Source organism: Sus scrofa, chromosome 1, assembly GCF_054392235.1.
Source record: "Sus scrofa isolate SSC_HxYL_T2T_F1_AM1 chromosome 1, Sscrofa_HxYL_maternal_Yorkshire_Landrace_v2.0, whole genome shotgun sequence".
Taxonomy (NCBI): Eukaryota; Metazoa; Chordata; class Mammalia; order Artiodactyla; family Suidae; genus Sus; species Sus scrofa.
In genome coordinates this window covers 283795403-284057006 of record NC_139383.1, presented here as the reverse complement: position 1 = coordinate 284057006, position 261604 = coordinate 283795403, and the positions used below count along the sequence as shown (strand labels likewise).

Genomic DNA, 261604 nt, shown 5'->3' with positions numbered 1-261604 from the left:
CTCCCACCCAGCGTCAGACATCCGTTGCCTCATCCTCTAGCATCATCGTTTGCATAACATCTCACTTACTTGGGCAGCATTTAGAGAGCAGAGGTGGCTGCTTTTCTCATGTGACCATCTTTCCAAAAATTTCAATCGAATCGTGTCACCCCATCTAAAATCCTCCAGTGGAGGTTCTTGTTGTGGCACAGTGGAAACGAATCTGACTGGGAACCATGAGGTTGCGGTTCGATCCCTGGCCTTGCTCAGTGGGTTAAGGATCTGGCACCGTGTAAGTGGCCATGAGCTGTGGTATAGGTCGCAGAGGCGGCTAGGATCCTGCATTGTTGTGGCTGTGGTGTAGGCTGGCAGCTGTAGCTCCGATGTGACCCCTAGCCTGGGAAACTCCATATGCCACAGGTGTGGCCCTAAAAAGCAAAAGAATAAAATAAAATAAAATAATAAAATCCTCCAGTGGCCTGAGATCCTGAGTGAATGGGTTCCTGCCCAACCCACCACCCATCTGGGCCCTCTCACTTCAGCCACCCCACCTCTCTCTGCTTCTTTCAGGTGGGATCTATTTTGTTTTTCTTTGTCTTTCTTTCTTTCTGTCTGTCTTTCTTTCATCTTTAGGGTCACCCCCGTGGCATATGGAAGTTCCCAGGCTTGGGGTAGCAGCAATGCCAGATCCAAGCCGCATCTGCTCACGGCAGTTGCGTGAGCTCACGGCAATGCCTTAACCCACTGAGTGAGGCCAGGGATGGAACCTGCAGCCTCATGGATACTAGTCAGATTCATTTCTGCTGTGCCATGACCGGAACTCCTTTGTTTTTCTTTATTACTATTATGTTTTGGCCATGCCTGCAGCAAGCAGAAGTTCCTGGGCCAGGGATCGAACCTGCACCACGTCAGTGACCCTAGCTGCAGCAGTGACAATCAACGTTGGAGCCTCAACCTGCTGAGCCACCAGGAAACTCTTATCTTGTTTCTCTTTTCTTCTTTCTTTCTTTCTTCGCCACACTGTGTAAGTTCCTGGCCAGGGATCAATCCCATGCCATAGTTTCTCTCTCTTCTATTTTTGGGGGGAGCCACATGCATGGCATATGGAAGTCTGGGGGCTAGGGGTCTAATTGGAGCCACAGCTGCCAGCCTATGACACAGTCACAGCAACACCAGCTCTGAGCCACATCTGCAACCTCCGCCACAGCTGTACCAATCTACTAAGATACTTAACCTACTAAGAGAGGCCAGGGAAGGAACCTGCCTCCTCGTGGATAAGAGTCATGTTCTTAATGCACTGAACCACAGCGGGAACTCCCCACGCCACCGTTTCGACTTGTGCCTCAGCAGTAGCAATGCCAGATCCCCAACCTGCTGTGCCACACCGGAACTTATATATTTTGTTGTTCTTTAATGAGTTACCGTACGCTGTTCTAAAGTGACGGCTCACACTTTGGACATGGGCAGAGTAACCCTGCCTTCCTTCTTTGTCCATCTCCAGGCTCTTGCTTTAAGGTAAAGAGCTTATCCTGTACATATGCCGCCTCCAACCCCCCACTTCTTATTTAACTTTATGAGACCAGCCCCTCTCACACCCATGCGAGAATGTGACCATTGGCTGAGGACCTTGCTGAAGGGCAGGTTCTGATGGGTAGGCCTGAGGGAAATGGGCCCCCGATTCTGTCTTTTCTAGGAAGTTCCAAGGTGACCCTTTTGTGTGTGTGTATGTGTGTGTGTTTCTAGGGCCGCATGCGCGGCACATGGAGGTGCCCAGGCTAGGGGTCTAATCGGAGCTGTGGCTGCCAGCCTACACCACAGCCACAGCAACATGGGATCCGAGCCACATCTGCGACCTACACCACAGCTCACGGCAATGCCGGATCCTTCACCCACTGAGCAAGGGCAGGGATCGAACCTGCAACCTCGTGGTTCCTAGTCGGATTCATTAACCACTGAGCCACAGCGGGAACTCCCCCAGGTGACCCTTTTGGCCCAGGGATCTTACGTGGTGTAGAAGATTGAAGAATCATCCCCCTTTCCTACTGGTCCTGCTGGGGGCGGGTATGGGGGGTGACAGGTCACACGAGGACAGAAGAAAATTTGGACTCAGGCCCTCCAGCTTTTGGTAAACCTTCTCCTTAAATAAAAGCTGGTGTTGTCCCTGGGGAGCGAGGGGGTCTGAGCACGGAGTAACTCGGTGCCTCTGCCCTCTGCCCTCGGCTGCCTCAGGAAGACTGTCCTGAGGTCTGGCTTCTACCCATGGAGTCAAGGGCAGGGAGCTCGGTCCTGGTGGCACGTTCGTTCCTACTTGAAGGCTGTGGGAGAGACAAGCTTGGCCTTTCAAGGTGCCTTTCAAGTGACACCCTGGATACCGTGACTGTCACCTTTCCCCCAGGAGAAGGCAGAAGGGCTGAGCAGGAAAATACAGAGACCTCCTTGAACTTGCTTTGTGACCTTGAGGAGCCCCCATTGGAAACGTAGGTAGCTGGACTCGGGAACTCCCAGCTTTTGCAGGATGCGCCTGAGACACTTCCGTGGACGAGCCTGGTGTCGTCCTGCGCCTGCGTGTGCTCGCAGACCTCTGCCTGGTGGCTGCCGCGGTGGGGTTCCCGGGGGAGGGGGGTCCTCCTCGGCTATCCTAACTGGGCCACTTGGGGCTGTTTTTCACGGCACCATTGATCCAACTAAACCAGGGAGATGCATTACGTCTCCTCCCCAGGTCAGGGGTTGGGCAGCCCAGCTGGTAAGTTGCCCCGGGGGTGGTGTTTTAAAGCCTGGCCCTGTGTTTTGGCTCCTCGGGGCCCCCGCTTGGGAGCAGCAAGGCTGGGGGAGGCTGCTGAAGCTTGATACGGCTCTGGGGGCTGGCGGGGTCAAAGGGCTCCAGCCAAGGGAGGGACAAATAGATGGATAGAAGACTGCCGTGACCTCATGACCTCGGAGATGGCCTCAAACCAGGTTCTTAACATGCCCTAGTAAATCTGAGGGCGGATGCCCCTCCCCTGGGGGGCACTGAGGACCATGGGGGCAGGGCCAAGGAGGAAGCAAAGCCGGGGATGCCAGGCCAGTGACAGACAACGGCCCAAGTGGCTAGACGCCCAGGATCTCTGGGCAGCCTGGGTTTGTCGGCTCTCTTTTGTCATCATATAATGGGGCCACCGCACTTTACAGTTTGCTCTGAACCCTCCCTGCATCCTTATTGCAGCAGCCTATGAGAAGGTGGGGTTCACAGTCCCCTCTGACAGTGGGAAGTGGCTCAGACTTGGCCCAGGTGGCCCAGCTTGCGGGTGGCAGAGCTTTTGAGGAACTGCAAAGGGGTCAGTTTGGCTGGGAGACCATATACCGGAGGTGGGGGGGTGGAGGGGAGTCCGGATGGATTGGGGTGAAGCCCTGGAGGTGGCCAGGGACCAGCTTCGCTCCTTAAGGAGCCACAGGAGGGTGTCGGCTCAGGGTGGGGGAAGGGCACGACATGATGCGATTACTGTTCTGGAAAGCTCACACCTCAAGGGTGTGGGGGAGGCTCGTGTGGGCATCCTGGGGGCTGGTGTGATGGAGTGGCGGGGCTTCAACTTGCCCGTCTGCACCATCCTCGGCCCCCACCAGCTTCCCGGGCGATCACTCACAGTTCCTGGAGTCTGACAGATCTGGGTTCGAGTCCCTTCTCTGCCCCTAACTTGCCATGGATGTGGGCAAGTGACTTCACCCCTCCCAGCCTCAGTTTCCCCAACTTACCTCTCTGAGTGTTAAAGGTTTGGCAGCGTCTGAGGTGGAGCAGGGAGCATGGCTGCTGTTACTATCCCATTTCCCCTTCCGGTGGCCTCAGCAACACCCCCATGCCTCAGCTCTCCTGGCCTGGAGCTTCTCCAGTTGCCCTCTGAGGGGGCTGTGGGACAGAAAGATGTCACTCCTGCAGGTCCCTGCTGCCCAACACAATGGACCGAGGGCACAGATGCCATGCCGAACATGGGGGCACCTGCTCCTCTGCCTCCTGGTGCACTAAGATTCGTTGCTGGACCCTGTGCAGCCACTCCCCCTGCCCCCGCCCCCCTGCCAGCCCAGTGAGGTGCATCAGAGGCCAGCAGACCCGGGTTCCAGCCTGCACTTTGCTATGACAGGCCCCGCATGGCATCTTCTTTCTGGGCCTCCGTCTCCCCTTTTGTACAATAATTGGTGTTTCCGCAAAGGAACGGGCACAGCAGGATGAGTCAGGATTCTCTACGGAATAACCTCAGCGCATGATGTGGTAAATACACTGTCCTTTTAATTCTTTTCCATCCCTTCTCATTATGTCAGAGCGACTTGGGTGGGTGTTGATTTCTCTTTAGCGCCTTTTAATTAAAACAAATCTTTTTATGGGCACACCTGTGGCACATGGGTTCCTGGGCCAGGGATTGAATCCGAGCCACCGCTGTGACCTGTACCTTTTTAATAGTGGCTCAACTCACTTTTTAAAAAATGTTTGACCATTTAAAACGATGTTTTAAAATGGGTAAAAGTGACCATCTGAACCATTGCAAGTGCAGTGCGGTGCTAATGATCCTACTTTTTCTCAGGAAGAGCAGAGCCCCTTCAAGAAAAGACTGTAAGTAGATAATAGCACTAAGTCGGTCCCCAGCCAGACGGTGACCAGTTTGTACACCTGCTGTGTCCAAAGATGGGGCCGATGCGGGGTTTCTGCACACATCTGCTGTTGGCTGGTAGGCAGACCCAGCTCAGCTGGGGGGGGCTCGGTGTGGAGGGTTCGAATTCCTGGTTCTGCTTCTCACCAGCTGGGTGGCTTTAGGCAGGGAGTCTAGCCTCTCAACCTCTGCAGCCACAGCTGTAAAACGGGGCCCTTGCAGCCCCTGTGAGAGAGGGTCTTGGGGGTCTAAGAGGTAACCCCCAAGGAGACACGCCGTGGACATTGTGGTTGCCACGGTCAGTGTTAGGCAGGGCTAAGCGGGGGTGACAGGGATGCAGCTGGGGGGCCACCCCCAACCCTGAGCACCCAGGAAGAGCCTGCTCCATGAACGCCAGCCTTCTGACATTTCTTCTTTCTGTTTGTCCTTCATTCTGCTGTGTCTGCAGCATGTGGAATTTCCCGAGCTAGGATCAAAGCTTCACCATAGTCACCCAAGCCTCGGCAACGACAACCCCAGATTCTTAACCTGCTGAGCCACCAAGGAACTCCTGATGCTTCTTCTTTCTGATTCTTATTCTCATCTCCAGTCTGCCCAATGGTGGCTTAGGCATAGGTCTGTCTTTAATTAATTAATTGTCTTTTTAGGGCCGCAGCTGTGGCGTATGGAGGTTCCCAGGCTAGGGGTCAAACTGGAGCTGTAGGTGCTGGCCTACACCACAGCTGTGCCAGATCCAAGCCATGTCTGCGACCTACACTGCAGCTCACAGCATCCCCAGATCCTTAACCTACTGAGCAAGGCCAGGGATCAAACCCGAGTCCTCATGTGTCCTAGTAAAGGTCATTACTGATGAGCCACAACGGGAACTCCCTTTTTAATTTTTTTTTTCTTTTTATGTGGGGCATATTGAAGTTCCCGGGCCAGGGATTGAATCTGAGCTGCAGCTATGGCGATGCAGAATCCTTTAACCCATTTTACCAGGGATCAAACCTGTGCCTACACAGCAACCTGAAACGTTGCAGTCAGATTCTTGACCCACTGTGCCACCCCAGGGACTCTGGCATAGTTCTTTCTTGCAGCCCCTTTTCATTTGGAAGGCTGCCTTCCTGACTGGTTTGTTCTCTCTCTGAAGCTTCCCAGGACTGGAGAGAGAGAGTGGGGAGCAGGCCCAGGGCATCTGGTTACAGGCGGCTTAGCCTTACCTGCCTCCCTTCTCCCAAAGGGCAGGGGCTACACAAAGGGCCATGTCACTGACCAGTGTGATTGAGTGACCAGATTGCTGGGGTGGGGAGGGGGCCAGGGCGTCTCTGTGTTGCTCTCTTGTCTTCCTCTGGGGTGGGGCTTGGGCAGGCTGCCCCCCCCCCCAGGGCACCCGTTTGTCCCCGGCCTCCCTCTGCATCTGTGGCCCCCAGAGTCAGGGCTGAGGCTGCTGCCTGGCCCATGTGCGAGTCCTGGCCGCTCGCTTCCCAGCAAGCTGCCCAGGATGCAGATAAAGCCGCCTTTCAGAGCTCCGTTCAGGCCGCTGCAGGGGGCTGGGAGGAGTGCTGGGGTCCTGGAGCTGCCAAACAAAGCTGCCTTGTTGGGAGGGCTTGGAGGGAGCAGGGACCCCTCCCTTCCCTGGTGAGACCCTTCCCCTTAGGGTCTCTCCGGGGTGCGTGGGGCCAGCTGCTCCCAGGGCCAGGGCATCAGCCTCTCTGGGAAGAGAGCATGGAGCTAAGGGGCCTGGCTCCCTGAGATCAGGACTCCTGGGTTTAGGGGTACCCCCGGCTCCCTCAAGACCTGGCTCATCTCCACCATGTGAGCCACCTGGTGTTCTGGATGCTCTTAGAACAAACCTCAGGCCCATGAAGCCCCAGGGGACCCGGCTGTACTCACCTCATCAGACCCTCGTTCCCTCTCTCCCTGAGCCCACTTGACCGTTTTGGATGCTTGAACCTCAGGTCTTTGAAGATGCTGTTCCTTCCACCTGAAATGCCCTTCCCTGCACTCCTCACATGGCCGTGCCCTGCTCACCATCCCTGGCTCCCCTGTCCAACATCCCCCCCGCTCCCCTCCAGCCACCTCATATCCCATTTACTCCCCCGAATGTCCCTCTAGTACATGGAGGCGGCCAAGGGGTGGAGTGGGGGCAGGGCTAGTCTTCTTCACCTCCGTCCTCAGCGCCTGGAACAGTGCTGCACCCTGGACACGGGCGAATAATTGTTTGTTTTGTTTGTTTGTTTATTTGTTTGTTTGTTTTGTCTTTTTGCCTTTTTCTAGGGCAGCTCCTGTGGCACATGGAGGTTCCCAGGCTAGGGGTCGAATCGGAGCTGTAGCTGCCGGCCTACACCACAGCCCACAGCAATGCGGGATCTGAACCCCCTCTGCGACCTGCACCACAGCTCACGGCAACACCAGATCCTTAACCCACTGAGCAAGGCTAGGGATCGAACCCGCAACCTCATGGTTTCTAGTCGGATTCGTTAACCACTGCACCACGACGGGAACTCCACGGGCGGTAATTATTGAGTGAAAGAAGCGGCCTGGTTCTTTAAGGGGGTGTCACGGAGCATGTGGAAGCAGCGGCCAGGCCTGGAGCCCCCCGTGTTTTATTCCAAAGCCCTTAAAAAAAAACAAAACAAAACAAAACAAAAAAACAAAAACCAACAAAAAAAACTAACTTTCTTTTCTTTTCTCTCTCTTCTTTCCTTCCTTCCTTTCTTTCTTTCCTTTTTTATGGCTGCACCTGTGGCATATGGAAGTTCTCTGGGCCAGGGATTGAGTCCAAGCTGCAGCTGTGGCAACGCCAGCCTCGAACCTGAAACCCCGCCACAACTGCAGCCACAGTGGTGGGATTCTTAACCCACGGCACCATAGAGGGAACTCCCCAGAGCTTTTCTAGGCCCTCACAGTCTCTCACCCACAGCTGTAGAGTGTCACTTTGGGCCACTCCGACCCCGCAAAAGGGGAGAGGTCCCTGTCCCCCACCTCTGTCTCATCACCCCCCACCCCCACTCCACCCTCCGAGTGGTGCCGAAGGGCTGGGGGCTTCCTCCACCCGAGCCCCGGCCGGGACATCTGTCTCCACGATCGGGGCCTGGCAGCGGCAGGGGGAGGCCCAGGGGAGGCCCAACGAAGGTGGAGGGGCGTTGGGAGCTGGCCCGGGGCCTGTGCCACGAGGACATGAATAAATGATCACAGCAGCCTAAACAGCCGGGCTGGGGGGGCTGGAGTCTGCATGGTGATTCCTCTAACCTCAGGCAGGCATCAGGTCAGCCCGGGTCCCCGATGGGAAGGCCTCCTGTGTCACAGCCGCTTCATTACCGTCTTAACTGAGTGGCCGGCTGGGTCTCCGAGAGCTCCCCTGGGAGGCACAGTGGCTAATGTCATGATTAGTCACAATCGGAGCCTGCGCCCACCCCGGGGTCAGGGTGTGAAGGAGAGGTCGGGGAGGGAGGAAGAGGGGGAGCTGGCAGAGCTGTGATCATTCCTAATCATAGCACGACAGCTCTCTTTCTCGAGGTTACCAGGGGCCAGCCCTGTTTTAAGCGCTTCACGTGCATTAGTTATTCCTCCGGCCGGCCCCATAAGGGAAGGGCTATAACTGGGCCCATTTTACAGATGAGGAAACTGAGAGCTCGGAGACATCAAGTGATCGGCTCCAAACCCGGGTCTGCCTGAGTTCAAGCTGGAGTTTGCAACCACGGTGCCCCTGGCTGTCACTGTGGTTCCACAGGGGCCCTCAGCCCAGGCTACCCTCCCCAGGGAGGCTGGTATGGGCTGAGCCTGCACAGTCCTGGTGAAACATGCAGGCACTTGGCCCCTCCCAGATCCTCTGGCGGCAAGAAGAGTAATGAGAACTGTCACAGAGCCCGCTTCTCAGGCCTCCCCTTCGGTGGATGCAATCGGCCTCTGTCCTTCCAGGCCTATGGTTTTTCAATCTCAGCCAACATCAGAATCACCCAGGTAACTTTTTTCCCCCTCTTTATAGGGCTGCGCCTGCGGCATATGGACGTTCCCAGGCCAGGGGTTGAATCAAAGCTGCAGAGGCCGGCCTACGCCACAGCCACAGCGACACCAGATCTGAGCTGCATCTGCAGCCTATGCCACAGCTTGTGGCAATGCCAGATCCTTAACCCACTGAGCAAGGCCAGGGATTGCACCCATACCTTCATGGATACCAGTCACGTTCTTAACTCTCTGAGCCACAGACGGAACTCCCCAGGTAACTTGTTAAACGGGTGGGCCCCAGGCTAAAAGGGCCCAACTCAGATGCAAACTATTGCATTTGGACTGGATAAGCAATGAGATCCTGCTGTATAGCACAGGGAACTATATCTAGTCACTTATGACGGAACATGATGGAGGCTAATAAGAGAAAAAGAATGTGTGTGTATATATATATATATACACATACATATATATTTATATATATATGTATGTATGACTGGGTCACATTTTGCTATATAGCAGAAATTGACAGGAGTTCCCGTTGTGGCTCAGTGGTTAATGAATCCGACTAGGAACCATGAGGTTGCGGGTTCGATCCCTGGCCTTGCTCAGTGGGTTGAGGATCCGGCGTTGCCATGAGCTGTGGCGTAGGTCACAGACACAGCTCGGATCTAGTGTTGCTGTGGTTGTGGTGTAGGCTGGCGGCTGTAGCTGTGATTGGACCCCCTAGCCTGGGAACCTCCATGTGCTGCAGGTGCAGCCCTATAAAGACAAAAAAAAAAAAAAAAAAAAAGAAAGAAAAGAAAAGAAATTGACAGAATATTATAAATCAACTATAATAAAAAAATTTAAAAAAAATAAAAGGGGTCAACTCAGGAATCTGTCTGTTTATCAGGAAACATACCACCCTCTGGGGCAAACACAGCTCCTCCATTTCAAAAGTCACCAAGGAAATCAGCTCAGAGTCCCTTCTCACTGGCCTGCCTGAGCTCAGCCAGAGCTCAGACATGTGGGCTGGAAACCTATGCAAAATTCTGAGTTGTCCTCACTGAGCCCTCCAGGCTGTCACCAGCTGGGACCCTGAGGCTTTACTGGGAGAATGCTGGGGGTGCTTCCATAGCCTCGCAAGCTGTAGAAAAGCCATCTGAAAAGAAAGGGAAGCTGGAGCTCATGAAATCCCAGCCCTTCGTTTTACATCTGGGGACACTAAGGCCCCCAAAGGTTAAGGAACCTGCCTAAGGTCACACAGCAAGGAACTGGTAGAGTAGGTTCAACAGTGTTCCACGATGTCCATGCTTGGGGCGACGGGTGTCTGGGATCCCATCACGGGAGGCTTAGAGCTTACTACCAAGTTCTCGGAGGTGCGCGTGCAGTTATTTGGATAAAGGGCTCTGTGTTAGCTAGGCTGATGTGTTCCAGGGCCTGGCAAGGGGACTGGTACAGCGCAGCTGCTCAGTTAATGCTTTTTTTTTTTTTTTTGTCTTTTTGTCTTTTTTGTTGTTGTTGTTGTTGTTGCTATTTCTTGGGCCGCTCCCGCGGCATATGGAGGTTCCCAGGCTAGGGGTTGAATCGGAGCTGTAGCCACCGACCTACGCCAGAGCCACAGCAACGCGGGATCCGAGCCGCGTCTGCAACCTACACCACAGCTCATGACAACGCCGGATCGTTAACCCACTGAGCAAGGGCAGGGACCGAACCCGCAACCTCATGGTTCCTAGTCGGATTCGTTAACCACTGCGCCATGACGGGAACTCCCAGTTAATGCTTTTGAAACTTGCTCTGAACATCCTTCACAGCAGTGGGCGAAACAGACACACCCTTGCTGTCACGGGGGCTCACAGCCTATCAGGCCCCTGTGGCCTGGGAATCAGGATAAGGAAGAGCTGGCTCCTCTTCTCCAGGGCAGGAGGCTGATTCGCTTCTTCCCTACCCCACTAGGCTAAGACCTCAGTTTTACTGATCCCAGGTCAGGCAGGGAACTAAATGTATGAAGCTGGTGGAGTGTGAGACATTAGGGAGTGGTAGGGACTATGGCCAACAGCAATGGCATTTGAATCCTACTTTATCTCAAGAGGCATTGAGCCAGACACCGGAAAACCCAGACATATCCAAGGGCCAAGTATGGCTCATGGCCATGGGTTTGCCTTGGTTAGCGGGCACAGCCCGCTAGATGGGGAATTCAGAGACTAGAATTTATTTCTGGCCCTCAGCTGAGTAAGTGACCTTGGGTGAATCCCTGGCTTCAGTCTCCCCATCTGTGCCCAGAAGGACAGGGTCAGAGTCACCTCTGAGGCTTTGTGCCAGGAAGCTGCTGGGAAACCAGGATGGATACCAGCATTCAGTGAGGCTGCTATGGCTTTAAAAGTGCCTGGCCAGCCCCAGCGGCAGCAGCAAGCGGCGTAGGCCACCTGCGGAGCCCGCCACAGCTGGGAAGATTAGTCTCTTCCACTAGACAACACCCATTACCATGTTCCAATAGCCATCACTTCCGCTAGGAGAGCTGCAGATGAGATATCGATTGCACTGACCCCAGGCGAGCCCTTTCCCCAGCCTGAGACGCGTGCAGATCAGCTCTGCGCCTGGCCAGGCAGCTGCCAGGGCTCTGCTGCCTCCTCCCTGCAGCCCACAGTGCTCGGCGTCCAGGTGAGGCTGGTGGCGGCCCCACCAGGTGGGCTGGTTTGGGATGGCCAAGTCCTGGGTCTCCATGTGCTCTTTGCTTTCAAGAAGGGAGCTAGGGGGGTTCCTGCTGTGGCACAGAGGGTTCAGAATCAGATTGCAGCGGCTTGGGTCACTGCAGAGGTGCAGGTTTGATTCCCTGCCCAGGGCAGTGGGTTAAAAGGATCTGGCATTGCAGCACCTGCAGCACAGGTCGTGTTGTGGCTTGGATTCGATCACTGGTCCGGGAACTTCCATATGCCACTAGTGCAGCCATAAAAAATAAAAAGAGAGGTGGTGAGATGGGGCAGTTCCTGTGAGCGGAGGTGTGAAGATGGGGAGGGTTAGAGCAGAGCCTTCAGAGGTGAGGTCTGGCTGGGCAGTGGGAGGGGGAGAAGCAGGAGACCCAGCTGCAGTCGGGGGAGGACAGCCTGATGCCAGCGTTTGGGCGGGCAGTGCAAGCTTTGGGGCAGGAGGTGAGGTGACCTCAACTCCACCCTTGCCCCTTGAGAGTTCCCCCTCCTCTCCAAAGCAGCCCGGTCTGCTGGCAGCTCCTAGTCCACGCCTTCTCCCTCTGTTCAGGCACCGGTGCCCCAGAAGTGGAAATGGGATGCCCTCGGAGCTGGGTCCTGGAGGCCGGCTCAGTGAGAACAGAGACCGTGTCTGCCCCCTCCCAGTTCACCTTGTCACACTGCCCCCACCACGGCACAAGGCTGGGTGCATCACCCACCTGAGAGCTGGACGGTCCTAGCAGAAATCAGCTGAGAGCGAGAGTTAGAAGCAGGCGCAGCCTCCTTCGCCCATTCGCTCATTGGCGGAATCCCGCTGGGCAGGAACCAATCACAGCCCACCGCTCTTATTGGACAAGCAAGATGCCCTCGCGGGCTCCTCCATCCGCGCTGTGACAGGCGCAGCCCAGGTGGTTTGAAGCCTTCTTATTTGCCCAACGTGCCCCTGCCCATTTTCAAAAGAAGGAAGGCATTCTCCTTTTCTTTCTTTTTTTTCCTTTTTTTTTTTTTTTTTTTTTTTTTTTTTGCTATTTCTTTGGGCCGCTCCCGCGGCATATGGAAGTTCCCAGGCTAGGGGTCTAATCGGAGCTGTAGTTGCCAGCCTACGCCAGAGCCACAGCAACGCGGGATCTGAGCCGCGTCTGCAACCTACACCACAGCTCGCGGCAACGCCGGATCGTTAACCCACTGAGCAAGGGCAGGGATCGAACCCGCAACCTCATGGTTCCTAGTCGGATTCGTTAACCACTGCGCCACGACGGGAACTCCCTTTTCTTTCTTTTAACCCTATGATTTGCAGCAGTCTCACATGGCACCAGGGAGGTTTCTGGTGCCCTGAGGATGTTGTTCCTATCTTCATGTGGGTTGTGGTTACACTGGAGGGTACACAGGGGAGATTTTATCAAGGTGTTCCCCCCAGATGTATGCACTTCACTGTGCGTGTATGTGTATATGCATGTGCATACGTGTGGACATGCATGTGCATATGTGTACATGTTTATAGGCATGTTTATGTGCATGTATATTGTACCTCAACAAAACTAACTCCATCTTCTGCCTTTGAACAGGAATGTTCTGCTTCCTCTTTTTTGTTGTTGCTTTTTTTTTTTTTAAGCCGCACCCGCAGCATATGGAGGTTCCCAGGCTAGGGGTTGAATCAGAGCTGCAGCTGCCAGCCTAGGCCAGAGCCACAGCAACATAGGATCTGAGCTGCCTCTGCGACCTATACCACAGCTCACGACAATGCTGGATCCTTAACCCACTGAGTGAGGCCAGGAATTGAACCCGCATTCTCAGGAATATTAGTTCAGTTCATAAACCACTGAGCCGCAATGGGAATTCCCAGGAGTGTTCTGCTTCTTCCAAAGAAGCAGACTTTGAAGGTGGTGGCCTGGACGACTCTTCAGCTCCCCAGCTCCAGAAAGTGAGGGGCCTGGGGTCCTGTCTTGGCTTATCCTGCTCAGGTTCAGCCTCCCAGCATCTGACTTCTAAGGATTCCCCCAGACATGAGAAAACCCCCATCATCCAGTCAGGTCCTAGAGGAAGGAGTGGGGAGGGTACTTAGAAAGAATAATAAAATAATAAAATGATGGGAGTTTGCATAATAGCTCAGTGGTTAACGAACCTGACTAGTATCCGTGAGGACTTGGGTTCGATCCCCGGCCTCGCTCTGTAGGTTAAGGATCTGCTGTTGCTGTGGCTGTGGTATAGGCAGCTGTAGCTCCAATTCGACCCCTCGCCTGGGAACCTCCATGTCTTTTGACAAATAAAATAATAAAATGATGAGAATCTTGTCATTCATTCAATACAATTTCATCGAGAGCCTCTTATCTGCTAAGCCCTGTGCTGAGTGCCAGGGGCTACAGCGGTGAGCACAGCAGACACAGTCACTGCTCCCAGGGTGCCTGCAGCCTGCAAGTAGATGGAGCCCATCTCAGGAATGTCTGAGGCGGAATGTCTAGGGAAGCCTGGAGGATGTGGTCCCTCATCCTCAGAGGCCAAGAAAGTGGCCCTTGTCAGAGCCCAGGCGCATCAAGTCAGAAGCAGTGGCTGCCAATAAATGAAATGTCCCCAATTGCCAAGTTGTGACTTTATAACAACAAAAGAATGGATTTGTCACAAGAACTCACACCAAGAGAGCACCTGCTCCCTGTAAGTGTCCTGCAGGGGCTGCCACGCTGTGGTCAGGAGCCCTGAGACCCTCAGGTGCTGCCTAAAAAGTGCTCCTGCAGGGTGGGCACTCTGGCTACCTGGCTTTACAGCTGAGGACACAAGCCAGTTGGAAATTCTGTAGAAATCACCCCAGGCCACCAGTTAGGAAGCGGCAGAGGCAAGATTGGAACTCAGGTTGTCACAGCCTCACCGGTAAAATGGGGGCTCTCCTTCCCTTGCCATGATGGTTGTGAGGCTCCCATGGCAGAATGGGCAGAAAGAAAGGTCCTTCTGAACTGTCCACCCAGGGTGCACGTGAAGGGCAGCTTTTACTTGCTTTGACCAGCTTCTGGGATGCTCCACTGCCTCGCTGTTGACCGATGACTGAGACCAGGCTCCATCCCAGATGGCCCACTAGGGGTGGGGCTGGGTGTTCAGTGGAGCCTCCAGAATTCCAGGAGGACGGGCCCATTAAAACCCATCCCCCAAATGGAGAGACTGAGGCTCAGGGGTGAAGTCTTTGTCCAAGTTCTCACAGTAGAAGTGGAAGTAGCCAGGAGTCGGTATGGATCAAGCCTAGATCTGGCCCATGAACTGGGGACCCAGTCCTGCCACTCTCCCACCATCCTGTCTGCTTGCCTGCTGTTGCCTTGGCAGGATCCGGTGCTCCACTCTGGCCAGACGCCTTCACTGTCCTTCCCAGAGTTCGGGTCCAGCCTATGCTCTTCCCAATTCCTTTCTTTAACACTGGCCATCTCTCCCCCCAACTCCCTTTTCTTAAAACATTTATTTATTTGTAACAGTTTTATTGAGATACAATTAATATCTCATATAAGATTTACCACTCCCCTTTTTTTGGCCGTGCCCACTGTGTGTGGAAGTTCCCGGGCCATGGATCGAACCCACGCCACCACAGCAACCTGAGCCACTGCAGTGACCATGCTGGATCTTCAACCCGCTGCTCTCTAAGGGAACTCCAAGATTCACCCATTTTAATTATGCAATTTAAGTTTGTTATGAAGCCTGTCCACAATGCGGAAAATTAATAATGCTATGCTGTTAAGTGAAAAAAATGAAGCAAGAGTTCAGGTTCGCAATGCAGACAAATTATATTATGTGCATGAAAACAAATGTGCGTATGCAAAAATGACTAGCAGGAAACACTATTAATCAAAACATTTTGGTGAACATGTTGGATTCAGAAATGAATATTTTCCTAATTATTTTCCAAAGTTTCCATAATTTTTGATATTGTTCTACTAGGACACTCTGGATGAGCCCAGGGTAACAATGGTGTGAGATACTAACAGCCCTACCTATGCCCCCATATCTATTTGCATTTCCTGATTGAATTGAGCTAAACATGTGTCTAGGAAAAGATCTCCAATGTTGGGAGGAGCTGATTCAGACATAATCATATTTCTGTAATGGTCTGGGGGCAACTCCATAAAAGCCAGGGGTGGGGAGATCCAGGGTCTCCCAAGGACAGAAACTACCCTGAAAGAAGGCAGAGTCAGTCCAGATGAGCCAAGCCTGCCATAGGATCTTCTAGATGGAGGATGAGGTGGTTCTAGTGGCAGCTGGGGGTTATTGATTGAAACCCTTGCCAACCCAGACCATTTGGCCACATCTGCAAGCTCAGGTGAAGAGGGCTTTGTATATGAAGAAGTACAAGTTCCAACATCTTGGTATTCAGACAACCCTTGTCCAGACCCTCTAAAAAGTGGCCGTTTCCTACCCACTTCTCAGTGGAGCTGAGCAGCAGTCTTGAGAGCTGGAGCAGCAGCCAGTGGCATGGGCAGTGGCTGAAGTGGAGTGACACAAGGTACAGAGGCATGTGAAGGCAGGTCCTGGGCTATGGCATGAGGATTGGGTTGGAATGGCTCCTGAGGACCTAGGTACCACTCCTTGGGCTTCTGGAGCAGGGAAAGCCCTGAAGTGGGGGTGGGAGGAGGGAGTGTGAGTCCCTGAAGTTCTTTGGATGTGGCTTCTGAGCTAATGAAGACCAGATAGCTGTTTATTCACTAAGAAATATTTATTGAGGAGTTCCCATTATGGCTCAGAGGATTAGGGACCTGGTGTTGTCTCTGTGAGGATGCAGGTTCAATCCCTGGCCTCGCTCAGTGGGTTAAGGATATGGTGTTTCCACAAGCTGCAGTGTAGGTCACAGATTCGGCTTGGCTCTGGTGTTACTGTGGCTGTGGTGTAGGCCACAGCTGCAGCTCCAATTCAACCCCTGGTCTGGGAACTTCCATACACCACAGGCGCTGCTGAAAAAAAGAAAAAAAATTTTATTGACCATCTATTATGGACCAAGCATAGTTTTGGCACATGGGACACATCTGTGAACAAGAAAGTCCCAGTCTCTGCCCATGTGGAGCTTCCTGTCTAGTGGGAGAAACATTCAACAATGCCCAGTACCCAATAAAAAATGATTAGACACACAAAGCAAAGCTGTGCCTAATATGTCAGGTGACGAGATGTGCAATGGAGAAGAGAAAGGGTAAAACATACAGCAAGTGCCAGACTGAGCTCTATGAGTGTGGGGGAGGCGGTTTGAGGCAGAGCTTTCACCCTGTTTGAGGAACAGCAGGTAACTCAGCAGACTGGAGCAGGGCGAGAGGGAGAGCGAAGCAAGGTAAGGCAGGGAGCCAGATCATGAAGACATTTCTAGGTCATAGTACAGGTATTGATTATCTATTGCAGCAAAATAAATAATGCAAACAATGCCATCAAGCAAAACCTTATGTATTTATTCTCATGTGCCCATAGGTTGTCAGGTTGGTGGTTTTTCTGCTGGTCTCAGGTGGGATCATTCAGGAAGCTGCTGTAATCTTGTGGTTTGTCTGGGTCTGGAGGTTCCTGTTGTATGTCCATGTCTGGTAGCTGGTGCTGGCTGTAGTAAGGACTTTGTTTCTTTCTTTTTTTTTCTTTCCTTTTTTTTTTTTTTTTTTTTTTTTTTTTGTTAAGGGCTGCATTCATGGCATATGAAAGTTCCCAGGCGGGGGGTTGAATTGGAGCTACAGCTGCCAGCCTACACCACAGCCACAGCAACGAGGAATCCAAGCCACATCTGAGACCTACAGTATAGCTCACAGCAACACTGGATCTTTTACCCATGGATCGAGGCCAGGGATCAAACCTGCATCCTCATGGATACTAGTCAGATTCGTTTCCACTGAGCCACAACAGGAATGCGTGGATTTTTTTTTCTTTTGGTCACAACCTTAGCATGCAGAAGTTTCCCGGACCAGGGGTTGAACCCAAACCACAGCAGTGAGCAGAGCCACAGCAGTGACAACACCAGATCCTTAACTCACTGAGCCACCAGGGAACTCCAGCACTTTGGATTTTTAGGCTGAGTGAGATAGGAGCCAAGGTGGGTGGGTATTGGTTCAACAGGGATGAGAAACAATGTGGCTTATGTTAATGAGATATTAAGTGAGACCCCAGACCAGGATGGCCTAGGGGTATCTAGAATATATTACTTTTATATTGAAAAAAAATCAACTTCCACTTCTGTCCATGATGGAGTAAGATAGTCTAGAATTATACTCTCACTATAAACAACAGAAATTGGACAAAACACAAGGAACAACTATTTTCAACAACAGGCAGCCCAGGACTGTGAAAAAAAATGGAAACGACAAACATGAGCTCTGCTCTTGCCTAATTTTCTGCCTGGAGATAATTCCCAAATTGCATAATGGAGACAGGAGACAAAGGGTCCAGGGAGCTTACTGAGCCAAGAAGACAGATAGGGTTTGGGGAGGTCAAGGCAGTTGAAATACATGGGACTCGTGACTGGAGAGGAGGGAGCTACTAAGAGAAAGATCTCCAGCCATTTGCATAGTGTTTAATTGAGACTTTGGCAGATGCCAGCCTCCTCAAGTACAGAGTGGAATCCCACAAACATACACAAGAATGATTTTCAAGGAAAGAAAAAGGCCTGGGAATCGTGTACAGGACAGGACATTGTTTAAGGTTCCTCCAGCCAGAGTGGTGCATCCTCACCGAATACAAGTCATCAAATAAGAACCCTAGAAACACCACTCCTTAGAAGTAGAGCTTAATTATCTTTAGAATAAAGACTAAAAACTAAGCAAACTTTTAAAGGATCAAACTAATCTATAAGTAACCAAACTGCCTCCTTTAAAGAAGTCTAATACTCTTCAAGGGAATACAAGAAAATCCAACATGCCAGGTTATGATGCCATCATCAACGTTTTAAAGTTATGAGCTATACAAAGAAGCAGAAAACGTGCCCCAGGAGTTCCCATCATGGCTCAGTGGTTAACAAACCCGACTAGCATCCAAGAGGATGCAGGTTCAATCCCTGGTCTTGATCAGTGGGTTGAGGATCTGGTGTCGCCGTGAGCTGTAGTGTAGGTCACAGATATGGCTTGGGTCCTGAGTTGCTGTGGTGTAGGCCAGTGGCTACAGCTCTGATTGGATCCCTGGCCTGGGAACCTCCATATGTTGCATAGGGTGGGTGTGGCCCTAAAGAGACAAAAAGAAAAAAAGAAAAAGAAAATGTGACGCAGAGTTAGGAGACAAATGAGTCAATAGAAGCAGACCAAGCAGTGACAGGGACAATAGAATTAACAGCAAAGGACATTAAAGCAGCCATTATGAATATGTTCCATATGCTCAAGGATGTAAAGGAAAACAGGCATGAGGATGAGAGAAACTGGATCCATAAAAATGACTCATGTAGTGATGCAGAAATTACCCGAGGAGTTCCTGCTGTGGCAAAGACGGTTAAGGATCTGACATTGCCCCCAGCTGTGGCACAGGTTGCAGCTGCAGCTAGGATTTGATCCCTTGCCTAGGAACTCCCATATGCTGCAGGCGTGGCCAAAAAAACAAAACTAAAAAACATCTGAAATGAAAAATACACCTGATAAGATTAATTGCAGATTTGATAGTGCAGAAGAAAGAACCGATGAACTTGAAAACAGCAATAAAAAGAAGCTCAGAGAGAAAACAGACTAAACAAAGGAGAATTAACTGAGTCTCAGCGACTTATAGAACAATTCAAATGGTCTATGATATGTATAATTAGATTGCCAGAAAGGAGACAAACAAATTTGAGAAAAAACCCGCAAATGTTCCAAATTTGATAAAAATTCACAGGTTCACGCTCAATGAATTCCGAGTAGAATAAACATAAGAAAATCATAACAAGGCACATTATAATCAGATTGCTAAAGATCAGCAATAAAGTCTTTATAAAAAAGAGACATTACATATAGAGGAACAAGAACAAAAAGCTTTTAGTTACTTTGATCAAGAACACAGAGTTCCCACTGTGGCACAGTGGAGACAAATCTGACTAGCATCCATGAGGATGCAGATTTGATCCCTGGCCTTGCTCAGTGTTAAGGATCTGGCATTGCTGTGGCTGTGGTGTAGGTTGGCAGCTACAGCTCCAATTTTTTTTTTTTTCTTTTTAGGGCTGTACTCGCAGCATATGGACATTCCCAGGCTAGGGGTTGAATCAGAGCTGCAGCTGCCAGCCTACACCACAGCCACAGCAACATGGGATCCGAGCCATGTCTGCAACTAATACCACAGCTCACGGTAATGCCGGATCCTTAACCCACCGAGCAAGGCCAGGAACTGAACCCGAAACCTCATGGTTCCTAGTCGGATTCGTTTCTGCTGCCCCACAATGGGAACTCCTATAGCTCCAGTTTGACCTCTAGTCTGGGAACCTCCATACGCCACAAGTGTGGCCCTAAAAAAATGCTAAAAAGAAAAAACAAAAAAAGGAAGACACAAATTACCAAGGCAAGTAATGAAAGAGGGGCATCACTACCAATCCTGTAGACAATTAAGGAAAATAATAAAATATTATGAAAAGCTTTACGTTAATAAAATTGACTACCTCTAAGTGGACTGGGAAAATTCCTCAAAAGATACAAGTACTCAAAGTTGGTCCAAGAGGAAATAGACAACATAACCCAAAATAAATAAAAGAAACTGAATTTATACATTAAAAGCACCCACCAAGAAAATTCTAGGCCTGGATGGCTTCACTTATGAATTCTATCAAATATTTATGAAAGAAACATTACAAATGCTATACAAGAAAAAATATAAGCACATACCCTTCTTATTTGTAATCTTTTTTTCTCTTTTTTTGTCTTTTTAGGGCCACACCTGTGGCATATGGAGGTTCTGGCTAGGGGTCGAATTGGAGCTATAGCCACTGGCCTATGCCACAGCCACAGCAATGCGGGATCCGAGCTGTGTCTGCGACCTACACCACAGCTCACGGCAACGCCGGATCCTTAACCCACTGAGCGAGGCCAGGGATCAAACCCGCAACCTCATGGTTCATAGTCGGATTTGTTAACCACTGAGCCACGATGGGAACTCCCTGCAGTCAGATTCTTAACCCACTGTGCCACAGTGGGAACTCTACAGTCTAAGATTCTTATATAACACGTGAGATAATATAACATTAACGAAGGTAGACTGTGATAAGCTAAAGATATATAGACATTGTAAACCCAGAGGAACCACTAAAATGACCAAAAGTATAGCTAATAAACCAACTGCTAATCTCCATTAAATCCAACAGAAGGCAAGAAAATAATTTAGAATGGAAAAAACTAAGTCTATAAATGGAGAAGTTTAAGTAAGTTGGAGGTACCAGTATAATAGAATATTATATAGTTGTTGAAATTGTCTAATAAGAGTTTTTGATGTAGAAAACTGTTTATGATGTAATGTTAATTTAAAAGCAGGGTAAAACACTTGCTTTTAAAATACTTTAACCTAACTGTAAGCTGTAGAAAAATATGACTGAGAAGAAATAAACTAAGTATAAGCAGTGTTTATAATTATTTTTTGAAAGTAAGATGTAGCCTAATGATAGTTAAGGACATAAACACACAAGATTTGGGAGGTCAGCCAGGTCAGGGTTTAATTCTTGGCTCTGTCACTTGCTAGATAACTGAACTTTGCAAATTAATTTCTCTGCATCTCAGTCGCCTCCCCTGCCAGAGATAAAAGCGGCTACCTCAGTGACATTTTGACGATTCATTGAGATACTGTGGAAGAATTGTGTAGAAAACTGTCTGGCACAGAGTTAATATTCACTGAGTTATTCATTTATAGCTTTCATAAGAGGAAAAAACTTTAAAGACAAAACTTTTGAAAGAAACCCTCGGGGTTCCCGTTGTGGCTCAGCAGAGATGAACCTAACATCCATGAGGTTGGGGGTTCTATCCCTGGCCCTGCTCAGTGGGTCGAAGATCTGCCATTGCCCTGAGCTGCGGTGTAGGCCACAGACGCCGCTCAGATCTGGCGTTGCTGTGGCTGAGGCATAGACCGGCAGCTGTGGCTTCAATCGGACCCTAGCCTGGGAACTTACACGTGCTGCACCTGCGGCGGAGGGAGAGCGGGAGGGAGGAGGGAACCTTCATTGACCAAGGCTGCCGAATGGAGTTCAGAACCAGGGCAGAGCCCAGAGCACCCAGCACTCAGGTCTTCCCAGTAACGGTGCGTCTGAGCGCAAGTACCAGACTCTCACCAGCTTAAGCCCTAAATGCTAATTGATTATGAGAACACCACGGTGTCTCAGAGAATCCAAGGAAAGAAACGCCACCAGCCTCCATAATGTGCACCCGGAGACCCACTCTTCCCATCACTTCCCTCTTGCTTCCCTTGCCGTCTGCTTGTCCAGGCTCAGGGCACCCCACCAGTCCTCACTTCCGACCACCTCCTGTGCCCCTGGCCCAATCCCTGGGACGGAGATTCTGATTGGCCCAGCTCTAGTCAGGTGTCCAGCCTTGGTCCAATCAGATATGACCAAGGGGGCGGAGTCAAGCACAAACACGTTGGCTCTGGGCCGAGGCTTGAGGAGCGGGGACAGAGGGCACTTTGCAGCCCGCTTGGGTTACTGTGCTCATGCCTCCTCTCCCCACCTCCGGGCCTCAGATTCTGTCTGTGCTCTTGTCCTCTCTGCTCAGGCTTCTCTTCTTACTCGGGGTCTTCCTCCCTTGTAATGTAGGCTACTTAAGGCCGTCCAGCCGTGGTGGGGAAACTTCGTGTGCAGTCATGGCCCCCATTCCAGGAGGTGATGGTGGGCTGTGGGCAGGATGCCCCTAGGTATGCCACCTAAATTCGACTCAGTTTCCCTGGCACGTGCCTCAGGGCCACAGTTGGTAGCCCAGTGCCAGGCTGCTGGGCGAGGGTCTGACCAGGTGGGCGCTCCTGGAGTCTATGGTTTTTGCTGGAGACAGGGGTCTATTCTTCCCAATAAACAGGGTTTCTGGCAAAAGGCGGCCTTGGGCAGCACTCAACTCAGAAAACACAAAGGTTGGTTTAAGAAAAGCGTGCCTGACTACACATACACACACGTGCACACACACACACACACTCTTTTACCCCCTCTCTGCAGAAATAAAGAAACGAAAGACGAATGTATTATTTTTTTTTAATCATCATTTTACAGCCCCTTACGGCAGCCACCCCCTACCCTTCCGTTTGCTGACCACTTCTGCAGGCTGCAAGGGATCAGGGAACAAAGCTGGGGCCTGGCACCCCCACGACACTGCTAGCCCCGGAGAACAAGTCACAGTTGCACAGGATCACAACAATTAGCAGCTGTACTTGAGAGATGGGCAAAGTGAGGGGGCCCAGCTCCTCATTGTCACCCAGCCTATTTGGCAGTGACCTTGCTCTGGAGGCGATGATATTCCTTCAGCCTGTAAACCAGATTCAAAACAAAGAAAAATGTAAATTGACAATGACAACATGCACTCAGTTCAATTAATTCAGGCGGAGCTGGGGTGGGGGGGGGCAGCTGTTTGTTAAGATGTGTGTGATGTTGTCTTTTTTTTTTCTCCCGCTCTTCCTTCTCCTGCCCTGGCCCCTCCTGCCCCCCAATCAGGATAATGTAATTAATTTATCTTAGGGCAAAAACATTGCTTGTCATTGTTGTAGACAAAGCATTTAACTGGCAATGGGAGAGATAAAGAGGCCATTATGAAAACCTGAAGTGTTTGGAGCCATTTAAAAGGGTTTGCAGAGTCATAAAATACAAACAGGGTGAAGGAGGCGGGGAGGTGGAGGTGACTAGGGGGGAGGGGAGAGCACCCAGGGCGGTTGGGCTGGAGGGCGGTCAGGCCAGACTTGCCGTCTCTCCCAGTCTTGGCTCCAGGGGCAGGATGCTGGCTCTGGGAGGAAGTGGCCCTGTGCTGAGGGCAGGTTATCAGGGAGAGGAGAGAGAGAGACTCATGCTTTATTCCCAACCCCAAGCCCCATGAGAAGGAAGCTGGGGATTAAGAACCTGGAACTGGACAGACAGGCCTTCCTGCAGCTCAGGTATGGGGACGCGAAGGCAGGAGCTGGCCAGGTGACCTTCCAAGGCTTGCTTTCTTTTTATGTGTGTGTGCGGCACGCCCTTGGCAAGTGAAAGTTCCCGGGCCAGGGACCAAAGCAGAGCCACAGTAGTGACAGTGCCGAAGAGGATGGAAGCAGGTTGCATCCAGAGCCCTGAGGATGCTGTGATCAAGGGGTCAGGATGGTGGGGCTTGTCTAGGGCAGGGCGGTGCTCAGAGCATCGAGGTCCCGGCAGAGCCTGTTCCCCCTACTGAGGGTCTGAGGACACACCGGGGCCTGGAGCTTCTCACCTGAGGGAGTTGATGTTGATGAAGCCAGTGGCATCGACTGGCTCGTAGTCTCCCTGAACATTCATGCTGCAAGGAGAGAGCAGAAGCTTGTCAGCGCCCCCAGCCAGGCCTTGCTCTTGCATCCGAGGTCCAGACACCCAGGCATCTCCCCTATGTTGATTGACCCTCCCTGCACTCCGGCTTTTCCTTCCATGGCTTCCAATTCAGGGAGCCCTACCCTGGACCAGGCCTCGTGCCGGGGCTGGAGAGCAGGGAGCCACTTCTTTGCTATGCAAATGGACAGCTTGGGTCCTGGCCCAGCCAGCGCTGCCAGCCCGGTGAATGGTGAACACCCACGAACCGGAGCACCGTGTCTGTAACCTGAGGACAGGTCGAAGCCAGCTCTGCTCTCGTGCCATGGGGGGCTTGGAGAATGGTCCAGTGAACAGCTGATGATGTCTAATGGCCTGAAGGCCTGGGAGGCCAGGGATCACACACCAGACAGCCCAGCTCTGTGTGACAACATCCCTCAAGCTGCAAGAGGCCCCAGCATTCAAGATTTGTCCAGTAAATCCTTTGCACCCAACGAGGGGGACCCCATGGAATCCATCACACCCAGGTACCCAGACCAGGCTGAAAAGTGCCTGGTCAACCCCCACTGTACTCAACAGATCGCCTCCGCCCCATCTGCAGTTTCCACCTTACGGACTGGACAGCCGTCATCTCTTGGCCGTTCTCACTTAGCTGCCCTTTGGAACCCTTCCCAACCAGTCATTCAGGTCCGGCCACCCGGGTGAGCATCCTGGCTCCAGCCCCCCCACAGTGCTTAGGGCAGACACCTGCTCTTTGAGCTTCAGCCTTTGACCTGTGAAATGGGGCTCTCTGCCTTATCATCGGCTCCAAATGATGGAGCTGGCACCTGGCAAGAACTCGCTGTTACTAACATCATTCATTCATTCACACATTCACTTACTCAGGTAGTTATTAAGCACCTACTATCTGCCAGGCACTGTGCCAGGTGCTGAGAAAATAAGAACATGGGGGGGGGAGGTGCGTGGCCAGTGCAGACATAAGCAATCAATCACCCATCTGCCTTTGAGAATTATGACCGTGATACCCTCTTTGAGGACAAGTTCAGGGCGCTATGGTCTCAGATCTGACTCCATAAGGCCACCCTCTGAGCCCCCCCCACCCCAGGGGAAAGGGGGTCCCTCCCATTTCTCACGGGCCCCTTGCTGCGTCCTGCCCTGAATCAGCCCCTTGTCTGCATGTCTGCAGAACTCCAGCCTCAGGACAAAGCAGTCTCAAGGTTCTCGATGACAAGGAGGTGGCCTGTCCCCTCAGGAGCCTTCTCCAGAGAGGTGAGATTGAGAGGGGGGAGGGCGGAGGGGATCTGCCGTTTTCCCGGGACCCCAAGGCCGTGCCTCTGACTGGCTCTTTGTGCACCGTGGACTTTGTACAACAAACAAACGGGGTCCCTGCGCCCGGCTGCCCTGCCACTCGTTCAGGACTTGGGCTTTGCGCCTCCCCCACCGTGCCCTCGCCTTGACCTTCAGGGGACTCCCACGCTCACGGCACCCCTCCTTTTCACCTCACTGGCCCCTCCTGGGCTCAGGTGGCTGAAGCCACCAGGAACCGACCATCAAGTCCTCTGTGAGGGGAGGTGGCATCAGGGCTCCGAGGGGGTGCCGCTTGGCACCCTCGCCAGGCAGAGGAAGAGCTGGACCAAACCCAAGCATCAGCTTCCTTGAATGGCCTTTACCGACCTTGCTGGGGGTGATAAACGAAGCTTAACACGGTCCCTACCCCGACCCTGCAAACCATCACGAGCAGGCTTCGGACACCCAGCCTGGCTCCCGCTGTCTGAATCACCTCGTCCCCTTGGGAAGGGGCCCTGCGCTCAGCCCAGGGAGAAAGCAGGGCTGGGACCCCCTTCCTGCTCCTCCAGGTCCATCTCTCATGAGTCAAAACAAACTCTCCCCCTCTATTCCCCCCCCACGGGCTCTCCAGACACCCGAGCAGCCCCTGCAAAGAGACCTGTCCCACCAGACTGCCGAAGAGTTCCCAGGGGTGTTTCTTGGGAACTGAGAAACCTCTTTTTAAAAATCATGGTTGGGGTGGGGTGGGGTGGGAGGGGCTGGTGGAAAAAAGAGTTTACAATGATTTTTTTTTTTTTTTACCTCCCCTGAAGGTCTACAGAAAACCTCTGTGCTTTTATTTTTGTTCATTCGAGTGGCTCTGACCTGCTCTATAATTACGTTACTTTCTACCTACTGTGCCGCGGCATTTCCAGTTCTGCTGCCTCTCGCGGCTTCCTTGCTGGTCCCTGTGACGCTGTCACTCAAGGGCTTTCAAGTCAGCGATGTAGAAATGAGAAAGAAAAGGGAAATGGTCGGAGACACAGTGAGAATAAATGCTCCTGCTTTTCTCTCTTTTTTTTTCCCCTTTCCCTTTTTACTTTATTCATTTAATCTCCCCGAGTGAGGCTGTAAGGCTTAATGAAGGGTTGGACAGATTATTAGAGGCTGTTGATTTGGAGGGGGAGGGAAGAAAGAGCCAGAGAGAGAAAGAGAGAAGATAATTTGACATTTACCCCGACTGATCTAAACTGATTCGGTTATATTTATGGCTTATAAAGTGTTTAGAAAGATTGAGGGGGGGGGGAGAAACACAACATGGCAAAGAGAAGGGACAGAGAAAAATAATATTGACTGCCAAACAAAACTCGTGCTTTAATTCCTGACCGGCTTCCGGGAGGGGGAGAGGTGGCCTCAGCTGGAGCTGAGCCGGGCCTGGGACTTGAGTCAGGTGGGGCTGCCTGTCCCCACCTCTTGTTTGGCCAGGTGACCTCCAAAGGGTCAAGCCCACCTTCTCAGTCATGTCACAAACACAGGTGCAGCTCATAGGCAACTGCTACCCTTGACACACCGTCCACCAGGGCTCCCCAACTGCGGTGCCCTCGGCCTGGCCCATCATGTAGGAAGGTTTCCTTCTGGCTCCTTCTCATCTGACTATATGTGTCCAGTGGCCAACTAGAGTTCCCCTGGCAGACCTCAATGAAAACGCATCCTTGAGATGCTCAAGTCCAAAGGCATGACTGCCCCTGCCTGGTTCCCTCACCTCCATCATCACCACCAAAATGTACCCAGTGGCTCTGGCCAAAAAAACCCAGCGATTCTGGATTCTTCCATCTTCCTCCCCACCCAAGCCCTTTCAATTCCACCTTCTAAAACTCTGCCAAGTCCATCTGCTTCTCTCTCTTCCCAGAACCATCTGCCTGGTCCAAGCCATGACTGCATCCCTCAGGGAGCCCTGGTTCCCACCTTGCCGCTCCCATCTTACTCCCATCCATTCCCCAGAGCAGCCAGAGGGGTCTTAGCCATAGGTCTGATGGTGTCCTTCCCTTTAAGATCTGGCTCTGGGACCCTCACACTCAGGTCCTTATCATGTTGGGGATGTTCTGGATTCTTCCAAGGCTCAGAACCTCTGCACAGGACATGGTCTCTCTGGAAACTCTCCCACCCCCTCTCCAGCTGGCTCACTGCCTTCTGGAGACCAGCTCAGAGAAGACTTCTGGGGTGAGTAGTGGGGGAGGCTTCTCCCTCATCCCATTATTATACCCAGCTAGGGTATCCTGTATCTCCACAGAGCCCAGGAGCACCTTCCCTCATCCCATAGGTGGGTGATCCCTCGATTGGGGTCTTCCTTGCCAGCTAGCCTGGAGGTGCCAGGAGGGCATAGATGGTGTGGATACTCTTCAGGACTGTGTCCTCTGTGCCCTGCATGTGCTCAGGCACATATTTGTTGAGAAGACCAGTCAGAGCAGACACCGGACTGAGGGTGTCAGCTGGGTGCCAGGGGCGCCTACCTCACCAGCTCCTCGTTGTAGAGGGACAGTGGGGACTCCCGGCCGAGGATGTACACCTGGCCCTTGAAGACGGACACCTGCACCTTCCCTTCCACACGCTCCTGGGATTTGGCGATGCAGTGGCGGACAAATTCACACTCGGGGCTGTGCCAGAAACCTGTGGGGAGGAGAGAGCAAGGGTGCTGCCTGCCTGGGTCCAGGACACAGGGAAGGGCAGATGTGAGCCTGGGGGGGCAGTCATGCACCTGCCTCCTCACTGTGGAGTTCACGTGCCCTTGTCCTGTGACCTTGAGGGATTCTTGTTTTTGTTTTTGTTTTGTTTTGTTTGTCTTTTAGGGCATCCCCTGTGGCATATGGAGGTTCCCAGGCCAGGGGTCGAATCAGAGCCATAGCCGCTGGCCTACGCCACAGCCACGGCAATGTGGGATCTGAGCTGCATATGCGACCTAACCACAGCTCATGGTAACATCAGCTCCTTAACCCACAGAGAGAGGCCAGGGATCAAACCTGCGTCCTCAAGGATACTAGTCAGATCCATTTCCACTGAGCCACGACAGGAACTCCAGGATTCTTGTGGAAAGGAGGGTTCCTTCTACACTGCAAGGCAGTCACCTCCTCCCCTCCACCAATGGTCAGGACGAGGGGATCTAACCCATTGGGTCATGCTGCAGACATTCCCGTAGTGCCACAGGGCAGGTGCTGGGGAGACGGTGGTGAAGGGGCCTGTCCTTTACTCACTGAGTGGAGCGGGGGTGGGGGGGCTCAGTCTTATCAGGGCAGGAGACAGTTGGGCAGGAGACCCCAGGTAAGACACAGACATAGGAGCTCCCGTCGTGGTGCAGTGGGTAACGAATCCGACTAGGAACCATGAGATTGTGGGTTCGGTCCCTGCCCTTGCTCAGTGGGTTAACGATCTGGCATTGCCGTGAGCTGTGGTGTAGGTCGCAGACACGGCTCGGATCCCGCGTTGCTGTGGCTCTGGCGTAGGCCGGTGGCTACAGCTCCAATTCGACCCCTAGCCTGGGAACCTCCATATGCCGCAGGAGCGGCCCAAAGAAATAGCAAAAAGACAAAAAAAAAAAAAAAAAAAAAGACACAGACACATGTCCCTGGGCCTGAGCAATGGTGGTGCCCAGCCGGGTGGTGTGTTTGGTCAGAAAGACCATGGGTACATGGCCTTCGCCTCTCTCTGCCTGTTTCTCCATCTGCTCCCCGCTCCCAGGGCCAGCAGGCCTGCTGTGCATGGAGGCCCCAGGCTCAGAGGCTGCTGAGAACACTGGCTAAGAGCCAGGAAGAGCCCCACTCTCAGGATGGGCAGCCCCCTTGGAAATCAGTGGGGCTGTCTTTACAACACTGCAAATGTTTTTAGGAGTTCCCGATGTGGCACCACGGGATCAGAGGCATCTCTGGAGCCCTGGGATGCAGGTTCGATCCTTGGCCTGCACAGTGGGTTAAGATCTGGCATTGCCACAGTTGTGGCTTAGGTCCCAACTACTGCTCGGATCTGATCCCTGGCTGGGGAACTCCACATGCCAAGGGGAGGCCAAAAATGAAAAAAAAGGAAGAAAAATACTGGTAATATTTTCATATGCAAAGATGTCCACATAGAAAGCAGAGGTCCTGTGCTGAGTTCTCCATCTGCACCAGCTCTTCAGATCCTCCTGAACAGCGCCAGGAGGAAAACCTCTCTTAGCCTTGCTCTTTGCTGCATAAAGAGTGTCAGGCTCAGGGGATTCCAGAGACTTCTCCAAGATTACACAGGCTGCCATGGGGGGGTCCCCGGCCTGACCTCAGGGGGCCCAAGGTATAACAGCTCTGCTTCATGAGATCATCTCAGAGCTTTCTCGTCTGTACCTGTGACATGCCGTTGGAGGTACCTGGAGAGAGGTGCTGCCTCCCGCGACACCCAAATTTGTCCCCCAGATCCCTCAGCCAGGAAGGGCCACCTGTTCAGGCCACGGCCCCCCTCAGTATGCCGGGGGTCTGGACAGAGGCTTCTCTCAGTCTCTGCTGAGGGCAGGGGGGCCGTAGCTGGGGTTGGGGGAGGGCCAGGTGAGGGGTAGGGTTTCCCTGAAACGGAGCTGGGAAGGTGAGCCCACCTGGGCAGCTGTGGGGCCAGATGGTGTGCGATCTCCTGGCCTGATAAAGGGCCAGGTCAGCCCTGGGTCTGTGGCTATTGTTGGCGGACCGGGCCCCCAGGGGCACCTGCTGAGGCCTTCCGTGGGAAAGGGGAGCAGGCCCCTCCGCCTTGGGGGCTGGTGGCTGGCAGACAGGGGGGAGGGCCGGGCGGGGAGAGAAGGGGTGGCTCCTGGCCATTTGAGGTCACATCTGGCTCTACCTTGACAAGCAATGTAATCTCTTTGTGCCTTGATTTCCTCGTTTGCACAGTGAGGTAATTCTAACCACTCCCCAGGGGGCTGTGTCGACTCCGCGAGTGTTTTGCTTTCGAGATTGACTTTTTTTTTGCTTTTTGGGGCTGCGCCTGCAGCACATGGAAGTTCCCAGGCTAGGGGTTGAATTGGAGCTGCAGCCGCCAGCCTATGCCGCAGCCATAGCTGCAGCAAGCAGGATCTGAGCTGCATCTGTGACCTACACAATAGCTCTTGGCAACGCCAGATCCTTAACCCACTGATGGAGGCCAGAGATCGAACCAGCATCCTCATGGACACTAGTCAGGTCCTTAACCCGCTGAGGCACAAGGGGAACTCGCTTTTGAGTTTTAAACACAGCCTCCAGCAGCCCTCATTGAGTATGGGGAGACAGATGCCCAGAGAGGGAAAGAGCCTTGACAAAGCCACACAGCGAGATCCTGAGCGCTCCTGACTCTAGCCCAGACCTCTGTGGGAGGGGACACGGATGCCACCCATCCCCCACCATGCTCCGGTGGCCAGGCCATCTTTCTAAGTTAGGATAAATGGAACTTTCAGTTCCCAGGCTGGAAGCCAGGCGGAAGACAGAGACAGAGATAGGGGGGCAGAGACCCCTGCAGGAGCACCTGGCTTAGACTTTATCTCAGGATCCTCCCCGCCCCCGTGGGGGCCTCACGTTCAGATTTCTCCTCCCAGCAGACCCAACCGGGGCTGGGGGACAGTGAGACTGGGGTGCTGCCCTGGGGAGACCCTGCACGTCCCAGGCTGGGGAAAGCTCTGTGGGTGGGGCTGGGCCAAATTCTGCACCACCTGGGACCACAAGCCGTTGTGCGTTATACCCATGTGACTGCAGAAGAAACTGAGGCGAGGGGAGAGGTGGGCTCCCCCCCAAAGTGAGATGGGTCCTGGGGCTGGGGGCCTGCGGGGATGACTCTGCGGGGTGGGCCCAGTGTCTGAGCAGAAGGGCCACAGGGGCTCCCTGGATGCGACGTGCCACAGCAGACGGGCACAGTCTAACAGGAGAGCTAGGCAGAATGCAGAAGGGACCTGGTCAGGTGCCTTTTATTCAACAGGAGAGGAACTGAGGCCCAGGGAGGAGACAGACCTACTCGAGATCAGAGGCAAGGCCCTTTTTCCTGCGCCCATGCTCAGAGACCATGCCAGGCACTGTTTGAGCAGCTTTGCCAATATCCGTGCATTTAATCCTCCTGGTAAGACAGGCAGAATTATCCCCACTGCTCAGAGCAGGACACTGAGGCCCAGAGAGGTTTAATAAGTTGCTCAGGCAAACTTCTGCTCTATAACACTTATGCATCCCTAATGTGAGAAATCCTAGCCAACAGCCCCACTGAGCCGCTGGGGGAACAGGCTGCTGCCTAAGGCTGACCTTGACATCTATGGGCACCTGGGTGCAATTAGAATTAATAACAACCCCCTGGAAGGGGCCTCTACTAGGAGGTTTTGCTTTTTTTTTTTTTTTTTTTTTTTTTTGGGCGCATGCAGAAGTTCCCAGGCCAGGGGTTGAACCTGTGCCACCGCAGTAACTGGAGCCGCTACGGTAACAACACCAGGTACTTAACTGGCTGAGCCAAACGGGAACTCCCACTCTGAGGTTTTATTTCCTTTTAAACCTAAGCACTGTAGCTCATCGGGGGATTTAGAGGCTTCGGTGGGTGACAGCAGTGACTCAACCCAGGCAGCTGGGTCAGAGGCACTGGCCCCACAGCCAGGAGCCCAGCTGTGCCCCAGACACTCAGGGGCTCCCTATACACACCACCGCACCTCTGGATCACCCCCTGCTGATGGCCCCAACCCTCCTAGCCACCTCCCTGGGATCTACCAGAGTGGCCGAGAACTTGGCCTCTGTAGCTGGCTTGTGCTAGGCTCAAGGCCACGCTCAGCAGCTGTGACACCTTCAACAACTGTCTACACTGTGTCCCTCTGGGATCGGGGGACATCCGCCACTTCCCAGCTCAGGGCCATTGGCAGAGATCTAACATAGGGAGAGAGGCCGGCAGCCCGGCCCCCCTCGGCCTCCGAGGACGCCCTGGGCGCAGAAGCAGCCCCGGCCAGGTGCTGTCCCCCGTCACAGCCTGCCGTGTCTTAATGACGCTCCCCTTTGTAACCAAAATCCACGTTTCTGTGTGGAAACCCCGTTGCGAGAGAGCTTGCAGGAGACAATGGTATTTAAACACCTGTCTGTACCTGGGAAGGGGGTCGGGGGACGGGGCTTCGGAGCTGTTGGGAACGATGGGAGGGAGAAATAATGCCAGCCAATACCCACCGCTGAAATCCGAGGAAGAGCGACAGCAACGAGGAGGTTTTGGAGGAAAGAAAACCTCGCCGTGGGGGGCTAGGGGAAGAGGCGAGGCTTGGTATATAAGCCAGTGGGGGCTCAAGCTAGGCGGTTACTCTAAACTTTAACTTTCCCGAGGTCCCTTGACATCCAGGACCCCAGAGACGGCAAGGCCAGCCTCAGGCAGCAGCCTGCCCTTCCAACAGCTCAGAGGGGCTGTTGGATACGATTTCTCAAATGAGGGAGACTTGATATTATAGAGCAGAGTCAGCCCTTTTCAGGAAGGGCCAAACGGACACTATTTTGGGCTCTTTGGGCTATGCAGCTACTCACCTCTGCCGGGGAGTTCCAAGGGAGCCCCAGACAGCAAGCACACGAACGAGCAAGGCTGTGCCCAAAAAACTATTTTTTTTTTTTTTTTTTTTTTTAGGTCTGCATTCATGGCATGTGGAAATTCCCAGGCTAGGGGTAGAATCAGAGCTGCAGCTGCCAGCCTACACCACAGCCACAGCAATGCCAGATTTGAGCCGCATCTTCGACCTACGCCACAGCTTGTGGCAACGCCAGATCCTTAACTCACAGAGCAAGGCCAGGGATCGAACCCGCACCCTCATGGATAGTAGTCGGGTGGCTTAACCCACAGAGCCACAACGGGAACTTCCAAGAAACTATTTATGGACACTGAAATTTGAATTTCCTATCATTTTCATGTGCCACAAAGTATTGTAATTTTTAACGTGGAGTTTCCCTGTGGCCAAGCTGTTCAAGACCTGCCATTGTTACTGCTTGTGGCTCAGGTTTGATCCCTGGCCTGGGATCTTCTGCCTGCCACAGGTGCAGCCAAAAGCAAAAAAATTTCCCCAACCGTTTAACAATGTAAAAACTAGTCTTAGCTCGTGGGCTGAACAAAAACAGGCAATGGGCTGGATTTGGTCCCAATTATTTTAACATGAGGGCTGATCTGGAGTCAGGAGGCCTGGGTTCCAGTGCTGCGACAACAGGTAAGGTGCAGAAGCTCAGCCTCCTCACCTGTAGCGTGGAGCTCAACCCCCACGCCACGCATGGGTTGGGCACACAGCCGACCTAGTGATTTCCCAGGGGAGACCTGGCCCATGCAATGCCCAGCGGCTCCGGGTTCTGCCTGGAGACAGGCTGACCTGGGGTCAAATCCAGCTAGGCCCCTTCCAGTTGTGTATCTTTACAGCAGCTCCTGTGGTTCTGAGCCTCAATCTCTGGCTGTTTAGTTTCGTAGGAAGTTTGGGACACCCCCTGGGATGGCTCGGGTCCCCACACGGTGCCAGGCACCCGGCACGTGCTGGATAAAGCTTGGCAGCCCTAGAGATAACACGAGATGCTTCCCGGGCCCTGCTGGGGGTCATGCGGGTGGCAGGTGGCAGAGGCAGCGGGATGCCCGGGGAGGGGGTGGGGGACCTGGCCCTTTTCCCTTGATACCTTATGAACGAGGCAGGTCCCCGCAATGTCCCCTCTCGTCCCCTGCCCTCTCTCCATCCCCTTCCACCTGCGTCTTCCGGGCTCTGCAGGCGGCAGTGGCCAGGGCAGGACTGGAGGAGGACGCCCCGGCGTCGGGAGGGGAAGGGAGCGGCTGCAGAATCTACGCACCCGTGTACACCAGCTCGGCGAATTTCAAGCCCAGGCCTTGTTTGATTTTGCGCACCTCCCGGTCCATGGTGAAGGCCTCGATGTCTAAATGAGCGTGGTAAAGAATCGTCCCCGCTGGGGTCTCGTAGATACCTAGCCATTTTTCCAGGCAGGGGGAAAGGCAGAAAAAAGAGAGAAACGCATGAAACCCAAACTGTCAGCAAATGACAAAAAAAAAAAATAATAATGACTCGTGTGACAGGAGACAAGCCGGTCGGACCCATTCACTCCCAGCTTGCCGCAAAATGCATCTGTCATTATGTTCATGCTGGGGCCACGACAGTCCACTCTGCGGCTTGTGGAGAAAATGTCTAGATGCCCCCCTTCGAAGAGGCCCTCAGACGATGGAAAATGACAGGGTTTCAGAGCCGCTCCCCCCTCTTCCCAACCCGTGCCCACCGGCCTGCGGCTGAAAACCTGTAATTAAACCAACTATGGTGGAGTCCAGGGCTCCGAATGTCCCTTCCTGCCTTCCACCGGGGAGCCAGGGGAGGGATGGCTGTGCACACGCATGCAGACGTGTGGACACGTGTGCACGCACACACGCCACCTTCAGCCAGCGGCTCCCCAGCAGTCATGTCCCTGCCGAGAAATCCTGTCTTCCTTGGTCACCTGTGCTGACCCCACTGTACAGATGGGGACACGGAGCCGGGAGGGGAAGGGACGTGGATGAAGAGGAGCAGGGAACCGAATCCAGGCCTCCGGGTCCCTGGCCGGCGCTGTGGGCCAACAGTGATGAAGGCCAAGCCCCGGAGGGCGTGGGAAGATGACTTTACTGAGTTCCCGCCCTGTCGGCTCAGACCCAAGTCCTCCATTTGCTGAACAAGTTGCTTGGACCAAATGGTCTCCGAGTGACAAGGAGGTGACCGGCTCTGGGCTGAGTGTGGCCCTGGGAGGAAGGTCTGATTAGAAGTGCCACCCTAGGGAGTTCCCGTCATGGCACAGTGGTCAACGAATCCGACTAGGAACCATGAGGTTGCGGGTTCGATCCCTGGCCTTGCTCAGTGGGTTAAGGATCCGGCGTTGCTGTGAGCTGTGGTGTAGGTTGCAGACACGGCTCCGATCCCACATTGCTGTGGCTCTGACGTAGGCCGGTGGCTACAGCTTCAATTAGACCCCTAGCCTGAGAACCTCCACATGCCGCGGGAGCAGCCCTAGAAAAGGCAAAAAGACAAGAAAAAAAAAAAAAAAAAAAAGTGCTACTCCAGGGAGCTCCTGTTGGGGCTCAGTGGGTTAGGAACCTGACTAGTATCCATGAGGATGCGGGTTCGCTCTCTGGCCTTTCTCAGTGGGTTAAGGATCTGGTGTTGCTGTGAGCTGTGGTGTAGGTCGCAGATGTGGCTTTGATATAGGCTGGCAGTTGCAGCTCCAATTTGACCCCTAGCCTGGGACCTTCCATGTGCTGCAGGTATGGCCCTAAAAAAAAAAAAAAAAATGTACCCTAGATTTGAGGACACCGAGGTACCAAGAAGCAGGACGGCTCACAGGCACATGGCAGGCTCCGTCTTCCAGCAGCGCAGCCTCGCAAGTAAAGTTCAGGTGAGCATCTTGGATAAGCCTGCCCTGTGTCGGCGCTCCTGATGGAGGGGTAATAACTGCTCCATCCCCACAAATGCCACCCCAAAGAGGTCCCCTTCTTCCCTCCACATAACATCACAGCGTTAAAGGGGCAAGTTTTCAGTTATTCTCAAAATCTACCGCCGTCATCTTTCCACCAAAGGGGTCTGTATATACACCTAGGTTCATAGAAGCATTATTCACAACAGCCAAGAGGCAGAAGGAGGAGTTCCCATGTGGCTCAGCAGGTTAAGGATCCGGCATTGTCACTGCAGTGGCTCAGGTTCAATCCCTGGCCTGGGAACTTCCAAGTAACTTGGGTGCGGCAAAAAAAAAAAAAAAAAAAGGTGGAAGCAAGCAAAATGTCCATCAGCAGATGAGTGGATAAACAAAATAAGACTTTTACATACAAGGAAATAGTCAGTCTCTCAGGGGAAGGAAGTTCTGACACCTGCTACAGCCTGGATGAGCCCTGAGGACGTGTCGTTTAGTGAAATAAACTCAAAGCCACCAAAAGACAAACATACTGCATGATCCCACTGACAGGAGGTTCCTAGAAGAATCTAATTCACAGAAGCAAAGTGGAAAGTTAGGGGCCAAGGCCTGGGCAGGGGGAATGGGGAGTTACTCTTTAACGGGGCAGAGCTTCCCTTGGGGAAGATGAGAACGTTCTGGAGAGGGTGGTGGTGGTCACACAGCAATGTGAACGTCACACTGGATGCCCCTGAACCGTGCACTTAAAACAGTGAAAACGCTAAGCTTTACGGTATGTGTATTTGACCACAATTTTAAAGATGCTTTACAAAACCCCAAACCAGAAATGAGATTGTTTCAACTCTAAAGTCCAAAGGGAACATGAACAAGGCTATGTCTGTGTCTGATGTGAGTGGCCTGAAATTTTCTCCTCTGAGAACTTTTTTTTTGGGGGGGGGTGTGTCTTTTTAGGGCCACACCCATAGCATATGGACGTTTCCAGGCGAGGGGTTGAATTGGAGCTGTAGCTGCCGGCCTACAACAGCCACAGCCACACAGGATCCGAGCCACGTCTGAGACCTACACCACAGCTCACGGCAACGCCAGATCCTTAACCCACTGAACAAGGCCAGGGATCAAACCCGCATCCTCATGGATACTAGTTGGGTTTGTTAACCCCTGAGCCATGACGGGAACTCCTTGAATCTTATTTTTTTTTTTTTTTGGTTATGACCGAAGCATGCAGAAATTCCCAGGCCAGGGGTTGAACCCACACCACAGCAGGGACCTGAGCTGAAGCAGTGACAATGCCAGATCCTAGACCTGCTGTGCCACCAGGAACTCCCTCTACAATCTTTTTTTTTTTTTTTTTTTGTCTTTTTGCTATTTCTTTGGGCCGCTCCCACGGCATATGGAGGTTCCCAGGCTGGGGGTCTAATCGGAGCTGTAGCCGCCAGCCTACGCCAGAGCCACAGCAACGCGGGATCCGAGCCGCGTCTGCAACCTACACCACAGCTCACGGCAACGCCGGATCGTTAACCCACTGAGCAAGGCCAGGGATCGAACCCGCAACCTCATGGTTCCTAGTCGGATTCATTAACCACTGCGCCACAATGGGAACTCCCCTCTATAATCTTAAAGTCTAGGCATCACTGACAGGTCAGGGCCCCTGAGGATCTCCCTCCAGGGCAGTAGTCTCCTAACTTAGCTGCAAACCCAGAATTCAAACACTTTTAGGCAGAACCTCAGCATAGATGACCAAAAACAAGGTCCAGCTGCAGGAAGCAGAGGCTCCTCTGCAAAGCCTGGGCTCCACCAAGCAGCCCTCAAACTGCTGATCTGGCTCAACATACCAATTTCACAGACGGGAAAACTGAGGCCTGAGGAGGGAACCTGACTTGCCCAAGAGGAGCAGGACCTGTATCTGGGTTTTCCACCTCTTCTCCAGGTTATCTCTTTGGGCCTTTTGCAACGTGATCCAGTGCTCATCAGGCCTGAGGTGCTGTGGCCAAGGAAGACCCTGCCTGTTGCCGAGGCACCGAGGTTATTCCCAAGTGGACGAGAGCCTGGGGGAGCTGGTGACTTTCTCATCTGCAAACCACCTGCTGCCCCGGACTCCAGGGACCTGCATGTCAAAGAGACTGAGCACTGATATGTTGACAAGATGCCTGTCCCGTTTCACTCACATGGCCCAGATCTTGGGCCACCTCTGCTGTCCTGAGTCAGAGGTGGAGGTAAAGGACCCCCCACCCCACCCCCAGCAGGGTGACACCAACATCCCAAAGTTTATGCATCAGGCCCAAGCCCTCAACTCCCGGGGAGTTCCTCCAGCCCCCACAGGCCTCATTATTACTGTTGCAAACACAGTTCATACCAGCTCTGTTGTCTGGAGCTCCCATCATGGCTCAGCAGTAATGAACCCACTATCCATGAGGGCTCCTAGCATCCATGAGGATTTGGGTTCGATCCCTGGCCTCGCTCACTGGGTTAAGGATCCAGCGTTGCCGTGAGCTGTGGTGTAGGCCTGCAGCTGCAGCTCCGATTCAGCCCCTAGCCTGAGAACTTCTATATGCTGCAGGTGTGGCCCTAAAATAAATAAATAAATAAAAAAGACATACAGGCTCCATCATTCATATCTGTAAAGTGGCTCAGAGACACAACCCAGACAGAGCTTAGAGAGGCTGGTGGCGCTGGAGTCAGATGGTGGCTGAGAAAATGACACATGAGAGCAGGGGCGGGCAAGGGGTGGGAGGACACAGGAAACCTATGAGAAGCAGACAAGAACTCAGGCCAGGATTTGGGGCCACTCCTTGTGGGGACAGAAGCGTGCCACAAACAAGTGGCTCCCCGTGGCCCCAGGTCACCGAGAAAGGCCTGAGGGACCAAGAGTCTGTTTACAAAGATAGAAGCACGCGGACTGTTGGAAATATCTGCCTCCAAAAGAGCAGAAATAACCACAATGCAAAAAGGGCTGTTTTTTAATTATCCTAGAAATTTTGTCACCAAGAGTCGTCGAACACAAGACGACAGAGCCCTATTTGTCTTCTCCTCCTGGAATAGTCTAGGAACGCAACAGACATTGGACTAGAAATGGGCCTTCTAATTCCTCCTAATTATTACTTGTGTCACATTTGGGGAAAACCTGGAAACTTTCAAAGCCCGCCCCTCTGCCGGCGCACACACTCACGACGGCAGGCCAATAGCAGAAGCCCTGTTTCAGCTCCGGGGAAACGAAGCTGCCTCCCTGCCACAGATGAGGGAAGGGTCCAAGCTGTTTCAGGGTGGGGCTGCAGACCAGCAGTCCCTGGCAACTGCCGCCTTTAGGGGAGCACAAAGCTCAGCTCTGCTGTGTGACCTTGGCCGGCTGAGCCCCCTTGGAGGCTCAGGCGATCTGTCCGGAAAATGAGATGGTGGGTGTTTGTTGCTCTTCCTTCTAACTTCCACCAAGACCTGGCTGAACCTGAGTGCTTGAACCCACTGTCCCCGCTGCATGCTCCCCCCACCCCGCCCTGCAACCTGGTGGTTTTGTCTCTAGAACATTCCATGGCATCACCTCCCCACAGCCCAGAGAGGGAACAGCACGGAAGTGGGCAAGAGGATGAAAACCATAGTTTCTGTCTAGGAAGAGCTGACTTGGCCTAAGCACCCCCCCCACTGCCCCATCATAGCTGCTCCCCAGCAGAAGGGCAGAAAGCACCTGGTGGGCAGAGTCACCCGTTCCAGAACCCTGGCCCCGAACCAGCCTTACAGCTGTCAGCCCTCCAAGGCCGCCGTAGGAAGAGTCGCAGACAAGAAGGAAAGCCACAGCCATGACACACAGCAGCGCAATGAATATTCCTGCTCCTTTTCTTAGAAGGTGTTAAAGTTAATTGGGACTGATCAAAAAGCTTGTTTTCAGGTTACTGCTGGCGTGCGTGTGTGTGTGTGTGTGTGTGTGTGTGTGTGTGTGTTCACATCTTAAAGACCCTCCCTCGCCGCTCCCCAGGGGCAGGGGGTACGGATGATTTCTGCATATTTCTTCTCGAAAAAAAAAAAAAAGACTTAAAAAAAAAACCAATGACAGAAACCTGATGCTAAAAGACTATGGATTTGGGGCTCTTGACAGTCAGCACACAAACCACTGCGCAAAACGGAGGAGGGACTGACAGCTGAGTCTCCGCGTCGCTGTGGAAGAGACAACAGACATCTTTAGAGTGACACGCACAGCAGATTCAAGTGTCTATTTTCATCTCACTGTGTTTACAGGAAAAAGACAGAGGTGTCAGCGGTTCTCTGCGCAGCAGCTTCAATCACACCGTAATTACTGCCAAGGAGCGGGCGGGGGGGGGGGTGGGGGGAAGAAGGGCGAGGAGCTGGGGCGGCCGGGGTGGGAGGAGAGTGGACCGAGGAGGAAGAGGTGGGGACCAGAACAGCTGTCGCTGCTTAAATGCGTCTCTGTTCCGGAGGCTGCCAGGTTAGCCCAGATTGAGCAATTTGGCAGAATTGAGGGGATCCGCCACCCTCAGCTGGGGGCTGTGGGTGGGGGTGGAGATGCGGGGTAGGGCACCTGGACCAGGGCCTCTGGTCCTTTGGGAAGGCAGTATCCAGAGGGAGGGATTTGGAAAGGCCAGGGGGGAGAGAAGTTGGCTGGAGCCCAAGGGCTCCCCTGTTAGGTACCAGGGCCAAGGATAGAGGCGGTTGCCGTGGTGATGGGGAGGCACGTCCTGGTGGGGCTCTAGCCATCCTGTATGCTCCTGGCGTCCCGCAGGGCCCACCCTGGGAATCAGGGTGGGCCTCTGTGGCCAGCCACGCCAGGTCTCTGGGAGCGTGATCGCCTCCTTTGCTTCACAGGCCTCCCTCCGCTCTGGAACGTTCCATCTGAGTGGAGCCTCTGGGAGGCCTGGATAGGTGGGCAGCAGCCCTCGTTCCTTCTGAGCCAGGAAGTGGAGGAGGAAGGAGGAAGTGAGAACGGGAGAGAGATGGGAAGGATGAAGGAGAGAGGCAAAGAGTGGGAGGCGGAAGGGTTGGTGGGAGCGGGGCCAGCAAAGCTGCGGTGGCTGCAGGCAGAGGAGAGCCCCGCAGGGCAGGCCTGGGAGAAGGCGAGGCAAGGACGGGCCCTGGCTCCTTCCCTTTCCCTCCTGCCTGCCTCGCCCCCCCCCCTTCTCCTCCCCACTGATTTCATTTACTTCACTTAATTAGCCCCCCTCCAGAGTTAAAAAGATAATGTGATAATGACGATGTGAGCAGCCACAATACAGCCAAAGCTCCTGTATCTGCAGCTCCCCCAGTCCTCGGCCCGCTGACCCCACGGCCCCGAAGGCCGCTGATCCGGCCACCCCAGTCCCAGGGCTCTAGCTCTGCCCAACTTCCTGTCTATCTACCCAGCCAAGCCCTTAGCGAACTTCAATTACAAGCTTTGTAAAATCAATACAAATGACGTTTGCCTCTTGTACACAGAGGCACAAACAATAGCATTTTGCTGCTCTGCCCTCAATATAATTGACAATCAACAGCTTCTCCCGTTACCGTAGACCTAAGAAAAACCTCATTTATTGCTCCTCCTTCCTTTCTCACAAGGAATTATTGGGAATGGAGAAGTTAAAAAAAAAAAAAGGCTTCACCCTAAAATTATTATTATTATTATTTTGCTTTTTAGGGCCACACCTGCAGCATATGGAAGTTCCCAGGCTAGGGGTCAAATCAGAGCTACAGCTGCCAGCCTACGCCACAGCCACAGCAAGATAGGATCCGAGCCACATCTGAGACCTACACCATAGCTCACAGAAATGCCGGATCCTTAACCCACTGAGCGAGGCCGAGGATCGAACCCACGACCTCATGGTTACTAGTCAGATTCTTTTCCTCTGTGCCATGACGGGAACTCTCACCCTAACATTATGAAGCAACTTTCCTCTCTCGCCCTCCAACCCAAGTCATAAAATAAGCAAGTCAGAACTTCCAGAGGGAGATGGTGACACCACTGCGGTGCCCACCTTTGCCTGTGGGAGTCACAGAGAGGGAAAGCAACTTGCCTAAAGTCAAACAGCAAGTTCTTGGGAGTTAGAATCCTGGTTGTCTTCTCCAAAGACTATACAACTTTCAGGCTATTTAGTTCTATACTTTTAGGGAATCCCCCCTCACTCCAACAGGTATACACACAGTACATGGGCAGAGTGACGGCTGTGCTCCAGGAATCTTTCCTTCGGGTGGGTGATAAGAAACCAAGGGAGTCGGGAGTTCCCACTGTGGCTCATGGTTAATGAGCCTGACTGGTATCCATGAAGACGTGGTTTCAATCCCTGGCCTCGCTCAGTGGGTTAAGGATCTGGCGTTGCCGTGAGCCAGGGTGTAGGTCGCAGACATGGCTCGGATCGGCTGTGGCTGTGGTGTAGGCCAGGGGCTATAGCTCCAAATCTAGCCCTAGCCTGGGAGCCTCCACATGCCGCAGGTGCGGCCCTAAAAAGACAAAAAAAGAAAAAATAAACCAAGGAGGTCGGAATGGATAGCTAATCTCATGGCTCCAAGATGATGCTGATGACCCAGGAAGGAAGTGGACCATCCAGGCACAGAGCCTACTGTGGGCCAAGAGCTGTCTGTATTGTTCTGCCCAACAACCCATTTCACAGATGAAGACATTGAGGCTCAGAGAGGCCATGTGGCTTTTCCAATGGGTGGGATGGAGTCGAGTCTGGTACACTAGCCTGGGCCCTGACACCAGCCCTTTGATCTGCCTCCCCCAGGATGCTGGGGGTCAGCCCACATCAGACCAAACCACCACCCAACTGGCCCCTTGGGGCTCCTCCTACCTTCTCTACCACTCCTGCTGGAAGGCTCCCTCTCCCACTCTGTTCCACATTCTACCCATCGATGCCTTTTCTGCCACCTCTTCCAGGATGTCTTCCCAGAATAGCCCAGTCCATGCCTTTATCACTGCCTCCTTCTGCTCTAAGTTTGCTTGCCTTTCCACACCCAGCAGGGGGCCACTTTCCTGTGTGACCTCAGGCCAGTCCTTATCTTTCCATTATCAGCAGCACTGTATATCAGGCATCGATTAATAATGCCTGTCTCGGGCGCAGGCAGGACAGTGAGTGCAGAGTGGACACCTCTGAGCCACAAGGACAGTTCCCAGAGGGCAGAGGGTGCCCCTGTCCTTTCAGCATTTATGAAGCTCCTCCACTGGGCCAGTTCCCGCTATGGCACATGGGCTAGAACCCAGATCCACCCGCACGGAGTCCAAGCCCTCAGCTCTCCCCTCCCTGCCTCTCCGGGTCTGGACATCAGTCCTGGTCCTGCCATCAACGTTCCCCGTGACTTTGACTTGATTTCCCATCTTTAAAATGAGGGTGTGCCCTCTGGCTCCCCCAAGGTCCCTCCAGGGTCTGCCTTGGAAATTTTGCATTGTGCTGGCTCCCAAGGGCAGATGAGACAAAGGGACATTTAATCAGACGTTAATAAAGGTACGACACAAAGGTGAGTGGGGAGAAAAGGAGCAGCTAATTAGTAACGTGCTCACAGGCCTTGAGAGTTTCAATTAGATTGTTTCTTGCAGATAATAGCTGTGTCGAAGAGGGGAAAAAAACACGCGAAAGAGGCAAAGCAGCCACTTCCCTTCCTTGCCTTTGGAGAGAAATTCAAATAGGTCAGAACCAGAACGATCTAACCCTGCCCCTTGCCTACCCATCACCCTGGGCGAAACTGAGGCCCAGAGAGAACAAGCCCAAGGTCAGCTGGCAAGGCTCAGAGAGCCTGGCATGAGAGCCCTGGACCAGCGCCCCTTCTAATCCCTGAAATCTGATCATTAGCATCCTGGTTAAAAAAATTCTGAAGGACAAAGTGCCATGACTATACCTTACCTTAGCCCGTTTCTTTCTCTCTTTCTTTTTTTCTTTTCTTTTTTTTGCTTTTTTAGGGCTGAACCTGCGGCATATGGAAGTTCCCAGGCTAGGGGTCTCATCAGAGCTTCAGCTACCGGCCTACGCCACAGCCCCAGCAACACGGGATCCGAGCCTGGTCTGTAACCTACACCACAGCTCATGGCCGGATCCTTAACCCACTGAGCGAGACCAGGGATTGAATCCATCCTCGTAGATACTAGTCGGGTTCGTTACCGCTAAGCCACAGAGGAAACTCCCACCTTGACCTCATTGTATGCCTCATTGCGTCATACTTTTTAGCTGACCTTAGGTGTGATTTGCACACCTGCCCACACAGGGGGCCTCAACCCTGCCACTGGTACTGAAAAATTCCCGTGCCCAACGCAAGGGCTCCAAGTGCTGAAAGCCTGCCCCACCCTCTCGGCGTCCTAAAGCGCGAAGCCTGATCACAGGGGGACATGAGGCCCCCAGTATAGATGGCGGGAGGCTGTGGTTGAGATGACCTGATGAGTGACAGAGGGAACCATGGGGCCCTGTGGACTAAGAGAAGCCAGATGCGCCTGCTCGGGGACCAGCCTGTCCTCCCTGGTCCAGCCAGAGGTGGATGTGGGCTGGGGCGGCTTAGCCAGCGTGGCAGCTGCTCCACACCAAGGGAGAGCCCTGCCCATCCCTGGAAAAAGCCACGCCCCCCGCGCCAGGCCAGACCCCTGGACGGGCCCTCAGGCCCTGGCAGGCTCACAGCGCCCACCCCTGGCGGGTTTCCCACCCTGCCAGCTGGCCTCTTCAACGCAGCCCTAATGACCACGAAATCCGCCCGGCACGGTCCGGCCTCTAAGCCTGGCTGACCCGCCCTGGGCACAAGAGCGCCTGACCTCCAGGCTGGGCCTCCTCTGCCTGAGCCTCTCCGGGACCCCCAGCTCTCTCTGCTTCACACGATGCAGTCAGAAGTCAGGGACCAAGGGCCCCCTCGTCCCCACTTCACAGGAGGGAAATTGAGTCTGGGTTGCGGGGGGCGGGGGGACTTGGCCAAAGCCAGCCTGGGAGTAGCCACGGCCCAGTGTGATGGGGTCTCGGGCCCGAGCGCTGGCGAGCACACGTACCTCGGGACTTCATGCCGATGAAGCGGTTCTCCACGATGTCGATGCGGCCCACGCCGTGCTTGCCCCTGTGGGGAGAACCCGGTCACGTGGGTTTACAGGCGGGGCGTCAGGCACCGTCTCAGGATCCAAGAGGTCGTCGGAGCCAGGTCACCTGGTCCATCCACCCATTGCCCAGCTGGGGCAACTGAGGCCCAAAGAGGAAAGGGATTGCCTGGGTCACAGAGTGAGTTCCACAGGCAGCTTCCGTGACCTCTGTCCAGGGCCCCGCGTGGCACCCAGCTCTACCCACGGCTCACCTGGCGTCTCTCCTGGGCTCACATCCAGCTGGGAGCTTGGACACTCCAGCTGGACCATCCCTAGGGGTCACTCAGTCCCCTGGGGTTGTTATCTTTCAAGCCCGAGAGCCACCGGGACTCTCCCACCAAACCAGGGGACCCCATGCCTTTGGAGCCATGCCCAGGCCAGCTGCGGGACACAGGCCTGTCCCTCGTGACCCCCAAGCCTCGGGCTGGGCCCATCGGCGGCAGTGATCCAGGCTGGGCAGAGTCCAAGACAGCGGTTTCTCAGGAGGCTGGGCAGGGCTGCGGGCACTCACGCGACTTCGTTCAGGTAGACGAAGAGCTCCAAGGCCGTGCTGCGGGTGATGCCATCCTTGACGTTGGTCACCTTCACGGGTACCCCTAGGGCGGGGGGGAGAGGGTGGCGGGCCTGTGGCTGGAGCTCAGCGGAGGAGCCTGCGCCTGGTACCCCGCCCCTCTCCCTCCGCCCGCAACGCCTTAAATGGATGTGACAGATATGGGCTCCAAATGACTCCTTGAAAAGCCCTGTGCAGGTTGAGGCCTGCTGGGGAGAGAGAGGGGGCGAGAGAGCCCCCCAGAATGAAAGGGAAAATGCAATAAAAACGCTCTCCCCCACCCTTCCCATTCTCTCTGCCCCTTTTGCATTTAGGGGCTGTGAAATTGGAACCAGGCCCTGAACTAATTGAATTTCACGCTCCACCATTGTCTTAGGAGGGAGGACCTTCTGTCCCACCAGTTACAGGGGGTGGGGGGCGCCCGGCCGAGGTGCGGCTGAGCTCTCTCTCTCTCTCACACACACACACACACACACACACACACACACATGCACGCACGCACCCAGAGCCCCCTGCCACGTCTGTCAGGCGGACCCCCGCGCCCCAGACCCGCACGCAGCCCCCTGATTATTGGGGTTGAAATGATGCCGCTCCAGCCGGCGAGGGGCTGGAGGCGTCCATGAATTCTGAGACGTCGGGGGGTCCGGGGTGGCAGGAGGGCAGGAGGGAGACGACCGCTCCGGGGAGGGAAGGGCCGAGTCCAGCGGGGGTGGCGGGAGGGGGGCAGTGGGTGGGTTCGGGGCTGACTTTGAATAGCAAGGGGCACTTTCTCGAGCGGTGTGAAATGAGCAATAAATGTATTAGAGGCCTAACAAGAGAGCTGTAACAGTGACAAAGAAAAGCTGTTCGAAGTTGGCGGCTAATCCCCCACCCATCTGCCCAGCTCATTACCATGTAGCCGGCGATCGGGTGCCAATCAGGCCTCAATAGCGGCTTTCGAGTCTTTATTAGGCAGGCGCCGCTTGGAGGGGCTTCGCTCAGGCGCTGTCAGCCTCGCCATTCTTAACCCCCCATTTCCAGGGGTTTTATAACTTGGTTGTAAATTGCTATTAAATGTAAGTCTGCCCAATAATGAACCTTAAGCCCCTCTCGCCACCCCCCGCCTCTCGCCTCTCCCTTTCTCTCTGGTTCTATTATCACCCTCCTGGGGCCGTCGAGGGGGCCTGCCCCAGAGAGGAGCTGACATTGTTGGTGCTGCTGCCGGAGAAAGCCTCTTAGCCTTTAAAATAGTTAATAATTAGATTAAAACTTCAAATAAATTAACTAGAGGGTGAATGGGGAGTAGTCAGGGAGGCTTCCTCCGGTCTACTTTTTTTTTTTTTTCCAGACAGTCTCCAAATCATTAAAATGGACCACGCTTCTTCTCGGGCGCAGCCCTGGGGGCCGTCCTGGTTCCTGGGGGAACGGGGGCTGGAGCCTGGGCCCAGGATCCCCTGGCGTCTCCTGCCCGCCGCCCATCCTCATCTCGCTCCCGGGTTCGTGGGGCACCTGCGGGGGGTGCTGCCTGGGTCCACCTCACCAGCGTCTCGGAGATCCTGCTCAAAGAGTCCCCACACCTGCACAGGCCTGGGTCAGATGGCAGGGGGGTGGGGGACAGGATGGACTCAGCGCCCCAGCTGTCTCTAGGGGCCTTAGACTAAGGGCCTTTTGGTCCCCAGGTGGCGTGAAATTCAAGGGTTTGAACACATGCGGGGGAGCAATGAAAATGCCCACTAGCCTGGCCGGGCTCTTGGGAAAGGCCAGAAGAGGCACGTTATTAGGGCAACCGGCAGGCTCTTTTGCCAGGACCTCATTCGGTGCCCACGAGCATCATTTCTGTGGCGCATTTATAGGTGGGTGACCCTGAGGTCCAGAAGGGTGAAGTTGGTGGTCAAGGTCACGCTAGCACGAAAGAACAGACTCTGGGCCCCTGCTTGCTGCTCCCAGGCCTCCGTCTCTAGGTGCCCCAGGAAAGGCCCCTCTCCCTGTTTCCTCCCTCCCTGCAGCCGCCTTGTGGATGGAAGGGCCAGCCTCCTTGCCCAGGCTTGGGATACCCTTACGCCCCTTCTCAGTTCCTCCAGCTCCTTCCCAGCACCGCCTCCTCCAGGAAGCTGCCTTGATTTCTGCAGCCTCCTGGAAAGCCCTTCTCCCTGGACACCCTGACTCTCGCCCTGAACCCCATCCTGCTCCTCCTGTTACTAGGCACGCTTTGCCTTCCCCTCCATCCTCCAGGGCAAAGAGGGGGGGTGGTTCCTGGTGTCAGGCTCGAGGCAGGGCACTTGGGCCAGGCCAGCAAAGACTTCTGGTTGATAGCAGAGAAGATGAGGAGGCAATCAGGGTTCAGGCACGAGTGGTACAGGCAGCTCTGAATCCAGGGTGGGGGACAGCAGCTGACTCAGGACTAGCTGTGGGGTCAGAGGGGCCCCTGAGGCTGGCTCTCTGAGACTCACGCTTGCCGAGCACCTCTGCGCTGGACATGCCCTCGTCCTACACCAGGAAGACTCGAGGTGGTAGATGCTCTTTTATCCCCAGTTACAGATGAGGAAACTGAGGCCCAGGAAAGTGGAGAGACTTCTCCCAAAGGCCAAAGCAGCTAGCAAGTGGCTGCTCAGGGGCTAGAACGTTCGTTCCAGACCTGGTGCCCACGAGCTGGTGGACAGCTGGAGGATCCTGGAGGGTTCCACGGATCCCGCCATCCGGGGAAGGGGGCGGTGGGGAACATCCGAAGCCCCCGCCTGAACGCTGGCTTCCGGGGACACAGGAAGGATGCAGAGGGACCCAGGCTCCCAGGCAAGGAGGGGAAAGGAAGCAAGGCCCCAAGTCCACCCCGTAGAGTCCCGACAGGCGGGCACCTACCTTTCTTAAACTCTATCTCAAGGATGTCCGGGCTGTTGGGGGCTTTGGCCGGGTCCTGGGTCTTTGTGTAGAGGCCTGGAGGCGCTTGGTTCTGACAAAAGACAGAGAGGGTGGAAGGAGGTGTGTCTGAGCCCAGCCATGCCATGCCAGTCCCTGGACACCCGCATGCCACCTCCTGCAGAGACCCGCAGCCCTCTCCAGGACCAGGGCGCTGCTGGCACCTGCCATCGGCCGGCCAGTCCAGCGGGCCTCCCAGCCCCCGCCTGGAGCCAGCCCCGCTTGCCAGGGGCCTGGGAAACAAAGGGCTCAAGAAATCAGACAATTTTTCCCCTCAACTTGATCTCATCTTTTTCTTCGACGCCCCCACAGCTGGAGGTAGAATGGCAGGAGGAGCCAGTCAGGCAGGAAAAGCGTGCCTTTCGGGGAGCGGGGCGGCGGCAGCCTTCGGCGCTAGCGGGCACACACGCTGTCGCAGGCACCGGGAATTGGGGTTTATTCTGCACTGACCGCAAAACTAATGACTGCGTGTGACCCCAGCAGGTGCTCCGGCGAGCAGAGCCGTCCCCGGGGTCCCCGAGGTTAATACTCACAGGGAGAAAAGAGGAAAGCAAAGCAAAAACCCATTTGACAACACAGCAACCTTTATGTATATTTTTTCTTGGGCGTGTTGGAAAATGGGCCTCGTCTTGATGCAGCGGTGGAGGGGCTGCTGGCTGCCTGGGACTCTGAGAGTCCCTCCCGCCTCCCCGCTCCCGGGCGCCCCCAGGCTACAGCTTGGACCCTCATCACGGAGGGGTTGGGGGCCTCTCGGGCCTGATGGCTCTAGTCCCAGGTGGGCACCCTACACCCCAGCTGTTGTCATCCACCTGCTGCCATCAGGGGAAGCACCGTCCCTTCGATCTTGGCTTTCAAAACCCTGCAGACGTTCACATGCCACTTTGCATCTGCAGGTTCTTTTGCGTTCTCCGCAGCCCCGTTTGGTAAGAAGGTCAAGGCTGTTACCCCATCTACTGAGGAAGACATAGAGGCAGAGGGAGAGGGGCAGTTGGTGTAACTGCGCCTTCTGTGTGGACGGGGGTGGCGTGGCACAGGGCAGGGAGCCCTCGAGGCTCTCAATAGTGATGTACCGGATTTTAGAGGGGTGGACAATACCCTCCAAGCCAGGAGTCGAGACTTCAGGCTGTGGGTGTCTTGGGCAAGTTGTTTCACCTCTTTGAGCCTCGGTTTTACCCATCTGTAAAATGGGAGGCGTTTCCATTGTGGCTCAATGGATGAAGACTCCGACATAGCGACCATGAGGATGCAGGCCCCATCCCTGGCCTCGCTCAGTGGGTTAGGGATCCCACGTTGCTGCGAGCTGTGGTGTAGGTTCCAGACGCAGCTGGGATCTGGTGTTGCTGTGGCTGGGGTGCAGGCCGGCAGCTGCAGCTCCGATTCAACCCCTAGCCTGGGAACCTCCATATGCTGTAGGTGCAGCCGTAAAAAGAAAAAAATAAAATAATAAAATGGGGGGAAATGATACCTGCTTTTGCCTTAAAATTTAAATGCGCGGACAGCTTGCTTGTTTTTCACTGGACAAGAAAATCACCCGAGATGAGGCCAGAGAAGGCCTGGTGCAAGCTGGACGCTGCTCCCTCTGTGGGTGACAGGACGGGTGGAATATCCTCCTGGTGGTGCCACGCCAGGAGAGGTGGGGCCACCAGGAATCCCCACATCCCTCACCTGCGGTCACTTTGTTGTTGGCTCTATGCCAGGGTGACCAGCCATCCCAGCTCCCACAGGCCGAGAAGCAAGCCCTCCAGTCCTGGACAAAGAGGGACAGCTGATCCTTGAGGTTTTACTGGGGAGCTCAGATGGGGCTGGTGATGGAGGCCTGCACCCCCAAAGCGCCGTGTGGCTGGGGGCCAGCTGCATCCCTCCATCTCTTTCCACGTGCGAGTCAGGGACAAGGACCCAGAGCGGACCTCCAAGACAGACCCAAGGATATCTCCAAGGACCAATTGGAAAATCAAAGCCAAAGAAGGCACTTGTCTGAATCATGCCGCCCACCCCCCTGGTGTGGGAGTCGGCCCCGAGGACTCCAGAACCCCTGTCCAGGGCTTTCCCCTCCCCCATCCCTGGGTGGTTTCCCTGCCGCATTAGTAACCTGAGTGCCAAGAAATAGTACGAGAGATGTGGCCAGAGATAGCGCAGGCATCAGCCTGGTTTCGGAGGGATGCCCGGCGTCTGGGGCCCTACCTTCTACCAGCCACCACCTTTCCTGGGAACAGACAGGCCCAGGGATGCTCGGCCAAAAGGCAAAGTGGCCAGGGCTTGCGACCTCAGGGTGACCAACAGTGACTCCGCTGCTCCTTCCCCCTCTGCCTGGGGCTTGTCACTGGCCGTCCAGCCAGGGCTGAACCCAAAGCAGGTGCCAGAACTGGGAGCCCCCGCCTGTGCCCCCTAGCCCACCTCCACCTGTGCTTCGCCTGCCCAGACACTTTGCAGCCTGGCGCTTGTCACTTTCTCCCGCCAAGTTTAACGGAGCCACAAACAGGGGGAGAGCCTTTGGAAGAGAGGCGGTGGGCAGACCTCGCGGGACTCTCTCTATAGCGGGAAGTTGGAGGCTTCCGACACCCTGACAGCGCCGCCGATTAAACCAAATAACTAAATAGAAATAAAGTGACATTTGCTTTGCATTCCAAGGTGGCTCATGCCAGCCTTCTTTTTACTCTGCCTCCTAAAAGCCCAGTTCAAATGACAAATAGTTTGTTGCTGAGTATCAATACCAGCTATTTATCCATCCCAGCGGGAGGGCTCACTTCCAATGTCATCTGGGGGGGGGGAAGGGGAGTTGGGGGAGGGAAGAGAGTGAAGAAAAAAAAAGAGAGAGAGTGGGGGGGGGATGGGGAGGGGGCGAAAGAAAGCATGAAACAGGGCCGAGGAGGAGAAATTGGAAGCAAATGGCCCATGAACTAAACCATGATGTGGAGGCATGATCGATGCTGCAAATGGTTTATTCATCCATCAGATACGGCGGGCCAGCGACTGAATGAACTCTTTCACTGTGGGCCGTATGAAGTTAAAGCAAGTAAATTTCTATCTTTCTTCGCATTAGCTGCCTCATTGCCCTTCAATCAGCCCTCACGGAGGCAGAAAATGGCTCCACCATCTGCCTGCAAACCCTCTCTTCGACGGGCAGGTCCCTGGGCTTTTTTTTGGAGGGTGGGGGAGAGGGGGCACCGGTTCCCCGAAGCCCTGTCTCCCGCCCCCCCCAGGGTGCGGCGCCCCTCCACCATGCGGAGTTGCACCCCCCGCCCCCTGGCTGCTGCCCCCTCATTCCTGGGACCTCTAGGCGACCACGGGCTCCCAGGGGCCCCCCCATCCTGCCTTGGGGCAGCCCCGGGGAAGCAGGGCCAGAGCGGCCAGACCCTGGGTTCCTCGGCCTGGCCCCATGCTTCTCAGCGGGGACTGTGTCTCCCCTCGACTGACCCACGCAGCCCAGCCCTTCCTGCCGCGGGATGAGAGGGCCCCACAGAGAACCTCGGCCTCCCTCCTCCCCCCAAATCTTAGCCCGCTTGAGGAGGGAGGGTGGGACCCCTTGGCTCCACGAAGGAGGTCTTGCCCTGCGCCAAGTGCTTTTGCTGCCCCAGGACGGAGGTGTTGTGACAGCCTCTGTTCGCAGAAGGAGGCTCAGAGAGGTTGGGTAACACACCCAAGGTTGCACAGCACTAGAAGCAGAGTCGGGGTTCAGACCTGGGTTTCAGATCTCCAGGGACCAAGCCACCTTTCCACCTGGATCGGCTGGTTAGAATCCTTAAAAACACATTCTTTAGCCCTTACTTTACCCACTGCCCTCAGGAGAAAGGAAGTCTGGGCTGGGGGTGGGGGGAGAAGCACCTGCCCCCAGTGGGTGGGGCCGGCTCTGGCCTTGGCTCTGCCCCCTCGGTCCTGAGAAGGGGCGGGATGGTTGCCCAGTGGGCCCGGGGCCCAGTGGACACCTGCCTCGAAGCCGCCCAGCCCCGCTCAGCCTCCCCCGACCCCCTTGGTTGCTGACTGACTGGCTAATTAGGGGTGGCTGGCCTGAGTGTCGTGGGGTCAGCAGAGCATGAACTGGAAAAGCCCGTGGCCAGCAGGGAGCAGCCCCGTGAAGCCATCAGCCCCCCAGCGGGCAAGGGTGCGGGCTCTCCTGAGTCACGTGGTTGGGCTGAGGGCTGAGGGGGTGGGGCAGGGAGGTGTGGGCCACGGGGGACCCCCGAGGCCCCGGGGGGCCAGCTCCACAATGGGGTGATCCAGGCCCCAGGCCGGCTGGTGCCCTGGGGTCCAGTCACTTCTCTGGGCCTCTGTTTCCCTGCCCGTGAGGCAGAAGCCAACGAAGGTAAGCCGGGAAAACGGGGTCCCCAGGCCTGGCCCAGCGATCCCTGGTACTCGTTCCATTATTGCCAACAGCGACCAAGAGGCTGGGTCCCTCTGGGGGGCCCCCCCCCCGGCAGGGCTCTAGCTCACCCCCCCCTCACCAAAACCACTCGGGCATCCTCTGCTCCAGCTGGCCTTCCTGAATCCCCCCAGGCCCAGCTGCCCCAGCAACCCCCCCCCCCAGTACACTTCTTGGCCAACATCAGACAAGCAGCCCACCCCACCCCCAAACCAGCCGCCTGCCTGGGTGTGGGGCTGGGCCAGGGGACGGAGACACAGCCCCCTCAGGGACAAAGAGATTTTTCTCTTCCCAGGATAGACAGCGCCCTGCCTCCCCCATCTCCCACGGTGGGCAGGGGCAGATACAAAGGCAACCTCCCCCAGGGAGAGAAATCCTAAACTTCCAACAGGACCGAGGCCCAGCCCGGCCAGTCTGGGAGGCTGGGGACAGGGGATCAGGGCGGCCTGCCGCGGGCGTGGAGCACAGGCCCAGACAAACGGGTCCCGAGCCTCGAATCTGTGCCACCTCCTCTATGGCAGTGGCGGCGCAGCGGCCCGAGAGCTGGTGGGCACAGGCTGGGCCCTCCCACAAGCGTCTCATCTGCCTAATTGCTTCTTTATTGTCTCACAATCACACACTCTCCCTACGCTGCGCTGAAATATTTCCTTCCCCTATTCAGCCCAGCAGCAATTAGAAAAAGAGCGCCAGGGAGGGGCTGGGTCTTAAAACGCAGTGTGGAGTGGGCAGGCGGCGGGGGGCCCAGTGGGGAGGGCTGGGGAACACAGGCGGGGCTGGACCCAGCCCCACGCCCGGCGCCCCGTGAAATTTCAAATTAGGCTACAAACACACCAGACAGCCTGGGCACGGAGCAGCCACTGCCAAGGCTGGCGGGCAGAGGGGAACAGGGAATTACCTTGGGGTTCTCCAGGATGCCAGCCTCGTAGCTGTGGGGAGATGGAAGACCCGGGTCAGTAAGGGAGAAGCAGAGGGACAGGACACAGCTCTCTGCCTTGACTCTCTCACCTCCAACCCAAGTCCCACACTGTCTTTATCTCTGCCAAAGCAACTGCTGCCAACCCCGGCTGGAACATTCTGGACCCGCCAGAGCTGGCTGTGGGAGCTGTGGGGTGCAGGCAAGGGCCTGGGATGGGCCCCTCAGTCTTCTGGGGTAGAGCCTCAGGGGGCCAGATCTGTGCAGAGAGGTGTTTTCAGATGCTGTTCCCTCTGCTTTAAATGCCCTTCCCCGTGCCTAGGCTGGGCCCTCCGTATCTTTTTTTTTTTTTTTTTTTTTCTTTTTTGGCTGCCCCGCAGCCGCCTATGGAGTTCCTGGGCCAGGGATCAGATCTGAGCTGTGGATACAACCTATGCCACAGCCATGGCAATGCCAGGCCCTTTAACCCACCGTGCCGGGCCGGGGATGGAACCTGTGTCCTGGCGCTTCGATGACACTGCTGATCCCATTACGCCGTAGCAGGAACTTGGTCCGTCCTTATCCTTGAGGTTTTAACCTCAGATGCCACTTACTCGAAGAAGCCCTCCCTGCGACCCCCGCCAAGGCCAGGTGCCTGTTACCCCAGAACTGCCGCGAGAGCTGGGAGTGAGTCTGGTATGAGGCGGTCTGTCCTCCCCGAGGCCCCCAGGCTTGGGGATGGCAGGGACCACGTGTCAGGTGGGTCACCAGCACATCCTGGGCCAGGTCAGACAGGCGCTTGTGGACGCCGGGCAGAGCAGTGGACGGCAGGGCCATGTCTTACCTGATATGCATCAGGTTCTCGTCCATGCTCCACGGGTTCTTGGGGGTGACCGGGATGGGGATTCCGTGTTGCTGTGGGTAAGAGGGGACGGTGTGGGCATCAGGCAGCTGGAAGTAGCTGCCAGGGTCAGGCCCAGCTGCCTTGGTTGTCTCTTTCATTTTTCTTGGCCACATGTGTGGCATACGGAAGTTCCCAGGCCAGGGATCGAACCCTTGCCGCAGCAGTGACCCCAGTCACAGCAGCAATAATGCGGGATCCTTAACCTACTGAGCTGTAGGGAACGCCCACCTTGGTTTTCTTTCAAGGCTGAAGACACCCCCAGACTCGGGCTCCATGCAGACAAGTCCCTGGACCACCCGCATCCCTGGTTTCCTGCCCCCCAGGCTGCCTGGGGAGGGAGTCAGGGGCCCGTTGCTGGACACGTCCAGGCAGGAACGACAAGACCCCGCACCTGAGATGTTGTGGGAGTGGACACTGACCTGGGAGGCTCCTTCTAGAAGGTTCTCTAAGTCTGTACTTTGAGCACCCCCAAAATACTTAGAGTGGGCCAGGCAGAGTGCTGAGGGTCTCCCAACCACCGCTCGCTGACCCCCACCGCCACCCTATGAGCAGGAAGGGACCCCAGTTCCACAGTGCCTCTCAACCAAGGCATCTGTACCCACATTCTCCCGGAAACGAGAGGCGCCCAGGAGAGCTGCTGGCTCAGGATACCTGTGGCCCGGCTCTTTATGGGGCCACGTCTCCCCTGCTGCCTGGCACAGTCGCCACATACCTCACCCCGCAGCCCTGATAAGGATTCAGTCCCCACCCTCCCCGTGGGTTCCGATTACGCTCTCCTTCCCAAACGATCTGATCCTTTGGGCGAAGAGAAAAGCCACCCCCACGGAGACCCTGGACCCGAAAGGCTGTTGGAGACCCTCGGAAGGCCTTCTGGGTTCAAGAGGCCGCTGGCTCCTGCGCTGCCCGGTGCTGCTCCGATCGACATGGGTTGGGTCCAAGACACGCATCCCATCTGCTTTCCCCTCCTGCTAGCTGGGCACGCAGGACAGCCAGGCGGCCCGGCCCCGCCCCTGTGAATCAGCACGATCCGATGCCCTGGCTCCCAGCCCCCTTACAGCACCTTTTCCCAGGGGGTCCCAGATCCTGGCCAGTCCCTGCCCCCACAGCCTCCACCAGCATCATCCGGTCTCTCCTGATGGGACTCTGCCCTGACTCAGCTCATCCCCACCACTAAGGTTCTAGAAGCTTCCTCCAGGAGGCGCTGTTGCCTTCACCATCACTTTAAAATTTCGAAGTAAATTAGGTTAACCCCCGCCTTGGACTTTTGTCAAGCTTTACCAGGAGTCTCATTTAAAAAGCAACAGCCCTCGGAGTTTCTGTTGTGGCTCAGCGGGTTAGGAACCCAACTAGGAGCCATGAGGATTCGAGTTCTATCCCTGGCCTCGCTCAGTGGGTTGAGGATCCGGTGATGCCGTGAGCTGTGGTGTAGGCTGCAGATGCGGCTTGGATCCCGTGTTGCTGTGGCTGTGGCATAGGCCAGTGGCTACAGCTCCGATTCAACCCTTGGCCCTGGGAACGTCTATACGCTTCAGGTGTGGCCCTAAAAATAAGCAAATAAATAATAGTTTAAAAAAATAAAAGAAAGAGCCCACATCCACGCTCAAGTTTGTATACACTTCCATTTAAAACCACCTGAGCCTACAGCCGAAATTGACAGCACATCGTAAATCAATTATAATTTTAAAACATCTTTTAAAATCTACAAAATAAAACCACCTGGGCACATGGAAGACCTCACTTAGAGGCTGCTCCACGGTGGGGTGGGGGGAGTTTTGACCCCCACAAAGTTGCCCAGAGGCAAATCCGCATGCTCCTCTGTGCTGTCTCCAGGGAGAGTGGGCCTGGGGTGGGGTCCGGGAGCCTGCGCAGGAGGGTGGACCAAAGGCCCCACCGAGAGGAATCAAGGGTTGGGGGCTGGGAAAACCAGCAGGCAGGTGCCTTGAAGCCTTTTTCCTGGGGGGGGGGGTTGGAAGCACTCTTGCTTCCTCTCGTTCCCACTGGGGTTCCGTCGGCGCAAGGAGAGGAGAAGGGGGGGGGGAGATTAGATGCAAGAGCCGAAAATAGTCCCTCCACCAGAGATTTGTCTTCCCTCCCTTCTCCATCCTAAGCTTCCTGCCTACACACACACACACACACACACACACACACACACACACACACACACACACACACACACACCGGAAACTGTGGAAGCGACTGAAAACAAAACTGTTTTCAACACATAGACAGGAGACTGCCCTGCTTTCCAGCCCCCTACCTTGCACGCCGGCTACCAAAAAAAAATTAATCATGGTGACAATGATAAGGCTGGGGTGAGGCTGAGTGTCCTCACCTTGGACGATGGCCTGGGAAAGGGGGGAGATGGACAGTGACACAAATGCCTGTTTTTTTGGAGTCTCCTAGCAGCACCTTTTGGCCTTGGCGACTTCTGGGTCTTGAAAGCAGGGCTTTTCAAAGCCCCATTGATTTTTGTCTCGGCTGAAGCAGCTGCCTGGCTCTGGATTTTGGACCCAGTCTGGTTGCTGCTCAGTTATTCCGGTCATTCCTGGGTGCGGAGATACGCCCCGACCTAGAAGGCGCTTGCATTTCCCCAGACCTTGGGTCTGACCCCAGCCTCCGAGGGCGGGTCAGAGGCGGGGGACCCACACTCGCCTCCCTGGGGAAACGTTCCTGTTTTGCAAGGTTATCTGAGCCAGAGGCTGAGCCACGGGCCTTCTCCCCAAAATCTGGGGGCGGGGGAGGAGCAATGATTCTCCTGCAATCCGTCTGGAAAACCCAAGAGCTGCTTTTGTCTGAGAGCTTCTCGGAAATGAAGGACCACGTGTGGGTCCGCCCCCCAGCCCACTCTTGAGCCTCAACTGCAGGCGTGAGAATGTACATGGGGTCGGGGGAGGGGCCCCCAATTCATTACGCTTCAAGCTCAAATGTGCTCCATATTCTGTATCATCAAGGAGACCAAGCGGGGGGGGGGGGGAAGCTGCTCACCCCGTTCTCTTAATAGCTCTGCTATTTGAAAATTTGTTTGGCAACATATGGGCTTGCTCTTGTAAACTCCCCTCTTAATAATAAAACAACAGATGGTTGAGGAGACGTTTCCTCTGAGCTCTCCAGGTCTTAATGGGATGCTGGCGGTAGGGGCAGGGCTGTGTCCCCGCCGTGTCCCCTACCACGCGGCACCTTGGCTGCGGCAAGAGCTCACAGCCAGCCCTGGCGACTGCTATTTAAAAACCTGAGCAATTTTCTGGTGTGTGCACCGAGTTGCTTTCCCCCGTCTGATTGATTGAGGCTGTTTGTCAAGAGCTGCCATCGAGTTGCTAGAAAGAAAGGTACCCTGGGGAGCGGCCGAGGATCTTGATGCAAAACTTCTAATATGTTTTATTGCAACTTGTACTTCAAAAGGGCTGGTGTGACAAAAGTCTTTGTCTGGCTCTGCCCCTCAGAGCACCTTACCTTTTCCTGGGAAAGCGCTGGGGACAATTAGGCAGGTAATTGAGAGGCAGAGAACCGCCTCGCTCACACCCCCATCCGTCCCTGGAGTGGCAGGCACCACAGAGGTGGCAGTTTGAACGGGAGGCAGAGGGGACCCGGCAGCCTCCTGTTCGGTGGACTGCGGGCTCCCTTTGGGGGCGACCAGCCCAGGCAGGGACCACACCTCGGCAGGGCTGGCCCCGGGGAACAGGTGCAAGGTTCAGTGTCCCCGCGAGGGACTCTGTCTCAGCCTCGTACCTCCAGCCCAGAGAGGCCCCTCGGAGGGAGGTGCCGGGGGCGCTGGTGAGGGTCGGGCTGATGGCGGGGACGGGCCCTACCTTCGCGTACTCCATCAGATCGTTGCGGCCCTGGAACCGGTTGTAGAACTCGGGCATTCTCCAAGGAGCGATGACCTGGGCACGGAACAGGGAGTCGGGTCAGGAGGACCCCTAAGGGGCAGAGCTGGCCTCTCTGGTCAGGGGCCGAAGGCTCCACTGGTCACGGTATGGGGTGTGGGCAGGGGTACCCCTTTAGTGGGGAGGGGGTGACACGGCCTGCCACCCCAGAGGGTGGCTCTGGAGAGGCCCGAGTCCCCACCCCTCTGGCCTCAGTCTCCCCAACTGAGATGGGAGGGTCTGAACTAGACAGGCCTCCAGTCTCTCGCTGGCCCCTCGGTTCAGAGAGGCAGGACCTCCCACCCCCGCTGACTAAGGGAGGGTCCACGTTGCTGCAGCCGCCCAGCCTGGCTCCGCTGCAGGGCAGTGGGGCCCAAAACGGCACACAATGCCCCCCTGGCCCCCCCAACTCCTCTGGCCTCCCTCCCTTCCACACCCTGGGGCTGCTCTGGGTTGGGAAACGGGGAGTCAGAGCCTGAGTAAGGGGACCAAGCTCATCCCACCAGCCTGGGGGCGGGGGGTGTCAGGGAAAAGAAGCCCCCATTCAGCCCTGGAACAAGCCAGGGCCTGGCCTCTGCCCGCAGCAGCGCATCTGTGGGTGGGATGCTGTCACGTAGATATAGAATCTGGCTTGATTTCTGAGCTGGGGAGCTGCTGGGGGTGGGGGGGTGGGGGGAGCGATGGTCCCCCCAGTCTTGGATTTAGCAGCGCCTGGGCCTGGCTCAGCACTGGGAACACCCTCCGGCCTCATCCTAGTTTCTGGAGACTTGCTAGACCCTGGTTCCCAGCCTCATCTCACCCCTGGGCTTGGCCTCGGCAGACAAAGACCCAGAAATCAGACACCCTGGCCCCCCAAGCTGCCGTGGGAACAGAGGGTGGGGGTCAGGGGAGGGCCCCGTGCCCATCGGCCTGTGGCCCGCGGCGCAGACAGGCAGCCACTGTCCAGGGCTTCTCTGCCGCCTGGTGTTTGGGGTCAAAACACATCATTAGAGCTCATTACCGCTCACCTCCGGGCCACTCCCCGCCCCTCAAAGCAGCTGCCGACTGGTTAAAGAGAGAAAGAGGTTCCACTTAAAAGAAAAAATGAAACCCCTGAGGGCCCCTTGGAGGCTTGGGTGGGGTGGGGGTGAGAAATGTCGGCTGTAGCTTTGGCCCGAAGTGGCCTCAGAGGAGCAGGGACCCACGCCTGCCCGTGCTGTCCGAGGTGGCAGCCAGGAGCCACGTGTGGCCAGCGGGACCCGCACTGCAGCCGGTCACAGCTGTCAGCGTAGGGTCCACAGCGGGTCTTAAAGACTTAGTGCCAAAAGAAAGGAGAGTGTTTCCCCAATTTCAACAGGGATCACGAGTTGAATGTACCCCTTCTGGATTCATAGGGTTCAATCACACATATCACTAAGAGGATGTCACCTGTTGCTTTTTATCTCGCTTTGTCACTAGAAAAAAACGGTAAGTCGCCCCTGGGGCTTGCGTTGGTGGTGCTCAGTCTGGTTCTCTTGCTCGGCCCTGGGCACTGGACGCCTGTGGGCCTGATCCTGGGGATTTCATCCCAGGGGAGAATCTAAGACGTGGGGGGTCAGGGCTCAGGCAGCAGGCGGGGGGCAGGGGGAGGAGGGTCTTAGCGGGGCAGTGCCCGTTGGGGCTGCGGGCTGGGAGTGGCCCAGAAATCAGCCACCTGTGTCCCAGAACGGTCTTATCTGCATGCAGGAAGCCAGATCTGGGATGGCAAGGATGCTGGCAGAAGGGCAGCCATGTCTTTCCTCCAGTGCCTGACCCACCCAGGACCCAGGCAGCATCTCCAGGAAGGACAGGTGGTCAGAGACAGTGTTGTCCCCCTGTGGCTGGTGTGAGGGAGGGTTGCTCGCGATGGGAAAGAAGGGCGCCACCCACCACAAGGCTCAGGAGCACGCGGTCCTGGTTTGTGGAACCTTCCAGAACCCCATCTCTGCTCTCCCCCACCAGGGGCCTCAGGCCCCAGCATCCACCCTCAAAGGGGAGGAGCAAGAGCTTACCTTAATCTGGGGTGCCAGCGAGTAGCAGCTGAGCTCAAACCGGACCTGGTCGTTCCCCTGAAACACAGAACAGGGGCTGGTTAGGGGGCTGGCGGCACAGGCAGTGCCACGGGACCTTCCATGGTACGTGCCCTGGCTGCCCATTTCCCACACAACTGCTGACCTCCAACCTCGCAGCCTTCTGAGGTGGGGATGGCAAGCCCCTTTGAAAAGTAAAAAATGGCCTTTCTTGGAAAGGACACACCCGCTTCTGCCCCACAGGTGTAGCCAAGACTCGAACCCGGGACTCCCCCAGTACAGAGGTAAGCCCTGCAGGACCTCAGGTCACCGGACATGTGCCCAGGCATCCAAAAGATGCCCACGTGCTCGGCGTGTACTGAGGTGGGACTGTGGCAACCTCAGTGTGCCCTGGGTGTCTGTGTGCCCATGGGTGCACAGAGGCTGGAGGCTAGAGGGTGGGTGAGTGCATATTCACGGCGGGCACGTGACAGGGAACACGACAGGGCAGGCACTCGGGTCATCACGTACACATCTGCACCCCCATGAGGAGCTGAGGCCTGGCCCACCTGAAGCTCCAGGCAGCCCCCGAGGTGCCCCCACCCCAGCCTCTTCCTGAAGGTTCCCCACCTGCCTGGCCCCGCCCGCCCCCAGCCAGAGGTCAAGCTCACGTCCACGGTTCCAGATGCTTTGTCCATGAAGCTGTGTCCTCCGGGAGCCTCCGTTTTCCCCCGTCTCTACGGGGGCTGGCTGGGGGCGGGGTGGGCACAGGCGACCACCGAGGGCCCTTTGCCCCTCAGCATCACAGAGAGAGTCTGAAGTCCGGAGGCTGAAGGGCCTGGTCCAAGGGCACAGAGGCTGGCCAAGCCCGGGTACCGGCCCCTGCTGCCCCTGCTGCCCCTGCTGCAGGGTGTGGGTGGGTCACCCTGCCTCTGGGCCCACGGGGAGGAGGGAGAGGAGGCCGCCCGCCGTGCAGCCCGGCCAGTGCATCCAGCCCGGGAGAGACAATGGCTGGCGGCGCCCCGCCTGCTCCCCATCAGCTCGGCGGCCTGGAGGGAGGCTTAAGCGCTGGGGAAATAACAGAGGGGCCTTGCGCCTACTGTGAAAACTGCACGGGCGCAGCGAGGCAGCGGCGGGAATAACATGTTATTTTCCAGAGTCTTGTCAGGCGACGCGGAAACACAGGTTTCAGCCCCTCTCCTCGGAGCCAGGAGCCGAGGGGGCCGAAGCCGCTCCTCTCCGATGTCTCCCGGGGCCACGAGCCGGGCCGGACCAGCCACCCCACACACCCTCCATCCGGTCCTTTCAGCGAGCGCCTACTACGCGCTGGTTGTCACGTGGGAGAGCCGCCCGGCACCCATGGGATTTTTAACCCTGTGTTACAATGAGACGATGCAGGCTCAGAGAGGCGAAGTCACTCGCCCAGGGACACACAGCCAGCAGGCACCACTCCCGTCCTGAGAGCTCGCAGGTAATGGATTTGAGCTCTACATGCTCCCTGAATCCTTAGGTGGCCCCCCAAGGCGGGTTCTATCATTATCCCCATCTTATGGATGGAGAAACTGAGGCACAGGGAGGTAACACCTGCCTGAGGACAGGGGCCAGCACAGTCCCTGGAGCAATGGCGGCTGTAATAAAAAGCAGACTCTTGGTAAAGCATATGGTCCCGTGTTGCATGTCCTGGTGATTTTTTTTCTCCAGGGCTTCACGTTTCCCCAGCACAATGGCGGCCTGTGCCTCCTTGGACGGCCATGCCCGGCTGCTGTCTGCCCAGCAGATCGCCGTGGGGACACCCATCTGTTCCAGAGCCAGGGGCGCTCGCAGGAGCCAAACAGGCTCCCTGAATTCAAACTCTGTTCCAGACATGAGCCGCGGCCTGTCCAGTCCACTCCGTCCCTGACCCCAGGCCCCCCAGCACCAGGGTGGCCCTGGCAGTTTCCCGGAGAGGGGGGGCAGGAGGTGTGCACCCCCCACGTGTGGCTGCGTGCTGATCCACGCGCAGACGGGTGTAAGTGCGGGTGATGCGCCCTCGGGGACTGCATGGGTCTCTCCCATCTGCTCCGGGACCACCACACAGATGGCGTCATTTACAAAACCCCACTGCCCACACCCCTTCTCTAAGTCCCAGGCTCCTATTTCCAGGCCCTTCTTCCAAAACTAGGGTGGGGGAGGGGGAGGGAGAAGGCCCTGGAAGGGCCACCCCAGCTTCTGCGCAGCTCTCGGAGGGGGAGGGAACAGGGCCTCCAAGGGTGTGGAGGAGGGACCCCCAGCTCTCTGTGCAGCAGGAGCCACCTGGGCTGGGCCGGGCAGGGAAGCCGCCTCTGGCCTCCAGGCCTTTGCACGGGCTGTAGCTGCAGCCGTGGTGCCCTCCAGCCTCGGCGTCACTGGCTAAGTCTGTCTCAGGGTCACTGCCACTCCCTGCTGGGTTAGGGGAACGGTGTCCCGGTGCAAGGAGGAAAACCAGGGTAAGTAGGCAGAGGGTGGGGTCAGTGAACCAGTGCGTGACAGTGACTTCGGGGAGGCAGAAAACAAGGACCCCGAGGCCCCGGGTGTCTCCATCCCCTAACTCAGGAGCCGGATGCTGGACCAGGACCTGAGGGCCGTCTGGGGAAGACCCCCTGCAGTCTGCCTAGACTCGCCTTTCTCTTCACCGTGAATCCCTTGGCAAGAAGTTCTGCCCGGTGTCCCTTGGGGATCTGCCTCTGGGGCTGCCAGCCTCCCCCAGGCCCCGCCCTGCACGGCCACACTCACTCTGGACACCCAGCCCTGAAGTGTAAGCTCGCTGATAGCCCACCCCCATCCCCTGGGGAAGGCAGACCACCAGCCTCTGCAGGGGGCCGGCCCCTCTCTCCCCACCCCGACTCCACCCTCACCCCTGGCACCTCTCTGGATCCCTCTCCAGGCCTCCCTGGTCCCACCCACTCACACCCCCCTCCCCTAGGAAACTGTCTTCATGGACGGTTGGGTTGGGGGCTCCCCGGGTTCTGTACACAAGGGGAACAGGCACAGGAGTAGGTCTCGCCCATCAACCCCTGGAAGAGATGGGAAAACCTGGGAGCCCCGGGACACACCGTCCCCTGTGGCCTTGCCACTGATGGAGGCCCCCGATGGTGTTTCGGGTCTGACCGTCCCTCTTGTGGACTCTGAACTGCAGGCGCGCCCCCAAATCGCAGGAGGCCGAAGAGCTGCCACAGAGGGCGTTCTCCGCAGGGAAGCGGTGCAGACCGGGAGGGCGCGGGGAGGACCCTGGGAGGCCGCAAATCCCGGCCTCTGGTGCCCTCTGGTGGCCAAGTGCAGCAGCACACCCAGCTGCCTGTGACCTTGTCTGGGAAGGATTTCCCTCGACCCCAAAAGCCTCCCAAGCCAGGGCCAGACCCACCACCACACATCCCCTCCACCAGCCCTGAAAGGCACCCATCTTCAATCCTGATGGTACAGTTGGAGGCATCTTCTCCAGGCAGGGAGCCTTTCCATAATTCTGATTTCCTGGCCTCAACTTGAATACCTCCCGGAACAGGGAGCTCACTACCCAGCTCATGTCATCATGTTCAGGTGAGCTGGCTCAGAGGTTCTTCATTCTGCACTGACATTTGTCCTCCCAGCCCCAGTGCACATCTGATGACCGTGCGGTCAGGGCACTTTCCTCTCATCAAGTGTCTACCATGGGCCAGGCCTGTGCTGCTCACGGCTGCTCTCTGCCCCACAAGCGAATTCTCTCAATCCCACTTTACAGATAAGGAAATGGAGATTCTTGGGGTGACGTCACACAGCGTGAAAGCGGGGGAGCCAGGATCTGAACCCAGCTGTACCGGCCCCGAGCCTCTGGGTCCTCCTGGACCCTCTCCTACCACCCACGTGTTGGGAGGCACACAGGTCCCTGCCAAGCAGCCCGGTCCTCCTGCCGCTCCACCTGCCCTGAAAATGTGCTCACGACTAGGGTGCTAGTGAAATCTAAGACCACATCGACCAATCCCCTTCTATAGGAGCCCACGGGTTCAATCCAGAACAACCCCCCGTATCCCACAGAGGCGTCGCTGGCCACCCCCGATCAGCCCCTGGGCCTCTTGCAGCCTCTCATGTGCTACCTCAGGATGAAGCCAAACCCCAGCCCTGCCCCTGCTGCTTCTCTCGGGGCTACAGCTCCGGCTCAGAGCCCCTTGTTGCCAGGCCTTGGCTCAGGCTGTTCCCTCTGCCTGGCACACTCTTTCTGTACCTGTCGGCCTTCCGCCGGCTTCCTGCCTGCTGTCCCCACGGCTGCCCCAGCCAGGACCCAATGGCCTCCTTATCTTGGGTCCATTCTGCCCCTCGCTAGGGACACAGGCCCCCTGAGGGTGCGAGAAGAGGCCCAAGAAGTTCCACACTGCTCCTGCACCTGGCATGTGTGCCACCCTTTCCAGATGCCAGGACAAGCTTGCTGGCCCAGCACCGAGAGAATGAGTGAGCCTCTCTGGATGTGAACCAGTGCCACCTGGTGGCAAGGCCACTTCCAAAGGTCCTCCATCATAATCTTAGCTACTAGTGTCCCTGTGTCACCCTGGGCCAGAGTCTGCTCCCCCTGCCACGGCCTCAACCAACCTGGGGGCAGGGGAGGGGGCAGGGGACAGGTCAGAATGTGCGCGGGAGTGAGGGAAGGAGCTCCCCGTCTGTTGACTGCGGGGTTAAGGAGCCAATGCCCATGGCAGGCTGTGGGCAGGGTGCCCGCTGACCGAGAGCTCATGACTCAAGCATCCTTACCGTGACACCACCTGGCAGGGGCCTACTTTGGTAGGAATCTTATTTTCAGAGCCCTGTCACCCGCGGGACAGAGTGAGGGAGGCTCCCCTGGCCTCACACCCCGGGGTCACCATTGAGTCCACACCGCTGCCCACCCGGACCAGAAGTAGGGGCGCCTTATGGGCTGAATTGTGTCTCCCACAAAAGCCAAGTTGAAGCCACTCCCCCTCCCCTTCCCCCCAGTCCTTCAGGATGTGACCTTATTTGGCAATAGAGTCTCTAGGGAAGCAATGAAGTCAAGGTGAGGTGGGCGGGGCGGGCCCTAATCCAGGAGGATCAGTGTCCTGATAAAAAGGAGAAATTTGAGCACAGAACCTGGTACACACAGAGGGAAGACGACGTGAAGGTGGAGGCCTGAAGGGATGCACCCACAAGCCTAGCACACCTGAGCCCCCAGAAGCCAGGAGGGGCCTGGAACTGGCCCTTCGAGGAGAGCACAGCCACCGGCACCTCAGTTTTGGGCTTTTGGCCTCCAGAACCCAGTCTTGCGGCTTATGCTGCCCAGACTGTGGGGCTGCAGCCCCAGGAAACATCAGACAGGGCCTCACGCCCATTTTGCAGGTGAAGACACTGAGGCTCAGGGAGGCCACAAGCTGGGACTCAAGCCTCCTGCCACCTCATGGTCTCTGACCCTGTCCACCATGTTGCATAGTGACTCATGCTATGACCTTGGTCACAAGTCCCTGAACCTCAGCGTCAAGTTTGCAAAAACGAGGTGACACGGCTCCTGCTGCACATGCAATGGGCACACGGGGGCAGGGCAGAGCCGTTCCCACCCCTGGACACTCACTGCTAAAAATATTCCTCTTATTCAGACTGGACAGGCCAGCCTGGCCACACGTGCCTGACTGTTCTGGGGGGGAACAGACAACGACCAGAGGCCATCCGTCGCCTGGCCGCCTGTGACCCCCTGGCCCCCCTGCCTCCTCCTCCCTCCCACGCCATGCATCCCAGCCTCACCTTTCCTGTGGCGCCGTGAGACACGTACTTGGCCCCCTCCCGCTGGGCGATCTCCACCTGTTTGCGGGCGATGCAGGGCCGGGCCAGGGAGGTGCCCAGGAGGTAGCGGTCCTCGTACATGGCACTGGACTGGATGGCGGGCCAGATGAACTCTTCCACGAACTCCTTGCTGACGTCCTCGATGAACACCTATGGGGACAGAAGCCTGTTTGGGGAAGGAGCTTCGACAAGGATGGGGCTCAGCCAGAAGATGGAGCCCCGAGTCCCCAAGTGGCTGGCATCCTCTATGGTGGATGCTGTTAATGGATCCTGGGGCAAACGGTACCTCTGCTTTTCCTTCTGCATCTGTAGCAGACATCACTAATCAATCCAGCACACTGTATGGTTCCTCTCCCTCCCACACTCATGGCAGACATGGCTAATCAATCCTGATATACCATCCAGCTGAAACTGGATATGGTCCCTAAATTCCTCCCAACGCAGCATTCTGGAACTGAGCTAAACCAGTTGCCCCCTAACATTTAGAAGAGTAGAGAGATGTAATCCACAGAAGCCAGGGATCCTTTTGCCCCCTGGAGGGCAGCTGGAAATATCTGGAGATATTTTTGGTTGTCATAACTGATGGCTTGTAGGGGATGGGTCTGGTGTCTCGTCCAACATGGTAACAGGACGACCAAGGGAGTCACACGCTGAACCAGCTACTTTTTCTTGAAGAACATCATTCTTTCTTATGGCTGCACCTGCCACATACGGAAGTTCCTGGGCCACGGGTCAAATTGGAGCTGCAGCTGAGGCCCATGCCACAGCCACAGCATCACCGGGTCTGAACCACCTCTGTGACCTATGCTGCAGCTTGTAGCAACGCTGGATCATTCTTTCTTGAATGATAGACTGACAGATAAAACCGGGTCATTCAGACTTGGGTGTTTGGCCAACATTTTCACAAAAAATAAAGTAACCCTTCACTTCAAGGAAAACTGAGTATTTGTGCCAATGATAAAACTTGAGCCTTCCAGTAAAAATTGGAATTATGGAAAACTCGCATCTCACACTGTGAACTTGGCAGGTTCCTGCCACTTCTGATGCGAGTTTTGTTGAGCTTCCCAGATACTGCGTTTTTTTTTTTTCCCCACAAATTGAAGGTTTTGTGGCAACCCCGTGTCAAGCCCTTTTATCTGCGCTATTTTTCCAGCAATTTGTTCACTTCATGTCTCTCTGTCACATTTTGGTAATTCTCACACGATTTCAGACATTTTCGTTATGAACATATTTTTCATTATCAACTTTATATTTGTAGGATGCTCTGTAATCAGCGATCTTTGATGTCACCACAATCCGCTGAAGGCTCAGATGATGCTTAGCATTCTTCACAATAAAATATTTTTCAGTTGTGGTATGTATTCTTCGGTTTGGGTATGGTACGTTGCTTTTTCCTGTGTGTGTATGTGTGTGTGTGTGTGTGTGTGTGTGTGTGTGTGTGTGTGTGTGTGTGTGTTTAATGGCCATACTCTCTGCATACAGAAGTTCCCAGGCCAGGGACTGAATCTGAGACGTAGCTATGACGTATACCACAGCTGCAGCAATGCTGGATCCTTTAACCCTGTGTTCCGGGCCGGGATCAAACCCGTGCCGCTGCAGTGACCCAAGCCGCTGCAGTCAGATCCCTAGTCCCCTGCACCACAGCAGGAATTTCTGCACTTTTTTTTTTTTTTAAGGCATAATGCTATTGTACACAATAGACGGCAGTGTCAACTTTCACATGCACTGAGACACCAAAAAACCCACGTGCCTTGCTTTATTGTGATATTTGATTGTTTTGGTGACCTGGACTGGAACCCACACGATCACGGAGCTCTGCCCGTATTGACAAGTGTGATGTTTTGATATTTTGTAATGAAACGTATCCCTCTTTGGAAGCTCTGCATACCTCCATGAAACAGTGTGTTTCAAATGACCGAAGTATCTTGAGTGGGCAAAAGACCCATTCAAAATGTAAGATGGGGGAGCTTGGGGCAAATAAATGCAGAATGTTGCCTTCCAGTTGGATTCTCAATGGGATCCTGCTGTGCAGCACTGGGAACTCTGTCTAGTCAATTACAATGGAGCATGTAATGTGGGAAAAAAGAATGTATACATGTATGTGTACCTGGGTCACCACGCTACAGATCTTTCTGGAAAAGCCCAGCTCAAGAGTGGCTGGAATTACATTCTCATCTTCAACCCTCAAGTGCTCCGAGCCCGCCTTCTGGCTCCTGCTGCGACAACTCCTCTCCAAAGCTTGAGGGGAACACCCGGCGGTGGAGGCACATCCAGTTTAAGGACCACGGCCAATGATGCCATGTGAGCCTGTGGGTGTCCACGCCCTCACGAGTTCATTTGAACACACGGATCCAGCTCTTACTAAGTGCTAGGCTCCTTTCTCTAGGTTCGGGGGACCCCACAGAACTGCTCTGGTGAGGAAACTAGTTCTGACTGATCGGGGGGCTGATGGCCTGGCAGGTCATCCTTGCTGTGGCCCCTGCCCACTCCCTCTAGTGAAAGGGCATGGGTACCAGCAATTACCTCTTGGGAGCAGCTCACACTCTGTACGGTGGGCTTGTGTGAGCAGGGACCACACTGGCCATGCTCACCCTCCAGGACTGCTCATCATACAAGTGGATCCTTAATGCACTGATTTTGCTGAATGGACGGAAGGATAGGTGGATGGACAGGTAGGTGGATGATGGATGGATGAGTGAGTGAGTGGATGTATGGATTGACAGCAAGATAAAAGAGGGCTGGGCAGGTGGATGGATGGATGGATGGATGGGGAAGAGAAGGATGGAGAGGTGAGATGGGGAGATGGTTGGGTGGAAGAGGGGCTGGGGGAGACCAGAAGATGGTACCCTCACATCTTTCTTCCTGAAAGAGGAACGGACCGCATACGCTTGGAAGCAAGAGGACCAAGTCGAAGGGGGTGTAGGAGACAAGGATCCTGGCACAGGAACCCCCATAGCCACCCCCACCAACTCAAATCCCAGCTCCAAGCCCTGCCTCCCACTTGGTACCTTTTTGGCCCCGAGCTTCAGCGCCTTCTTCCTGGCTTCCTCAAAGTCTTCCTTCTGGCCGATGTTGGCCTGAGGGGCAGAAGCATGGAGGACCAATTAACCCCAGGCAGAAAGAAGAGCTAAGAAGAATGTCAGCCTTGTCTGGCCCCAGGAGGAGCCCTGGGCAAGTGCCTTTCACACGCAAGAGTCCTCCAATGGAGGTGGTTTCCCTCTGATGGCTGAGGTCCCAGTAGGAAGGAGAAAGGGCGGGAACCAGGATCCGGAGAAGCTGGAATAGTCTCCCAAGCTGATATTGGAGCTGCCTGGTGTGCTGGGGAGCAGTTTCTGGCAGTTGGAGGATGGCCTGAGCTGGGTCCTATGCACACAGGCTGCTAGGCTGTAACGTGGGCTGTCACTGCCTGGAAGGTCAAAGGCTTCCCTTGAACCAGTCTATCTCTTCCCACAAACTCCCCCAAAGCCAGACAAAGATTGGCTTGTCAGCAACTGCCCAGCCCCCTGCTCGCCTCCCCAGCTAAGCGGCCCACCCCAAGGCCCCTGGGCCGGCAGGGGGCAGAGGCCTGTGCTGGGGCCCCCAGCTGTCCCCCTGCTGGAGCCAGTTCAGCATGTCTAGACATGGCACTCTGGCCTCCTGCCCGGAACGTGACCCTGGTTTCTGCTCAACAGACGCTGGCACCTTCCCCAGGGTCCAGCAGCAGGTGCATTTCTGGGGTGACGCAGCTTTGAAACCTCTGGGACCACCAGGCAGCCCGGGATCCTGACCACCCCACTGTGCTGCCGACGGAACAATGAACACACCCCAGGCTCTCTGCACCTGCGCGGAGCCGGGGCTCTCACTCAGCTGAGGAAGGCGCTGCCCCTCCCTGGGCCTCCCTCCCCGACCGGAGGGACACGGGATTGGCACTGTTGGGCATGGCAGACAGACTTATCAAACCATCCTTGACCGCAGCTGAACTTTTCCTGACCAGCACGCTTCCCTCACTTCCTCTGGGAACAGAACCTTCTCTCCCGGGACCTCTTTCCACAGGGACGGAGGAAAGCAAATCATGTCTCCTGCTCACTCTAGGGGCGAGCCCCTGACAAAGCCTAGTCACTCAGAGCCCTCCAAGCACAGCCATACTGACCAAGGCACAGTGGGCAGGGACTCAGGCCAGTGAATGAGAGTACCCTGAGCCTACTGTCAGAGCCTCTCGGGGAAGCTCTCCTTTGTCCGGGAAAACTAGGGTATGATGTGAGCCTTGCCTGTCCTGCGGAGAGGCCAAGAATGAAGCCAAGTAGAGATGGAGACAGATCTGGATAAGCACCTGGATCCAGCCTTGCCTGAAGCCACTATATTCCCAGCCTTCTCAGTTACATGAAAAAGTGTAGCAGTCTGGTTTTCTTTTTTCTTTATGTTTTTGTTTGGCTTAAGCTGGATTTCTAGAATTGGCACAGTCACACGGAGAAAGCGTCAGAGGTGATGTTCAGATTTATCGGACATGGAGCTGGTTTGATGAGGGATTGTCTGCTGTGGACCCTGGATGGGGGAGGGGCATCCTCCACAGCTTATTGCCTGTGGCCTGTGACTTATTTGCGGTCCCAGAATTAGGCCATCTCCAAGGGCTCTTTCAGCTTAGCCAGTGTAGGGAGCTACGATCATTGCTGAGTTATCGAGAGCGGACAAGGGACTTTGGGAAAAGGGAAGATTCTGTCCCCTCCCATGGCCTTCAGCAGACCCAAGCCCCTGGTCCCTCTCCAGGAGGCTGGCCTGGCAGCTCTGCCAAGCTCACACCTGGTGCCCCGTCCAGCTACTCTCGTGGGGAGCGCGTCTCCTCCGTGCTCTGGGGAGCATCTCAGAGCGGAGGGAAGACACCAACGGTGTCCACCTGACAGGTAAAAAGAGGGAGGCAGTGTATCGAGAAGCCTCTTTCTCCTACAGTTCAAGACAGGCTGGCAGGGGGGCGGGAAGCTGGGCTTGGACCCAGGACAGGAGCAGGTGGGCAGGCTGGATGGGCAGCAGGGCCAACAGGTAGAAAGACCAACGGGATGGGCATCCCCTCACCAGGTAGGCGATGACATCATAGCCTTGCTCCTTCAGCCACACGAGGATGCAGGAGGTGTCCAGGCCACCGCTGTAGGCCAGAACCACAGAGCCTTTGCTGGACATCCTGTCTGCAGGAAGACGAGGAAGAACGTGAGTGACCCAGAACCAGCTTACCTCACCTGCCAGCCTCTGCCAACAGCACCCTCCTGGCCTGCCCTCCCCAGCCCTGCCCTTGGCCTTGGGCAGCCTTATCCCCTGGACACGCCGCCAGCGTGGGGCTCGGAACAGGCTGTTCATCCATCATCAGGGCTGGATGAGGAGCTGTTCCTTCCTGCAGCCACACCCCTGCCACCCCTGCCACCCCCCAGGGGCCCTGACCCTGCACACAGCCCCACACATCACACTGGGGCCTGGCAGAGGGAGGCATCTCTGAGAACCAATCCCCCACCAGATGGAGAAGAAGACCAAGGCTGAGCTGTTGGGACCAAAGGCCAAGACGCCAAGGATGGGCAGCACCAGGAGACTTGAGAAGGACCGTGGCCGTGAGCTTCGGGCAGCCCACACTGTTCAATCAGAACAGCTCCTTGCTCATCTAGACCACGCCAGGGGTGGTCCTGGGGGCCCCGATCACCCTGCACCTCCGTAAGACCCCATGAAATGGGTGTTGTCAGGCCCGTTGCGGAGGCAGAGACTGGAGCTCAGAGAGGTCAATGGCCAGCTCAGGGTCACAGAGCACGTGTCTGTGTCTGGCTCCAGAATCTAGGATCTTCCCAGCATGCAGGGCTGCCTCCCCGCTCTCCAGGGTCTAGGACACTGGGGGAAGAGCCTGCCCTGCTGGACCTCTCCCATCTGGGCCTCCCGTGGGACCTTAGGTTCTTTTCAAGAGCAAGAGGCACTGACGGGGTAAAAACATCAGAGTACCTGAAACAAGCACCTGTAAACTCAGCTCCGAGAGGACCAGCTGGGAAGCACTCCAAGCCCTCTGTCCCCACGCGCAGAGGGGGAAGGCAATGAGGACACAGAGATGACAGGTTTGTCCTTCTGCGGTAGGGTCCCACCCTATCGCTCCCGCTCCTCAGCTATACCAAAGCTTCCAGAAGGCACCAGGCCCTCCCGACTCCTTGCCTTCGCAGCTTCTGTTCCTTCGGCTCTCCCTGAACCTTTGGGCTGCCTTAGGGCCTGGCCTGCCTCCCAGCAGCCTCTGCGTGGCCCCGAGGATAGATGCAATTATTGTACCCACTTTGCTGAAGAGGAGACTGAGGGTCAGAGAAGCCAGGTCCCTTGCTCTCAATCATATAGTCAGCAGGTGGCAGGGCCAGATTTGGATCCAGGCCATCTGGCTGTAGCCTCCAGGGCCATGGCCCCAGCATCCTGCATTTACTGCAGGCGTGCTTGTGTCTGCTGTGAATGTTTACACTGGAGTCTGGCCAAGGTCAGTGTCCCTAGCAGACGCTTATTGGGAAAGGCTGTGGACACTACTGCACAGATCCATGTGAGCCCCCCCCTCCCCCCACCCCCCCTTCCCCACACACACACGAGGATGCAGGCTCCTGGGTACGGAAGAGTTTCCCTGTGCCTGGAGGTTTAGAGACAAAGCACTGTCCCGGTGCCCCAGCCCTTTGCAGCAGAACCCAAGAACATTCATCTTTTGTGCAGCCCCTGACATCTGACGGGGCCACCCATCAGCCAGTCCCAGGGCCCACATGTTCTCACTGCCCTTTGGACTTGGAAGAGGAAACACCTCATGGAACCGTGAGGTTGGGAGGAATTCTGATGCATCTCCACAGGTCTCCCCTTCTGAGGGCATTTAACCACCTGCCAGGCTGTCCTGGACGGGTGGGGGCCAGCAGACGTGCCCATGGCAACCACAGCCAGGCAACAGGCCATCCAGGATGGAGGGGAGGAGGCGGGAAGGATGTAGGAAGGATTCAAGTTAGGAATCATCACCACAGTCAAGATAAGGCACTTATCCATATAAGCTGTGTTATTGCGTTATCCCCATTTTAGAGACAGAGATACTGAGGCTCGGGTTAAGGCACTTGCTCCAGGCCTTGCTTGGCTGGTACGTCGTAGCAGGGCCAGGATTCAAGTCTCCTGAGTACAAGGCTACCCCTCTCTGGGGAGGATCGGGGAAGGGGGTCCGTGGGAGAGGTGTGGTCCGGGAAGCCACAGGTGACTCAGACACCCAGGAGTGACTGGGGTGGGCTCGAAACAGAAAGAGAGGATGTGGGCCCAAGGTTCAGCCGGCTCTTAAGAGTCACCCCCGCTCTGCCACCTCCCAAAGGCACCAGAGGCCGAGGATGGGCGCCAGGGTTGGGGAGGGGCATGGAGACAGACCCACTGCGTCTGCCCTGCTCCACCTCTGTGACCCCCCTGTGCCTCATGCGTGGCCCATCACAGCACAGCACAATCATGCTGCAGTCTAACTGCCCCGCCCCCACTGTGAGCCCCGAGGAGGCAGGGACCATCTCTCAGTGCCGGGCATGTGACAGGCACTCGGAACAACCCTGCTGATTCGACCGCCTGGAGGTCAGTTTCTCACCTATAAAAAGAGAGGATTAAGATCCCTTCTGGGTCTGGATGGAATTCCATGCACGCTCTCATCCGCCACCCCTCCTCCGGCCAGGCCGTATGCACACGGTACCGAGGGCCTCAGCCTCTGGGTCTGAGCCACGTGATAGGATGCATGCCCCCCGGAGCATGTGCCTGAGGGCAGGGGCGGGTCTGTGTGTGTCTGCGTTTTCCTGGGAGTGTGTACCTGAGACTGCATGCATGTACCTGCATCTGCACACACGCGTGCACACGCACACGCACACGCACACACACGTGGGTGGCGTGTTTGGACCTGCATGTGCACATACGGAGCCTAGCTGGGCAGATGGGCTGAGAAAATGATGCAATCTGACCTGGTATTGCTCCCGCCTTCCTGGTGAAGGGCCCTCCTCCCTGGGCCCGGAAGGTCCCCGTGTGATGAGGCTGCAGCCAGATGCAGCCGGCAGAAGCTAAATGAAGCTGAGGCCTCGCTTGCAGGAGGGAGAGTGGAAGGGAGAGGAAAGCAGCCACTGTCCAGCCAGTGAGCACTCACTCTGGGCAAAGCACAGGGGCTGTGTCCTCCAGACCTGGGTCCCAGCAGCAGCGTAAGTGCTCCCCTGCAGGATGCAAGCCAGAACCGCCCATCCCCATACACAGCAACCATGGATTCAGAGATTCTGGGAGGAGCCCAGAGCCCTGAGCCGGGCACCATGCCTCTGCCCACTAAACTCCCCTTACCATGGTCACAGCTGGTCTAGGGCAAGCCCCGCTCTCTCCAGGCCTCGGTATCACCGTCCACAAAACAACCTGGAATGCATTCTTGTCCTGACACCCCAGGACACTGGGCTTCCTGCCTAAAGACTCAGCCAACCGGAGCCTCAGCCTTGCCACCCTGCTCACCCCAAGAAGGTCACGGGGCAAACTCCCAGGCACATGACCACTAAGAACATCCATGCCCCCAGGGCCAGCCCAGCCATCCTGCTCCAGGTGAGGGACACCTGGGAAGGGAAGAGGGGGGCCGCAAGCCAAGATGCTTGCCAGCCTGGCCTTAGTTGGCAAGGCGGGGGGCATTCCCCAGGGCCCTGGCCAGAGCCATTCAGCCAGCTCCTGGTGAACGTGCTGGGCCAGCCTGGGCAATTGCTCAGCGCTAAGAAAATCCACACGGCTCTAAAATGTCAAAGCCAGAGGGATGACAAGAGCAGTTACTATGTTTAGTGCCACACGTGCGTCATTTCAAGGTGGGGACTATTATTACCACCTGTTTACAGATGATGAGCCCGAGGCTCAGAAAAGTTTTGTGCCTTGCCCTGGTCTCGAGCCTCTCGGGCGGCTGTGCGGGAGTGGAAACCCAGGCTGACTACAGACCACCCCCTCGTTACTGCTCTCTGTCCTCTGCTCATTGGCCTCCAGGGGACCAAAGCCTGTCCCTCCCTCACTTGCATTGTCTGCCAGAAGACCAAAGCCCCCAGTGAATCATCACCCGTCTGTATTCTATTTCTCTGTCTGTCATGGCTATGGCCACGTGAAGGTCCCTCTGGAACCCCTCCCTCACATTCTAACTCAGTGCGGCTGAGATCATTATCACTTTTTAAAACTCTGTCTCCACCCAGGCCGTAGAATTCTCCCTGACTTAGGGTTTGCTCATTTTAGGAGGGCATCTCTTACCCCTTTGCTGCCCTCATGGGCTTCTGGGAGACCTAGGCTGCAATTCCACACTTTGACCAGGAGGGGGTGCTGGCAGGATTCAGCCTGATCATTAGTTTGAACGCATCCCACTCATGTCATCTGCGCCCTTGGTGAGGCCCAGGGGAAGGGTTTTTTTCCCCCAACTGACAGATGAGGGAGCTGAGGGCAGTAGGGTTGCCGGAGGCTATGCACAGAGCTGGATTTTGGTGGTAAATTCCTGGGGCCTGAGAATCAAATCTGGAATGCCAGGTTCTCTAGGAGATACCAGCAATCTTCCTTCTCCAGGACTGGGGGTCCCTAGGCTTAGGGAGATAGAGTCTCTAGTTTGGATGAGCCTGTCCCGAGGTAGGAGGTAGGAAGACCAAGCAGATCTCACCAGGCCCCGGGGACAGGCACCCGAACCCTCTCCTAGGAGCGTTTGGTTATGGAGGAAAGGACATGCTCATTCATCTGTTTCTTCTGCTATGTTGACTGGCCTAACCCACATCTGGGAGGGCACCTGCCCTACTGGAAGATCAACTTTGCCCCAAGTGTTTCAGCAGAAAGCAAAGCCATAGACCTTGAATTCCAGAGAGCTTATCTCTCTGCACATGGATGCCCATAGGCAAGGCACTCACCTCGGGAGCTGCATGCTCAGCACACTGATCAAGACATCTGACTGTCTGGCTTGCCTCCCAAGACCCACGGGGCAAAGATGAGATGGGGGCACAGAAAGTGCTTGCACAGCAGGTGAGTCTGCACCTGCCCCCATCCCACCCCCATGAGTCAGGCTCCGGTGGGGGGGGCCCTGGACCAGGGAAAATGTTTACCATTGGAGCCAAGTGACCACACAAGCCCAGGTGGGTAGGCAGCTGATGGGGGCACATGTGGGTACTCCGGGGAGCTCAGACTGTGCTCAGCGGGGGCCTCCCTCCTCCACCCTAAGCCACGCGTGGCCTGGGGTCTAGGTGCTCAGCGGGCAGGATTCTCCACTCACTCCTGAGCACTCAGCTCTGCCAGAATTACTTCTCAGCCTAACGCACAGGTGGCTCCACCTGGGACAGGTCCCCCTGCCCTGGCCGTGAGAAGAGATGGAAGGGGGGAGTTTAGAACGGACTCCCCTCCAGTTCCCATCCATCATCAAACTCCCCATCCCTTTTGCAGCTGTTTCTGCCTCTACCACCTCCCTCCCCCACCAGAACCCTGTCTCCTGCTCCCAGCCCCCAGCATGGCACCCCCAGATGGGCCATTCCCACAGTGGATGAATGGGCACCGTTCTCAACAGCATACAGCCTCTTCCTGCTTCCTGAGCCTGTGCCAGCCATGACGAATAGAGAAACCAAAGCTTGGAAAACGCGGAGGCTGACCCAAAGCCTCACCCAGTTGTGGAGTTACGTCTGCCTTCAGGGCTGGGGTCCGCTGGCATCCAGAATCTGCCCTCTCCTGTCACCCGTCTGGGCGTGGAGGGGCGGGATCAAAGCCTAGGGCCCATTTGATCCCTGGGGAAAGGACAGGTTTGTTCCTGCCTGAGATGTGCAGCCAGACGGGCGCTGCGCCGGAGGAGACGCCCCCACTTCGCAGAGGTGGCCAGGTCACGGGAGGCCTCAGGAAGCGCCCAGGCGGGACAGGAGAGCAGTTTCCTCCGTCTCACAAAGACTCTGCCTCCCGGGAGGGCGCAGCTGCCCCAGGGGCCAAAGGCAACAGCAACCAAGGCGACTGACATTTCCTGCAGAGCGGTCCCTCCCACGGCCCAAGGCCAGCAGGAAACCCGGCACCACGGCCGAGCGAGGCCACCGACCCCACCGGCCAAAGAACGCAAATCCCTTTCCGAAGGCAAAGCCGGGCGACTGACGCCCCCTGCAGGAGAGGGAGCTCAGCCACCCCCAAGGCACCCGGGAGGGCCGCGGGGAGCCCGGAGCCCATCTAACTTGGGGAAACTGAGGCTGGGGCTGTGGGAGGGGCCCAGATGTTCAAGCCCCGGGGGCGAGGAGCAGAGGGTGAGGTTGGAACTCTGGTTTCGAGCAGAGCTAAAGAGAGCCAGAGACAGAAACTGGGGATCAGAGAGGGGGCGAGAGGACCCCCAACCCTCCGGATTCTCAAGGTCTGCATTTTTATAGGATTCGAGGTATAAAGGAAGCCGGATCAGAAAACGAAAATCCGGAAAGGACCTCGGCCTCGAGGCGACTTGCTCCAACGGAGACCCCGGGGCTCTTCAAGTCCCGGCTCCAGTTGCCACGGCCCAGGAATCCGGCCGCCAGGTGTTTGAGCAACAGGAGTCCGGGCATCGGCCCCCTTCCCTCCAGCCTAGATCCCAGCCCCGGGCGCGCGGTCCCCTCCGCCTCCTCCGGTGAGACCCGGGCAGAGGGCGACCAAGGCTGGGGAGTGGGAAGGGGACTCCTTACCGGGAGGTAGGCGGCAGAGGCAGGCGGCGGACCAGGGCTGGTTGCGGCGCTCATCCCGGTTATATGCCCGGCGCCGGGGGCAGGGCCGAGGGCAGGGGACAAGTGGGGGGACGCGCGCGACAGGCCCCGCCCCCGGGCCCGGCCCCCTCGAGGAGCAGCTCCGCGAACGTCGCCACCTGCGGGTGGGCGGGGCCTCCCCTCCCCCCTTCGCCCCTCCCCTTCCCTCCTTATCCGCCCCGCCCCCTCCCCACCCCTGCCTCCCCCTCCCCCACCCTGGTCTTCACACCCTTCGGACTGCCCAGAAGGCTGGCCGCCGGCGGCCGGGGTTTCCCTCGCCCTGGCCGGAGGGCCTCCCCACCCCGGACCGCGGGCTGGAGGCTCCCCTGCGCGCACCCGTGGTTGGAACCCGCGCCCCTGGCAGGGTGACAGCCCTCCTGCTGGAGACTTGCCGCCTGCCCGTAGGGGACGCTCAAGGGCTTCGTGGAGGGAGCAGGGCTAAAAGTCCCTAAGGCCCCCGAGTTTCATGCCCGTCTTTGGTGGCCTTTCTGCAGACCTCAAAGACCCTCCCTTGCCCCTACTCGAGCCCCGGGGAACCGGAGCCCATTATACTCCGAAGAAGCCGAGGTGGAGGTACCCCTAGAAGGTTCGGGGTTTCGTCCCTCCTCCGTCCAGGGCTGCTTCATGGCTGTCTCCTCGGAGCCTGGCACCTGACCCAACTCCCGAGGGCACCCAGTAAATGGTGCATAGAGGGAGTTCCCCTTGTGGTGCAGTGGAAAAGAATCCGACTAGTATCAGTGAGGATGCAGGTTCGATCCTTGGTTTGGCTCAGTGGGTTGGGTTCCAGGGTTGCCCTGAGCTGTGGGGTAGGTCGCAGGGTAGGCCACAGCTGCAGCTCCCATTGGACCCCTAGTCTGGGAACTTCCATATGCCGCTGGTGTGGCCCCAAAAAGACACACACACACACACACACACACACACACACACACAAATAGTGCATAGACGACTGGCCAAGTGCTGCCTCATTAAGCAGCAGGGGAAGCAGAGGTTCACAGAGGGAAGCTTCTTGCTTGCAAAAAGAAGCAGGGAGTCTGGCCTTCAGAAGGTTCTGACAGAAGTTTCTCAGCCTGGTTTAAAGGCCGCAAAGCAGTAAAACAGCAAGCCCCAACCTGTCCAAGGCACAGCTTTGGGTGGGACTGACCCCCCCCCACCCCCACCCCAAGAGGGCAGCTTCCCAAGTCCTCCCAGCCCCCAGCCCTGAATCCCCCTGGAGGTGGGAGCCCCCAGGCAGCCCCTGCCGAGTTAGTCATTCAGCCCCAGGCAGAGGGAGGGGGGGAGAAGAGTGTTGGGGGTGGGGAGGGCATGCGGCAGAGGTGGGGGATAGGGGAGGGATGCGCGGGTATGAGGGTGGGGGGCGGGTGAGACGTGGGGGGTGCGTGGGGGTGGGGGCAGTGTAAGGAATGGTAAGCAGGCAGCCCTGACCCAGGCCTCTTCCTGCAACCAAGAAGCAAGCAGCCAGCGAAAGGGAGCCTCAGCAGCAGAGGCAGCTCACTTTGTCCCTCTCAGCCCCTCCCTAGCCAGTCCCCGTCCCCACCCTCTCACTCAGGCACTGCATAGCTTTGAGTCCTTCAGGAGGGCGGAGGCTCCAAACCGACTTACAGATGGAGCCGCAGCTCCCTGCAATTGATGGCGTGTGCATGGACCAGGTGGGGTGGACAAGCTGAAACTGGGAAGGAATCTGTAGTTATCATGGGTCTGGCCGCATCGGGATGAACAAGGGTGCCTCTCATGCTACAAGAGATAGGGCTTCGTGGGGTCACAGGTATGGCTGCTCCAGATGGATATTTTATTGGACGCCTGGGAGGACTTGGCGGTGGAGGCCTAGCCTCAGGCACATGCCCAAGTCTTTTATTTGGAGAAAAGGAGGACCTGGCAGGTTGGGGCACCTCTGAGGGGCGGTATGAAAGTCCTCATTTTTAGTGGGAGTGCCGAAAGATCCACCCTGACTCAGAGGTCTGAGCAATGTTTAGAGTTCTCAGGGTACGTTCTTGTTTCTCTTTCATTAAATGCATTTCTAAGTATTTTAAGTTTTCAGATGCTATTGTAAGTAATACGTTAGATGTTATTTTCCAACTGGTTGTTGCGAGTGTATAGAAATACACCTGATTTTTGCCTATTTGCCTTGGGTTCTGCAACCTTGCTGAATTTGCTGATTAATTGCAATAGATGTTTGTAAATATCTTAGGTTTTTTTTTTTTAATGCAGACAATAATGTTGGCTCAGAATAGAGACCTGAGAAAATACTCATGAGGTTGATGTCAGAGAGTGTTTTGCCTATGTTCTCTTCTAGGAGTTTGATGGTGTCTTGTCTTATATTTAAGTCTTTCAGCCATTTTGAGTTTATTTTTCTGCATGGTGTGAGGCTGTGTTCTAATTTCATTGCTTTGCATGCAGCTGTCCAAGTTTCCCAGCAATGCTTGCTGAATAGACTTTCTTTTTCCCATTTTATGTTCTTGCCTCCCTTGTCAAAGATTAATTGACCATAGGTGTCAGGGTTTATTTCCGGGTGCCTTATTCTGTTCCATTGGTCTGTCTGTCTGTTTTGATACCAGTACCACACTGTTTTGATGACTGTGGCTTTGTCATATTTTTTGAAGTCTGGGAAAGTTATGCCTCCTGCTTGGTTTTTGTTTCTCAGGATTGCTTTGGCGATTTTGGGTCTTTTGTTGTTCCATATAAATTTTTGGATTGTTTGTTCTAGTTCTGTGAAAAATGTCATGGGTAATTTGATAGGGATTGCATCGAATCTGTAGATTGCTTTGGGTAGTATGGCCATTTTTACAATATTGATTTTTCCAATCCAGGAACATGGAATATCTTTCCATTTCTTTACGTCTTCTTTGATTTCTTTGATTATAGTTTTATAGTTCTCAGCATATAAGTCCTTTACCTCCTTGGTCAGGTGTATTCTTAGGTATTTGACTTTGTGAGGTGTAATTTTAAAAAGTATTGTATTTTTGTATTCCTTTTCTAATGTTTCATTGCTGGTATACAGAAATGCGACTGACTTCTGAATGTTAATCTTATATCCTGCTACTTTGCTGAATTTATTAATCAGTTCAAGTAGTTTTGGGGTTGAGTCCTTAGGGTTTTCTGTGTATAGTATCATGTCATCTGCATACAGGGACAGTTTTATCTCTTCTCTTCCTATTTGAATGCCTTTTATTTCTTTTGTTTGTCTAATTGCTGTGGCTAGGATTTCCAAAACTATGTTGAATAGCACTGGTGAGAGTGGGCATCCTGTCTTGTACCAGATTTGAGTGAGAAGGCTTTCAGTCAGTGTGGGTTTTTCTTAGATGTTTTTCACAGGTGAAGAAGTTCGTTTTTATGTTTTGGTCATGAGTAGGGGCCGAATTTTGTCAAATGTTTTTTCTGCATCTTTTGAGATGGTCATATGATTTTCTCTTTAAAAGACAGTGAAATACATTGCTTGATTTTTCAGGTGTTGAATCAGCCCTGCAGTCCTAGAATAATTCTATCTCAATAAAGTTTATTTTTAAAATATATTTATTTTTTGGCCATGCCCGTGGCATCGGAATTTCCCGGGCCACGGATCGAACCCACGCCACAGCAGTGGCAACACCAGATCCTTAAGCTGTTAAGCCATCAGTGAATTTATTTTTAAATTTTTAAGGAAAAAAAAAAAAGAGAGGGGGGAAACTTTGAGCTAAAAGACATAGATGGCATAATCAATCACAATGCACAGAACTTATCTGGATCCTGGGGAGTTTTTAAGCATAAAAGAAATACCATTTTTATGAGCAATTGGAAGTTTGAACTCTGACAGGCTATTTGATGATAGCAAGGAAGCATCATTGATTTTCTTTCCTTTTTTTTTTTTTTGCCATTTCTTGGGCTGCTCCTGCAGCATATGGAGGTTCCCAGGCTAGGGGTTGAATTGGAGCTATAGCCACTGGCCTACATCAGAGCCACAGCAACGTGGGATCAGAGTCGCATCTGCAACCTACACCACAGCTCACGGCAACACCGGATCCTTAACCCACTGAGCAAGGCCAGGGATTGAACCCACAACCTCATGGTTCCTAGTCGGATTCGTTAACCACTGAGCCACGATGGGAACTCCCGTTGATTTTCTTAAGGTATGATAAGAGTATTGTAGCTTTTTTTTTTTCTGGTCTTTTTTGTCTTTTTAGGGCCACACCCGCGGCATATGGAGGTTCCCAGGCTAGGGGTTGAATCGGAGCTGTAGCCGCCGGCCTACGCCAGAGCCACAACAACGCGGGATCCGAGCTGCATCTGCGACCCACACCACAGCTCACGGCAACACCGGATCCTTCACCCACTGAGCAAGGCCAGGGACTGAACCTGCAACCTCATCGTTCCTAGTTGGGTTCGTTAACCACTGAGCCACGACAGGAACTCCCCGTAGCTATCTTTTTCTAAAAAGATTTTTTAAGCTCAGAGATATATTCTGAAATATTAATGAATTAAAGCGATTTCTAAAAAGACTCTGATGCTCTCCCATCACTCCTAGGTTGAGCTCTAGAACCCCACGCTTCCTCGTCTTTCTCACCTACTGTGTTCCAGCTGCACTGCCTGTTGGTGGTTTCTTCAACATGCCAACTCTTTGTCTGATGGTCTTTGCACATATTGTTCTTTGTGGATGCTTCTCTGACCCCTTCCCCTCCTCCCACCACATCGGTCCCTTGTCACATGCTCTCGCTCGCACCGGCCCCCAGAAGATGCCTGAAGTCTCCAGCCACAAGGTGAAGGAACGGGAAGGTCTGGCTTCTCCTCCGTCTTCCCACTGCTGTGTCCTAGATCGCCAGCACCTCTCCCCTGTACCTCTGCAGGAGTCACCTCACCTGTCTTCCTGTCTGTGCCTAGAGCCTGCCCTTATGCACTGTACCCAAGGGGGCTGTGATTGTTGGGGCCACCTTGAAGGACATGTTCATTGGATGTGATCTCAGGAGTTCCCGCTGTGGCACGATGGGGTCAGTGGCGTCTTCAGAGCGCTGGGACAAAGGTTTGATCCCCCGCCCAGCACAGTGGGTTAAGGATCCAGCCTTGTGGCAGCAGTGCTTAGGTCACAACTACAGCTCAAATCTGATCTCTGACCCGGGAACTCCAAATGCCATGGGGCAGCCAAAAAAGAAAGAAAGAAAGAAAACAGGCTGCCATCTCGATAACTCCCCCGGCAACCTGTAAGCACAGGTACAGCCTGTGCACCCAACCACGGACTTAGGTCTCTCTTCTCTGTTTCTCCCTTACCGCTCAAGGGCTCTGCACTGCAGGTCGGGGAGGGGCCCAGGCCTATAGAAACCCCAAGCACCTCGCCCTACAACCATCTCATAGGTGGCCCCAGAAGCCACACTGCCGCTGTCCAGGCCTGGGCACTGGCCCTGGGAACAGAGCGCATCCTCTGGGCTGGACCCTGGGTTGCCCGTCCCCACCCGGAGGGAACACAGAGTCCACTGTGGGTTCTTGGAAAAGCTGCATCGGGGAGTTTAATGAGTGACCTGCAGGGCTGTTTTCCACCCTTGACCGTTCAGAACCGCCTCGGAGGTCAGTTGGCACCAGGAAGCCAGGCAGCTGGATGGGCCGGGGCCAGTGGTGGCCGGCAGCCAGAAAAGCAGGAGTGGAAAGCACCCCTTTGGGGGCGGGGCGCCTCCTCTCCTCGCCACCATCCCGTGGATGTGAGTGGACTCGGGGAGCACAGGACACAGAATCGCAGCCTGGATTCCAGGCCGAGTCCACCACGCCTTGCGGCAGGACTTCAAGGAATCACTCGTTCTCACTTGTTTGCTTCAGACCCTCAACTGGGGACTTTAGGAGAGGATGGGGGAGGGGAGGAGGCCAACAGAACCAACACTCCCTGGGCGGCTCCTCCGGTCTGGAATTGCCATAATCTCTCCTCTTGTCTTGCTGCTCCTCGCCCTTCCTCTTCCCCCCCAACCTCCACCCTTGGAGAGTGGAGGCAGGGGAGCCTGGAGGCTAGAGGCCTGGGCTGCAGAGTCAGATGGGCTTGCCCTCCAGGCTGTGTGAGCTTGGACAAGTGACTCACCTTCTCTGAGCTCCCAAGCCACATCTGTGAAATGGACACACAGTATTGTTTGTTTTGTTTTATTTTGTTTTTTGTTTGTTTGTTTTGCTTTTGGAGTTCCTGGGAAAATTAAATAAACTCAAGTCTACGAGATACTGAACAGTCAACAAATAGTCATTTGACAAACATGATGGGCCAGGGTGAGACTGGGGAGCGACAGAGGGCAGAGAGCAGGGGTGAAAGAGGGTGGGCCCATTCCCTGCGCAGGTCTTCCCTCTCAATGCCACGGCCCAAAGACGGACCCTTTCCTGGGCTGAAAAGTCCCTGGCTCATAAAAAAGTAACAGCCCAGGAGTTCCCATTGTGGCGCAGCGGAAATGAATCCGAGTAGGAACCATGAGGTTGCAGGTTCGATCCCTGGCCTCGCTCAGTGGGTTAAGGATCCGGCATTGCCATGAGCTATGGTATAGGTGGCAGGCGCGGCTCAGATCCTGCATTGCTGTGTCTGTGGTGTAGACCAGCCGCAACAGCTTGGATTAGACCCCTAGCCTGGGAACCTCCATATGCCACGGGTGCGGCCCTCAAAAGACGAAAAAAAAAAGTAATAGCCCAGCAAAGGGCGGGGCTTAATCATGACCCATGACCCCCAGGGCTGCACAAAGAGGGTGATTCCATCCAAGGAAAATCTTTACAGGTGGGCCCTGGACAAACGGAGTCTGAAGGGGAACTGGGAGGCCCCTCCTTCCCTCTTCCCCCCCCTCCCTGGAATCTCTCCCCTACCCAGCCTGAAATCCCACCGTTGGTGACTTCTGCGCTTTAAAGCAGGGGGTTAGCAAACTATGGTCCCTATTCGGTTTTATAAAGCCTGCAAGCTAAGATGGCCTTTGCAATTTGTAAATGGTTGGAAAAAAAATCAAAAGACGACGGCTGCAAGACACACGAAGACTTTATGAACTTCGCATGTCCACGTCCGTAAATAAAGTGTGATTGGAACCCAGCCTTGCTCCTCCTATGTGCGTTGACAGTGGCTGTTTTTTCACGCAATGGCCAGGAGAGTAGTTTCATCATGGGGTCCTCAAGGCCAAAAACATTCACTATCTGGTCCTTTACAGCAGGTGTCTGCAGACCCCTGATTCAAAAGAAACCAGCATTGAAAGTGGGAGTGCCCCGGGGAAGACTCAGTGGGGCTGTTGCCAGTCTAACCATTAACCAGTCACCTACCCGGCAAGTGACTGGGCCATTGTTCCCTCTGAGTGTCCTTTTCTCCATCTATGAAATGCACCCGGAGATTCCTTCTCTGTTTCCCCTCGCGTGGCTGGAAGGCTCCGCTGCCCCCCACCTCCCTGCTGGACCTCCACCCCAGAGCATCCTCCTGCCTGAGGGCCCTGGTGTTTGCTGTTCCCTCTGCCACAACACCCTTCCCGCAGATGTCTGCACAGCTGTCTCTCTCACCTTCCTCCGGCCTCTGCTCTGAGGCCACTTTCTCAGTGAGGCCCACCCTGATGTCCTATTAAAAAGTCCCCCCCAGGAGGTCCCGTTGTGGCGCAGCAGAAACGAATCCAATAAACACCATGAGGTTGCGGGTTTGATCCCTGGCCTTGCTCAGTGGGTTAAGGATCCGGCGTTGCTGTGAACTGTGGTATAGGTCGCAGATGTGGCTTGGATCCCGTGTAGCTGTGGCTGTGGTGTAGGCCAGCAGCTGTAGCTCCGATTCGACCCCTAGCCTGGGAACCTCCATATGCCGTGGGTGCGGCCCTAAAAAAGGAAAAAAGACCAAAAAACAAAAAAAAAAGTCCCCCCAACCTGCACTTCCCAACTTGGCTTCCTCCCCAGCAGCCTCTCTAGCTGACAGGGACACATTTCATTCTTCATTTCCTTGCTGTTTATAAACTCTTCATCCCGAGAACAAAAGGTCATGAGCACAGGAGTTCACGTTTGCTGCCTGGCACATACGTAGCCCTAACGAATCTTTAGAGGATGATTAAATGATTACGCTTAATTAATGCATTAAGCATAATTTAGGAATTATTCTTCATTAAGAAGTACTTTTTGCAACCGTATGTATAGCTGCTGTCTGTGTGATCCATGGCATTCTCATTTAATTTTCCCCACAGCCCTGGGGGTGGGCTGGGGCTGAGATACTGTCCTATTTTCTATTTCTGGATGAGAAACTGAGTCCAGAAAGGTGTCTGATCCGCCTTATTCATAAGGAGGCGGGGGCTCCTGGACCAGAACTGCGGCATCTCCCTCCCAGCAAAGCCCCTCCTTACGAAAGCCAAATAACTGAAGATATCGAATTGTGTAAAAACAAAGGTTTTTATGGTATACATACACACACCGGGTTCAGGATTCAGTGTTAGGTATGGCGGGTGACAGCTGCTGCCATCTGCCCTACCCTTGGGTGTCCTGGCCCAGGCTCCCTTGGGGCGTGGGGCAAGCCTGGAGAACCCGCCAGGCTTCACCCCAGCCCTGCCTGTGGTCTTTGCCTCCTCAGGGCAGCCTTTGTCACCTGCCTGCTGGTCTCCGCGCCCCCACCATGAGCGGGGCAGGGGGCGGGTGGGGGAGCTCCGATTCTTGCTGTCCTGGGGTCAAGGCTGTGCCCAGGGTCCTGTTTGCTGAAGGTCTTACTGACGCATGGGACGGGAGAAGATGACGTTTCTTGCCACGGCAGGTGGCGTGGATAACGGCCACCTAGCGGAGGGGGCGGGGCCGGCTCCTCCCCGCCCTCCACCCCGGAGGTCAGAGGTCGCTGGCCCTCAGTAGGGGTAGGGGGACACGGCGATGAGCAGGACGAAGACGCTTTGGTGGCGCGGCGCCTCGGCGCGCACGGTGAGCCGGTAGAGGCCGGCGCGGGTGAGCGCGCGGCGGGTGTAGACCGCGCCGTGGCCCGCGCGCAGCTGGCGCAGCGCGAAGGGGCTGCGCGGGTCGGGCTCAAGCACCGTAAGCTCCGTGCGGTTGACGGGGACGCCGGCCTCGGAGAAGGCGGCGAGGCGGGCCACGTCGTGGAGGGGGCGCACGCCCAGGGGCAGCGGCAGCAGCTTGTACTGCAGCGTGGAGGGGCCGCCGGCGCTGCAGTCCTGCGAGCAGCGCCGGAAGCATGTCCTGCGGGCGGGACAGACCGACCGATTCCGGGTTGCCATCGGATCCTGCATAAACCCGACCTCAGCCCCCCACCTCCGGAGTTGTCCCGTGCACCGCCTGCGCCCCCGCCCCGCGGACCCACAGGCTTCTCTGCAAGCGCCCACTTTTGAGAGTTGCAAACAGAGGCCCAAAGAAGCCAGGGACGCCCATTCCCGCCGGTCTTAACAGCCCTTCAGGTCCCGGGAGCTCCAGAGCTGGGTCATGCACTCTGGATTTGCAGCGCGGGTGGGGTGGGGGGCTCAGCCTTGCCAAGGTCACTCACTCCCTCTCACCCCCACACCCCCAGCTCGACCTAGGCTTCCTGATTAGCAGAGTCTGGCGCAAGTCACGCCCAGGATACTTTGGCTGCAGCTTCTGCCAGCCAAGGTCCCCGTGCGTGTAGCCACTGTGTGTGATGGGGAGGAAATGTATTTTGTGTTTGTGTGGCTGTGTGCGCCTGAGTCCTGGCGTTTTGTGCGGGATTCTGGGTGGGGTTTATGTGTCTCTGTGCGTGTGTTCCCGTGTCCAGAGTTTCATGAGTGTGTCCACGTGCTCCTGTGTGTCCACCTCCCAGGACCCCTCCCCCAGCTGCCTGGGCTCCATGCTCAGTGGAAGCATCACTGTGCAGGAAATGAGAGGGTCCAGCCCAGCTCGCACCCCCGGAGGCTGCAGGAAGGTGCTCTTTTTTTTTTTGTCTTTTTGTCTTTTGTTGTTGTTGTTGTTGTTGTTGCTATTTCTTGGGCCGCTCCCGCGGCATATGGAGGTTCCCAGGCTAGGGGTTGAATTGGAGCTGTAGCCACCGGCCTACGCCAGAGCCACAGCAACGCGGGATCCGAGCCGCGGCTGCAACCTACACCACAGCTCACGGCAACGCCGGATCGTTAACCCACTGAGCAAGGGCAGGGACCGAACCCACAACCTCATGGTTCCTAGTCGGATTCGTTAACCACTGCGCCACGACGGGAACTCCAGGAAGGTGCTCTTGATGAGGTGAGCCCAGGGGCCCTGTGGCCAGGAGTTCCCGCAGAGCTGGCCCACTGGCCCTGGGAGGGCCCCCGCCTGAGACGTGGCCTGCCTGGAGGTGGAGTCCGGCTGGACAGGAGCCAGAGGGTCAGCTCCAGGCAGGCAGTCCGCCCCATTCACTCCGCAGCCAACTCTGCCCTTACCCGGGGCTGGAGCCCTGCCGGTAGGTGGCAGGACATGGCGTGTCCACACACTGGTAGCTGCCACGGGTGTTGAAACACATCTGGCTGGGCCCACACTCGATGCCATCCTCCTCACACTCGTTGATGTCTGGGTGGGGAGGTTGGTGAGGAGATAGGGATGGAAAGATGGGTAGAGGGGGGAGGGCCCGAGGCAGGAGCCAGAGAAGGCGTCGGGGAGGGTCACGGGGGAGAGAAATGCCTTCGGAGGACAGCGGAGGTGGGCAGCCCCATTCCCAGTCCCCAGCCAGCCTGATCCTCGACAGCCCAGCCGGCAGGCCCCCAGCACCTCCCCATCTCCCCAGGTGGGCCCTCTGGGGACCCCCTGAGCCTAGAGCTGGGGTAGAGAGGCTGAGGCGGGGTGGATTAAGGGCTGCCCTCAGGCCCAGAGTGGCCACTACCCATGATCCTTCTCTGTCTCCGTGGGAGCCCCTCCCTCTCAGAGGCCATTCACTGACCCCAGTGAGGGACGGAGGTCCCTGAGGGACGGAGACCGGCCAGGCAGACACGATGCCCGCTTTGCAGGGTGACGCAGCATGCCCGGCCTGGGTGCCAGGGCCCCTCAGTTAGGGAAAGCATGCTGGCCTGGGAGTTAAAGGCTTCACTGCTTCTCCAGCAGCAGCCACCTTGTGCCAACACCGGCTCTGTGCCCACCCTCCACGCAGCTCATCCGAACACTTAGGGGAGGGCTGGGTTAGCCCCATCTCACCAGGAGACTGAGGCACAGAGAGATGAAGTGAGTTGCCCAGCAACACACAGCAGAGCTGCTATCAGCCCCCGGGGCTGCTTCCAGAGCCTGCCCACGCCAGCTCTTAGTTCCTGCTTGGAGTGGGGGTCCTGGCCTGGCTCTGGCCACCTGGGAGGGGGTCACCTAACCCCTCTGAGCTCCGCTTCCTGCCCCTCCTCCACAGGAGATGGTTGGAAAGGGATTGGAGACAGGCGGCTGGGTGAGAGATGCCCCTTCCCACGAAGCCCCCCGCCTGGCCCCTCTGGCAGCAGTGGCGTCTGGGAGGCCCCACCCTGGGCAGCCCCTCACCCTGGCAGTTCTTCCCGCTGGGGAGGAGGCGGTAGCCCGCGGGGCAGAGGCACTGGTAGCTGCCCTCGGTGTTCCGGCAGGCGTGCTGGCACAGGTTCCCCACCTGACACTCGTCCAGGTCTGGCCCGGGGCGCAGGGTGGGCAGGGGAGGGCGGGGGGAATGGGGGCAGAGAAACCCTGAGTCACAGAGGCCAGGGTGGCCGCGTGCCTGCCCGCCAGCTCCGGACAAGCCGGGGACGTCCCGACTAGGCAGCCCAGGCCTCCTCCCTGTCCCGCCCACCCCGCTGGATGGTCCCCGAGGCGTGGGGGCCACACAGTGCTCCGGAACAGGTCCCTCTGCGGCGATGCTGAAGCATATCTGCCCTCCAGGCTATCCCACCCCCTGCCCCCACTGCAGCCCCGCGCCAGTCTCTGCAGGGCCCTGGGCTCTCCTGGACCCCTCAACCCCATGGCACTTGCCAGTCCCCATTCACATTATTTTTCTTTTCTTTTTGTCTTTTTAGGGCCACACCTGCAGCATATGGAGGTTCCCAGGCTAGGGGTCCAATAGGAGCTATAGCTGCCGGCCTACACCACAGCCACAGCAACGCTAGATCCTTAACCCACTGAGCGAGGCCAGGGATTGCACCCTCGACCTCATGGTTCCTAGTTGGATTTGTTAACCACGCAGCCACAACGGGAACTCCCCTGTTCACATTCTCATGTCACCCTGGAGTAATCTCCTTCCTGCCCTGACTGCTCCGCCTCTGTGCGCCAAGAGGCGTGTTTCTCAAAGTGGGTTCCTGGGAACATTTGCCCTCCCCTGGGGTAAAGTGTCCTGAAGTCAAATGGTTTGGGAAATACTCCATCCGCTTGGGAAGCCCCTGGACGTTTAGCGCAGTCAGGGCTTCAAGACACAGGGTGGCGAGGAAGCACTGCCTACCCCGCTTGCTGGGAGCCCTGGGTTTCTGAATGTGGGCGTGGTGTCCACACCGCAGCCTAGGAGCCAGAGAACGTAGCAGGGTGTGTCCCTGCTGGGGTTCAGTCTTACCTGTGCAGATGCCGTTCTGCCGGATGAAGCCAGGCGGGCACCAGGCCCGAACCACACTCAGGGCTCTGGGGCCCGGTCGGAGGGAGACCCAGGCGTGATAGGAACCGCCGGGGATGGGGGCGCGGGGACGCAGCCAGGGCACCAGGGGGCCTCGGTGGCTGACAGTGGTCACGTTTTGTACATTGTGCTCCAGCGGGGTGCAAGTCTTGCCATCTCGGAGGAGGGTCTGGCCTGGCGGGCACAGGCAGCGGTAGCTGCCCTGGAGGTTGTGGCACTGGTAGGCGCAGGTCCTGGGCAGCTGCAGGCACTCGTTTATATCTGGAAAGGAGGCGGGCCAGGCAGGGCGCTGCGGGCGGCTCCGGGCCGACTGCAGCCGCTCCACCTGGCCCCAGCCGTCTCTCTTGCTCTCTGGCTTTCCCTAGAATCCAGCTGCCTCACCTGCTGCTCACGGGCCTGCCGCCAAGCCCTCGTCCTGGCCCGCCCCCAGCCTCCTCTCCCACTCCAGCCTCGACTGCGCAGAGGCCCCAACCTCCCCCAGCGCAGCGCCCCAGACCCCACGGTCCCTCTGCGCCCTCCCTTCAGTCTCCCGGTGAGGCCCATCCTGGCGGCAAAGCCTCTCCAGGACCCACCCATTTCTCTCCACCCTCCTCCTCCTCCTGGGCTCCCAGGGAAGGTGACCTTGAGGGGCCAGGTGTGAGGTTTTGGTGCAGAACAGTGGGCAAAGCACCGATCCAGAGCCGTGGTGGGCACACGATGAGGGCTGGCTGCAGTTTTCGTCACAACTCATCGCCCCTTTCGTAATAACATCCTGTCTGTGAGCTGGGGGTGCTGACCAGGGTCCCAGCGAGGGGGTGACTCTCCCCATACCTAGGCAGGGCAGGCCGGGGCCCTGGATCCGGTACCCCCTGGGGCAGCTGCAGTGGTGCCCGCCTGGGGTGTTCTCACAGATCTGGTTAGGGTGACACTCGTCCATCTGCTCCAGACACTCGTCCACGTCTGGAAAGGCAAGGGTGGGTGGGGTGTTGGGGGTGTGCGGAGCCCGAGCTCCTTCCCCTAGGACACACCACGCCTCTCCCTGGGGACACCTCTGGGCTTCATCCCCGTCCCCTTCAAGGCCAGTGCCACGAGATGGAATGTCAGTGTTTGCATCCACCCCTTCCAACATTCCAGCTCGGGAGGGTGAGAAGCTTCTGGGGAGAGGACTTCAAGAAGGAAGGGGCTTCAAAGGTGCTCTTTGGGGACAGAGTCCCGGGTTCGGACTGTGCACTCCCTATCTCCTGATGCTTAAGCCAGTGACGGTCCCTCTCTGAGCCTCAGTTTCTTCATCTGTAAAAAGGAGTCATGACAAGACTCCATTATGGGGTCGGGGGAGGCAGGGGGGAGATGGATCACACAGGTCAGGAGCTTAGGACGCTGGTATAATGGCAGAGCTCAAGACACGCTGAGAAAGAAGGAAAGGGAGCTTCTGTTATAGCTCAGTCTGATATAGGGTCCATCAGGATGCAGGTTCGATCCCTGGCCTCACTCAGTGGGTTAAGGATCTGGCGTTGCCATGAGCTGTGGTGTAGGCCGACAGCTTGCAGCTCCGAATAGGTCCCTAGCCTGGGAACTTCCAGATGCCGCAGGTGCAGCTATAAAAAGAAAAAAAAAAAAAAAGAAAGAAAGAGGAAGGGAGGGAGGGAAGGAGGAAGGGGGGAGGCAGAGGCACCCTATTAAGTCACTGAAGTGGGATGACCGCCTCTTCTGAGTCCAAGGTCACCACGCTGTCCCCCTCCATGCTGTCCTCTCTTGGAGGAAACAGGAGGACCCACAATCATGAAACCCGAGAATGCCAGAGCAGGAAGGACCCTAGAGGTCACCCGTCCGGGGTGGCACCTCGGTTTTATCTCAAGCGCTAACTGCAGCTGGTTCACTGTAGCTGGAGAAGCTGTGCTGAGAAGGACTCAGAGGCCCTCTCTCGGCTGGACCTGCTCCACGTGGGGAACAGGGAAGTGGAGCGGATGTCTCACGTCTGCCGTCCCTGACCTGCTCCCCCTTCAGAGGACAGATGAGAAGCCTGAGGCCCAGAAAGGAAAAGACACGCGTCAAAGGTGCTCAGGCCTTTGACAGCAGCCAGGCCCGGCGAGGACTGGCAGCCCCTGAGCCCAGCTCAGTCTTTCTGCCCGGCCTCGCCAGTCTTTCTGGCAAGAGACTTCTGGTTTCCCTGAAGACACAGCAGCCCCTCTGCTGAACCCTGGCAACCACTGGATTCCCAGGAGGAGGACAGCCCTGCACCGTGCCCCTGTCACCTTCACAACTGGCTCCATCGGCAGCCACCTGGAAGCCGGGCCCGCAATCCGGGAGGCAGCGGTAGGATCCCAGCAGGTTCACGCAGCGCTGTCCCTCTCGGCAGAGGTCGCCATCCCATGCACACTCGTTCACATCTGGGGGCGGACGGGGGCGGGGGCTGCATGAACACTTGCCCCCAGGCCCAGCACACCGGCAGAGGCTCTGTGCTCAGGCCCAGAAGCTGCTGGCATGAAGGTCCCCGCCCCTGCCTTCTAGCTCTGCCCATCATCTTGGCACCCTTGGCAACACAGAGCCAAGCCCGAGGGACCAAGGGCCTTGGCCTGAGGCATCTGAGGTAAGACTGCAGATGATGCCCTCTGGGTGCCCTAAAGAGACTTGGCAGCATCAGGCCCCACTGGCAGGATGGAGGGATGCAGCTGGGGGGCCCAGTGTCCAGATAGCATCCTAGGCTCAGATTTGTGGTCTAGCAACTTCGTGAAGGGGAGCAAACAGAGCGAGCAGGGCAGAGAGCTGTCAGCTCACGTCCAAGCCCAGTTGGCTGGAAGTGCCCACTGAGGGCTGGGAGAGCTTCTGAGGCCGTGTCCAGGCTCCATGGGTAGGAATGCCGTGAGCACGTGGCAGTCACGTGTGTGTTTTTGGGGATCCCCAGCACCCTGGGTACTTAAGCCTCTCCTCTGAGGCCTTCAAAACAGGAAGTCCTCCCTAGGCTTGCGTCCCCCAAGGGATGTGCCCCCTGGCCTGGGTCCCGGCCCCAGAATCTCCCTGCACATAGCTGGGCCAGGTCCAAGGGGGGCCTCTCCACCTGGGGCCCACTCACCTTTGCAGTTCCTGCCATCCTTGGCCAGGGCAAAGCCAGCCGGGCAGGAGCAGGAGAAGCGGCCAGGCGCGTTGTGACAGGCGTGGGAGCAGGGGCTGGGGCCACCCAAGCACTCGTCCCTGTCTGGGGGATGGACAGGGGTCTGCTGGTCTGTGCTCACACGCCCTCCCGCCAGCTGGCTGGGACAGCGCGTCCCTTCAGCCTGAGAGGCCTCCCTCGTCCATGCGGCATTGGGGGAGCACTCACCCACACAAAACTCTCCCTGGGTGTCCAGCTCAAAGCCCTCTGGGCAGCCAACTTCATTCTCTTCTGCAAGGCAAGGGGGACAGGCCCTCAGGCGCCTGGGGACAGAGGACCCAGGCTGGTGGCTTCCTCCCACTGGCTTGGCCAGGCCAAGGCCTCCTCAGCTGGGGGCGCAGGCCCTGTCCTGAGCCAGCCCGGCACCCAGAGCATCAGTCTGTCGGAGACAGTAGCTTGGGTTGTGTCTAGTCACCTAGGGGTGCCCTGAGGGGCTCATGGTGGGCTGGCCAGGCCACTGCAGACGTGGGAGAGCTGACTAATGAAAAACATGCAACGGGAGGTCCACTCGTGCAAAACCGTGCTCTGAGAATCCAGAGGGACGGGTGTGGTCAGCGGCTGGGCAAGGAGGGCACACAGTGGGTCAAGGAGAGCATCTGATGGGCAGCAAGCAGGTGGCATGGTGGGGGCAGCAAGCAGGTGGTACGTGTGGGGGCAGCCCCCTTGATAAAGCAGTCACTGGGTGCTGGCTGAGGGTTTTGGAGACAGCCAGACCATTCTACAGATGGGAACACTGAGGCTCAGAGAAGGCCAGGGCATTGCCTCCAAGGTCCCACAGCCGAGATGTGGCAAGGCTGGGCTTGAACGAGGGGTCTGCCTGATGTCAAAGTTATGCTCCCATCACTGCCCCAAGTTCAATTTTTTTTTTTTTTTGTCTTTTTGCCATTTCTTGGGCCGCTCCCGCGGCATATGGAGGTTCCCAGGCTAGGGGTCCAATCGGAGCTGTAGCCACCGGCCTACGCCAGAGCCACAGCAACGCGGGATCCGAGCCACGTCTGCAACCTACACCACAGCTCACGGCAACGCCGGATCCTTAACCCACTGAGTAAGGGCAGGGACCAAATCCGCAACCTCATGGTTCCTAGTCGGATTCGTTAACCACCGCGCCACGACGGGAACTCCCCCAAGTTCAATGTTAAAGACACACTGGGACCTCAAATAATGGTAACAGGTGTATCTTTAGCACCCATTCGTTGAGAACACAAGGCGTGTTCATGTGTGTCTCCGAGGGTCCCAACAGTGGCCCTGGGTGGGGCCTCTGGTGCAGGCCCCCTTGAGAAGAGCTCCTTGGGTATGGCTTGAGGCTTGAACATGAACCTGGGGGGTTGGACCTTCATCTTGGGGCCTGGAGAAAGGCTCCATAGCGTTTAGCCAAGAGTGGCCTGAAGAACTGTGTCCTTGTTGGGGCTGCAGTTGGGGGGACGGAACCAAGGAGAGTTTGGAGAGGTGCAGACAAGGAGGTGAGCTATCTCAGTCCTGAATCTCTGGTCCATGGCCAGTGGATGCAGGGGCTGGGATGTCACCCCTTCTGCAGGTGGGGCCCCTGGCAGGATCCTGCGAGGGCTGGGGGCAGTGAAGACGGGGTGGTGCAGGGGGAACTCACCAGCTTGCAAAGCCGTGGAGAGCTGGAAGTGCAGGGCCTCAGCCTCAGGGTCAAAGGCCGAGCGGATAGCGGAGGCCCGCAGGTGCTGCACCAGCTGGGGCTGGGGGCCCTGGGCCGCATCGTACTGGATGCTGTGGTTGCAGCGCAGGAGCGTCGGGAGGCTGTCTTGCAGGAAGCTCTGCGTGGAGCCCACAAAGAGCCGGCCGGGCCCCACCTGCACGTATTGCTCCTGGAAGTCCTGGCAGGGGAGGGAGGAGGACTTCGGAATATCAACTTCTGGGGGGGAGGAGTGGCAGGACCCTCAGTCCCCCCCACCTCGCTGGGGATGCTGAGAGTAGCAGCGACCTGGGGGCCTTCCCATGCTTCCTCCAACCGGCTGGGCACCCTTGGGCAGGCTCTCGGGCGTTCTGGTTTATGGAAGGGGAAAACACCTGCCTTGGCGAAGTCCGGCCCAGAGATCCTCTCCCGGGCGGCGAGTTCCCCCTACCCCCAAGTGCAGCAGGCCCGCCCCAGCCCCACTGGGTCAGGAAGGAAAGCGGGTCTGGCTGCTCGGGGTGCTCGGGGCAGAATATTCATTCTCTCTCGTCCACCCCACCTGCTCACCCCACCTGCACTTGCAGATCTGCGTCCGCTAGGCTCTCAGGGACGACGCCGTTGACCGCCACATCAAGGAGCAGGAGGCCGTTGGGATCCAGGCCCCGGGCCACCTGGGTCATGGTAAGCAGCTCCCCTGCAATCCATCCCCACCCAGCCTGGGGTCACCACGGGGAAGAGGCCCTGGGCTCAGACCCAGCCCTGCCCAACCCCCCGAGGGGGACCCCACTCACCTGTGGCAAACTCCACCTGTGACTGCTGCTGGAAGCTGCCACCTGTCAGGGAGTGGCCGTTCAGGGCATCTCCACTCTCTCTGGCCAGAGCCCAGTAGACGGGGGCGAGGGTGACCACAAGCACCCGCATCAGAGGCCCTGAGTGGGTGGGCGTGGAGGCCGAGTCAGAGCCTATCCGAGGGCAGCCGCTCTCCTGCGCAAGGCCCCTCCGTGGCTCCTCCCCGCCCCCAGGAGCCTCCAGCCCCTTCCCTCCCAGCTCAGGCCCAGCCCCACGATTACCTGGCCAGGTACTGGATCAGAACCTGGGAAGTGGTGAAGGCAAATGTCTACTTCATGGGGCACTTGTGCAAATTAACAAAATATCGTGTGTTCTTTTTGGGGCCACCCTTGCTGCATATGGAGGTTCCCAGGCCAAGAGCTGAATCGGAGCTGCAGCTGCCGGCCTGCACCACGGCCACAGCCATGCCAGATCCGAGCCATGATGGCAACCTATGACACAGCTCATGGCAATGCCAGACCCTTAACCCACTGAGCGAGGCCAGGGATCAAACCCGCATCCTCAAGGATACGAGTCAGGTTCTTAACCTGCTGAGCCACATCAGGAACTCGCACAAAATACATCTATACAAAGAAGTGCATTTAATATTCAACCAGGTTCAATAAATATTGAGGCTACTGGGTCACCACAGAGCCTGGGGCCACACAGACTGTCCCTGCACATATGCTGGACCAGCTGAAATTCAACTGAGTCTCGTTCCTTGCCGACACCTTCTAGAAGAGCCCAGGAGAGGCAAGATTGTTCTAAACCACTGACTTGGGGGAAAGAGCCCCAGAGTGCCCTGAACACAGATTCTCAGAACTTCCCAGGATGCTCGGCCCTCCTCTGGGGTGGGGCGGGGGGGTCTGGGACTGGGGGAAGTGGAAACCCTGCTTGTTTGGGGGCAGAGATGGTCCAGCTTTTCAGCCCAACTGCTGGCCCAGAAGAGAGGTATGGGGTGGCTGATGTTCAGAGGAGTCAGCTGGGCCCCTGTGCCTGGGAGCAGAAACTTCTCGACCTCCCTGCACCTCTGTCTTCACTAAACAGAGCCTGGGGCCAGATGCTTCTCCTCGGCTGCTGCAGGTGGAAGCAGCCGCCGCATCTGGGCCATGTCTCACTTGACTCCTCTCTGCTGACCGCCAGCCTGGAGGGACTGCCCCAGCCAGAGTCCCCTGACCCCTCACTGCTCACACAGTCTTTGGTCAAGGTCAGCTCTGGAGGAGCTGCTTTGAGCAAAGCCCCTGTCGGCACTGCCCTCTCCCTCCTCTGGATGCTCCTGAGGGGCTTCAGGACCCCCTGGGCAGGGTGAGAGGGCAGGGTCCATTACAGCAGCACCTGCAATGTCTCTCCAGAACATTCCATCCGCTCAGGACACACTCTTAGATGCATCTGTTTGAAAGCGAATGTTTCTTGCTTCTCTAGCTGATTGCATTTCCTGCCCTCTGTCCCCTCGGCCCCACCCCAGTGATCCTTTCATTTCCCTTCCGGCTTTTGCCTTAACAGTGGGAAAAAACCTCCCCGGCCCCCGGCAGTCAGTGGTTTCAAAAGTCATTATCTGACCCTACATGCACATAAACCTGGTACTTTCACATTCTCTCGGGCTGATTTCTATTTGTTTTCTTTTTCAGGCCGCACTCACAGCATATGGATGTTCCCAGGCTAGGAGTCACATCAGAGCTGCAGCTGCTGGTCTACACCACAACCCCAGCAACACCAGATCCGAGCCCCGTCTGTGACCCACACCACAGCTCACAGCAGTGCCAGATCCTTAAACCACTGTGCGAGGCCAGGGATTGAACCCGCATCCTCATGGATACTAGTTGGGTTCTTAACCCGCTGAGCCCCCACGGAAGTCTCGGCTGATTTGAAATGCAGTTTTGTCCGGTTGGGGGCTGAGGGGTGAGGAGGAAGGGGGCCGCACCGCAATCCACTTTGGCTCAGACTCGGCTCGGGTTGGAGGGTCCCCGGATGCAGGAGATGGATGCTCTGGCCCCCACTCACCCACGCTCGCAGGGATGTGGCTGATGCTGCTGCGGATGGTGGTGACCCCAGAATGAGCCTCTTTTTGCACACTGGTGTTCAGGGTGGCCACGCCAAACCTGTGGCCATTGATCAGCCCGATCATGCTGCCCCGGCTCCCCCGGGGCTCCCCTGCGAGGAAGGGAGAGGACAAGAATGACGTCACCCACCTCTGTGCCCTTGGGATATGCCGGCACTATTATCCATTTCATGAAGGAGTAAACGGAGGCTCAGAGAGGGGACGTCATTTGCCCAAGGACACACAGTTAATGGCTGATGAACTCAATGCCTAGGGGACCCTGGCCTCGGAGGCATTGACGAGGAGCGCCACACATAGATGGTACCAGCTTCTAACTCTAGCTCTGCCATCACCTTCTTGGAAACCTGGGCCACTCAGGCCCCCAAGCCACACTTGAGCTGGTTTATGTCTAACCCGAGGAGGTGGGGCCACAGATGCGCCAAAGACCCGTTGGGTTAAAAAATGCCAGGGGTCCATGAGAGTGGTTGGGAGCTGGCACCCTGGAGGAGCCAGGGCGGAGAGGCAGGGCACCGAGCCAGGAGCTGAATGCTGCCACCCGAACGACTCCCATTCCATCAGTGGCCCTGGCTCCAGCCACCCCGCAGCTGGTCTGACTGGGGTGGGCTGAGCTTCTCGCAGCCGCCAGGCAGTCTGCGAGCAGGCGCTCTTCGGCACTAATCAGATGGATGGTACGGGCGCAGCGGGGTTCCTTCCTCCCGCTAATGGGCCAGCTGTCTCATTTGGGCAGATGGCATTCCAGGGGGCAAGAAACAGAAGCTAGCCTGCTCCTCCACTTACCAGCTCTCGGGGGAAATTAACAACAAATTGCCAATGATCTGTCAGAAAAATAACATAACACACTCAACTGCCAAGATCCTAAACGGGTAAATCAGGGGGCTGGTTAATTTCAGATGCCAGGAAGCAGCGCCATCTCCTGCGGTCTGTAGATGGATCTGATGCGATTTGAGGCCCATCTGGGACGTCTCTTGTTAATATCCATCCGCAGCTCTGGGGTTTATGGGGGCGACTGGCGAAGGCCATGAACCTACCCCTGGCCTTGTAATAAGGGGAAAGGGAGGATTCAGGAGCTGCAGGTGGGAAGGGAGCAGCGGGGCCCTGGCAGCTTGAGATGGGGACAGGGAACTGGAGGCCAGGAATGACAAGCCACTGTCAGCTTTCTCAGGCATGCGGTGACTCAGCAGCCCCCTGTCCCCTCGAGGCCCGGATGCCCCTCCCCCCAGACGGATGGAAAGGAGGGAGAGAGTTGGGGGCCTCAAAGCCTTTGAACCTCTTTTATTTAACGCTGTCCCTTGAAGGAATCTATCCTAGAGAAATAGTCAGGCCAGCACACAGAGAGGTTAGCTGCGGGATGGCTTTCAGAGAGGAAACTGGAAAGAAACAACCCCGTGGCTTATTGAAAGAAACCAATAGCAATTAAGTTAAAAAACAAACAAACAACCCTTTCCTATGGAAAGATATGAAACCATTACCTAGGGTGTGGCGAGGCTTACCATCATGGGGTGTTGTCTGAGATAGAGTAAGCAAAAATGAAGAGATATAAAGACAATGGGTATTTTTTGACGTCACTTGTAAAAAGAAAAAAGTATATCTCTTTACATTAGGAGGAAAAAAAAAAGTGTAGAAATATATACCCCCAAATAATTGCCTGCACTGTTTCTCATAACTGAATTATGGAAGAGCCCATCATTCTTTTTGTCTTCGCAGATTTTTACTTGGTTCTTCTTTTTTGGCCACATCCAGAAGTTCCCGGGCCAGGGCTCGAACCCACACCACAGCGGTGACCAGAGCCACTGCAGTGACAATGCTGGATCCTTAACCCGTTGAGCCACAGGAGAATGCCATGTCTTCACAGATTTTTAAAAATTATCTGGCCTGCAATGTATACATCTAAGGATGACCTGACCCCCTTGCTGTACAGTGGGAAAAAAAAAAAAATTATCTGGCCTTTCTATGATTAATATGTATGAGGTTAAAATCAGTTGTTTCCATTTTTAAAAAGTCAGGAGGCTGTTAAGGGTTGAACTATGTCCTCCTAAAAAGATAGACTCAAGTCTTGGTCCCCGGTACTTGAGCATGTGAGCTGATTCAAAGGTAGGGACTGTACAGAGGTCACCAAGTTAACATGAGGTCATGAGGGTGGCCCTAACCTCAGCTGACAGGTGTCCTTACATCAAGGGGACACTTAGAGACAGACATGAGCACAGGGGACACCATGAGATCGCGAAGGCAGAGACCAGGCTGATGCTTCTTCAAGCCAAGGGACTCTAAACGTGGCCAGCAAACTACCAGAAGCTAGGGGAAAGGCCTGGAATAGACTCAGACCTCAGAAGCAACCCGCTTCTTAGGTTTCCACCCTCCAGAACTATGAGATCACATGTTTCCGTTTTTTTCAAGACACCCCGTTTGTGCCATTTTGTTATGGTGGCCACAGGAAGCTCATCCAGAGGCCACGTGAAAGGGCTGTGGTTTGGGTTGGGGGCTTTCCAACAGGACGGGTTAAGAGTTGGGACTGAGCTCTGAAATAAAAGGAGGCTCTGCTGGGACTTGCAGCTGCCCTTTAGACAGCTCTGTGTGGGTGTCAGAGGACCATGGAATGTTCAGAGATGTGGGTGCTGGTGTTCCACCCTGCCCACAGGAGACAAGAAGACCACAAAGAGGCCGGGAGTCCCCACGTTTGGTTGGCAGTGGGTTTCAAGTGGGTTTTCAAGTGGCGAAATGTCAATTCCCAATTCCAGATAGTGCAGAGGTGCTGCCTGGAGAAGCCCTCTACGGAGAAGGAATCTGATGCTGTGTGTGGTGATGGATTAGTGATGTCTGCCATGGATAGGGACAGAGAGAGATAGTCATACATTTGGAGTATTACCACTGAGACACAGAAAGAACACTTTCTCTTTATGCAGCCTGAGTCTCTCTCTCTCTCTCTTTTTTTAGGGCCACACCTGCAGCATATGGGAGTTTCCAGCTAGGGGTCAAATCAGAGTGCAGCTGCCAGCCTACACCACAGCCACAGCAATGGCAGATCTGAGCTGTGTCTGCAACCTACACTACGGCTCATGGCAACGCTGGATCCTCAACCCACCGAGCAAGGCCAGGGATGGACCCTGCCTCCTCATGGATGCCAGTCATGTTGGTTACCACTGAGCCACGATGGGCACTCCCAGCCTGGGTCATTTTAATGTGGTTTCTCAAGACAATCCTTTTCCAAAATTTAAAGTTTGATCTGACCCAAGGGAAAAGGGAGCTGATTGAGGAGGCCAGGGTTAGTGACGCCTGTCAGTGGTTAGCGACACCAGGAAGCAGCATCTGTGACCACTTCCATGGCCAGCAGAGCTTGGGACAACACTAATTCACAGATTCCCAGAAACCTCCATGGTGGGTACCATGGAACCCTTGCTCTACTCTGCCTGCTTCACAGGGTTGCATGTGTCCAAAGACAGGCACAGTGTCTACACCACGGTAGCTGGAAAAGCCAGGGTCCCCTGACCAAGAGGAGCTGCAAACACTCAGCATCTCCGAGCCTCAGTTTCCCCGACTCTAAAAGGCAGGGTGGACAAGATGGCCCATACGACCGCCTGGGATGGTTCATTCTGAGTCCGTGACTCTAAGCAAAGAGGAGAGTTAGGGAGCTGGCTGGTACCCCATGAGCAACACATAAATCCCATCGGGCAGGGGGTCCCACAAGGTCTGGGCAAGGATGCCATACCTCTCACGGCCAGGAACGCCCGGGCTGTGGCAGAGCCCAGGAGGTTGTGAGCGACACACTCATATGTGCCCGCATCCCCAGCCTCCACTCGCTCCAGCCACAGGCTCCCATCCGGCAGGGTCCGGAGCCGCCGGCTGGTCCTCAAGGGCTGGCCCCCATGCAGCCACTCCACCGTGGGTGCCGGCTCTCCGGTGGCCTGGCACCGCAGGGCCACAGCATCCCCGGATCTTACTGTCACATCCTGGGGCTTCACCTGGAACACCGGGGCACCTGTGGGAGGTCCAGGACAGATTGTAACAACACTTTTTTTTCTTTTCTGTTTACGTCTGCACCTGTGTGGTATATGGAAGTTCTCAGGCTAGGGGCTCAAATCAGAGCTGCAGCTGCCAGCCTAGGCCACAGCCATGGCAACACTGGATCCAGGCTGCATCTGCAGCCTACACCGAAACTTGCAGTGATGCTGTATCCTTAACCCACTGCGTGAGGCCAGGGATCCAACCCACATCCTCACGGACACTATATTGGGTTCTTAACCCCCTGAGCCCAACGGGAACTCCCTAGACACATTTTACTGCTTTTGTACAAGCAGATCTCAGAAATGTTGTGGGTTCGGTTCCAGACGACTGTAATAAAGCAAATATCACAACAAACTGAATTGCATGAATTTTTTTGGTTTCCTGGTCCATATAAAAATTATGTTTACACTATACTTACTCTATTAAGTGTACAATGGCATTATGTCTAAAAATATAATCTGTATACCTTAATTTAAAATAATTCATCATTAAAAAAAAAAAAAGGAAAGAAAAAGGAGTTCCCTTTGTGGCGCAGCGGAAAATCTGACTAGAATCTATGAGGATTGCGGGTTCAATCCCTGACTTCATTCAGTGGGTTAAAGGCTCTGGCGTTGCCAGGTCACAGGAGCTGTGGCAGGTCGCACATGCGTCTCAGATCTGGTGTTGCTGTGGCTGTGGCGTAGGCCGGCAGCTGTAGCTCTGATTTAACCCCTAGCCTGGGAACTTCCATATGCCGCAGGTGCGGCCCTAAAAAGCAAGCAAGCAAGCAAGCAAGAAAGAAAGAAAGATTATCACTAAAAAAAATGCCAGCTATCATTTGAGCCTTTGGTGAGTCATAATTTTTTTGGCTGAGAAGATTTGAAATATTTCAAGAATGGTCAAAATGTGACACAGAGACACAAAGTGAACAAATGCTGTTGGAAAAGTGGTACCAACAAACTTGCTTGATGCAGGGTGACCACAAACCTTCAATTTGTAAAAACGAAAACAAAACAAAAACAAAAACAGAAACAGAAACAAAAACCACAATGTTTGTGATGTGCAATAAAATGAAACCCCATCAAACAAGGTGTGCCAGTATTCAAGTGAAACGTATTCCAAGAAAATAAACGTATTCCAAGAAAATACCAAGGGTTAGAAAATACCAAGGCCACGATCCTCCCCCCCAGCTGCCGTTCTTGACTGTTTCCTCCTAGACTCTACTTCCTTATAAGAAAGTGACCAGATTGCTTGCTTTTTCTTTCTCTTTCTCTGTTTGCTTTTCCTTAATTCTACAGTAGGTCATAACGGCCTTTCATGGCATTAAATATCTGCTGGGAGGGACTATTTGACATCCACTCTTTGGATTATTACGATTTGCTTAACCAGGTCCCTGTTACAGGACATTGAGCTTGTTTCCAATGACGAGGTGACCTGTGCCAGCATCGCCCCTACTTGATGCCAGATGACACGGGCAGGCGTGGGCTCTGTCACTTACTGGTGAGTGAGTCTCACCAAGTCACTCCCTGATCCTCTCGGAAAGGTGGTCGTTCCTGTCCACTTAACTAGTACAGACCCTCCAGAATGGTGACCGTGAAAAATGGAGCATGCCCAGAGCTGCTGCGGCTGTGAGGCCAGCAAACTGCCACACGCCATGGGGAAGTGCGAACTGGTGCCCCACCATGATGAGTTTTTTTCCTAAGGGGCTACGGTGCAGAACTCTTTCCAGAGGCTCCAGAGGTGGAGCCCTGCTTTGCCTCTTGCAGTGGCTTCTAGCATATTCTGTGGATTGAGTTCCGTGGCTGAATCACTGCGTTCTCTGCCTCCATCTTAACATCATCTCCCCCCCCCATCTCTCTCTCTCTCTGTATCTCTGTCTCTCTTTCCATCGCTGTCTCTCTCTAATCTCTCTCAGCGTCTCTCTTAAAGGAACACTTGTGATAGCATTCAGAGCGCACCAAGACAATTCAAGACAACCTCCTTATCTCGAGATCTTTAACTCAATCACATTTGTAAAGATCCTTTTTCCAAATATCATAACATTCACAGTCCCGCAGACGAGGACCCAGTCATAGCTTTGGGAGCCATTTATAGCCTCCCACAGCCATTAGGTCCTAAAGCTGAACGGATATGTCCTGTACGACGGCTCAGCAATTCCGCTCCTGGATCAATACCCTGATAGAAACGGGTACGCGTGTCCACCAGAAGGTGTGCATAAGGATGCTGCAGCGGCACTGTTGATATTTGCCCCCAACTGGAGAGAGAGATGCAGCAGAACATATAAATAAACTGGGGCAAAGCCACAGAGTGGAAACCACACAGCAACGGGAAGCAATAAAGTCACTCCACGTGCAATCGCACACGCCACGAAGGCACGAGGAGCCTGACATTGAGCACAGGTGACATGGTTCCATTTAAACGAAGGTCAGGAATAAGCAAGAGCAAGGCTTTGGCCATGGCTGAGTGAGGAGGTCAGCAAGTTGGCTTCCCCCCAAACCAGTACTAAACTGGGCAAAACGGTCAAAACCAACCATGTCAGCGTTCCAGAAATTAACTAAAAGCAAACCACAGACTGAGAACAGTTTCTCTCCGAAAAGCTTCTAGAACTTTGCAAACAGTGCAAGGGTGTGGCCTGGGGCAGCTCCCATCTCCCTATCTGCCCCCGCCCCCGACCCTGGTCCTCACACTAGTTTTATGAGGGGCAGGCTGGCTGTGAAACCAGCAGTTTTGCTGTTAGTGGGGTTGACTTGATGTGCAGTAGAGGATGGAGGTGTTAACTGAGAAGTGGCAGTGCTGTCCGGGAAAGGAGGAGAGCTCTAGGAAGCAGGCGGGGAACTGGCCCCTCCGCTGATCTGTGGTCCTCGCCCTGGTTGAGGAGACCAAGGACCAGCTGGCAATATAACAGGGAGAACCTGGAAATAAGGGAGCCCTGGAGAGGCTGGATCCACTCTCCACACACCCCTGGCTGATGTGGGAAATATGCATCTGGGCTGGGCTGGGGGAGAGGCAGAGCCAGGGCTGACCTGAAAGCCACCTGAACTGTTATTGTTGTTGTCTTTTTAGGGCTGCACCTGCAGCATATGGGAGTTCCCAGGCTAGGGGTCCAATCAGCCCTTCGGCTACCAGCCTACACCACAGCCACAGCAATGCCAGATTCGAGCCATATCTGCCACATACACCTCAGCTTGATGAAAGGCCAGATCCTTAATCCACTGAGCGAGGCCAGGGATTGAGCCCACATCCTCACGGATATTAGATAGGTTCTTAACCCACTGAGCCACAATGGGAACTCCCGTTTGTTTTGTTTTGTTTTGTCTTTTTGTCTTTTTAGGGCCTCACCTGCAGCATATGGAAGTTTCCAGGTAGGGGTCTAATCGGAGCTGTAGCTGCTGGCCTATGCCAGAGCCACAGCAACGCCAGATCTGAGCCGAGTCAGCGACCTACACCACAGCCCATGGCAACGCCAGATCCTTAACCCACTGAGCAAGGCCAGGGATTAAACCCGCAACCTCATGGTTCCTAGTCGGATTCCTTTCCACTGTGCCACGATGGGAACTCCTGTTGTTGTTTTTAAATGTCGATCAGATCTCAATAAAGTGATTTTAAAACTGCAGTCGTTCTCAGGTGGGACTCCGATTCCCGAGGCATATGGAAGTTCCCCGGCTAGGGATCGAATCTGAGTTGCAACTGCAACCTACACCACAGCTGTGACTAGGCCAGATCTTCAACCCACTGGATCTGAGGCAGTGCCGGATCCTTAGCCAGCTGCTCCACAGTGGGAACTCCAAGAAGAGATTTATTAACATAGGATGCTTGTGAAGGACACAGGCAGAGGGCCTTGCCCTGAGAACCAAGGGGGCTGCGTTTTTATAATCAGAGGAGAAGTGGGGAGGGAGAGAAGACTGCCTTCTGCCTCTTCCTTTTTTAAAGACATTGTAGGAAAATGCAGCAGGAGGATGCTCATGGCCCAGGTCTCAGGCGAGTTCTTGGGACAGGCAGCCACCGGAGGGTCCTTGGCTTCATGCAGGAAAGAACAAGAGCAAGCATACAGTAAAGTGAAGGCAGTGATATGCAGCCCGTTGCTCAGCCTCAAAAGGCCAGAGTGGCCCTGAAATTCAGGGTGGTGAGTTTTTACGCGCCGGGTAACTTCATCGGCTCACGAGTGGGAAGATTATTCCAGCGATTATTCCCTCCTGTCTCAGTGTGAAAATCCAATATTAATAAATCTCAGAAGTTGGAAAAAAATAGTAATAATAGATGGCACTTGTCATCGATAAGTGAAAGCAGTCAGAGCCAGAAGCTGCATGTGATTCCATGCAGGTGAAATTCCCAGAAAAGGGGCCTCTGATCAAAGGCAGATCAACAGCTGCCAGGGGCTAGAGCTGGGAGCCAAGCAGCTTCTAGTTAACAGAGCACTTGGTGAAACTCAAAGTAATGCCATGAAATCTTCTAAATTTCACATCGACGGCAAATGGACAGAGGGAACTCGAAAATGCTCTAAAAATGGGCTGTACAATGCATACCTTTACTAAGCATCACCAAACTGTAACCCTGAAAGGGATGGATCAGCCTAGGTGGCAGCCAGGGCTCAGATTCCATCCCCAGCCTAGGAATTTCCATATGCTGGGGGTGTGGCCGAAAAAGGGGGGGGGGGGAATTCCCCATTTAGGAGTTTCCTGGAGGCCTAGAGGTTAAAGACTCAATGTTGTCACTGCTGGGGCTCAGGTTGCTGCTGTGGCACAGGTTCAGTCCCTGGCCCAGGGAACTTTCGAGTGTCGCGGGCACAGCCAAAGACAAAATCCCACTTGGAGGATTTCACAGGGTTACTGTGCGGGCTCTGATACCCAGAAGCGGCTTGGCAAACACAGGAGCTGTCACTATGACCTCAGTGACAGTCCTGAGTTTTGAAGAAGCAGGTCCCCAGAGGCTTGGCTGCCGGATCCCTGGGACTCACCAGCCTGGACCCTGATTCCCATTCCACACGGGGGAGGCATTTCACGGAAACTTAACTGTGTGTTTTGTATAAATATGCAGAATGGCCCTCCCTTCTCATGAGACAGCCTGGGTGGCAGCAGCCACAGCCTCTCCGCAGCCGCTAAGCACCTGCTTCAGCTGGTCCCCCCAGGCCCCAGGACGGGGCCGAGACTCACTCTGCAGTACAAGGACCACCACTTTCTCCACGGCGCCCATCTCATTCTCCGCCAGGCACTGGTACTGTCCCGCGTCGTCCATCTGCAGGTAGGAGGGGACCTGGTGTTCAGGAGAGGAGGACGAGCGGGAGGGGAGGATCTGGGGACAGCTGGGCAGACAAAGGGGTGACTGGAGCGAGGCCCATCGAATCAGGAAGGAGCTTGGAGCATAAACCAGGGGCAGGGAGCAGGGGGGGGGCCTTGAAGATTCCATGAGAAGCGCCTCCCTGGCCGCTTGTCAATAGAATCCAAAGATAATCCAGCCCCTCTCTGACCTGGAACCTGGTGGCGGGGGGGCGGGGGGGCGGGGGGGCTTGGGGGGGAGGCGACCAAGGGCAATGGACCCCCCAAGGGAGCCACACGCTGCAAGATCACAATTTATATCCACCTCTTCCAAACATTCAGGTGTTACGGCTCCACGGCACATTGTAAGGGATTCCTTGATAAAAGGGTTCCGTGGTCAAACAAGTTTGGGAAACCGAGTTAGACAGTAATAGTAATAGCTCGGGCTTCTGAACTGCTGGCGTCTCAGGGTGGTGCCAGGGCACGCCTTGAATCTTCCAGAAAGGGGAGGGTTTGCGAGATTTCCCGGCCTTGGTGATAAGGAAATTTTCTCCCCTTGACCATGGACAGTGACGCAACTCAGGAAGAATGCTGGCTCAGATTGACTTCGGAGTGGCAGCACCACCGTGAGATGGAGCTGGGGCAGCTGGAGGCCCCTGTCCACGCCCAGAAGGTAATATCCTGGAGGCCGCCCCCGAGGGATGGTCAGCAGGCAGCACAGCACGCAATTAAGCCTGTAGATGACCCCATGGGACTGAATCCTGGCTCCATGGTTTATCCCATTGAACCCATTACTAGAACACGACCATTAATCCAAGCCGCAGTGTCCCCACCTCTAAAATGAGGATAATAACCCGCAGGACTGTTCTAGGCGTCAAATGCAAGCACTCAGGTCACAGCAGCCCCCTAGCTGCTGAACCTGCCCTGCCAGGCGGATGATTCCTGCTACTTCGACACAGGCTCCCAAACCAGCAAGATCAGGGATGGCCCAGATGAACCGGACAGTACCCAACTGTCTGAAGCCATGATTTCTGCAGGATCTCCGGGACTAGGGACACAGAGGGGGAGGTGAGAGGGGGCTGCCCCAGTGCCCAAGGCTCTGGGAACAGTGTGGAGTAGGAATCAGGAGAGCCGGGGTGGTGTCCTGCCTTGCGCACTGACAGGTTGCGGGTCTCTCTGAGCCTCAGAGTCTCCATCTATGAAATGGGGGGTTCTTACCTGCCCCACGGGGCTGTTATTATGAACATGAATTGGCATAGCCCCTCATAAATACCTGGTATGGGTCATCACACTGATTTCTCCCTATACATCTATGGGGGAGAAACAATAATTAGCCCCATTGAATGGATGCGGTAACTGAGGCCCAGAGAAGTTAAGCCACGGGCTGCAGGTCACCCTAGTTAGTCGCAGGGGAGGGTCTCTGGGGAGCAGGCAGGAGAGTGCTTTGTAGACTGGAGAGGGTGGTGCCAACCTAAAGAACCGTCCTGAGCAATCAGACAAGGCCAAGGGTTGTGCCAGGTGCCCCAGCCCAGGCCCCGGCCCCGCCTTGCCTCGGTCCTGCGGATGGTCAGGGAGCCATTCTGCAGCCGGTGCCGGAGACGGCTGCCCCGCAGCGGCAGGCCGTCTTTGATCCAGTGGATGTCAGGAGCCGGGTCTCCGTGGACCACACAGTCCAGCCGGACGCTGCCCCCCACAGGTGCCACCAGGTACGAAAAGGCTTCCCCTTGTAGGACAGGAGCCTCTGCATGAGGTGACAGCAGACAGGGCGTCAGAAAGGAGGTTCCCTTCAAGCTAAGCCTCCCATAAATCCACCCCCAAAGGCCTGCCCGCTGGACCCCAGGGGCCCACTGAGGCTCTGGTGGGCTCGGTGTGGCCGTGTAGGGTCAGTGGATCAGGGATGGCAAATGGCTTCTGTGTCATGGGTCAAGTGAGACAGACTGGCAGGGGTTGCCAGGAAAGCTACACTGGGAAGGATTCACAGCTGAGCAGGAATAGTGCTGTGATTGATTAGTGATGCCTGAGACAGGCGCAGGAGGAAAGGAGGTGTATGAGTGTCATACACTGGCTCTCACAAGCCGCTTATCCCAGCGGCAGGGAAAACAAGGACTCACCAGACACAGCAACATGAAGATGTCCCTGATTCTCATTTCATGCATCTCTTGAACCACTCTCGTGGTTGCAACCCTGTGCTGGTTTTCACTCTTGCGGGTTTGAATCTACCCATAGCTACAGCTGTGTCCTGGAGCCTTGGGCAGCTCATTCCCCTCCATCGAGCCCCACCCCCCATCCTAAAGTGGAGCATACGAGTCACGGTGTCGTGAGGGTTACTGTGCTGCTCCTGGTGGAGCAGGGCTGTCGGGAGCAACCAGCAAGCTGGCAAGATTCACCAATTGTTTGTCAGGGTCCCTGGCCCCCTACCCCTCCCATATCAACACCAAACAGCTGAGAGGAGTGCTGCAGGCCGATCGGCCAGATCTCAATTCTACCTCCAGCCAGGTCATCTGAAGAGTATAAAAAATACTGATTCCAGGGTCCCACCTTTACAGAGTGGGGGTGGAACGTGGGCCTCAGGATTTTATAAAGCCCCCAGGAGATCCGAATGCCCAGCCAGGGTGGAGAATTACTAGTTCAGAGATTAGGAGCCCTGTTTCTTAGATAAAGTGCTAAATTGGGTCAGCGGAGGTCGGAGAAAGTCCACGTGGTCACTCCCTACCCTTCACATGGACGAAGCTGACCGCCTGCACGCGGCCCACTCTGTTCTCGGCCCAGCAGATGTAGGTCCCGCCATGCTCTCTGGTGACGGCCACTCGCTGCAGCGTGCTGCCCCCATCCTGCTCGGACACCCCATCTGTGGCAGAGAAAGAGATGCCCAAGGGGCAATGAGCCCAGAGTGCCAGGGACCTCCTGCCCTGACCACTTCCCTCAGGCCTGGGTACTCAGCAGGTGCTTCTTAAAGACACAAGGAGTCCCTTTCCCGCTGGAGGCCCAAGCAAGGTGGACCCGATCGTGGCGGGCACAGGCCACATTAGGGGATGAGGTTGAGCACCTGCCTTTTCTCATTTTCATGTCCGCACCTTGAACCCTGAGTGTGACGAGTGGCCAGGCAGAGGTCTTTGGGGGTCTGTAAACACGTGGCACTTAGTGATTGCCGCGATTTACATACAGATGGATGCTACTCACGGCCTTCGTTTTCCCTGTAGTCATCAGACACTGCTGCTACACCAGGAGCAGGGCAAGTGCCAGACCGATGGGCCATCTACTTGGGGCGAGGCCCTGCCCAGGGGGCCTCCTGCATTAAACCATTCCGCCCACAGGACGCCCACCGTTTCCATTTTGAGAGGAAAAGCCAGCCTCCCAAAGGCCGAATCTCTCAAGCTCCCTGCCAGGAGGTGCTGGGTTTGGGGCAAAGCCTTCTTCACAGGTGCGCAAAGGTGAGCTGCTCGGGGTTCCCCACCCCTGGACTCGGGTGTAGGAGGGTCTGAATATCCGTTTGCAGTGGAGGGGACTGAGCAATTCCTCCATTCAGTGGACATTTATTGAGCACCTCCTGTATACAGCACAGGGCCTGTGGATGCTCCGGGGCCTCCCTAAACACCTCCTGGGATGCAGGTAGGAGGAAAGAGGCCCCAGGAAAAGTTTGCTGAGACGCTCAAGATGAGAGCAGCAGCGCTGGCTGGAGCACAGACCCCTCTCCTGGCCTGAGGTCTCCAGGGTTGCGTATTTTTCGCAGGTGGCTCCCGGCCGGGTCTGACATGTGCCTGGTCATTTAGGGCCACATGTGTGTTTGCCCTGACCCCCACACGCAGGGCCAAGTCTGGAGACTCAGAACCCCCAGGCTAACTGGCACCTTCTTCCTCTCCACCAGGTTGGGTTGCCCTACCTGTGCCCCTGCCCTCCTCAACCTCCCAGGGACCCAGGTCCCTGTCCCACCTGCCCTCAGCAGGCCCAGACCTGTGACTGGCCGGTCATTGACAATCCAGCCAATTCGGGGTGTAGGGCTGCCCCGGGCCGCACAGCGAAGCCACAGCTTGTCCCCGAAGCGCAGGCTGCGGTCCCCAGGCAGGGTGGTAAAGACAGGCAGTGCCAGGACGGTGAGGTGCACGCGGCGGCGGGCGCGGCCCACAGTGTTCTCGGCAGTGCAGGTGTAGGTCCCAGCATCCTGGCTCTGGAGACAAAGGCAGGGGTCAGACCATCCAGCCCAGAGAGGCAGAGTGTCTTGCCCAAGGTCACACAGCGAGCAAGTGGCTCAGCTTCACCATTGTACTCTGCAGGTTTCAAATGGCGCCTTGAGGAAATCAAATTTATATTTTAAGGCAGGACGAGAAAAATTAAACATGAAATTGCCTTTGGGGTCTCCTCCCTCACTCCCTAACGTGCAATATGCATCTGCATTACCCATTAACCAGAGCTCCGAAGATGGACATGTCGGCTCAACTGTAAAGATTCAGTTTTCCCCCTTTCTTCTGACACTAGCGATGGAACTTCTTTTTTTTTTTTTTTTTTTTTTTTTTGTCTTTTTGCCTTTTCCAGGGCCGCTCTCGCAGCATATGGAGGTTCCCAGGCTAGGGGTCGAATCGAAGCTGTAGCCGCCAGCCTACGCCAGAGCTACAGCAATGCGAGATCTGAGCTGCGTCTGCAACCTACACCACAGCTCACAGCAACGCTGGATCCTCAACCCACTGAGCAAGGGCAGGGATCGAACCCGCAACCTCACGGTTCCTAGTCGGATTCGTTAACCACTGCGCCACGACGGAAACTCCATGCAATGTAACTTCTTAAAAGAGCAGTGTCCTTTCCCAACTCTGTAAGGGATCCCGGTGACGTAATGCTCGCTTTGCTCATGCTTCCTGGGCTGTGTCTTTGGGGAACTTTACGTACAATATCAGTATGGCATATTCCCATGTATGATTCTTTGTCTTGAAAATGAGGGTGACCGTGCTCCTTTGACTTCTAACAATCCCATAATTCTCAGTTTGGCTCAAAGCCAGTTCTGTTGCTTTCTTCCAAAACTGACTGGTAATTGAATTTTCAGCCTTCATAATCCCAGCCTGGCCACAGGCTCGTGACAGTCATCATTTACTGAGTACCTACCCTGTGCTCAGAATGGGACCTGCACTAGCCCCCCCGTCCCCCGTCCCCCCATCTGGGGGATGACCGCTCTTGTAATTACAGAAGATGATGAGTGCTGATGGGGGAAGGGGGCTGGGGTCCCGGGCTGGGGTCCCACCCACGCCCCTGGCTCAGGTCGAGAACGTGAGGGGCAGTTTGGGGACACAAAGTCATTGCCACTTGCCCTCCCTCACCCCTGGCTGTCTAGGGCTTCCTCCCTCCCCCAGGAACTAGCCACAGACATCCTGGTGCAAATCTTGGTTCTGCCTCTTGCCGACAGCACATCTTCAAAACCTGGGTACACTCTGAACCCAGGTTTCTTCATCTATAGCTGGGGTGATAACACGCATGCCTTCAGGTTCCAGGATTAAGAACCTGCACAGCTTTCAGCACAGAGCAGGGCACACGGGGGGCGCGGCGCAGGTGCTTGCTGCTCCCCGTTGTTGCTCTCATCCCCCTCGGCTCCCCCGGGACCAGGCCCGCACCTCCGAGTTCTTCACGAGCAGCTCCCCGGAAGGCTGGATGGTGAACTTCCCCTCGGCTCCAGACAAAGGCTGGCCATCCTTTTCCCAGGTGATGCTGGGCTCGGGACTGCCACTGGCTGCGCAGGGCAAGAGGGCATGGGAGCCTTCGGTGGCGGACAGGTCGGGGAGGCCGGGCTCGATCACTGGCGGGACTGTTAGGAGAGGGAGGTCCACTCGGGGACTGGGGCTGGGCTGGGTGGGCCGCCTCTGCCCCAGTGCCCTTGGCCCTTGGCACAGCCTCAGCCCCTCCCTCCACCCCATCTGCCGTCCCCATCACCCCCTGGTCATAGGCCACTGCCCGCGGTCTGGACAAGCTGGGGACTCTCGTTTGGTGAAGCTGTGGGGGAGTGACCCCATTCGCACACAGGCACACACAGTGACTAAAGGGGCAGAGATGGCTATTGCTCCTGGATGACCAATTGCCCACCAAGGGCCAGAGGAGGCTGAGGGGCCCAAAGCTGCTGTCTGAAGCCAACATGGGAGATGTGTCTTCCTGAACTCCTTCTAGAACCACAAGCTGTGCTGGGGTGGGGGAGTAGGCAGGGATGTGCCTGCCTGGCACCAGAGCCAGGCAGGGAAGGGAGAGGCTGTCAGGAGCCTCTAAGCCCACTGCTCACTGGGGCAACTTCTGTGCCCCTCCCAGAGCCCACCGTGCACCACCAGCCGAGTCTTCCCCATGGCACTGCCTGCGCTGTTCTGGGCGATGCAAAAATAGTTCCCAGCATCCTCTGGGCTGACGTGGATAATCCGCAGCTGTCCACCAGGTAGAACCTGGGTACCTGCCCCTGGATGTGATGGGAAGAAATTGGGGGCTGGTGGCTAGGGCAGCAGGGCCCGTGGGGAGGGCAGCAAGGCTGCCTGGGCTGTTCTGTCTGACCAGGCAGCACGTGACTTGCTGTGATCACAGGAGGACAGGGGGACAGAGTGAGCACGGAAGCCAGACCCAGAGCCCAGCCAGGCTGTCCCCCTCCTCAGCCTCCCAACCCAGCCACTGAGCGCTCAGGCAGAAGGCCAGGCACTGGGGTGGTGACAGGAGGCAGGAAGTGAAGTGGGGGCAGGGTATGGGTGATGAGCCTCTGGGCAGGGGCAGGGCAAGGGGCTTTCAGGACCTCCCAGCAGATGTGCCGAGGCTCCTGGGCAGGGAGGAGGCCCCCAGGTTCCTGCTGTTCTCTTCCCACCTGCACTGGCTGCTGGGGACACTCACCCGTCGGCACGCTGAGCCCTTCTCTCTGCCAGGTGATGCTCGGCCGGGGGATGCCCGAGGCCTCGCAAGGCAGCAGCACCTCCTTCTCTGCCACTGCCCAGACCACGCGGGGTAGCGGCTTCACCACGGGGGAGGCTGCCAAGAAGTGGGGCTCTAGAGTTCCCTGGGGACACTGTCAATACCCCGCCCCACCCCCCAGGGGGCCCCTGAGCACCAGAGAGGCCTCTGAGGGGACCCTCAGAAAGGGGGACACAGCGGGCTGATTTTTGCTCCTAAAGAATCCTCTAGCTCTCCTGTCCCCTCTGCCCTGAGGGCCATGGCTGTCTGGACCAGGGGACACATACCTCGCACGGTGAGGACCACGTGCTTGTGAGCCACACCCACGGCGTTGCGGGCCGTGCAGGTGTAGCGGCCGGCGTGGATGGGGAGGGCCTGCCCGATCTCCAGGGCGCCTGGGGATGGGAACAGGGCACCAAGACAGGTGAGGGGACGCGGGACGGATGTCCCAGGAGGGAGCTGGCAGGGCACATACACACCCACTCTGGTGTCTCTGTGGCCGGCCATGCAACCTGCCTCCCTGCCCATTTCTAAGCAGCATGGAGGAAGCTGGGCTGGGCTCTGCTCCCTGCCCAGAGCTTGACCGTGGGCAAGCCCCTTCCACTGTCTGTGCCTTCCAGTCTCGGGGCCAGATGGACAATGAGGAATCACACAGGGTGCTCTCTAGCCCCTTCTGGCTGTGACAGCCCCGGATCAGCCACTGCCCCACCCGCCTTCCCTGGCCCACCCTTAGTTCCACAGGCCTTCACCCTGCTCTCCTTGCCAGGCTCTGCTCACAATGCGCCTCCTCCAGGCAGCCTCCCTGGATTGCCACCTCCCCTGTCCACCCTTTGCCCTCTCTCCCTCTGTCCTGGCTGCTCAATGAACACCATTTTAACCTTCCCAGACCACAGACTGGACGTCACCTCAACAGTCAAGTAAAGTGGTTTCACGGTTTCTTTCTTTTTTTTTCCTTTTTGGTCTTTTTAGGGCCGTACCCATGGCATATGGAAGTTCCCAGGCGAGGCGCTGAATTGGAGCTCTAGCCACTGGCCTACACCACAGCCACAGCAAAGCAGGATCTGAGCCTTGTCTGCAACCTATGCAACAGCTCATGGCAACAGCAGATCCTTAACTCACTGAGTGAGGCCAGGGATCGAACCCGCCTCCTTACGGATACTAGTCAGATTCATCTCCACTGAGCCATGACTGGAACTCCAAATAAACTGGTTTCTAAACCATTCCCTGTGGACCCCTGAGGGCCTGCTGAGTGAGCAAGGGGAGCCTCTGGCCCTGGACCACCCTGCATGGACCACCCCCGGCTGGGACCAGAACCTAGCTTCTTTTGCATGTTGGGCTTCCCCACAACCACTTGTCAGAGGAAGGGTTCTATTGCTTTGGAAGAGTTTGAAAACCACACATCTGGCCAGTGGTTCACAGCCTTTAAGATTTCACTAGCCAACCAACAAATAAATTTAATTTGGAGAATTCCTATAAAGTTGTCAACTTTTTATTTTGACAAGCGAAGACATTTTAAAAATCACCATCCACTACCACCTTAACTTCCTAAAAGAAAGGCAACTTCAACACCAAATTATTAAGAAAAGCATTATTTCAGAGTAAAGGGACAATCTTTCTTTTTTCTTTCTCCCTTCCTTTTTTTTTTTTTTTTTGTTTTTTTGGTTTTTTTTTGTTGTTTTATTTTTTTTGGTATTTAGGGCCAAACCTGCAGCATATGGAAATTCCCAGGCTAGGGGTCAAATTGGAGCAGCAGCTTCCAGCCACAGCCACAGCCACAGCCACACCAGATCCAAGCCATGTCTGCAACCTGCACCACAGCTCACAGCAAAGCCGGGTCCTTAAGCTACTGAGTGAGGCCGGGGATCAAATCCACCTTCTCATGGATACTAGTGGGGATTGTAATCCGCTGAGCCACAGCAGGACCTTCCAAGGACAATCTTAATGAGACAAAATTAGCTTTAGGAAAATTCTCACACAGCTAGTATTTTTCTCATTTCGCCTTTAAGCATCACCCATTTATCTCTCCATGGGTCCCTAGCATCAGGGACCCACTGGAGGCTACCGATACTCTAGGGCATCGATGGGGCTACTGAGGCCCAGAGGGGGCAAGGGGTTTTTCCCAGGTCATACAGCAAGGAAACGGCAGAGCCAGGTCAGAACTTTCCATCTTATTCTATCACCAGGCCACAGTGGGCAGCTTTCACACCCTCAGCCCAGTTCCCCCAGTGTCCCCTCAGCAGCGGGTCCACGCAGCTCACCCCTACTTACCTGAAGGCGAGACACGGTAGCCATTCCCCCGCGCCCCCAGCCGGGTGCCCGCCTTGCTCCACGACACTACCGGGGCTGGCACGCCTGTGCTGTGGCACGTGAGGACCACAGGTGCCATCATGGTCACAGTGAAGTCTGTCTGGTCGTCAGCAATGGTGGGAGGCACTGAAACGCAAGTTTGATCTGATGGAAGGGAAGGTGTTGCCTGGGTGATGGGAAGCGTGTTCACAGAAGAGGGAACAGCATGTGCAAAGGCCCTGAGGTGAGGAACAAAAAGCTGAGCAGCGTGACTAGGTCCCTGAGTGAGCAGGCTTTGGCAGGGCTGGGGAGCTGAACCTGAGAGAGGGGGTCCAGCAGGGCAGACAGGTGACATCTGGCATTCTGTCCCAAGGGCAGTGGGCCTCTGTGGTGGGGGGGATTTTAACCAGGATGATGACAAGGTCAGATGTGGGTTCAGAACATTCTGGATGGGGGAGAGGCCTCTCCTGTGAGCTCCCACAGGCCAGGAACTGTGCTGGAGTCAGGTTATGTCAGTGTGGCAGGGCAGGAGCAGAGAGCGCCTCCTGGAGGAGGTGGCCCGAAGCTCAGAAAGGCTCAGAGGGAACTGGTGGAGGTCCCTGCAGGCAGAGAGAGCACCCAGGAGAGGGAGGCGCTGCCCCCATCCTGGCTTCCTCCTCTGCCCCTCACCTTGAACATGAACTCACCGTGAACTGTCACCCAGTAGAGCCTGCGGGCTTCGCCCACCTCATTGCTCACCACACACTCAAACTGGGCTGAATCCCCGGGGCCGGGGGCTGCGAGGAGCAAGGCATTGGAGGGCAGGAGCCTGGACAGACAGACGGACGGTTGTCTGCTGAGTGACTGGCCTGGTTGCCCTGAAACCAGCCAGCCGAGGCCTCTCTGCCTGGAGACTGTGGAAGGAGTGTGTGTCTCATGACTACTCTCCCTGCCTGTATACAGCCCATAGCCCCGACTCCAGAAGCTTCGAGAATTGTCCACCTCCCAAGGTCTAGCTGTTGAGTTTGTGGGCTAATTTATTTTATTTTATATTTTTGTCTCTTTAGGGCCACACCCATGGCATATGGAAGTTCCCAGGCTAGGGGTGCAATCGGAGCTGCAGCTGCCAGCCTACACCACAGCTCAAAGCAACGCGGGATCCTTAACCCACTGAGTGAGGCCAGGGCTCGAACCTGCATCCTCATGGATACTAGTCAGTTTCGTTACCGCTGAGCCATGACGGGAACGCCTGTGGGTGATTTTAATGTTTGCTCCATTACCCTAAAAGTCCAGTCACCACCTACGATACCTTCTCTGATAGTAACGACATCCAAAGCCCTGATCAGAGCTGCTTGGGTGCCCTGAACACCTGTTTGAGTCACAAAGCCCCACGACGACCAGGCACCTGACGCCACAAATATCTGGGGCATGAATCGGTGAGCTGACTCCCTTATTTCTCCCAGTGATCGGTTCACCATCAGCTGCATTTGAGAAACGGGGCAACCAGAGCTCCTGCGGGAGCCTCGGGTCCAGGCTCAGCCAGCATGGACTTGGGCTTCAACAAAGGTTCTTACACAGCGACCGAAGTGGTTTTAAAGACCGTGAATATATTTTCTGTTCAGCTGTGTGTCCCCAATGCCCCTCCCTCCTCCTACCAGGCATCTGGGTATAAAGACCCTCCTGGCCCCCTGAGTTCGGGACACAAATTCCGGTGCTGGCGTGGGTGAGATCTGCCTCGGTTCTGGCTGGGCTCCCGCTCTGCGAGATGGGCACGCCCTTCCCCACCCAGGGCGTCCCCTGTGGTCCCCGGAGGGACCAGCTCAGTACCTGTAGGCGCCCTGCTGCAGCCGGAAGTCCAGCTTCTGTCCATCTTTCCACCAGACCACGAGGGGCTTGGGGGAGCCACTGGCCTCACAGGGCAGCGAGGCGGGGCTGTGAGCGGTCAGGGTCAGGTTGGAGGGGCCGGGGGCGATGGCCGGAGGTTCTGGGGAGAGAACACTATCAGGAGATGGGGTGCAGGATGCGGGCAGGGCAGGGGTCTCTGAGGCTGTTTCCAGAGGCAAAGCCCAGGAGCAAGGGGGTACCCTCCTACCACCTTCAACCCCCCACCCCAAGGAAGCAAGATCAAGAAGCAGGAGAAACTCCTGGAGGGGATTGTCCAGTGGGCTCCCAAAGCTGCAGTGCCAGGGGCTTTGCTCACCCCACCACCTCCCTTTGAACGAGGCCCCCAAGGCACAGATCCCCAGCAGCCCCGCCAGAGGCCAAGCCCCAGCCGCCACTGAGGTGATCAACTAATGGAAGAGCTGATTAGAGCGCTTGGCTCCGTGGAGTGCCTGTTTTATCACTCACTTAATGGGACAGCAGAGTAGTAAGTGCATATAATGTATGCATAAAAATAAATACGAATCTTTTTTTTTTTTTTAATAGGGGCATATGGAAATTCCCAGGCTAGGGGTCAAATTGGAGCTACAGCTGCTGGCCTACACCACAGCCACAGCAACACAGAATCCGAGCCATGTCTGTGACCTACACCACAGCTCACAGCAACACCGGATCCTTGACCCACTGAGCAAGGCCAGGGATTGAACCCATGTCTTCCTGGATACTAGTCGGGTTCATAACCCCCTGAGCCACAAGGGAAACTCCTAAATATGCATCTTTGAGTGTACATGCTCAAAACTTTTTACTAATGGGTTTTAGTTGCTCTTGGCTCTTGACAGCTAGGATGACCCAGAAACCAAGCAAGACATGGTCCAGAAAGAGGACGGATGCTGAAGGCAAAAAAAGCACCTTCCCTTGTCTACTTACCAAAGACCTGGAGGTCAAGGCCCTGCCGATCAGAACCTGCGGAGTTGGATGCCAGGCAGAGGTAGTGGCCAGCGTCCTGGGCGAGGACTGGCTGGATCCTCAGGGAACCCTCAGGCAGAAGCTGAAACCTGGGACAGAGGGAGGGGTTGCCATGGATATCAGCCGTCCAGCAAGGCCCTACAAGGGGCTGGACCCCTGCTAGTGTCTCCAGAAAGACGCTCCCCTCTGTCCCTGGCTTTCCCAGCAAGAGGATGCGAACTCAGAAGTCCTGCATCTGCGAGGCCAAGGTGGGGGGGGGGGTGGTCAGAGCTCTGGGCAGCAACCTAGCATCAGAAAGAGTGAAATGGGAGTTCCTGTCGTGGCTCAGTGGAAATGAATCTGACTAATATCCATGAAGACTCGGGTTCGATCCTTGGTCTCACTCAGTGGGTTGAGGATCCGGCATTGCCATGAGCTGCTGTGTAGGTCACCGTCAAGGCTCGGATCTGGTGTTACTATGGCTGTGGTGTAGGCCAGCAGCTACAGCTCCAATTCGACCCCTAGCCTGGGAACCTCTGTATGCCACAGGTGCAGCCCCCCACCTCCGCCAAAAAAAAAAAGAGGGTGAAATGGGAGGCCTCCTAAGTGCTCACCTGGGCCCAGCCTCTCCCCAAGAGCCATCAGGCAGTGGTCCCAGAACGGCCCCTAGATTAGGTCTGAGAACTGTCCCTTCCCACGTCTGTACGGTGTGACCCCGCCCCCAGGCACGGCTGATTGGACTGTAGGTGAACACGGCACACGGGCTGGACCAATAGAATTCTCTGTCCTGGGAATTTGGAACTAGGGTTTCCAGACAGCACTCCAGGCTCTGCAGGTTGTATGAACAGAGGAGGAGCTGTGACCTGGGGGCAGGGGGAAGCCATCTCCACCGTGTTTGCACAGAAAGAAGGTGTAGAAAACTGGTCTGAGAAAGAGAGAGGCGTGAAGCCCCACACAGAACAGGGATGAGCGACCGAGAGTCAACCCGGGACAGACAGAGACAGTCACCGAGAGTTCTCATGCCCCTAACCAACAGGCTGCCTAACCTTGGGTTCTGAGAAGATGCATGTCCTTTCTGCTCCACCTGCCCAGGTGGGCTTCTGTTTACAACCCGTAAAAAAGAGGTAACTGAGCCCCTCCCCTGCCAGCTCCCACCTGGGGCTCCCAGGATCCAGGGGGACCCCGTCCTTTCGCCAGCTCACAAGGGGCGGGGGAGTGCCGTCTGCCTGGCAGGGCAGCAAGGCCGTCTGGTTCGCAGAGGCGTTCACTGCAGGTGGTCCTGGCCTGATGGAGGGCACGGCTGGAAGAGGGGCACAGGAGGAGTGGGTGCTGGGAGTCTGTCGCTCTCAGGGGGGTGGGCAGGGTGAGTGGGGTGGGGCCGCTCACTGCGGATCTCCACGCGGAAGGCCACGCTGGTGCTGCCTGCAGCATTACGGGCAGTGCAGCTGTAGTCACCGCTGTCAGCCGTGCTCAGGGCCTGCAGCTGGAGGAACCTGCCCTGCTCTGGGAACTGGGTGTGAGCATCTGCCTGTAGAGACCCCCAGGGCAGAGAGAGAGATCAGCGCTGGGCCGGGCCAGCCCTCGGGCGCCAGGACCATGGAACCAGAGAGTGGCCTCTGCCCCACCGTGGGCTGGCCTGCAGCCCCTGAACTGATGCCCAGCTGAGGACCCTCTGGGGAAATAAGCTCGGGTGGAGAAAAAGAGCAAGTGCCCTGGAGCCCTGGCAGAGGGAACACGCGCTCAAATCAGTAGCTGAAGCTCCCTCAGATCTACAATGCGTGGGTCCACAGCAGAAAACTGGCCCCATTTCAGGGTGAGCACAGAGAGCCTCACCACACAGTCGCTCGGCATAGCTCAAAGGCACAGCACAGATAGACAGCAGACGCCCAGGAGTTCCCTTGTGGCTCAGCGGGTTAAGGATCTGGCATTGTCACTGCTGTGGCTCAGGTTGCTGCTGTGGCACAGATTTTGATCCCCGGCCTGGGAATTTCCACATGCCGCAGGCACAGCCAATAACAACCAAAAAGAAGCCCTGGGTACAAATTTTAGCCTGGTCTCAGTGTTCCCATCCACAGTATGGGGGCAACAGTAATAACAGGAGGGAGAACAGGAGAGCAAATATGCAAAGTGCTGGCACAGAACAGGCCCTCGGCACCTGGGATCCAGGCTGGTCAGGGTCTGGGGCTTGAGGGGGACAGAGGATGGTGCCCTGGGCCCCCAGCCTGGCACCCACCTGCAGCAGGATGCCATCCCGGTGCCACTCGATTTCTGGTGCTGGATCTGCCTTCACTGAGCACTCCAGAACCAGCTGTCCTGGGGCCAGGCCAACCACAAAGCGGGGACCTTGGGGCCCGATGACATTTGGGGGAGCTAGTGGGCAGAGAGCGCATGAGAGCTGGACCCTCCCCTTCAGGTCCCTCCTGCCTCCCTCTCCTGCCCCCACCCTGGCACCCCTTACCTTGAACCCTGACCTGGAAGCTCTTCTCAATTTCTCCGGCAGGGTTCTGGGCCAGGCAAGTGTACAGCCCAGCATCGCCCACCTGGGGATGGAGTGGAGTGAGTGGCTACCTCTGGCCCCAGTCTGCCCACCTCCTGATCTGGTTTCCTGCCTACACAGCTAAGGACCCAGGATTCAGACTCAGGCCTGCTGTCTGCCATCTGCCCTTCCCCCCAACCCCTTCTCTCAGGGATGTTTCTTCCCTGTCACTGTCTCATCACTGCTTTAGGGCTTGGCCAGAGCCTGCCTCCCCCAGGAAGTCCCCCTTGACTGTACCAGCTAGTCTCTGGTCAGACTAGGGATTTATCTGGTTTCTGCATCAGCCTTGGGGTCTGACCTGATACAGAGCTCCTGAGGGCATAGCTCCTAGGGCGGGGGCAAGGGGGGGCGGTTTGTCTTCACCTCCTCATATCCTCGCCGCCCGCACAAAAGCAGAGCTTGGCCAAACCTTGCCATTGGGTGCCCCCCCACCAACCCTCGCAGCCTCATCCCACAGTGAGCGGGGCAGCAGCACCTGTACACCCTCCACCCGGAGCACACGCCCGGCCCCGCTGCTGTCCGCTGGCCTGCTCAGAGCCTGCCCATCCTTGTGCCAGGTGATATTGGGTGTCGGGGTGCCCCGGGCATCACAGAGGAGCTCCAAGGGGGCACCAGGGATCAGTGACAGCTCTGCTGGCTGGCCTGAGTCCTCGATGTGGGGGGGATCTGCAAGACACCCCGCCCCAGGGTCAGGGCCCCTCCCCTCTCCCGCCATCCAGATGCTGACAGCAGGTGCGGCCACAAACAGGCGGGTGGCGGTTGTGTTGGGGGCCTGGGACCACGTTCTTTGCTTTAAATCCAACAAGGCCACAGTAGGGTGGGACAGGCACAATTAATACACATTTTCCAACTTGGAGCAGCACTTGCAAAATCTTGTGCTTGAGACTTAGGCTCTGCCCCAAGATTTCAGGGGCTGTGTTCTTGCTTCACAAGGTTAGGGGGACAAGACTGAGGGGCCCAGTCCCAGGAGAATGAAGCGGCCTGACGCCTGAGCCCCAGCAGCCAGGCCAGTGAGGCCTGTTCCCTAAGCCCCAAGCCTCCCGGGGTGCTCACCCGGCTTAGCGCTTCTCTATTGCCCACAGAGGCCCTCCCTCCCGTCCCTGGTGCAGAGAAGCTGGGGCTGGGGGCAGGTGACCCACCCATCACTGTCAGCTGGAAATGCCTCCTCGCTTCCCCCGCCTCGCTCACAGCCACGCAGGAGTAGGTCCCTGAGTCACCAGCTCCCACCGTCTCCAGCTGCAGGCCGGGCCCCTGTTCCAGGCTCTGGGGCAACAAGGGTTCCCCATTCTTCATCCATGACACCAGGGGCAGGGGGCTGCCCCGGGCTTCGCAGGGGAGGACCACCGGCGAGCCCCGGACCACCACCACATCATTCTGGAACTCTATGGGCTCCAGGACGGGGGGCACTGTGCAGGGCAAGAGAGTGGGCACAAGCCATTTTACTCCATGGAGGTGGTCCTCACCCCTGGACCTTTGCACAGGCTGTAAGTATCGGCCCTTCTCATCTCCAGTCCTCAGCTTGGAGCTCCCCTCCTCCAGGAAGCCTTCCCTGAATCCCTGAGGCCAGGTGAGGGTCCCTCCTCTCCGTTCCCATGCTGTCCTCTCCTTCCCCTGGCATGGCTAGTTTGGGGTATTTGTCTCTCTCGCTCTCTCTCTCTTTTTTTTTTTTTTCTTTTTAGAACTGCACCTGTGGCATATGGAAGTTCCCCGGCTAGGGGTTGAATCAGAGCTGCAGCTGCCAGCCTACACCACAGCCACAGTAATGCAGGATCTGAGCTGAGTCTGCAACCTACATCAAAGCTCACGGCAACACTGGATCTTTAACCCACTGAGCAGGGCCAAGGATCAAACCCTCATCCTCAGCAGTGCTTTGTCAGGTTCTTAATCTGCTGAGCCACAGCGGAATCTCCCTCTAATTGTCTCTTTACAGAGCAATTTCCCCCACTGTCCTCCTGGCATCAGGGGCCACCTCTGGTCACTGCCCTACCCTGGTGCCTGGCAAGGTCCAGACACCCAGCGTTCAATGACTACTTATGAGGTCAATGAATGAGTGGCTGAATGAATCAGAGACTGAGTTGATGAGTTTGCCCGCCCTGACGCCTCTGAGAATCAGGCCTTGGCTCCTCCCAGATGGGCAGAGGGGAGGGGACAAGGGCCTTGATTCCACCTCCACTCAAGGCCAAAGGACCCACTTACCTGCCACTCCCACCCCGCCCCTGCTCCGTACCGTGCACCTGCAAGGTGAAGTTCCTGTTGGCCACGCCCGCTGGGCTCGCAGCCACACAGGTGAAGATGCCAGAATCTGCCAATTGCACCTGGGAAATCCTACAGCAAAGGGGGAGGGAAGCGGGGGAGCAAGCGAAAGAGAAACAGAGAGACAGAGAGAGACAGAGAGAGAGAGAGAGAGAGAGAGAAGCTCAATGGGAAAGTTCCCTCCCTCTTGCATCCTGTCTCCCAACAGCTTGCTGGCCAGAGGGGCGGGGCTCTGAAACCACATCTGAACAGGTCCAGACTCCGCTTAAACCCATTTCCTGCCTCCCTGGGGGCCCCAGAATAAGGCCCAGACTCCCCACCCCTACCCCTGTGCCTTCTCTGCCCACCTCACTCTGCAACCAGACTTCCTGCTCCCCAGATTCTGGAATCTCCACCTTCCCACCCCAGGACAGCCTGCCATGGCTCCTGCCCTTCTTCTAGACAATTCCTCTTGGCCTTCGGGACGCACGCCAGTCATCTCCACTCCCTGTCTCCACTGCCTGAACCCCCACTTTCCCTCAAGCTCCCTTTCACCCCAACCAACATCCACGGTGACTCTGCAATAGCAGCTTGGGCACAGTCTGCTCTTGCTCCCCAGGGGCTGCAGCCCGTCCTGGCTCCCCTGTTTGCTGACAGTCTTCCAAATGTCCACCTTCCAGACGTCTGGCTGGAGTATCAGATGCCTGCGTCCCCCCTTCCTGTAGGTCTGAGGACTGCTCCAGCCAGCGTGTTCCAACCCAGGGTCCTCCCTACACCTGCCCCTCTCACTGGGGACTTGTCTCCGAGAACGGGGCCTCAGCCTCCCAGGGTCCCGCATACAGACCCCAGAGCCTTGCTCGCCAGCTTCCCCCTCTCGCCTCCCCACAAACAGCTTGGGCCACCTCCATCACCTCCACTGCCGGGCTCCAATCCAGGCCCCCCTGTGTGTCACCTAGATGGTGGCTGCAGCCCCCAAACTCTCTCCCACTCTGCCCGGGGCTCTACAGCCTGTTGTCCACACTGTAGTCAGAAGCACGGTTTAAAAACCTAAGTCACAACCCCAAAGGAATGAAAGTAGAGGCTCAGACAGGTACAGTGCACCAGGTCCACGGCAGCATTATTCACAGCAGCTGAAATGTGGAAGCAACCCCAGTGTCCACTGATGGGGGAACGGACAAACAAAAGGTGATATTATTCTGCCTTAAACGTTAAGATGGAGGAGTTCCTGTTGTGGTTCAGCGGAGATGAACCTGACTAGTATCCATGAGGATGCAGGTTCCATCCCTGGCCCTGCTCCGTGGGTTAAGGATCCGGGATTGCCACGAGCTGGCTGTGGCTGGGACGGTGGATTCGACCCTTAGCCTGGGAACTCCCATATGCTGCAGGTGCGGCCCTAAAAAAAATAAATAAATAAAACTAAGATGGAAAATCTATTTTTTTTTTTTTTTTAAGGGCCGCACCTGCAGCATATGGAGGTTCCCAAGCTAGGAGTCTAATAGGAGCTGTAGCTGCTGGCCTATGCCACAGCCACAGCAACTCAGGATCTGAGCCTTGTCGGTAACCTACACCACAGCTCACGGCAAGGCCGGATCCTTAACCCGGTGAGTGAGGCCAGGAAGCGAACCACAACCTCATGGTTGCTAGTCGGATTCGTTTCCACTGCGCCACAATGGGAACTCCAAGATGGAAGATCTGGCACGTGCTACAGCTTGGGGGAACCTTTGAGAACACGATGCTAAGTGAAATAAACCAGGACCAGCAGGACAATGATTGTGCGATTCCACTTGCATGAAATACTTAGAATGAGGCAAATTCATAGAGACAGAGAGTGTGATGCCGGGTGCCGGGGCTGGGGAAGGGCAGATAATGCTTTTCTGGTATTGTTTTGGGCTGTGCCCATGGCATGTAGAAGTTCCCTGGGCCAGGGATCGAACCCACGCAGCAGCAGTGATAACGCTGGGTCCTTAACGCACTGAGCCACTGTGGAAGGAGTTGAGGATTTAATGGGTGCAGGGTTCAGTCTGGGAAGATGAAAAGGTTTGCCATGGGTGGTGGAGACGGCTGCATAATGATGTGAATGTAATTCCTGCCATCGACACGTAAAAATGGTTAAAATGGTAAACTTTATATTACGTATATTTTCACACACACACACACACACACACACACACACACACACACACACAAATCTAAATCGCATCATGAGGCTTCTCTGTTGAAAACCCTCTCAGGCCTTTTCTTCTCTCCTTAGGAAAACTCAAGTCTTTATTGAGAAGAATTTTCAGTGTCACCTGACCTCCCCTCCCAGGCCCCACCCCCCCAACTACTCTGTCCCTGGAACACACAGCCGCATGCCCACCACAGGGCCTTTGAACCTGCCCGTCCTGCCTGGAAATTCCTCTCCATGGAATTCACTCGCCTCCCCTTCTCACCTGCCCCCACCTCCACTCAAGTCACCTTATCTCAGCGCCTATTGCTGGCCACCCTAAGATGGCAGCCTCCACTGCCACCTCCCTCCCCCTCCCCCTCCTTTATTCTTCAGAGCACACATTCCTTGTGGCAGGCCCCTTTTCTATCTGTTTCTTTTCCATCCTCCACCCTCCCGGTGGCCACCCGGAGGCTTAGCCTTGCTCACTGCTCCATCCCAATGCCTGGAACTGCGCCTGGATCTGCCAAGGCGCCGTAAGTACTCCTGAATGTAGGAAGACTTTGCTCAGGCAACTTCTTCCAGGAAGCCTTCCTTGCTTTCTCCCACCCTGGGCCAGGCTGAGTCAGGTGTAACCGTATCTCATCACCTGGATGGTACCTCCCCCGTGGGGCTCTGAAAGCCTAAGGGGAGAGGCCTCTCCGTCCCTGGAGTTCCATTTGGGGGTGAAGTCCTCTCCCTCGCCCCAGCAAAAGCCTCTGTGTGTTTATATTGTTTTTATTCCAGACAACATTCGGACGTTTTTAAGCCCAAGCTGCCTGAGGAGGGTATCTGGAGCCTGCGATCTGCTGGCTGGGGGAGCGGGGGGACCAGGGAGCCGCTGCTTTACCTGAGGGTGCGGCCAGAGCCGTGGAGGTGGGTGCGCTGGGAGAGCGGCAGGGGCAGGCCGTCCTTGAGCCAGCTCACATGGATGGGCGGGGAGCCCCGGACCGGGCACCCCAAGGTCACCAGTTCCCCAGGCCTGCTCACCAGGGTCCCTGTGCCCTCTGCCCCCTGGTCGATGGTGGGAGGCACTAGTGGATGGGCAGAGAAGAAAACGGGGTGGTGAGGGGGTCTGGGAAGGGGATGTGGGCTCCTCCCAGTTGATGTCCCAGGAGGTGGGGCCGATGACTAGACTTTGGCCACAGGCGGCCATCGTGTGGCCTCCATCTCGGGGTTCTTGGATCCACATCCACCCCAAGTGAGGATGAAGCCCACCGTGTGGACGCACCCGCCACCCCGTGGCGCCCTCCTTTATCCCCTGACTTGCCCGCCGCACCCCTGGGCTGGAGCGGTTGTGCCCCCGGGCGTGAGGATGGGGCAGAGGCCCAGAGACGTCAGGCTGGCCTGGCTCACAGAGCGGGCGTGGCTGGGGCTTCACCAGGTGTCCCGCATCCCGGCCCCTTGCCACCCTCCTGGGAGAGTGGGGCCGCCTGGCCCTCCTCGCCCCTTGGCTGCTCACCCAGCACGTTCACGGTGTGCAGCCTGGCATCCTCCCCGGCCGCGTTGTGGGCCACGCAGGTGTAGGCGCCAGAATCCGAGGCCCTCAGGCCCTTCAGCACCAGGGAGCTGCCGTCTCGGTAGAACCTGCCGGGGGAGGGAGAGCCGGGAACAGGTGCATGAAGGCCTGTAGGACCTGCCCCCGGGGAAGGGGGTGGCGAGGCCAAGTCTTACCGGAGGTGGGGGCCCGTGCCCTGGCCCAGGGGGCCGCCGTCCTTCAGCCAGGCCACGTCAGGTGGTGGCTGCCCATCAGCCTCGCAGTCCAGCCGTACCTCCTGGCCCTCCAGGACGCTGTGCTCCTGCGTGGCGCCCGAGCTCCGGATCCGGGGGGCCACTGTGGCAGGGGCTGCGGTGAGGCTTGGGGCAGGGGCTGGGGCTGGCATGGGGCTAGGACACAGGGGCGCAGGGTGCAGACATACCCAGCACGGCCACCACGAAGTCCTTGCGGGCCTCGGCCTGGGCGTTCTCAGCTACACACGTGTAGGTGCCAGCTTGGGCTGGCTGCAGGTGACTCAGCTGGAGGCGGCCACCCCGGGAGACCACGCCGTGTGCCACACTGCTCTCTGTGGGACAGAGCGGTGTGGCAGGACCTCACTCACTCAGACCCACCACCCAGGTGCCACTCCTGGGCCCAGACACAAATGCCATGTGACCCCCCCAAGAGGGTCCCTGACTCACAAGCCTGGGAAGATCCTAGAACCCCTTGAGCCACTCACTCCTTTCTCATGGGGAAACTGAGGCCCAGACACGGGCAGAGCCTTGCCGTCCACATCACAGTCCCTCCCCAGCCTGGACTCTGTGCCTTGCTCTGGTCCTTACAACCAACGCTTCCGGACTTCCTAAGCCTGGGAACATTTCTTCCCAAGGGACCCCACTCCTCTTGGCATCCAGGACCTGCTTCTCTGCCTGCTGACTCTCAGGCCCACCTCATCTCCCACCCTCTTCCCAACCTTCTCCTCCCAACCTTCTCCTCCCCCACCCTATCACTCAAGGTGAACCAGCTTCTCACTGACCGCCCCCCCACAAGTCACTCTAGGGGCTGCCCCGGGGGTCTCTGCTCAGGCTAGGTGCCCTCCCCCAGCCTGGAATGCCTCCTGCTCCATGCTCTCCAAGGGCATGTCCACCCAGAAGCCCTCTCTAACTGCACCAGCCCAGGCTGGCCTGGCCTCCCCAGATCCTCACCCGTCCTCAGCCTTTCAACACAAAATGTGCTGAGCAACTACTACATGTCCAACAGCGAGCCTGGGAATTGAAGATGCGTGAAACATGGTCCCTGTCCTTGAGGAGTTCAAAATGCATCAGAGACCGTGACGCAGGAGCAGTTTTCCACGCCCAGCCCTGCGAAGCCCTGACGGACCCTGGGGAGACCCTGCCAGGCTTCTGGACAAGGTGAGTCTCAGCTGGGACTTGAAGGTGAGTGTGAACCAGCCTGGTGAAGGTGGAGGTGGTCCGGGGAGTCCGGGGTGGGTATTTCAGGGAGGTAACAGCGTGTGCCAAGAGCTGGAGGCAGGAGAGAACAGGGCCCGGGGCCATTCCACTCCCAGGTACACGTCAGAGAAAGGAAAGCACGCAAGCCACCCAGACACTTGTACATGAACTTCGGCAACTTATCCATCACAGCCGAAAGGGGGAAATGACACAAATGTCCCTCAACTGATGGGTGGATAAGCCAAATGTGATATATCCACACAGCGGAATGATCCGCCATAAAAAAGGATGAAAAAAAAATGAACTTAAAAAAGGAATGAAGGTGTTCCTGCTGTGGCCGCAGTAGGTTAAGAATTCAACTGCAGTGGCTCGAGTCGCTGAGGAGGTGGGGGTTCGATCCCTAGCCCGACACAGTGGGTTAAAGGATCCAGCATAGGTTGCAGCTGTGGCTTGGACTCACATCCATATTCCTGACCCAGCAACTTCCATATGCTGTGGGTGCAGCCAGAAAAAAAAAATATATATATATATATATTTTTTAAAGCAATAGGAGTTCCCATTATGGCTCAGCAGTTAACAAACCCGACTAGGATCCATGAGGATGAGGATCCGATCCCTGGCCTCGCTCAGTGGGTTAAGGATACAGTGTGGCTGTGAGCTATGGTGTAGGTCGCAGACATGGCTTGGATCTGGTATGGCTGTGGCTATGGTGTAGGCCAGCAGCTACAGTTCTGATTCCACCCCTGTCATGGGAACTTCCATATGCCACGGATGTGGCCCTAAAAAGACCAAAAAAAAAGGAATAATTGGCACTAAAAGACAAGGACTGACACACTCACCTACGGGCATTCTGTCCTTCAGCCAAGTCACAGTAGGTGCAGGGACCCCGGTCACATCACAGCTCAGGACAAGGGGGCTCCCAGCCGTCTGGCTCACGATCTCCGTCTTGGGGTTCTCAAATGTTGGGGGCACTGTGGGAGAGAAGCCTGATTCCCAGAATCCTGACTCTCACTCTGCCCACCTCCCCGCAACTTCCTTCCTCTCAGACAGACCAGAGATGCCCAAGATGCCCCTCCCTGTGGTTAGGAGTTGACATTTTATTCTTTGTCACTTATGGAGCTATGCGTTATTTTATTCACAATTGTAAATACAACCAGCAGCTGCTTGTTTCAAAACATTTACAAAGCAGAGCCCAGGAGGAGAGCACTTAGCCCAAGGGTGGCTATGGCACCAGCAGGCCTATGCCTATGCCAGGGCAGACATTACTAATCGATCCCAACACTCTCTCCTGCTCAGCCAGGATGATGTCATGCACCTCAGGCAGCCACGACCAATGGAACGGAGATGGCTGTGCTCCGATGAAACACCTTCTCCCTCAGAAACCAGATGTTCAGCCCTTCCCACTGTTCACCAAGGTGGCCATCAGGAGAAGGAGCTATGAGCTTTGAGCAGCAGACCTGGTATCAAGAGTTTCCAACTCTGGTATTCAATATGGCTCAGGGTTGGGTCCATCCACTGTCCCCCTGGGGGGGAGGCTACAGGCTTTGCCATTTGCGGCAGACAGGTGGTGTCCCCCACAGCCTCAATGCTCAGCAACACCTCCCCCCACGCCCCGCCGTTTTCAGCCACTGCCTCTCCCAACCTTGGCAGCCCTGTGTGCTGCTAGGGGTCCCACGGCGATGCTCGCAGGCTGGTCCCCAGCTTACCCTGGACGGTCAGGATGAAGGTCCGCACAGCCTCCCCGGCGGCATTGCTGACTCTGCAGCTGTATAAACCTTTATCCAACACCTGGGACGGAATCGGCACATGATGACTGTGTGCACGCGGTCGGGGTGGGTCTACCTCGGGCTTCCCCCCCAAACAGCTAGACCCCAGAAACTTCCGGAGTGAGAGTCCCCAGATATGCTAGTCCTGCCTGGGGAGCCTAAGGGGAGATGGGGCCCTCTGGCCTTTCCCAAGAGCCTCCAGATGCAGAAGGCTGATGGAAGGTGAGTGCACGGGATCCAGACCCCACCCACCCGGGCCTGCGTGTCAGCCGAGTCTGGAGAAGAAAGCCCCTCGCTGTGGGGATGGGGCTGATCCAGGAGGGGAGGGCCCGGTGCATTTCCAGAGGAGCAGCCAATGCCCATCCAGTGAACACTTGTGAGTGTCTAATCCACGCAGGGAGGGGATGGGGAAAGGCAGGTGGAACAGACTCCCAGGGAGTCATAACCAGAGGGGAAAGGTTTCTAGGTCCTGTGGAAGGAGTTCCCACTGTGGCTCAGTGGGTTAAGAACCCAACTAGTATCCAGGAGGATGTGGGTTTGATCCCTGGCCTCGTTCAGTGGGTTAAGGATATGGCGTTGCCGCAAGCTGCGGCTCAGATCTGGCATTACTGTGGCTGTGGCATAAGCCAGTAGCTACAGCTCCAATTCAACCCCTAGCCTGGAAGCCTCCATAAGCTGCAGGTATGGCCCTAAAAAGACAAAAGAAAAAAAAAAAAATACGAATTCTTAGATCCTGGGGAAGCCGGCAGGTGGCAGGGTGCTGACCCGCTCCAAGTCATGAGTCAGTGCAGGGCCGGATCTGGGGCCCTGTGCTTGTCCCACATTTCCCACCTAAGAGGCTGCTAATGTTGATGTGGGGTTCCAGAGGCCAACGAGCGGCCTCCACACCCTGCCACTCAGCTGCACTGAGCCCCCGTCCTCCAACCAGCTCACCAAGACTGGGCGGTGTCATCCCCAAGGGCCACTCACACCACCAGATGGCTCACCTGGGCATCTCGAATCTCCAGCCTCGGCCCCCCCAGCAGAGCTTGGGTCCGCTGTGCCAGGACCAGAGGCTGCCCATCCTTGTGCCAGGTCACAGCCGCCTCTGGGAATGAGTCTGTCTCACAGTTCAGGACAGCTGTGTCCCCCGCCCTCACCACGATTGCATCCTGGGGACCGCTGGGAGCCTGCTTGAATTTGGGGGGAACTGGGGCAGGAGAGAAGCTGAGTGAGATGCCACAGACTTCCTGGGGTCCTCCCCGGCCCCAGCCACAGGTTAACAGCCCACGGAGAGACCAGGGTCACGCAGCAGACCCCACTCTAGGGGATGGTACAGACCTAGGGAGCTGGAAGGAGAGAATCCAGGCCAGCATGCCAAGGACCTGCTGGGTGACTTGGGAAAAGCCGCTTGCCCTCTCTGAGCTCAGCCTCCCAATTGCGGGAGATGCTCGGATGCCCTCCCAGGCTCTTTCCTACACAGGGTAGATCCCAGCTAGGTTAGAGCCCTCCATGGGGTCCACAGCCCCCATCCTGCCAGCAAACCAATGTAGAAGCTCCCACTCCTGTGAGCCACTGGACCTGGCATGGCCATCGCGTGCAGAGTAGGTCAACAGGCACAAATGAATGAACAGGCATGAATGAATGAACCTGCCCTGGAGGCTAAGAACCCCCCAGGGAGTCCTGGTTTGTGACATCTTGGGCCAGCTTTCCCCCAGGAGGATTCCAAAGACCAGGAGCCCCCAAACAGGCTCCCTGCAGAGACCCTCATGATCAGTCAGGCCCGAGAAGGGCTCCTCCTGGGCCAGCTTCTGCCATTGTCCTGCTGTCCCTGCCTCAGCTCCGAAGCGCTCACAAGCCACCATCGAATCCTTATACCAGCGTCACCTTCCAGGTGAGAGTCCCGAGGCTCAGAGGGGACATAAGGCACCCAAGGCCACAGAGCAAGTAAGTGCACAACTGATTTCAAACCCAAGTGTGTCTGGGAGTTCCCGCTGTGGCTCAGTGGTAACGAACCCAACTAGTATCCATGAGGACATGGGTTCAATTCCTGGCCTCGCTCAGTGGGTTAAGGATCCGGTGTTGCTGCAAGCTGCCGCGTGGGTTGCAGATGCAGCTCAGATCCCGCATGGCTGTAGCTGCGGTGTAGGCCAGCGGCTGCAGCTCTGATTCGACCCCTAGCCTAGGAACCTCCATGTGCTGAAGGTGTGGCCCTAAAAAAGCAAAAACAAAACAAAACAAAAAACAAACCAAAAAACCCGTGTGTCCAGCTCTAAAAATCAAGATCCTAACCCCCCCCCCCCCCAAGATGCCACTGCTGCAGAGGCCACGGGGTGTCCCGCTCCTCCCACTGGGCCCATTGGCAGCCTCTTTCCTGGCAGTGCTGCCTGAGGGATGCAGGGCTGGGAGATGACTGAAGGACAGTACTGCAGGGGGGACAGACAGGACGTACCCAGCACACTAAGCTGCACCTGCTTCTGGTCCCGGCCGGCGGCATTGAGGGCTTCACACGTGTACATCCCGGAGTCTGAGGGCTGTGCCCGAGCCAGCTGCAGGGTGTGGGTGCCTGTCGGGGGTGGGGGTGGGGGAGCCGTCCCTGGCACCAGCGAACCAGCTCCAGGCCCCAGGCTCCTTGCCCAGGATCCTAAAGCCCTCCCAGACTCCCAGTGGGGTGCCAAGTTCAGGGAAGCAACCCTGGCTCCCCACGAAGCCTCAGAGCTGGTCCCCAAGTTTCAGTTTACCCACCAGGCAGGAGGAAGACTTTTTCTCCCAGGGGGAGGGCCCGGCCATCCTTGTACCACGTGACCTCGGGGCTCGGGTGAGCATGGACTTCACAAGGGAGGGAGACGCTGTTGCCAAGGACAGCGGTGACCTGCTCCGAGTTCAGACCTGCGATGCGTGGTGGGGCTGTCCCCGCAACCACCAGCATAAAGAAACACACATGACCAGGCACACTGGCAGGGGAGCAGAGAGGCACAGCATGGAACACAGGGGCTTCATGGAGTTTCTCCACTACCCTGGGCAGCAGCCCCTCTTTGTCAGAGCCATCTGAGAGATGCCAACACGGGGGCTCAGGGATCAGAGAGGGAGCGTCACCTTTCCAAGGCCACGCAGCTGCTCAGTGGCAGAGCCAGAATATCAGCTCAGGTTTGAGGGCCTGACACTGTGGTCCCCCCTCCCATAGCTGCCCCTCATCTGGAGGCAGACCTCATGGTCACAGAGACGCAGGGGTCACAAGAATGCAGAGGCTGAGAGGACCGGTCCCAGGTGGGGACAGCCCACAGCGTCATGGCTCTGAGTCTGTTTCCACAGGCCTAAAACCAAGCTAACCTCCCGCTTTGCTGGAAGGGGAGAGGGCTCAGCCCCTCGCCAGGTACACAGTAAGGGCTCAATCATGGTACTGTATGGCCTCAGAAGAGCCATGCTTCTGGCAGCCTCTGAAGTTGCTTTAAATTTATCTGGAGGTGGCCCTAAGTGACCAGGGTCCCCCAGTGTTCTCTCTCCTGGGGTACAGCCGGCGCAGGCCCAGAGCCCAGGACGCCGGCGGGACTGAGGTGCTGTGTCTGCCCGCGCAGTGAGCCCACGCAGTGCACTGGGCCCCTCGCCAGCTGGGGACCCCCGCAGGGGCTGCTGGCTCAGCCCGGCTCACCTTGTACCCTGAGGGTGAACAGCTTCTCCGCGGAGCCCGCCGGGTTCTCGGCCACACACATGTAGCTGGCAGCATCAGCCACCTCCGCCGTGGAAACCTGTGGGCACGTGCCACCGGCCTGATGGCTCTGGGCTCCCCCAGGAGCCGTGTGCGGGGTCCCTCCCACCCACCCGAGGCACGGCCCCCACCACGAGGAGGCCCCTCGGAAGACCACTTTGTCTACACGGAGCAACACTCAGGGGGTCACTCCACGTCCTTCTGCGACATTCGGGGGGACGTGAAGCTGACGGACGATGCCCTGTAGCAAACCAGATGGTGACAACGGTCCCGCCCCCAGCCCCGCGGAGGGCGGCTCCGTGCTGTGTTGGGCTCCAGGCAGCCCCGTGCAGCTGTGTCTGGATACTGGGTGGCCGAGGTGCTGCCTGAGGTTCCTGGGTGCTGGGCACGGCTCTAAGCATTCGATGGCATTTCTGAGGAAGGCTGCCCTGTGCCGCGCTGGGCTCCTAGGCAGCACGCTGATGCATCTTTTTCAGGTGCTATGTGTAGCCCCTCAAGGCTTCTCATGCATGATTATTTGGGGGCCTGAATTACATCCCAAGGGCCCCACCCTGGTTTCAGGCAAAGTGCCTTGTTTGGCACAGGTCCTGGCAGCCCCTTGGTCCCCAGAGAGTCAGCGCTGAGTCACAGCAGCCGCCTTTAGCCCAAGTGGGAAGTGGCCCTGACCTGCAAGACTTGCCCGTCCTCCAGGACCTGCAGCCGTGGGCTCGGGGAGAAGGGCAGCCCATTCTGGAGCCATGAGATGCTGGGCGCAGGGTTGCCCAGGGCCGGGCACTGGAGGCTGACAGTGCTGCTGGCGTTGACAGTCACCTCCTCCACCAGCTCCTCCGTGTCCCCCAGGATCACGGGCGGGGCTGGGGTGGGGGAGAGGAGGGTGAGGAGCGGGCACCTCTCTGGGAAAGGTCTCCGGGAGGGAGAGGGGGCAGGGGGATGGAGGCAAGAGTGGCACTTGGTGCCAGGCGCTGGCTGGGCCTCCTTGTAACCTGCCCACCAAGCCCTCCCAGGCCCTGATAGAGCTAAGGCATCTGGGGTGCAGAGAGGGAGGTGATTTGCTCAAGGTCGCACAGCTGGGCAGCAGCTCACTTGGAACTTGAACCCAGTCCTGTCTGGTTTCAGAACCCACCACCTCTACATCTTCAACCTCCGAGTACAGCAGGGCGAAACATGCCCTCTGCCTTGACCCCGTTTGGGGTCAAGACCTGAGACCACCCCCCTCCCCTCCCCGCCCCCAGGCCGGGCCACTCACTCAGTACCAGCAGCTCATAGTGCAGCCAGTCCTCGCCCACCTCGTTGGAGGCCTTGCATGAGTACCGGCCGGCGTCCTCCGCCCGCACCAGGGGGATCTGCAGGACCCGGCCTCCTGCGGGGACACGGGGACAGAGGCCTGAGCCAGGGCGGGGAAAGCTGCTCTTTCCCCTGGAGGGGACCTGGGACACATCCCTGACACCTCCCCCCCAACCTCATTTGTGAAATGCAGAGCCGCCTGCTCTGCCCGGGTCTCTGGTTGAGGGACCAGATAAAGCGCGGGGACAGCCCGTGCTGTGCCAGGCTCTGGGCCGAGCGGTGCCCTGGCCTCTAACTCTCGGTGCTGCTACTACTCCCATCTTAGAGATGGGAGCCTGAGCGGTGCTGAGCCCAGCTCCTCGATGGAGGCAGAGGGAGGAGGCAGAGAGATGGGCAAATGTCCAGGCAGAGGCTCTTAGGAGGCTGGGGTGGCTGGGGGTGGGGGGTGATGGGGGCATCACCTGGGACCCTCTGTGACCAAGAACCAGCTAGGGCCAGATTCGAGCATCAGTGGGGATGGAGCTGGTCTCTGGTGGGGGCCGGGCTCAGGTCACGGTGTGCTCGGGATTCTGGTTTGGGGGACTGCCTCAGGCTGTCGGGGGCTTGTGACCAGGGTTAAAATCAGGGGCTCATTAGGTGAAGGGTCGAGGAACAGAGGTTGGGACTGGGGAGGCAGTGGCCATTGTGGTGGGGGGGTGACTTGATATATGAGGTCAATCTATGGTGAGTCAGAATTAAGGACAGCTGTGACCGTGACCACTATGTACCCAGGATTAGGGGTCAGCGGCCAAGTTCAGAGGCCAGTGGTGGGATTGGAGGGCTCAGCATGTGACTGGGCTCACTGTGTACCCAGGTCAGAGGGCCGTGCTCAGGTTAAGGGTTCAATAAGAACTTTCTATAACCCACTTGCTCATCCTATAGCCCACGGCCTCCCCCTCCTGCCACCCCCCTACAGGCCAGCGCCGCCACTGGCCCAAGCCTGGCAGGACACCACGTGAATCCTAAGCTGAGATGCCACTCCCTTCAGGCTCTGTGCCTGCAGCATCTCCCAGTTCTGCCCGCTGCCCACCTCCCAGAGAAGCCAGGCGTGGACCAGATTCGAGCTCCACCCCTGGAGCCTTTTAATTCAGAACCATCCACAAAAAAAAAAAAAAAACTGTTCTAAAATAAAAGGGTTATTTAAAAAAATTAAATAACCTTAAATAAGCCAATTTTTAAAGCAGTAAAAAAGAAAGAGAATATGTCACAGGAGCCATGAGCGTGGACCCTGGGTGGTCGGCAGAGTCCAGTGAGAGCTTCTTCAGCATTTGGGGGTCACAAGATCTTAACAAAGGAACCCCCTCCCCCGGCTCCAGAGAAAGGGGCCAGCGCATCACAGACCATGAAGCCCAGAGGTGGGCACGGCCCAGAGAACCTCTGTCCTAAAAACCAGAGGCAGAAGGGGACCTTGTTCCTGCCTTCAAACCTGTAAAGAGGAGTTCCCATTGTGGCGCAGTGGAAATGAAGCCGATTAGGAACCATGAGGTTGTGGGTTCGATCCCTGGCCAGGCTCAATGGGTTAAGGAGCCGGCGTTGCCGTGAGCTGTGGTGTAGGTTGCAGACGCGGCTCGAATCCCGTGTTGCTATGGCTGTGGTGTAGGCCAGCAGTGGTAGCTCAAATTGGACCCTTGCCTGGGAACCTCCATATGCCACCAGTGTGGCCCTAAAAAAAAAGAAAAAAAAAAAAACCGAAAAAACAAAAACAACCTGTAAAGAATTTCTATCCCGAGTTTACAAAAGGCAGCTAAGGTCCAGAGTGGTCATGGGCCCTGCCTGGGTCACACAGCAAGCAGCACACGGGAGAGCTCAAGGACTTGCAGGAAAGCAGCTGAGGAGACCGTCTCTGCCCTGGGTGTGACCCTGATGCCCGCCTGCAAACGCCCCGCTTCTCTGCGCAGCCCAGGCCTACCTTGCAGAATAGACGCCCCATCCGCAGCTGAGAGGGGCTGGTCCTCCCGGTACCAGGTGAGCTCCGGGGGCGGGACCGCGTTGGTGTCGCAGTACAGGTAGGCGGGGTTGTTCTCCACGATCTCCCGGTATTCTGTCACCCCACCCCGGGCCTCTTCCATCTGGGACAGGGTCTCAAAGGGGGCACTGGCATCTCCCACCTTCTGGAACATGGGGGGCACTGGGGAGGGCAGCAAAGCTATCAGGACCCACAGCGGAGGGGAGGGGATGCACCTCGGCTCCAAGAGACACCCCCCCACCCCAGTCTCCCCCAGGCTTGGAAATTCCACTGTTTGAGCCAATCCCTTCAGTCAAGGCACTTTTAAGATTCACTCACTCCATCTACTGGTGTTTATTGAGCAACTACTATGCTAGGCACTAGGATAATGCTCTTCCTTCTGGAACGTGTGTCTTTTTTTTTTTTTTTTTTTTTTTTTTTTTGCCATGCCTGCAGCATGAGGAAGTTCCCAGGCCAGGGATCAAACCCAAGCCACAGCAGCAACCAGAGCCACAGCGGTGACAATGCCAAGTCTTTAACCCTCTGAGCCACCAGGGAACCCCCAGGAGCTGGTGTCTAGCGGACTCATTCTCATGACACACTGATATTTCTCAGGGGAAGAAGCCAGAAACTAAGCATTAGCCGGAGGGGGTGCCTTAGAGCAGAGAGGCACAAAATCACCAGCTTTTGGAATCCGAGGGGGCCCTCAAGGCTCACCTCCTTTGATCAGCCACACTTCATCAAGGTAAAATGAAGGCCCAGTGGGACAGTGACTGTCCCTGTCACGAATGAAAGGGCCCAGGCCAGGGGTCTGGGGGCTGGACGTGCCAGATAGCAGGGTAATGGGGTGAACAGCCAGGAACAGAGTCCTCCCGCCAGGCCACCCCGGAAGCACAGCCGCTCCCTACCCCAGCCGTACCACCACTGCCACCCGCGGCCCCTACTCACCCTGGATGAGCACGTTGAAGTCCTGGTCGTCCTCGCCAGCCACGTTGGTGGCCACGCACAGGTACCGCCCGGAATCGGAGAGCTGCGTGGGCTGGATCTGGAGCAGCCGCCCTTCCCCGAGGATGTGGACGCGCTGGTTGGGAGTCACAGGCTGGGGAGGAAAGAGGGGAGAGAGACCAGAGATGAAGGGCTCAACGCACCCAGACGAATGTACTTCCGTTTTCATCCAGCTTTGAAAATATAACATAAAGGAGTTCCCGTTGTGGCGCAGTGGAAATGAATCTGACTAGGAACCATGAGGTTGCGGGTTCCATCCCTGGCCTCGCTCAGCGGGTTAAGGATCCGGCGTTGCCATGAGCTGCAGTGTGGGTCGCAGACGCGGCTCGGATCTCGCGTTGCTGTGGCTGTGGTGTAGGCTGGCAGCTGTAGCTCTGATTGGACCCCTAGCATGGGAACCTCCATATGTCAGGGGTTCAGCCCTAAAAAAAAAAAAAAAGTAACAATAATAATAACATAAAGAGGTAGGAACACCTGACAATTTTTGAACACCAAATCCCTATATCTTAAAAATTGGAAGAGAATTCTATGAACGAATAGAGTTTAACGTCTGTGAGACTTGTTTTCTACAAAGCACTGGGTTTCTTACTGAAATACAGAGGGTGGGACAGGGCCCAGGCCAGCTCTGGGAGCTGGAGCTTTGACGCCTTTTCTAAAAGGTTCCAAGCAGACGAGAGGGACCAGACTGAGAGCCCCCAGCTCACCCGTCCATCCTTGTACCAGCTGATGGTGGGCGGGGGCACGGCCCAGCTCTCACAGTCCAGGGTCAAGGTACTGTTGACCTTGGTCTTCACTTCCTTCACGCCGACCTCCCCCGAGGGGTCGTCTTTAGAGATGGAGGGAGGGACTGGAAACCACAAAGGCGTCTGAGGCCCAGGCCTGGGGAACAGGCGCTGTGCCCCTGAGCTTCCCCGGTCCCAGGCCCGTCCCAGAGCCGGGGGGGCTGGCTCCAGAGAGCAGAGGAACAGGGACCCTGGAAAGCCACCCCCTCTGGGGAGAGATGGTTCCAGGACAGGGCAGATCTAAGGCAGGGGGATTCCTGGAGTGACCTCTGGGGGTCCTTCTGGGGGCACCGGCTTGCCCACTGGGGGCCCTCTGGTTCCCCTGCAGGGCAAGGGGCAGATTAAAGGGCCAGGACCAGTGTGGGTCTGGGCGTTCATGTGCCCCAAGTCCCAACTCCCCGGTTCCCTCCTCCTAAATCCTCGGCCCAACCCGACTTGAGCCATCCTGGGCTGGCCAGTGACCCTCAAAGGACACAAGCCACAGGAAGACGCCTGGGGTGTCACGTGCAACCCAGGCTTCCCGGGCGGCCTCTTGCCCACCTGGCTGGGGCCCTGGGGGGTCCGGACTCACTGAGGACTTCCACGTGGTAGTTCTTCATAGCCTCTCCCAGCTCATTGGTGACCAGGCAGGTGTACTGGCCTGCATCTTCTTTCTGGGCATTCAGGATCTGCAGCCCGTGGGTGCCTGCTTGGGGTGGGGGTGGGGGGGGCAGTGGCCAGGGTCACCCCCAGGCATTTACTCAGGCTCATCGGTCTCTTCCGCTGACCCAGCCCGATGACTGTCACCTGCCCTCTCGCTCGCCCCCCACCCCCTCGAGAGCATCACCTGGGAGCAGCTGGATGTTGTTCGAGGCCTCAAAGGGGGCCCCATCCTTCATCCAGGTGATGGTGGGGGAGGGAAAGGCCAGGGCCTCGCAGATCAGAGAGATGGGGTTGTTGACGGTCACTGTCACCTCCTCATCCGCACTGTCCTCGGCCGCCCCCAGGATGGTGGGAACCACTGTGGCGGGGCAGGGCATGTGCTCATTAAAAAAGACTTTTCACCTTGGGCCCAAGGATCCAGAAAAGCCTTCAACCCTGGCGCTTGGCTTCGGCGTTTCCCTATTCGCATTCCACAGATGGGAAGCGGAGGGAACGCTGCCCTGTGCGGCTGGACTTGAGTTCAGGCCTGGGGGGCCCACGGCCCAGGCTCTGCACCACGAAGCAGTACCGCAGGGGAGGCGGGAGCGTTCTGCCTCAGATTCCCCAAGAGTCCCCAGAGCCTTCCCAATTCTGTTTATGGTTCCAGTTTGTACCACTCTCTGATAAGAGGTGGAGGTGGAGTTTTGTTCCCTGTTGAGTAGAATAGCACTGCTTTTTTTTTGAACCTGCATTTCTGCAGCAAACTGCACCACCGCAGGCAGATTCTTAACCCACTGCGCCACAGCAGGAACTCCAGCTCTGCTTTCACTGGTCTCCAAATCTCCTCTTTCAGCCTCTGCTGGGGACTCTCCCTTAAAACTAACAGCATTTTAATTTTATTTTATTGTCTTCTTTTGTGTGTGTCTATTTAGGGCCACACTCGCAGCATATGGACGTTCCCAGGCTAGGGGGTGAATCAGAGCTGCAGGTGCCGGCCTGCACCACAGCCACAGCAATGCGGGATCCGAGCCACATCTGCGACCTACACCACAGCTCATGGCAACGCCAGATCCTTAACCCGCTGATTGAGGCCAGGGATCGAACCCATATCTTCATGGATCCTAGTCAGGTTCGTTTCTGCTGGGCCACAACCGAAACTCCTGTCTTTTTTTTTTTTTTTTTTTTTTTTTTTTCTTTTTTGGCTGCGCAGAGGCATATGGAGTTGCCAGGCCAGGAATCAGAGCTGCAGTTGTGACCTACGCCACAGCTGCAGCAACACCAGAAATGCAGAGACAGCGCCAATTCCTTTGCGACACTGTGGGAACTCCCCAAGGGCATTTTTAGAAACAGGTTTTCACTTAACCAGCCTGCGTCTCTCTCACCTTCTAGGTCCCTGTTTCTCCTAATGAGACAGTCCATGCTGATGATCCGAGGATGACTGACAGCCTGGGTGTGAACCCCCACCTCTCTAAGCCTCAGGGCTTCATTGGGGACATGGGGACAAGCACATCTCCCACAACCTAGGGTTGTTGTAAAGATTCAACTAATCAGCCTGTCCAGACGCCTGGCCCGCGGTAGATGTTAGGCCCTTATTGCTGCTAACATTATTTTTGTTGTTGCTGAAGTGGAAGAAAAATAATAAAGGGTTCGGGGGAAGCTGTCTGCAAGGAGCTGGTCACCTTGGTTCTGCCTCCTGCCGGCATCCAGGAGATGCTCAGCACTTACCCAGCACGCTGAGCTGGAAGTGTTTGGTCTTCTCCCCTATGGCGTTGGCGGCAATGCAGGAGTAGTGGCCTGCGTTGGACAGGTTGGCCTGGAGGACCTGCAGGAGGCCCCCCTCGGGAGAAATGCGGTAGGTGTCTCCACCAGCCAGGGGCCGGCCGTCCTTGAACCATGTGACATTGGGCTGTGGGTGGCCTGTGTGCAGAGGGGAGAGGCAGGTGAGACAACTGAGCAGGTTTGGACCAGGTCAAACCAGAGATCAGAGGTTGTTCCAAGATGGAGCAGGAGATATCTATTTCCCATCACAGTCTGGAGGCCTGTGCAGCCGGGCCCGACACAGAAACAGCCACCAAGCCTGGCTTCAGCCCTTTCCTGTGTGGTTTGATGGCCTTTTCCCTTAACCAGATTGTAGGCAGAGATGGCTTGGTACAGACAGACTGGACAGAAAGGCAGTTATTCATTTTATACATCTATCCATCCATTCATCCATCCATCCATCCATCCATCCATCCACCCATCCAATCATCCATCCCTCTATCCATCCATCCACCCATCCATCTACCCATCCGTCCATCCATCCATCCATCCATCTACCCATCCGTCCATCCATCTATCCATCCATTCATCCAATCATCCATCCATCCATCCATCCATCCATCCATCCACCCATCCATCTACCCATCCATCCATCCCTCTATCCATCCATCCACCCATCCACCCATCCATCTACCCATCCATCCATCCATCCATCCATCCATCCATCCACCCATCCATCCATCCATCTATCCATCCATTCATCCAATCATCCATCCATTCATCCAATCATCCACCCATCCAATCATCCATCCATCCATCCATCCAATCATCCATCCCTCTATCCATCCATCCACCTATCCATCCATCCATCCATCCATTCGTCCAATCATCCATCCATCCATCCACCCGTTTACCCATATACATACGTACTCCCAATTACCTATCCATCCATCACTTCACCCATCCACCCATCTACCCATTCATCCACCCATCTATCCCAGCCCACAAGCATTATGGGAGCCTCCTCTTCCAGGCACTGGGGGAACTATGGTAATAAGGTCGCCCTTGGGTCTTCAAGCAGCTCAGATCCTGCCTGGGGTACACAGATGTCACAAAGCCACTGTGATCCAATGTGGCCAGTGCTGGGATAGGGGAGCCCTGGAACATATAGGAGCCCATGGGCCCAAGGGGTTGGCCGAGGCCTCCTTGAGGGGGTCCTGGAAGCTGACATCTGCAGTCAGGAGAAGAATAGGGACACGTGCTTGGGACAGAGGCACAGAGAGTGCAAAGCTGAGCAGGGACATGGTGCCAAGTCCAAGACACAGAGAGACCCTCCGTGGGAAGCAGCAGGGCTGGGGGCAGGGGCCCGCATCTCCAGGGGCGCCCTTCCCGCAGCTGCCGCCACGCCCTTCCTCCAGTCCACCTGCCAGGTGCGTGCCCCGTACCTGTGGCATTGCACGTCAGGTGGGCCGTCTGCCCCTCGGGCACCCTGATTGCCTCCTCTACGTCCTCGTTCTCGATGCTGGGAGGAACTGAGAGAGGCAAGGAGACAGACACTAACCGACCAGGCTAAACAACCACGGAGCAGGAAGCCAGGAGCCCACAGCATCTCTCTTCTGTGTCCCCACCCCTCATGCCTGCTGCCAGGGGGCAGTGAGTTTAAGAAACATTTGCTGCCAGCTGAAGGCAGTACCAGTGCCTCTGGGAGAAGGTCCCAATGAGAGGAAGGCAGCTGGGTGGTAGTGAAAATCTTTGCCCCCTTTCATTGTGGGTTCGTCCCAGCTCTTTCTGGAAAGTTCTATGGCAGCCTTAGAGAAGAGGCTACTCACGAGGCAAAGACAACTAGGCTTGGCCTGTGCCGGGCCACCCCGGAAGCTCCCAGGTAGAAGGGGAAGGCTCCGTGGGCGCCCATGGGAACGGGGCTGTGACATACCCAGGACCTCCACGCTGTAATTCCGTCGAACCTCCCCGGCCTCGTTGCTTGCCAGACACGAGTAGAGGCCTCTGTCTCGCTCCTGTGCCCGGGTCATCCTCAGCATCCAGCCACCTGGCAAGGAGGGCCAGCTATGAGCAGCCTTCTGCCCCGGGTGGAGCCCGGGCTGCCCACCAGGAAGAGAAGTACGCCAGGCATTATATCTATTTTTTCATTTCTAATTTTAATTTTTGTCTTTTCTTCTTTTTCTTTTTTTTGTTTAGGGCTGCACCTGTGGCATAGGGAAGTTCCCAGGCTAAGGGTCAAATCAGAGCTGTAGCCACCAGCCTATGCCACAGCCACAGCAATACCAGATCTGAGCTGCATCTGCGACCTACATCACAGCTCATGGCAAAACTGGATCCTTAACCCACGGAGTGAGGCCAGGGATCACACCCGCATCCTCATGGATGCTAGTCGGTTTCCTTAGCCCTGAGCCACGACAGGAAATCCCGGGCATTTTATTTAGATGTATATGCGTCTGCCTCTCATATTGTTCCATTTCTCAGAGAGGGAAACTGAGGCCCAGGACGGTAAACAGATGGGTGGAGTCCCCTGGACATTAGATCCACACCAGGGTAAACTCAAGGCCCCTGTTCTAATAAGAAGGATCAGTCCCTGGGCTACACTCTAGGCTGTGGACCAGCCAGGGCTGAAAGGACAGAAATGGTTAATGTGATTCTGGCTCAGATCCGAACTCCCATTCCCTGATGGTCCTGGCAAAAGACCATCTCCTCTCAGAGGTGAACCAGCTCCTCTCACAGCAACAAAAGGATCTCCTAAGACCCCAGGGAAGGCAGAGACACAGGATACACGTCATTATTGCTATTCCTGCACCCAAGACAGACATCACTAATTGATCACCACTCTCCTTCCTGCTGAGTCCAGATGCAGTCTCTGAATTTGCAGCATCACAAGAATCTGACAGCCCCCACCAAGTGCTCAGAAGTGGAGCACAAGGGGAAACTTGTTTGCCATCCCAGCTTTGGCAGTGTGGAACAATTGATGGGTCCCTGAGGCTGAGCTTCAGGGCGCCTGGAAGTCCCTGCTAGATTCCGATGGGATTGCCTCTTGGCTTCAGTTTCCCCATTGGTGTTTCAGTAAGAACCATCACAAATCAACTTCATGAGGAAGATGAATATTCAGAGGGGAAAGTGCTTAGACCAGCATTTCCGAAACTTTGTTCCAGTTGTCTGGGATGTTACATAAGCACCAGGAGAATGTTTGCTGCAGGACTTATCAGAACCTTGACTATACGCATGGTCACTCTGAGTCTCTAAGAGAGCAGAGCAGGAAGCCTTTTCCAAACTTATTTAAAGCCAGTTTTCTTTTTCCTGAAGCACCTCACCTGACCGGAGTTTTGGGGTGCACTCTTGGGGGACCAATAGCTGAGACGGTTATCCCAATCAAGCTTGGCAGCTCTGGGTCGGAGGTCATAGGTGTGTGATGGACAGAGAGAGAGGGCCAGACCTGAGAGCCAGACTCTCCCCTGAGCAGCACCTTACCTGCCAAGAGGTAGGTGTTGTCCCCAGGGCTGATGGGCTCCTCGCCTCGGAACCAACGGACTTCTGGGGGTGGGATGCCTGTGGCTTCACAGAGCAGCGTCAGAGGGCTGTGCAAGGCAGCCGTGACATTGATCAGTGGGTCCAAGTCTCCAATGAGCTCCGGGGGCACTAGACACAGAAGGAAGCTGCATTCAGGTAGCAGATGGGGGCTGTATGCTCCTACCCCCCGACCCCCACACCAATGCCCTCCCAAGGACCCCACCCTCAGTAGGCAAAGTCTGAGGAGCAAAAGGGACAGGAGCAGAGCTGCTCTGGCTGCAGGGAGAGAGTGGTGGCCACACGCTGGGCCTCCGTCTCCCTGACCCTTCAAAGGGACGCCAGGAGGATTCAACAAGGACACGTGTAAAGCGCTTAGCACGGAGCCTGGTCCGGAGCAAAGACTGAGCAAACGAGCAAAGACTGAGCAAACGAGACGGGAATCAGAGCAAAGGGGAACACAGGTCCCGAAAGCCGCACAGCAGCGCTCCATCCGCTAAGGAGGCTGAGCCCTATTAGACAGAGATACGTGGGCGAGGCTGGGGACCCCAGTAATGCTGGAGGCAAAGGACCCCTGCTCACCTGTCCCTCCCCATATCCTACCCCCCCGCCTCCGCCCCCCTGAGGTATGCAGTAGGAGCTCAGGAAAAGACTGGAATCACGAGGCTGTTCTGGCCGCCACAAAGGTGCTCCAGGTCTCCGCAGAGTCTGTTCCCTCTGCCTGGCACTCTTCCTCTCACCCTGGCTCCCCACGAACTCCTCCTCAGCTTGTACATTTCAGCTAAGAAGGTCACCTGCTACAGGAGCTACCCTGACTTCCCATGTTCCCCCGCTATGTACAAGTCATGCAGGATAAAGAAGAGGGCAGGGGAAGAGGGAGCCAGGGAGAGAGAGGGAGGGGAACGAGGGTTATTTGGAGGCAGTCCTGATTTCAAGAGCTGTGTTTGCAGCTTCCCCCAACAGCAGCCCCCACCAGAGCCCTGACTCAGGGCAGAACCAGGGGTGGCTCTGGGAGCCCAGCTTGGGGACCGAAGCAGCCTTGCCTCCTCCAGTCTGGCCCCCTTCCTGCCCCCCTCCAGCAGGCTGCTGGTCCTCACCCAGCACGGAGAGCTCGAACCTCCTCTCGGCCCTCCCGGCTACGTTCTCGGCCACACAGCTGTAGCGCCCGGCGTGGGTGGCCTGAGCCCGCTCCACGTGCAGGCTCCGACCCTGGTCCTGCAGCCACAGACCGGGCTCGGCCCCCACCGGCTGGCCGTCCCGCTCCCAGGTCACCCTGGGCAGGGGCTTCCCTGTGGCGTTGCATTCCAGAGTGGCCTCCTCGTCCTGGACCACGGACACCTGTATGTGGGGTTCCCGGGGGCCCACGATCTGGGGAGGAACTGGGATGGGGGGAAAGCGTGTCACGGGAAGCTGGCCGCCAGCACCAAGCCCTGCGCTCACCTCCGTGTGGCCTGTGTTCCCCTCTGCCACTCACTGGCTGTGTGACCTTCGCCAGGTGACCTCACCTCTCTGGGCCTCCCCTTTGCATCTCTCTATAATGGGTTCATAGCAGCACCCCATGGCCCCCTCTCCCATTCCCTGGGAATCACGGCTGGGCTTGTTGTCTGGATGATGAGCTCACAGCACAGCCCGTGAGGTCTGTGTGGGATTTTTCCCCCTCGGGAACCAGAGGCCTCCCAGAACTTCCACAGTTGTTAGGACTGGTTGTGGTGGGGGGATTATTCCACAGGTGGGCTTCTCCCCACGATGCTGAACAGTACTTTTCCTGATTTTATTTTCTGGAATGATTTTTACAAGGCTGGGATATTTAATTTCATCCTGGCCAGACAAGTAGGTGGAAACAGGTTTCCATTTAGACACAAGAGCTTCACGTCAAATTTTTTTTTTTTTTTTTTTTTTTTTTTTGTCTTTTTGCTGTTTCTTGGGCTGCTCCCGCGGTATATGGAGGTTCCCAGGCTAGGGGTTGAATCGGAGCTGTAGCCTCCGGCCTATGCCAGAGCCACAGCAACGTGGGATCCAAGCCACGTCTGCAACCTACACCACAGCTCACAGCAACACCGGATCGTTAACCCACTGAGCAAGGGCAGGGACCGAACCCGCAACCTCATAGTTCCTAGTCGGATTCGTTAACCACTGCGCCACAACGGGAACTCCTCAATTTTTTTTTTAATTGTTTGGCCTCCCTGTAGCATATGGAGTTCCCAGGCCAGGGATCAGATCTGAGCCACAGTTGTGACCTACACCGCAGCTGTGGCAACGCCGGATCCTTAACCCACTGTGCTGGGCCGGGATTCAAACATACGTCCCGGCGCTCCTGAGATGCTGCTGATCCCGTTGCACCACAGCAGGAGCTCCATCACGTCAAATTTTTTTTGGGGGGGGCTGCACCCACGGCATATGGAGGTTCCCAGGCTAGGGGTCTAACCGGAGCTGTTGCTGCCAGCCTACACCACAGCCACAACAAAGCCCGATCCAAGCTGCATCTGCGACCTGCACCACAGCTCACGGCAATGCCAGATCCTTAACCCACAGATCGAGGCCAGGGGTCGAACCTGTGTCCTCATGGATACTAACAAGTCAGATTCATTTCCACTGAGCCAACACAGAAACTCCCATCCTGTCAATTTTATATTTCTTTAGTTTCCACTCTTTCAAGCTGTGTTATTTTCCCCTCTGGGCCACTGGGGGCTTCTTGGGATCAGGCTGCCCCCCGTACCCCCCATGCTGAGATTGGAGCTGTAAGAAACTGACTGGGGAGGGCAGTTAAAACACCAATTGTCTAAAGGGGAACGAGAATGTTTTCATCACCCCTGTCCCTGTCTTTGCCCGGGTTCCGGGGTGAGGTCTGCCCTGCCAGGGTGCCTGGTTCCCCACCCTTTGGCCCTTCCACCTAGTCAGGTCATGCCAGCCGACTTACCATGCACCTCCAGCTGCTGGTCCTGGCTGCTATTTCCCGCCACGTTGCTGCACTCGCAGGTGTACGTTCCCTCCTGGGCTGACTGGGCCTCTCCCAGGTAGAGCAGCCGCCCCACAGCCGACACGTGCCCAAGCCCGGACTCCGCCCCGGGCAGGGGTTGACCTGGATGCATGAGAAAGAAGCTCCTGGTCCCCGGTCCTTCCTTCTGCCTTGAACATTTGTCCTCCCATCCATCCTGGCCAACTCCTGCTCATCCTTCGGGTGCCCAGTGGGACATCACCTCTACCAGGAAGCCTTCTCTGAGCACCAAACCTGATCCTGGAACCCCCTCTGAGCTCCCATAATTCTGAGCTTCTCCCCAACTCAGATCTGCCTGCAAGTGGCCCATCTGAATCCCGCCTTGGCCTGGACCAGGCTGGAGAACAGACCTGCCTCACTTTCCCCCTGGGGTCCTTGGAGGTTCTCCAGGGCCTGGCACAGAATAGGGCTCAGGGAAGTCTATTGAATGAATGACTCAGTCATCTTGCTACAGTGACCAGGGAGGGGCATCAAGAAGTTGGCACCTGGCAGCAGGGAGACCCCAGAGCAGGGAAGGATTTTGTAAACCTCAAGGCACCAGATTAAACACTCACTCCCATCATCCTGCACTGTCCCCAGAAGAGCAGCCCCCAGGCTCCAACCCTCCATCAACACGTGAACCAGCAGAGGGAGGGGCCCGGGGGGCCGCAGGACAATGCTTCTTCCCTCTTATGGTCGATTCGATATCTGGGTGCTCTCTCCTGGTGACCTCAACTTGTCACCTTCAGATTTATTCTTAGTCCAGACCTCTGCTCTGAGCTCCAGACACCTGCTCACCTGGCATCTCATGGGATGTCTCAAAATGAGCATGGCCCCAACTCTGGGCCTGCCGCTGGAACCTGGCCCCGCAGCCTCTCCATCTCAGTAAAGGCAGCAGTGCTCTCCCAACTGTCAGGCCAAAACCTCAAGTCACCTCCGACTCCCTCTCAGCCCCCATCCAAGCCAGCAGGAAATCCTGCCTGGAGTCTCTGCAGGGGCCACCTCGCTGGTAGCCCAGCTCCCACCCTTGCTCCCAATGGTCTAATCTCATAATACTGGCAGGAACCTGCTACAGCGCAAATCAGATGTGTCCTTCCTCCTTGCAGAGGAAGCCCCACCTCCCTCAAGGTCAAAGCCAGGATCCTTTCAACAGCCTTGGATGCAGCCACCATCCTTCGGTGATCGTCTCCTGCTATGGCCCCCATCGCTGAATCTGCTCCAGCCCCACTGGCCTCTTTCCTGTTCTTCGAACATGCCTGGCTCATTCCTGCCCCAGGGCCTTTGCACCTGCTATCACCTGTGCCTGGAATGCCTTTCCCTAAGATATCCTCAGGTTCATCCCTCACTTTCTGCAAGTCTCCTTGGTCAAACGTCCCTGGCCATGCAACTTAAAATTGCAAGACCTAACCCCGCATGTCTTCTTTCCTTTTCTGGCTTTATTCTTCTCCACGGCACTTATCATGCCAGGTATTAAGTCACTTACAGGCACATCTCAGAGATAACACAGATTTGGTTCCAGACAATCGCAGTAAAGCAAATATCAAAAAAAAAGGGAGTTGTGTGACTTTTTTGTTTCCCCATGCATAGAAAAACTGTGTGTACACTATACTGTGGATATACTGTAGTCTGTTAAGTGTGCAATAACATTATGTTTTTAAAAAACAATGTACATAACTTAATTTAAAAATATTCTGGAGTTCCCATCATGGCTCAGTGGTTAATGAACGCCATGAGGATCCATGAGGACGTGGGTTCGACCCTTGGCCTCGCTCAGTGGGTTAAGGATCTGGCATTGCCGTGAGCTCTGGTGTAGACCGGCAGCTATAGCTCTGATTTGACCCCTAGCCTGGGAACTTCCATATGCCATGGGTGCAGCCCTAAAAAGGCAAAAGACCATAAATAAATAAATAAGATAAAAATATTTTATTGCCAAAAAATTGCTAACCATCACCTGAGCCTTCAGCAAATCATAATCTTTTTTCAATAGTAATACACAGATCACTGATCACAGCTCACCCGAACAAATATCATAATGACAATGAAAAAGTTATAAATACGCAAGAATTATCAAAATGCGACAGACACCCAAAGTGCGCAAATGCTGTTGGGGAAAATGATGCCAAGAGATTCGCTGGAGGCAGGGTGGCCGTAAACCTTTACTTTGTAAAAACCGCAGCATCTATGAAACCCGGTAAGGCGGAGCACAATAAAACGAGGTAAGCCTGTCCTAATTTTTTGTTTATTATCTGACTGCCTCAATCCACTGCTGTATTTCCAGCACCTAGAATGCGGCCGGGCCCAGAGGAGCTCGCGATAAATATTGGTTCAAGGAATAAATGCCAAATATTTATGGAACAGCTCTTTTGTACCAGGCATTGTCTGAATTCCCAGACACAAGGCTCACAGCTCATGGAGCAGCAGATATTGAAGGATAAGGGAGGTGATATGATGAGTTAACTCACAGGGGCGGCATCAAGGAGGCCCTGCCCCAGACTGGGGTGGAAGTCAGGGAGGGCTTCCTGGAAGAAGAGACATCGCAAGAGAGGGTCCTTGGCTGAGAAGAGGCCAAGGACCCTGCAGACTTGGGGCCCGAGCCCAGAGGGGCTATACAAAGCACCTGCACCCCTAGAACATCTCCACTTCAGCTAGGTCTGGGGTGGGGGCACCCAGCACGGGCTGGGAGCAGCCTCCCCCTGTGGGGCAGTGAGGGTGGGGCTGGGCGAGGGCAGCCATCCTACCGTCCTTCCTCCAGGAGATCTTGGGGAAGGGGACGCCTCGACATTCGCAGGACAGCCTGGCGGGGTGTCCCTCCATCACGGTCAGGGTGCGGGGCTCCTGGGAGGGGAACTCCGGAGGGACTGAGTAAGAGCAGACAGGAGGTGAGGGGGGGAAGGGAGCTGCGGGCTGGGATGAGAAAGGGACCCCCGGGGCGGGACCCCAGGGAAAGGGCGGGGTGGAGGGGGGCTGTGTCCTGCGACCCATTCAAGGTAGCACCCCCGAGGGGGGGGGCGGTGCTTGAGAGCCAGCAGGGGGAGGGGCTTGAGAGCCAGCAGGGGGAGGGGCTTGAGAGCCAGCAGGGGGAGGGGCTTGAGAGCCAGCAGGGGGAGGGGCCCCAGCCCAGCCCAGGAGACCCTCACCCCAGACATTCAGGTTGTAGTGCTTCTCCGAGCGGCCCGCCTGGTTCAGCGCCTCACAGGAATAGCGGCCCGCATCCCACACCTCAGCTCTGTCCACCTGCCCGGGAGCCAAAAACACCCATCAGTGGGGGCAGCACAGAGATAAGGTTACCCCTGGACAGACTGCGTGACTGTGGACACGTCACTCTACCTTGCTGAGTCCCACCCTCCCACCTGGAACCCAGGGGCAATGACAGCATCTGCTGCACCTCTTGTACCGGGAAGTTTCTAGAAGCCAAGGTCTGGGTGGCCTGACATCAGCTGGGCACAAATGGCAGCCCCCTCAGCCTCACCCCCCTTCACATCCACAGCCCAGCCCTGTTCCTAGGAGGAGGCAGAGGGGGTCCTGTCCTCAGCAGTCAGATCCTGACCTAGGAGGTGACAGAACTAGGCTGCGGCTTTGAAGAATGAAAGGCAGGAGGGGGCAGGATTCCAGGCCGAGAAAACCAAAGGGGCTCAGAGTTGGGAATGGTCATATCACAAGGTGTAGAGGGGTGGGAGAAGGAGGAGCAGGCTGCAGTGGCAGGTGCTCTCCCACCTTGGAGCGCTACCCCTCCCTCCCCCCGACACGGATGAGCTGTTCTCCGGGGCAGGCAGGGACCTCAGAGGTAGTCTCTAGAATTCTCCCAGCCACCCCAGAAAAAAGGCACCAGTGTACTTATAGATAAGACACTTGAGGCCAGTGTGGCCTCCAGCACCACAGCCTGGGAGGAGGCAGAACTAAAATTTAAATCCAGGCTGAATCCAGAGTCCCTGACCCTAATTAACCCCTGCCTTGCTGGGCCAGATCAAAGACCTTAAATGCCCAAAGGCAAGGAGGCTTTCAACCGGAATGAAAAACAAGTGGAAAGCTTTAGGGGAGGTCCTGAGGGAAGCCCTGACAGCTCAGTCCTGGGGTTCGCTCTCCATCCCTGTCAGGCTGGAAGCAGTTCTGATGGGTCCTGGGCGCTGGGACCGGAGGGGCCTGCAGGTTGCACTGAGCTGAGCTGATGTTGGAGGGGGCACCCACTGCCGCCCTGTTCAGGGCTCGGCTCGGCTCTAGGTGGCGGCCCCCTTGGTGGCCTGACCTCCAGCAAGGCCTTGTCTGCAGAGAGGCGGACGCCAGGCCGGGGCTCCAGGGGGCGGCCGTCCTTCCGCCAGCTCAGCACGGGAGGGGGTACAGCGTGGCTCCGGCACTCCAGGGCCACTGACTCATTGGCCACGACAGACACATTCAGCTCTTCTCCGAGGATGCTTGGAGGCACTGCAGGAGGGGGCAGGAGAGGGGCTGTCTCAGGCAGGCATGCCAGGGGGGCTGGCAGGCTGGGGCCACATCCTGGGTCCAGCCCATCCTTCCAGCAGCCGGGAGCAGATGACGCCAGGGGATGGGGAGTCAGGGTTAAGAGCCCCCCCCTGCCACCAAGCTGCAGCAGAGGCCCCCAAACCTGAACAGGATGGTGGGTTATAACGACAATATCCTGAGCACGATTTTTATAAGTTAGTTGTACCAGATGTTACCACGAAGGAAAGGGCTCAAGGGGACCCAGAATCTCTCTGGGTTTTTTTTTTGGGAGGGGGTTGTTTTTTGGGTTTTATTTTGTTTAGCATTTTAGGGCCGCACCTGCGACATATGGAGTTCCCAGGCTAGGGGTTGAAATGGAGCTATGGCTGCCGGCCTACACAACAGCCATAGCAACGCCGGACCTGCGTCCTCATGGATACGAGTAGATTCCTTTCCGCTGCGCCACGAGGGGAACTCCGGAATCTGTTTTATTTCTTACAACTGCATATGAGTCTATACTATCTCAACATTTTTTTAAATTACTATTTTATTTTTTTATGGTGTTTTTTTTTTTTTTTTTTTTTTTTTTTGTCTTTTTGCCTTTTCTAGGGCTGCTCCCGCAGCATATGGAGGTTCCCAGGCTAGGGGTCGAATCGGAGCTGTAGCCGCCAGCCTACACCAGAGCCACAGAAACTCGGGATCCGGGCCACGTCCACAACCTACACCACAGCTCACGGCAACGCCGGATCCTTAACCCATTGAGCGAGGCTAGGGATCGAACCCGCAACCTCATGGTTCCTAGTCGGATTGGTTAACGACTGCGCCATGATGGGAACTCCTATTTTTTTAGGTTTTTAAAGAGCAGGCCCCAGAGCTCATTTTTCCTTGTGACCAATCGACCCGTGCAGGTTGGGGTTAAAAAGGCGGGATCCCGGGTCACCGCTCCTGGGTTAGAGTCCTGCCTCCTGTCCCTTGGTCACTGTGGGAGGCCCTGGAGATGCTACTCTGCCTCTGTGGGCTTCAATCTCCTCATGTGTCAAGTGCGGGCCACCCCATGGGGCCGTGTGAGATTAAACGCAGTGACACAGGTGACAGCTTGGCACAGAATACCTCCCCGTTATCTTACACAGGTGACAACTTGGCACAGAATACCTCCCCGTTATCTTGACTCCAGCAAAGGGAAAGGGCTGGAACCGAGCACTTCCTCACCCCGCCCACCCAAGGCTCTGCGCCTCCCAGAGTTCTCATGTGATTCTCCCTGGGGCCCCCACAAAATCCCATACGAGGAAATTTTAAATCATGGCGGCTGTAACTGGGTGCTTCACAAGCTTAGGGAAGCCCATGACAACCTCTGAGCTGGGTGCTAGCTCACCCCCATTTTACTGATGAAGAAATGGAGGCTCAGAGATGCAGAGGAAGCAGCCCAAGGTCCCAGAGCTAGGAAGTGGCTGAGGCAGGATTTAAACCCAGGTCCGGGGCACTCAAGAGCAGGTGTTCCTATGCACCCCCCCCAGGGCCCCCCAAGCAGATGGTCCCCAACCCCCCATTTGACACAGGACAAGTGAGATGGTCCAGCCCCCTCCTCCCTGAATACGGAGCTTCTGGCCATGCAGGGGGACCCACCAGCTCCTGGTCCGAGAAGGGTCACAGTTTCAGGTCAGACCTCCCCCACCCAGCCCCCCCTTTGGATGTGGCCAGGGGTGCCCCAGCCCCAGCTTCCTGAGCCTCCAGAGCCCGGGACTCACTGTGGACATGCAAGACGACGTCCCGGCGGTCCTCGCCCACGGCGCTCACGGCCACGCAGGTGTAGCTGCCAGAGTCGGAGGCCCGGGCACTGGCCAGCGTGAGCACCCGGCCCCCAGGGAAGACCTGTGCCCCAGAGGAAGCCCACAGAGGTCACCCACCTTCACCAGCTGGCCCCGCTGGCAGGCACGCCTGGGCAGCCTGCCCCAGATCCCCAGGAGCGCCCCCACAGTGCAGGGGACCTGTGAGCTGTACCCAGACCTTGGGACCTCTGCCGGCCACTGGGCAGTTACATCGGTTCTCAGAAAGAGTCCCCTGGAGTACGGCTGTGGCTGGGGGGCCCCTAAAATGGGGCTGGTCCCCACGTGCAAGCTTCACAACAGATTTCAAAGAATTTGTACTAAGAGAAGAAATGTCTGCTTTGGGATGTATTGAGTTAACCAAAATGTATTACTAAAGTTGGTTTCACCTGTTTCTTTTTGCTTTTCTTTTCTTTTTTTTTTTTTTTTTCTTTTTGCTTTTTAGGGTTGTACCAGCAGCATGTCAAAGTGCCCAGGCTAGAGGTCAAATCAGGGCTACAGCTGCCGGCCTACATCACAACCGCAACTATGTGGGATCCAAGCCGCATCTGCGACCTACACCACAGCTCACAGCAATGCCGGATCCTCGACCCACTGAGCGAGGCCAGGGATCGAACCCACAACCTCATGAGTACTCGTCAGATTCGTTTCTGCTATGCCACAACGAGAAGTCCCTCTTTCTGTTCATTCAAATGCAACTATTAGAAAATTTAAAATTACATATTTGCCAGAAAAAAAGGGGGAGTTCTCTGGTGGCTCAGCAAGTTAAGTTCTCTGGCGTTGTCACTGCTGTGGCTGAGGTCGGTGGGGCGGCACGGATTCGATCCCTGGCCTGGGAAATTCTGCATGCCGCCAGCGCAGCCAAAAAATGAAAATATAAAACAAAATAACATATTTAGCTCACCCTGACTACTTGGCTCTAAACTCCGTTTAGCAGCTTGCTGGCCCCCAGCCAACCATCCTGGACGGTCCCCTCGTCACTCCCAGGCCCTGACCGCTCTTCCCAGCACCTCCTAAGGCACCAAAGAGCCCTACTGACCTGGAGGCCGGAGGTGCCAGCAGTGGACACGGGGTTTCCATCCTTCAGCCACATCAGCATGGGGCTGGGGACTCCAGTGGCGTTACAGCTCAGCCGAACTGGGCTGTGGAGCAGCACGGGGCCTGGCAGGCTGGGCGGCAGCGTGATGCGCGGAGGCACTGTGGGGCGAGGGCGACACAGGGCACGGACTGAGCCGCACTGAGGAGGAAGCAGGCAGGGCTCCCGGCTGGGCACCCCCTCAGGAACCCATGGCCACAAAAAAAAAGAAAAAAAAGAAGAAGCGTGGAGACAGCTGCTCCCAACACAGGTACGCCACGCCATGCTGCAGTTCTCAAGGCTGCTCATCTCATCCTTCCAACTCCACCATGAGGCTTCCACAGATGGGAACTGAGGCTCAGAGAGGGCAAGCCACCTGCTCAAGGCTGACCAGCTAGGAACTGGCAGAAGCAGTACTTGAACTTGGGCCTTCTGGTCAACATAAGGTCATTATCATGGGATGCTGTCGGGTAACAAGGGTTGAGGATCCTGGGCAGGTTTTGTTTTCCAGCTCAGAGTTATCAATAGGGAGCCACCTCTTGGGCAGAAAATGGTCTGAAGATTTAATTGCATCTGAGAGATGTGAGCGGTGCAGAGTCCCAGCCTCCGTGTCCAGCGACCCACCCCTGCTCTTAGGATAAAGACCCCATCTCTCCAGCCTCCACCCTGACCCTTCCTCTGACTGTTCTGGAAGCCTCCTTTCACGGGGGTTTCTCAAATTCTCTAGAGCCTCCAGGTTTGGCTCATGGTCTCCATGTAGGCAACTAGTCTCACTTGGGACTCCCCAGGCCCAGGCAGCGCCCCAATTCCAGGCTTTCAGTTGAACCTCCCTCTTCTTAACTTTGATCACAATTGTCATGAAATGTACTTTGGGCAAGTATCCAATTGCTGAAAGCTCCCAGGTCTGTCTTGCTTGGGGCTGCAGCCCTCGCGTCTGCCCAGAGCACATGTGGGCACCCCTCCTTTTCTTGTGCTCACTTTATTGCACTTTGCAGATGTTGCATGGTGTGTTTGTTTGCTTGTTTATAAACAGAAGGTCTGTGGCAACCCTGCCTCGAGCAGGTCCATGGGGGCTATTTTTTCAACAGCATTTGTTCACTTCAGGTCTCTGTATCACATTTTGCTAATTCTTGAAATATTGCAAAATGTTCACTATTGCTCTATTTATTATGAAGATCTGTGATCATTGGTTTTTTGTCTTTTTATGGTGTGCCCACGGCATATGGAGGTTCCCAGGCTAGGGGGCTAATTGGAGCTGTAGCTGCCAGCCTACACCACCGCCATAGCAATGCAGGATCCGAGTTGCATCTGCAACCTACACCCCAGATCGCGGCAACACCGGATCCTTAACCCACTGAGCAAGGCCAGGGATCGAACTCCCGTCCTCATGGATGCTAGTCAGGTTCGTTAACCACTGAGCCACACAGGAACTCCTGATCTTTGCTGTCCCTACTATAACTCAACCAGAGGCTCAGATGGTTCATATTTTTTAGCAATAAAGTATTTTTAAATTAAGGTATGTACATTTTTTAGACATAATGCTATTGCACACTTAACAGACTTCAAATTCATGTAAAACATAACTTTTCTACGCACTGGGGAACCAGAAGATTCATATGACTTTCTTTATTTCGATATTTGCTCTAATGCAGTTGTCTGGAACCAAGTCTGCAGTATCTCCATACTCAACCACTGTGCTTGGATAGAAGATGGGTCGACGGAGACATGGATGCTTGAACAGATGGATGGTAGGGTGAATGGTGAGATGGGTGGGCCGATGGGCAGGGGACTGGATGGGTGGTTGGATCAACAGATGGACGGTTGAGTGTTTCCATGCGTGGATGGAAATGAATGGATGGAAGGAAGGATGGATGAATGGATGATGGGTGGAAGGGTGGATGATGGATGGATGAACAGACTGAGAGACAAATGGATGGGAGACAACATTTGGGACAAGGATCCCTCAGTCACAGGGCAGCTCACCATTGACCCGCAGGCCATACTGCAGCTCTGTGCGGCCGGCCACGTTGGACGCCACACAGCGGTAGCTCCCAGCATCAGAAAACCGGGCTCGCTCAATGAGAAGAACTCGCCCATCTGCGGATACCGTCACTCCCTTCCGGGCAGAGACAGGTTGGTGGCCCTTGAACCAGGAGATATCTGGAAAAAAGAAGAGAGGTGCAAGGGACCCGGCCAGCCCACCAGACTGTACCTGTGTCACGGGCATCCGAGAGGGGCTTCCAGGGTGGCCACATGGGGTGCCTTTATTTCGGCCACTGGAGAAAGCCAGCGTTCTCCAGGAGGTTGGGGCCGAACAGGGCAGTGTTGTCAGATGGAACCAACAGCACAGAGGGATGTAGGCTGGGGCAACCAGGAGCAAGGAGAGTCAGTGCCAGGCCAGCCCCGTCACCTCCTCCCCTGCCAGAAGACCTCTCATAAGGGAGATGTTTGGAGGAGAACATGGTACATCCTAACACAGCAACCTCCTAAGGATGGACCAACCACCTGTTCAGCTTCCTTACATGTTGCCAGGGCTCGTCCCAGAATGGGGTTCCCTCAAGGGAGAGGGCAAAGGGCTCGAGAGCCCAGGCAAAGCAGGGTTGACCTGGTTCAGGCGGGGAACAGGAAAGGGACCCTCTTCCCGGGCGCATCCTGTCTGCCGAGCACTCGCACCCAGCCCCAGCTCCCGGCCCCTTCCTCAACTGCTGGTCTAGAGAGGATACCCAGAAGGACGGCGACAGGGAGGTCCTGGTTCCTGCCCCCAGCCAGTACCAGGGCAACCCCACCATGCTGCAAACTCAGCAGAAACCCTGCAGGTGTGTCTCAGACACCAGTGCAAAGGCCCTGGTGAGCAATGGCCTTGGATAAACAGCTGTTGAGACAGAAGACGGGAACGTGGAAGAGAGAAGACAAGGCCTGCTGAGTCCGGCCTGTTTTGCCCGCAGCCTGAGCAGTGCCTGGGGTGCTGGCCGGCCTCTTTAGATGGGGAACAGGGGTTGGCTGGAGGCGGCTCTCAGCCAAGAGGAGGGGTCTTACCAGGAGGGGGCACTCCTGAAGCCAGACACTCCAAGGTTATGGAGGCATTTTCCAGCACTGCCTTGTTGACCAGGCCCGGCTCAATATTGGGGGGCACTAGGGGAGATAAGGAGACCCCCGGCTTTGTGGGTGCCAGCTCTGTGCCCCTCCCCAGCCTTCCAGGGGCAGCACGGCCCCCCCAAAACAGCTCGTGTCCGTTGACCATGAAACTCCACTCCTGAACCAAGCCCAAGAACACGGGTGGGCAGATGGGCCCAGGGAGTCACGCAGCGTGACGAGGGCAGGGATTTGCCCACAGACACAAGGACAGCGTGAACCTCAAAATAAATAAGACAAGCAAAGATAAACATGCATGCGAACAAGGCTGTCCACTGATGATCCGGCGGAAAGCAACCCCAAAGGGGCCACAGAGCAAATGACTTTCAACATGTAAGTCCGTGACATTGGTTTTAGCACCTGAGCCCTCCCTGACCCCCAGGGCAGCCCTGCGGGCCCCTCAATCACCCACCACCCGGGCCTGGGCTCCGCCTCCACCCACATCCTCACCTAACACCTTGAGCGCCACGTCCCTCCTGCTCTCCCCGGCCAGGTTCGTGGCGACACACGTGTATATGCCTTCGTCCCGCAGGTCCACCTTCTCGATCTGGGCAGAGAAGAGGAAGAAAAGGCATGTGCCAGGGATGTGAGCGGGACCCAGGTAGCCGGAGCAACACTGGGACGTGGCGAGTGGCCAGGCTGCTGCTGACCCCCTGGGAAGGAGACGTAGGTGTGGGCACAAGCTGGGTTCTGGCGGGGGGAGTTCTGAGCCACCTATTCCGATTTCAGGGGGTCCCTCTGATTGTGGGGATTCTCTCCTCCCTCCACTTTCTCCCCCTGGCAGCTGAAACTCTGGGGACCTGGACAAGGCTGAGAGCGCCCTTGGCTCTGCAGACCCGGCACCCCAGGGTCTGCTGAGCATTTCCAGGATGAGTGGCTTCTGTTCATCCTGCCCCCAGGCCACCAGGGCCCCTAAAAAGCAGCCCCTCCACCTCCGCAAGGTTGGCCCACCATCCCTGGGGCCCTCACACGTACCTGCAGGTTCCCCCCCGAGGCTGCTAGGGCCACCCCATCCTTCCACCAGCGGAGGCTGGGGGTAGGCACCCCAGTCCCCACACATTGGAGGGTCACAGGCTGCAGGAAAGGGGCTGTGATGTTTTCACCCCCGGCTATGACCACTGATGGGAGCTCTGGGCAGAGAGGCAGGGAGAGAAAGGTCAGGGTCAGGAGGGGTGTAGGGAGTACCCAGAAACCTCCTCAGTGCCTGGGAGGCAAGGGTGTAGCCTTGCAAATCTGGCCTCTAGCCTGCCCCCAGCCCTCCAAACATATGGCCTTAGGGGGAAGAGCACCAGACTGGGAGCCAGCAGAGCAAGTCTTTCCCTTTAAAATTCTCCCATCCATCCATCCATCCATCCATCATCCATCCATCATTCCTCTTTCCATTCATTATCCACCCATCCTTCATACATCCATCCATCCATCCATCCATCATCCATCCATCATTCCTCTTTCCATTCATTATCCACCCATCCTTCATACATCCATCCATCCATCCATCCATCATCCATCCATCATTCCTCTTTCCATTCATTATCCACCCATCCTTCATACATCCATCCATCCATCCATCCATCATCCATCCATCATTCCTCTTTCCATTCATTATCCACCCATCATTCATCCATCCATCCATCCATCATCCATCCATCATCCATCCATCCATCCATTATCGATCCACCATTCATATCCATCCATCCGTCATCCATCCATCCATTATCCATCATCCCTCCATTCTTCATCCATCCATCCATCATCCATCCATCATTCCTCTTTCCATTCATTATCCACCCATCATTCATCCATCCATCCATCATCCATCCATCATCCATCCATCCATCCATTATCGATCCACCATTCATATCCATCCATCCGTCATCCATCCATCCATTATCCATCATCCCTCCATTCTTCATCCATCCATCCATCATCCATCCATCATTCCTCTTTCCATTCATTATCCACCCATCATTCATCCATCCATCCATCCATCATCCATCCTTTATCCATCCTCATCCCTCCATCCATCCATTATGCACCCATCATCCATCCATCCATCCATTATCGATCCACCATTCTTCATCCATCCATCCATCATCCATCCATCCATTATCCATCATCCCTCCATTCTTCATCCATCCATCCATCATTCCTCCATCTATCCATCATCCATCATCCATCCATCCATCCACTATCCATCCATCATCCATCCATCACCCATCATCCAAGAATATGTCATAGACAGCATCTACTCAGTGCCCACACTGCACTAGGCACAGGGACACAGCAGAGAAAGCTCTGTGGTGCCTTCAGAGCTCCCCAGCTGGGCAGTGGAGATGAACAACCAAATAAGCAACCCCCAATACAGTGAGTGGGGATATGGCCACGAGAGGCTGGGCAGTGCAGATTATAACCATGGTGGAATCAAGGAGGACTTCCTGGAAGAAGGGGTGCTTTTAGGACAGACTTGTAAGATAGGAAGGAGCTAAGCAGGCAAAGAGGAAGAGGAAGAATGTTCCAGGCAGAGGGAACAGCATTTGCAGGCTTGGTGGTAAGGGAGCCCGTCTACTTAAGGAGTTGAATGAAGGTGAGGGTGCTGAGTGTAAAGAGAGCAAGCGTGAGGGTTGGGGGAGGAGGCGGGCGTGATGGAAGGCCTGTGGTCTGGGCGATTGACAAGTGTGGTGCGCAGCTGAGACCACCTTCTCATGGCCATGTCTCCTTGGGGAGCTGGGAAGTCTGGCCCAGAAATGTCATCCAGAGATGACCAGCTCTATGCCCTACCCATGTCTACCAGGCCTGCCAAAGGCACAGATGACCATGGCTGTCTGGCTTCACCCACTGGGCATCTCGGGCTGCCATGGCCCTGGAACCCCAGGCCCCGCTCACCGTGCACAGATAACTCCACCTCGGCCCCAGCAGTGCCCGCCTCATTGGTGGCCTGGCAGGCGAAGAGGCCCGCATGGCCCAGCTCCACGTGGTCAATATGCAGTGTGGTCCCCTGTGAGGCCACCTGCACCCCAGCCAGCTCCTTGGCAGGACGGCCATTCTGCAGCCACCTACAGGGTGTAGGCAGGGGAACAGGTCAGCCTGAGGCCAGGAAAGGGTGGGGGTGACAGGATGAGCCAAGAGGCCTGGCAGCATCGCTCCTGCTCTCACATCCCTGGCTGGGTGGCCTTTTTTTCATGCTCCTGGGAAGCATACTCCCCACCCACCCCAAAGTGTGCCCTCTCCGTCCGCCCCCAGCCCCCCAGGTCCAGCCCACATCACCCCATACGCACTGGACTGTGGGCACAGGGGAGCCTGAGGCCTGGCAAGGAAGTTCCAGGGGCTGTCCCACGAGAGTGGTCACCTGGCCCAAGCCTTCAGCTACCAGGAGCTGTGGGGCCACTGCAAGCAGGAGTCACCATTGAGGGTTTGGAGCTCAGAAAACCCCAGCCTACAGCCCTCCCAAGTCCCAGTGCTGCCAGAGCAAGGCCCAAGCTTCATCTCACCCTTCCAGTCCTCCCATAAATGGTCCCTCTGCCAGGTAGCCTTCCAGGACCACCCAAGATCAGGTGAGTGCCCCCGCCCCCAGCCTCCTCATGGGCTTGGTCTCTTTATCCAATGTCTGACCTCCCCCCGAGAGCCAGCGCTCAGGAGCCCCTTCTGCCTGTTCCCGGCTTTATCTGAGTGAATAGCCGAGAAGTATCCATGGAATGGGAGAAGCGGGCAAGGGTCCCACCCCCGACAGCGCGTCCCCGGCACCAGCGCCCACCACCCAGCTTTGGGCCCCAGGGAATTCTCCATAGATGTCCACGTCAGTGACCAGGAGCACCTCCTGGAAGTCAGAGCACTGTCTTTTATCCTGGGTGACCTGGCCCTTGATCCCGGGGCCCCCGACTAGGTCACAATGTCCTCATCTGTCTCCTTATCTGTCTTCTGCAATTCAGGGCACCGGTCACCTCTCCCCCACTTTCCATCCCCTCCACACACAGTAGGTGGGAAAGGAGGGGTCCCCAGCCCCAGGGACCCTGGGGGGACAGGCCCGGGCTTACCCTGCACCTCCACGGAGTACTGCAGCATGGCCTCCCCAGCCGGGCTGCTGGCCACGCAGCTGTACAGGCCTCCGGACGCCTCCCCCAGGCTCTCCAGGCTCAGCACGCTGCCGCCCGCCGCCAGCCACGTCCCGTTGCTCTCCGTCACGGGCAGCCCCTTGTGGTGCCACGAAAGGGTGGGGGGTGGGCGGCCTCGGGCCACACACTCCAGTGCCAAGGGCCTCCCAGCCACGGCCTTCACCACGTGAGGCCCTCTACCAGCCCCCTCGATGGCAGGCGGGACTAGGGAAGAGGCATGGGGGCTGCTCAGGGACCAGCAGCCTGATGAAGCCCCTCCCTCGTCCCTCCCCGTGTGAAATGCTGCCCCCCCCAATAGCTGCAACCCCTGTTTGCACATCACCTCCTCCGGGGAGCCTCCCAGAGACCCCTGGCTGGAAGCACCCTCTCCCTCCTCCACCCCTTGGCAGCAGCCCCACCCCCTCCCCCCCCCCCCGCCTCCTCCCTCCTACGGCCCACTATCCCAGGGAGCACATCCCGAGCAGAACTATGCACGTCTCTGTGTGTCTCCAGTACCTGCACACAGTAGGTCTCAATATCTGCTGAACTCAAAGTGATGGGCTCTTACTGGTCCCCTCTGTGGCCTGAGGAAATCCTCGCCTGTGGGGGCTCCTCACTCAGCCAGCGATGGCCAAGGGGTACCCAAAGGGGGCTCCTCTCTTACCCTTAGGGAGGGCCCCCAAATTGCAGAGCCCACAGAGCCATTGCCAAGGAACATGGGGCGATGAAGGGCCCAGATGGGCCTCTCAGCTTTGTTGGGGTCACAAGCTGCCACCCTGAAAACGTACTGAGAAGTTCCCGTCTTGGCTCTGTGGTAATGAATCCAGCTAGTACCCATGAGGACATGGGTTTGATCCCTGGCCTCGATCAGTGGGTTAAGGATCCGGTGTTGCTGTGAGCTTGGTGTAGGTGGCAGACTCAGCTCGGATTCCAAGTTGCTGTGGCTGTGGTGTAGGCCGGCAGCTGCAGCTCCGATTGGACTCCTAGCCTGGAAAATTCCATGTGCCGCAGACGTGGCCCTAAAAAGCAAAAAGAAAAAAATGAAAGAAAAAGGAAGAAAACACACACGTGCACTTGTCATTCAGTTTCCAGGAAGTCCTCAGATCCCCGAAGGAGAATCCCGACGTTGGCAGCTGGGCTCATCCTCAGAGGCTGCCCACAGACCGCACACGCCCCAACTTCCCTTTGAGCTCCCCAGGGCTCCAGCATCCAAGCCCTTAGCATCTTTGGGGACCAGCGGCCCAAAGCTGACTCCTCGGGAGGGACCAGGAAGACACCAACCCGCTGGCCTGCATTCTGCCCTCTGAACCATCACCTGCCCAGACCCCTCCCCCCCCCCAACCCTTTCCTCTGAGTCGGTGCATCCTCAGAGCCAAGCCCTCAAGACAGGCCAATGCTGAGTGCAGGATTTACAGTCCTCCTACAGGTCCTGTCGCTTCTGCTCGGGGTGACCTGGGCCAAGCCCAGGGCCCACTACACTCACCCCCAAGTGGGAAGATGAGGGCCCTCGTCCCTGGACCGTGATTAAAGGAGCTGGCACTGTGAAGAGCCCCAGCGGGCCTGGACTGCGTGAGCCATCAATGAAGAGCAGGCAATGATGGGTGGTGGTCGGGGGGCTGGGGGGTCTGGGCATAGTTGCATGAAATGTGAAATCACCAGGGGGGACCTGGATCCTGGACTTGGCTCCGCCTGGGCCCCTGGACCGGCCCTCCTGCTCCCGGCCTGTTTCCTGGATGAGCCGGGATAACCCTTCTCCCTGGGTCCCTCCATCCCTTATCCTCTGTCTCCAGAGACAGACGGAGGCCACCACGGCCCAGAGTCCCTCCCACCGCCCACCGCTGGGGTCCGCTGTCCCTGCCGAGACCCCTGGCCGCTCACCGTAAACCTCCAGCCTGGTGGCCTTCTCAACAACGCCCACAGGGTTGCTGGCCTTGCAGGTGTAGATGCCAGCGTCTGAGCCCTGGGCCTTCTCCAGCTGCAGCTGCCGGCCGCCCCTGGTGTAGACGGCCTCGGCACTGGGGAGCAGGGGGTCCCCGTCCTTGAGCCAGGTGATGTCAGGTGTGGGCACTCCTCGGGCCTCGCACAGGAACCGCACGGGGTGGCCCTCCACGACAGCCACCTCACTTGTCTCATTGGATCCCCAGATGGTGGGAGGTGCTGAGGACAGCGGGGGGCGGAGGGCAGTCATAGGGAGCCTGCCCCGCACAGAGGCGGCTGGTGGCCCCTCCCTCGAGGCCGCAAGCACTGAACATGTCCTAGGCGTCTACTGCAGGGATGGGCGAGGGGCAGGGCTCTGGGGACAGGTGGGAGAGACGGCCCAGGGACCTGCTGACATAGGGGGCAAGCCCGGCCTTCGTGAGAGGAGCACAAGGTGGGGGAGGGGCCGCAGGTCAGGCTCTGGACCCCACTGGGCCTCTAACTCGCTGTAGGACCCTCATAGGTCACCCCCCCTCTCTAGGGCTCAGTCTCCCCGTCTGTAAAATGGGATCAGGGTTTCCCAGAGGACAGGTCACACACTGTAGGTGGTACCCAAGGTCACCCTCAGGGCATCGCATGAGGGAATAGCCACAACCTTCCCAGACCTCCTTCCAGTCCAATGAGGACAAAGGGGAAGGGGTGTTCCCTGAGACTCTGTTTGTAACTTTTCTAGAACTTTCTACGCTGCCCTCTTGACCACACGTGGGCAGCTCACACCTGAGGGCTTCCAACATCCCACTTTGGTTGTACGTGTTTTCACAGCTTCCTCCCACGAAGGCCAAGCGACCCTGGTTCCCGCTTCCCTTCGAGGCATTAAACATTCTTTGAAATCAGTGTGTCTTGGTGTAAAGAAAAGGGACTTGATCCAAAGTAACCACCATCCTGAGTTGGTATCAGGAAGAGTAAGACTTGTGAAGCTCAGGAGGGGACAATGGGATTTGCGAAACGTTGGGCCAGAGTCCCTCTGTCCTGCCTCCGCCCCCACGTTTACTGGATAGGGGGCTCACTCCTTAGAGACCCCCATTTCTGCCCTCCATCTCCCTCCCTGCAGCGGGCAGCCCGTGGTGGGGGGCCGGGAAGGGGCTGGGCTCACAGTGGATTCTGAGCTGAAAGTCCTTGGCCTGCTGGCCAGCTGGGCTGAAGGCCACACACTGGTACCGCCCTTCATCCCCCAGGTGAGTGCTGGTGATTCTGAGAACCTGGCCGTCCTCCTGGAGCTGGACGCGAGGGTCCCCTGGAAGGACAGGTCTGGAAAGATGGCCAAGAAAAGACTGCCAGTGAGGCCGAGGTGCTGGCGGGGGCGGCTGTACAGACGGAGCCTGCCGCTCGGGAAAAGGAAGGCTGGACGCTTCAGTCCCTGAAAGGTGCCAACCACCCCGTGCGCATCAAAGATAAAGGGATAAACAAAATGTGGTCCATCCCTATGATGGAATATTTATTATTCAGCCGTTAAAAGAGGTGACGGTCTCATGAGGTTGCGGGTTCGATCCCTGGCCTCGCTCAGTGGGTTAAGGATCTGGTGTTGCCGTGAGCTGTGGTGTAGGTCGGAGACGATGCTCGGATCCTGCGTTGCTGTGGCTGTGAGGCAGGCCAGCAGCGGTCGCTCCGATTGGACCCCTAGCCTGGGAACCTCCATGTGCCGTGGGTGGGGCCCTAAAACGCAAAAAAAAAAAAAAAAAAAAAAAAGAAGTGACGTTCCAAAACCTGCTAGAAGGTGGACAAACCTCGAAAACCGTATCTAAGTGAAAGGCGCAGACACGAAAGGCCGCGTATGTATGACTGCGGGAAATTTATATGAAATCTAGAGACAGAAAGCATTTGAGTGGCTGCCAGGGGCTATGGGCGGGGGAGGAACAGGGGAGTGACTGCTCATGGGTACAGGTCTCCTTTGGGGACAATGAAACACTCTGGAAGTCGACAGAGGTGACCGCAGTGCCTCACAGCGGAAGTACGAAGTGCTGCTGATTTGCGACTTTGGAATACGATGAAGGTCATGTTAGTCCTTTAAAAATGTCTTAAAATAAAAATACTCTTAAAAATGAAAAGAAGGCTGGCTGAGTGCTGAGAAAACCCTGCCCGGCGAAACCCTGCCTGAGTGATCTCAAGTTGGGGTGAGGGTGCCCCCAGCTGCCCTCTGCCCGGGGCCCTGCGTGGCTCCAGCAGTGCCTGTCAAGCCCCCACCCAGCAGAGTCCCACCTCCCCAGAGCCCCGCTCCACCTAGCGCTCCACGCCCACGCTACCCGCCGGGGGGGTCACTCACTGCCCGTCCTTGGTCCATTCCACCTGGGGAGCGGGGATCCCCGTGGTCTGGCACTCCAGCTCCACCCCTGCACCAGCCAGGCCCAGCACCTCCTGAGCAGCCCCGGCTCCAAGCACGGAAGGTGGGACTGGGGACGAGAGGGGTGGGGGGGTGAAAAAAATTGTCCAGTGCTACAAGCCCCACTGGCCACAGGGCCTTTGCCTGTGCTGGCCCCCTGCCTGCTCACCCTGCCCCCGAACCCCTGGCTGGATGGGGCCCTGCTCTGTGTAGCCTCTTGTGCACATAATGCAAACCCTAATTACAGGGTCAACGATATGGTTATCTGATGCCTGCCCCACAGCCCCGTGAGCATATCTGCCACGGGCCTCTCTGCCTCTGGTTCCCAGCAGGCAGTTCCCCCACCACCACCACCTAAAAGGGACCAGACACATGTGGGAGCTGGGGGGGCTCAGGCCTCACTCACTGAGCACGAGGAGCTCGAAGTCCCTCTGGGCGGTCCCCGCCTGGTTCTCTGCCCGACAGGAGTAGAGGCCGGAATCGCCCTCCTGGATCCTGGGAAAGTGGAGGGCCCGGGCCCCATCCAGGAGGCGGTGGCTGCCCACCTCGGGGATCTGGGCAGAAGAGGCCAGAGGGAGCTGGTGGGTGGGGTCGGGCTGCACACCCAGATCAGCAGCAAGAGGAAGCTGAGGCCCAGGGAAGCTGGTTGGAGACCAGAACCCAGGGCTTCTGATTCTGAGAACAGGGCCGTGCCCTCTCATCCATGCAGGCGTCCAGGCTTCACTGTGGGACCACAGTCCTCCACCGCCCTGAACCCCAGAGCAGCCCTAAAGACACCTATCACCCTGTCATATGCCCCCACCACACCTGGTGCAGGTAGGAACCCCCCAGAAGGCCTGTACCCTACCCAAATCCCACCCGCAGCACGTCCACCCCCGGGGACACCCACCAGCTGCCCATCCTTGAGCCACGTGATCTCAGGGGCTGGAAAGCCATGTGCGTCACACTCCAGCCGCAGGGATTGGCCGGCCATGCCTGACACGTTGGCCCTGCGCCCGTCCTCCCGGATGCTGGGGGGCACTTGGGAGCAAGGAGAAGCAGAGGAGCTGCCGCCTCCCCAGGGACAGCCACGGCCACCCAGACCTTGTCTGGGCCACTCTCTCCGACCCGGTGAGGCAGCCCTAACCCCCTCCCCTTCCAGATTCTGGGGTTCCAGGATGCCCGCCCCAGTCCCGGGTCTGGCCATCAGGAGCCACATGGACCTGGGAATGGCCACAGCAGCCCGGCCCTGGGACCTCGCCCTGGTTGTGCCCAGGAACAGGGCCACTCTCTCCGACATTCAGCTTTATCAGATGGGGATCCACCCAGCTCGATACCCAGGCTGCTGTCATGGTCACCTAGGAGGGTCCCCCAGCCGAAATCCCTGAGGGTGGGGCTGGGGATGTCTTTGAAACCAGCTTCCCAGGCCAGTTCACCTGCCATTATGGAAGCCGAGAGGCTGCCCACGGGGAGGCGGAAGGTGGCCCAGTAGGAACCATTAAAGCGGCTTCTCCCACTTCCTCCATGAGCCTGAGTTAAGGGGAGGGAAGGGCTCCCCTTCCCTACAGCACCATGGATGGGTGGGTAACGGGGTCCAGGAGCTGGAGGAAGCGCCCCCTGCTGATGGGAAGAACAAGAGCCCCGGGTAGTTTCAGCAGCTATAACACAAGGTGACCTCGGGACTCTGCATGGCCACCACTGCACATTCTAAAAGAAATTCACTACTAGACCTTCCATATTTTTTTTTTTTTATTTTTAGGGCCACACCTGTAGTATACGGAGGTTCCCAGGCTAGGGGTCGAATCGGAGCTGCAGCTACCAGCCTACACCACAGCCATGGCAACGCCGGATCCGAGCCACGTCTGTGACCTACACCACAGCTCAGGGCAGTGCCGGATCCTTAACCCACTGAGCAAGGCCAGGGATCGAACCCACATCCTCAAGGACACTAGTCGGGTTCGTAACCCACTGAGCCACAAAAGGAACTCGCACTTCTAGACCATTTTAAAGCCATGTATGGATTTCCAGGTTCCTCTCGTACACTGCCTCCGTGGGGGTCTCCCTGGGGAAGGGGGTGCCCTGCAACCTGCCACTCTCCCTTCACCCTCAAGCCTTTGCTGACAGGTATGGAGTGGGTGAAAAGGGGCCTGCAGCCTCCCCTGAGGTGAGTTCTCAGTGCCCCACCTAGGCAGCCTGGGGTACCAGCCATCCCTCAGCTCCAGGATCCCAGCTCACCATGGACCACCAGCTTGGCTCTCCGGGATGCAGAGCCCGCCTCATTGGTGGCCTGGCACTCGTAGTCCCCGCCGTCGGTGGGAGAAACCGAGTCCAGAAACAGCGAGCCTTCCTCCAGCACCGCCAGGCCCGGCCGGCCACTCACAGGCTCCAAGGACGGGCCCTTCCGCCATGTGACCTGCGGCTTGGGCGTCCCTGGCAGGGCACAGAGTCACGAGCATGAACACCCTGGCCCCTTCCCCGTCCACATCTGCACTGCCCCCACCCCTGTGCAAATGGCACTGACCTTCTGGTGAGGGGAGGCCCTTGGGCACCTCCTTGCCCACAGGGCTGGAGGAGTACCCCTGGGAGCTGCAGATGCCCAGACACCCGCCGCCTCCCCACCCGGTCCTATGCGTCCACATGGCCTCCCAGTGGCCCCTGGGCCATGCGCACAGGGGACAGAGGCTTTTCTGGTTCCCTCCCAGAGGCCCTGCCTCATCTGGAATTGCATCCCCGCCAGCATGCCCAATCCCTTACCTGCCCTCTTTTTCTCTTTGCCCATCATCTCCAACCTTCTAACATACATAAGATGTACGTTTTCTTTTTTTTTTTAACGGCTGCACCTGCAGCATATGGAAGTTGCTGGGCTAGGGGTCCAATCAGAGCTGCAGGTGCCAGCCTGCGCCACAGCAACACTGGATCCAAGCTGCATCCATGACGTATGCCACAGCTTGCGGTGATGCCAGATCCTTAATCCACTGAGCAAGGCCAGGGATTGAACCCACATCCTCACAGAGAGAGCGTCCTGTCCTTAATCCGCTGAGCCACAATAGGAACTCCCAAGATGCACCTCTTTTAGACAATGTTTTCAGTCTATTGCCTGTCTTCCCTCACACACACAAGGTCCAGGGTCTTCGCTTTGTTCCCTGCTGCAATTCCAGCTGCAAGCCCAGTACCTGGCACATAGTAGGTGCCACAGAAAGGAACGAACCTGCTGCATTCAGCACCCTATCGTCCCATCAACTCAATGCATAAACGGTGGAGGTGCCATCTGGCCTGGCCTGCGCTTCCTCTCGCAGGCACAGGGCCGGGCACTGGTGGCCACACCCCCCATCCCCACCGTGAGCGCCGCAATCCCCAGCATGCTCTCGTCCAACACTCCTCACTTTGGACTCTCCAGCGCCTGGCTCTGCCACCAGACTGTTGGCTCACGTGGCCTGGGGCACAGTGGGTGCACAGTGAACAGCTGCCTGGCACAGAGTAGGTCCTCAGATCTGTGTTGAAGAATGACCTAGCCTTCCAAACAGCACCCATGCCCATGAGGCACGGCACTCAGCAGTCACAGCAGGGCTTGGGTTACTTGAGCCTCTGCTCTGCGGACTTGCTGAGCGACCTCAGGATCAGGGCAGCCCTGACCCGCAGCTCTGCCAGGATGCCCCCTGGAGGATCCCACTGCCAGGGGTCTGCTCCTCACTGTGGGGACACATGGGTGAACACACACACAGCCCACATGCACACATGCCCCTCCCAGCTCCTCAGCTTCTCCAGAGGACCCCAGCCCATTCTCCCACCATCCAGAGGCCAGGACTTCAGAGCTGCTGGCCTGGTGGGGCATTGAGCTTTGAACCCTGGAGTTTTTTTTTTTAAGTGCAAGACATCTAGCCCCTAAATGAGCTCTAACCACAGGCCTACACCAATGCTCTGTGATGGGGGGAAGCCAGGGGACTCAGAGCTCTCACTGAAAATCACTTCCCACACCCTTTTTATTATTATTATTTTTCTTTTAGGGATGCATCTGTGGCATATGGAAGTTCCCAGGCTAGAGGTCAAATCATAGCTGCAGCCACCAGTCTACACCACAGTCACAGCAATGCCAGATCCGAGCCACATCTGCGACCCACACCACAGCTCACGGAAATGCCAGATCCTTAACACACTGAGCAAGGCCAAGGATTGAACCCGCATCCTCATGGATACTAGTCGGGTTCTTAGCCCACTGAGCCACAATGGAAACTCCCTCATGCCCACTTCGCAGGGGCCAAAAGAGAGGCAATGATTGTTCACAATCACCAGCAAGTTGGTGGGGAGGCTCCCGGCCTCTGTCTCACTCCAGGTACCAGGAGGAGGATGGTGCCACCCACTGCAGGTACCAGGGCTCCCATGTGCCAGTCCCTGGTGCCCTGTGATTTCTCCCTTCCCTGCTTGAAGGGAAAAGGCCAAGGGCAGCCCGTGGGGCAGGCGCTGGCCGGGCTGAGGCAGTTTTAATGGTGAGCTTGGGTTATGCCAACCCGGCTTAAGGAGGAGAAGCCCCTGGCTGATCAGGGATGTTGGGGGGGCAGTGGCTGTGGTCCCACCTCTCGAGAGCACCTTCAAGGCTGCTTGCTATTACCAGATACTGACACCAGGTGGCGCCCTGGTCAAGGACTGTACAACTGCCTCTCCAGGTGAGCGTAGGGCTCCCAAAAGCCTGCCTCCTACCTGCCTCTCCCTTGGTCTGGTTCCAAGGACTTCCCTGGGCCCCGTGGCACATGGAAGAGAAGAGGAGACTAGAAGCAGCTTTCCTTTCTTCTTCCAGGCTTTTTGTTAGCTGCCACTAGCTCCGTAGACCCCAGACACCGGCCCTTTCAGAAAGCTCCATCTGTGCACAGGGAGTCAGCACGTCCCCTGTCCCAGAAGAGCCTGAAGCCTAAGGAAGCAACTCCGGCAGAAAGCAGCACCTGCCGGAGCCGCAGGGAGGTTTCACAGCGAGGCAGAATCATCCATTCAACCGTGCACCCCACTATGCACCAGGCACGGGCTGGGACCTAAAACCCCTACTGTCCACGGGACCTTCACAGCAGCCCCGGTGGAGGGATGCGTGTGACCCCACTGTGCAGCTGAGACGACTGAGGCTCAGAAAGGAAGGGGTGACCACCCAGCCCCGGGCAGCTGGCCAGGGTGGCTATCTCAGCCCCACACTGTGCCGTAGCTGCTGTGAGGTCTGGGGCCACTAAGCACTGATCCTAGGACCCTGGGCTGTTACCATGTCCAGGCGCAGAGGGGCCCTGGGCTTAAAGGGCACTAGAGGCTGGGGTCCAGGCACATCATGCTTTGCAAGTCACCTTCTGGCTGTGTGACCTTGGGAAAGCTGCTTAACCCCTCTGGGCCTAGACTGCCCCTAATTTGAAAAAGGAGCTAATGCTAATACCCATCCTATCTGGTTGGGATGGGACGAAGTGCTCAGCATGGCCGCGGACAGGACTGGGGACCCCATAACTCCATACCCACGGGCGCTGCCCATAATGCGTGACCCAGGGAGCTGGATGTGGGTGGGTCTTGTCCCCTGCCCAGCCCACCCAGGGCCCAGCCTCACCTCTGGCAGGGCACGGCAGGGTGGCGTTCTCTCCGGCCACCCTCTCCAACAGACCGCTGGTCTCATCGGCCCCCCAGTGCGGCGGCTCTGGTGGGAGGAATGTGGCCACACTCACACCCCCAAACCCGAAGCTTGGTGCTCCCCTCGGGATCCCAAGGCCAGCAGAGAGGGCACTGCCATCCAGAACCCAGCCGGAAAAAGGGGATGCAAGCCTCGCGTTCCACCCTCAGCCTCAGGGCGAGTCAGAGCCGGTGGCACCGGCTCACCTCCCTCAGGGTGGCCCACAGAACAGCCACCTGGGCCTCGCACGACCCCACGGGCTCAGGATCCGAGCCCAGGATCATCCTGTCCTCCCCTCCCCTCCAGGAGCAGCCTTCCGCGTGTGCTTCATATTCACAATAGGGAAAGTGCTGGCCCCGAGGATCCAGAGCTTTTTACGCACCAGGCATTTCACACGCGCTCTCTCACTGAGCCCTCACACGTTACTGGACACATTTTATAGGGTCAGAGACAGTAAATGACTGTCTGATAGTTGTCCAGCTGGAAAATGGGAGAAGCTGGACCGGAGCCCAGGTGCCTGCCCTTCAATCACCACCCCGGGGCGCCAGCAGCACCCGCCTCCCCAGGATGGAGCTGGGAGGAACGAAAGGTCCAGGCCGCTCCGAAGCCCAGGCTGCTGCGGAGGGAGCTGGGAGGAGGCGCGCTGGGCTTCAGGACAGACTCACCCAGCACCCTGAGCTCCAGCTCCCAGGCGTCCGCCCCAGCGCTGCTGGAGGCCTCGCAGCGGTACGTCCCGGCGTCGGCAGTTTGGATGGCGGTGAAGTGGACGGAGCCCTCGGGCTCCCCGCCCTGCAGGGCCACCCCATCCTTGGACCAGGTCAGCTGGGGCTCCGGGCTGCCCTTGGCCGCACAGTTCAGGTCCAGAGCTTCTCCCACCAGCACCTTCAGGATCCGAGGGCCCGGCTGCACCTGGGGGGGCACTGACAGGGTCCCGGGGAGCGGGGGTCAAGGCCAGGGACCCCACAGGGGGGCAGGCAGTCACAAAGCCCAGACCCACAGAGAGGCCAGCCTGCTGGCTGGACGGTGCCATCCAGTCATCTGGGGCCATCTAAGGCTGATGGCTCCTGGTTTTGTCAAGAAACGGCCACAGGACACCCCACGGGGACCCCCCAAGAGTGAGCAGGGTCAGCCTTTGGCCTGCGCACAGGTGCTGTCATCAAAGAATCACTCAGCCTATTTCCCTCCCCACCCCCACCCACTTACACCGTTTGAGAACCACCAGCTGGGCAACATCCATCTCGGTGCCCGGTGGGGACACTGAGGCCCAGGAGGCGGCAGGACTGACTCAGCAAGGGGGCAGCACACACAGAAGAGGAGGTTCAAATCCCAGCCCTGCCCCTTGGCAGCCGCAGGACGCTGCAGTGGCCAGAGCCTCGGTTTCCCTCCTTGCATCCCATCCTCCAGCCTGGGAGGAAATGAGACATGGTGCCAGAGCAGGCAGCATAGAGCCTGGCCCACAGTGGTGCCTAAGATGCTGCAGCTAGACTCACTCTCGGGGTTCCCAGCGCCCTCCCTTCCCCGGGGTGGGAGGATTATGGGCTTCGTTTCTTCCGCATTTGTGTCTTCAAGTCACTCTCCCACCCTCCACCTCCTCTGGTCCTTCCCAGGGGCTGGGTGATGCCCATTTTGCAGATGAAGAAACTGAGGCTCAGAAAGGTCACGTGACTTGGCCAGAGTCACCCACACTGTCGGCTGATGGGAGCTGGACCGGCCCTAAGCCTGGGTCTGTATGACCAGGAATCCAGGTGGCTTCTAGGGGGGCCAGACTGGGTGAGCCCAGGAGAATTCTGGGACAAGTGTCCTGGCCCCTTGGGGGAAGCAGAGGACACCCACCCCCTTCCTAGCTTCAGAGCAGGAACCTGAAGGTAAGAGCACCTGTGGGAACTTGGCCCTGGGGCAGAGCCTGGCTCTCCCACCCCAAGCCCAGAGCCTTGGTACAGGGGCACAGAGGGTAAACGCCACCCCCCTAGCAACACTTGATGAAAACAGCAACAGTGTCTACTGTGCTGAGGGCCTGACGTCACTGATACCCCTTTTGACAACTACGGCATGGGCAATATCGCCCCCACCTTATAGAAGAGGAAACCCCGGCTCAGAGAGGCCAAGCACTTGGCCTAAGGAAACCCAGCCAGTCGGTGGCAGAGTGCGAATTCAAACCCCGCTCTGTCGAGGCCGAGGCCCTGCTCGTCACCCTGTTTCACTGCTTCTCACAACGCTCCTGCAAACCCACAGCAAAGCTTTGAGCCCCACCTCTCTGAGCCTCAGCCTGTCCGCCTGTACAATGGGGAGTTCGCTTAGATCAGATTAGATCAGGGGCTGGCTTTTTCGGTAAAGGACCAGAGAATCATTATTTCAGGCTGCGCGGGCCAGCTGGGCTCTATCTCAACCGCTCAGCTCTGCATGACAGTGTGAAAGCCACAGACCATAAGTCACCGAACACGTGTCGTGGCGCTCCAATAAAACTTGTATCTATGGAGACTGAACCTTGAATTTCATATCCTGTTCACCTGCCATAGAACACTAATTGTCTCTGTTTCGGCAGTCACTAAAAATGGGGACATCATCCTTCATGCGTTGGCTCTGTGAACACGGCAGGAAGGCCAGAGGTGGCTGAGGGCTGTAGTCGGCGGACCCCCGTCTTAGGTGACTCCTTGGGGGAGTGGCTCTGTGGGCTGGCTTCTGTGCACAGGACCTGGACACCCAGGTCAACGCCCACTCCTGGGCCCCCACCCGGGCCAGAAACCAGAACCCCCTTTGTGGGTCCCCCTCCCAGCCCCCAAGTCCCTACGACCACGGGTCCTGCCCTCTGTTCTCAGGGGGCTTCTGAACGGCCTCTCTGGGCCCAACCACGGGGTACAGAAGAGGGAGAAAAGGAGATGAGAAGGAGAGATGGGGTTTGAGAAAGACAGGAAATAGAATTGACGCAGGGAACACTGGAGGGCCACGAAGGGGGGCCAGAGCCTGGCGTGGAGATGGGGGAGGAGCGCCGAGGGGCCCACGAAAGCAGGCGTTGGGGGTGGGGGAGGGGCTGAGACAGAGGCTGCCAGCCAGAGCCCTACCTTGCACCCCAAGGATGTAGTTCCGAGCCACGGACCCTGCAGGGTTACTGGCTGTGCATTTGTAGAGGCCACCATCAGTGACCTGAGCCTGGGCCAGATACAGGGAGCCCGACGGGAGGAGACGATGCCTGCAGGTGGGAAGGGCACTGGTGAGACCCTAACCAAACCCATCTCCGCTGGAAAGGCCCTGAGACCCCACTTGAACCAGCTGCCTCCTCCAGGAAGCCCGCTCGGACGGAGCTGTCCTTCACTCCTCCCTCTGCCCCGCCTCCACTTCCCCAAACCACCAGGTCATAGCTTAAGAGCACTGGACCAGGAGTCCCTCAGCCTAGGCTTGACTCTGAACCCTTCCTAGCTGGATGAAGCAAGCCCCTCCGCCCCCATTTCCTCATCTGTAAAATGGGCATATTCAGAAGTCCTGGGGCTGGGGCTGATGAACAGATTCCATGTGGCATTCAGCCCAGGGCCTGGCACTTGATTGCAGTAACACCCACTCGTCTACTGCACACACCTACCATCCCTTGACCCTGCCTGAGACGGGAGGGGAGGTCTCACTTGGAGCCCCCACCCCCCATGGCTTGCAGGAAGAAGCTGCGGAGGCCCTCTAAGTCCCAGGTCCCAACAGACTCCAAATCCAGGGCTTTTTGGTGTCCCGTTGTCCAGCACTATGTGGGGCCCTCAGGAGGAAGGGGTAGAGGTCCCCATCAGAGCCCTCCCCAATCCCGCCCACCTGGCTGAAGTCACCTGGCCCCATCCCACAGGGATCTGGCACCCCTAGCCAGGCTCCTGCAGCTGGGTTGGACCCCAGGGGGGCCCTGTAGACATGACATCACTGGCCCATATGTGCTGGCTCCGTGCAGCCCCTGCCCCCGTAGACCTGAGAGGGCAGCTGCGGCCACTGGCCCCAGCTGGCCCCAAGCACAGGCAGCCGGCATGGGGGTGGGGGATCCCAAGGGCCAGCCTCCCCCACTTGTGCTCATCGGGGTACAGCTGGGCTCCAGCCCTGGCCCCCGCCCCCTGTCTGCTGAGCCTCAGGTTCCTCCTCTGCAAAACAAGGATGACAGCAGCCCACAGCTCCCAAGCAGCTACAAGCAAAGAGCTGGGCATCCATTCACCAAACAGGTCGGCATTGAGGCCAGCTCACCCGCTGTGCAACCTCAGGCCACCAGCTTGGCCCTGCGGGTCCTCTGCCTCCCCCTCTGTAAAGCAGGGTTATAATCCCCCTGCCTAGCACCCCCTCCTCCAGTTTGCTCTGAGCATCCAGCAAGTTCTCTGAGGACCACTGTGAATGATGCGCTGGGCAGTAGCCTCTAGAACCCAAGAGCTAACCTGGGCCAACTGGGTTGGACCCTGTTTTGCCATGTGCTTGCTGTGTGAGGTTGGACAAGTCACTTAACCTTTCTGTGCCTCAGTTGTCTCCTTTTGGAGAAAAGAAACAGCAGCAGTGCTTACGCTTCACGGGGTTGTCCAGAGAACTGAAAGACCTAATTCGCATCAGTGCCTGGAACAGAGGCACCTACTCCACAAAGGTCATCTGTTACCATGGTGATGACGGTGCATCCACAGCAATACATGATACAGGTGCGCACAGTCTAAAACTCTAATATAACGGCATCAGGTGGATATATGTGGGTCTATTTCATTCATTTTTCACTGTCGTATGGTAGACTTTGTGTGATCATACCATAATTTATCTGTTTGTTTGTTTTCTTTTCTGGCTATACCTGTGGCATATGGAAGTTCCTGGGCCAGAGATCAAATCTGAGCCAGTGCTGTGATCTATGCCACAGCTCCAGCAAGGCCAGATCCTTAACTCACTGTGCCACGGCAGAAACTCCCATCACACCATAACTTAGTCAACTGCTCTCTTTCTGGAAGACATGAAAGCATTTAGATTTTTCCTCCCTCACCCCTTCTTTCCTTCCTTCATTCTTTCTCTCCCCAGCAGAGTTCTCTGCACACTGATACACGTGTCCCCCAGGCCCTGGAGCAGGATTCCTGGGCCACAGGCTCACACACCCTCAGCTCTCACAGGCAATTCCCCCTTGTAGGGCAGGTTTATCAGAACCTCCCAGCTCTATGTGAAACATACAGATTCCCAGGCCCCGCCCAGAGCCCCTGATTGGGGGGGGCTATACCAAGACCCTCAGGGGTCCACCCCTTGGGAACACTGCCCCAGCACACAGGCAAGTGCCCCTGCCCTGAGAAGCAGCCGAGCTGAGCTGATGGGAGCAGCGTTTTGACAGCAAGTGGCCCCCGCTGTCATTCTTGCAGGCTGATCTCAGACCAAGGACCCTATCTCCCTAAGCCACAGGGTCCTCGTCTGGGTCACAGGAGATGGCACGAATGAAGTGACGCGATGCAAAGCCCACGGTCCCTTGGACGTAGTTAAGTGCTCAATAAACGGCCCTGCTGTAAATAAAAACCCTGGCCCCTGCCCCGCCCCCACCAACATGCCCGCGGGCTCGCCCACAGCCCCCATCCACCTTCCAAAGTGGAAGAAAAAGGGGAAAAAACACCACACAGATGCTTGTTTGTCCCAGGGGCAAGTAAACATTTCCCCTGCATGGCTCGCTCCCCTAGCTTGGCTTTTCTTATCCAGATTTTCTTTCTTTCTGTTTTTTTAAATTAACGTTGACATCCACCAAACACAAGACAGATCCATTTGCGGCTGAAACATACATATCCAATCACACTTGGGGCCGGCACACGGGGGACTTTGTTGCAAACCTCGACGAGCCAAGCAGGGACATGTGGGTCAGTGGAAAGAGGTCCAGGCTGGGCACCTGGAGTTCTGGATCTGGGGTCCACCTCTGTTACAGACGTGCTGTGCAACCTCAGGCAGGGCAAACAACATCTCTGAACCCCATTTTCTTTATGGCTGAAAAGGCAGCTTTGGACTCCTTTATCTCAGAGGTCGCCTTCTAGGTCTCCGAAGAACTCCAGAGACCATGGGACCCTTAACTCCCTCCCTCACCAAACCCTTAAAAGGATAGGACATAGAAGCTTCTGGAAAAAAAAAAAAAACAATAATAATGCACCTTCCAAAAGTGGAAGCAATTCTCAACAATAAAATAGGCACCTTGTCTTTCTCATGACAAGCCCAGGTCACCTCCTCGAATGGGACTCTGCTCGCTGGACCACAAGAGAGGAGATGGGGAGAAGGGCGGCTGCACCTTACACGTGGCCAAGCTGAGGCTTGCAGAGCCCTCCCGACAGCAGCCCTCTCCACACTGGCTTGTGACCACTTGTCACCTGTGGGCCCCGAGAAGACACACCTCCATCCGTCTTCTCTGCCTCTGTATCCCTGAGATCCTAGCCCAGGCAGAGCACACCCCATTTGGACGAGACTTGGGAAACAGGTAAAGCAGCAGCCGTGAGGTCTGGGGCTGGCCGGACAGGACCCGGAGGCCTTGGGGATCCGGGCAGCCCTTCTATCCCGCCCCCACCCCCAGCTCTCTCTCCACGGTCCCAAGGCTCCTGGGTTGGGGGGGTGCGGAGGCGCTGCAGCCCTGGGAGGGAGGGGCAGGGGAGAGGTGGGATGAAGCAGGGTGCACACTGCTGCTGTGTGCGTGTGGTGTAATTAGCAGGCAAGAACACGAGAACAGCCAGATGGCTCCGTGTGGCGCCCAGACGAAAACACGGGAGAGGTTCGAGGGGAATTTCCTGTTTATGACATCAACTGGGCTCCAGCCTCCGCTGTTGGCCGTGAGGTTCGCACAGCCAGATGGTGGGGGGCGGTGGGGGAGATCCCAGAGGGGTCCCCCCTTCCTGCAAGCTCCAAGGGGACTGTAACTGCCCAGAGTCCAAAGGGCATCTGATGGAAAGCGCGCATCCTCAGGCCACACCTTCACGGCATGCCAGCTCGGGTCGCATCCCCAGCCCCTCTGTGGCTCAGAGAAGCTGTCCTGCTGCCCCGGGCGGATCTCTGCTCTCAGTTACGTGCTCCTGGGGCAGTTATATTTATCACACCTGGAATCACCTGTCACGATGGTTCCGTGAGGGGTGGGGCCAGGTGTGCCCGGGTTTCTTTGTCCCCAGCCCTAAGCACAGGCGCTGGCCCATAGTAAGTGCTCAATAAATATTGGATGGCAAGGGAACTCCCCTGTGGCACAGCTGGTTAAGGATCTGGTGTTGTCACTGCTGTCGTTTAGGTTCCATCCCCGGCCAGGAACTTCCATACGCCGCGGAAATAGCCAAAAAAATAAAAAATTTGATGGCAAATCCCAGCAGTGCCTATCCACACACACAGCCCTTCCCACCTTCTCACACTGTTTCCTGTCTCAGCACCACTCTCCGGCCCCCCGGGTCCCCTTCCAGGCAGCACAGCCTCCAGCTTCTCCGTGAAGCTTCTCCTGGTTATAGCCGCCCTGCTCTGAGCCCCCATTTAGCCAACTGCTTGTTCATTCATTCATTCACTCACTCCTTCGACAAAGAGCCACTGGGTTCAAGGTGACCCAGCTGCCCCCGGGTGGAGGAAAGGCGCCCTGTTCTCAGGTTGGTCAGAGTCTGGGTGGTTTGTCTGCACCCTGCCCCTCCTGCTGTGTCCCATTTTGTCCAGCTGCCCCCGTTTCTAAAGAGCCTAACCGTCCCCACCGTGTGGCAGGAGGCTGTTGGGTGAATGAACCCACAACCTGTGCAGAACCGAGCCCGCCAGAAGCGGCTCCTCACCCACAGCACGCAGTCAGGCAGCCCTCAACAGAGGCTCACTGCACACCCATGCACACTGGGTGCCGGTCTGCTGGACCATGGTGGGGCCTGAGCCTGGGGCAAGGATTGCCACCCCCACAAGCACCAGTCAGCCTGGAGGGCACCTTCACCCACCACTGGCTGCTCCAACCCTTGCCTCCTTGCAGGAGTGTCACCCATGCCATCCACCTTCATAAGGAAGCCCCAAACAGCAACACCAAGCTGGTTGCCGATACCAACCAAAGGGTTGAGCCCAAGATACGAGCACATCCCGTGAGCCCATAACAGAAACGCAGCGATGCTGATAGGTGATGGCCTCTGGCACTTGAGCGCTTCCCGTGTGCCACTGCCCAGCTAAGCGCTTTCGTGCATGTTCTCACTCGAAACTCCCAACAGCCAGACCTGCGAGACAGCATCACTCTCTTTGCAGAGGAGAAAACTGAGAGCCAATGAGATGAAGTCATGCTGTCCACAGCCACCCAGCTGGTCAGGGCAGCACGGGCAGCTCTGCAACCAGGCTCCCAACCACTTTGGCGACCTAAATATTCGGCTCTAATGTGTATTTCACTTGAACATTCTCCAGAAAGTGAGCTGCTGGCCAGAGGCTGCTGAGACCTGACCTCAGAGCTGCCAGGCCAGGAATCAGGGTGAGCTGTAAGGATCCACCAAGGTAAAGACCCCACGGGGACCCTGGTAAGTCCCCATGCCATGCCACTGGCTTCCGCGGATGGTTTGGCTTTTCTCTTGGATCCCAGAACCCAGCTGCAGCCCCCATCTCTCCACTGGGCCAGGAGAGGGAGTGGGTGGGCTGACAGCCCTTCAGCCTCCTAAGGAAGCTCCCCTCCCCCGGATGCGGCTGGCTTGGCCCTGTGTGGGACCCTGGCCGGCTGCCCCCGGGAGCCAGAGCCGGAGCCAGGAGCACTTGCAGCTGTCCCAGCTCCACATCAGAACCAAAAACAAACACTGTTGCCTAGCAACCCCGCCTCACCCCAGCATCCCCGGGCCGAGTCATGGGACCGGGGCCACCAGGCACTCTCTGGCCACCATCGTCAGTCCAACCCTTTCATTTCTCAGACGAGAAGACTGAGGCCCAAAGAGAGGCGGGGGCTCGATCAAGCTCACTCAGGGGATTGGTGGCAAGGCTGGGATGGGACCCCAGGTTTTTGCCACCTGACATCACCCACAGCCTGAGCCTGTGTCTTCTCTCTTCCACGCTGTTTCTGCACAGTCCTGAGGGCATGAGGTGGTCAAAAAATCCTGTAGATTTCTATTTTCTTTTTTTTAATTTCAGGGCCAAACCCACAGCCTGTGGAGGTTCCCAGGCTAGGGGTCCAATCGGAGCTACAGCGGTGGGTCTACACCACAGCCACAGCAATGTGAGAGCCAAGCCACATCTGCAACCTACACTGCAGCTCACGGCAACACCAGATCCTTAACCCACTGAGTGAGGCCAGGGATTGAACCTGGTCCTCATGGATGCTAGTCAGATTCGTTACCACTGAGCCATGGTGGGAACTCCCCAAATCCTGTGGATTTCAATTCTGAATTCACAATTCAAATGGCCTTCTTCACAAACAGCAGTCCCCAGGGTAAGAGGCACCCACTGACTGCTCCCACCCTCAGACTCAGCCACTTGCTTGGGGGCTGTACCCCAAGGAAGCGACCCAGAAGATAAAGTGAAGCATTTGTGCAAAGATGTTCCAACAGCCCCATTTATTACCACCAAAAACTGGCAACGGAGCATCTGCCCCAAACAGAGGAAGAGCTTAGCAACGATGAGAGCCTGGAATGTTATTTTCCCTTTAAATTAAAAGCAATGACGCGAGCCAGGATGAATCTAGAAAATGGGTGAATGCGGGGGGGTGGGGAGAGCAATGATGAGGGCAGCATAGAAGATGCACTAAGTTTAATTCTACGAAATCATCTATGAGAACACACTGGAAGGAGTTGTGGACACAGGTGGGTGACTCCATGGTACTCAAGATCCTACCACGTTTTCTTTCCATTTGGACATTCTGGCTCAGGAGGTCACGGCTCCCAGGGATCAGAATATTCTCTAGAATTTCCAGAGAGAGGAGTGGCCTGCCTGACCTTGGCCCAGAAGCCTGATGTGGGTGTCCATATGTTCTCACATTTGCATGTCTGGGTGTGTGTGTGTGTGTGTGTGTGTGCATGTCTGTGTGTGTCTGTGTGCCTGTCCACGTGTATTCATGCCTGTGTGTGTGTGTGTGTGTGTGTGTGTGTGTGCGCGCGCGCGCACACACACACATGCTAGGGCCCGGCCCAGGCATCAGAGGGTCAGGATCCCAGGTCCCCACACCCCATGGCTTCTGCTTCCCCCTCAGCGCACTGGACATGACACCGCCACCCCTCTCCCACCTCCAGGATGGCCGGCTCGAGAAGAGGGCCGCCCCCACCCAAACGGAGATGGAGGGAGCCTCGAAGGCTCAGCATCCCCGTGGTTCTCAACCCTGACTACACCACAGCGACCAGGGAGCTCGGAAGAAACAGCAGTGCTGGGGGATGCTGGTGCCCCTAACAGCAGGGCTGAGAGGCCTCGGCCAAAGTCAGCACGGGGTCAGGAAAGTCAGGCCCTGGGCAACCGAGGAGTAGGTTCAGGCCTTCCTTCCGCAAGGACAGAGGAGGGGGCTGCTGCAGAAGAGGGGGCAGCACACCCGAGCAGAAAGAGCACAGGATCTGGAGGCAGATGTACGCCTGTGACACATCGGAACAGGTTCTCAAGCCTCTGGAACGGCAGCCTTGACGCTGAGCCTTGGGGGGCCTCAGAGACGGAGGAGGAAACGAGGAAGAGGAGCAGAGAGAGCGCGTCCACCCTCGGCACCAACACTCGAGGGGTTTGAAAATCTGCATTTTCTGGAGTTCCCTGGTGGCCTAGCAGTTAAGGCTCTGACATTGTCACTGCTGTGGGTTGGGTTCAATAGAGGCCCAAAAAACTAAACATTTAATTAATTAATTAATTAGTTAATTTTATAAAAGCTGCACTTTCTGGCTGAAAGGCTGTAGGATGCAGGGGAGCTGTGTCTGGAAGAAAACTGACTTTGTCTGTGTTGGAAGTTGTCCGAGAGCCCTGGGAGGCCCAAAGATCCACGGGGACCCAGAGCCCTCGACTGAAGTTTAAATACAATCAGAGGTCAACGAGGTTGTTCACCATCACCGACAAGCGGAAGGAACTCAAATGCCCACCAACCGGCGAGTCAAGGGACAAAAGTGATCCATCCACACAATGGAATATTATTCAGCCATGAAAAGGAATGGAGCCTTGACACCTACTACGACAGGCATGAACCTCAAAAACATGGTGTTAAGGGAAAGGAGCCAGACACAGAAAGCCATGTGGTGTGTGTTTTCATTTACATGAAACCTCCAGAATAGATCCATTCAAAGACAAAGCAAGAGTGACTCTGGGCTGGGGTGGGGCAGGAATGGGAAGTAGCTGCCAACAAGTGCGGGGATTTTTCTTTTTGTAGGGGAGGGTGCTGAAGTGTCCAAAAATGAACTGCAGTGATGGTTGCACCACCCTAAATTTACAAAAAAAAAAAAAAAAAAACCAGAGAATTGGAAAGCTTGTGGATTATATCTCAATAAAGCTTTTGGTTTTGTTTTATTTTGGGGAGGGGTTGTTTGGGAGGGTTGTCTTTTAGGACCGCACCACTGCATATGGAAGGTCCCAGGCTAGGGGTTGAAATGGAGCTGCAGCTGCCAGCCTACACCACAGCCACAGCAACTAGATCCAAGCTGCATCTGCGACCTACACCACAGCTCACAACACCACCAGATCCTTAACCCACTGAGCGAGGCCAGGGATGGAACCCACATCCTCATGGATACTATTCGGGTTCATGATCACTGAGCCATCAAGGGAATGCCAAAAAAGCTTTTATATTAAAAAAAAAAAGGAGGTGGGAATTAAATGAGATAATAGGATGATGATAATTTTTGGAAGCTGGAAATGGTGCTTTAGTTTACAGCAGCAGCAGTGGGACAAAGACATCAAAGGGACAATGTACTAAGCTGACAATGTACTAAGCACTCCACATTCATCACTGGATCACAAGAGCAGGATTTAAACAGTGTCCGCTTTACAGATTGAGAAAGAGGCCAGGAGGAGCCAGTGGCCACCTGAGGCCACGTGACTCAGCCAGCACCAGCCGGGATCCACACTCAGGTCTGATGAACAGCAGCGTCTGAGCCTTTGTCCCCCAGGCATATTTTCCCCTCCTGCTTTAGGCAAACTCCAGAATCTCATAAATCTTCAGAGAAAGCCCTAAGCCAGCGAGAAGTGAAGAGGGCAAGGCCGAAGGAACAGAATAATACTCTAGGATTGCAAAAGCAGCTCTCGCAAATTTACGGCTCCCGGTTGATCTATTAACGCATCGCAACAAGGAGGGGTGAACAAGTGGGGATTGTAGTTCCCCGTTTCAGGAACAAGCCATAAATAAACAAGCACCCGCCGGCGGCTTCCCAGCCAAGGAGCTAGGACGGGGCTTTCCGGGGAAAGATGTGGGCTCCTTGGCCCCCACGCCGCCCCCACCCCTACCCACCACGTGGAGCTGCAGAGACACCCAAGCGCGGGGGATGGGGGGGGCAGCGCAGATCCAGCCCAGCCACGGGACCCCAGCCGCATCCAGGTGTGCAGGCTTCAAGGACTGGGAGGGCTCACCAAGCAGATGTTCTGAGGGTAGAGACCCATGTGTGGGTGTCGGGGGACGGGGGAGGTTGCACAGCGGGCTGCACCGAGACCTTCTCCATCTGGAACTTCTCAAAGGCTTCGCCAGGACTGATGTCACCAGCCAGGGCTGCCCCCGCCCCCGCCCCCAGGCGAAGGTCACGGGCCTCAGGCGTTTTGAGGTCTTCTTGTCCAGACCCACCCCACCCCACACCCCTGCCTGGGGGAGGCGGGTACGGCCTGGCTTTGAAGGACATCCGAGCCAGCCTCCTCCCTCGCCGCCCACTCCCAGGATCCCTGAATGCCCGGCTGCCAGGCATGTGGCCCCCAGAGCAGGCAAGGACATAGCATGTGTGTGGTGCCAGATGCTGCCCCAACCATGGCATTACTCTCTCCCAGCTGAGTGACCACAGGCAGCTCAGCCCACGCCACTGAGCCTCGGTTGGGCTCAGATAACAAGGGCTGCTGCACAGACGGAAGGCGATCCTGCCCACCGCGCCCCTCGGCCACGCCCGAAGAGCGGGGTGCATGTGAGATCAGAGAGCCCCACCCCTCCGAAGGGCATCCACGCTCCCTTAGAGGCCCATGGCCAAAAGCACTGTGTCTGTAATCAGAGGTGCATCCCCTAGGAGTGTCCACAGAGTCCCACACAACAGCTGGGTCTCTGGTCACCCTGAGGCCAGCTTCCTTAAACCCCGAGCTCCGTCTATCCCTGGACCGGAAGCCACGCAATTAGGATTACCTGTCGGTGATGGGCGGCACAGGGCGGGAGTCCTTGGTCCAGGTGACCAGCGGGGGTGGAGAGCCCTGGGCCTCGCAGTCCAGGGTCACCTCATGACCAGCCTTGGCCGTGACCCTCAGAGGCTTGTCTGCATCATGTGACCCATTCACAAGGATCCTGGGCTTGGCTGTTGGTAGAAGCATCCAGGGACTGTGAGCAGGACAGGGAGCTGGGATGGGGCCCAGAGGGGACCAGCGCAGCCCCCCAGGAAGCTGAGGTGGGACTGCCCCCAACCCCCAGAGGTGCATAAGGTGGGTGGACTCTGTTAGAAAGGAGAGTGTAAGTTTCAGGGTGGGCTCAGATCAGGGGGTCCCCTCGGCACCCCCTCCACCTATCCCCCCCGACCCCAGAATCCCCTCCACCTGTCCCCTCCACCCTGGCACCTCCTCCACCTGTCCCCCCCAGCCTCCCTCTGGGAGCTGGTCTTGCTGTTTTTTGTTTTTTGTTTTTTTTTTTTTGTCTTTTGTCTTTTAGGGCCACACCCGAGGCATATGGAAGTTCCCAGGCCAGGGATCGAATCAGAGCTACAGCCACCAGCCAACACCACCGCCACAGCAACGCAGGATCCAAGCCGTGTCTGTGACCTACACCACAGCTCACAGCAACACCGGACCCTTGACTCTCTGAGTGAGGCCAGGGATCGAACCCATGGATGCCAGTCGGGTTTGTTAACTGCTGAGCCACGACAGGAATTCCTGGTCTTGCTTTTTGATGACCCTGACATGGTCCCTCGCCCCAACGTCTATGCTCCTCTAGCTTCTCTCCATCCTGCTTCCCTTCCCCGGGGAACTTCTGGCAGTTTACGTCCTTCCTCTCCCCTCTCTCACCCTCCTCATCTTGATCATCCTGTTCACTGCCGAGAATAAATGGGATTAACCATATCCCATGATGCTGAGGGCCCCAGGGGAACACTGGTTCCAAACAGTTCAGTATGCAATTAATTATTTAATCGCAGTTGTGATGGGCGCTCTGAAGGGGACATTCCAGAGTGTCCACAGCAATGGGATGTGACTCAGCCCAAGGGATCAGAGAGAGCTGAGATCTGACTGAGGGAGAAGTAGGCTGGACCAGGAAGGTGAAGAAAGGGCATTCCAAAAGAAAGAATGGCATAGGCAAAGGCCCTGAGGCAGGATGGATCTTTTAAGAAATGGGAAGGAGCAGAGTTCCCATCGTGGTTCGGTGGAAACAAATCTGACTAGTATCCATGAGGACGCAGGTTTGATCCCTGGCCTCGCTCAATGAGTTAAGGATCTGGCATTGCGGTGAGCTGTGGTGTAGGTTGCAGATGCAGCTTGGATCCTGCGTGGCTGTGGCTGTGGCATAGGCTGGCAGCTACAGCTCTGATTCGACCCCTAGCCTGGGAACCTCCATATGCTACAGGTGCGGCCCTAGAAAGAAAAAGAAAAAAAAAAAAAAAAGAAATTGGAAGGAGGCCAGAGGCTCTGGGCAGGCACAGACCTGGCGAGAAAGGTGGGCGAGGGGGCTGCCAAGGTGGGAGGGGGATCCAGTGTAGAGGCTCATGTCTCTCCAAAGCTTGTTAACGCGATGGCTGCCCCCAGTCCAGTTACAAAGTGTGAGAACCATGCTTAAAGCGTGTCCCTCTACGGGGCACAGTAATGAGGGGGGACCGCTTTGGTCTGCGTGCCCATCGGGCAGGAAGAATTTAGAGGCAAGGTTGACGGGGTACAGGAAGATGCAGGCGAGGCCAGACTGCCCATGGCCCTGCCTCCATGTCTGCCAAGCCCCTCGCCCAGGACGGGGCAGCCAGCACTCACTGTTGACAGAAAGCCGCATCTCCTGGCTGGAAAAGCCCACGGCATTGGTGGCTGTGCAGACATAGGCACCTGCATCCTGGGCAGACGGCCGGGCGATGACCAGGGTGCCATTCTTGCTCACGTTGTAGCGGGCATCCCCGGAGGCCAGGGCCTTGGTTTCCTGCAGCAGGGTCACAGGGGACATCAGCAGCACACCGTCCCCCGCCCCCACCTCCCATAGCGATTTGCTCCTTCCTCTCCCCACAATGCACTGGGCCTACCTCTCTGGTTACCTTCCTGGTAAAAGGCTTCACCTACCTTGGCCCAGGTGATGGCGGGGGTGGGAACTCCTGAGGCTACGCAGGGGAGAGAGGCTGGAACCCCTTCGTTGGTGATGTGGTGGGTGGCAGTGGGCTGTATTCTGGGTGGCACTTTTAAAAACAAACCAATTCCATAAACCAAAGTTCGCAGCAGTATTATGCACACATAAGTCCATAAAGTGAAACAATCCAGATACCCAGCAGGGGATAACGGATAAACAGGGAGTGGAATGTACCTGTAGAATATTATTCAGCCTTTAAAAAGGAATAAATGTCTGCTATAATCTACCCTGAAAATCTTATGCTAAGCGAAATAAGCCAGATACGAAAAGGCAAATACCATGTGATTCCATGTTTATGAGACGCCTAGAACTGGCAAATGCATACGCACAGAAGAGAGTGGTGGTGGCCAGGGGCTAGGGGAGGGGAAATGTGGATTTATGGGTACAGAGTTCAGTTGGGAAGATAAAAATTTCTGAAGAGGGATGTTGGGGATGCTTGTGATACCATGCCCCACAGAGTTAAAAAAAAAAAAAAAATCCTGGAAACTGTGCCCCAAGGGATTAACAGAAGCTGGCAGCTCATAGAAATTCTTGAGCTTGTCTTAGAGCTTGCTAAAACCCCCTCCGCTTGAGCCCACCCTCACTGAGCAAGCGCCCTTTCTTGTTTTGCTGTCAATGACACACCCTCCAAGCTTCTTGTAGCCTAAACAATAAAATGTTTGCGGTGTCTTCCAGGAGCTTGACGTCAGCTGTGTGCAGATGGAGCTCGAGCTGGCTAAGACTGGTTGGGACCACCATCCCTAAAACTGGGCCTCTGCAGGGGTCTGATGAGTGACCTTTTGATGTCAAAGGGTCCAAAACGCCACCTTCAGATCATGCTAGGCGCCTGCATTTTGGAACATGCATCCCACGAAGAAGCATGGTCCCCAGATACACCTGCACGGAACACCGATTACCTCGCCTTCTCCCTACCTGCAATCACCTTTCCCCACGCCAGAGACCACCCTGCCTCTTCATCCCATAACCATCCCCAGCCCTCACCTCCCCGGAGGTGGATGTGAGACTTGTTCTCCCATCTCCATGCCTGGCTGCCTTGGGAATAAACCCTTGCTTTGCCACCCGTCTCAGCATCTTCTCGGCATTCTGGCTTGCTGTGAATTGGGGAAGTGAATCTGGTGGCACGAAAATGTGAATGCCACTTATGTCGCCGAGCTGTACACCCACAAGTAAGTGTGAAGACAGGCAGTTCTACGTTATGAACTTTTTTTTTTTTCTTTTTCTTTCTTTTGCCTTTTTTTTTTTTTTTTTTTTTGTCTTTTTAGGGCCACACCCGCAGCATATGGAAATTCCCAGGCCAGGGGTCACATCGGAGCTGCAGCTGCCAGCCCCAGCCCCAGCCACAGCAATACCGGATCCAAGCTGCATCTTCGAACTATAAGGCAGCTGGCAGCAACGCTGGATCCTTAACCCACTGAGCGAGGCCAGGGATGGAACCCAAAACTTCATGGGTACTAGTCAGGTTCTTAACCCCACTGAGCCGCAACAGGAATTCCACCATGATCTTCTAAAAAACACCAGTTTTAATGGCGAATACAGCCACCACTATAAATCCATGCCCCAGACAGAGGGCAGCCTGCGTCTAGGAACAAGCTGTGCCATGTCTTAACTCTGGGAGTTTGGCTAAACCACTTAATCTTTTGGTAGCAAAATTCTTTGGTCAGCAAAAAAAAAAGTTAAATTAATCCCAATTCTCTGACCGCTCCCTGGGGATGGACAGATGAGGAACGGCAGGAACCAGTGTGCAGAGGACACAGTGAACTTGAAAACAAGTGCCAGATCCATCCTGGGCTCCATCCAGATTTGCAGGCATTCAAACAGGGGGTGAGGGTGTCTCAAAGAGACGCAGGGGAGGGGGAAGGGGGCATGGACATGCCAGGGAGGGAAAGCCAGAAGTCAAGGGTAAACAGGCAGAGCCTAAAGGGAGGGAAATGCCCTTCCAGATTCTACCAGGTGGCCAGAACCAGTGAGTGGATTAGTACAGGCGGAATGGAATGAAGTGAGCCGAGAGAGGGCATTCAGATCACCACCCCAACAGAGGGGGCTGTGCCAGCAGCGGGGGAAGTTAGGCGGTGATGCTCTCTGCCTTCACTGACCCCACGATTTGGCGAGTTATCCCTTTCCCTGAACCTCAGCTTCCTTAGCTTCCAAGCGTGGAGTCTTTTTTTTTTTTTTTTTTTGTCTTTTCAGGGCCGCATCCATGGCATATGGAGGTTCCCAGGCTAGGGGTCGAATCAGAGCTGCAGCTGCCACCCTACATCACACCCACGGCAAGGCTGAATCCAACGCGTCTGTGACTTACACCACAGCTCAGGGCAACACCAGATCTTTTAACCCACTGAGCGAGGCCAGGGATTGAACCTGTGTCCTCATGGATACTAGCTGGGTTCATTACCGCTGAGCCACAGCAGGAACTCGTGAGTCTTTTAAACCCAGCCCTGGAGCAGTTAGGAAAATTAACTGAAGCATGCACAGAACCTCTCAGAGGTCTGGCACGTGACTTGTGCCCGACCTGCGATCCCTCTTGGAATTAGGAGGAGACAGGACAGCTGGATTCTCGACCCAACCCCCTTCTGAACCTCGGTTTTCCTCTAAAAATGGGGAATGATGAGTTCTTTCTGCTCATCACCTCCCCAGGGGGGTTTAATAAAACAAACAAAACAAACAAAAAGAGGATATTAACATATGCAGTGAGTGACAAAACATAATCAAACTTCGTTGCGTCTTCTTGTTTTAGAATAAAGGTGCTTGGTTGGGTGGGTGAAGGGTAACAGGGACCCTCTAAGACTGTGGGTGAGAAAGTAATTGGTCAAAATACACGAAAAGCCCTAAAACTGTCTAGTCTCTGAAAGACAAAACTGACTCTATATTAATAGTTTATCCTAGGGAAAGAAGCAGTCACATGGGCGAAGGAGAAACACAAGGATGTTTAACCCGAGATGATGAGAAACCAGACCCAAGGGGGCTATCTAGACACACCTGGCTCATCCAAGCAGAGGACAGGTGTCTTAACCTGATGCTTCCTAGTATTCTTAACAGAAAACAGTCATAATACATTGTGACAAGCAACACTCAGCTTGCATGACAGTCCTATCACGTGGTTCCAGTTGGTTTCTAAATATCTCTGTGATGTGTATATAAAGAATTGATGCATACTTTACACAAAGAATATATACCATGTCCAAATAACTTATATACAATGTATATAAAGAATATATAATGTACATATTATACATAGATACACAGCAGCATTATGTGCACACCTGCAAGCTCATGTGTGTATCAAGTTACACACCAAAGTGTAAAATTACTCTGGTTCTTAGCTACTGACATTATGTGAGTGGGTTTTGCTGTTGCTGTGGTTTTGTCCAATCTCTAAATTTCCTACAGTGAACATGTACACTTTGTGCAATATTTATTTTTTATTTATTTATTTTTTAGGGCCGCACACACAGCATGTGGAGGTTCCCAGGCTAGAGGCTGAATCAGAGCTATAGCTGCCAGCCTGCACCACAGCCACAGCTATGTGGGATCCAAGCCGCGTCTACGACCTATACCACAGCTCACAGCAACGCTGGATCCTAAACACACTGAGCAAGGCCAGGATCGAACCCCCCACCTCATGGTTCCTAGTTGGATTCATTTCCACTGAGCCATGATGGGAACTCCCTGTGCCTTTTTTTTTTTTTTTTTTTTTTTTTTTTGCTATTTCTTTGGGCTGCTCCAAAGAGCAGCTGGGCGGCATATGGAGGTTCCCAGGCTAGGGGTCGAATCGGAGCTGTAGCCACCAGCCTACGCCAGAGCCACAGCAACGCAGGATCCAAGCCACGTCTGCAACCTACACCACAGCTCACGGCAATGCCGGATCGTTAACCCACTGAGCAAGGGCAGGGACCGAACCCGCAACCTCATGGTTCCTAGCCGGATTCGTTAACCACTGCGCCATGACGGGAACTCCCTGTGCAATTTTTCTTAACGGAGCTATTCCTGATCAAGCTCCCCACCCCCACCCTCCCAGGACTCACCCTGGACAACCAGCTCCACGTCCCTATGCTGAGAGCCGGCCGTGTTGGTGACCACACAGCTGTACCTCCCCGCGTCCTCCAACAGCGCCTGATCGAGGTGGAGGCTGCCATCTGCTCGCACGGAATGCCGGCTGCTCGCTGGGAGCTGGGGAGGGTGAGGAAGCTTGGACCAAGGGCCCCACTCGGAGGCAGCTAAGAGAGGGCGCTCCGGAAACCTCACTGCCCGCCAGGCCAGCAGGGATCAGCCTGGACCGAGAGGCCAGGGGTTCAGAGACGATGAGGGATCTGGGGGTGAGGATGCCATGGCCTCCCAGCTCCCACCCCTTCCCTTCCCTGAGACACGTCCACCCCCACAGGTCCTCAGGGCCAGGTGGACCTGACCCCTGGCACGCCCCTGACCTCACTTTCTCACAGCCATCTGGGCCAGGGCAAGCCATCCCTCCCAAGGGGGCCAATCCAGCCTCTCTGGAAACTGGGGGTTGGGGCCAGAGCCCTCACTGAGCTGGGACTGGGGCTCCGAGGACCTTCCACACCAAGACCACGGAGAAGAAGGATGGCAGGGAACAGGGCCAAGCAGAGCGGAGCACAGAGATGGCCACATCAGACGCAGCCCCAGAGAGAGAAGCCGAGAGAGCAGCTCCCGGTGGCTGCCAGGTCTGTCCCCGTGGCCCAGAATGAGGCCTGGGGCAACGGCTGTCAAGATGTCCAGCCAGTCCACCCTTGGTGAGGGGCCCCAAAACTTCCCACCAGGCCTGAGCCCATCTTGGGCTCCCCTGTTCCTGTTCTGTGAGCCTGGCTGCACACGCTGCACGCAGGTGCCCGGAGATGCTCCCGGGCCATCTGGGTACCAGGCCCTTTCGGGCTGAGTGAGCTGGGGTCTCCACTCCTTGCCCTTGGCAGCTGGGCAGGCGCGGGTCCACCCAGTGTTCCCCCCACCCCCACCCCAAGCAAAAAGAGGCTCCACCTCCAAGGTCACTCCCTGTCCTGGCGTGGACGAGGCCCAGGGCCACCCCTTCCTCACCTGCCCCTTGGATTCTACCAAGGAAGGTCCCCTCACAACCCCGGCCCACAGGCCCAAGCAGGGTCCTCCTCGGGTCACGTCTAATTACACAGGCCGCACTAACAGCTCGTGAAGCCTGCACGTCCCAGAGGCCGGACCCTTTCTGCCCAGCATCAGAGGCTGGGACAACGGGGCCAGGGCCAGGGCAGCGGTCTGGTCCCACAGTCACTGCCTCCATGGGTGTCCAGAGCCTGCTGGGGTGAGGGCACCTCTTTAGAGCCTCCAGGGCACAAGGACCCAGGGATGCCAGAGGGCAAGCCGGAAGAATTGAGAAAAAGGAAGAGGCTACAATGATGGAATGAACAGGAGAGGGGAAATTAAAAAAAAAAAAAAAAAACAGAGGGACAGGAAGGGACCAAGAGCCACTGTGCACCCAGCAGCACGCGAGGAAGCCTGTGCAGTTGCACAAGTCACATCTCTGTCCTGGAACCATCAGAACGGGGGTGACAAATGCCTTATGTCTGTGTCCCTCCTAAATTGCGGCTCCCACCACAGCACTAACGGAGCACAAGCACCTCTGGTCAAGGACTTTAGAAGGTAAAGGTTGCTATCAGCGCATTATCAGAGAAAGTTCTGGAAAGAGGCAAGGAAGACAGGGAGAAAGGAAGAGGACATTTCAAAACAGGGGAACCACAGAGCGGAGGTCAAGATGTGAACGTAAGAGCCCCCCTCCGCACCCCGAGGGGCCCGGGACTCACAGGCCGGCCCGCCTTGAGCCAGCGCCTCTCAGGGCGGGGCTTCCCAGCCAGAATGATGCAGGGCAAGGACACCGGCTGCCTCTCCAGCACCCGGACGGTGGAGGCACTGCTGGCGATCTGTGGGGGGGCTGCAGGGAGAGGAGCCAGTGTCAGTTCACTAGATCCCTTTGGGTGGCCATCTGGGGGACAGGCAACCAGTGGAAGCATCAGGACTGGGGATCCTAAAGGGTCAAAGGGCACACTTTTTGGGGCACACTGCCCCAGAGGGAAGGGTCCAGATGCTTCTCTTGCCCAAACGTCAGGCACTCATGCCCAGCCTCCCCACCCCAGCTTCCTCTCCAGATCCACCAACGAACCGTGGCCAGTGACAAGGAGGCGGACCTCCGCCTGGACCTTCCCAAAGACATTTTGAGCTTCACAGATATACGGGGCCTGGTCTTCAGGGACCACACCTGAGGGGCAGGAAAGAGACAGGCCTTGTTATCAGAGCACATCACGGCTCCAGCCCCCAGGATCCAGCTCCCCAGGTTCAGGCCGAGCCCTCGGTACAGCCTGGCCCTGCAGAAGGTCGGTGAGAGAGTCGAGATGGCGGAGGGGAGAGGGATGGGGGATACAGCTGGGCCTTGGAAGGGCAGGAGGGCCTCAGCTTGCCCACATGTAGAATGGGGACAAGTTATCAGTAGCTGCATCTTGTAGTGTGTTGGGAGGGGTCAATAGACGATGCAAATCCAGTGCTCGGGACCCAGCCTGGCACATAGTGAATAGGAGTAGTGATGCTGGTGGTGAAGATGCTGGTGATGCTGGCGATGGTGCTGGTGATGCTGGTGATGCTGGTGGTGATGAAGAGGATGCTGGTGGTGATGGCGACAGTGTGATGATGTGATGAGGATGCTGCTAATGATGGGGGGGGGTGGCTACCACACACAACACTTACGATGTGTCAGGAACTGTGCTAAGGGATTTACCTGTATCACTCACACAACAGCTCCACAAGGCTGTTGTGGCAGGCACTGCCATTATCACTAGTGTGACCAATTCAGAGAAGAGGAATGACAGAAAGAGTCCCCCAGACAAAAGACGACCCTGCATCAGCCTGCCCCATCGTCAGTGCTGGGGGTCGGGGTCCTGCTCCCGGCCGCCCCGTCTGGGGGCTTAGGCTGTCTGCAGCCATTCCACCTCCCCCGCCCACCCTCCCCCAGCCCCAATCTCTTACTTTCAAAGAACAGCACTCCCGTCCTGCTGCCCCGCCCGGGCCCCAGCGGCTGGCCGTCTCCACGGCGCCAGGCGACCGTGGGTGGCGGGCGGCCCGTGGCCCGGCACGCCAGGAGGGCGCTCCTCCCCAGTTCCACGGTGACATCCCGGGGTAGCTCCGTCAGCTGGGGCGCATCTGCAGGGAGGTGGCCGGTCAGCCTCGCCCGGCGACTGGACCCGCCCGGCCCTGAGAGCACTGTTCTGAGACCTGCCTCCCCTCCCATCGCTGGGAGGTCCCCCCTCTTCCAGCCTCACCCTCGTGAACCTGAGGCTGACTCATACCCAGGGCTCCGGGGCCAACCTGCGCTTGGCAGCATCCCCCGTGGACAGCTCCTGGGGCCAGGGAGGCAGCGGGAGTGGCCTTTGGCAGGATGAAAACGTCTGTGTGCCTTACACCCTGCATGGGGTCACGGGGGCCCCCGTTGCTCCTCATACAGCGGAGAGCATGCCTGCTCCTGGTGGCCACACCTCCCAGGAAGTCCACCTCGGAGGGGCTGCAAGTCACGCTCAGCCCCGGGAGCCCCGCTGCCTCTGAGCACCCCTCCACCCTTGCCCTTCTCCCCCGGCTGGGGACGCATCCTCTTCCCCGCATCCTGGACCCCAGGGAGCCAGCTTCGTGGGGAGATTCTAGCTCATCTTTCTTCTCTACCTCCTCCTCCTCTGCTTGCTGAATGTTTTGTAATAAGCATATAAATCTCTACCACGACATCCAAAGAGGCTTATAAATAACTTGACCTTAGACTCTACGGTCCAAATGGGACACTTGAGAGTGAAAAGAGCCCTGTTAATCATAACAGCAGGATCCCAGGCCTAAACAAGGGCTCACCTGCATTATAAAAAATTCAAGCAACACACAAGGGTTTATTTGCCGATTTTTTTTGCCCCACTCACTCCAACTTCCAGGCCCTCCCCCAAGGGAACCACTATTAACGGCTTGTAGTGCTTCTTCAAACTTGTTTTTCTAGGCATTGTCTTACTTTTATAGTCAGGAGAGGAAAAGAAGTTATTTCCCCAAATAGAAACTCATGATCTTTTGCACCCTTCTACCGGCCAGAAGCAGGTCCTTCTCCAGACAGGTCCAGGGCCTGTTCCCTGCCCTCAGCTCTCTGTCCCCAGGCCCACAACCGGGAAGGGTCTGTTTCGAACCCATTGCATCCAACACTGTGGAAAACACTCCATCTCTTTGTTCTTGCCGTCTCTCCAGAAATCTCCCCGTCCTTCCAAACCATGACCTCAAGTTTCCCTCCTGGCCTCAGGGAGTAGGGAAGTTCCAGGGAGATAGAAACACAACTTGGAAAATCGCTGTAAAGGAGGAAGGCAGAGTCTTGGACCCCACGTCGCACAACACCCGCATGCTGCTTTGCTCTCTCACTGAGGCCTGGCAGCCACCGCGGCGCAGAATCCATGGAAGCCTCTGATCCAGGCACCTAAGACGGGGTCGCTGGCCCTGCAGAGCCCTGGCCCCCAGGGCACAGCTTTGCTACCCGCCCCACCCAGGGCAGAGCTGCTGCTCAGCTCCAGGACCAGGTACCCCTAGAACCTGCCTTTCCTGCTCCACCTAGCCCACGGCAGGGCCCAGCTCAAACCTCCAGGAAGTCCTCCCACCCCCCCGTCTTTCTCACACTGTCTCTTGACCCCCTCCCTCCTGAGCCAAAGAGCCTAGCTTTGTCTGCAGACCGTGTCCTGTTACAAAATGCATGCCCTTTTTCCCATTCTCCTCCCAGTCCTGAACTGCCCCCTGCTCCCTCGAGAAGGGATGGCTGACATATATAATAATAGCAAGCAAATAATATGCACAAAGAGTAGCATTTGGAATGCCTTCTAAGCAACAGGCATGGTGATGGTGCTTTTATTTTATTTTATTTTATTTTGTTTTATTTGCTTTTTAGGGCTGAACCTGCAGCATATGGAGGTTCCCAGGCTCAGGGTCTAATCGGAGCTATAGCTGCCGGCCTACGCCAGAGCCACGGCAACACCAGATCCAAGCATCGTCTCTGACCTACACCACAGCTCACAGCAACGCCGGATCCTTAACCCACTGAGCGAGGCCAGGGATCGAACCCAAAATCTCATAGTTCCTAGTCGGATTTGTTTCCTCTGCACCACCACAGGAACACCTTGTTTTATTCTATTTTTTTGGCCACGCCCACAGCATGTGGAAGTTCCTGGGCCGGGGATCGAACCCATGCCACGGCAGTGACAACATCAGATCCTTAACTGCTAGGTCACCGGGGAACTCCCGTGATGGTGCTTTTAGAAGCATGACTTCATTTGCGGTCTCAACAAACTCATGAGGTTGGTACAATCCCAGCCCCATTTTACCGATGGGGAAGCTGAAGGTCAGAGAAATTTAGGACCCTGCCCAAGGCTCTCTGTGAATGAGAGCAGGCTGGGTGGGGGGGTCCTCCGGAGCCCCCTCCTGGGAAGACTCCTTTCCCCACAGACAGATCCTGCAGTTGGGCCTGGAGCCACAGCCCTGCTGGCCAGGGCTGCAGAATGACTTGCTTCCCTAAAAAACTATTTTAGGAGTTCCCATGGTGGTGCAGCAGTAACGAACCCAACTAGTATCCATGAGGATGCAGGTTTGATCCCTGGCCTTGCTCAGTGGGTTAAGGATCCGGTGCTGCCGTGAGCTGCAATGTAAGTTGCAGATGCAGCTCAGATCCTGTGTTGCTGTGGCTGTGGTGTAGGCCGGCGGCTACAGCTCTGATTCCACCCCTAGTCTGAGAAATTCCATATGCTGCAGGTGCAGGGTCCCCCCCGCTCCCCGGGCCAAAAAAAAGACCAAAAAAATTTTTTTAAATTCCATTTTATAACTGTTTATAAAGACCAACAAAATCCAGGCTGGATTCCTTTTAATCTACTTGTTATCATTCACTTTTTTCTTCTGATGGCAAAAGAAATGAAAATCAGAGTACTACTGTTCAAGGGCCCTAAGAGCATCACCGGCTCTGGGCCCTTGCCTATTGTGCCTGAAGGAGAAGCCGCCCAGATACTGGCCACGCCAGCCACAGAGCCCAGCTCTGCTTCTCTCCTGCTCCCCTGGGCTGGTCAGAGTGGTTTTGCCCCTACAAAAGCCCACCCATCACTCTGTTGCTCACCTGCCCAGCAACCAGGGGGTCCAAGTTGGGAATAAGCAGCAGAAACTAAAATGAGAGGCTACAAAGAGAGCTCAGGAGTTTCCGCCATGGCTCAGCGGAACTGAATCCGACTAGCATCCATGAGGATGTGGGTTCGATCCCTGGCCTCGCTCAGTGGGTCAGGAATCTGGCTTTGCTGTGAGCGGTGGTGCAGGCCGGCAGCTGTAGCTCCAATTTGACCCCTAGCCTGAGAACTTCCATATGCCACCAGTGCAGCCCTAAAACACACACACACACACACACACACACACACAATAGTATCCAGAAGAGAGCTCAGGGCAAAGGAAGCTTAGCTCAGGGTAGTTTTTTATTTTTGTTTTTTGCCGCTATAGTAGCTTGATGTGGGATCTCAGTTCCCAGAGCAGGGATTGAACTGGCTCCATAGTGGTGAAAGCACAGTATCCTAACCACTTGACCACCAGGGAACTCCCAGGGCAAAGTTTTAAAGTAACGGAAAGGGCACTGAGCTTGGGGAAGGGGCACCTGCCACAGAGCCTGATCACCAGTCACGACCAGGCCCTGGTGAGCCTGGCCCAGCCCACGAGCGGGTGTCTTGAGGGTTTATTCCATTCAAGCCCTGAGTGAAGCACATTATCTCACTAAATCTCTGAAGGACCTTGTGAATAAGCCTCTATCATTACCAGCCCCATTTCACAGGTGAGGAAATTGAGGCTCCGAAAGGTAAATAACTTGGCCAAAGAAGCAGCTGGCCCTGGACGTTGATCCAGAACCCTGCCCCGCCTAATGCCAGGTCCAGAGTGGCTGCAAAAGCACCCTGCAAGCTGGCCCACCAATGCCGACACTCACTGGCTACACAGGAGGAAGCCAGTTCCCAGCCGAACAGCAGGAAGTAGGCACAGTGCCAGCCCAAGAAGGCTCTGCCAGCCTGGCCCCGAAGGCTGCACCACAGCTGCCACCCAGATGGGCAGGAAATTCAATTTCCCACCAGCGCTGCCAGGCCAGCTTGCCCCAGACACACAGGTGTTGGGCCACCAGCCACCCTGTCCCTGACCTAAAGGCCAGAGGCCACCAGGGGCCCAGTGTCTCAGAAGTCTGCCTCTGGGATGGCAGCCACCTCCTCCCTCTGACCTGGGGAAGTGGCCCTGAGACCGAAGGCTGGCAGATGAAGGACCAGGACCAGGCAGGCAGGTCAGCCTGGGCCCCAAAGAAATGAGGCTTTGCTGAAAAGAAATTAGACGTGGCGCAAAGGACAGCTTATAACAACGCCAAGAGCAGCCCTCCCCGGGGCACCCCCTCTGCTCACCCAGAACCTGCCGACTCATCACAATGACAGTGGCATTTGTCAACCCATCATGTCCAAAGCCTTTCTGGTCTCTCAATCGCACAACATCCAGAAACATTTTGCAGGTGAAGGGCCTTATATTTGCATTTTACTATCAGGCTCAAAGGTTTTCCAACCCCACCCAAGAGCCACTGCACAGAGTGTGCTCAACAGGGAAACTCTGAGCACATCACTCTCCTTAAAACCTCTCACCGCCCCCACCAAACAAAGCCCAGGCTCCAGAGGGCTGCTAGCCCGAGGCCAGGAGTGACCCACAGCAGGGCAGCCACCTCGGCCTCCCCTCTCCCCACCCTCCTACGCCTCGCAAGCTGCTGCAAGGAGATCCGCACATGCTGTTCCCTTTGCCTAAAACGCTGTTCCCTTCGCCTAAAACCCTGTTCCCTAGCTCATCCCCTGTCTGCTTCTGGGTTCAGCTGAGACATCACCTCCTCCAAGAAGCCTTCCTGGTCCCCAGGGTTGGCTTAGCCCCTTTCAACGAGCACTGGCAGGACGGGAGGAGGCTGCTCCCAAATGCTGAGTACACTGAGTATTCCAACTTCTATTTCCCATCTCCCTTCTTGTCACCAGAGGCAGCACAGGTGCCATCGTTTCCCCAACACAAGGTCTGGGGCACGGGGCCTGGGCACCTATTGACCAGGTGTTGGAGAAACGAACGGTGGATGAGATGAATGAAGGCAAAAGGGACCCCAAGCTTGGGAGGATCCTCGAGCCTGAGAGGGTACCACCTCCCCCAGGGTCTGACCCTCCTGCTGGAGCCGCTTTGGGAAGCCCTTTGGCCATCCGACCCCGCCCAGTCAAGCACTGTCCCAGAACATCCCGCATCTGTCAACTCCAGAGGCCCTGAGTTCAGCCAACTCCGATCTGCTCTGGCTCGGCATGCCAAGGAGCTGTGCCCACAACTTCTGAGCAATTCCCAGCACCCAGGATCCGGGCCTGGCGCTTAGACATCATGACAATCACAGCCAAGGCCACGAACCAGCCACAGAAGAATCCAGACTCCCCATCCGTAAAAAGGAGACAGTCGCTTCTCCGTCTACTAAGCACTCACGATGGGCCAAAGCCCGAGCCACGGGTCGTGTGTCTGATTCCAGGGAACCCGCAGTAAAGGAGCGCGGGTGTTCAGCTCTCTTTTACAGGCGGAGAAAGAGTCGGCGACTTAAACAAAGCACAGAGATGGTAAGTGACGGAGACGAGACTGGAACTCCTGGTGCAGGGATGATGGGGCCCGTGCTTGGACCAAACCGTCTCTGCAGCGGGCAACGCGCCCCCCACCCCCAACTTCCAGGGATTCACACACTCGAGTGGCCCCTCGCACCCACCACATACCAGGGTTGGGCTGTGAGACCAATATAATATAGAAGCAGTGATGAGATGTCACTTCCAGACCATGATGGGTTATAAACACAGCAGCTTCCGCCTGGGATCCTCTCCCTCTCAAAACTCGGTCCTGCTTGACTCCCTCTCCCTGGGAGACCTACGTCCTGAGAAGCCCTTTGGAGAAGCCCATATGGGTCAGAAACAGAGGCCTCCTGCCAACAGCCACGTGAGCAAACTTACAGTGGACCTTCCAGTCCCAGTCAGGCCTTCAGATGCCCGCATCCCCAGCCAGCATATTAACTGCCATGAGAAACCCTGTGCCAGAACCCCCTAGTGAAGCCGCCGTCAGAATCCTCCCCCTCCAGAGCTGTGAGACCATGTGTGCTTATTGTTTTAAGCCACAACGTGTTGGGGCAATTTGTGACACAGCAGGAAGTAACGCGCACACCATCTCCTTCCAAAATCCCATCCCATGTGCTCTGGGTGGGCATGATGCAAATTCCCCACGGGTGGGCTACCTGGTCGGGTTCTCTCCTCCCTGCTCAGAGGCAGGGCAGGTGGAGGGGGGTGCAGGTGGGGCCAAGGTGTACACTCACATCCAACCTCCAGCCGGATGTCCGCAGAGGCGTCACCCAGCTCATTGACAGCTCGGCAGGTGTAGAGGCCAGCGTCCCTCTCCCAAACCGCTGGGATCCGCAGCATCCCGGAGCTGGAGCCCTCGGGGGCCAGAATCACTTCTAAACCCCCTGGACCAAAGATGAGAAAGCATCAGGCAGGTACCCACGGCGGCCACAGGAGGCCAGGGGACCAGGCTGCCTTCCTGACCCTGGGTTCCTGCAGCTCCACAAAGCCGGGACCTCGGACAGGTGTAAATTCCCACCCCCTAAATCAGGACCCCTACGGTGTAACGGGTACAGATTTTCAATCTCACTAAATGAAAAGAGTTCCTGGAGACCGGAGGGTGGTATAACAATGCAAATACCCTTCATAGTACTGAACTGTTTGCCTAAAAATGCTTAAGATGGTAAACATTATGTTATGTGTATTTTACCAGAATTAAAAAAAAAAATTTAAGTGAGCACCCCTGGATCTAATTCCTTGCCCCCCCCCCTTTTTTTTTTTTTTTTTTTGGTCTGCGCCTGCAGCGTATGGAAGTTCCCAGACTAGGGGTCAAATTGGAGCTTCAGCTGCCAGCCTACACCACAGCCACAGCAGAAATGCCAGATCCAAGCTGTGTCTGCGTGCGACCTACACCACAGCTTATGGCAACACCAGATCCTTAACCCACTGAGCAAGGCCAGTGACCGAACCCGCAAACTCATGGATACTAGCTGGGTTTGTTACACCTGAGTCACAACCGGAACTCCAGACCAAACCATCTTTGCGTTCCCAGCTAAGGAAGCAGACACAGAGATGCCAAGTCTCTTGTCCAAGGCCACCCAGGGGAGCCAGAATTCAAATCTGGGTCTATTCAATTCCTAACTATGGAGCCTGCCTGCATCAGCTGTGTGGACGCTGGGCTGGGGGAGAGAGAGCTAGAAAAGGCCCTCTCTCCCCAGACACCCCATTTTCCAGGCCGTCCTGAAAAGGGATGCCCCCGGGCCCTCAAGGGACTGTTCCAGAGACCCCTCTCCCAAACCAGCGTACCTCGATACCAGATGACCCGAGGCGGGGGCACCCCGGATGCCTTGCACGCCAGCACGGCCTCCTCCCCAACAGCAGCAAGCACCACAGCGTTGATGGGCGAGATGGATGGTGGGTCTGTGTGGGGAGCAGATGAGGAATCAGGGGCCCGCCCACAGACTCCCTAGAGAGAGATCGCAGCCTTCCCCGACTGGGGGAGGCACGGGGGTGGGGGGATGGAACTGAGCACCTGTCCCCTCCCCAGTCCCCACCAATCTGGACAGTCACCCCCGAAAGATGTAGTAGCCCTGGCAGGTCTTTAAAAAGCTACTTACCACGGGAACCAAACTCCCCTGTGGTTCCTCTTTGAACTTGGGATAAAAGTCGAATTCCTGCAGGGTTCTAAAATGCCCAGCCGGGGCTGCATGCCCCTCTCCTGCCCCCTCTCTCCAGCCCCCTTGCAGCCCCTTGGGCATCCCAGACTCACTCCCACCTCAGGGCTTTTGCCCCACGTGGTCCCTCTGCCTGGAACGCTGTTCCCGTTTCCTTCTGCAGCCAGAGGCTGGTCCTGGGTGTACGTACGGCTGTTTCCCTCTCGCCCCAGCTACTTATCACTTCTTCACGCCTGTGCTGTACCTGTCCTAGCACCCTGCCCATCTGGAAGTACCTCTTTTAACTGTTTGCCTGTTCCCGCTGTGCTCCCCCGTTAGAGCATAAGCTGCACCTGACAGGGACCCCGTGTCCACCGCTGTATCCCCACTGCCTGCCATGCAGCAGATGCTTAATAAGTACTGGTGGAGACAGGAGGAGGGGGGAGGGAGGGAGGGCTGGACACCCCTCTCCTGCAGATGCCTTTGGCCCGAGTACCTGCGTAGTAGAGGGTGACCGTCTCCTCGTCTGTGCCAACCTCATTAGCAGCCTGGCAGCTGTAATTCCCAGCATCCTCTGGGGCCACTCCCTGAATGATCAGGGTTCCCTGGGCATCCATGCGGACTCTGGAGTCGTGCCATGAAATGCATTCAACAGCAAGGGGCCCGTTAGCTGGGGTCTTGCTCTAAGTCATTATTAATAGCAAATTAATTAATGGCATCACTGGCGACACCACTCTACACTGATTGCTTGCTCTGTGCCGGGCTGCGTGTTCAGTACTTTACAGACCTTTTTTCGTTCATTGGGCTCAGAGAGGTAAAGTGATCTGCCCAAGGTCACACAGCCTAAATGGCAGAGGCAGGATTCAAGCACAAGTCTGCTGATTCTGAAGTGGCACTCAGTTCCTGACTTGAGTGGCACTCAGGCTCAAATCCCCCCAGGAAGAAGGCAAGGCAAACGCTACTCCCCCGTTTATAGCCGAGAAGACTGGGGCTCCCTGTCCCTCCAGTTCCCAGTCCCAGAGCTCCAAGCGCTGGGCGGCTCACCTGCTGTCTTCTTGCAGGGTGTGACCCTCACGGCTCCAGGAGATGTGGGGTTCAGGGTACCCAGTGGCCGAGCAGCTGACCCTCACCTCCGTGCCCTGGGAAAAGCGCTGGGACCTGGTGTGGATGCTGACCTGTGGGGCCTCTGTCGTTCAGAGTGGACAGGTGGGGAAGAGCTCGTCAGAGCAGCCGTGCTGTCCCAGGCTTCCGGCCCTGGGTCCCCTGCCCCGTCCCTGCAGACGGCAGAGACCTAGGACCCAAAGGCCCGAGGGGCCTGCATCCCTGCAAACAGCCTCCTTAGGAAGTGGGGTTGGGCAGGCAGCCGCCAAGTCACATCCCCCAACCACACAGGGACCTGGCCTCCCAACACCCCTCAACGGGAAGCTTGAGCTCCCTGGGTTTCTGCTCTGGGCTGAGCAACCCAAAGAGGTTTAGGGAACCATCAAGATGCCAGGGCTGGGGAGTTCCCACTGAGGCTCAGCAGGTTAAGAACCTGACACAGCGTCCCTGAAGACGCAGGTTCAATCCCTGGCCTTGCTCAGTGGGTTAAGGATCCAGCATCGCCATGCACTCTGGTGTAGGTTGCCGATGTGGCTCAGATGCTGCGTTGCTGTGGCTGTGGTGTAGGCCAGCAGCTACAGCTCTGATTCAACCCCTAGCCTGGGAACCTCCATATGCTGTGGGTGGGGCCCTAAAAAAAAAAAAAAAAAAAAAAAGAGTCACTGGCTCAAGAGGGAAAACCTATTTCAACACCAAGTGTACTCGAGGAAGCAGCACACAGAGAGGAGGATCTGTCTACACCCTGGATGGATCTGAAGTTACAGCCAGGCACTAACACTGCCTCCAATACCCCCATCTGGCCAGTGCTACCCAACCTCTGCCAAGCACACTTGACCTGTGGGCTTTCAGAAGCTTCCAGTGTTCCATCTCTGTCCTACATATTGAGAGGGTGGATAAGAGAGGTGCTCAGTAGCACAGGAAGACGACAGGACACAATGACACCGGCTTAGCCTACAGCAGTAGGCACTGAGGTTAGGTATGAGGATGAACTTCCCAACACCGAGAACCACCACATCTGGGCTGGAAGCTAGAGAATCCTCTTTCTCTGAAGGTTGAGAAAACACTGGAAGGGCTGACGTTGCCTGCAGCAGGTGGCGGAAGGGTAGAGGGACGGGTTGTCGGGCTTTGGGGGGAAACGCTAGGCAGTGTATGCAGGTGGGAGGGCGGCAGCCTCACCTCGTACCAGGAGCCAGACGGATGCCCTCGTGACCCCGTTGGAGTTGCTGGCCATGCACTGGTACCGCCCGCTGTCACTGGGGACGACGCCGCTGAGCTCCAGGGACAGGTTGGTCAGCTGGGTGACTCTACCCGCCGAGGCCGACAGGACTCGCCAGTCCCGGACCCATGTCAGATTATAGGGGGCCTCGCCCAGGACCTGGCAGGACAGGATGGCTGTCTCTCCCGGGGACACGGTCACGTTAGGGACAGGAACCAGCTGCGGTGGGGGGTCTGCAGGGAAAGATGCACACGAAGCACTGGGGGGCTGCTCCTCCAAAACCCTGGTGATGCCCAGACTCCGAAGCCCGCTTTATCCACCACCCCACTGCCCCACCCTGGACACATCGGCCAGCAGAGCAGTTAACCTGCATCGGATGACCATGCTGGCTGGTGCCAACCACCCACTGCATCACACACCCGCCGAGGGCTGTGCGTGTGTGCCTGCTTTCCACAGTGGTGTTTAGCAAGACAGCCTCCACTCTTCACACCCTTTGAGCCAACAGTTCCGCCCTGGGGAAGAAAGGCTCAGAAATAACCCTCCCTAAGGAGAGAGGAACCAGAACAGGGCTATTCTCGGTACAAAGGAAGGCCCCTGCCCCAAAGGAGGAAAGAGCTAAGAAAGCCGTGCTCTCGAGAAAAAGCCATAAAAAGTGACATATCGGGGAGCTCCCTGGTGGTCTAGTGGTTAGGACTTGGCACTTTCACCATTGAGACTTGGGTTTAGTCCCTGGTCTGGGAACTGAGATCCTGCATCAAAGCCGATACATGCTGTGGCCAAGAAAATAAAAGAAGTGACAGATCAGAGATTGTCCAACCAGGAATGTGGGCTGAGAAGCTGCAGGAAAAAGGCTGGATCCACCTGCCAATGACCATGATATCCAAGCCTACTAATGGGGAAACTGCATCCTCGTGGATACTAGTCGGATTCGTTAACCGCTGAGCCATGACAGGAACTCCAGGCTCATTATTTTAAAAATAAAGTTGGAGTTCCCTGGTGGCTCAGTGGATTGTCATTGCTGTGACTTGGGCCACTGCAGTGGTGTGAGTTCGATCCCTGGTCCCGGAACTTTAGCATGCTGCAGGTGCAGCTGAAAAAATAAAGCCAATTTCATTTCAAGAGGACCTGTGGCATCTCCAGCTTTGCTGCTGCCATTCTGGTAGGAGCTGGAGACATTAAAGTTGGGGACTACAAGATGGACAGTGACCCCTATAAGGGCCTGGGGGCTGGCAAGAAGCCAGGGGTGAAACCGAGGCTGGCGGCCTGGCCCGAGCCGGGGTTCTCAACCTTCCTGCCACTGAGACCCACAGGCCACTCCTGGGTGAGATGGCCAAACGGGGGGCGGGCAAGCAGGTGCAGCGTGGGCGTCAGACTCTGGATGATGGACAGTCCCCAGCAGCTGGCTGGCACGCTCCCCCTGGATGGCGGAGCCCTGGGAGGAAATCCTAGCGGGAAAAGTCAGGCCGGGGGTGGGGAGGGGAAATTTGAATGGGCCCAAAGAGACAGACCTGTGACGACAATCTGGGCTTTTGCTCGTCCAGTCCCAGCCCTGCTGGCCGCCACGCACTCATATGTGCCTTCCTCGGCCTTGGAGGCCCGTGGGATCTCCCAGCTGCTGTTCCCGGACTGCCTGCAAACACAGAGCAGCAGGGGACACGCAATGACACGGACCCCAGTCAGGGACCCCCAGCCTCCTCCAGCCCTCAGGGGGCTAGGTCCCTGAATCCTGCCCAGAGAGGAGGACCCAAATCCTCTGGGGTGCTTGGTGAGGAGAGGTAGGCAGCCACGGACATGCAAATCCCACAATCCACTGGGGGACTTTGTGTATGCCCTGCCCCCTCTCTACTTGCCAGACTTCCAGCCACAAGGGGTGGGTCTCAGAGGGGCCTTCCTGTCCTGACCAGCGCAGAGCTGGGCCCCCTGGGTTGAATTTTCAGCAGCGAAGGAACGGTCAGGGCTTCTCCACGGGGTGATGGCCCAGCAGTGATGGAGCCTCAGGGAACCACGGTCCTCCACCCCGGGGCCAAGCTGGGAGACACCCAGGAGGACAAGACCCCACTCCTGCCACCCACTCCCCTCTGACCCCTCCAGGCCCCCAGGAGCCCTGGGACTGGGGACAAAGGAGAGCCAGCGGCCACTCACCGAAAGTGCCTCTCCTCGCCCAGCCTGGCTCCGCCCCGCCGCAGCTGCAGCCGGAAGGGGAGGGCACTGTGCACAGAACAGGAGACCAACAGGGGCTGGTGCAGGTAGCCGTGGATCCTGGGGGGCATGCTGACCAGCGGGGCACCTGTGGGCAAGGACCAGCACTCACTCGGGATTCCTCCCTGTGCCCCTACAGCCCGCCTTTGCCACATCAAGTGACACAGAGATCCATGAGGAGGGCCAGAAGGCTGGGATCCAATCCCTAGCTCCATCATCTGGTGGCCCCTGAGAGCAGGTCACATCGCCTCCCTAGGCCTCAGTTTCCATCTCTGTAAAATGGGCTTAATTGTGCTACTGACTTCACCTTGTTGTCAAAAGGAGTGGGTGAGCGAGGATGTGTGGACAGCACTTGGCATACGCACGTGGCACAGCCAGCTCCATCACCCAAAACTCACGTGGTTTCTACGGTTTGTGAGAAGACTGGCCAGGAGGGGCGAGCCGGTGCCACCATTTTGTCAATTGCATGGGGCAGAGAAGTCAGACTGGTCCTAAAATCTGATGAAATGCTCCCCAGATGGGGCTCTCTAGGGTGTGGGTGCGGCTGTGCAACTGCTCGTCTGCCTGGAGGGTCAGTTTTACCCAAAATTGTTGGAGGGAAGCCTTTTTTATTTAAAAATAAGCATAGCTGGAGCATGGCTGTGAATACAAAATTCACACGCATTTTTGAGATAAAATAAGAGACTTCAATGAAATCTCACAGCTCATGATGAGCCTCTTGGGACCCCCGTCAGACGCCACTGCCCCCCTCGCCTGACTGTGGCCCTGGGGTGACACATACTCTTTCCTTGGCTCTTGGAATCACTTTGGTGGAAAAGTCTGAGAACTGCCCCCAGGGTCAGGCGTGGGCCGGCAGCGTCTCACTGGGTGAGTTTGGGCGTGTGCTCAATCCTTGCGCTGCCCTCTCCCTCGTCCCCACCAGAGATGCTCGGAGGGTGAGACAATGTGCCAGACCTCCTCCGAGTGCAGAGCTAGGGGTGGGAGGGTGGCCGGTGACATCATGCTGCAGGCTCCCTGCCATGTCCCAGGGGAGAGGGGTGTCGGACCATCTAGCCACGTCCTCAGCTGTGTGCAGAGCAGTCACCGCTCACCCCCACACGCTGGAAGCCTCTGCAAGGCCAGCCCTGGCTCCCTCTTCCTGGAGCAGAAAAAGCCTGGGGACCCCAGGCCTCGCCCTCCCCCCACCCATCCTATCTCCAAACCCAGAGCCCCCTGCTCTCAAACTCTCAGCCTCCCAGACCAGGAAGGGAGGGCAGCAAAAACCCAAACCACATCCCTACCCCATCCCCACACTGTAATCTAGAGCTGACATGGGGACCAAAAGCCAGAGCTAAACTCCAAACTCCTGGATCCCCCTGAAAGAACAGGGGAGAGAGAAACAGAGGCTGCTGTGTCCCCTGCTGAAATTCCTTCCTGAAAATTCCTCCCCAAAGTCAAAAAAGCCAAGGGAGGAAGAGCCCAGGGGCCACAGCAGAGAAGGGGAGACCAGGAGGCCGAAAGAAGGGGTCCTAAACCCCCGACCCTGCCTGGCCACACTCGGATCCTCAGAGTCCTCCGTCTCACCATGGGCACCTCAGCATCCCCCTGCATCCCGATGTATAGTGGACAGGGGAGTCTGAGACCCCCAGCAAAGTTGACGTTGAAATGTCAGTGAGAGCCACCTCTGTGAGCTCCCCCCAGGCCACTACCAAGGGGAAGGGGGAGTGGGCAGGAGGAAAGAACAAAATTCAATAAAGTGGCCTATGGCCAACAAGCTTGGGCACACCCCCCACAAGCCCTGCTTGGATCAGATGCAGATCTGGAAAGCCCAAGACTCCCCCCTGCCCTCTGGAGATTCCGTCTAGATGGTGAGATCTCAGGGACATTCAGGAAACTAGCAAAAGCCACACACATGGGAACCAATGTGACATGACCAAAGATGGAGCCACAAAATGACTTGTGCCTGCAATGGTGTCACAGGAACAGCAGCTGCCCTGAGTGGAGGGCCCTGGTCCATGGTTCCCAGGTCCAGGGTGCAGCCTCTGAGTTGTCTTGTTATGTGCATCAGCTTAGAGAACCCTCCAAGCAATGCTGTGAAATGGGTGGCCTCAGCTTCCTCAGCTGTAAAATGGGAACACATCTCAGAACTGCTGTAAGCATTCAGTGAGCTGATGCATGGCAAGTGCTTGGCCCAGGACTGTCCTGTGGGAAGTGCTGAACATGGTGACTGGATTAGTATCACCCTGATTACATTCATGTAGTAATTACGTGCATACTCGTACCTACTGCCCTCCCCACTGCTCTGTCTACAATGGCCTGGCACCATGACCAACACAAAATAATGTTGAATGCACAAGTGGATGGATGGACAGATAGGTGGGAGGGTACACAGATGGATGGATAGATAGATGGATGCATGGATGGATGGATGGATGGATGGAGGGAGGGAGGGAGGGAGGGATGGGTGGATGGATGGATGGGTGGATGGATGGATGGGTGGATGGATGGGTAGATAGATGGATGCATGGATGGATGGATGGATGGATGGAGGGATGGATGGATGGGTGGACGGATGAGTAGGTGGGTGGATGGATGATTGGATGGATGGATGGGTAGATGGATGGATGGATGGGTGGATGGAGGGAGGGAGGGATGGATGGATGGGTGGACAGATGGGTGGGTGGGTGGATGGATGGAGGGATGGATGGATGGGTGGATGGATGGAGGGATGGATGGATGGGTAGATGGATGGATAGATGGATGGAGGGAGGGATGGAGGGATGGAGGGAAGGAGGGAGGGAGGGAGGGATGGGTGGATGGATGGATGGGTGGATGGATGATTGGATGGATGGATGGATAGATAGATGGATGCATGGATGGATGGAGGGAGGGAGGGAGGGATGGATGGGTAGATGGATGGGTGGATGGAGGGAGGGAGGGATGGAGGGATGGATGGAGGGAGGGAGGGATGGGTAGGTGGGTGGATGGATGATTGGATGGATGGATGGGTAGATGGATGGATAGATGGATGGAGGGAGGGAGGGAGGGAGGGAGGGATGGATGGGTGGACGGATGGGTAGGTGGGTGGATGGATGATTGGATAGATGGATGGGTAGATGGATGATTGGATAGATGGATGGATAGATGGATGGAGGGATGGAGGGATGGAGGGATGGGTGGACGGATGGGTGGGTGGGTGGATGGATGGAGGGATGGATGACTTTGCAGTGAATCCTTGAGCTGAAAACTACATCCAAAGCATCTCACTATTTAACTTAATACCTTGCAGCGCTTGCTGCCCAGAGAAGTTTAATGCACAAATATTTCCTGCTCTACTCTAATCAGAAAAGCCTTCCAGGAAGAAATGAACCCCCCAGGGAGCTGGGGGTAGTAAGAGCCAGTCACTCACCTGGGGCTACCCCACGGTAGGAAACTCCGGAGACACGGAGGAGGGGGTTCCCCTCATGGTCCTTGCCCTTCACCTTGAGGTAGAAGCGCTCCTGGGGGGTGCGGAAGGACGGCCCGCCCCACAGCTGATGGGTGGATCCATTGGAGAGGGGCTGCGTGGGCAAAGTCAGAAGGGACCGCCCGGAGCTGTGTGAGAGCTCCACTGAGTCCAGGCGGCCGGGCGCCTGCAGGCCCGTGGAGTTGATCACCAGGGAGATGGGCACCCCTGCAGAGGGAGGGTGAGGAAGAGGCTGCTGGCATCTGTGCTGGGTTCTGTGATCCTCCCCAAGCAGGGGCCCCAGGACCACAGTCAGGGACCCCACCTACCTGGCCCACCTCTCCCCACTCCCTCATCTTCTCCTTCCTGTGCCAGCTAATACTGGATGGGATGGGTGGGGGTGGGAGAGGGCTTGGGTACTGTCCGTGGTCCTGAAATGCCACGGTCCCTCCGACCCATGGCTTCCCACGGCTGCATCGCCTCTACCTCGCAACTGTGGCACTCACGGAGCAGAGCTGGGCAGGGGCGCTGCTGGTCATTAACTCTGCTGTTGGCTGTTGTCAGGCAGGCCCTGAGACGGGCCCCGATTCGGGAACACTGGCGCCTGCCCATCCTTCCCCCAAGCCCAGCGTTCCTCTGGTTTCCTTTTCTTTCTGGTTGGAAATGATCCTTCCCCACTCTCCCAGGAAAGGCAGAGCCAGACTTGGGTTTCATCATTTCTTTAGCTGACTGGGGGACTGTCAGGTCCCTCCCTTTTCAGAGAATTATTCATTTTTCTCTCTCTCTCACAGATCATAAACCAAGGACCAGAGGATGTGGTTGGTGTGGTCCCATGAAATGCCTTAAGACTTTTGAAAAAATATCAAGCCATCCAGAAAGGGCACATGCAAATCTGGAAGCCCAGATTCCTTTAAAAAATCAGGTGTGTCAGCGCTGGGATCGATTCCCATGTTGCAACAATTAGCCAACGGCATATCACAGCTGTCCCTCTGGCCCAGGCCCCACTGCCCAGTCAGCTGCAGCCGCCCCTATCCCCTGGTGCCCCTGGCACTGAGGCCAAGTACCAGTCGCTATTTATCATTTGAAATTTCCCTGCTGTTTCCCTCCCTTTTAAACATTTTTTAAAACTGTTGTTTCTTTTTTGGCCACACCTGTGGCCTATATGGAAGTTCCCAGGCCAGGGATTGAATCTGAGCTGTAGCTGTAACCTATGCCTCAGCTGCAGCAACACTGGATCCTTAACCCACTGCACCACAGTGGGAACTCCTCTCTCTCTCTTTCGTCTTTTAGGGCTGCACCCGCAGCATATGGAGGTTCTGAGGCTAGGGGTCAAATCAGAGCTGTAGCCACCAGCCTACACCACAGCCACAGCAACACCAGACCCGAGCCACATTTTTGATCTACACCACAGCTCACAGCAACACCCAGATCTTTTAACCACTGAGCAAGGCCAGGGATCGAACCTAAGTCCTCATGGATACTAGTCAGGTTCATTACCACTGAGCCACAACAGGAACTCCATCTTTTTTTTTTATTTTGTTTTGTTTTTGTTTTTTTGCCTTTTCTAGGGCCGCTCCTGTGGCATATGGAGGTTCCCAGGCTAGGGGTCGAATCGGAGCTGTAGCCACCGGCCTACGCCAGAGCCATAGCAATGCGGGATCCGAGCCGCGTCTGCGACCTACACCACAGCTCACGGCAACACCGGATCCTTAACCCACTGAGTGAGGACAGGGATCGAACCCACAACCTCATGGTTCCTAATCAGATTCGTCAACCACTGCGCCACGATGGGAACTCCAAGGAACTCCATCTTTTTTAACGTCTTGGATCCACATCTTTATCAAAAGTAAAAACCAAAGAGGGTCACATGTGGTCACCCCTTTTCATTTGGAAGATAATTTACTGCTGATCCTGGCCAGGAAACCCACAGAGGTGACAAGAATGGCAAACATTAGAGGAGATACGGACTCAAAGGAAAGCTCCGAGGGTCTGGCACACACCACTATTCGGGGGTCCAGAGTTAGCCTGACTTGGTCTAGACCCCCTCCCCACCCCTCTGCTCAGCTGGTCCAGGAAAATCCTCTGAATGTCCATGGCAAGAAACCACACTTTCCAAACTAAAATTAGGAGCCCTGGCCTGGCTATCAGACTATCTTTTTTCTTTTTTCTTTTTCATAGCTGCACCTGTGGCACATGGAGTTCGAGGCCAGGGATCAAATTCGAGCCTCAGCTGCTACCTATGCCACAGCTGCAGCGACACCCGTTCCTTAACTCACTGTGCGGGGCAGAGGATCAAACCCTCGCCGTCTCAGAGACAACACCAGATCCTTTTTGCTTTTTTTTAGGGCCGCATCCATAGTATATGGAGAGTCCCAGGCTAGGGGTCCCATCAGAGCTACAGCTGCCATCCTACACCACAGCTCATGAAAACACTGGGTCCTTAACCCACTGAACAAGGCCAGGGATCGCACCTGCAACCTCATGGATACTAGTCAGACTCGTTTCTGCTGCAGCCTGATGGGAACTCCAACACCGAATTCTTAGCTTGCTGAGCCACAGTGGAAACTCTAGGATGGCATTTTCTGGCAGGGAGCTTTGGCAACCTCAGCCAGAAGCCCCTGCCTGCTCTGGGGTCCAGGCTTCTCCAGATGGAACCACGATGGGACATGTAGGTAACCTCAGACCCCACTGGGCAGCTTCTAATCAGAAACTAATCCTGTGCCTCCAACCTCAACATCCCCCCAGGCTACCAACCCCCTCTCAGTCTCTGGGGTCTATCAAGGTCCATCAGGACACTCATTCTCTTAGAGTGGGACACTGCGCCCCTCTTCAGGTGAGCAATCAACTCAAGCCCCTGTGGGTGTATTCAACTAGCCTGACATTTGCTGGAAAGATTAAGAAGTAGGGTTCTAGAGAGACAAGACTTTTTTTTTTTTTTTTCTCCTTTTTTACTGCTGCACTTGCAGCATATGCAGGTTCCCAGGCTAGGGGCTGAATTGGAGCTGTGGCTGCGAACTACGACGCCACAGCCCCAGCAATGTGGGACCCAAGCCACAACCCGCACTGCAGCTTGCGGCAATGCCGGGTCCTTAACCCACTGAGCGGGGCCAGGGATTGAACCCCCATCCTCCAGGATGCGATTTGGGTTCTTAACCCTCTGAGCCACAGTGGGAACTCCTAGACATACAAATCTTGACAAAAACAAAGGGGAAGATGTGAACGTAGGAGTCAGAGGGATGGCATGAGGTCCTGGAGACCTTGGGGGCAGGAAGGACGATCTAAAGTAAATGGTCCCATGTCACCTGGGCTGGAGCTGACAGCGAGGGTGCTGGCCCGGAGCTCAGTTCACTGTGGTGTGAGAGAGGCTGGACCCAGCCTCTGCAGGACCCATCCCACAGCCATGGGCCAGCTGCCCCCCAGAGGTCCCCCCACTTCCCAAAGTCAAGCCCCACCTCTGCAGATGGCGGCCCCGCATCACCCCAGGGCCAAGGGCACTGTACCTTGCAGGGGCCACTCGATGGTGTGGTTGAGGTCCAGGGAGGGCTGAGTGGAGAAGCCGGCTCGGAAGTCGATGCTGCTGATGCCAGTGATCCTGACCGAGTGGCGGCCGCTGCTATAGACCTGACACAGCCCCAGGCCCATGTCACCATGGGCGTCCGACTCCAGTACCCCAGCCCCAGCCGGAGGCGGCTGACCTGACCCGGCCCGGAGCCAGCTGCTGGAATTTTCCCGCCTCTGCAGACCTGTGGGCACCGCATCTGCTCCCTGGGGGCCCTGCGTGATGCTCCCCAAATGAAGGGGAAGAAACCCAGAGACAGCGCTGTCTGGAGAAGGACTCTGGAAGCTGCCCTGCCCTTCCCACGCCCCCTGCCCAATACCCACAGGCCCCATCCGTCCCCCCCTGAACATCTAACCCCTGCCATGCCTTCCCCGTGGGCCTGAGAGCTCTTGGCTCAAAGATGCTCGGAGTTTGAAGGCTAGCAGCGTTGCACTTGGCCTGCAGCTCCCAGCACCGTGCTGGGCGCCCAGGAGGGGCTCCATAAATGTTTGCCTGATCAGCGAGAGCTATATCCTCCCGAGGCAGCAGCCTGCCCCATCCCAAGACACTCTGTTGGGAGCCCAGCCTGTCCCCATCCCCAGCCCCCCAGCACCTTGCAGATTAGAGCAGACCCTGCTCCCCATGCCAGTCCTGTCCCTCAGCCAAGGTCACCCCTGCTTCTTTTGTGCCTTCTTCACAGGACAGAGTGCTGAACCACCAGCCGGCTCAGCCGCCCACCTCTGGACCCTCAAGTCGTTTCTCCAAGTCCTTCTTAGAAGTTCCCCAATTAACCCTAAACCACTCCGCTCCCTCTCACTTGTGCAAAGCAGAATACACCTCCTCTGTGCTTGACCCCTTACTTCTGTTGATATGCCCACATCTTATCAAGGATGCCCTTAGCTTCCCAGTGGCCCAAGCCGGAGAGAGATGGTATCTCGGCTGGTGAAGCTGGCCTCCCCAGCCCGGGGAACCCAAGGCCCCCTACCTTGATGGACCACAGCCCGGGATGCTCAGGCTTAAAGGCCACGACCTTGGCTGAGTCAGGGATGCTGAGGAGCACGTTGAGGCCCTCGTCTTTCTGCAGGATCCTCCCTGTGGAAACCCCAAGGACGGCTCAGTCCCTGACCCTTTGCTGGGGATGACAGCGGCCCGGCCCTGTCCTGGGAACCCACAGCCCTCCAAACACCAGCCTTAGGCTTCCTAGAGGAACCGACAAGAGGCCTCGGTGGTACCCAGGCCCCTACCTCATCCTGGACTCCATCCTCACCCCCCGACCCCCAGGTGTGCGCTGTGCGCTGTACCCCTGGCCTCTAGTCTTAACTACTCGGAGTATCCTTGGAGCACCTCGGGGCCAGGCGGCTGGATCCAAATCACACGGACCCTTCATGACCCAGGCAAGTCGCTCCACTTTCCAGAGCCCCAGCTCCCCAGCTCCCCAGCTCTGCGGTGTGCCACTGGTTCTTGCCCCGATCCACTCATCAGACCACCGCAGGGAGGACGCCATATGACCTCCGCAGCCCTGGGACTGGCATTATTCTAATTCACCTTGCCAGGCTGCTAACGGCCTCCCTGACTCCTTGCCCACCGTGGGCATCCTCTCTACCCTTTGCTCCGCATCCCCCCTACCCCCTGGCTCCCGGAGCCTCGTGTCCATCCCCGTGACCGCCCTGGGCCTCTCTCCTCTGTCCCATCTTGGACCCCTGCTCGGTCTCAGGCCAAGGGGGAGGCCAGCCCGGGGGCGCACATACCCAGCGGGTCTCGGATCTCGATCTCAGGGCCTGGGCCACTCAGGGAGATGGTGACCTCCTGCAGGCTGGGATCGAAGGGGATCTTCCACGTGTGCTCACCGCCCTCCTCGTGGTCCGTGGACAGCAGGTGCACCCTGGAGGCCTGGATGGCTGACTCCACCCACTTCAGCACCTGGGAGGCAGGTGTGAGAAGCTGATGCCGGCAGGTGCCCAAGATGTCTCGCTTGTGTCTGACCCACAGGAGGTGGGTCCCTAACAGGCCTCCAGCTGTGTATAGAACCCAGTCCCCTGATGGGTTTTAAGGCAGCATACAGGCTTTCCAGGTCACCTGAGGCCACCCCGCACCTCCCCTTCAGCGATAGCCAAGGCATCCAGTAAAAACTAGGAAAGAGGGAGAGGAGGGGGCCCCTCCAGCCTGAACCATCTCTTTCCAGGCTAAGTTACATCCAGAAGTATCCTGTGCAAACACGAAAACTGAATCAAAATGAAACTCAAGGAGTTCCCATCATGGCTCGGTGGGTTAAGAACCTGACTAGTAACCATGAGGATGTGGGTTCAATCCCTGGCTTCAATCCGTGGGTTAAGGATCCAGCGTTGCCAAGAGCTGCAGTGTAGGTCGCAGACCCGGCTCAGAACTGGAGTTGCTGTGGCTGCGGCACAGGGCGGCAGCTGCAGCTCCAATTTAACCCTTAGCCTGGGAACTTCCATATGCTGCAGGTTCAGCCGTAAAAAAAAAAAAAAAAAGAAAGAAAGAAAGAAAGAAACACGAACTGACCATACAACAAATTGGTACCATAAACACCAATTTGAGAGAAAAGAATAATTCTACATGATTCTGGAACCTAGGGGATCAACAGGTCTTTTTCAGCGGGAAGCACCCTGAGGACAAAAAGAGTGCAAAGGAATCTTTATTTAGTAAGCTGCAAGTTGGCGGAACTAGCACCGTGATTGTGAAACCACGTTATGTCTCTCGGAGGCTAAAAAAAAGAAGTAAATATATTAATGTTTTCTTAACCAAGATTTTCTCTTACAGCCGAGCGTAAGAGAAAGCTGCAAGCATTTTATTTATATATAAATTCACTCCAAGTGAATTTAGAACCTAGGAGTTACCAAATACCATTTTCTATTAGGGTTCTTTAGAGAAATGGCTAATCCCAGGTCTAGGGCAAGGCAATTTACAGAAAGCCTGGAGCTACTGGTAATTCCATAAAGCAAGGAAGGTCTCAAAGACGATGGGGACATAGCAAAAGGAGAAAGGAACCAGCTGAAAGGAGCTCCCATCAGCTATACTGGGGACAACTTGAGCCCCCAAAAGAATGATGATAATCAACTGAAAGACAGGAGTTCCCGTCATGGCTCAGTGGTTAGTGAATCCGACTAGGAACCATGGGGTTTCGGGTTCGATCCCTGGCCTTGCTCAGTGGATTGAGGATCCAGCGTAGCCGTGAGCTGTGGTGTAGGTTGCAGACTCGGCTCGGATCCCGCGTTGCTGTGGCTCTGGCATAGGCTGGCAGCTACAGCTCCAATTGGACCCCTAGCCTGGGAACCTCCATATGCCGCGAGAGCGGCCCAAGAAATGGCAAAAAGACGAAAAAAAAGAAAAAATTAACTGAAAGACATTGAATGATGTAATCTATGCACCCACAATAATACTCAAAAAAGAAAAGCAGGATTCAGAGCAATAAAACCTCACCTGGCACCAACGAAGGTAACTTTTTTCTTTGTAGGGTTGCACCCGTGGCACATGGAAGTTCCCAGGCCAGAGGTCGAAAAGGAGCTGCAGCTGCCGGCCTATAACACAGCCACAGCGACACCAGATCCGAGCTGCGTCTGGGACCTACACCACAGCTGCACCTTCACCAGATCCTTAACCCCCTGGGTGGGGCCAGGGATGGAACCTGCATCCTCATGGATACTAGCCGGATTCATTGCTACTGAGCCACAGTGGGAACTCCCACAATGTCTTCATTAAAGAGAACGCATTAAGTGTCATCCTTACTTTTCAACAGGAATTGTGCTGCAAAGGAACCAAATCAACCCTTTCGATAAGCAAAAGTTCTCCTTGTTTGTTCGTTTGGTTTATGTGGGCCACACCCGCAGCATATGGAGGTTCCCAGGCTAGGGGTCGAATTGGAGATGCAGCCACCGGCCTTCACCACAGCCACAGACAGCAATGCTGGATCCGAGCCATGTCTGCAATCTACACCACAGCTCACAATAACACTGGATCCTTAACCCACTGAACGAGGCCAGGGATCGAACCCGAAGCCTCATGGATACTAGTCATGCAAAATCCCTTCTTCATGGAAGAATGCTCATTCATAAATATGGAAGGGACGATGCAATTAGGAAATCAACATTTTGCAACTCCTAATTAAATAATCATTTCCGGCAAGCATCCTCAGTGGATGCTGAAAACAGGATGAAAGGTTGCTAGGAAACTGGGGGTCCACACAGAGCCTCAGAGTGACCCCCACAGGCCCCCTGAGTCAGAAAGGGAAAAATAATGGCTTACAACGCCCGAGCTGGCTGTCGCCCGCTGAACCTGATAATCAAACTTATCATCCGTAATAGGAAGACAGATATCATTTGCCTCCTGGTATGATGCAACAGAAAATACACACAGCACCAACAATGAAATACTCCTGCCAAAAATGTCAGCCTCGATCTGATCAGTCGGCGAGAGCTCACTTCCAGTTGCGAAGGAATAAAGGAATATGGGTAAAGGATAAAGGAACAATTTATTGACCCCCATAAGGAAACAATCAGATGACTCCAGACCCCGGGACACCATACAACCAATGCCTTTCCAACAAGTTAGTGACATGAAAAAAAAGGCCGGACTGCTCCAGAGTTAAGGAGACTTCACAGACATAACGACCAAGTGAAATGCACAGTCCTTGCCTCAGTCCTGCTTTGACATTTTTGTGGGCGAACAGGGAAATCGCAATATGGACTTGGCATCGGATGATACGAGCAAAGTCCTAGTCATTTTATTAGGGTTATTAGGATGCTCTGGGTTATGCTGGAATCTACCGCTTTTTTCTTTTTTATTTAATTTTCTCTTTTTCTGGCCACACCCGTGACATATGGAAGTTCCCGGGCTAGGGGTCCAATCAGAGCTACAGCTGCCGGCCTGCACCACAGCCACAGCAAAGCAGGATCCCAGCTGCGTCTGACCTACACCACAGCTCACCGCAACACCCGATCCTTAACCCACTGAGCGACGCCAGGGATCAAACCTGCAGCCTCATGAATCCTGGTCGGGTTTGTTAACCACTGAGCCACCAAAGGAACTCCCGGAATCAACCTCCTTTTTAAACCCATGCTGAATTATTTACAGATAAAGCATCATGATTCAACAAAAGATATAGAAAAAGAGAGATGTCATCGGTGGAGTAAAAACATGAACTGCTGGATCTGGCAGGTACATTTTTTTTCCCCCTTTTCTCTATCTTTGATACTTTTCATCTTAATTTTTAAGGAAAAGGCATTTAGAAGGAACAACTAAGTATGCCATGACTTTCATACTTGAGTAACCATAGTGGTATCCTGCTCCTTGCCAACTCTAGTCAACTGCAACTGGCTCCCTGGAATACTGTTTGGAGAAATGCATGGCCACATTCAGCCTCAATTAGAAAAAGGTCTGGGATTGATTAGGAATGTCTGCCATGGATAGGGAATTAGGCAGTGGTGTCTGGCAGGCTCCCTTGCCCTAAATCACAGTCCTCCAGCTCTGCCTACCATGGGATCTCCCACGGAAGGGAAAGGGAACAGGAGGGAACTGGAAGAACTGGCTGTGATGTGGGAAATGAATACCTTTTGTTCAGACTGAGCTGGAACATGAGCCCAGATTGTACAGCTCAATTTCAGTTATCACAGGAGAAGAATTCAGTGGTCTGAAAACTCATCTCTTTTTAGACTCGGGGCCTCTTCATTCTTTTGTTTTGCCTAACTTTCTAAGTAATGCTTCTCTTTTCAAAAGATCCCACCTTGTCCTGGTCAAGAAATGGAGACAATTCTCTGTCCATTGCGGTGGGGAGAGCAGGGGGTTGGAAGTGAGCAGCAGCCGCGGCTCCCAGCTGGAGGGGCCGACGGAAGCGGGCCGTGCAAGGCAACTCCCCCCGCCCCACCGCAAAGCAACAGCTCTGTGCCCACTGTCGTCCCCCCTTGGGGCCCGGCCTGGTCAGGGGTCAGGAAGAAATCATAACGGAGCAAGGCTGCCAGAAGGCTGGGTGGCAGCACCGGCTGACAATTACCCAGACAAGCCACACTCGCTACTGTGTTTCAACTGTCATTACAAGCTCTTTGCAGGATGTTTTAATGGAGAGAAGATGCCCAGAGGTCCAGGCTGCTGACCCATGGAGAGGGCCGATATGGGACTGAAGGCCAGCGACCCCGTCAAGAGGTGGCCTGTCCCTAAGGCCTGCGCTGTAAGCACATTGCCACGTGGGAGCTGGAGGTGCTGACCCTCTATGCCCACAGTCAGGCCAGACCCCTGCAGGCCCAGGCCTGGGGGCAAAGCCGCTGGACCCAGTGATGGCTCCCGGGGCTCAGAGAAGAATCTAGGGAGACTTCTGAGCAGAGAGCCTCATCAGGCAAACTTAATGTTTATTTGCGTAGGTAATAGCTTCCAGATGTTAGCCGGACCGGGGGGGCCTGGAAGCCAGCAATGCGCTGCACTGGGGCTCATCTCTCTGTCGCTGATGAGGAAGGAATGAGAGAATCTGGCTGCTACCCCGGCCAGATGGTGGCCACTCAGCCGTTCAGATAAATCATCCCCAAGGCTCCTCCCAGGACCTCTGACAGCCAGGGTGACTGAGGAAGCGGGGAGGGGAAGCCAGTGGCTGAATGGGCCTCAGCAGCCATGGATCAGAAAACTGAGGGCAGGGAGTTCCCATCATGGCTCTGCGGTACCGAACCCGACTAGTACCCACAAGGACACGGGTTTGATCCCTGGCCTTGCTCAGTGGGTTAAGGATCCAGAGTTGCTGTGGCTGTGGCATCTGGTAGCCGCAGCTTTGATTTGCCCCCTAGCCTGGAAACTTCCATGTGCCATGGGTGTGGCCCTAAAAAGACACCCACACAAAAGAAATAAAACTGAGGGCAGGATTCCTATGTCAGGAAGCTCAGCGGGCAGTGATGGCGAGAGAGCAGTGCCTGGGCCAGCTGGGCATCTCGGGGCAATGACCTTGGCTCTTCCTTCCTGAGAGCCTTTTCCAGGGAGAACTCTTGCTTTTCAGGGGGCTTGGCAGGAACTGGGGGGGGCGGGGAGGGGGTGTATTCTGTGCTCCAACTCAAAGAGCAGGGAAGGAGAAATGATGCCCCGGAGAGGGCTGAGATGGGACAGAAGGCCAACGACCCTTCCGGCGGGACCTGCCCTGTAATCACATCGCCACCCAGGGAACCCCGATGACCAGCCTGGTGCAGTGGTCTCCCTCCCAGCTCCCCAGGCAGTGGCCCTCGGAACCCAGCTGCAACGCGAGGAGACAGAGGCCCAGACAGGTTCAGGGCTGGGCTCCAGGTCACCCCATGGGCAGGTAGCAGAGCTGGGATCTGAAGCCAGCACCTGACCTTAACCCCTCACCACCCTGCCTCCTGTGGGAAGGGTCCAGGATGAGGTCATCTCTAGGGCCTGGGCTTCCTGGTCTGTTCGTCGGCACCACCAGGTCAGACCTCTGCTCCCCTCTCCCACTGCTGCCTTGGGAGCCAGCTCACCTTCCCCCGTCACCTTTCTCCTGGTTAATGCCCAGATTCTGGACAATCTGTCGTGTGTGCACCTGCTGGACTGGGAAAGCATCTAAGCCCCCGGAATAGGACTTCTCAGGACTGAGAGGACTGCGGGATGATGGGTTTTCCCATCAACTCTTTTTTTTCTTTGTTTGTTTTTGTCTTTTGTCTTTTTAGGGCCACACTGTGGCAATGTGGAGGTTCCCAAGGTAGGGGTCTAATCAGAGCTAGAGCTGCCGGCCTACACCGCAGCCACAGCAACTCGGGATCCGAGCCGCATCTGTGTCCTATACCACAGCTCACGGCAACGCCGGATCCTTAACCCACTAAGCAAGGCCAGGGATCGAACCCGCACCCTCATGGATACTAGTCGGGTTCGTTAACCACTGAGGCACGATGGGAACTCCCCAGCAATTCTGACCATTCTAATGGAGCTGGTGATGGGATGCTGAGCTGGGGCTAAGCTGGGGGAAAGCCTGGGTGGAGAAGGGGCTGGGGCAAGTGAGTGCTTGGACCTAGCTAAGTCTTAATTAAAAACGCACACCTCAGGGAGTTCCTGTGGTGGCTCAGAGGTTAACGAATCCAACTAGGAACCTTGAGGTTGCGGGTTCGATCCTTGGCCTTGCTCAGTGGGTTGAGGATCTGGCGTTGCTGTGGGCTGTGGTGTAGGTCGCAGACACAGCTTGGATCTGGCATTGCTGTGGCTCTAGCATAGGCCGGTGGCTGCAGCTCCGACTAGACCCCTAGCCTGGGAACCTCCATATGCCGCAGGTGCAGCCCTAGAAAAAGACAAAAATAAATAAATAAATAAATAAATAAATAAACGCACACCTCGGGAGTTCCCATTGTGGCTCAGAGGATTAAGACCCCGACGAGTATCCTTGAGGACTTGGATTCAATCCCTGGCCTGGCTCAGTGGGTTAAGGATCCGGCATTGCCATGAGCCATGGTGCAGGTCACAGACACAGCTTGGATCTGGTGCTGCTGTGGCTGTGGTATAGGCTGGCAGCTGTAGCTCTGATTCGACCCCTAGCCTGGAAACTTCCATATGCAATGGGTGTGATCTTAAAAAGCAAAAGCAAAAGCAAAAACAAATGCACACATCTGGGACAGGTCCGAGGGGCCATGTTGCCTGCCTCCCCATCTGCTGAAAGTTGGCAAAAGCTGCGTATTACCCTGCCACGGGCAGGGGATCCTCTTTCAGTTATTCGAGAAACTCCAAGTTGGAAAAAGCTAAAAGCCCGGAACCCCTGAGACCTAAGCTTGACGGATGCTGGGTGGATGGATCATTCCCTTGATGGATCTCCCGCCTAGCACCTAAAGGTGCACCAGCGCATGGCAGGTGCTCAATGAACAAAAGGAAGCGAGACCACAGAATATGCCACTCCTGCCATGCAGGACGTGCTTTGAAAAGGTAAACGGACCAACTACACATGCACGGTTTGGGGACTTGAGCGGCTTCTCCCGGCTGGAGCCCCCCGGGCTCGGGCAAAGTCACCGTTTCCTCTCCTGGGGGGATGACTACCCTGACTGCCCCTTTCTCTGGTCTGCCAAACATCTGGAACATCTGGAAGGGGCCAGGTACAAGGCATTAGGCTAATGAACAAGAGAGCTCTGTCCGGGGAGGAGAAGGATCCAGCCAAGACTGGGCATCCGAGGTCCCCCCGCATCAGATGTGTGCCGCCCTGCCAGGCTCCCTCAGCAGAAGGCTGGCACCATGGCCGGGAGCTGGGGGTTCACCCCAGGCCTCAAGGGAGAGCAATCTGTCGCCGTCAGGACTCACCCAGCTGCCTGACATCTGACGTGCCCCTGGCAAGAACCCAGTTCTGCAGCAACTGTCCAGAGAGGACACCCCTAAAAACAAGCACCAAGCCACCACTCCACTCTGAAATGCCTCCCACCCGCGCTTGGGCGGCTTGGTGCCAGAGCAGGCCGACGTGCCAGAAAAATAAATCCTAATGTGTCGCAGAGACGCATAAATGCCATCTGTCAACAGGGAGCGCAGGCGCTAACCTAAACACGGCTCTGGAGATACAACACACACAAACCTCTTCCGGAAGCACAGCAAGGCTGGCTAGAGGCCAGGTGGCCTCAGAGATGCCGCTGCTCTCGCCTTCCTCTTCCTCAGGCACAAGGGGACCCCATGTCATCTACTCACCCGCAACTTACCAAGCAGCTGCTGGCGGCTGCTGCCAAGTGCCGGGGGTATGGCAGCGAAGAGGACCTGAAGGGCCTGCCCTCAGGGAGCTCAGAGCCTAATGGCATTAAATAATCACACCGTGGTGAAATCGGGGTGGAATGAGAGCTACAGCCACCGGCCTACGCCACAGCCAGAGCAACGCAGGATCCGAGCTACGTCTGTGACCTACACCCCAGCTCACGGTAATGCTGGATCCTTAATTCACTGAGCAAGGCCAGGGGTCGATCCCGCATCCTCATGGGTACTAGTTGGGTTCATTTCCACTGAGCCACAATGGGAACGCCCAGGAGACTTAATCTTGATGGGAAATGGAGAAAGAGCTCACTGGGGAGGTGCATTGCAGCTAAGACTAGGACGATGAGGAGTCGGGGAGGGGGAAGGAGCTGGAAAAACAAACTGCAAGAACAAAGGCCCTGGGGTAGAGAAGACATGGGGCATAAGAGATAGAGCAGAGGGGCCTGCAGGGAGGTGGAAGCAGGCAAGGGGGAGAACACGGGCCATGGGTTCAGAGAGGTGGTGCCCCGAAAGGGTCTGGACCTTCTCCAGGGGACAGCAGGGAGGGACCTGTTGGTCGGATCTGTTTTAGGGGATCCAATGGGATGCAGAGGCTTAAGAAAGCCTCATACAGGTCCAGGAGAGGCAATTGTGAATCTCACTTCCTACGCTCTGTGACTTTATGCCGGCTGCTTGAAATCAGCCAAAGTAGGAGTATTTACACCATGGAAATGGGCATTCCTGTTCTTTCCAGGGAGATGGTTGTCAAACATTTAGCAACACGCCACTGAAAGGATCCCTCTGGTTCTGGGAAGGACTGGACATGTGGGGCAGAGGGAAAGCAGGGAGCGACCTGAGCAACGGAGGGAGCCCCGAGGGGAAAAAGAGCAAGCAGCTGGTCCAAGACCAAGAGGACACAGACCCCTGGCCAGCCCCGGGCCAACGGTGGTCCTGCATGTCAGGCCTCGGGGCCGAGTAAGCCCTCCCTGCCAAGTCCCCAAACAGGACTTTCTGTCTCAGCAACACAACCCAAATCTGATGCCCCCCACCCCGTGCTCCTCCACTCACCCTTGGGTTCCCTGACTCTGGGGAGAAGCTACCCCCAGACCACCACTCTGCAAAACTTTGCTAGATCCGTCTTCCAACCTGGACCGCCAAGGGACTCAGCCTAAAACCCAGGTACTCCTTCAAGCCCCAGTCATTTTACCTGCAAAACTGAGAAACCCACAGCACCTGCCTTTGGGGTGAGTGGGAGGGTTCAGCCAGATGATGCCCGAAAGTCCTGAACATCAGGCTTTGGGCACCTGCCATGGAGCGAGCACGCAGCACTGCTCATATGCGACGGCAACCAGCCCACAGGCAGAGCCCCCTGGAGATGCAGGATGTCAGGGCAGGCTCACCTCGGTCACCTGCTGCTTGTCCAGGTGGAACACCTGCCCAGAGCTGGTGGCAGCGATCTCCTCATAGGCCAGGTAGCCAGGATGCGTGCGGTCACCACAGTCTCCCGTCAGCACAAACACCACCTAGAAGAGAGATAGGCCGGCTGGCTTGTGGCTTCCCCCCACTTTCTACAGGTGCACAGGGCAGGGCCCAAACCAGGGAGGAGGGACCTGGAGAAAGCCCTTTCCTCTCTCTGGGCTCCGGTGATGCACCCGTAAAATGGGAATATTAAGGGTCCCCACCCTGTGGGGGTCAGGACGGATGTGGGTCAGGTGTCCCTCACAGGGCCAGGAATACAGTAGGTGCTCAATAAATGGGAGCCGTTATTAAATCTCCAAGGCAGGGACTGGAAATCGACTCCGCCGCAGAGCTAGAAGAAACTTGGAGGAGCGTCCCAGCCCTGAGGTCTTCCCCGAGGAGGTCCCGCGGGCTGGCCCTCCGCCCGTCCCCCCTCTCCCGCACCCCTCGTGCTGTGAAAGCCAGAAGCCAAAGCCCCAGCACATCCTCCAGGCCCTGAGACGATGGAAGAAGGGTGCCAGGGAGCAGAGGCAAGGCCAGGAGGAAGAAGGATGGCGCCCACTCTGACAGGGTGTGAAGGGAGTGGGGTTGGAAGGTCCTTATCAAGGATGGGCCCCGCCAGGGAGCCGGCGGCCGGAGCATGAGAACACACTTGGACTTCACAGCCCAGCTCGCTTGCTCGATCGCTCCGAGGGCCGGCCAGCGCGCTGGGGGAGGCTGGACCCGGGCTGGGGCGAGAGGAGGGTAGGGCTCGGCTCTCCGGGTGGGGGCTCGGGGCTGCCCGCGGAGCCCCCAGCTTCCCCAGGACCCCCTCGTGGTCGCTCACCTGCGACTGTTTAAGCTGCAGGAGCCGCAGCAGCTCCTCCTTCTTGTGGTAGTCCTTGGCGCGGGCGTCCGAGAAGACGTAGATGAAGGAGCCGGGGTTGGCGACCTCCACGGCCGCCTTGATGGCCCCCACGCTCATCTCCGGGCAGTCCCCGCCGCCCTGCAGGACCGGGCGTGTCGGCGGCTGCGGCCCACCCAGGGGCGCCCCCCAGACCAATGGGAAGTGGGAGTCCCCTGGAGTGGCCTCTGTCCCACCCGTCCAGGGGTCAGACTGGGGCCCCGCCACTCCCTTTCCTGAGACACCTGCGGCATTCAGCCTGCTTCCTCACTCACTCACTCATCCATTCACTCACGCATTCATTCACTCACTCACTCACTCACTCATCCATTCACTCACGCATTCGGTCACTCACTCACTCACTCATTCATCCATTCACTCAGGCATTCGGTCACTCATTCATTCATTCACTCACTCACTCATTACCTCAATCAAGTGACACGGACCCTCCCTCAGAATCTGGATGGGAGGCAGACTTTACAGTAATGCTCGCAACACAATTATTTAAGTACTATTTAGCAATGAATGCTACGAGTGGGAGAGGAGGGATGGGAACGCGGGGACATCTAACAGATATCCCGCAGAAGGCGCGTGCTAGGCAAGGCGTGGAGGATGGAGGGTAGTGGGGTCGCCGGAAGATGGGGGGCGGGGTGCAGAGGAAAACACTCAAAGCCGCCTCGGCAAATCCTCTCTGTAAACAGCCCTGAAACGGATCCTAAACAAACACCCCAGCCCTCCCCGCCCTGCCCCGCAGACAGGAGCTCCCTGCCTCCCCAGGTCTGCGCGTCCAGCCCCAGAAGCAGGATGTGCACGTGGTCACGTCAGGCCACGCTGCTCTCCCGGGGTCACTCATTCATTCTCTGTCCTGGGCCCTGTTTTGGGCTCTGGGACACCTGGCAGTGACTTAGACCCCATCATGGGGTCCCTGCCTTCAGGGAAGCTGGGGGCGGGGGGAAGACTGATGCTGAACTAGGGTGTTCAGTGTGGCCAAAAGGCCCAGGTGGCCATGGGACGTCTGACCCAACCTTGGGCCGCGTTTTGTGGGGGGGGGGGGGGTCTCAACTGACCCCTCTGGCATCTTCCCTCACCTCCTTCCACCCCCGCATCTGTGTGTCAAGTAAAAACACCTACTATGTGCTGGGTGCAGGGACTCCCACAGGTACTTGGGCCACTGAATAAAGGAAGGAGCTCGAAAAAGGACAGGCTCTCCAGGCCCCCCAGGCTGGGAGCAGGCCCCAAGCAGAGCTGGGAGGCAGGTCATGGAAGGAGGCGCCACCTTGGCCCGGGCAGCGGAGGCAGAACCTCAGCCTCTAGGGGGACTGGGAAGAAGGGCCCAGGGCACCAGCAGCCGGGGCCAAGCAGCCCACCTGCACGTAGAGTTCTCTCAGCTCCCTCTGAAACACCGCTGGGTCCGCCGTGAGGGTCACCGGGCCAATATCTGCAGGGAAGAGAGAGAAGCCCAGGTAGGCTTGGACCCCCAGGCACGCGGCCTTCATGGGCTGAAGCAGCGCATGCACGATGCGCCACCACCAGAAGGGGAGAGGAGCTGGGCCCAGGACTTCAGAGACCCCCACAAAGAGGAAGGCGTGGGGGAGCGGCTTCCGGGGCTGCCAGCCGTCAGATCTAGGAGGGAGGTCAGGCCACTTGGCCCCCTGCCTGCTCCAAACAGGACCCAGAGCTCTGCGGGAGCACAGAGATGGAGCTGGGGGTAAACCCCCAGTTAGTCCCCGGAACCACAGCTCTCGATTGTTCCTGACTACGACTCCTGCCCCCGCCACCCCCCCCCCCAGGAACCTCTCCTCCATCCACCCACCTCCACTGTCACTGGGAAGGGAATTCTGGAACGTCCAAGAAACAGAGAACCGAGCAAATGAAATGTGGGACCACGCAGCAGCCTGTCCAACATCAGTCTGACCCACAAACATAAAATCTCCCAGAAACTGCATCCCTATATTAACTCGCTTGACAAAGAGCAGGGTTAAATTTCAAAGTCGACTCCACCAAATGCCGGTGAGGACAGAGCGCAACTGAAACTTTCATCCACTGTGGTCGGGAAGGCAAAAATGGTTCAATCGCTTGGGAAAGACAAACAGAAGTTTCTCAAAAGGCAAAACCTGCACCTACCACACAAGCCAGTCTTTCCGCTCCTAGGTATTTACCCAAGGGAGCTGAAAACACACGTCCACACCAAGACTTGTGCGCGAATGTTCCTAGCCGTGGTATTCACAACAGACCAGAACTGGAGACAAGCCAGACGTCTGTCAGCTGGTGAATGAATAAACCAACTGGGGCACATGCGAATAGTCAAATACTACTCAGCAAGGAAACAGAACAAGCTGCCAACACGGGCAACCCCATGGATAAATCCCGCTGTCAAAGTCCTGCCCAAAAGAGGTCAGACCCAGACGAGTACCTCTGATATGGTTCCATTTACAGAAGCCTCTGGAACTGGCAGAATTAATCAAAGGTGAAAAAAAAAAAATCGGAACAGAGGTCGTCTGGGGGACAGAAAGATCAAAGGAACTGTCCGGGGAGACAGAAATGTACTATATGGGGATGAGAATGTGAGTTCCGCGGGTGGATCAGTTTGTCAAAAGGGTAAAGTGAAGACTTGTGCGTTTCAGTGCATGTAAATGTCACCTCCCCCCCAAAAAGAACCATGAAAAACGATCATCGTTGAGTGGGGGAGCAGAGGGTGGGAGGCGGTATAGACGAACTAAGAACAGCAGACGTTTTTAGATACCTGGTGATGCTGGGTGATGAGAATATGGGAGTTCATTATACTCTTCTGCTTGCTTTGCCTACAGTTGAAGTTTCCCCTCATCAAAAGTCTCTTTTTTTAAGATGACAGAGCAGTCATTGAAAGCCACAGCTAACATAAGACAAGGCTATATGTGCACTGAAAACAGGGCCAGAATTCCAACTCACCACATGGACACGGGCACGGATGGTGTTTCGCAAGATTGCGTGGACATCAGATTTCTTAGGGAAATATTTCATGGGATCAAACTCTAGGAATACACTATTTTTAGTTCAAGAATCCTAAATTCCAGTCACCCTAAAAAAATCCCCATAGTTGGCAACCAGACAATAGACCTTAGTCCTTCTTAGAAAAGGAAGCACATGGAACCATGCGGCATTTAGCCACAATTATCAAGGAAGGGTCTGGACACCAGCTTTTCTGCTCTACACGGAGGACTCACCACCCCCACCCCCCCTGAGGCCCCTGCCTCTCTGTTCTGTATTTACTCATCACATCCAAGGCCCCCTTCTGAGCCTGCTCTGGCCTTTACCCAGCCTTCCCCACCGCCTCCCTCCTCTGAACTCTGCAGCGACTAATTCAGCCAAGCCCTTGGCCCTTGACCTCCAGCAGATCTGATTGGAACCCTGGCTCCACCCTTCACCAGCCGTGGGGCTTCTCGGAACACCGTCCCAAGCCTCCCTTACTCCATCTGTAAAATGAGGCTTGTCCCGCCACCTTTTCTCCTAGTCGAGAACCATCATGGAGGGACTCCAGCCAAGCCAGGGAGGGAAACACCTCATTTGGCTGTGAGCAAAGCCTCAGCAAACGGGAGCTGGTCCTGCTGATCTGAACACACAACTGCTGGTGCTCCAGCAGGTGGCCTCACGCGAGGCAGACAGACAGACAGTCTTGCTCCAGTGAGGTCCTCAAATTCTAGTTTGACTCAGGAGAGCAATAATTTTACTCAACATTAGCTGGGGTTTTTTTTTTTTGGGGGGGGGTGGCTGTACCCACAGCACATGGAAGTTCCAGGACGAGGGGTCGAATCTGAGCTGCTCCTGCAACCTATGCCACAGCTGCAGCCATGCCAGACCCTTAACCCACTGCACTGGGTCTCAACATCAGTTATTTCTTTATTACATTGTGTGTGTGTATATATATACATTTAAGAATATATATACAGACACCTATACACATTTAAGAATATATGACATTAATGATATATATATATACATTTAGGAATATATGACATTAATGATACTGACACTTTCTAAGCACTTACTACGTACCAGCCTGTGTGCTGAGACGCATCCTGTGAATTAGCTCACTGAATCCTCCCTGGTGCCTGGTGAGTCCAGCTCTTACCCAACTATTACAGAGGAGACATGGAAGTCCAGAGAGGTTAAGTAACTTGCCCAAAGACACACAGCCACTAAGCAGCAGGGCTGGAATATGAACATAAGCATGTACGACTCCAGAAGCCGGGCTCTTGACAACCGGCTCCCTGTGAACTACACAAAGAAATTCCTGATATGCAGAAAAAGAAGAGGGTTCCCCCAATCAGAGATAGACATGTATATATGGACACATAATTTTCAAAACCTTCATGCCTATTTGTAAACACCTGTCTTCTATAAATGCATTCTATTTTAAGCAGAACTTCTCTTTAAGTATCATAACATGGTATTTTTAACGTGATTCTTTTCACTGAACATATTGTAAGCATATTTCCAGAGGGTCAAATGTTCAGTTCAAAAATCATTCTTAATGGCTACAAAGTATTTCCTCCATAGACACGTCCAATAATGGACTTGCCCATAGTGTTTTGTTTCCAATTCTTACAATGAGCGATGCTATGAAGAACATCTTTCTATCCATGACATTTAAGCTCTAGTTCCATTGTTTCCTTAGGATACGATCCCAAAAGCAGAGTCGCTGGGTCAAAGGCATGGGCGTTTGTAAAAACTTTGGATGCAAATCCAATAACCTCATAACTGCCCTCATCCCCAGACGTTCTTAGAGCCTCTGACCCGTCTACCTGTCGATGCCAGAGGAGCGGCCCTGGTGCCCTGTGTCCCTCACATCACCCCCGCTCAAGAATCAATACCTGCCCACCGAGAAGAGCCTCTGCAGTGCCCAGGTCTGAACCTGGGTGGCCCTGCCCTCCCCCGTCACAACCTATCAGAGGTGGCAGCCTCCCGATGGTTCCCAAGGCTGGACCAGTGCTAGGCTGACCACCTGCTCTCTCATTCACCTGCGAGAAATACTAAGTTGGGAAAGTGATTTATCACAAACAAAATGTGCTCCAGTTGGAGGGAGCGCCCTGTGCTCTGTGGTCCATCTGCTTCCTACTCAGTGGGGGGAGGGGGGAGGATGCTCTTTTTTTCATGGAAAGACAATCACAGTCCAAGGAAGCTGGTTCTCTTCATGGTTCTACTTGGCAAGTTAAAATATGGAGCATCTTTGTCAGCTCCCTACGGGCTTTTGTTCCTCTCCCACCCCCCGCTTTATCAGGGCCGCACCCACAGTATATGGAGGTTCCCACGCTAGGGGCTGAATCAGAGCTAGAGCTGCCGGCCTACACCCCAGCTCACGGCAACGCCGGATCCTTAACCCACCGAGCAAGGCCAGGGATCAAACCTGCATCCTCATGGACACTAGTCGGGTTCATTACCACTGAGCCCACAACAGGAACTCCTGGTTTGTTTAAAAAAACAAACAAACAAAACTTTACCTTGCTGAGAAACCCCAAAGTGGGCAGCCCTGGGGTGGGAGGTGGGAGGATGCCAGACTCAGCGTCTAAGCTGTGACCTCCCGTGGCCGAAGCTGTTCTGGGAGATTTTCTGCCCTCTGAGAGGAAGGCAGATTTGCTATGGAAACAGCCTAATCCCACCTTCTACACACACCCCTCAGCAAGGCTCCCCAACAGGAACCACCACCCCCAGCCTCCCAGGGGTCCCTAGCACTCGGCCAGTGCACGCCGAGGACCAGGGACTGTATGGCAAACACAGGAGGATGCAGGAAATTCCAGGAGCCCTGGAGGAGCCCCCGGGCTGCAGATCCCTGGCAAGGACCTGAAGGCATCTCTGTGAGTTTCCTATGACGGCTGTAACAACTTACGACAAATGCAGGGTCCTAAAACAACACACATTCATTTCTGGGGGTCAGAAGTCCTGACATCAAGGTGCTGGCAGGGCTGCGTTCCTCCGAGAGGCTCTGCGGGAGGATCCATTTCCACGGCTTTTCCAGCTTTGAGAAGCTCCCTGCATTCCTTGGATCCTGGTTCTTTGCTCCATCTTCAAAGCCAGCAACTGAGCATCATTAAATAACCCCCTCTCCCTCTGCTCCTGTCATCACGTCTCCTCTGAGTCTGAGCCTCCTGCTTCCTTGTGAGGACTTTTGTGACTCTAATGGGCCCACCTGGACAACCCAGGGTCGTCTCCCCACCTCAAGATCCCCAACGTAATAACTTCAGCAAAGTCCCTTCTGCAGGTCAAGCAAGAGGTCCTGTGGACATCACTTGGCGGAGGGGGCATTATTCCACCTGCCACAGCCTCCACCATCCTACCTCTGTCAAGAATGGGTGTGGGGGAGTGCCCTGGTGGGACAGCAGGTCAAGGACCCAGCATTGTCACTGCTGTGGCCCAGGTTCATCCCCTGGCCTGGGAACTTCCGCAGGCCGCAGGAAGGGCCAAATAAATAAATAAACAAAAGAACGGATTTGGAAAAAAGTGATTTGACTCCAAACCGACATGCCAAACATAACAGTGTTGAGAATGAAGACATCTGAAGACCCCATCTTTAAAAAGATGGAGAGGAGTTCCCATTGCGGCTCAGGGGATTAAGAACCCAACAGAGTGTCCCTGAAGAGGTGGGTTTGATCCCTGGCTGCACTCAGTGGGTTAAGGATCTAGCGTGGCTGTTGTGGCTGTGGCGCAGACCGGCAGCGGCAGCTCAATTCGACCCCTAGCCTGGGAATTTCCATATGCCATGGGTGTGGCCCTAAAAAGGAAAAGTAAATAAATGAATAAAAAGATGGGGAAACTGAGGCCAGAGAGGGGAAGAGAGTCCTTCAAGGCCAGGTGGCAATGGAGTTGACTGGCTACATCACACGGACAGTGGCCCCTTCTCTCCTTTGTCATCCTAGGCCTCGAGCCAACCTCAGCGCCTGACCCATGGTAAGTGCTTAATAAATTCTATTCCAATGAGTAAATGAATGTTTACTCACCATAAAAACTGAAAATACTGTTTGAGCAGCTCCAAGTCAGGACCCAAGTTTCGCTGACATCCTGGGCCCAGCCAGCACAAGGCCGGGCGTAAATCAAGACTCAGCACATGTTTGTGGGGCGCCAACCCCGCCTGATCCCCAGGCCCTCCCACCACGGTGGGCTGCTGCCCATTGCTCAGAGAAACAGGCTCCAAAAAGGGGCAGGAAACCAAATGTGGTTATTTGGGGCCTGCGGGGGCTTGGGCAGATTAAAGGAGGGCTGGCCGGACGGACAAAAGGGCTCGTGACTCCTCTTGAGACAGAGGGCGGGGCCCTTCAAAAGCTCCCCCCGAGTTCTGAACGAAGACACCCCTCAGGAGCCTGAACACTTACTTACAGACACACGTAGACCCACAGATGCACAAAAACGAGTCTGATTTCTCCCTTTCACTGCAGAGGACCCCAAACCAGCTCTGGGAGCTACCGACCCATCCCATCATTCCAGGGTGGGACCAGATTCCAAGAAATGTCCGGATGGGGCTGGGAGCACGAGGGTCATCTCTCTGCCTGTCCTCCTTGCTGCCCCCCCCTGCCCGGACGCCCACCCATCCATCCACAGCGTCAGGCAGTGACACAGAGATGGATGCCTTCTTGTCGTTAATCAATGCTGGTCCACGGCTCCATTTGTCATTCCCGGGACCTGTGGCACCATCATCATTCACCATCCCGAAGCTTCCTTTCATCAGGGTGGCCATTTCAAGACCTGCCTTCCAGGGTGGCCATTTCAAGAGGTACCAGGGCAGGACACCTGGCGCGTCCCCATGTGAATTCGCCCACCGAGAGGGGTTGCTGGAGCCCCTCTCCGTCTCCCTCCCTCACCCCTTCCAGGCAGGGCTGGCTCTGGGCAAAAAGTCCTGACCCCCTTACATCTTAAGATGCTGCCCTTCCTAGCACGATGTTGATATTGATGACAATGCTGCTGCTGCTGCTGCTGCTGCTGTTGATAGGATGCTGTTGCTGAGGCTGAGGCTGATGATGATATGATGCTGATGATGTGGATGCTGATATGCTGCTGCTGTTGATGCTGCTGCTGCTGCTGCTGATATGATGCTGCTGGTGGTGCTGCTGCTGTTGCTGCTGTTGATGTGATACTGCTGCTGCTCGTGATGCTGCTGATATCGATGATGCTGATGGTGGTGGCAGAAGTGGAAGCGGGTGATGGCCCTAACAGCAGCTGCTGTGCACTCAGCACTTGTTATTTTACAGAGTTTAGCGCAGGCGTATGAACAGCTCACTGTTAGAACTGAGGATGCCAGGTCATACAGCTAGGAAATGGTACTTAATATCTGTACTAGTTTCCTGGGGTCACTGTAATAAAATACCACAACACTTGGTGGCTTTACACAACAGAAATGTATTTTCTCTCAGTCCTGGAGACTGGAAGTTCAAAATTAAGATGTCAGCAAGCCATGCTCTCGCTAAAGGCTCTCGGGGAGAAGCTGCCACATATGCTTTCTAGATTTTTGTTTCCAGTGATTCTAGCAAAATCCCTGCTACTCCTTCGCTTGTAAACGCATCTTCCCTCCAATTCTGCCTCCACTGTCACAAGGCCTTCTCCCTGTGTCTCCTCCCTTCTTTATAAGGACACCAGCCGCGTCGGATTAAGGGCTCACTTTTCTTCAGTACGACTTCGTTTTAACTAAGTACATCTTCAATTCCTATTTCCTAATAAGGCCACATTCTGAGGTTCTAGGGAGGGCAGGAATTTTGTGAGGACACTGTTTAATCTACAATAATGTCCAAATCCACTTATTTGGCTCCAAAGCCTGTTCTCTTCGCCCCTGGCTATCCTGCCTCCCAAAATGATGGTGATGGTACGACGACAGCTTCCGTGTCTTAAATTCATTAAGATTCTGGTCTACGCCCTTGACACGCGTTCACTCGGAAAGACCTTACAACAACCTCTGAAGTGTCTTATTTATTCGCCCCCTTTTAGAGATGAGAATTCCATTCCTAGGGAGGTAAAGCAAACTGCCCAAGGTCTTACGAGGAAGCAGCAGAGATGGGATTCAAACCTGGGTCCGTCGGCCCCCAGATCCAAACTCTCAACTGTGCAGGAAGCTACAGACACTTGGAATTGGTCCCCTGGTCCCCCATTCCTGTTCCTGGAGGGAGAAGGAGGACCATGACTGAAGGGGTGGGGCCCTTGCCAAACAGCTGGGGAAACGTGGCGTGCAGTCCCTCCCAGCAGGGTCCACTGGCTGCAGTGATGACTAAACCCGTGACCTTGACGTCGCTTGTGCTGCCCTCGAGCATATGAGCCCCAGAAGCCTGGCCGCCAACCATCTCTCCATAGGCAAGTTTTTCCACTCAACGAGAGGAGGCTGTGGAGCCTCTGGGACATGAGAGGGTCACACACGGGAAGGACCACCCAGCCCTTCACGCAGGTGATGCTCCAGCCCCTCACCCAGTGGTCATAGCCAGGCGCTAGAGCTCCAGTCTCAGAAAGACCTCGTGGCCAGGGCTCCTCCCTGAGCCTGCCTCTCCCACCTCCTTCTTGAAAGCAGGGCTTGAATCCCGGAGTCAACTCTGGATGTGCACACACCCCCTCCTCCAGCGCAGGGACCCCAGGCAGGGTCCCACACTCTGTCACCATCATGGACAAACTGTGTCCCCTCTCTGTGATTCAGTCACTCCATTTCTAAAAGGCAGGGGCTGGAGTTCCCGTCATGGCGCAGTGGTTAACGAATCCGACGAGGAACCATGAGGTTGCGGGTTCGATCCCTGCCCTTGCTCAGTGGGTTGAGGATCCAGCATTGCCGTGAGCTGTGGTGTGGGTCGCAGACATGGCTTGGATCCTGCGTTGCTGTGGCTGTGGTATAGGCTGGTAGCCACAGCTCCAATTAGACCCCTAGCCTGGGAACCTCCATATGCCGAGGGAGCGGCCCAAGAAATGGCAAAAAGACAAAAAATAAAAATAAAATAAATAAAATAAAAGGCAGGGGCAGGAGTTCCTCTCATGGCTCAATGGGTTAAGAACCCGACTAGTATCATGAGGATGCGGGTTGGATCCCTGGCCTCGCTCAGTGGGTTAGAGGATCCGGCGTCACCTCGAGCTGTGGTGTAGGTGGCACATGGACTCAGATCCCGTGTTGCTGTGGCTGTGATGCAGGCCGGCAGCTACAGCTCTGATCCAACCCCTAGCCTGGGAACCTTCATACACAGCAGGTGTGGCCCTAAAAAAGCAAAAAATAAAAATAAATAAATAAAAGGCATGGGCGGGAGAAAAGGAAGTCGAGCCTGCTAGAACGACACCAGTTGCTGAGCCCAGGGCTGGCTGAATCAATTCCGCTGAAGATGCCCCGAAGGACAGACAAGGATGGGATGAGGGGCCATCCATGACATGGACAGGCTAACCCAGGTGGCAGCCCTCAGGCCTCCAGGGAGAGACGCACCAGGGCCAGGCCAAAGGGCGGGATCTTCCTCTCAGAGCAAAGACTGCCTGTTGTCTATTTCATGATGAGGGGCTGGTTCATAGCAACGTCACTCCAGGGTGACAGTACACACACACACACACACACACACACACACACACACACACACACACGCATGCAGCCAGAGGCCCAGCCGCCTCACCTTAGAGGAAATTCTGTAAACTAAACAGGTTTGCTCTGCCTGCCCGCATCCTGGCTGCCAACCCACTAAAACCGTCTCTTCTCTGGGGAAAGCTGACAGCAAGACCCAGAAGAGATGCTCGAACTCCCTCTCCATCAGACGCTGGCTCATTAAAACGGGCCACCATTTCTCATCTGTCAAATTAGAAAAATAAAAAAGGGGGGGTGGGGAGTGATGTCCCCACAGGCCAGCAAGGATGTGGGGAACGGAAAGCTGTCGCATACTCTCCAGCGGAAGGCAAGATGGTAGAGCCTTTGGGGGGGACAATGTGCTGATTGATACCGATTAAGAGAAAAAGTGGTCACGTGATTTAACAATGCAATCGCCTTTCTGCGAATCTCCCCTAGAGGTATGTTTTTGCAAATGTGTGTGTTTACTGTAAAGAAACTGAAAGCAACTCATTCTCCACAATGTGACAATGGCTGGAAAAAGCAAGTTAAGATACATTAGGATCCCTCCTGTAACACCTTCTGTCGTCATTAAAGCAATGGGGTGGGAGTACTCGCTGTGGCTCGCAGGTTAGGGACCAACAGAGCAAGGTGGAGGGTTCAATCCCTGACCTCACTCAGTAAGTTAAGGATCTGGTGTTGCTGCAAGAAGTGGCATAGGTCTTCAATGAGGCTTGGATCCTGCATTGCTGTGGCTGTGGTGTAAGCCACTGCAGGTCTCATTTAACCCCTAGCCTGGGAACTTCACATGCCACAGGAGTAGCCCTAAAAAGAAAAAAGAAAAAAAAACCAGTGTGGATTGATATTTCCTAACATGAAAAGATATTCATGATATATTATGTGGGAGACAAAAATAAGCTACAAAATAGCATGCAGAGTATCATGGCATTTTTGTTTTGTTTTGTTTTTTGTCTTTTTAGGGCTGCACCTGGGCATATGGAGGTTCCCAGGCCAGGGGTCAAACTGGAGCTATAGCTGCCAGCCCACGCCAGAGCCACAGCAACACCAGATCTGAGCCGCCTCTGCGACCTACACCACAAACTCACCGCAATGCCGGATCCTTAACCCACTGAGTGAGACCAGGGATCGAACCCACAACCTCATGGTTCCTAGTCGGATTTGTTTCCACTGCGCCACGACGGGAACTCCCTAATGCCATTTTTATATAATTAAAAAAAACTAAGTGTAGACATGTGTACAAGTGAGTTATACACACACAGTCTGGAAGCACACTCATTAAAAGTGCTTGTTATCTCTTGAAAGTAGCGTTATTAGAACATTTTACAAGCGTGGATTAAATTTGTAATTTTCTGAGGAAACTTAATAACTTATTAACTGCAAGAGCTAAGCCCTGATGCCAAAACTCGAAAAGAACAAAGAACACAAAGAAAGAATATCACTTCCTGATGATACATATTGAGATAAATGCAAAACTGCGAAACAAAACACTGGCAAATAGAATCCAGCTGTATATGAAAGAATAATCCACCAGGACCAAGCAGAGCTTATGCAAGGAATGTGGAAATAGTTTAAAATGAAGGAATCATGGAGTTCCCACTGTGGCCCAGTGGGTTAAGAATCTGACTGCATGGAGTTCCCGTCGTGGCACAGTGGTTAACGAATCCGACTAGGAACCATGAGGTTGCGGGTTCGGTCCCTGCCCTTGCTCAGTGGGTTAACGATCCGGCGTTGCCGTGAGCTGTGGTGTAGGTTGCAGACGCGGCTCGGATTCTGAGTTGCTGTGGCTCTGGCGTAGGCTGGTGGCTACAGCTCCGATTCAACCCCTAGCCTGGGAACCTCCATATGCCTCGGGAGCGGCCCAAGAAATAGCAACAACAACAACAACAAAAAGACAAAAGACAAAAGAATCTGACTGCAGTGGGCTTGGCTCAGATTCCACATTGCTATGGCTGTGGTGTAGGCCAGCAGCTACAGCTCTGATTGGACCCCTAGTCTGGGAACCTCCATATGCCGTGGGTGCGGCCCTAGAAAAGACAAAAAAAAAAAAAAAAAAAAGAATCTGACTGCAGTGGCTTGGGTTGCTGTGGAGGCAGACATCTGATGCCCAGCCAGGCACAGTGGGGTGAAGGATCCAGCGTTAGTGCAGCTCTGGCAGAGGTCGAAGCTGCAGCTCAGATTCAATCCCTGGTCCAGGGATTTCCATATGCCATGGGGAAGGCAATTAAATGATTTAATTAATTACAAAGAAATGAAGGAATCACATCAAAAGATCAACAGGAGAAAAAGCTTACAAATAGCTCAACAGCACCAGAAAGTCAGTGGCTAAAATCAGCCCCCATTCTCATGTGGGCTTTTTGCTTTGGGGGTGCTTCCTGACCTTAGTGAGTTAATAATGAAAGCATCTTCCTTCACCTGATGAAGAAAACCTCAAACCAAAAACCAGCATCAGGAGTTCCCATCGTGGCGCAGTGGTTAACGAATCCAAGTAGGAACCATGAGGTCGAGGGTTCAATCCCTGCCCTTGCTCAGTGGGTTAACGATCCGGCGTTGCCGTGAGCTGTGGTGTAGGTTGCAGACTCGGCTCGGATCCCGAGTTGCTGTGGCTCTGGCGTAGGCCGGTGGCTACAGCTCCGATTCGACCCCTAGCCTGGAAACCTCCATATGCCGAGGGAGCGGCCCAAAGAAATAGCAAAAAAAAAAAAAAAAAACCAGCATCATACAATGACACGAGTAGAAGCAAGAAAAGACCAACTTTGGCCACCGTCAGTACTTGACACTGATCTAAAAATCCTCGCCTAACGCGTGTCAAACAAGTGAAATAACTGATTGGAAAAGAGGAAACAATATTTCAGTTTGGACTGTCTGTGGCCATCAACCTAGAAAACTCAAGACATTACCCCCCAAAAATGAGAACTAGTTTTTTAAAAAGGCTTCAGTAAGAAAATTGGAAACGAAATAAATATATGAAAATAAATTGCTTTCCAACATACTAGCAATACTCATTTGCAAAAAATGTAATGGAACAAAGATTTCTGGTCAAAATAGTCATACGAAAACCAAAATATTTAGAAATGATCTTAAAAAGAAATGGGTGGAACCTAGGAGGAAAAAAAAAAGTTACGAATTTTTACTAAAGGAAGTAAATATGCAAAAATAGGCCAATCTCTCTTAGACGGAAGCAACTGAATTTTTTTAAATGACAATTCTTCCCCAAATTAAGATTTAACATGATTCTGAACAAAATCACAGTAGGAATATCTTTTTTTGGAAGGTGACTAAGTTTTTCTACTTTTCAAGTGAAAGAATACATGTCCAAGAACATTTTGAAATGGTTGAAGATGAATAAAAAGAACATGAAGAAGGTGCAGGGCTGAGTAACTCTGGAAGCAAGTTGAGTCTAAGAGACTGAAAACAAACGAACTGCACCCTAGTTAATAAAGTTGTTTTCCAGGGGCGCAATTTAGCGATGCTAAAACCTTCGATGAAGTCAATCAGACAATGAGACACCAACATCAAATGCCATCGCTGACACGTGGAATCTGAAAAAAGGACGCAATGAACTTCTTTGCAGAACAGATACTGACTCACAGACTTTGAAAAACTTATGGTTTCCAAAGGAGAGAGGTTGGGGGGGGTGGGGAGAGGCGCTGGAGGTCTGGGATGGACATGCTGTAAAGTTGGGTTGTGATGATTGTTGCACACCTATAAATGTAATAAATTCATTGAGTACTTTTTAAAAATGAAATAAATACATAAATAAAACCACTGGAGATGTGTACTGAAACTGAACAAATTAAGTACGTGGACCGTGGGTAGTGGATAAAGAGAGACACATGAGTCACTGTCCGAGTGGGAGGCTGCAGGTAAGCAAGAGTAGGAGGTTAGGTGTTCCCATCGTGGTGCAGTGGAAATGAATTCAATTAGGAGCCATGAGATTGTGGGTTCGATCCCTGGCCTCGCTCCGTGGGTTAAGGATCCTGCGTTGCCGGGAACTGTAGTGTAGGTCTCAGCGTGGCTCAAATCTGGCATTGCTGTGGCTGTGGCGTAGGCTGGCAGCTGTAGCTCCAGTTAGACCCCTAGCCTGGGAACCTCCATATGCCATGGGGGTGGCCCTAAAAAGCAAAAAAAAAAAAAAGAAAAAAAGAGTAGGAGGTTAGAAGGATCACCTGGTAATGACTTGGAGATGAGGACAACAGAAGGCACTCATGTGCAGCTTAATATAGATGCAGATGGTTACATACAGAAATATTTATAGATACAGCTATGTAAGCAGGTTACATATACAACATGTATCTCCCTGCTCTGTCAGCTAAGGGTCTAGAAGCACTGACATCCCAGTAGCAGCAAGCACACCTAGCACTCAGATGCTGGTGTCTAATACCATTTTTTAGTCAAAGGAACCAGGGCTCCTTGGAGAAGTTGCTAATTCTAGGACTGGGGCGGGAAATATATGAGTCCAGAACATCTTGAACTGCCAGAAAGTAAGAAAGGGCTTTAAAAAAAAAAAAAAATCCACAACAATGGGGGTATGTCAAAGGCCCAGAGAAGCCAAACGGAAGAGCTTCAAAGCTGGGAAAACTGGAGCAAGAAAATAAATAATGTAGGACCGGATTGCCACCCAAAGTATAAAACAAGTATCTATGAGTCCAAACTGATACATTTAATTGATTAAATAAATAAGTGGGGGAGGAGAGTCAACTCTCTCATGCAGAAAAATTCCAAATAATTTATGTAAATCCTCCACCTTTGGGAGGTGGATCGCCACTCCCTGCTCCTTTTTTTTCCCTTGCTTGCTTTTTTAGGGCCACACCTACAGCATATGGAGAGTCCCAGGCTAGGGGTCAAATTGCAGCTGCTGCTGCCAGCCACAGCCACAGCCACAGCCACACTGGATCCGAGCCACATCTGCAACCTACACCACAAGTCACAGCAACGCCAGATCCCCGACTCACTGAGCAAGGCTAGGGATGGAGCCTGCATCCTCATGGATACCAGTTGGATTCATTTCTGCTTCGCTGCAACGGGAACTCCACAAGTCCCTCCTTCTTAAGGGTGGGTTGTGTGTCGTGACTTTCTTCCAAAGAGGACAGTGTGGAAAGGGAGAAAGGAAAGAGGAACCTTACAGTGAAGACACCTGACCCCCTCGGCCAGGCGCTCAAGGTCAACAACAGGAGTGATAAGTCATATTGACAGTATGTACCCCTGATACGATGTGACGAGCCTGGCGCTGTTCCACTGTGGTTCTCCTCCCATTACCCAGTCTAACTGCAGGAGACATCAGACAAATAACGCCTGCGGGACAAGACATCGGGGCAATACGTGTCCAAACGCTCAAGGTCATCACAGACAAAGTCTGAGAGAGAGACCATCACAACCAAAAGGAGCCCAAGGGGACCCAATAATTAAATGCCATGGGGGGTCCTGGATGGGATCCCGGAAGGGAGGTCAAGGACAACGGAGGAAATCTGCCATCATTACTGCAAGATGGTCATCAGGGGAGACTGGGTGTTAGTATATGGAAACTACTGTGCTATCTTTGCAATAATTCCGTAGATTTAAAACTGTTTGAAAATTAAAAGTTTATTTTACGTTCCATCCCTGGCCTGGGAACTTCCACATACTAGGGGCGTGGCCAAAAAATAATAATAGTAAGAGGAAGCATTTGCCCTACTATAAAGCCAAATATAATGTGCTCCTGGCATAAGAATTTTCATACAATGAGGCAGAATGGAAAGTCCAGAGAAATTCTTTTTTTTTTTTTTTTTTTTTTTTGTCTCTTTGCCTTTTCTAGGGCTGCTCCCACGGCAGATGAGGTTCCCAGGCTAGGGGTCAAATCAGAGCTGTAGCCACCGGGCTACGCAAGAGCCACAGCAACACGGGATCTGACCTGCGTCTGCAGCCTACACCGTAGCTCACGGCAATGCCGGATCCTTAACCCACTGAGCAAGCTCAGGGATCGAACCCGCAACCTCGTGGTTCCTAGTCAGATTCGTTAACCACTGAGCCATGATGGGAACTCCCAGATAAATTCTTAATAGATGTAAATTGTGGATAAAGGCAGGATCCAAATGAAAGTGGAAAAAAAGGATTATTTGATTAAAATGTACCTGAACAATTAATTATCCTGTTCTCAAAGAATCACATCAAATTATTTTTAATATTAGGGGCCAAATTTTGTAATTCCAGATTAAAAAATAAAACAGAAAGAGAAAAAAAAGAAAACAAATGAAAAACCTACAACATGTACCTGATTCTATGATAGAAGTCTGCCTAAGAATAAAAGCAAAGAAATTGCAAAGGAAAAAAGCCAAGAGATTTAGCTACATAAACATTTAAAACTTCAGAACATAAAGAATCACAAACAAGCTGAAAAAGCAAACAGGAAAAATACTAGTCACACAACAAAGAACAACTATCACCAATATAAAAGTCCTCACTCCAATTGATAAAAAACAAACAAAAAAACACTAAAAACCACATTGGAAAAATGAGTAAAGGAACCAACAACTTACAAAAGAAGAAAATCACACACACACACAAAATCTAATGAACACACACAAAATCTTACTGAACCTCACTAGCAATTAAAAAAAGAAGGCATCACTTTCCATTTCTGAATTAGGGAAAAAAATGTTATTATCCTAGAACCCCTACAGTTGGTGGCAGCTGCTCTGGAATGTCCCCTCAAATGCTTCTGGTGCACGTTTAAACTCCTGAACATTTTGGGAAAACAACTGGAAGAGTTGCCCACCCACTCCCTGCGTTAAAAATGACCTGGGAACTCCACTTTCAAAACCTCAATCCAACAACAACAAAAACACAACCAAAGATGAAGACCAAGATTTATGAACCAGAGGGCTTTTTGCAACATTGTAATAGAGAAAAACTGAAAACAACCTAAATTTCAGCCAAAATAAAACCATTAGCAAAATTCTAAATTTACAGTTTGGGAACATGCTAATTTTTTTTTTCACCATGTAAAAAGATTTAAAAATATTTCCAAAGCACAGGTTCTGGTTTATCTCCAAGCATGTGCAGCCAGAACCACTGAAACTTGCCCTGCAAAGAGTGGTTTTGGGGGTTTAAAGTTGGCGGGTTTCCTCTAAGAGCTTTTCCAACTGGCAGCCCTGGGGTGTATGGGGGGAGCCCTGAACTGTCAGCTAAAAGCCCCGGCTCTCAGCTCCCCTTCCACCAAAGGGAATTCCATTGGCTGATTCAAAAGACACAGCTAGACCTAAAGCACAGCTCCAATCCCTGCTCAGAAGCCCTCGGGGGCTACTCGAAGCCCATAGAAGGAAATTTCAGGGCTCCAAGTTCTCAGTCCCGTGGTCACAGCCAGGACCGAACTTGCCTGGCCCCCCCTTTCCCATTTCACCCCTCCTGTGCCCCAAGCTCCACACACACCTGTCCCCACATGTCAGCCCCCATCCAGGGAGCTCCATGTGCCTGGGGAGTCCTCCCCTGCCGACCCCACCCCAGTGCCGTGTCTCAGGCACCTAGCATCACCCAGACACAGGCTCAAAACCTGATTCATTTCCCTTCATGTTTTTCAAGCCCAGCTCCAATGCCACCTCCTCAGAGAGGTTTTGGTTGGTCCCCTCCCTCACTGACCCAAGGTCAGGAGCTAAGAGAAGGGACGCGTTCTCTCCTCCACCTGGCTGGTCCCCAGCAGGCTGCCCACTCGTTGGTATGAACCCTGCCCCCTTCACACCAGGAGCCTCATAAGACTGTGCACACAGCACAGGTTCAATAGATGCTGAGGTCACCCTCCCCTGGACCTGGGGTGTCCGTGCGAAGCATGGTTCGGGGAACAGGGGCGGGGGAGGAGGATGGGATTTTTTTCTTTGGTTTTCTAGAAGACGGAGTGCATGCTGGAGCATCATATGTGCCCTCAGGGCCCAGGGAGGAGAGAGAGGTTGAAGAAAGGAAGGTGGGTCCCAGGACACTTTGTCTGATTCCCACAGGCTGCTCTCCTACCCTGCAACTGCAGCCAAGCATGTGAGAGACAAATACGGGTTATGAATCAGAAATTACATCAGCCTGGCAGGTGGCCTTGCATAAGTCCCAAGCATGTCCCGAACCTCAGTTTCTCCGGTTGTAAGAGAAGGGGTGGCTTAGATGATCCCTAAGCTCCAGCAATGTCATATCTTTGCAAACCCAAGAATGACCCAGAAAAAGGAGTGAGAAACTGGGGTGCATCGAGGGTGAACTGTCTGAGCCGAACCCCCCAGGACCCCCCCCCTCACAATTCCCCACGTCTTCACAATTCCCCCAACCTTGCTGCCCCCACCCCCAGGTGGCAACTGTCCTTTGAATGTCCCCAGAAGTCTTTTTTTAGACCCCTGGCTTCTGGGCCCAGAACCCCTGGAGACAGAGGGACTCCACACTCAGCCTCAGGGCTGTGTAGGATTATATCACACTCACTGCTACCCATTTTTCAAATATCTGTAATGATGCTGTGATTAATAAAGGAAAATTCTTCTAAAAGGGCTTACTAACTATCTCATTGTGTATTTTCGCAGCACAAGAACACTTGGCAGTACAGTTCTGCAAGAGACCTGCCATTTTCATTTAATTTTTCTGCCTTATAAAGCTATCCCTCTGGATAGGCAGGTGGATAGGTGGAAAGGTGTGGGGGGAAAAAAACCAGGAAAATTAATCATAGGATGTAGACAATAGGCAGACAGGTTTTCCAATAGATTTTCCCCCGATTTTACTGTTAAGTCTTAAGTGTTTTGTGAAAGGTACTGGAGAAAAAAAATCCGGCCACTCAGAAAGTTGAGAGTCTGAGCAAGCTTTACAGCTGTAAACTGCAAACTCACCACCGTGGGGTCTCCCGGGGGTCTTTTCAAGGGCATGTCCCAAACACTGAGCTGAGATTTAGGCTGCCTGCGTGGGTGAAGAGGTTGGGGGGTGCGGAGGAACTGGCAGCGCGCTTAGGGTGGTGGCGCGGGTTGGGGTGGGAGGCGACCTGGCTGCTGTTTTTCTCGCGGGAACAGGTGAGGGGCAAGGTGCAGAACGAGTTCACTGGCCGGGGGTCCGGCAGGGGGACGGAGGGGCGGGGGGCGTCTTCTGCCCCTCGCCCCGCTCCAAGCCCATCCTGAGAGTGAATGCTAAGAATTAATCGAACGCAAACCCGCAAACCCGACAGCGGCTCCTGCGTGCCAGGCCCTGGACACGAAGGGCCCGTTTCAACATCTCAACAAGTTTGGGAGGCAGTTCTCGCCCCGTTTTCATGAAAGCGGAAGGTGAGGCTCCAAAAGCTAAGGTCACTTGGTGAAGTCGCACAGCCAGGAGATGGCAGCAGGGCATATGAGCGCCGTGCCCCCCTCCTCTCCGTCCCTGGCCTGACGATGCCAGCCGGGAAGCGCGGGAGAAGGGGCGAGCAGGTTCGAGGCTGAAGGACGTGCGCGGCTGCAGGACCTGCCCTAGGTGCCCGGGGCCGGGCAGTGAACGCGCGGAGTAGGCGCCTCCGCCCGGCCGCGGTTCAGCCAGCCGGCGTCCAGGTGCGCCCCGGGCGCAAGGCGGGCAGGTGAGCACACCACGCCAAGCAGGTGAGCACACCGAGCCAAGGCGCCAGGTCCCGCGCACGGCGGGTGTGGGGGGCGCGGGGGGCGCTACCTGGGTCGTGGAAGGGCACCAGCGCGTAGTTGGCGATGGTCCGGCTGCCGCGACTCAAGCTGCGCTCGAGAATGCGCGAGGCGCCGTCCATCACCTGCATCAGGTCGTCCCACATGGAGCCGGTGACGTCGAAGACGATGGCCAGAGTAGCGTCCCCCGTGGTAGGGGGCAGCGCCGTCCCGGTCGCGCCGGCCACCGCCGAGACCGCCATCAGCAGCGGCAGGAGCGGCGTCATGGTGAGCGCGGCCGAGGGGCTGCGCCCGCCGCGGTGGGTGCGCGCGGGACCCTGCGAGCGCGACCGCCCTGGTGCACCCAGCCACCCCTCGACGCTGCGCCTCGCTCCGTCGGGCCACGGCCGCCGGTGCGCGCGCGGGAAGTGGGCTCGCGGCGGGGTCCCCCTGCTGGGAGCACGAGGCGGGTCCTAGAGCCCACCCCGTTCAGGGTCACGAGCCCGCCTCCTCCGCTCCCCCCCACCCCCGCTGTGACTCAAACTTTCCCGGCCCCCGCTGCTCGCTAGTCCAGACCCGAGGTTAGGAGAGGACGCGGGGCGGACGGCAGAAGGGAGCTGGGGCCAAGGCCAAAGCCGCGAGGGATGGGACACACGGGAGGCACTGGACACCTGCGCCTCCCTCCGACCGCGCGCCCCCGCTGCGGAGGCGGAGAGGGAAGGGAAGCCGCAGGGCCCCTGTGATGGAGGGCTGTCCGCAGGCTCTGGCTTGTGTGGCTCCCCCAGCCCCCTACAAACTGCCCGAGACAGACAGACAGACAGAGACAAACACACACACACAGCAACTCCCTTTCTTTCCACAGGGATCTGTGCTTCCCAGTTATTGCCTGTTATTACTGATACTATAATCAGGGACCGGAAGTTGAGCAGCTACTAAGTGCTAAGTGTTTTCATGTATTTATGGTTTCCTTGAGTGCTGGCTGCAACCATGGAGGGAGGCGCCAAAGCTAAACCCATTTTACAGAGTAGCAAACCGAAGCTCCGTTGTTTGCTTGAAGCCACTCAGTTCTCAGGTAGTAGAGACTTGATTAGAAGCCAGGTCTAGAAAGACCCCAAAGCCCCTGGGCTCTGCTGCCTCCCCTAAGTGTTATTAGACACCGTGCTAGGTCATCTGATGACTCAGAGGTTGGCAGCTGCCCTCTCCAGATCCACTGGATCCCATGGAAGATTCTGATACACACCAAGATGCTAGTGGGATGGGTCTGTACAGCCATCCCATCCCAGACAGCGCTCTCTCAGCTTCTGGAGTCTGTCTCCGGCTGCTCATCCCAGGCTGTGCTCCTGGCTTATTTCTATACCTCTCTCCCTCATGGTCTATGAGCCTCTTGAGGGCAGGGCTGCGTCTCTATTCCCCTCCCCCACATCAGCCCCTAGTTCCCAGTCCCTGGCACATGGTGGGGACTAACTCAGTACCACCTGAATAAAGAAGAGGCAGCTTTTGTGGACCTGCCTGGTTTTGAGAGCCATGGGAGAGAGCCCAGCTTGGTCCCCTGATGCTCCAGTCCCTCTTCTGAGAAGATTATGCTGTGGGGACAGGGACAGGCAGCCCCGTGGGCATGGCTGAAGGCTCTGGGTCTGTCAGTGGGGAGGCAGCATGCAATTCTCCACTCCTGTCCTTCCAAAGCCCTCAGCCAGGAGGAAGCCCCCCACCCCACCCCCTAACTTCTCCTGCCCCCTCCATCTCAGCTCAGGCCCCACAGTCCCTTGTCTGATCCCTTGTCCTAACACTGGCCACACTGTGTCACCAATGTCATCTCTGCCCTGACCGTGAGCTCTGTGGCAGCAGAGGCCCCATACGTGCATGGGAGCCCAATGAAGATCTGCCACCTACATGGGTCTGTGGGTATCAGAGAGGCTCCAGCCATGGGGAAGGGCAGAGGTGGCATGCATCCTCAGGGACTCCATTCTAGACCAGGGCAGGGACCATTCATAAGAAGGGCCTGGTCTCCAGGAAGCTTCCTGTCTCACGGGACAGGGTGGGAGCCAAGGGCCCAGACCCTGGTGACAGCAGAACTCCCGGCCAAGCTCATGGGAGGTCGAGTCACCTGCACTTCGGAACACTGGCTCTTTAAATCTCCCCGGGCTCCGACTGCGGCTGGCCCCAGAGTCTGGGCAGGGCTAAGCCAGCTGTTGGAGAGAGAAGAGAGGCCCCAGCTGTGGGAAGGCAAAGGCGAACAGGAGCCAGGAACCGGGCAGGGCTCACAGGCAGTGACATTTCAGGGACCGCGCGGGGGACCTTTAAGGACAACCAAGTCCTTCAGTCATTCACTCCACAAACACTGGCAGAGCCTAAGCCGGGTGTCCGGCACTCTGCTAGGCACTGTTGGGGGAGGGGGGACATACAGATGTGTAAGACACGCTTCCTACCCTGGGGAGAAGAGACATGTAAACAAATAATTCTAAGTCAATGAGATAAGTGCTAACGGAGGAATTACCAAGAGCTCTGGGAGCTCAGAGGAAGGCGTGGCTGAGCCTGAGGGGTCAGAGGAGGCCACAGAGTGAGCCTGAGAAGGCTTCAAGAACAAGAGGGGAAGGGCATCCCAAGAGCAGGAACAGCATGTGCAAAGGCAGGAAGACACGAGACACCCACGGCGAACCCTTCCAGCTGGAGTGTGACGGCAGAGGAGAGGACCTTAGAGGGCCTTACGTGTCTTACAGAGGGTGCAGGGTTTCTGCAAAGCTCCTGGGGAGCCATCAAATGTCCAGCAGGAAGCTACCTGCTCCAATTAGCGTTTCGGAAAGCTCACAGCAGCAGAAGGTCAAAGGGTAGTGCTTGCGGATGCCAAGAAGTCATAAACCTTCACCCCAAGGACCTAAGAGCAGCCCTGGTCCCAAAGAAAGCAAGATGCTTATCCTCGGGCTGATACCAGGAACAAGCAGGACCGTGGATTTGAGTCCCCAAATAGCCTGTGACCTCACAAGGATAGAGTGGGAGCCAAGTGCCTAGACCCAGGTGACAGCAGAACTCACGGTCAGGCTCGTGGTAGGTTGAGTCACCTGCACTTCTGGCTCTTGATTCCCCCATTTGTGGAATTATTGGAGATGGGAGGGGGCTGACAAGATGGCCTGCAACGGTTCTTGCACCCCTCCCCACACACACACACACACTCTAGAACCATCTCCCGGGTCTCTTGGAAACACAGGATGGATGCAGGGGCGTGTTTGAGCTCCTCATAGCAAAGCCTCCCCCCCCCCATTGCCATGGAAACAAGCCCTGGGCGGGCACCCGTCATCCCATCCAGATGGCCCAGCCAGCCTCCCTGGGTGCTCAGTGATCCCAAGAATGTAACCCCCATCACCCAAGTGACAAGGCCCCGAGGGCCGAGCATGAGCACAGAAGGCCAGAGAAAACACCACCCAACCTCATCCATCAACTTCCATCCCATCACCTCGACTTTACAGGCCACCTGGGAGCCCACATTTTTGAACTCAAGATAATCCACATTTTTCCCCTGTTTCCAGAAGGCACGATCTCAGTGGAATTATTTGTTTCCTAACAGACCACATGTTTGCTATGGAGAGTACCGCAGGGCTGGCCCATCCTCTTAGAGGAAGTACGCATTGCTACGGCTCACCCCACCGCTCTCAGCCTTGGCTTGGCAGTCCAGGCCCGTCCACTGTGTCTACACTGGGATCCAAGACCAGCTGAGGGGTTGGATCAGAACCCAGGGCTCTGGACACATGGCTGGTCCAAGAAAGGCAGCCCCTCCTTACCCATGGGCCTTCCTTCTGCTTCCTTCTCTCTCTGTCCCTAAATGCATCCTGGTCTTGGCCACATTGGGGGCTCTGTGGTTCTAGCAACCACGTCTCACCTCGTCCCACCCCAGCCCTCTTCCTGAAGGAAACTGCTTCTTTCCTCTGAAAGGGTAAAAACGCTAGTGATGGAGATGCATTTGTCTGATTCAGTGCCAGACACTCTGAAAAAAACACCTCCTTAGATCTCCACTAACAACCGCCCAGCTCAGGATTTACCCTTCACGTGACAGGTGGGGAAACTGAGGCACAGAGAGGTGAGGTCTTGCGTCCAGGCTGGACTTTGCACACACACCTGCCTCTCTCCAGAACCTTTAGGGAGTTCTCGTTGTGGCTTGGTGGGTTAAGAGCCCAACTAGCATCCATGAGGATGCGGGTTCGATCCCTGCCCTCGATCAGTGGGTTAAGGATCGGGCTTTGCTGTGAGCTATGCTGTAGGTCGCAGAGGTGGCTCAGATCCCACATTGCTGTGGCTGTGGCTGTGGCGTAGGCTGGCAGCTGCAGCTCCGATTCAGCCCCTAGCCTGGGAACTTCCATATGCCAAGGGTGGGTGCAGCCATCATTTTGAAAAAAAGAATCTGTGATCAGCTCCTGCACTCCACGATACCTGAAGAAGTGGGTCGGGGGGGGGGTTGCTAATTTGTACAGGATTCCCAGTAAGCGGAGCTTCTACAGCAACTCCTCGGGCTGGACTCAAGTTTCAGCCACTCAGCACCTTTCGAGGTCCATAAGGTCTTACCCTACCCCTATTTAACCAAAGTGCCTGGGGAAAAAGGGGAGAGAAGCTACCATCTAGATAAGCAGGCAAGTCTGTTCATCCTTCTGTGGTCGCATGCCCAGGGCCGAAGAAGTAGCAGCAGTCTCAAGGCCTTCTTTCTCATTTCTAGAAGGAATTGAAAAATGAGGCAAGGGCCCCTGGAGGACACAGGACTAGCAGGGAGTCGACCGCGCTGACAAACAACTAGAAAGATGCAGCTACTGAAGATAAGGGGGGGAGGAGCCAGGGAGTCAGAATCTGCAGAGCTGTGTGTGGGCTCCAGGCGGCCAGCGCTTGAGTGAGTTACTGCCGAATCCAAGCCCTCTGTGGGACCAGCCTCCGAATCCTAGGTACCATTGGGAAGGACTTGAGATGGTCCCAACAACTATTTCAGCCGCTTAAGAGTTACAGGAACGGTTGCTCATCCCCGTGCTTTCAAGAACAAACACTTCAGACAGCTAAACCGCAGCCAAGGACTGGGGGACTCGCTCCCCACCCCCACCCCAGACCTGGCCAGGGGTCCCTGGGATGGAACTCATGGGTCACTGAGCCCCTGATGCTGTCGTCGGGCGGGGAGGGGGGCCGGGGGAGTAGCCGCCTCATTGGCAGGAGTCATTTCTCCCTGTGCTGTGTGTTAAGCCTTGTTGTCACTGATGTCCATGATATCACCTTTGTCATTGTCATCAGCGGCTGGAAAGAATATCCAGAATGACTTGAGGTTTACTGTCTGTCCCTTTTATTCTTTTATTCTCTCTCTTCCATAATTAAAGTTTCCACTGAACTGCTTTGTGCATTTTGGCAAACACCCTTGGCTTCGTACCCCGAAGTTTTCCCACTTCTTCCTGGAAAGCCTGACTTTCCCCCTGACCCCGACTATGAGGTTCAGGTGTCTACACTCCTCCCACATGATTGACGGAGTAGTGGCTCATTCCCCTCTTTAAGGGAAATTCTGATGAGCTAGGTCACCCCTAGGGTCCCATTCCCCTGGCCAGTGGTTGGGCTGGGAGAGGGCATTTGCTGCAGTTCTGACCATTGGAACATGAAGGAACCCTGCTAGTGTGTCTCCGGAAGAGACACGGAGGAATGAAGTCAGGGAGCTCCCACTGTGGTTCAGGGAGGTTAGGAATCCGACTACAGCAGCTCAGATCACTGTGGAGCTGAGGGTTCGATCCCTGGCCCAGGGTTAAACATCTGGTGTCAGAGTTCCTGTCGTGGCTCAGCAGAAACAAATCTGACTAGTATCCATGAGGACACAGGTTCGATCCCTGGCCTTGCTCAGTGGGTTAAGGATCTGGCATTGCTGTGAGCTCTGGTGCAGGTTGCAGACACGGCTCGGATCTGGCGTTGCTATGGCTGTGTCACAGGCTGGCAGCTGCAGCTCTGATTGGACCCCTATCCTGGAAACGTCCATATAATGCAGGTGTGGCCCTAAAGAGACCAAAAAAAAAAAAAAAAAAGAAAAAGTTCTGGTGTTGCCCCAGCTACAGCATATGTCACAGCTGCAGCTCAGATTCAATCCCCAGCCGGAGAACGTCCATGTGCCACAGATGTGGCCATAAAAGAGAGAGAGAGAGAAGGAAGTTAAAGGACTTACACTACCTGCCTTGAAGCCTTATTCGAAAGCAATAATTAAGAGCGAGTGGTATAGCCAAACCGAAAGAGGAATCAGCCAATAGAACGGAAAGGAGGGTGCTGAAATAGATCTGCACATCCACAGGCAATTGATTTTTGACAGAGGTGCCGATGGGAAAAGGAAGTCTTTGAGCTAATGGTGCTGGAACACCTGGAGATCTGTATGGAAAAGGAATGAACCTGGATCCCAACCTCACGCCCCACCCACAAAAACTAAGTTGAGATAATGCATGGGCCAAAATGTAAAAGCTAAACTATAAAGCTTCTACAACAAGATGCACAAGGAAGAAAGGGCCTCTCTTTCCCTCAGTGATGCTCCCGGAACTTTGCAGCCTGAAACTAGGAGGAAGCCAGCCTGATGAGAAGGAAAGAACAAAAGGAACAGAGCTCTGGAACTGCCCTGCGCCTGCCTTTCTCGCCACACGCAGTGATGCACTTCCCTTCAGAGTTAAGCCAATTGCAGAGCATTTTCTGTTACTTGCAGCCAAAAGTAACAGAGACAGCCCTGTCCTTCTGTTTCCCCTTCATATGGTGCCAGCTTTACCCAGTTATTTCTACTCAGGCAGTAAGCAAACAAAAAACCAGGTATGGAGTTCCCTGGTGGCTTAGCAGGTTAAGGATCTAGTGTAGTCACTGCTATGGTGCAAGTTCAATACCTAGCCTGGGAACTTCTGGATGCCACAGGCACAGCCAAAAAAAAAAAAAAAAAAAATGAAAAACAAACCAACAAAAAAACCAGGGACAGTGATCTTCATAGGTTAAAGGAATTAGCAAACAATTTTTCTTTACCAAACTTCTTCTTAGTGTTGTCTTTGGAATCTACCCCCCAGAGCAGGTGCTGAGGTGCCCTGAGGAAAGAGCCGTGATTGTCCACTGCAGGAAGTGACCCCTGAGAAAGTGTCCTCCTAAGGACAGGTACCACATGTGACTCAGTCTCCTCCATGTCCCCAAGCCCTAGCACACAGGGCACATAGCAGGAGCTCAATAAATAAGTGTGGGATGAATGGACAGATAGAACAAGAAAAGTCCAAGCCCTTTCATTTATCATTTGATAAACTCACAAGCTTAATCAGCACAAATAAAACACCATTGGGAGTTCCTGTTGTGGCGCAGCAGAAATGAACCCGACTAGGAACCATGAGATTGCGGGTTCGATCCTTGACCTCGTTCAGTGGGTTAAGGATTCAGCGTTGCCGGTGTAGGTCGAAGATGCAGCTTGGATTCAGTATTGCTGTGCCTCTGGCGTAAGCCGGAGGCTACACCTCTGATTTGACCCCTATCCTGAGAACTTCCATATGCTGTGGGTTCAGCCCTAAAAAGACAAAAAAATCACCTTTGGAATTCCCTGGTGGCCTAGAAGTTTAGGGATCCAGCATGGTCACTGCTGTGGTTTTGGTTGCTGCTGTGGCACGGGTTCAATCCCTGGCCCAGGAACTTCCCCATGCTGCAGGTAGAGCCCAACACAAACAAAATAGTATCCTCTTTTCTTTAGTAATTCTCCTTAATTTACATTCTCCCATTATTAAAATAATTTCCACCAGCTGTTTGAAGAACGAGATCAGAATTGTGTTGGGGACAGGGGCTCTTTACTTTGTAAACCAACCAAAATTTTAAAAAATTTTCTAAAGCCTGTGATTCAGTTTCCATTGTGACTCAGCAGGTTACGGACCCAACTAGCATCCATGAGGTTGCGGGTTCAATCCCAGGTTAAGGATTCTCCATTGCTGTGTCTGTGGCGCAGGCCAGCAGCTGCAGCTCTCATTCAACCCCGAGCCTGGGAACTTCCATATGCTGCAGGTGCAGCCAAAAAAAGAAAATAAATAAATAATTTTTTTTTTAAAGCCGGTGATTCCATAAAGCCCCACCTGCCTCCAAATCAAGCCCCCTCTTGTCACAGCCATAGTTTGCCTCCTATCAGGCCTGCATACCCACCATCAAGACCATATACCCTGTGTTAAGTGGCACAGATGAAGAGATACAGCCCAGAAGTCCCAGTGATACAGCCCTTGGCTCAGACGAGACATCCCGAACCCTCTCCCATCAGTACATTAGCTTGGACTCTTCAGCAGACCGGCTCTTGTCAAGCAGAAGATTCTGAAAGCCTGTCTCCAAGGTAATGGAAGGGAAGCTTGACAGCCAAGAAAAACCCCTGCACAGCGTTTCCAGATGCCAGGTCAAGACGAGCAGGGCAGTGGGAATATAAGACGGAGCAGCCCCTGTGAAACAGTTGGGCAGTTCCTCAAAAAATTAAACACAGAGTCACCATATGGTCCAGCAATTCCACTCCTAGGTGTATACCCTGAAGAATACACAACAGGTGTTCAAATGAAAACTCGTACACCAGCGTGCGCAGCAGCATTATTCACACCAGCCAAAAGGTGGAAGCAGCCCAAACGTCCATCACAAATGGATAAACAAAATATGATCTATCCATACAATGGCCTCTTATTCAACACTAAGAAGGAAGGGGGTACTGACATTTGCTGCATAAGGGGTGAGCCTCGAAAACACTGTGAAAGAAGCCAGACGCAAAAGGCCACATGTTGAATGATTTCATTTATAAGGAATCATATCCATGGACACTGGAAATTTCCAGAATGTAAAGTAGACAAATCTATGGAGACAGAAAGCCAATCAGTAGTTTCCCAGGGCCGGGGGTGGGGACTGAGGGGGGTGACTGCCGCTCTGCAGGCCCGGGGGTTCCTCTTGGGGTGATGGAAGTGCTCTAGAATTTGTTGCACAGGATCGTGAATGTACCATCTGTCACTGAACCGGGTGGTTTAAAATAATTAAAATGGTTGGAGTTCCTGTTGTGGCTCAGCAGGTTAAGAACCCGACATGGTGTCCATGAGGATGGGGGGTTCGATCCCTGGCCTCGTTTAGTGGGTGATGGATCTGGTATGGTCACAAGCTGCAGTGTAGGTCAAAGATGCCACTTGGACCTGGCATTGCTGTGGCTGGGGTGTAGACCTGCAGCTGCAGCTCCAGTTTGACCCCTAGCCTGGGAACTTCCAGATGGGAGTTCCCTGGGGGCCTATCAGTTAGGAATCCAGTGTTGTCCCTGCTGTGGCACAGGTTTGAGCCCTGGTCCAGGAATGTCTGCATGCTGTGGGCGTGGCCAAATAAATAATAAAATAATTTAAATGGTGACTTTTATGTAGAATAAATTTCCTATTTGTCTCAGCATATTTTCCATTCCACTTCTCCAGAGGGAGTCACTCAATCTGTTTCTTAAGACCCATGATATAATAATCTGTGTGAATGTAATTGTGTTTAAATATATACATTTTATTCTGTAAAAAAAATATTAAATTAAAAAAATAAAATAAAATGGTGACTTTTATGTTATGTGTTTTTCATTACAGTAAAAAGCTTTGTTTATTTTTATTTATTTATTTATTTTTGTCGTCTTTTTGCCATTTCTAGGGCCGCTCCCTCGGCATATGGAGGCTCCCAGGGGTTGAATCGGAGCTGTAGCCACCGGCCTACACCAGAGCCACAGCAACGTGGGATCCGAGCCACGTCTGTGACCTACACCACAGCTCACGGCAACGCCGGATCGTTAACCCACTGAGCAAGGGCAGGGACCGAACCCGCAACCTCATGGTTCCTAGTCGGATTCGTTAACCACTGCGCCACGACGGGAACTCCTAAAAAGCTTTGTTTAAAGGAAAGGCATGGCTGCCGGAGGAGGGTCGGTGGGGAAGCAGTAGCGCGCTCCCCATGGCCAGGGGGTCTGGCGAAGGCAGCTGGGGCCTCCCTCTGCCCCTGCAGTGAGGGCCATGATTCTCCCACCACCCTGGACCCCGGCCCCCTCATCTCCTTCACCTTCCTTCCAACTCACGCTGCCTCAAGGAACCTCCCCAGAGGGCTCCACAGGGTCACAGAACTGATGTCCATCAAGAAAACAGATCCATCCTAGCAACCGAGTTACGACAGCTGACCTTTGAGTAGAGCAAAGAATTGCCAAAGAAATCAGATTAAAGATGTTTAAATTAATGGTGCCTGGAGCTGCCTCCCCAGAAACCCTGTTTGGAAAATCTGAAAGAGAGAAATGATGCTCTCGCCAGCCCAGACATCAAGTCGTGACCTTCTTAGCATGAAGAGGAGCTGCTTGCCAAGTGCCAAGATTTATGGGGTGGACTCCACTGCAGAAGGAGATCTGATTACCTCTCATCTGACATTTAGTAGAAACAGGCCTACTTCGCAGGAACAAAAGCCTCGGAACAAAGTGGTTAGTGGCTGTTGCACGAATGGATGATATATACCCTGCGGGTACATTTGTTTTGAGTGTTGGCCGCCTGCAATACGAAGATAAGTTACTTGATTTCCTATCCCCCTGCAGCTGAAGCATGGGTATCATAGGCTCTGCCCATCAGCTACACTCATGCTGCCCTTTGGGACCAGAGCCTGACACAAAGAAGCTGGTGACCCCTTGGTGGCAGTGGCAGCAAGATAGAGTTCCTGGCATGGCAGAGGCAGTGGTGCTAGCCACAGCCTCTAGCCATCAGACTGGGGCTGCGATGGCGTTAGGGGCTTGTTTCCACCTAGTTAGCACCAAGCGTGATTTGCTAGCTCACGTGTGAACACCCAGTTTCACTGCTGAAGTCAGCAAAAGCTTGCTCCTCTTACCTGCAATTAAGAACACTGCACCACTCCTTCAGGTAATGGACTCCAACAGATTGCCCTCAACCAAAGAGAGTCACGTGACCCAGAGTGAACTAATCTTGTTATCCCGTCTCTCCAGCTCCAGTGGTTGGTCTAAAAGATGGGCATGTGACCCAAGTGGAGCCAATCAACATACTTCCTTGGGATTGGTCCAGAGTCAGGCATGTGACCCAAGGGGAGCCAATCAACATACTTCCCTGGAATTGGTCTAGAGATGGGCATGTGACCCAAGGGGAACCAATCAACATCTTTCCCTGGGACGTTTCTACTGGGGAAGAATCTCTCTTGCTTCTGGGGTGACGTGACTCAAAGGCTGAGAGTGGGGTGGATGCTGGCAGCCATGCTTCCTGCCCCCAAGAGGGAGACCATCTGCAGTAGGAGAGGAAGAAGCCAGCAGAGACCAGAAGCAGAGGGAGGAAGAGAGAGAAGCCTGACATCCTTTGAGTCCCTGCTTTCCCCCTGCTACTTTCTATGGTATGACCATATGAATTGATAAGTTCCCTTTTCTTGCTTAGGCTTGTTTGGGTTGGATTTCTGCCATTTATAACAAAAGTCTGAAATACTGAAGGTAGAGAAGTGTTGCTTTATTCAGGAGATGGGCTCATGGGCCTGTCTTTCTCTTGAGATAGCAGCTGACAATTAAAAGGAGCAAAATCCCTGAGCCATTGGCAGAGCGGGCCAGTATTAGTCAGTCAGCAAACACTGAGCATCTTCCTAATGTCAATTCCTGGCCTAAGGTCTTTTGCTTCATGTGAAACAATCTGGCATCCAGCAAGCACTCAATAATTTCTGGATACAGCAAGCTCTTGTTATCATTGGTTCTAGTATCTCCTTCCCATTTACACCTCCGCGGGTTCAGGGGGAGAGGCAGGAGAGAGTGAGTTCAGGATCTGGGATGGGTCATTTTCCCCTCTTTTCCCCAACATCTCTAATTAAAGCCCCACCCCAAGTGGTTCCTCCTAGTTACAAGAACTTCACAAAGGGAAAAATATATTTTTTGATGTAACCAGACAACTGTGCTCTGAGGGAGTTGATGACCTGCTCTTGGAGGAAGTGATCCACTTTAAATATGGTACTTTCAAAATTAAGGAGTTCCCTGAATTCTGATGTGTAACCTTCTTGCCAAGTCTCCCCTGCTGGCTCAGGGAGCACAGTTCTGTGCCTTCTGGGCCTGGAAAGAAAGAAAACCTCCCCAAAGCTCCTGTAGGGTGTCCCCAAATTATTGCATTGAATGACAGCTTGACCTTCAAGCCCAAGTTGGCAGGATATCGGAGCCCAAAGAAACACAAGTGCAACCCAAAGGCATCAAAGAGTCAAGTCAGTCTTTATGGAAGACTCTTGGAGGATTGGCAGAGGGGGAATTCTACCTCATGATATCTTGCTCAACTCCCTTAAAGTCCCCTTTCATCATGTTTCCCCTGAAGCTCTCTCATCCTCCCAGCTGCACCTCTAAATTTCTTCTGTCCACTCTCTTCCAAATCAATTCTTTTCTCCTTCAGAGCAATGAGCTTTTCTTTTTAGAAATGCAACTTAATTTAGCCCCTCTAGACTTTTCCCGATTTCTCTATCTAATACCACTTATCAACTCACAAAATTTTAGAGAAAACAACAAAATGTTTATTAGGAGGTCACGAGGGAGGAGAGGCAGTGGATACCCAGACGCCATCAAGATTCCCACCTCAACAATGTCATGAGAAAAACATAATAGAAAATAAGTGCGAGGCATTATGTGTATTTGGATGTACAGAGGTGACGTCTGAAACACAGCTGTTAACCATGAACTTCCCCTTAGGAAGCAGGGGGACTGAGGAGATTCAAACCCACGTGTGTCCGCCTCCCAAGATGGTGCAATGAACAACACCAGTGCAGCCCTGAGAACTCAGCCTTTTGGTGACCAAGCCATCTTGTCCTTCAAAAGTGTCATTTTTGACCCCTGCTTGACCAACTCCTACATGTGGTGACTTGGTCTCTCTTAGCAATTGCTAGAACCAGCAAGGATACAGAATAACTGAACAACATCATCAACCACCAATATCTAATTGACATTTATAAACCCCTCCACCCAACAATATCAAAATATACAGACTTTTTGATTGCAACTGGGACAGTCACCAAGATATACCAGTTCCTGAGTCATAACAAACCTTAAAATATGCAAAGTGTGTTCTCTAACCATAGTGGAATTAAACTAAAAATTAATAAGAAAATTGAAAAGACAATGTATCAAAATATTTGGGATGCAGGTAAAGCAGTGCTTAAGAGAAAGTTCATAGCATTAAATGTTCATATTAGTACATAAAGGTATCAAATCCTCAAATCAATAATCTAGGTTTCCATTTTAAGAAACTAGAGAAAGGGACTTAAATCCAAAGCATAAGGAAGGAAACAAAGATAAAGAGCTGAAATTAATGAAGTTGAAGTCAGAAAAATGATAGAAAAAAAAGCAGGGCAACCAAACTTGTTTTTCAAAAACAGCAATAAAATTAATAAACTTCCAGCAAGACTGACAGAGGAAAAAAGCAAAAACAAAAATGTATCAATATTAAGAATGAAAGAAGGGAGTTCCCGTCATGGCGCAGTGGTTAACAAATCCGACTAGGAACCATGAGGTTGTGGGTTCGATCCCTGCCCTTGCTCAGTGGGTTAACTATCTGGCATTGCTGTGAGCTGTGGTGTAGGTCGCAGACGCGGCTCGGATCCTACGTTGCTGTGGCTCTGGTGTAGGCTGGCATCTATAGCTCCGATTGGACCCCTAGCCTGGGAACCTCCATATGTCCCGGGAACGGCCCAAAGAAATAGCAAAAAGACAAAAAAAAAAAAAAAAAAAAAAAGAATGAAAGAAGAGATATCACTACGGGCACACAGATATTAAAAGATTAACAAATAGAACAATTCTGTGCCCATAAGCCCAATAATTTTGATGAAATGGACAAATTCCTCAAAAACAACAAAGTACCAAAACTCACCCAAGATGAAATAACCTGACTCATCCTATAACTAATAAGAAATTAAATTTGTAGTTTAAAAACCTTCCAAAAAGGAAACGTTCCTTCTTGCCCAGATAACTTACTGGTAAATTACACCAAATATTTAAAGCGGGGCGGGGGTGGGGGGGGGAGTTTACCCAGTCAAAGAGAAGGGAACACTCTGAAACTGATTTTATGATACCACCATTATTACCCCGATACCAGAACCAGATAAAGACATAAAATATAAGAAAACTGCAGACCAATAGTTCTCAGGAACACTGAATGCAAAAATTCTTCACAAAATATCAGCAAACCAAAGTCACAAACATATAAAAATAGGAGTTCCCGTCGTGGCTCAGCGGTTAGCGAACCCGACTAGCATCCACGAGGATGCGGGTTCGATCCCTGACCTCGTTCGGGGGGTTAAGGATCCAACGTGGCCAAGCGCTGTGGTGTGGGTCACAGCCACGGCTTGGATCCCCTGTGGCTGTGACTGTGGCGTAGGCTGGCGGCTGCAGTTCTGATGGGACCCCTAGCCTGGGAACCTCCATGTGCCAGGGGTGCGGTTGGGTCCATCTCAGGGACATAGGAACAATTCAATGCTCAAAAGCAATCAGTGTCACCCACTATAGGAACAGCCGAGAGGAGAAAACCACGTGATCCTATCAATCAATTCAGGGAAAGAATTTGACAAAATGCAAGATCCATTCTTGAAAAAACTCTCAGCCAGAGGAATAGAAAGGAGGGAAGATGGGATTAAGATGGCAGAATAGAAGGACTGGAGCTCACCTTCTCTCCTAAAAACACCAAAATTCACACCTAAAGGCTGAGCAATCTTCAACCAAATAGACCAGAAAACTTAAAAAGGATATCCTACTCCAGAAGACAAAGAGGAGGCCACGTCAAGAGGTAGGAAGGGCGATTATGCGATATAAACAACCCCCATACCTCCCGGGTGGGAAGCCCACAGACTGGAAACTAACTGGTTCACAGAGACTCACCTACAGCCGTGAGAGTTCTGAGCCCCACATCGAACCCTCACGTGCGGGGATCTGGCACTGGGAGCAAGAGCCCCTGGAGCATCTGGCATTGAACACCAAAGAGGCTTGTGCGCAGGACTCCACAGGACTGGGGGAAACAGAGACCCCATCCTTAAAGGGTGCACACAGACTTTCACGTGCACTGGGTCCCACGGCAAAGCAGAGGCTCCATAGGAATCTGGGTCAAACCTGACGGCAGTTCTTGGAGAACCTCCTGGGAAAACAGGGGTGAATGTGGCTCGTTGTGGGGGAAGAACATTGGAAGCAAAGCTCTTGAGAATCTTCAGCAGCTGCCTTTCTCCGGAGAGGGCCAATTTGGGAAAATCTGGCCCCACCCATCAGCACTGAGAAGCCCCAGGGCAAACAACAATCCAGGTGGGATCACAGCCCTGCCCCTCGGTAAATAGGCTGCCTAAAGACCCCACAGGCACACAGGCGCTTCTAATCCCATCCAGAGACAAAGCCCCACCCACCAGAGGGATGAGAATCAGCTCCACCTGCCAGTGGGCAGGCATCAGACCCTCCCATCAGGAAGCCTACAGCAAGCCCCCATACCGACTTCAGCCACAAGGGGGGCAGACACCAGAAGGAAGAGAGGCTACAATTCTTTTGTAAAAAGGTCACCACACCAAAAACTTTAAGACAGAGAACTATTAACTCAGATAAGGGAGAAAGAAAAAAAAAACCCCAGAAAATCAGCTAAGTGATGAAGAGATTCTCAGCCTCCAGGAAAAAGACTTTAGACCGTTGATGCTGCAGATGATGCAAGACATTGGAAATGAACAGAACTAGAAAGGAACTGACCCACCCCGATAAGTGGCCTC

General features: G+C 55.5%; 2 protein-coding genes and 2 long non-coding RNA genes across 11 annotated transcripts; 2 read left to right on the top strand and 2 right to left on the bottom strand.

Annotated features, from left to right (window-relative positions):
* Window positions 1-22272: 22272 nt before the first annotated feature.
* Window positions 22273-77124, bottom strand: ASS1 (argininosuccinate synthase 1). Of its 3 annotated transcripts, none has more exons than XM_003353686.5 (15): window positions 77089-77124; window positions 70508-70617; window positions 68470-68538; window positions 65423-65611; window positions 59693-59749; window positions 57627-57701; window positions 53761-53831; window positions 52920-52950; window positions 47611-47701; window positions 44737-44821; window positions 44142-44206; window positions 33620-33751; window positions 27335-27491; window positions 23488-23553; window positions 22273-22560 (listed from the first exon to the last, which is right to left on the bottom strand). In XM_003353686.5, the coding sequence occupies exons 2-15, from the start codon at window positions 70610-70612 to the stop codon at window positions 22515-22517; spliced, it is 1239 nt and encodes a 412-aa protein (XP_003353734.1). In that variant the 5' UTR covers window positions 70613-70617; window positions 77089-77124; the 3' UTR covers window positions 22273-22514. The 3 variants fall into 3 exon arrangements, with proteins under 3 accessions (XP_003353734.1, XP_020925907.1, XP_084855101.1); XM_021070248.2 differs by lacking the exon at window positions 77089-77124 and adding an exon at window positions 76066-76438; XM_084998975.1 differs by lacking the exon at window positions 77089-77124 and adding an exon at window positions 73032-73144.
* Window positions 77125-85445: 8321 nt separating this feature from the next.
* HMCN2 (hemicentin 2) lies at window positions 85446-246338 on the bottom strand. Of its 6 annotated transcripts, none has more exons than XM_084998456.1 (98): window positions 245955-246338; window positions 227167-227237; window positions 225743-225901; window positions 224859-224981; window positions 215535-215706; window positions 214772-214878; window positions 213749-213869; window positions 210213-210476; window positions 206768-206912; window positions 206134-206255; window positions 204586-204858; window positions 203353-203494; window positions 202805-202932; window positions 201962-202075; window positions 200911-201060; window positions 194517-194690; window positions 193660-193755; window positions 193304-193431; window positions 191546-191690; window positions 187460-187572; window positions 187163-187322; window positions 185349-185514; window positions 175231-175358; window positions 172837-173091; window positions 172112-172198; window positions 168778-168972; window positions 167453-167583; window positions 166970-167117; window positions 166507-166633; window positions 165340-165494; window positions 164148-164426; window positions 162213-162494; window positions 161457-161565; window positions 161065-161234; window positions 159157-159311; window positions 158632-158728; window positions 158086-158181; window positions 157033-157209; window positions 155014-155171; window positions 153897-154020; window positions 151958-152133; window positions 150852-150948; window positions 150453-150572; window positions 147658-147819; window positions 145838-146119; window positions 144705-144872; window positions 143161-143274; window positions 142673-142759; window positions 141195-141386; window positions 139675-139848; window positions 139420-139536; window positions 138771-138913; window positions 138010-138160; window positions 137026-137244; window positions 135040-135153; window positions 134460-134647; window positions 133737-133833; window positions 132833-132994; window positions 132540-132653; window positions 131095-131297; window positions 130049-130130; window positions 129182-129313; window positions 127334-127477; window positions 127089-127248; window positions 126877-127001; window positions 126265-126448; window positions 123225-123322; window positions 122137-122403; window positions 121473-121663; window positions 120920-121001; window positions 120695-120831; window positions 119848-119989; window positions 119617-119761; window positions 118444-118571; window positions 117463-117619; window positions 116343-116464; window positions 115639-115803; window positions 113658-113765; window positions 113314-113448; window positions 112760-112894; window positions 112071-112261; window positions 110428-110641; window positions 109190-109324; window positions 108027-108217; window positions 106375-106456; window positions 100950-101219; window positions 97189-97338; window positions 95151-95288; window positions 94932-95053; window positions 94324-94561; window positions 92889-92951; window positions 92643-92765; window positions 91825-91959; window positions 90404-90532; window positions 89537-89854; window positions 88507-88626; window positions 87435-87561; window positions 85446-86250 (listed from the first exon to the last, which is right to left on the bottom strand). In XM_084998456.1, the coding sequence occupies exons 1-98, from the start codon at window positions 246187-246189 to the stop codon at window positions 85905-85907; spliced, it is 15192 nt and encodes a 5063-aa protein (XP_084854582.1). In that variant the 5' UTR covers window positions 246190-246338; the 3' UTR covers window positions 85446-85904. The 6 variants fall into 6 exon arrangements, with proteins under 6 accessions (XP_084854582.1, XP_084854586.1, XP_084854603.1 ...); XM_084998460.1 differs by having other exon boundaries at window positions 139420-139533; XM_084998477.1 differs by lacking the exon at window positions 88507-88626.
* Window positions 85908-95942, top strand: LOC146407307 (uncharacterized). Its single transcript, XR_014829239.1, has 3 exons — window positions 85908-85977; window positions 94944-95040; window positions 95805-95942. It is a non-coding gene; the product is annotated as an uncharacterized LOC146407307 (long non-coding RNA).
* On the top strand, window positions 106327-109914 carry LOC110256411 (uncharacterized). The gene is made up of 3 exons (XR_002337870.2): window positions 106327-106462; window positions 107047-107149; window positions 109791-109914. It is a non-coding gene; the product is annotated as an uncharacterized LOC110256411 (long non-coding RNA).
* Window positions 246339-261604: the final 15266 nt, after the last annotated feature.

What these genes read in the sequence shown, in the direction of transcription:
- ASS1 (XM_003353686.5), bottom strand. Translation starts at nt 70,612, where the DNA reads ATGTCCAGCAAAGGCTCTGTGGTTCTGGCCTACAGCGGTGGCCTGGAC. An exon ending in TGAAGCTCGGGGCCAAAAAG is followed by an intron (nt 65,612 to 68,469) that starts GTACCAAGTGGG and finishes CTGTCCCCATAG; the next exon opens with GTGTTCATCGAGGACGTCAG. An exon ending in CGCTGGCACCCCAGATTAAG is followed by an intron (nt 57,702 to 59,692) that starts GTAAGCTCTTGC and finishes TTCCGTGCCCAG; the next exon opens with GTCATCGCTCCTTGGAGAAT.
- HMCN2 (XM_084998456.1), bottom strand. Translation starts at nt 246,189, where the DNA reads ATGACGCCGCTCCTGCCGCTGCTGATGGCGGTCTCGGCGGTGGCCGGC. An exon ending in CATCCGGCTGGAGGTTGGAT is followed by an intron (nt 194,691 to 200,910) that starts GTGAGTGTACAC and finishes ACCTCCCTGCAG; the next exon opens with ATGCGCCCCAGCTGACGGAG. An exon ending in CTACTGGGTGACAGTTCACG is followed by an intron (nt 115,804 to 116,342) that starts GTGAGTTCATGT and finishes CTTGCGTTTCAG; the next exon opens with TGCCTCCCACCATTGCTGAC.